The sequence below is a fragment of the Hemiscyllium ocellatum genome, chromosome 37 (assembly GCF_020745735.1).
Source record: "Hemiscyllium ocellatum isolate sHemOce1 chromosome 37, sHemOce1.pat.X.cur, whole genome shotgun sequence".
Classification (NCBI taxonomy): domain Eukaryota; kingdom Metazoa; phylum Chordata; class Chondrichthyes; order Orectolobiformes; family Hemiscylliidae; genus Hemiscyllium; species Hemiscyllium ocellatum.
This window is the reverse complement of record NC_083437.1, coordinates 20,794,483-21,048,733: the sequence shown is the minus strand read 5'-3', so window position 1 is coordinate 21,048,733 and position 254,251 is coordinate 20,794,483. Positions and strand designations below refer to the sequence as shown.

The 254,251-nt window shown below is 40.9% G+C and overlaps 4 protein-coding genes across 9 annotated transcripts; 2 read left to right on the top strand and 2 right to left on the bottom strand.

The window, feature by feature from the left end:
• Positions 1-31,482: 31,482 nt before the first annotated feature.
• Positions 31,483-187,993, bottom strand: ccdc30 (coiled-coil domain containing 30). Of its 5 annotated transcripts, none has more exons than XM_060852015.1 (29): positions 187,460-187,993; positions 172,283-172,468; positions 171,529-171,649; positions 165,364-165,554; positions 163,061-163,141; positions 159,307-159,390; positions 157,077-157,230; positions 152,228-152,299; positions 148,131-148,246; positions 129,380-129,469; positions 127,494-127,604; positions 125,947-126,038; positions 123,976-124,168; positions 112,984-113,094; positions 110,409-110,534; positions 97,577-97,714; positions 92,068-92,219; positions 83,195-83,549; positions 81,052-81,180; positions 73,847-74,017; positions 66,224-66,433; positions 64,736-64,893; positions 63,442-63,607; positions 56,924-57,045; positions 54,179-54,320; positions 44,790-44,926; positions 38,534-38,636; positions 37,064-37,179; positions 31,483-34,997 (listed from the first exon to the last, which is right to left on the bottom strand). In XM_060852015.1, exons 1-29 carry the CDS (start codon positions 187,475-187,477, stop codon positions 34,793-34,795), a joined length of 4,050 nt encoding a protein of 1,349 aa, XP_060707998.1. In that variant the 5' UTR covers positions 187,478-187,993; the 3' UTR covers positions 31,483-34,792. The 5 variants fall into 5 exon arrangements, with proteins under 5 accessions (XP_060707998.1, XP_060707999.1, XP_060708001.1 ...); XM_060852016.1 differs by having other exon boundaries at positions 127,494-127,601; XM_060852018.1 differs by lacking the exon at positions 97,577-97,714.
• Positions 187,994-188,298: 305 nt separating this feature from the next.
• Positions 188,299-214,295, top strand: utp3 (UTP3 small subunit processome component). Its single transcript, XM_060852115.1, has 16 exons — positions 188,299-188,532; positions 190,407-190,494; positions 192,651-192,707; positions 194,757-194,813; positions 196,010-196,142; positions 198,552-198,626; positions 200,797-200,918; positions 201,571-201,723; positions 202,685-202,756; positions 202,855-202,895; positions 203,461-203,557; positions 205,119-205,289; positions 205,563-205,684; positions 209,433-209,499; positions 211,419-211,526; positions 214,102-214,295. The coding sequence occupies exons 1-16, from the start codon at positions 188,519-188,521 to the stop codon at positions 214,189-214,191; spliced, it is 1,467 nt and encodes a 488-aa protein (XP_060708098.1). The 5' UTR covers positions 188,299-188,518; the 3' UTR covers positions 214,192-214,295.
• Positions 214,296-215,917: 1,622 nt separating this feature from the next.
• ppcs (phosphopantothenoylcysteine synthetase) lies at positions 215,918-220,062 on the bottom strand. The gene is made up of 3 exons (XM_060852220.1): positions 219,239-220,062; positions 217,142-217,245; positions 215,918-216,876 (listed from the first exon to the last, which is right to left on the bottom strand). The coding sequence occupies exons 1-3, from the start codon at positions 219,762-219,764 to the stop codon at positions 216,544-216,546; spliced, it is 963 nt and encodes a 320-aa protein (XP_060708203.1). The 5' UTR covers positions 219,765-220,062; the 3' UTR covers positions 215,918-216,543.
• zmynd12 (zinc finger, MYND-type containing 12) lies at positions 219,273-249,383 on the top strand. Of its 2 annotated transcripts, none has more exons than XM_060852218.1 (8): positions 219,273-220,203; positions 225,926-226,067; positions 227,249-227,420; positions 229,042-229,211; positions 230,655-230,777; positions 236,945-237,071; positions 240,751-240,896; positions 249,004-249,383. In XM_060852218.1, exons 1-8 carry the CDS (start codon positions 220,088-220,090, stop codon positions 249,163-249,165), a joined length of 1,158 nt encoding a protein of 385 aa, XP_060708201.1. In that variant the 5' UTR covers positions 219,273-220,087; the 3' UTR covers positions 249,166-249,383. The 2 variants fall into 2 exon arrangements, with proteins under 2 accessions (XP_060708201.1, XP_060708202.1); XM_060852219.1 differs by lacking the exon at positions 249,004-249,383 and adding an exon at positions 243,852-244,065.
• Positions 249,384-254,251: the final 4,868 nt, after the last annotated feature.

Sequence of the window (254,251 nt, the reverse complement as noted above, 5' to 3'; positions counted from 1 at the left end):
TGTCACAAGGAATTAAGAGCTACTGGGAGAATGCAGGTAAGTGGAATTGAAATGCCCATCAGCCATGATTGAATGGCAGGGTGGACTCGATGGACCGAATGGCCTTACTTCCACTCCTATGTCTTATGGTCTTATGGATATAGAACATAGAACATAGAACATAGAAGGATACAGCGCAGTACAGGCCCTTCGGCCCTCGATGTTGCGCCGACCGAGTCCTACCTAACCTATACTAGCCCAATAACTTCCAAATGCCTATCCAATGCCCGCTTAAATGAACATAAAGAAGGAGAGTTCACCACTGATACGGGCAGGGCATTCCATGAATTCACAACCCGCTGTGTGAAGAATCTACCCCTAACATCTGTCCTATACCTACCACCCCTTAATTTAAAGCTATGTCCCCTAGTAACACCTGACTCCATTAGCGGTAAAAGGTTCTTAGTATCTACCCTATCTAAACCCCTAATCATCTTATACACTTCTATCAGATCTCCCCTAAACCTTCTCTTCTCCAATGAGAACAGCCCCAAGTGCCTCAGCCTTTCCTCATAAGATTTTCCTACCATTCCAGGCAACATCCTGGTAAACCTCCTCTGCACTCGTTCTAAAGCTTCCACATCCTTCCTATAGTATGGCGACCAAAACTGCACACAATACTCCAGATGAGGCCTCACCAGAGTCTTATACAACTGCAACATGACCTCAGGACTCCGGAACTCAATTCCTCTGCCAATAAAGCCCAGTACACCATATGCCTTCCTCACAGCACTATTTACCTGGGTGGCAACTTTCAGAGATCTGTGTACATAGACACCAAGATCCCTCTGCTCATCCACACTACCAAGTAGCCTACCATTAGCCCAGTAATCCATCATCTTGTTATTCCTACCAAAGTGAACGACTTCGCACTTAGCTACATTGAATTCCATTTGCCACATTTCCGCCCAGCTCTGCAACTTATCTATATCCCGCTGTAACCTACCACTTCCTTCCTCACTATCCACAACTCCACCGACTTTTGTGTCATCCGCAAACTTGCTTACCCAGCTTTCAAGTCCTTCCTCTAGATCATTTATAAAGATAACAAAAAGCAATGGTCCCAAAACAGATCCTTGTGGTACACCGCTAGTAACTGCGCTCCAAGATGAACATAATCCATCAACTACTACCCTCTGTCTCCTTCCAGCCAGCCAATTCCTAATCCAAACCTCTAATGTATCCTCAATGCCATACCTCCGAAGTTTTAGCATTAGCCTACCATGGGGAACCTTATCGAACGCCTTACTAAAATCCATATACACAACATCTACTGCTTTACCCTCGTCCACTTCCTTAGTCACCTTCTCAAAGAACTCAATAAGGTTTGTGAGGCACGACCTGCCCTTCACAAAACCATGCTGGCTATCCCTGATCACGTTATTCCTACCCAGATGTTCATAAATCTTATCCCTTACCATTCTCTCTAAGACTTTGCCCACCACTGAAGTCAGACTCACTGGCCTATAGTTACTAGGGCTATCCCTACTCCCTTTCTTGAACAATGGGACCACATTCGCTATCCTCCAGTCCTCTGGTACTATTCCCGTTGACAATGACGACATAAAAATCCAGGCCAATGGCTCTGCTATCTCCTCCCTAGCTTCCCATAGGATCCTGGGGTAAATGCCATCAGGCCCAGGAGACTTATCTATATTCATCCTTTCCAATATTCCCAAAACCTCTTCCCTGCATATTTCCAGGGCATCCATTCTAATTATTTGTCTTTAGTCTTTAGAAATCTAGCTTTTCTTAAACATATTTAGTGACTCACCACCAAAGTCTTCGGTGTTCGGAAATTACACTGGTTTATTAATTTCTAAGTGAAGAGGTTTCCTCTCAGTTCAGTCTGAAATGTTGAACCCTGAATCCTGAGACAGTGGCCCCTTGTTCTGGATTGCCTCAACCAGGGGAAACATCATCCTTGCATCCAATTCATTCAGCTATGTCAGAATTTTATACGGTTCAATAGCAATCCTGTCTCCTCCTTCCAAACTCTGGAGAGTGCAGGCCTCATCAATTCAATTTCTCCTTGTGGAACAAACCTGCCATCCCAGGCATCAGTTTGCTGATCTTCTCTACACTTTTCTGAGGTAAGGAAACCAAATCTGCCCACACTTCTACAGGTATGGTCTCACCAGGGCTCTGTACAGCTGTTCTTAAGCTCTCTCTTGCAATGAAGAACAACATACAAGAAGTGTTACTGCAGCAGCAAACAGAGGAGTCCAGACAGATGCGGCAGGATTTACAAAGAGTACATAATCTGTGCAGCACTGCAGAGAAAGAACTGAAGTACAAGAGAGAACAACTAATAGAACTGCAAAGGCAAATTTCTCTGTTTGATCAGGAAAATAACAGGGTAAGCATGTGAAAATGGTGAAAAAATCCATAACAAAGAACCTGATGTTTTAAGGTTAATTCAACTAAAGCATGTGAAAAAATAAATTAATTAGATTTTAGCAAGTTGAATTGACATATAGATTTGAAACTAGCATGTAGCCATCAGTTACTATATTCCACAAATTTTACTCTCTAACATTCCTGTTAAGTTTGACTTGGCTTCTGTTACAGTGGAAATTTATAGTGCAGATGGTGGAAATTTGTGTGAAAGATGCTAACAATTCCTATTCGATAGTCTTACATTGTTGCTGATGTTTTTGCAGGCAGACAATCTGAAGAATTAATGACTCTACTAAAAGAATCTATTCCTCCAAAAAATGCATACTATTTTGTAACTAAGCTTTGAAATGGTGATTATGTTCAGTCATTCAAGGGATGTGGATGTCACTAGTTAGACCAACACTAATGCCCATCTTTAATTGCCCAGAGGGTAGTTAAGGATTAATCAGATTGTTGTGGATCTGGAATCATGTGTAGACCAGACAAGGTAAAGTAGGCAGGTTCCCTTCCTTAAGAAGACATTAATGAACTAACAGTGGTTACATGATCTTCATTGAGCTAGCTTTTTATTCCAGATTTTTATTGAATTCCGATTTCAGTAACTGGCTGCAGTTATCACATTCCCTTAAAAGGTTCACTTAAATGCCAGTGAAAGTTTTGATTTTTCTTTTCCTTGCTTATTTGTAGCTCCTGGCTTCTCTGACCTCTGGCTGCCAGTAATTCCCAGTAAAGAAACCTGGGGTAAGACTTCCTCTGATTGCTAAGTATAGAATGTGTTTGTGAAGATTTCATTTGTTTGCAAGATTGTAAATTGTTCTATAATACCAAACTGTGGAATTCTTCACAAATAGAGTTGGATTATAAGAGGAGGAATGTCTCAGATTCCCTTCAGAAGCTCCGTTTAGCTTTTAGAAATATTTGTGTGGGAGACTCTTGCTCCCCGTAATGAAGCAAAATGATGGACAGTTTTTCCAGCCCACTATGTGGCTAAGAACAAATTGATTTTTATGAACTCAGATGTAGTGTTAAATAAATACTGTACATCAATCTTTACAAAAGAGCAGGCTGCTGCACACTTATAGAGTCATAGAGATGTACAGCGTGGAAACAGACTCTTCAGTCCAACTTATCCATGCCGACTAGATATCCCAACCCAATCTCATCCCACCCACCAGCACCCAGCCCATATCCCTCCAAGCCCTTCCTATTCATAAACCCTTCCTACTCCTATACCCACCCAAATGCGTTTTAAATGTTGCAATTGTATCAGCCTCCACCACTTCCTCTGGCAACTCATTCTATAGACGTACCACCCTCTGTGTGAAAAAGTTGCCCCTTAGGTCCTTTTTATATCTTTCCCCTCTCACCCTTAACCTATACCCTCTAGTTCTGGACTCCCCCACCCGAGGGAAAAGACTTTGTCTATTTATTCTATCCATGCCCCATGTAAACCTCTATAAGGTCACCCCTCAGCCTCCGACGCTCCAGGGAAAACAGTCCCAGCCTTTTCAGCCTCTCCCCATAGGTCAAACCCTCCAATCCTGGCAACATGCTTGTAAATCTTTTCTGAACCCTTTCAAGTTTCACAACATCTTTCCAATAGGAAGGAGACCAGAATTGCATGCAATATTCCAACAGTGGCCTAACCAATGTCCTGTACAGCCACAACATGACCTCCCTACTGTACTCCATACTCTGACCAATAAAGGAAAGCATACCAAATGTCGTCTTCACTATCTTAGCTACATGCAACTTCACTTTTAAGGAGCTATGAACCTGCACTCCAAGGTCTCTTTGTTCAGCAATACTCCCTAGGACCTTACCATTTAGTGTATAAGTCCTGCTAAGATTTGCTTTCCCAAAATGCAACACCTCACATTTATCTGAATTAAACTCCATCTGCCACTTCTCAGCCCATTGGCCCATCTGGTCAAGATCCTGTTGTAATCTGAGGTAACCTTCTTCGCTGTCCACTACACTTCTAATTTTGGTGTCATCTGCAAACTTACTAAATATACCTCTTATACTAGCATCCAAATCATTTATGTAAATGACAAAAAGTAGAGGACCCAGCACCGATCCTTCAGGCCTCTAGTCTGAAGAACAACCCCCCATCACCGCCCTCTGTCTTCTACCTTTGGGCCAGTTCTGCATCCAAATGGCTAGTTATCCCTGTTTTTCATGAGATCTAACCTTGCTAACCAGTCTCCCATGGGAAAACTTGTCGAATGCCTTACTGAAGTCCATATAGATCACAGCTATCGCTCTGCCCTCATCAATCCTCTTTGTTACTTCTTCAAAAAACTCAAACAAGTTTGTGAGACATGATTTCCCACGCACAAAGCCATGTTGACTATCCATAATCAGTCCTTGCCTTTCCATATATGTGTACATCCTGTCCCTCAGGATTCCCTCCAACAACATGCCTACCACCGAGGTCAGGCTCACTGATCTATAGTTCCCTGGCTTGTCCTTACCACCCTTCTTAAACAGTAGCACCACGTTAGCCAACCTCCATTCTTCCAGCACCTCACCTGTGTCTATTGATGATACAAGAAGGGTTCAAAGTTAATAAGGAAGAAATTTTGGATAGACTGTTGGTTCTTTATGTTGACAAGGCACCAGGACTGGATGAGATGCAGCAAAGATTTTGAAGAAAGTGAAGAAATTGCAGGGGCACGGGCCACAAACTTTCAGTCTTCCATGGACTCAGGGGGAGGTGCCAGATGACTGGAGAATTGCAAATCGTACAATTAAATTCAAAAAAGGTGGTAAGAATAATCTCAGCTGTTATAGTTCAGTCAGTTTAACTTTGATAGCGAGGAAGCTTCTACCCACATATATTCAGGAGAGCGTTAGTTGTCACATGGAAAAAGGTGGGTTGATTAGGAAGAGTCAGCATGCATTTCTAAAAGGGAAATCATGTTTAACTAACTTGCTGGAGTTTTTAAAGAGATAGAGGAAAGACTCAATGAAGGTAACGCTGTTGATGTGATGTACGTAAATTTCCTGAAAGCATTTGATACTGTGCCACACAACAGATTTGTGAGGAAAGTTATAGATCATGGTATAAAAGGGACAGTAGCAACATTGATACATAATTGGCCGAGGGATAAGAAACACAGAATAATGGTCAATGGGTATATTTTGAGCTGGATGAAGGTTTGTAGTGGAGTTGCACAGAGGTCTGTGTTTTTCCTGATATATAGTAATCATCTTTTGGATCTGATGGATTTTGGTTCAAGGGACAATTTCAAAACTTGCAGATGACGTAAAACTTGGAAGAATTGTAAACTGTGAGGAGGACAGTGTGGAACTTCAAAAGGACATTAACATGTTAGAGTAATGGGCAGACAGGTGACAGATGAGTTCAGTGCAGATGTGTGAAATGATGCACTTTGGTACAAAGAAAATTGAAAGATAATATAAATTATGGAATACAATTTTAAAGGGGGTGCATCAGCAGAGAGACTGGAGTATAAATTTACACAGATCGTTGAAGGTGGCAAGGCAAGTCTAGAAAGCTGTTAATAAAGAACTGGAGGTGTCGATGTTGCCTGGTATGGATGGAAGGTCTTACGAGGAAAGGCTGAGGGAACTGATGCTGTTTTCATTCGAGAGAAGAAGGTTGAGAGGTGACTTGATTGAGACATATAAGATAATCAGAGGATTATACAGGGTGGACAGTGAGAGCCTTTTTCCTCGGATGGTGAAGGCTAACACGAGGGGACATAGCTTTAAATTGAGGGATGATAGAATTAGCTGCAAATGTGTTGCTGGTCAAAGCACAGCAGGTTAGGCAGCATCTCAGGAATAGAGAAATTGCTGCCTAACCTGCTGTGCTTTGACCAGCAACACATTTGCAGCTGTGATCTCCAGCATCTGCAGACCTCATTTTTTACTGGATGATAGAATTAGGACAGATATGAGGAGTAGTTTCTTCACTCAGAGTGTAGTAGGGGCGTGGAATGGCCTGCCTGCAACAGTAGTAGACTCGACAATGTTAAGGTCATTTAAATGGGCATAGAACATACATATGGATAATAATGGAATGGTGTAGGTTAAATGGGCATCAGATTATTTTCACAGGTTGGTACAACATTGAGGGCAGAAGGGCCTGTCCTGTGCTATAACGTTCTGTGTTCTATTTCATTTGTCTTCCTAACTACTTGCTGTAGCTGCAAGCTTTCAGGACTGATGTGCAAGAATACCCAGCTCCCTTTGTGATCAACATTTCTCAGTCTATAAATATTCTGCCATTTTGTTTTTCCCTACTGATGTGGACAATTTCACATTATTATCCACATTATGCTACATTTCCACACATTTTGCTACTCACTCAACATGTATAAATTTCCTTGACATCTCTATATTTCCTTATTACCACTCATTATTCCACCTAGTTTTGTGTTCTCAGCAACAGTGGAAATATTATATTTGATTCCCTCATCCAAATTGTTGGTATACATTTTGAGTTTCATGGAGCCATGCACTATGATAATCCCATTAGACACTACACTGCATTCTTAAAAAAGATGCATTTATTCCTACTCTCTGTTTCTTGCCCTTAACCAATTATCAATTCATGGCAGCATTTTACCACATATGCTTTCGTACAATAAACTCTTATGGGGAATTTTTTCAAAGTCATTCTGAGAAACCAAATACACTACATCCACCGATTCTCCCTTATCTGTACTAGTAACATCCATTTTAAAAAACAATTGAAGTAGGTTTTCCAAACTTGATTCCCCCGTCATAAACACATGTTGACTTGTATGCTCCCTTTAGTAATTTTGAAGTGTCCGGTTATCACATCTTTTGTAACAGACTCCGGCATTTTCCTTATGACTGATAATAAGTAATATAGGCTAAAAGGTCTGTGTAATTCCTTTTTTCCTCCCTCCTTTTTGAAATAGTAGAGTTACATTTGCCATCCGAACAGATGACCACTGCTGTATTTACTGAGTCCATGGCCACATCCTTTAGAACCCCAGGATATAGATTATAAGACTTTGGGAATTTATCATTTTTCAGACAGAACTAAAATAGCTATTAATTGCACTATCATTTCCTTGTTTTCCATTACCAATTCTCCTGTTTCAGATATGCAGGGCCTGCAGTTGTCTTTGCTAACTGTGCTCATATAATTCTCTTTTGTGTCCTTTGCCAAATTCATTCTCATATGTTACTTTTCTCCCCCTCTTAATTAATCTCTTCCTCCTTTGCTGAATTCTAAATTGTTCACAATTGCTGTTTTTTCCCTTGCAACTTAATTTTCTCCCCTTTCAATCTATTATTATCTTAATTTATATTAGCTTCTAGCACTTTCTCAGTGATGGATGTTAGGTTAAGTAGTTTCCTGGAGAAAGTGAGGACTGCAGATGCTGGAGATCAGAGCTGAAAATGTGTTGCTGGAAAAGCGCAGCAGGTCAGGCAGCATCCAAGGAACAGGAAATTCGACTTTTCAGGCATAAGCCCTTCATCCAAAGTCTTATAATCTATATCCTGGGGTTCTAAAGGATGTGGCCATGGACTCAGTAAATACAGCAGTGGTCATCTGTTCGGATGGCAAATGTAACTCTACTATTTAAAATCCTTGGTTGTAGGTCATGGTGACTTGTCTGCTTTTGGTCCCAATAGCCTGTCTAATACTTTGTCCCATGTGAGAGAAATGTTGCAAGGTTTTTCTTCCCATTAGTACCTTAGTTATCTGTTATTGTTGAGATACTTATAATGCCCTCTACCATAAAGACTGATGGAAAATGGATGTAGGTTTGTTTGCTGAGCTGCAGGGTTCATTTCCAAATGTTTCGTCACCTACTAGGTAAAATCTTCAGTGGGCCTCAAGCGAAGCACTGCTGATAATTCCTGCTTTCTATTTATATGTTTGGGTTTCTTTGGGTTGGTGATGTCATTTCCTATGGTGATGTCATTTCCTGTGGTGAAGTCTAGTCCTGTTCCTTTTCTCAGGAAGTGATATATGGGGTCTAATTCTATGTGTTTGTTGATAGTTTTGCACAAACTATTGTGCCAGGACTATAACAAACACTACATTGAACACCCAAGCAGAAAACTAGCCACCAGGATACATGAACACCAACTAGCCACAAAACGACATGACCCTCTCTCTCTAGTATCCTTACATACAGATAAGGAAGGACACCACTTTGACTGGGCCAACACATCCATCCTAGGACAAGCCAAACAAAGACACGCACGAGAATTCTTAGAAGGATGGCATTCCAACCGGAACTCTATCAACAAACACATCGAGTTAGACCCCATCTACCACCCCCTGAGAAAAAGAACCGGAAGTGACATCACCACAGGAATGACATCACCACAGGAAATGACATCGCCAACCCAAAGAAACCCAAACATATAAATAGAAAGCAGGAATTATCAGCAGTGCTTCACCTGAGGTCCACTGAAGATGTTACCTATAGGGTGATGAAACGTCTGGAAATGAACCTTCCAGCTCAGTGAGCAAACCTGCATTCAGAATCTCAATGTGAGCTACAAATCTTCTCAAAACTCACTGATGCAAAATATTGGTTTCAACTATCTGCCACTTCCAATTCTCCAGCTGCATTTTTCAATGGTCCCACACTTATTACTGAATACTTCAGGGAAGATTATTTGAAATAGTATGCTTTGCTGGACAATAGCATTGATAAACAGAAATCTGCAAAAGAAGGTGATTGCAATATGCACACTAGAGTTTTAGTAAAGCTTAATATATCTTGGGCTTTGGACTGGCTGAGATTGTAAGTTTGATATTAACGTGTCACTGAAACTTTGAACACTGAAATTCTTTCACAAATTTGTATCAAGTCACTTTTTTCCCGAAAATATAATTTACTTTTGAATATGTTATAAAACATATTAAATTAAAAATGACAAGTGTAATCAAAATCAGTTTCTTCCCCCATACTGTTAGCTCTGCACATCCACTAATATCATTTATTGTATCTGTTGCTCCCGATGCGGTCTCCTCTACATTGGGGAGACTGGATGCCTCCTAGCAGAGCGCTATAGGGAACATCTCCGGGACACCCGCACCAATCAACCACACTGCCCCATGGCCCAACATTTCAACTCCCCCTCCCACTCTGCCGAGGACATGGAGGTCCTGGGGCTCCTTCACCACCGCTCACTCACCACCAGACGCCTGGAGGAAGAACGCCTCATCTTCCACCTTGGAACACTTCAACCCCAGGGCATCAATGTGGACTTCAACAGTTTCCTCATTTCCCCTTCCCCCCACCTCACCCTAGTTCCAAACTTCCAGCTCAGCACTGTCCCCATGACTTGTCCGGATTTGTCCGACCTGCCTAGTTCCTTTTCCACCTATCCACTCCACCCTCTCCTCCCTGACCTATCACCTTCATCCCCTCCCCCACTCACCCATTGTACACTATGCTATTCTCTCCCCATCCCCACCCTCCTCTAGCTTATCTCTCCATGCTTCAGGCTCACTGCCTTTATTCCTGATGAAGGGCTTTTGCCCAAAACGTCGATTTCGCTGCACTTAAGATGCTGCCTGAACTGCTGTGCTCTTCCAGCACCACTAATCCAGAATCTGGTTTCTAGCATCTGCAGTCATTGTTTTTACCTCTACTCTGAAGTGCCTGAGTGCAATTTCAATAGTTTAATATTCACAACATAGGCTTACTATCAGGCTACATTCCAAAGAGTTCTGTAAGACTCTGGCCCCTTGACGTACTATGACTGCTAAACCTCAAACAGTGACAGTTCCCCATTATGTCCCTTTGGTGCCTGCGCTAAAATATAATGCATCCCTCAGCATATTGTTTGGAATTTCAAAGTATTAGACACAGAATCACAGGACAGTTATGGCACAGAAAAAAGAAATTTGGCCCGTTGTGTCCGCACCAGTTTTCAGAAATAACACAATATCATTCTCATACATTTCACCCTATAACTCATAACTGCACATTGGTTCACTTAAATATTCATCTAGTGCCCTGTTGAATGCCTCAATTGAAATTGCCTCTATCATACCTCCTGTGCATTTCATGCACATGCTATTTGTTGTGAAAGACATTTCTTTCTCAGTGCTCAAAAAGTTTTCTTCTTTTTGGAATAGTATTTTCAATTCTGGTCTGTAGGAAAAATGTTAAACTTGAAAGAACGCTGAAAGGATTTACAAGGATGTTGCTGGAATTGGAGAGATTGAGATATATGGGCAAACTGAATAGGCTGAGGCTATTTTCCATGTAGTGTCAGAGGTGGGGGTGGGGTTGGGGTTGGGGGCGGTGGGTGGGTGATGGTGCGGTGACCTTATAGACGCTTATAAAATCATAAAAGGCACGAAAGGGTAAATGGTCTTTTTCCCAGGATAGTGATTCCCAAAACTAGAGGGCATTGGTTTAAGGTGAGGTGGGAAAGATTTAAAAGGGATCTAAGGGGCAACCTTTTCACACAGAGGGTGGTGTGCGCATGGACTGAGATATGGGCCAAATGCTGGCAAATGGGACTAGATTAATCTGGTCAACTTGGACGGATTGGACCGTAGGGTCTGTTTCCTGGTGTATAACTCTATAAATCTAATTCTGCACCTTCTTAATCTTGATCTTTTTTTAAATGGGAGAACATTTTGTTTTAAATGAGTTTTTCCAAATGTACTATGTCCAGACTGCTCATGCTTTTGAAAACTTCTATCAATTCTCCTCTCCAAGGAAAATAATCCCAAAACTCAGTTGAGAAAACCACTTTGCAATTGAAGACTAGTAGTTTCGGGCAGATCAAAGGGCATTTTTTCACTGAGTTGCTGATTTCCCTGGATGCAGTTAATTCTAATTTTGATGTTTGGCCTCAGAATGGCCTGTAGAGTAAAGTCCTCTCTCATGGAACTGATTGAGATGAACGTCAGCAAAACCACTGTAGCTCTTGCCAGATCTTCTGTGCAAAGGCAGTTTTCACTGGACAATGTTCTCTTCTGCGCTACAGCCATCTTGAAGTTAATGTCATACAGTCAGAGTCATTGATATGTACAGCATGGAAACAAACCCTTCGGTCCAACCCATCTATGCCGACCAGATATCCCAACCCAATCTAGTCCCACCTGCCAGCACCCAGTCCATATCCCTCCAAACCCTTCCTATTCATCTGCCCATCCAAATGCCTCTTAAACGTTGCAATTGTACCAGCCTCCACCACATCCTCTGGTAGCTCATTCCATATACGTACCACCCTCTGCGTGAAAAAGTTGCCCCTTAGGTCTCTTTTATATCTTTCCCCTCTCACCCTAAACCTATGCCCTCTAGTTCTGGACTCCCCGACTCCAGGAAAAAGACTTTGTCTATTTATTCTATCCATGCCCCTCATAATTTTGTAAACCTCAATAAGGTCACCCCTCAACCTCCGACACTCCAGGGAAAACAGCTCCAGCCTGTTCAGCCTCTCCTAGTAGCTCAGAACCTCCAACCCTGGCAACATGCTTGCAAATCTTTTCTGAACCCTTTCAAGTTTCACAACATCTTTCCGATAGGAAGGTGACCAGAATTACACTCAATGTTCCAACAGTGGCCTAACCAATGTCCTGGACAGCCACAACATGACGTCCCAACTCCTGCACTCAATACTCTGACTAGTAAAGGAAAGCATATCAAACGCCTTCTTCACTATCCTATCTACCTGCGACTCCACTTTCAAGGAGCTGTGAACTTGCACTCCAAAGTCTCTTTGTTCAGCAACACTCCCTAGGACCTTACCATTAAGTGTATAAACCCTGATAAGATTTGCTTTCGCAAAATGCTGCACCTCGCATTATCTGAATTAAACTCCATCTGCCACTTCTCAGCCCATTGGCCCATCTGGTCCAGATCCTGTTGTAATCTGAGGTAACCCGCTTCGCTGTCCACTACACCTCCAATTTTGGTGTCATCTGCAAACTCATTCTTATGCTCGCATCCAAATCATTTATGTAAATGACAAAAAGTAGAGGGCCCAGCACCGACACTTGTGGCACTCCACTGGACACAGGCCTCCAGTCTGAAAAACAACCCTCCACCACCGCCGCCACCACCACCACCACCCTCTGTCTTCTACCTTTGAGACAGTTCTGTATCCAAATGGCTAGTTCTCCCTGTATTCCATGAGGTCTAACCTTGCTAATCAGTCTCCCATGGGGAACCTGGTTGAAGGCCTTACTGAAGTCCACATAGATTAGATTAGATTAGATTACTTACAGTGTGGAAACAGGCCCTTCGGCCCAACAAGTCCACACTGACCCGCCGAAGCGCAACCCACCCATACCCCTACATTTACCCCTTACCTAACACTACAGGCAATTTAGCATGGCCAATTCACCTGAGCCGCACTTCTTTGGACTGTGGGAGGAAACCGGAGCACCCAGAGGAAACCCACGTAGAAAATGTGCAAACTCCACACAGTCAGTCGCCTGAGGCAGGAATCGAACTTGGGTCTCATGTGCTGTGAGGCAGCAGGGCTAACCACTGTGCCACCGGGCCGATCACATCCACTGCTCTGCCCTCATCAATCTTCTTTGTTACTTCTTCAAAAAACTCAATCAAGTTTGTGTGACATGATTTCCCACGCACAAAGCCATGTTGACTATCCCGAATCAGTCCTTGCCTTTCCAAATACATGTACATCCTGTCCCTCAGGGTTCCCTCCAACAACTTGCCCACCACCGAGGTCAGGCTCACCAGTCTATAGTTCCCTGGCTTGTCTTTACCGCCCTTCTTAAACAGTGGCACCATGTTTGCCAACCTCCAGTCTTCTGGCACCTCACCTGTGACTATCGATGATACAAATATCTCAGCAAGAGGCCCAGCAATCACTTCTCTATCTTCCCACAGAGTTCTCGGGTACACCTGATCAGGTCCTGGGGATTTATCAGCCTTTAACCATTACAAGACATCCAGCACTTCCTCCTCTGTGATCTGGACATTTTGCAAGATGTCACCATCTATTTCCCTACAGTCTATATCTTCCATATCCTTTTCCACAGTAAATACTGATGCAAAAGATTCATTTAGTATCTCCCCCATTTTCTGTGGTTCCACACAAAGGCCACCTTGTTGATCTTTGAGGGGCCCTATTCTCTCCCTAGTTACCCTTTTGTCTTTAATATATTTGTAAAAACCCTTTGGATTCTCCTTCATTCTATTTGCCAAAGCTATCTCATGTCCCCGTTTTGCCCTCCTGACTTCCCTCTTAAGTATACTCCTACTTTCTTTATACTCTTCTAAGGATTCACTCGATCTATTCTGTCTATACCTGACATATGTTTCTTTCTTTTTATTAACCAAACTCTCAATTTCTTTTGTCATCCAGGATTCCCTATACCTACCAGCATTCCCTTTCACCCTGACAGGAATATACTTTCTCTGGATTCTTGTTATCTCATTTCTGAAGGATTCCCATTTTCCAGCCGTCCCTTTACCTGCGAACATCTGCCTCCAATCAGCTTTCGAAAGTTCTTGCCTCATACCGTCAAAATTGGCCTTTCTCCAATTTAGAACTTCAACTTTTAGATCTGGTCTATCCTTTTGCATCACTATTTTAAAATTAATAGAATTATGGTCGCTGGCCCTAAAGTGCTCCCCGACTGACACCTCAGTCACCTGCCCTGCCTTATTTCCCAAGTTTTGCACCTTCTCTAGTAGGTACATCCATATACTGAATCAGAAAATTGTCTTGCACACACTTAAGAAATTCCTCTCCATCTAAACCTTTAACACTATGGCAGTCCCAATCGATATTTGGAACGTTAAAATCCCCTACCATAACCACCCTATTATTCTTGCAGATAGCTGAGATCTCCTTACAAGTTTGTTTCTCAATTTTCCTCTGACTATTAGGGGGTCTATAATACAATCCCAATAACGTGATCATCCTTTCTTATTTCTCAGTTCTACCCAAATAACTTCCCTGGATGTATTTCCGGGAATATCCTCCCTCAGCACAGCGGTAATGCTATCTCTTATCAAAAATGCCACTCCCCCTCCTCTCTTGCCTCCCTTTCTATCCTTCCTGTAGCATTTGTATCCTGGAACATTAAGCTGCCAGTCCTGCCCATCCCTGAGCCATGTTTCTGTAATTGCTATGATATCCCAGTCCCATGTTCCTAACCATACCCTGAGTTCATTTGCCCTCCCTGCTCGGCCCCTTGCATTGAAATTAATGCAGTTTAATTTATTAGTCCTACCTTGTCCCTGTCTGCCCTGACTGTTTGACTCAGGTCTGTTCTCAGCTATCCTCCCAAGCAGTTCTACCACATTTCCCTGCCAGTATATTAGTCCCCTTCCAATTTAGGTGCAATCTGTCCTTCTTGTACAGGTCACTTTTACCCCAAAAGAGATTCCAATGATCCAGAAATGTGAATCCTTCTCCCATACACCAGCTCCTCAGCCATGCATTCATCTGCTCTATCCTCCTATTCCTGCCCTCACTAGCTCGGAGTACTGGGAGTAATCCAGATATTACTACCCTTGAGGACCTCCTTTTTAAATTTCTGCCTAACTCTCTGTACTCTCCCTTCAGAATCTCAACTTTTTCCCTTCCAATGTCGTTGGTTCCAGTGTGGACAATGACCTCCTGCTGGCCCCTCTCCCCCGTGAGAACATTCTGCACCCTCTCTGAGACACCCTTGATCCTGGCACCAGGGAAACAACACACCATTCTGCTTTTTCTCTGCTGGCCACAGAAACATCTGTCTGTACCTCGGACTACAGAATCCCCTCACACAATTGATCTCTTGGAAACTGACGTACCCCTCGTTGCATTAGAGCCCGTCTCAACACCAGAAACTTGGCTGTTCATGCTACGTTCCCCTGAGAATGCATCACCCCCTGCATTTTCCAAAACAGCTTACCTGTTTGAAATGGGTATATCCACAAAAGACTCCTGCCCTAGCTGCCAACCTCTCTCACCCTTCCTGGAGTTAACCTATCTATGTGACTGTATCTGAGACTTTCCCCCCTTTCTATAACTGCCATCCATCATAGACTGTTGTTGTTGCAAATTTCTCATCGCTTCTATCTATCTCCAACCGATCCACTCGATCTGATAAGATTCGCATCCAACAGCATTTATGACAGATATAATCCGTAGTAACCATTAGTAACTTCTGACAAGAAGTACATATCACTGCAAAGGCCATTTTTGCTCCTTCACAATCTACAGACCCAGAAAATAACACCACCTTATTCCTCTTCAAACACTGCCCCAGATTAAATTAATAGCTATGGCTTATATTTTAAGTTTAATCAAGAGACTTATCTTCAAAAACATATAATCAAGAAAGAATCCACTATACTCACTAATATAGCCTTTCTCTTGGACAGACTTAAAACAATTAACTTATCTGATTCTGTACTGTGAACTTTGCCTAACAGTTCCTCCAAGATTAGTTGTGAATTTCACTGTTTGTTAATTTTACCAGGTGTACTCCGATGTACAGAGATACACGAATTCAAACAGCAAAGGCAGTAACTGTGCAGGTTCTCTCTCTCTCTCTCTCTCTCTCTCCTCCACTGTCCTCACCATGTTCTTCCTTTGTCTGCTCTTCTCCCTTTTAAACTGCTGTTGTTTTGACTTTTTTTTCCCAAAGTTCCAAAACAATGCAACAGCATATAAAACAGTAATTGCTGCTCCTGGAATTCGAGGAAATCACCTCCAGCACCTAAAATACCTCAAAAAAGGAGCAGCTCTTAAAGCCAGAAATTGTTCCCATCCTCCATCTTGGATTGTGTGTAGGAAATACATTCTGGGTGTTTAGGAAGGATCTGATAGGATGTACCTTTTTTTATCACTGGTTGCTATCGAAGTCTATGCCACAGAAAAAGAGGTCCTTCCGCCCATGTATCTGTGCCAGTCAAAACAAACATGTAATATATCTTGATCTTTCTAAGTTGTAATGATGAGATACTCCACCAACTTATTTGATGGCCATGAAACTATTCAACAGGATCTAACATCTCATTTTCCTGCAGAGATTTTAAGGATGTTATGTACAGACCGCTGCCTGATGAACTTGTGGTAATAGGTCATAGAGTCATAGAGATGTACAGTACGCAAACAGACCAGATATCCCAACCCGATCTAGTCCCACCTGCCAGCACCCAGCCCACATCCCTCCAAACCCTTCCTATTCATATACCCATCCAAATGCCTTTTAAATGTTGCAATTGTACCAGCCTCCACCACCTTCTCTGGCATCTCATTCCATACACGTACCACCCTCCGTGTGAAAAAGTTGCCCCTTAAGTCTCTTTTATATCTTTCCCCTCTCACCCTAAACCTTTGCCCTCTAGTTCTTGTTTTTCAAATATTTAAAAACTGAATTAACTTGCACCATCTTCCATTTTGGGAATTGAACCTGTGCACCAAGAATATTAGCCTAAAACTCTGGATTACTAGGGTGGTATAATATTTTTCATTGTAAGGCTTTCCATGGGAAACAGGTGAAATGACGCTGTGAGACTGAATGCATTGTTCTGCAGCAAACAGGCGAGGCCCCTCTTTCACCGCTCAGAATCTCAGCAGACAGCGACACTTGCATATCAAGAGTTCACAAATGACCTCCCTGCCATGATTATCCTCCCTTTTATTCAGTATTCAAAGCTACTTCTTAAGCAACATGTCCACCCAAGTGTGTGTAAACTGTTGCAGTAAGAGATCTGCATATCAGGGGACTGGGAACTTTCTACTTAATACGAATTTAATGCATTCTACTACTTCATAGTTACAATGAGATGGGGAGTGAGATACCATGTAGGAAGATCTAAAAGATTATAATTTTATCATCATTATTGCAAAGTTTATTTTCTGCTCCTTGTTTGCATTTCCCTTTCAATGAAGCAACATGGTGATTGCAATGTGAAATATGTGTTTTGGAAAATTTCACAATGCAATGTTTGTTCCCCAAGTTAAGGTTTACAGAGTTGAGTTATAACCTTTAAACAAAAGGTCAGCTTTAGTCACTTAATTTGAATGTAACCCTAAACGTTCTTATTGTTTTTCCTCCGTTTTCTCCTCTCCCCTTGGGGACCTGGGTGCAGTGGTCACACTTCACGTTTACAGAGTGTAGGCTGGCTACTGGAATGAAAAGCATCTCACCTGAACCATTCTTGACTTCACCACATGCAACTAGGAGAAAGTGAGGACTGCAGATGCTGGAGATCAGAGCTTAAAAATGTGTTGCTGGAAAAGTGCAGCAGGTCAGGCAGCATCAAAGGAGCAGGAGAATCGATGTTTCAGGCATAAGCCCTTCTTTCTGAAGAAGGGCTTATACCCGAAACGTCGATTCTCCTGCTCCTTTGATGCTGCCTGACCTGCTGCACTTTTCCAGCAACACATTTTTAAGCTCTTCACCACATGCAACCATAACTGGATAATGATCAGCATTTTTATTCCCTTTCAAGAGAACCATTAGCTGTTGTGACACACATACCGTTGTCCCAGCCAAGATAAGCATTTTCACCAGAGATTAGGTACAGTTCCCAGGCCGTTACCATCTTTATGGCTCAGCTTGACCAAAACCATACTTTTTAAAGATAGTTCATCTCCCATCCTTTTCTTTCTACTAGAGGAATACACATTTTGTGGAATTAATCCTGTTATTGAGGGGATCTTTCTAAGTGCATACAGATAGTGGAGGCAGAACATAAGACTAAGCCAACTCTGAGAGCTGTAATCTGAAATTCAAAATCTGAAAGGATGGTGAAAATATGTTCAACAGTTAAATTCAAAAGAGAATTGATTAATATTGTTATGAAGTTGAAGGCATGTACTGTGCCTTTAAGAGAAAGAATGCTATTCTGAACTGAGGGCTGACGAGCATCTGCGATGGTAGATAGCAGTCTCAGAGTATAGTGGAAAATTGAAAATATTTAACATTTGGCTATGAAATGGATACCTGAGTTGGTTGCTGTTTTGACAACGATTCAAATTTAACCAAATCAGTTTAAATTATGGCCCAGGATACTAAAACCCAATAGAGTTTAAATTTGGTGTTCTGCAACATCAAACCAATGAGGTGATCCGATGTTGGGAATATAAAAAAAGGCAGGCATTTCGAAAATCAGGCGGAGCAATTGCAATCAACACAGATCCAAGAAATTAGAAAACATTATCTATCAAAAGTACCTTTTCATATGAAATGTATTCACAGTAAAAAGAAAGAAGATGACACAGGGAGGTCTTCAGCCCGAAGAAGACAGACACCAAAGACAACAGCTGGTGTATGGTTTTGAAATTAAGTTGATGTAATTTTAATAAGTTTTGTTGGAACAGCATATTGTTACAGAGTTGGAGGCATGTAATAAGCACTTAAGAGAAAGGGGGGCTTAGAGTTGTGAATAGTCGTTGTTTAATGTTCACTTTCAGAGTTAAAGAATACATTGATATTATTTTCTTTAAACAGTGGAATTTGGGAGTTCTCTGTCACTCACATTTTAACAGATTATGAGGCGAGATGAGCTTTTCTGGGTGTTTGGTTTAATTAAAATTAGGGTTCACCATAGTGTTGTAACAATATTCAAAGAAAAAAAGCAGCAGAGCTATTGTAATAGAGCAAGGAATTAGGAATAATTAAGTAGTTTGACCAACAAGCCATCAATATCATAGTGGGCCAAATGGCTTATGGTTTGAAGAGGCAGTACCCAATAACTCCCTTCACCATTTCAATCCAGTTTGCCACTGTTTACAGGTAGACACAACTTCCTAAACAGCTTCAGCAAATTCCATGTCAGCCAGAAGTCCGGTTGTTAGATTTACCTTAACAGCACCAAAATTGGACTCAAAATACATATTAGTTGGCAAAACATCACAACTAGTGTTGAACAGGGTTCTTTGCCTCAGAGAATAGGAAGTTGCTAGGATCCTCGACTATGTCAGATATAACTGTTTCCCTTGCTGGTGGAATGATAAGAAGTTAAATGGCAATGAATCTGGTTTTCTGTTCCACTTTCGAGCTTGGTGATTTCTATTGGTCCTATAGTGATTTTTGGTTTTACATTATACTGGAGGGAAATCATTGCGATGAACATTGAGTGAATTCTACAATTGATGGGCAGTCTTCTTCCAGACAACAATTAACCCCAATGTATTTTTGATATAAGGTTAAGCTCATGATTCTAAAGATTAAGATCCAAAACTTTATTCCATTATTTGTGGAGAATAGATGGAGTGAGACATCAAAAAGTATTTAAAAGGAGAAATAATTCCAGCCAGCACTAACTATTAATCCATGTTAGCTTGGTACAAGTGATATGGGTTGAAGATGTCTTCAATTTTGCAAATATGGACAAGAATAACAAAGTAGGATAGTGCCATGTGATGATTTTAAAGCAGTGAAGATGCAGGAACAAGGAAAAAAACAGATACATTTCGAGCATAGGAAGTTTAAGACAGTAAAACTCAAATAATAGTGATCTTAACCGTGTCAATTGAATAGAGAAGGACTGAAGAAGTCATAATTCAGGAGAACGTTCTAAAAACAGGGGGTTTTCCAAAAAAAAACCTGCAGATATTAGCTTTCTGCCAGTTGGACATTTGTGCAATATTTATCTCGAACCATTTACCAGAACAGACAGCAAGGCTCTTTCCTGATAATGCTGTTAAATATTAATTACATTGTGTGTTCATGCATTATATTAGCTGTTGTTGAAATGTGCTGCTGGTGAGAGAGGGAATATTCTAGATCTGTTGCACCAGAGTGGAGTTTCATCAAGCATATTCAGTCTAGCTCTGTAGCAATAAGGTAAGTGCATTTCAGACTACCAGAGTATTTGATGAGGTGCTGGAAAAAACATAACATCAAATGGGATAAAGGGTAATTTATTAGCTTGGATAAAAGATTAGCTAACTATCAAAAAGCAGCGAGTCAGAGTAAATGGGTCTTTTTCTGGTTGGCAAACTGTAACTAGTGGGATGCCACAGAATTTGCATCTCATGCTCCAACTATTTACAAGCTATAGTAATGACTTGGATGTACGGTTAGGATGTACTAACCCAAATTTGTAGATGACACTAAAATATGTGGGAATGTAAGTTGCAATTAAGATCTTGCAAGATAAAATAATGTAGGTTATGTTTTAGCTGTAATTAACAACATGCTTGTTTGAATTGTATTTACTTCAGTTACTTCATAGTTTCTCTATCAGATGCTTCCATTTATCTACAGTTAAAACTTCAATTCCTAAATATATAACCTACATTTGTAAAATATATAATTACATTTTCACAACACTCTCTAGCAATCCAGTTGTGTTATCAAACATCTTTTCTGCTTTTGGTGTGAACCTAGCAACTGTAGCTAGGACCTTCCTTATTCATAACTTACATGGTCAAATTCCTTAGTATTTAGCAGTATTTAATTACGTATTTGCAGCAATTTTACTATATCCCTAAATTAACTTGCCTGCTGTTAACAATGTTGACCCATAATGATTTCTGTTCAAATCGGGTTATCCCAAGAAGGTCATTTCTTCCTATTTCCTCAAACACTGTAACTTCTGACAAACCCTCAAGAATCCAAGAAGTCTGCGTTTCTCCAGCTGAAGACTCTTACACATTCAACACTCCCTTATTGCGATTGGTAGGCAAGCCTTCAGCTAAATGTCTGGAATTCTTCCTGCCATCTCTCCATATTCCGCTCTTCGTTATAGCCCTGTCTCCAAACTTTCCTCTTTACCCAAGCCTTTGCTCATTTATCCAAGACATTGGGATATTTTCGATCTTTACAGTCTTGTACAAATACTACTGTTTCTGTTTGTATAGGTTTTAGAGGAAGGCCATGTCGTGGAAGTATGTAATTTTCACCTTTTTGTCGATTGCTGAGGGATTCAGCTCCTGTCCAAGCGTCTGCACCTGTTACTGGACTCATAATAATTTAACAGTGGATTGTGGAAGTGCTGGACTCAAATTCATTCCATTGGATATACCCATAGATGTGAACGTTCTGAAACTAAGAAATAATTCAATTCAATTGGAATCAAATTCCTTTCGAAATACATCTGATCTTCAAATTCTCCATCTTGAGATGAACAATCTCCATTTTCTCCCTCATGATTTATTTGCATGGGTTCCTCGCCTAAGAGGGCTTTATCTGTATAAAAACAAGTTGTCCCACTTGCCAGAAAATATCTTCAACAATGTTCCAAATCTGGAATACCTCCTGCTCAATGGTAACCAGTTAGTCAATATTTCTGATCAACTTTTCCTCCCTTTGAAAAATCTCAAGACGTTAGTTCTGTCCCACAATCATCTCCAAGTGGTTTCCCCACATATCTTCCTGGGTTTGGAATCATTGAAGGCATTGTCCCTGGCATTCAATAATCTCTCTGTTCTTCCCGAGTCAATTTTTGAAAATTTGCATAATCTCAGAATATGTTCCCTCAACAACAATAGATTGGAATCCCTTCCCGAGAATGTCTTTCAAGGTTTGCCAAATCTAACCTGGCTAACATTAGCAAAGAACACCCTCTGGGAGCTACCCCCAAAACTTTTCAGTCGCACTCCACTCCAAGACCTCTATCTGAATGGCAACAAACTGGAGGTGCTGCCTACAGGCATTTTACATTCTTTAAAGGTGAGACAAAATGATTTTTTTTAATCTTTCACTGAAATATTCTAATAAAAAGTAGGCTGTTGAAGGGGGTGATTCTCCTGTAACTGCCCTTATCTTCCTTCCCCACAGCACTGCCCAGATGAAACACGCTGGAGTGGGATGCTGTCATAAAGGAACTTGTTTTTATTCTGTGGGGATTTTAATGCTGTTTATTTTCAAGGAGGCTGAAGCACTCTCCTAGATCATATGAGAATGACTTTCATGTATTGCTCAACTGGTATTTTACAGTAACAGGAAATGCAAACATTGCACTGCATTATGTATTGTCCAACTAAGATGGAACTTGTGGGCCAATCCTTTTAAGTCTTCTGAGTTTATTTCCAAACTAACCTCAATCAGTTTACTTGCTGTATCCCAATGCAAGCTTCACTTCTGAAAATGTCTGCTCTGGTTTGATATCACGACTGCCAATAACTCTCGTAGCTTCCCAAATGACCATTTGTAATTGAACCTTCTTGAGTGTTGGCTGACAATTGTTGTGTAAGGGCATCAGGACTCTGAGATAGCATGGAACTGCACATCACTGAGGATAAATAACAGCAGGGTAAGATCGTTATATTAGGTAAGAACTAATTTATGAGTCAGAGCCTAGTATATCTATGATTAACATATCCAGCAGTGTTTGGTAATAATGTATGATCAATAGCATTACTTTGAAATCTAAGCCTGAAGACAATTGTTTACATTGCTTTCCCCTTGACCAGTCTGTCATGCATCCAACTTAGTATAGTATCAAACCACACAATTAAAAACAGACGAGACCAATTATGTTGTCATCTAACATTCAGATATGCACAGTTACCAGTTACCTACCAGTTTGGATTACTGGATAGTGAACCACAACACAAGAACACTGAAACCAACTGTGTCCAGCTTACCATCAGCCCAGCTCCAACCAGCTAACTCAGCACAAATTGATGATTTAACTTAGGGCTTGCTGATTCTAATTGGCCTAGCTGAATCACTGAATGAATTTGCTGGGAAGTGATGGCTTTTCATCTAATCAGAATGTCTGCATGATTTAATATACAGAAACAGGAAAAAAAATCAATCAAGTAGTTTGGAGTTCACAAAGGAGCTGGTCTTTATAGTAATAATATTTAGATGATACTTAATGAGTTTTATATGTGCTTTCCAGAACCTTACTTCCTTAGATCTACATGACAATCAGCTGGAGTTGGTGCCTAATGGAATGTTTGAACCACTGGTTAATCTGAACTCCATCAGGTTGGAGCAGAATCCCTGGAGGTGTGACTACGGGAATAGTTATCTTCGCTGCTGGATCAAACGTCACCCAAACACTGTCAGGAGTAAAAATATCAGCAAACCTGAATCTGTAACCTGTCACTCACCAGAGCATCTGGCAGGAAATGCCATGGTGAATGTGACTGCTGAAGAAATGGGCAAGTGTCAAACTTTGGAGCTCATTACTTCACATTAGCAAGGTCATTGAAAATAACAACAATCATTTGATGGTGAATGAATATTCCTGAAACTGTAACGGCATTATCTTATGTCTGTGACTATTTTGCTTCCTTTTGCAGAATTACATTATTAATCACACAATATCACAGTCTTGCTCATATTGTAGTGCAACCATTTGAATGGTGTTAGTGATGGCATTGAAATACTTTCCTCCCAGGTTCACAGAACCTAACTATATCAATTTTTAAGTCAGGTAATCCATGGGGTTAGATGCATAGTAAACGTCTCTCTGGGTCATATTCTCAGACCTGTGTCTGCAGCAAAATAAGATTCTCCAGTCTCGGTATGCTGCATTTCACTTGGAGCTGCTTCTCAATTGTTTTCACTTCTTCCAAAAATTGAACATCCAGCTTAAACAATCATCAAATCATATATTAACAGAAAGCTGGATCCAGTTACAGAAATCATTGAGGTAGAAACCACGAAATAGCTCCTTTGCTGAGCAGATCCTGCTCTGCTCTGTGAAAACTCCTGCAAAAGTAAGGACCTGAGAAGCAGGGAGTAAAATGAGGCTTGTGTGTCTGGATATTGTGCTAGAATTAGATTCATGTAAATCATGTTGGTCATATGATTCTAACACCAGTAAGTCAGAAGACACCAGTCTAGACTAAGTCACTGAAGAGAGAGATTTTAGATACGACATTACAGAACTGTATTTGATAATCGACTATTTACCAGAGTTAATAAAGGAGTGGTTCAGTACATAGGAGTTGAAGAGCCTTTATTAATGATGGTCAGAAGTCACACAACACCAGGTTTTAGTTCAACAAGTTTACTTGAAATCACAAGCTTTCGGTGATCTGCTCCTTCCTTTGGTGAAGTTTTCAAATGAACCTATTGGACTATAACCTGGTATCATGTGACTCCTGACCTTATCCACCCCAGTCCAACATTGGCACCTCCATTGAACTCAAGTCAGTCAGGCATAACAGTCCATTGCCATCTCTGGTACAGACTTTGCCATTGCCTCAACCTATTGATAATGTCGAAGGTACACAATGAGGCCTGGATTGGGAACTCTGGAAATGTCAAGTTTCAGCTCTCCAGAACAGCTGAGGCTTACACACATAGCATCACCAATTTCAGCACATTTTTATATGCTACACGCCTAATAGCTAATGATCTTTTGGACACTTTGTCCTAACAAAGTCCATTGATCCATGTCTTGTAGACTGGAGATTAGGCCACAGTCAGTCTTGTAGGTCAATTGCAGATTTCAGATGTCCAGACCTGTCGGAGATATGGAAGACTGTGTGGCTGTTCCATGACTGACATCCCTGGGCACTCAGAAGAGTCTTACCCAGGTCGAACGCACTGTGCCAAAAGTGTTTTTAGAGGAGTGATTCAGGGTACAGTGAATTTTCACATACCAGCCTTCCTTCATTCACCTCATCTATGGAGTTCTGCTCCCAGCTTTCTTCCTAATTAACAACCAGCAACTGGGAGACTGGGCATATTCGTTTCCATGAGTTCCTCATCACATTTAGATTTTAAATTTCCTTCAGCAGCTTTTCTGTCAATGAGTTTGTGTAAATATTTAGTGTGTTATTTAAGTAGTAATTACTTTTTCATTTGGACCAATATTCACTTATTGTAGCTCCTTCCACCTCCCAGTTTCATCAGCGTCTCAGCTCGTAACTGAATCAGGAATCTATTGTATCTTTTTTTAAATCCCTGATCCTTCGAAGATTTGGAATTTTTACCAATTAAGTATTGAGCAGAGCTTAACGCCAACAAGCATTTTTAGAAATGCCCAAAAAAGCTGGTAAGTAGGAAGAACATAAATGATATAACCTTAAAGTCACCATCACCTTACTCTCTCATTAGACAGAGACGATGGTTTGACCTGAGGGTTATCATGCCTCAGGCATAGAGAGAGGTTGAGAAGGAGAGCTCTACATGATAACATCAGCCAGTGCTGGAACTGAACCCAAGCTGTTACTGTCACTCTGCATTACAAACCAGTTATCCAGCCAACTGAGCTAACCAAATCCCTACTCATTACACTGAAATAAAAAATGGTAAATACACAGGCATATTCATTTAGAAAAAAGTTATATCTTTATTTCAAAACTACACTTTTCATGTTTACAAAAGGATTGTTAACATGATAGTGACCTTGCGAACTGGAATTGTAAATTTTAAACAATTCCCTAGATTTTCTTTTGTTTCAATTTCTATATCCATCAGCCCATCTTATAAAATACATTTGGCTTATTAAAATTCTGTACTGTACCATATATATTGATCACATGTAAAATGACACATTAGAAATGCAAAAAAATGAAAACCAGGATATATAAATTGAACTCAATGACAACCAGTTTAGCACCATTTTGTGCATCACTTATATAAATAATTATGTTTCAGCACAGTGGTGCAAATTAATCCTGCCTCAACATTTTGCAAATATTCTGGTCATGTGTCTAATGAGCAACGGGGGAAGCCAATTGCAACCTTCCTTCATAACCTTTGAATTAGTTCTGCTGTAAAATCTCATCGTTTATTTGTTCATCCACTTTTATTCTTGACTAGAATATGTGTTTCTACAAACATTATTAGATTCACAATCTTTCTTTACACCTCTCAAATATCCTTTACACATATCATATGACTGGTGGTTGTGGTGGGAGCAGGAGGGTCAAGGTGTTTGTATTTTCGATTTCAAAAGCACCTAATTCTTTGGATATCATGTGTTGCCACATCCAAACTTTCTGTTTATGCAACTTGATTTGGTCCTTCCATTCCAATCGTCAGTAAATTCTAGTATTTTACCAGGTCACACACTAGCTTTCATTTACCACAGAAATGGGTAGAATTTATGGATTTTAATTCATTATCATGAATAAAGGTTCCTAGTAACAAAAACAAAACTTGACACATTTAGCCAGCTAAGGAAACAGATACCATGTGCTTGCTAAACTGTCAACCAGTCAACATGGACGCAGTCAAGATCTCTGGCTCCCAAGTTTGAGATTTAAGATGATAAATGATGACTATTAGATTTAAAGCTAAAATCAGGAAGCAAATCAAGAGTGGAAGAGAATAGTTCAATACTAAATTAAGTTAGTTTGAAGCCAGATAATCTTAAAAATAGTTTACTAATCTCTGCTAAAATTCAAATGGTCACACGAGAATGGGATGGCTTGGGTGGAACTATGATATTAGTGAACGATTAAAGTTCACTAAAATTCTTGATAGACCAGATGGAGATATGAGAAAAATATTTGAGTACAAGTCAAAATGCCACATTTTTGAAATAAGGTTAACATTTTTAAAAGCTTACAATTCACCAATCAAAACTGATCAATTGCCAATCATATTTTAGATGAAAATAAAGTGACAGGCTACAACATTTTGTGATTCTAACTCTGTTAAATGGCACACAGGCCAGAGGACTGAACAAACACACTGTCATATGACTACTATATACAATCAGAACATGAATAATAGTTAATGATGTTTGTGAAGCATTTAACAATATACTACTTATAATGATCAATGATTCTTTAAAATCACAACAGCAGTTATTTACTCAGTACAGCATTTTATGTTTGACTATGAATCTTTTCCTGGGGAAAAAAAGGGCTTGTGGAATTATCCAGAAGAGTTAAAGGGTGTTGCTTAGAACAAAACTAGTAAGCCAAGAATTAACAAAGCATGTCAGTACATTTTAGAATTTTGGTTTCTTCTGAAAATATCTTCATATCTCTGTCAAATATAGAATGCCTTTGTGTGCCTTTTCATGTTTACAAAAGGAGTGTTAATGTGATAGTGACCTTGCTAACTGGAACTGTAAATTTTAAACAAATCCCATGATTTTCTTTTGCTCCGATTTCTATATCCCTCAGCAGCAAGAAGAAGCAAAACTTGCAGCTTAGGCTCGTTTTTTGTTGTTGTCACAATGATTTTATTCCATGTGCCGCTTCAAGCCACGTGGGCAATGCAGAAGCTTCAGCTTTACCAGGCTGCCATCTGGGCCACTGATCTCAACTACAAGACTAGAACATACACCTGGTACGCCTCACTCTCCAATTGCCTCTTCTTAACCTGTAGAAAAATGTACTGTCTGTTCCAAGAGCTTTGTTTGGAACAGGAACTGCAAGCATTCAACTTCAGTGGCTTTTGATCATGCTACACTATTAAATTATTCTTACATTACAGAATTCACCAGAACAGTTTGAATTAAAACAATCAAACTGGATAAAATTGTCACCATTATTCTGTATTTAAAGGTTCTGGTCATCTGCAGACAAGTTAAAGTTTGCACTCTTACATTTAATATCGTGCATATTGGTATGAGGGGAAGCTCTAATCTCACTTTTAAAAACTAACTCCCTCATTTTATAACATTAACGTATTCAATCCTTTAACACTGTTAGAGTTATGACAGCCTCCATGGCAATGAAATGTCTTATTTGAACTGTAGAACCTAACAAAGGCACAAGGCTTATAGTGGACTGTCATTCTGGATAAAAGGGAGCAGGATAAATTATGAAAAGGTAGTGTGTGACTCAGCTTGTAACATCACAGAAAAAATCCATTAAAAATAGGGAGTATTTTTAGGGAGTGGCTCTCACCATTTGTGACAAATCCACATTCAATTAATTTATTGATAAATGCTGATCAGAGTATAATAATTATTCATTTTATTTGGAAAATACAGTTTGATTTATTTGATAGCATTCACATTGTTCAGTCAAAAGGGGTAGGTTCAAATCCCATTCTAGGACATCTACATGTAACCTAGTCAGATCCTGCAGTGCAGTATTGAAAGACTGCTGCACTATTGGATGTCTTGACGTCCAAATAATATATGACACTAAGCTCCTTCCCACGTGCTCAGATGGACACATAAGGTTTCATTTAACTCATTACTGAATCAGGATTTGTGCAAAATGGGTGCTACATCCAGCTAGGTCAAGTACACCTTCGAGGTTGTTGGGAAATGCTTTATGGCTCTGCAAAAGATTTGCTCAAATGACATATTGATGGCACTCCTTTGTGTTTTAATGGCTTGTTAAATCATTTAGAAACTAGAAACCTGTGTAACAAACAGATCAGTTAAATAGCAGCTGCTCCCGAGTGAATTGCTATCCTCTGTACAATGACACATTCAAAAAGAATCCTAGTTGATTATTAATGATCGAGTAGCAATGGCAAGATCAACAGTCAGTGACTTGTTTGTATTCAACAAAACTAGTGTTCCTAAAGTCATACATCAGAGACTTTGATTCTTCTTCCCCAAATCCTGGCAGTGCACAACACATATATACTTGCTACCCTTATCACATTTGAAAACAAACTACTGTAGTTGCAAATCAAAATATATTGCAATGCTTTCATTATTACTCAATCAATCAACCCAGGTTGGATGCTGGTTAATATTAAATTCTTGAAGGATACTGTCCGCCAACCCTAGTCAGGGCATTTTGCTAAATAAAGTTGCAGCAGCTTAGAATGGTTCCTAGCTATAACACCCTCAGTTTTTCACCCAACCCATCAGACAGTTATTTTCAGTGATGCAGTGACTGTTTTGTACTTCTTAAACAAAATTGCCAGTCAGCGGATTTATACATTTCTTTTTAAAGTCAACTTGAGTAAATGACACTGCATGTACCCGATTCAAAAAGGTCACTTATCTTTTATTGATGTCACTTACTGCTGCTTCCTACAGAATTGAGCATGTTCTGAAATCAAAACGCGTGTACTCTGAAGTTAACACTAACTGAAGCTGCACTGTATTAAATGTGACATGTTTGTGTGTTGCACTCTGCAATATTATTTCAGGACCACAACTTTGAAAGTATGTTCAAAATTACATTTTAAACAGTTGAATCCCTGACTATAGATTTATAAACAAAGTGGACACAAATAACGTATAGGCTGAATGTCAAGATTCTGGACTGAAAAGAGTTTTCTTCTACTTGGAATGTAATACTCCATACCTGAATTTAGATGGAAAATCAAAACAGAAATCTAATTGTATGCAACCACATATAAAAACTTTTCTATAAGAATGACATGATTATGTAACAAATATGTACACAAACTTTGATCAACTTCAGAGGAAGCCATTTAGACTTTGTCACTGATCCTATTCTAACAATCTTCTCGTTCAGTTCATCTTCCTTATTTTCGTTAATGGGTGGCACGGTGGCACAGTGGTTAGCACTACTGTCTCACAGGGCCAGAGACCAGGGTTCAATTCCTGCCTCAGGCAACTGTCTGTGTGGAGTTTGCACATTCTCCCCGTGTCTGCGTGGGTGTCCTCTGGGTGCTCTGGTTTCTTCCCACAGTCCAAAAATGTGCAGGTTAGGTGAATTGGCCATTATAAATTGCCCATAGTGTAAAGTGAAGGGGTAAATGTAGGAGAATGGGTCTGGATGGGCTGCTGTAAGTAATTTCCACACTGTAAGTAATCTAATCTTTCTTTCATTATTTACCTAACTCTGTTTTGAAATCTCTTACCTCGTTTCATTTCAATAACCACTTTAAATATCTTATGAAAATACTACAGTATGTCTATTCTCCCAATTTTTGCTTAGATAGGTACTCATGTCACCTCCTCGTTGATCAGGGAATCTTGCATTACTTACTCTGTCTCTTTGCTGGCTACGTAGAACAGTCCATCTTCCGTAATTACGCTGGCACCACTCCCCACCTCTTCCTCTGCTACAATGATGACTACATTGGCGCCACCTCGTGCTTCCGCGAGGAGGTTGAGCAATTCATCAACTTCACCAACACATTCCACCCTGACCTTAAACTCACCTGAACCATCACTGATACTTCCCTCCCCTTCCTGGACCTCTCCATCTCCATTAATGACGACTGACTTGATACTGACATCTTTTACAAACCCACCGACTCCCACAGCTACCTGGATTACACCTCTTCCCACCCTACCTCCTGCAAAAATGTCATTCCGTATTCCCAATTCCTCCGCCTCTGCTGTATTGGCTCCCAGGAGGACCAGTTCCACCACAGTACACACCAGATAGCCTCCTTCTTTAGAGACCGCAATTTCCCTTCCCACGTGGTTAAAGATGCCCTCCAACACATCTCATCCATATCCTGCCCCTCCGCCCTCAAATTCCACCCCTCCAACCGTAACAAGGACAGAACCCCTCTGGTGCTCACCTTCCACCCTACCAACCTTTGCATAAACCACATCATCTGATGACATTTCCACCACCTTCAAATGGACCCCACCACCAGGGATATTTTTCCCTCCCCACCCATTTCCGCTTTCCTCAAAGACCGTTCCCTCCGTGACTACCTGGTCAGGACCATGCCCCCCCAACAACCCACCCTCCCTTCCTGGCACCCTCCCCTGCCACCACAGAAATTGCAAAACCTGCGCCCACACCTCCTCCCTCACCTCCAACCAAGGCCCCAAAAGAGCCTTCCGCATCCATCAAAGTTTTATCTGCACATCCACTAATATCATTTATTGTATCTGTTGCTCCCGATGCGGTCTCCTCTACATTAGGGAGACTGGACGCCTCCTAGCAGAGTGCTTTAGGGAACATCTCTGGGACACCTGCACAAATCAACCCCACTGCCCTGTGGCCCAACATTTCAACTCCCCCTCCCACTCTGTTGAGGGCATGTAGGTCCTGGGCCTCCTCCACCGCCGCTCCCTCACCACCTGACGCCTGGAGGGAGAACCTCATCTTCCGCCTCGGAACACTTCAACCCCGTGGCATCAACATGGATTGCACCAGTTTCCTCATTTCCCCTTTCCCCACCTCATCCCAGCTCCAGCCTTCCAGCTAAACAGCCCTCATGACCTGTCCTACCTGCCTATCTTCCTTTCCACCTATCCACTCCACCCGCCTCTCTGACCTATCACCTCCATCTCCACCCCCATTCACCTATTGTACTCTTCGCTACTTTCTCCCCACCCCCACCTCATTTATCTCTCCACTCTGCAGGCACCCTGCCTCTATTCCTGATGAAGGGCTTTTGCCCGAAACGTCGATTTTCCTGGTCCTCGGATGCTGCTTGACCTGCTGTGCTTTCCAGCACCACTCTAATCTAGACTCTGGTTTCCAGCATGTGCAGCCCTTGTTTTTACCTAAATAACTGGTCATAATCTAACATGCTTCCATGTAAAAGTTAGCTTTAAGAACTATGTAAACTTGAATATAGTTTGGGAACAAATTATGTTTCAGCACCTTTTTGTAACATGGGAATCATGCTAATGTTTGTTTTGTTCCGACAATCTTGGACCGTCAATTATTTTATGCTTTGATACTACTTCTGTAACTTGAATTGAAGCTTCTCTAGCATGAGATAATTTCACCTTTTCAAACTGGACCCCAGCCAGGTTCATCCAATCAGGTTTAATTATACATGGAATGAGTAGGGATTTGGAAAAAATAGTACTTCTATTCACCCTCCCTCTGTTTAATCAGCTTTTAATAGGAATAGGAATCTACAAGGTTCTTGAGAGCTTATAATACTCCACACCTTGTTTATCCAAAGCTTGTAAAACAGTAGGCACCATTTATTGAGTACAGGAGTTGGGAGGTTATGTTGCAGCTGTACAGGACATTGGTTAGGCCACAGTTGGAATATTGCGCACAATTCTGGTCTCCTTCCTATCGGAAAGATGTTGTGAAACTTGAGAGGGTTCAGAAAAGATTTACAAGGATGTTGCCAGGGTTGGAGGACTTGAGCTATAGGGAGAGGCTGAATAGGCTGGGACTGTTTTCCCTGGAGTGTCGGAGGCTAAGGGGTGGCCTTATAGAAGTTTACAAAATTATGAGGGGCATGGATAGGATAAATAGACAAAGTCTTTTCCCTGGAGTCGGGGAATCCAGAACTAGAGGGCATGGGTTTAGGATGAGAAGGGGAAGATATAAAAGAGACCTAAGGGGCAACTTTTTCACGCAGAGGGTGGTATGTGTATGGAATGAGCTGCCAGAGGATGTGGTGGAGACTGTTACAATTGCAACATATAAGAGGCATTTGGATGGTTATATGAATTGGAAGAGTTTGGAGGGATATGGGCCGGGTGCTGGCAGGTGGGACTAGATTGGGTTGGGATATCTGGTCGGCATGGACAGGTTGGACCAAAGGGTCTGTTTCCATGCTGTACATCTCTCTGACTCTATGACTCTATTTGCACTCTGAGTCTATTTCTTTGCCAAATATTTATTCAATACCCTTTTGATTCATTCCAATACTTTGTCCCCACAATCTCCTTGAGCAGTCTGCTTCATATACTCATCTCCATGATGAAGAAGTTGAATCTATTAATCTTGCATCTTTCAAACTTAATTCTGTGAATTAATTCTCTCAAACTTCTTAAGAGTTTGTAATTATGTTAAATGTCATCAGATTTAAGTATGCCCATTATAGTGTTTACTAGCTGAGCAAAGATTTCTCCTGAAACCGTAATATTTAATTCTAATTCATTAAAAAAAACTATCTCCAGTTTAGAGGAAGAAGCAAAAATGGGAAGAAAAGCTAGGTTGATCTTTGGGACTGAATTTTTCTATTTAAGTGACTGTGGCCTTGCCCATGAGGTAATAAGGCAGATACTCACTGAGATTCTTGACATAACTGGATTCTTAACTGTTGAATTGCATTAATGCCCAGTTTATTCTCCCATTTACTAAATCAATAGAGTTCCAATCTCACATTGTTTTGGACCATTTATTTTAATTACATTTTTCCTCACTCTCAAGGTTTCCCTCAAGCACAAATCCCTTGGAGGTGACCTGTATTTGGGCCTTTCCGCTCTTCCCTCGGCCTGACAGTTAGGATACCTAACAGGGAGTCATCTGGGGTGACTCTCAAGACATTCCCTCATGACCTTCTGCGGAAACATCAAAACTCCATTGCCCCTCTTTTCCTGCCCTCACTCTGTGGCAAAGCCTAAATTGAGAACTTATTCTCCAAAGGAGTTGTTAACCTGCAGTTGCTACCCACCTGTACTGACAGGTTGATGCACCAGCTAGCCCAGAAGCAGCAATTGCATTTTAACTGCAATGCAGCAGAGGCAGAGTAAACACAGAGGAAACCACTATTGTGTAATCGACTGTTTGCTGTTTGGATTTCTGGTACTACTTTTCTATTTTCATGTTTTCAAATGTTTGTAATTTGGGTTTTAGTTAAAAAGTATCTGCCTTTCTCAAGAGATCAGCAAGAAGAATGCTTCTGATAGGACTCCTTGCTTACTCCTGTTCTCCCACTTCTAAAGAAGGTACAGACTAGTTTGGGTGTGGACACACTTTTATACCTCTCAAAACAGCCATTTAGCACTGGTACAGTTCCATGGTAAGTGTCACAGACATTTTGATTGTGAGGGGCTTCCTTCTGGCCTGACTCATTTGCAATTGGGATCAGAAGAGGCATACTGGTTCATTTTTGTCCTTCTCCTGTCTGCTGATGTGGAAGGCAATCCTAGCTTTGAAATACTGAGATTATGCAGTCCTTGGGACTGAATCTTGGGTGATGGTCCATTGCACCTGGGGCCTTTGCTGACAAGGCATCAAGGCAGATGCCTGGCAGAAATAATCTGCATTCTGCTTATGTTACAGTTCAGAATATCTAGTGAAAGTAATTTGGAACAAATACAGTATAAGAAGGCATCAGATTCAGAAAGTAGTCAAAACACTGCTTTACAATCTGGCGTCCCAATGCTGTTTCCTTATGGTTTTCCCAAACTGTGCAAATTTACTGCAATATAATTATTTTACAAGTACAACTGCAAAGCTCCATGACAACATTCAGCATAAGTAACAGATTCAAACTACACTGTGGGCAAACCAATTACTCATACAGGTGAGTTATTTGTTCTCATACAAATTGGATAGCAGTGCCAAAGCTCATTTTAAAACTGGGAGAGCCCTGCAGTCTTTAGAACATAGAACAATCGAGGTTTTGTACACCCAGCCTGCACCCTTGATCTTTGTAATACTGGTATGACACCAGTACCTGTATGCTTGTAAGTGCAATAGCCAGACCAGCGTTAAGTCAGGTATTTTAACCAATCTAGCACTACTCATCCAGAGAAAGATGTGTTAATATTCTTGTTAGGCAATGTGACAAAGACAACAGCTTGCTGAAGGTTGAGTCAATATGTACCTGGCCCCATTGCCAGCATTAGTTTAACTCCAGATAGAAACACCTCGTGGCTGATCCAGTTGGCAAATTTGCTTAGGATGTATAATCAGGATCCACTTAAAATTGTATTCGATCTACTGCTGTCTCTTCATGGCCTGATCACACCTCATCACTGGCTAGACTGCAGAATTCCTCCTGGTCCCTGTACCGTGGGGAGCTTGTCAAGTTTAAGTAGCCCACATCTGAATGAAGTGACAGTGTTGGAAATGTAGATTTTGTGCCATCAGAACTCTCCAGTGTTTTGGTACGCCGAATGCTTTCCAAAGAACCGAAATTGCTATGATCATTTGGTGACGGTGTTTCACTGGAAGAGAAGAAGAATCTGGTAATTACAACAAAAACAACACCTACTACTTGCATTGACATAGCACCTTTATTGTAGGAAAAAAATTGTTGCATGGTGCTTCACAGAGATCTAATCAAATAAAAATGGATGCAAAAGTAAAGAAGGACGCTTTAGGAGGATCGACTAAACGTTTGGTCAAGAATACAGAGTCTGAAGTGTCATTTAAAGAAAAGAAGGAAGATGTGAATTTATGTGTTATGTTTCCCAACCACTGGATATCTCAAAGCACTTTAAAGACAATTAATTACTTTTGAAGTATAGCTACTGCTGTAATGTTGGAAAAACAGTGGCCATTTTGTACACAGCAAACTCAGACAAACAGCAACGTGAAAAAAAACCAGATAATCTGTTTTGAAATGTTAATTAAGGAATAAATATTGGCTAGCAATAATTCCCCTGCTCATCTTCAAAATAATCCCATTTGATCTTTCGCAATCACCTGAGCAGATGTAGATGAGGCCTCTGTTTAAGATCTCATATGAAAGACAGCACCTCTGACTGCATGGCAGTCCCTTGATACTGTATAGAAGTGTCAGTATGGAATTTTGCGCTCAAGCCTTGGAGGGAATCATCAGGAACTTTGTGACTCAGAGATGACACTGCTACCAACTGAGCTATTGTTGACTTAAGAGAGGAGGACATAGATTTGGAGCTGGTTATGGAGGGAACTCTGCAGCACAAGTCATCTACATTGAAGGCACAGCCACCAATTGTCTAAAAGGAGAGGGGTGCAAGAGGCCAGAATTAGAGGATTGTAAAATCCTGCAAATGTGGTCAGAGAGAGAAATATGGCCATGAAAGAATGAGAATTTCAAATGAGTCTATTACAAGGAAATGATCATTGATGACTTTATTACTGGTAAATGCCATAAAGGCAGACATTAATAAATAACAAATATGTGGGCAAAAGTGAACATTAATATGGATAGAAGAATTTATACGGAAGGAGAGATTTATGGAGGAGATTACAGATTTCGTTTGAGAAATAGCAAAGCAAAACTGAAATTGAGACTGAAATCACTGAGGACGAGGAGCTGCCCAATACAGAGGCTAAGGGAGAAAAGGTTCAGGGTATATCTCAGTATAAAATTCAAAGCAGGAAGAGTGTTTGTAGCTCAGTGAAATCTGCCCAATTTCCAGGTCATTGTGACTCATTAGAGGCTGTGGCAGTATTACATATTCTTCTTATTAGCAGCTGAGCAGCTTCCATTTCTAATTGGGAAGCGGCTGCAGTAGACAACATATAGTCTTGTTCATAACTATTGTTCTTTTTGCAATGCTTGCTTATCAAAGTCAGATTGCTTAACTCTGCATGAAAATGCCAGGTTCGACGCTCGTTCTGTACTCAATTAGCTAATATCAGTTAGGGAATCAGTTGGGAAGTTAATATGAATTTTATTGCAACTTGAAAGGGGAAAATTCAATACCAGACTAGTCCATAAATGATTTTCAGTAACTCCCAGCTAGAAAGTACACATAATCCTTTACGCGCACATAATGGGAAGATGCTCAATTTTGATGCCCTGTATGGCTGAATAGCCAGTCCATTTTCTAGATTTATAAAGAAGAACAGATACTCGGATGGGATTCTTCTGGCCTAACAGCTGCTGTTGCTAGATATGGCATTTTAACTATAGCTCATCAGTGGAATGCTATCCAGTAAGTCACCCATAGTTTTGAGGCTGAACCTTAGAAATGAATGTCACTAATATACTTCAACATGGTGGACTGCAACAACAAGATCTTATCCTTCCCTACCATCCTTACAGGCAAACATGACCCAGCTCAGGTTGTTAGACACTAATTAGGACTAGGAAACCTGATTATATTTTTCCTCAGGATACTGAGGCCAATTTTAGCATTCCTCCTTCTCCTTGGCCCGAATCAGGTAACTCAATGAATGGATGACCAGGGACCAAACACAAGGTTCAGTGGGACTTGTGCAGCTTTTAAGTGCTGGCTTTAAAAACTGAAGAACTGCAAAAAAACAAACAAACAGTTTTCATTTACAGTAATTGCAATACCGTGTTGAAGACATGAAGGTACCACTCTTTAAAGAGGTGTCATTGTAAGGAAGCCTGCAAACATCCTGGGGAAAGGACACGGACAAATTCTCAGGATGCTGTGACTTTGAAGGATCCTAATAGAAAGAACAGAGACACAAAACATAAAGATAGTGACCACATGAGTGAAGGCAGCACAGTGTATATATGCTAGATGCAGATGAAGGCAGCCATTTGGTTCACAGTACAAAGCCTATCAATCTTCAGTACAGCATCAAACCATTTCTTAAATTAAAACAATGCCTTCAGAACTCCTCTTATTAACTATGTTTCAGTTGATAATCACGCACTATGTTTAAAAAAATTGAACACCTAGCCTAAATTTGCCTTTCTGAACCTTGGCTTTGTGTCGACTTGAATGTGTGTGTGTGTGTGTGTTGCTGGAAAAGCACAGCAGGTCAGGCAGCATCCGAGGAGCAGGAGAATCGCCGTTTGGGCAAAAGCCCTTCATCAGGAATACAGGCAGAGTGCCTGAAGTGTGGAGAGATAAATGAGAGGAGGAATCATTTTTACATCAGTATAGTTTACCAATCTTGATCTTTATCTGATCAATACAAATGGTTCTCGCCAACAGTATTTCAACCCTAAGTTACAATTTAAACTGTTGTTTGAAGTTACACCTTAATAGTACTCTTGGATAATTTTCATAGTCAAAGGAATATTACATCAAAAATTCAGCTGCAAATTTTTCAGTTATTACTCATACACCTTAGTAACAACTATAGTTTCTGGACACATACTTGGCAAATAAATGTATGATAGTGACAAATCTATCTAATACATCAGGGCATATACCATATTTCAATTAGACAGGGTAATAATTCAGTTGACAAAAGGATTTAACATATGGTAGATCTATAGCTGCAATATTTAGTCAATTATTGGACACACAGTTTAATGCCATGCATTGTATAAAATCTCAGGGATAATTTTCTGATGCTTTAGTGCCCAGCTGTTATTTCATTACATTGTTGTAGTAGTGAAAACGATACTTTTGGGCATGAGTTCTATAATTAACTGCAGATTTTCCAAAAGAAAAACTCTATTTGGGCAGTTAATTTCCTAATCAGCACTGCCCTTTAAATTAAAAATGGCTACTCTGCCATTTTCTGTGAGAACAGGTATCACTCTGTGTCAAAGACAATAAAAAGATAGAAAGGTGTGGCTGTTTGCAACTTGTGGTTGAAATCACTTGAATGACATTTGTTTTTAGTTACACGTGAAAAAAATGTGGGCTCTTCCCTCCCTCGAGGCGCTGACTCTTACTGGGAACAGTTTTACTGGCACTGGAGGGCTCTTAATATTTAGTTTAAGTGAAAACCTTTGAGCAATGCAGCCCACAGGCCTTGTCAGAATGGGAAAGGAAAACAAGCAAAGAAAAATGGTCGGATAGTGTATGGAGCACTATCCAACTCTTTTTATACCATTTACCGTCTTAATTATTTTCAGAGAACGCTCCAAAGAGCCAAGCCGGTCACTCAACTTCACAGTCTCATCTTGAAGCTGTTTGTTCTCCTCTTCCAAGTAGTTAATCCTAAAATGTGAGTGAAAGGTAATCGATCAATATTGGCCACCGTTAGCAGTGTATGGAGACTGAACTCTATTTATGTTCCCCTGCTATCAGTTTTTCCCCTCTCCACTTCCACTTTCAAATGGTGTTAACTCCTTGTTGGCGTCCAACTCTAAAGGAAGCCGCCATTCTTCATGTTGGGCTTTAATGGTGAATATTAACAGGCTACTTGACTTTAAAAGGCACCATAACAATTTTGTCTTCACCCATGATCAGACCAGTGAGCAGAAGGTGTTATAGGTTCTCCAGTTAATCCCCTGTCCTGCCAAAGCAAAGCAAAGGGTGCTGAGAATGGTTGCAGCAGTAAATGTAGCACAAACTGAGGAACCTCCTTGGGTACTAGGATCTCACCATGTTAAATGGGAGATATTCCTAGGAAGCCAAGGTCTGTAGAGATTTGAAACACCATCTTTTAATTTTTTTAAAGAAATCAATTAATAGTGCACAGAAAGCATCATCCCCAATCCCCTATTACCATTGAGATTTAGCAAAATTATAAATATCAATTTGTATGACATTGAGAAAGTACAAGGTGCGGCCTGTCTTCTTAGCTGATACTTTGCTTTTTGAAAAAGAAAAGGTGGAGGGAATTTAAAAAGCTAGAGGGCACAAATATGAAGAAGCCATTCCACCTCTCAGTTAATCTGCCTTACAGTCTGGAATTGAGGTTAGATTTGTCAGTTGGACCCTTTATTAGGAATACAACTAGGGCTTCTCTATGTTAGCCTGATGACAGGCCAGTCTCCCTTAAACATTAACTTTTGTTTCTGCCACAAAGCTGTGTGACCCTGGGGTACATATAGAAGCTAGAATCTGGGCATTTCAACAGCAGACTGGATCCACTGCTTACACTTCACAGTATAGTAACCTTTATTCTGGAAGCATTCAATCTCAAATATCGAGCTCTTCATACCATTTTCTTTCATTTTATACTAAAAAAAGCAAAACAATTGGGATGTAATGTCACTGGGCTAAAGATCAGAGGGCCAGACTCATGCTATTGGGACATGGGTCCAAATCCCACCACAGCAGATGGTTTCATTTAAATTCAGTTAATACTATCTGGAATATAAAAATGATGGCAACCATAACATTATAATTGACTGCTATAAAAACTCACCTGGTAAACCAAGGTCCTTTAGGGAAGAATGTTGGCCCTCCTCACCTGGTCTGGCCTACATGCAACTCCAGACCTACCGTAATGTTACTGACTCTTGACTACCTTCTGACATGGCCCAGTAAGACACTCAGTTCAAGGGGAAATTAGGGATGCACAATAAATGCTGCCCGTTCCAGCAAGAACTCAACAAGATGCAGATGTCATCAGAGAGCAATTGCTCAATCACTGCTGCTGCCACTAACTACAGTCTCAATCCACTGTATAGTTTGGTCATGTTCCACTCTGATAATGTTGGACAGAATTTAATGCCCTGAGGTGAATATTGTTACATGGGTGAAGTGGGAATTAATTAGTCAGCAAGGAGGTGGATCGGGACCCTACCAGTTTTCTACCTTTGCCCCAGTGAAGTTCATCCCCAACTTACTATACCCCTCTCAGGGGACTTGACAGGGTAGATACAGATAGTTTGTCTCCCTTTGCAGGAGAGTCTGGGACCAAAGGGCATAATCACAATATAAAAGAGGTCACACATTTAAGACAGAGATGAAGAAGATTTTTTTCTTTCAGAAGGCAGTGAATCAGTAGAATTCTTTACCTAAGAGGGCTGTAGAGGGGGGTGAGTTAGGCAGCTTTTTAATCAGTATTATAATTAAGGGTTATGGGGAAAAGGCAGGAAAGTGGAGTTAATGATTATCAGGTCATGATCCCACTAAATGGCAGAGCAGACTTGATGGGTTGAATGACCTACTTCTGCTCCTCCATCTTATAGTCAGTATTTATCCTTTGCCCAGCCAATCAAAGCTGAGGATAATCATTCCTACTGATATTATGGCTTGAATCAGCTAATTTGGCACAGACCAGGGATCATATTAGTCAGAATGACAATTGCTTGCTGTTTATACAAGCTTTCTAAATTGTCTTAAGTATAGCTTTTTTTTTCCCTTTCGTGAATAATAAACTTTTATGTTCTTTTGATAAAGTACATTGGCAGCTTCTTGTGAATATCCTCATTGAGATCATCATGGTAACCCAATAGCAAAAATAAAACATAGAAGGATAGAGGTCTTGGGTCTACTTCATTGTACTTGAGCTGGTGCAGCAGGCTAACAGAACTTTGACTGCATTTACTTTCACTTTTTACAAATTTTCGCAAATTAAAAATAAAACTTAATTAAGGTGGGTTTTACTCTGAGATCTGACTTGTCCAATAGAACCATCAGCTGGGATTATAACAATTGTCCTTAACATTTATCTTGTTCTTTCTGAAGTGTAAAGATGTTGCTTTAATCTTACCTGCCATGTTTGTTGAAAGGAAAATATCACATTGTCCATGAAACTACATAATTACTTTCAAAAGACCACAGAATTCCAAAATAAAAACAGAAAATGCTGGAGGAAGTCAGCATGTCTGGCAGCACTTCTGAAGCAGAAACAGAGAAAATGTTTCAAGTTCAGTATGAGTCTTTTTCAGACCATGTTGCTGGAATTCTTAAGAAAAATCATATTGGACTTGAAATGTTAACTCCATAGATACAGTCAGACCTGCTGAGCTTCTCAAGCTCTTTCTGTTCTTATTTCTGACCACCAGCACCTGCAGCACTTGGCTTTCACTACAGAAATCCAACGGACTAGTTTTTAAAAATCTAAATAGTATTGCTAATCACTACTTCATGACCTAACTCATCATTTTTGTATTGGGTAATGACCGGCAATGTAGACCTTGAACTTAAAGATTAGTTTATTTGTTAAGAAGCTAACTTAGCAAAGTTCCACCAGACAGCAAATGAGAGCAAAAAAGTATCTAATTTCTCACCCAACCCTGAGGATAGTGACATTGTTATGATTTTCTGCCCCATCAGTTGTCCAGACCCTACATTCTGGAATTTCCTCAACTACGCCTCTCCACCTCCTTCTTTAAGATACTTCGCAAAATCTTTTCCTTTGGTCAGGTTTTTAACTAAATAATAATCTAATAACTTCTTATGTGGCTCAATGCTTTTCTTGGTTTAATAATCCTGCTCTGAAGTGCTCGGGAGAGTCTAAACATTAGAGGTGCTACATAAGTACAAGTCATTGTTGTTTCTCATCAGCTGGCCTCAGTTATTCACTGGATAATCCACAGCCTCCTAAAGTTGCATGAATACGTTTACATTTAGCAGTGCATTCTCAACAAACAAGCTGCTTGCAATCCTCAAGCTTCTTATTCTTTATTTCGAACTTTATCAATTTTTCCTCGCTGACAGCAAACATCTTGGTACTAACTCATCATTCCTACTCCAGCAGTGAAAGTGGGCAATATCCTGACTTAAAATGCCTCCCAGGTGACATCAAGGACTGACCTGGATGCTGATTTTTGGGATTTCCACTGGCCTTGGTCGTTAACAGTTCTTGTTGCTGACAACAGCTGAGATGGGCAGGCACCAGAGACAGGAGATCTAGTGGGGAGGGGTAAAAGGAAAATTAAAATATGAAAAGCCTACCAACTAGGGGATTTGTGAATTGGAGGTGCCGCAACTAGGGGATTTATTTCCTACATAATGATGTTACATAGACTGCAGTAGTATCTTTAGAGTAAAGATACCTTTACAGGAAAGTTAAATTGTTCGTTTATTTATTTTGAAAACTCAAAAGGTTCTGATGGGTCAAATCCTAATTAACTGGGATTTTAGAACTTAACAAGTTTCACACTACTCAACATAAAAAGTCACAAAGATGATTCTTTTACATACATGAAAGCATCGATCAGATTGTGCTTTGAATAACTGGACCCCCAAGCTCCAGAATTCCCTGCCTAACCTCCTTTCTCCTCAAACTCTCTTTCCTCCTTTAAGACAGCCTGTAAAATTACCATAGTTTTTTTTCTTTTGACCATAGCTTTAATTATTAGTTCTCGTGCATTGTGGAGTCAAATTTTGTTTGCAAGCACACCTGTGAAGTGTCTTGGAATATTTCACAATGTTAAAAGCACTATACAAATGAAAATCATTTAAGTTGCTTGGCGAAGACTTGTCAAATATTTGTAAATTTTGGGATATGCATTACCGTACTTGCGTTAACTGTTCCACGTGTAAACAAATTATATGTTTTTAAAAATGTCTGCCAATCCTTTGATCAAATGAACAATTACAGGTGTTAGCTTTAACACCAAAGGGTTGAACCAGTTGCAATAGGTCTCCTGAAATTTGCTGCATTAGAAGTCAGGGTAAAGGAGAAGGAATGAGCCAAAGATTGGAAGGTGTGAGCTAGGAAATAATAATTGACAAACTCAGGTTCTAGAATGGAGTTGGTGGCTGTATAAGAAAATCATTAGTATAGATAAAGTAAACACAGAATATGTTTTCAAGGGAAGTCAGGCTAGTGTAACCAAAGGGACAGACTTTGGGAACATTTTAAGAGGCAAAAGATCTTCTCTCATTGTAGTGTGAAGATAAAAACTAAATGAGTATTTAGTAAATAGTAAATAGAATATGAATATTAAACCCTTAGCTTCAAATTGCTAATTGTGTACAAAGGCTTCAAGGGGCAGGGAGATCCACCCATATAGGGAAAAGAACGTTGTATAAAAGTATGAAATTTTAATACTTTCTGTGCGTGCACCTGCTTCTCTACCTACCTTTATTTAATATTTGCAGTTCTGCTTTGGATATCGTCCTGTGAATCAACAAACCATTTCTGACATATGTGGCCCCTTGCATATATCTTCCTGAATAATTATCTCATCAACAAAGTGATTATTTACTTAATCATGCTAATTGATTGGATGCACATAGATTGGAATTTAATGGTACCCTTGGTAGTGGGCTGGTTTCCTAATGCCATATAATTCTCTGAGGGGGGAATATCAAGGATGGCTTTCCCATTCAAAGTCAACTGAGACCATTAAGTGTGCAACTAAAGGCCATTTCTCACCACTGCTGGCATTTTACCAGCAGTAGGTGCATTTTGCTTTGTGTGGACAACAAAACCAAGACTGGCAGCTTCCTTCAGGCTCAAAAAGGGAGCTTTTGTGACGAGACAGAATGGGACACGGAATGACCCCCAATTGCAAGGGAGAAACAACTCTCCTCTCCTCCTTACCCTGGCAGAGCCCACTTTACTGACTCTCCCCTGTCACCCACACCCTGTGACCCTGATCCCACTTCACTTGTTCCCAGGGTGATGTTCACCTGTGGTTCTGGGTTGGGTGCAGTTCCAGCACTAGTCATTGTGGTACTACTGTGACCAAACAACAGTCAATCCTGCAATTGACTGGTAGCACTTGGAAACAGGATCTAACTGCTGAAAGGGCCAGGAACTCTGATACTTGGAAATTAATTCTTGATTGCGATATAACTAGAAAGGGGTCCCTGGAAATGGTCAAGGCAGGTTTCTTCTGGTTTTCTGACCTGCTGGTGGGGCCGCCACTGCTCTGTCAAAAATTCAGCTTACTGTTTTTGAGCATAATAATGACCTGAGGAAGTTGTCAAATGAAGCAAAACGTGGAAATGAAAGAAAAGTCATGTGAAAGTAAAAAACAAACACACAAATTAAAGTATTTTCTTAAAAATAAAAATAAACCCAACAACCTAGACCTCATTTGGTGCCAGGGAGCTCCCTGTAACTCAGTGTTGCACACTAGACAAAGATTACTCAAAAGCAACTAGAAGACCAGCTCTGCATATGAATGTCATAATAAAGGAGATATTTTGAATAATATCAAACCTCACTTTTGCCTGTTTATACAGTAGTATTCGGATTTTGAGATGATAATGTAACCCAACCAGTCCCACCGATAATGTCTGTATGGACAAGTTGTATGTGAAAAGTGTGCAATCCCATCTCTGGTGGAAATTTTCAATGACTTTAAAACAGAACGATGGTGATCCAGCCAGTTAACCAGGTCCCATCCTACATTACTCCACAGCTTGCCAGCTTTCAAGGCTCCTGTTTGCAATTTTACCCCCTCTCACACATGCAGAAAACTCAACTTTCACAAGGTACATTTGAAATGCAGGTACCTGTGCTTTACGTTGCAGACAACTGAATTGTTGTTCCGCACAGCGTCCTCTTGCTCACTCAACTGTTGTAGAAGCTCCCGTTTCTCAACAAGAAGCAGATCGTTTTCATATGTAACCTTCATGTTCCAGGCGTGTTCCTGTTAGTCAGTGAAAAGTGACAACATGAGCATGAATTGTTGTCCTACTTCTTCGATTATTAATTTTAAAAATAAATTTGTAATGCTTGTTAGGAATAACTGCTGTTAGTGCTGGGGAATTAAGCAAGTTTTAAACATGCCACCAATGTCAGCATCATACAGATTCAGTTCATTGTGGGGAAGGTGCAGAGTAAAGCTCACATTTAGCTATCATCTGGCAAGTACTCCCAAGTCAGCTATATCACAGGTTAGAAACAAAATACACTTCCTCTATTACCAGGGAAACTAATGATTTTATAACCTATTTGTTTTAAGGACACAAGTCAACAAAAATTGAAGTCTCCTTAAAACCAAACACAGCAGCCTTTGTTTAAGAATCCATCAAAAATGCAAAGTTAAAAATCACACAATACCAGGTTATAGTCCAACAGGTTTAATTGGAAGCACATTGGCTTTTGGAGTGCTGCTCCTTCATCAGGTGATAGTGAAGGCACCGTGGGGGCCATCCCTGGGGGCACTGTGCCTAAGTGCAGAGTTGCTGATCTGGTTAAGGTCAGTTAGCTCAGCATAGTACATGGACCTTAGGAAAGGTTTTCTTGCTGTATGCTCTTGAGTCACACAGTGCCTTCACTAATTGATGAAGGAGTGGCACTCCAAAAGCTAGTGTGATTCCAATTCAACCTGTTGGACTATAACCTGGTGTTGTGTGATTTTTAACTTTGTACACCCCAGTCCAACACCGGCATCTTCAAATCATCAAAAATGCAGGTTGCCAGTGTTCTTCCCAGATTTCTTTTTACTGAAATGGAATGTTTTTAATCCTTGATGTTCTTCCTCCTCTCCCAAAGTTGCTGAGACATGATAGGGAAGGGTTTGACATTCTTTAGTACAAAGTGATTATTCTCCTTCAGCATGAGAGAGAATATCAAAAAAATGTAAGTATTGGGGAATGGAAAACGTAATTGATATCTGTCTTCCACCCCTGGGGCACTGTGCCTAAGTACAGAGTTGCTGATCTGGTTAAGATCAGTTAGCTCAGCACAGTACATGGACCTTAGGAAAGGTTTTCTTGCCGTATGCTCTTGAGTCACACGGTGCCTTCACTAATTGAGAACTGGATGGAGTAGACAGGGAGGCTTATTGTACCCTGAGAAATCTCATAGCTCAATGCAGCAGTCACAGTTTAGTGTGCAAATATGTAGCTAATTGCATGCAAGAAGCTCTGATAAAACAGCCAAGATTAAATCAGCAAAACAGACTAAAAATCACTTAATCTGTATTTTGGTAGCACAAAGTGAAGAAGGTATGCTTGCATGGAACTCCCTATTCTCCTTTGACTTTAAATGAAGTCTCATTCTAATTCATGGAGAATGTTTCAGGTGGTAGAGTTCCCTTGGGTACCACCTGTAGAGTCATTGGCAAATCCATTCCTGCTGATACTGGGTGCGCTGCAGCCGGTGGCTGGAGAGGCAATTTCAGCATTTCAGAGAGCTGCAAAGAAAACTGATTGGCTGTTGGTTGAATTGTCCCAGCAGCACCATAAGCTGCATTGGGCAGGACAAGGACCACAAACAGTTCCCAGATACAGTGCCAGGGATATGTCAAGGTCTGAGGGTGAGGAGGGAAGTGACCACCTGGGAGGACGGATAGGGGGTCTGTAGATGGAGATACTATTATGGGGAATGAATCTTGAAAGGAGGCTATTGATGAAGGCACCCCAAACCCTTCCCCCGATTCAAGACCAGAACAGACTGACTTTCTGGTTTGGGAAGAAGTGAAGACTGCAGATGCTGGAAACCAGAGTTTAGACTAGAGTGGTGCTGGAAAAGCACAGCAGGTCAGGCAGCATCCGAGGAACAAGAAAATTGATGTTTCGAGCAAAAGCCCTTTCTGGTTTGGGCAGCCCACTGCTGAATTCAGGACCCAGAAGAAGGGTGCACAAAGTGCAAATCACTCTGACCCGTTCAATCTGTTTGATGTTACGTGATAGTTCCATTTCCCTGTGATTCGGAGTTACAAAAAAATTACTTAATAGCAGCACCATTTAAACCAATGGGACTGGAATCTTGTTATAGCCAATACAGGTAAGGAAAGTTCGCATTCTACAAATAATGGCCTAAATTCTTCAATCACGTTTCGCCAATTTGTGTTGAAGAAAAGCACGTTATAGCAGAACCGACTGTCTTCTGGAAGCCAGACTCAATGTCAGAAGAACAATTATTGGTGGGTAGCCTGTCAATCTGAATTCTCTACATGCCCTGGATACTTCCATACAGCAATCATTGGCTAAGTAGGACTCACTAGAATCCCAATTCCTCTCTCATGTTTGCCCCATGTGAAGACTTCTGTTTCTATCGGGCAATGTGGTGACAAGTGCTTTCTTCACACTTGGCTGGAGTACAAGGTAAAGTGCCCATTTCTGTGTTAAGTTTATCCACATAATTTCTATTGCTGCCTCACAGGAAGGAAGCTTATGTCAGGTATAGATAGCTGGGATCAAGTGAATCCTTCATGGAGTATAGGGGGTGTAGGACTACACTTGAGGGAAACAGAGCATGAGATAGCTTTGGCAGATAGGGTAAAGGAGACTCCGAAGAGATTCTACAAGTATATTAAGCGAAAAATGGTTACTTGGGAGAGAATAATGTTCCTGAAAGATCAATGATGCCATCTATGTGTGGGGAAATATAGGAGATGGGCGAGAACTTGAATGAATATATCTCATCTGTATTTACCATGGAGAAATGAGGCATAGATGCCGGTGTTGAACTGGGGTGGACAAAATCAGAAGTCACACGACTCCAGGTTATGGTCCAACAGATTTATTTTTAATTTGAAGCTTTTGGAGTGCAGCTCCTCCATCAGATGAAGGAGAAAGTTGATGGAAAAAAACATTGAAGCTCGGGAACTCAGGGAAGTAAACAGTGATGATTTGAAAACAGCCCGTTTTACAAAAGAGTAAATGCTGGAAGTGTTAAAAAATAAAGGTAAATAAATCCCTGGGACCTGATCAAGTGTATCCCAGGACATTGTGGGAAGCGAGGGAAAAAAATGCATGGACCGTGATGGAGATATTTGTATCGTCTATAGCCACGGGTCAGGTCCAGAAGACTGGAGGGTGGCTAATGCTGTGCCGTTATTTTAGAAACACTGAAAGGAAAAGCCAGGGAACTACAGGCCAGTGAGACTAATGTCAGATTTGGACAAGTTGTTGGAGGGGTTTTAAGTGATGGGATCTACATGCATTTGGAAAGGCAAGGACTGGTTAAGGATAGTCAGCATGGCTTTATTTATGGAAAATAGTTTTGCACAAATATGATTGAGTTTTTTGAAGAGGTGACCAAGAAGATGATGAAGGCAGAGCAGTACACATTGTCTACATGGACTTTAGCAAGGCCTTCAACAAGGTCCTGCATGGTAGACTGATTAGTAGGGTTAGATTACATGGGATCCAGGGAGAGCTAGACAATCAGATACAAATTTTTCTTGACGGTAGGAGGCAAAGGATAGTGGTAGAGGGTTGTTTTTCAGACTGGAGGCCTGTGACCAGTGGTCTGCTGCAAGAATTGGTGTTGGGTCCACTGTTGTTCAATGATTTGGATGAGAATATAGGAGACATGGTTAGTAAGTTTGCTGATGACACCAAAATTGTTAGTATAGTAGACAGTGAAGAAAGTTATCCAAGAATACAACGGGATCTTGATTAACTGGGCCGAGCAATGGCAGCTGGAGGTTAATCCAGATAAGTGCGAGGTGTTGCATTTTGGTAGGACAAACGAGGGCAGGATTTACACAATTAATGGAAAGGGCCTGTGGAGTGTTGTCAAACCACGTATCTAGTTCACATGTGGCATCATAAGTCGACAAGTTGGTGAAGGAGGCATTTGGCATGCTTGCCTTCATCAGTTAAAAATCACACAACACCAAGTTATAGTCCAATAGTTATATTTGGAATTACAAGCTTTCAGAGAGCTGCTCTTTGTCCAGTAGCTCAGGGCTACCCGACGAAGGAGCAGCGCTCTGAAAGCTTGCATTTCCGAATAAACCTGCTGCACTGTAACTTGATGTTGTGTGATTTTTAACTTTGTCTATCCCAGTCCAACACTGGCACTTCCACATCTTGCCTTCATCAGTCAGAGCACTAAGTACAGAAGTTGGGACAATATGTTACAGCTGTACAACACATTGGTAAGGCCACACTCAGAGTACTGCATACAGTTCTGGTCACCTTGCTACAGGAAGGATGTTACTAAACTGGAAAGGGTGTGAAAAAGATTTATAAGGAAGTTACCGAGACTGGAAGGTTTGAATTGTGAGGAGAGGCTGAATAGGCTCGGACATTTTGCCCTGGACCATTAAGAGGCTGAGGGGAGACCTTATATGGGTTTATAGAATCACGAGGGGCATGGATAAGGTGAATACACAAGGGCTTTGTCCCAGAGTAGAAGAGTCCAAAATGAGAGGGCATAAGTTTAAGGTGAGAGGGGAAAGTTTCAAAAGGGACCTGATGGCAACTTTTTCACACAGAGAGTGGTGCATATATGGAACAAGCTGCCAAAGGAAGTGGTAAAGGCAGGTACACTTGCAACACTTAAAAGACATTGGAAAGGCACACGGACATAAAACTTTAGAGATATTCGAGCCAAATGGAGGCAAATGGGACTAATTCAGTTTAGGAAACCTGATTGGCACTGACGAGTTCGGCCGTAAGGTCTGTTGCCATGTTGTATGACTCCATGATTTATAATGTCAATAATTCATATTCTTTGGCCAAGATTCCAGGCCACTTCCTGCTTGAAGAGCAGGGCTGCCACTGAGACAAATGGGAGGAGGTCAGGAAGAAATGACCCATCAGGTGGGAGGAGTGATGAGGAACTGGTGTCATTGAATATGGGAATGACTAGGCCTTCAGTTCTGGAATACCTCCAGGTCTGTAATTAATCGTCTCAGAGTGTATATGTGCAGGAGTCCACAATGGAATACAGATTATCTTTATTAGGCAAGCTTGAAATAAATTATAGAACATAGAACATAGAAAAAATACAGCGCAGTACAGGCCCTTCGGCCCTCGATGTTGCGCCGACCAAATCCTACCTAACCTACACTAGCCCAATAACTTCCATGTGCCTATCCAATGCCTGCTTAAATGACCATAAAGACGGAGAGTTCACCACTGCTACTGGCAGGGCATTCCATGAACTCACAACCCGCTGTGTAAAGAATCTACCCCTAACATTTGTCCTATACCTACCACCCCTTAATTTAAAGCTGTGTCCCCTAGTAACAGCTGACTCCATTAGCGGTAAAAGGTTCTCAGTGTCTACCCTATCTAAACCCCTAATCATCTTATACACCTCTATCAAATCTCCCCTAAACCTTCTTTTCTCCAATGAGAACAGGCCCAAGTGCCTCAGCCTTTCCTCATACGATCTTCCTACCATGCCAGGCAACATCCTGGTAAACCTCCTCTGCACTCGTTCCAATGCCTCCACATCCTTCCTATAGTATGGCGACCAAAACTGCACACAATACTCCAGATGAGGCCGCACCAGAGTCTTATAGAACTGCAACATGACCTCAGGACTCCGGAACTCAATTCCTCTACCAATAAAGCCCAGTACACCATATGCCTTCCTCACAGCACTATTTACCTGGGTGGCAACTTTCAGAGATCTGTGTACATGGACACCAAGATCCCTCTGCTCATCCACACTACCAAGTAGCCTACCATTAGCCCAGTAATCCATCTTCTTGTTACTCCTACCAAAGTGAATGACTTCACACTTAGCTACATTGAATTCCATCTGCCACCTTTCTGCCCAGATCTGCAACCTATCTATATCCCGTTGTAACCTGCCACATCCTTCTTCACTGTCCACAACTCGACCGACCTTTGTGTCATCCGCAAACTTGCTCACCCAGCTTTCAAGCCCCTCCTCTAGATCATTTATAAAGATGACAAACAGCAACGGTCCCAAAACAGATCCCTGTGGTACACTGCTAGTAACTGCACTCCAAGATGAACCTAGTCCATCAACTACTACCCTCTGTCTCCTTCCAGCCAGCCAATTCCTAATCCAAACCTCTAATGCACCCTCAATGCCATACCTCCGTAGTTTTTGCATTAGCCTACCATGGGGTACCTTATCGAACGCCTTGCTAAAATCCATATACACCACATCTACTGCTTTACCCTCATCCACCTCCGTAGTCACCTTCTCAAAGAACTCAATAAGGTTTGTGAGGCACGACCTGCCCTTCACAAAACCATGCTGACTATCCTTGATCACATTATTCCTATCCAGATGTTCATAAATCTTATCCCTTACAATTCTCTCTAAGACTTTGCTCACAACAGAAGTGAGACTCACTGGCCTATAGTTATTCGGGCTGTCCCTACTCCCCTTCTTGAACAAGGGGACCACATTCGCTATCCTCCAGTCTTCTGGTACTATTCCCGTTGACAATGACGACATAAAAATCAAGGCCAATGGCTCTGCTATCTCCTCCCTAGCTTCCCAGAGGATCCTAGGGTAAATGCCATCAGGCCCAGGAGACTTATCTATTTTCATCCTTTCCAGTATTCCCAAAACCTCCTCCCTACATACTTCAAGGCCATCCATTCTAATCACTTGTGACTCAATATTCACACCAGCAACAGAGTCCCGTTCCTGAGTGAATACTGATGAAAAGTATTGATTTAGTGTCTCACCAATCTCCTCCGCCTCCACGCACAACTTCCCACTACTATCCTTGACTGGACCGATACCTACCCTAGTCATCCTTTTCTTCCTGACATACCTATAGAAAGCCTTTGGGTTTTCCCTAATCCTACCAACTAAGGACTTTTCATGTCCCCTTCTCGCTGCTCTTAGCTCTCTCTTCAGATCCTTCCTGGCTACCTTATAACTCTCAATCGCCCCAACTGAACCTTCACGCCTCATCCTTACATAGGCCGCCCTCTTCCCTTTCACAAGGGATTCCAATTCCCTATTAAATCACGGCTCCCTCACAAGACCCTTTACTCCCTGTCTGACTGGTACATACTTATCAAGGACACTCAATAGGTGTTCCTTGAACAATCTCCACATATCATTAGTGTTCTTCTCCTGAAGCCTGTTTTTCCAATCCACGCATCCTAAGTCATGCCTCACCGCATCATAATTTCCCTGTCCCCAGCTATAGCTCTTGCCCTGCAGTGCACACTTATCCCTCTCCATCACTAAAGTAAAAGTCACCGAGTTGTGGTCACTGTCCCCGAAGTGCTCACCTACCTCCAAGTCTAACACCTGGCCTGGTTCATTACCTAGAACCAAATCCAGTATAGCCTCACCTCTTGTTGGCCTGTCTACATATTGTGTCAGGAAACCCTCCTGCACACATTGGACAAACACCGACCCATCTAACGAACTCGAGCTATAGATTTCCCAGTCAATATCTGGGAAGTTAAAGTCCCCCATAACAACCACCCTGCTACTTTCACTCTTCTCCTGAATCATCCTCGCAATACTATCCTCTACTTCTCTCAGACTATTGGGAGGCCTGTAGAAAACACCTAACAGGGTGACCTCACCTTTCCTATTTCTAACCTCAGCCCAAACTACCTCATATGGCAAGTCTTCCTCCATCGTCCTTTCCACCGCTGTAATGCTATCCTTGACAAGCAATGCCACACCGCCCCCTCTTTTACCCCTATGTCTGACCCTACTAAAACATTTAAACCCGGGAACCTGCAACAGCCATTCCTGCCCCTGTTCTACCCACGTCTCTGTAATGGCCACAACATCGAAGTCCCAGGTACAAACCCACGCTTAGTTCACCTACCTTATTTCTTATACTTCTGGCATTGAAGTATACACACTTCAAGCCACCTTTCTGTTTACAGGCACCCTCCTTCGAAATCGATGCCTTGTTCCTAACCTCCCTATACTCAAGGTCCTGTACCCTGAAGCTACAGTCCAGGTTCCCATGCCCCTGCAGAGTTAGTTTAAACCCTCCCAAAGAGCACTAGCAAACCTCCCCCCAAGGATACTGGTGCCCCTCAGGTTCAGGTGTAGACCTGTTTATAGAGGTCCCACCTTCCCCAGAAAGAACCCCAGTTGTCCAGAAACCGGAATCTCTCCCTCTTGCACCATGCCTGTAGCCACGCATTTAACTGCTCTCTCTCCCTATTCCTCGACTCTCTATCATGTGACACGGGTAACAAACCAGAGACAACAACTCTGTTTGTTCTAGCTCTGAGCTTCCAACCTAGCTCCCTGAAAGCCTGCCTGACATCCTCACCCCTCTTCCTACCTATGTCATTGGTGCCAACGTGGACCACGATCTGGGGCTGCTCCCCCTCCCCCTCCCCCTTAAGGACCCGGATCACTGAGAGGAAAATAAATGTTGCAACTATTCAAAAGACTTCTACTATGGAAAATATGTCCAGTTATGACAGGAAACACGCATTAGTGACACTTTACCTCCTCCTGACTCACCATCTGATTAAACAGTCTTCCCAGGTAAAGCAGCATTTCACCTGTACCCTCACCAATCTTATGTATTATATTTGCTGCACTCAATATACCTTACTCTACACTGGAGAAACCAAATGCAGACTGGGTGGTGGCTTTGCGGTACACCTCTGGTTCGTGTGCAAGCAGGACCCTGACTTCCCATAGACGGTCATTTTAACACAGCGTCCTGCTCACATCCCACTTGTCTGTCCTCGGCATACTGCAGTGCTCCAGTGAGTCACAGAAAACACTGAAGGAGCAACACCTTATCTTCAAACTAGACATTTTACCATCTTCTGGACTCAATATTGAGTCAAAGACCTTCAAATTGTGAACCCATTCTTTCCCTTTCTTTTAGCTTTGCTTGTTGCATTCTCTGTCACCACGTCCTCCCCCTCCTTGCCCTCCAGTGGGACTGCCTGTTCTTTCCAGTCTGGCAGTTAGACACACCATTGTCATTCTCACATCCTGATCACCTTATCTGAGCTATCACCACTCCAGCCAGCTTCACTCCCCCTCACCCCAATTAAATAAACGCTGCTTCCTGCACACTTCACTTCAGCTCTGTTGAAGAGTCATCTGACTCAAAACGTTAGCTTGCTTTCTCTCCGTGGATACTGCCTGACCTTCTGCTCCCTATGTAAAAAATGGCATTTATGAAAATGCAGCTCTCCTTTATTACTGCAGTGATACATGCTCAATGCGTGGAGCATGGCTTGAACATAACTCTTGATTTACAAGTAAATAAACTGACCTTATCCATTAGGTTTTTCATCAATTTGATTTCACTTTCCAAGTGTTTTATTTTACCATCTCGCAGCATCACTTCACGGATAAAGATCTCTTTAGCTTTGCGCAGCTTCTGTTTGTGTCTCATCTGTTTCTCATTATACAATCTGGTAAGAAAGAAAAACAAATCTTGGTTTTATTTCACACCTTTCATAGCCTCAAGATCCCAAAGTGCTTCAGAGCCAGTAATATTCCTTGAGAAATTGAGATATAGGTTTATATTGTGCAGCTCGTGCCTTTCTCTTGCACAATGTTTTTCTTAATCTGAGTAGAATTCTCTGGAGGATTTTTAACAGACACTATCGCCTAATGGCCTTGCTTCAAAAGAATGTGCAGATTGCTGGCTTAGAAAACTTTTCCTCTTAATCTTATCCCTGTCCACCGTCTCTGTAACAAAACATTGTGGAAAAATGTGTGCAACAATTTCAATGGTGGAAGGCAAGGATGCCCTGAGGCATGGTACATTGGCAAGACCAAGCAGATGCTACGACAACGAATGAATGAACACTGTGCAACAATTGCCAGACAGGGATGTTCCCTCCCAGTTGGGGAACACTTCAGCGATCAAGGACATTCGGCCTCGGATCATCAGGTGACCGTACTCCAAGGCAGATTTCAGAATACGTAACAATGCAGAGTCGGTGAGCAGTGGCTGATAGCTACGTTTGGTACTCATCAGAATGGCCTCAACTGGGATCTTGGGTTCAAGTGACGCAAAGGTGACCCCACTACATTATACACACACATTCTTACACATGATCACACTCACACAGACTCTGTCTCTCACACACACCCACACACACTCTCTCTTAGACACCCTTATACCCCTACACCATTTCACAGGCATATACTCCGCCAGACCCATATACGCGCATGCGCACACACTCTTTCTCTCTCCCGTTCTCTCTTTTTTCTCTCTCTCTGTCTCTCTCTCTCCCCCCTCCTCATACGCATGCACAGACACATGTAAATCTATGGGGTGAATTTGCATTTGCAGATACATTTGATTTTGTTCAAAAAGAACACAAGCTGTAGACAGTCAGTCCATGTGATATTTTACAAATTCCTATTTTTGAAGTAGAACTGGTCTGACTCAAGGACCGAAGGTTCTGTTTGCATCCCGTACATCTCTATGCCTCTAAGGTTGGAATACAGACAGACTCTAACCTTATACCTTTAGCGCATCGTCTGAGCTGAGATGTCACCTTTTTTAATAAAACCTTAAGTTATCTTAGGAATGTGACTTGAAAGAAGTTCTGGATTTACATATTAATGAATTGAAACCTGCAACCCATTCTAAGTGATTAAATGCTTAACAGCAATCTAGGTTTATTCAATATATCACATCAGTCGTATGACACTTTGATCTTTTACTATAAATTCTGAGTCCTTTAACCCTGCTCCACTAGCTACCTGATGAAGGAGCACCGCTTCCAAAGCTTGCACTTCCAAATAAACCTGTTGGTCTATAACCTGGTGTCTTGTGATTTTTAACTTTGTCCACCCCAGTCCAACACTGGCACCTCCATATAACGGTGGAAAGGACCCACTCCTACTCTTATGTACTTAGTGTTCCAATGTTGAGATATGATACTATTTTAATGTAAGCAAACAGAGAAGCTAATCTGTACACAGCCAGCATAACAACCAGCAATTACATGGTGAATAGACAACACGTTTAAGTGATGTTGGTTAGGGATACCAATTGTTTAGGCCACCTGCAGTATAGAGTAACAGAATGCCAAAACTACACTTAAGAAAATAATGCAAGAGAAATATCACAGTTCAGAAGCCATGGAAAATGTGTACCTAATAACGTTGTATACTTATAATCTATGAGGCATATTACTTTGCAATTTGCTTTACTGTATATACTGGTATTCAGCATCAACTTTGACTTCAGAATCAGCACTACTTGATAACTGAGATGCTGCTATTGCCTGCAGAAACACTTTGTTAGTCTTGTGAAAATGTAACAAGGCAATGGTAAAGATTAATGTTGCCTTTTGCTGGAAGATTCCCTGGTGTTTTGTTAGCTGCAGGTAAGGTCAAACTGCTAGTTGCTATGGATCTCTCCCAGTTGAAGAAAGTCAGAAATAAAGTTTTCTGACCTTTAACATCTCGTGCACATACAATTGTTTATTAGCTGCTGTGATTCTTTGGAGCTCAACTTTCTCTATTTTGCCTGAGTGCATGAATAATGCGTCTTAGCTCTAACCTCAGGAGCCAACCTTACAACATTAGTGCTTTTTTCTTCATTGTTTACACCATAGATCTGCCTGATCTGTAATCGACATTTTGTTTTCTATGCCCACTAATGAACTGATTAGGATTTTCCCTAATGCATTTCACAGAGGAGTTACCAAATAGAGAAAACTTACCTCTCAGGATGTAAACCAAGACATCCTGCATAATTTCCCACTGTTTTTATTGCAATATGTTCAATTAAATTAAGAAAGGTGTAATTAAGCCCTCTCCATTTACTCTCTCTGATTGGACAGGAAAGGCAACTCACTTCACAATTGAGAATTACTGGTCCAGTTGCTGCTACTGAGACCAACAACATTTTCACAACTATAAATCGGTTGCCAGTACAGAGAAATAACTGTCTAAACTTTCTTATCACATAACAGGTGCCAAGGCTGGGCTCATTCCCCATTAGTTCCTATGTACTCCCTACCACCCTTGACAAGTTTATCCGTTTACTCACCTGACTTGTGAATCCAATTGTTGTAACATGTTCTGCAGCTCTTCCTTAAGTTTCTCTATCTCTTGTTTGAGCGTACAAATTTCATCCATCAATTTCTTATTAGCCTTTTGATTACTGAGATTCTAATTGGAAAACAGCTTATATTAGCAGCTTTACAGTTTAAGATTAAATATAATATAGTTTCCTTTGGAAAGCACCAAATAATTATTCTTAATTTAGAAAAAATGAGAAGGGGCTGGTATTTCACAGTGCAATGATGTGCCCATCCACTGACCAGGAATTCATGAGGAACGCTATCTTGACTAATTATGGAAACTCAATCCAATTTTACATGCCTTCTTCGGTTAACTGTCTGCTACTGGGTCACCCATCCGTTTAAGGGATAAACTCCCATCTTCAATTGGAAAGCTGGCCAATTGGAAAGCTGGGAGCTATTCAGTCCCAGCAGCACCCCTGGAAGTGATGGCTCTGCAGGGACTGCAACCAGAAAGAACCAACAATCATGGAGCAGACCTGAAATATTGGTAAATAGGGTTCAGCTCAATGGACCAGGCAAGCCAAGAAAGGTGAGGGCAGAGGGAACTATTTCTAAGGAAGTGCCCCTCTGTGGCCACAAGGTGCTTAATCAGGAGGGTCACCATCATGATCGGGACAGCAAAAAGGGGATATGACATAGCTTTGGCAAGCAGAGTTAAGGAGAATCCAAGAAGATTTTATAAGAACATTAAAAGCAAAACTGTAACTAGGGAGAGAATAGGGTCCCTTAAAGATCAACATGGTGGTCTACGTGTGGAACCACAGGAGATGGCGGAGATATTAAATAAATATTTCATATTAGTATTTATTGTGGAGAATGACATAGAAGCTAAAGAACTAAATATTGATGTCTTGAAAAGAGTTCATATTACAGAAGTGGTAGAGGTATAAATATGTGAACAGATTATGGAAAGATGGAGGAGCGACAGGGCGGTGGTGATAGGAGATTTTAATTTTCCCAATATTGACTGTGATTCACTTTGTGTTAGAGGTCTAAATGGAGCAGAATTTATAAAGAGCATTCCGGAGGGTTTTCTACAGCATTATGTAAATAGTCCAACTCGGGAAGGGGCCATACTGGATCTGGTGTTGGGAAATGAACCTGGCCAGGTCATTGAAGTTTCAGGAGGGGATTGCTTTGGGCATAGTGATCACAATTCCGTAAGTTTTAAAGTACTCATGGATAAAGACGAGCGTGGTCCTAAAGGAATAATGCTAAATTGGGGGAAGGCCAACTATACCAAAATTCGGCAGGAGCTGGGGAATGTAGATTGGGAGCAGAGATTTGAAAGTAAATCCACTTTTGATATGTGGGGGACTTTTAAAGAGACGTTGATTAGAGTTCAGGAGATATGTTCCTGTGAAAATGAGGGATAGAAGTGGCAAGATTAGGGAAGCATGGATAACAGGTGAAATTGTGAGACTAGCTCAGAGGAAAAAGGAAACATACATAAAGTCTAGGTGACTGAAGACAGACGAAGCTTGGTAAGAATATTGGGAATGTAGGACCAACATGAAATGAGGAATTAAGAGGGCTACAAAAGGGGTCATGGGATATCTTTAGCAAACAGGGTTAAGGAAAACTCCAAAGCCTTTTTATTCATATATAAGGATCAAGAGAGTAACTAATGAAAAGGCTGACCCAACTCAAGGACAAAGGAGGAAAGTTATGTGTTATGACAAAGGAGTAAGAGAAAATGGGTGAGATTCTTAACGAGTGCTTTGCATCGGTATTCATTGAGGAGGGGGGCATCATTGATGTTGAGGTTAGGGATAAATGTTTGATTATTCTAGATCAAGTTGGCATAAGGAGGGAGGAAGTGTTGGGTAATTTGAAAGGCACTAAGGTGGACAAGTCCCCAGGTCCGGTGGGATCAATTCCAGGTTACTGAGGAAGCGAGAAAGGAAATAGCAGAGGCCTTAACAGATATCTTTGCAGCATCCTTGAACACAGGTGAAGTCCCAGAGGATTGAAAAATTGCTAATGTTGTCCCCTGGTTTAAGAAGGGTAGCAGGGATAATCCAGGTAATTACAGACCGGTGAGCCTGATGTCAGTGGTAGGGAAGCTGCTGGCAAAGATACTGAGGGATAGGATCTAGTCTCATTTGGAAGAAAACAGGCTTATCAGTGATAGGCAACATGGTTTTTTGCAGGGAAGGTCATGTCTTACAAACCTAATAAAATTCTTTGAGGAAGTGACAAAGTTGATTGATAAGGGAAGGGGTATAGATGTCATATATATGGACTTCAGTATGGCATTTAGTAAGATTCCTCATAGTAGGCTGATGGAGAACGCATAGTTGCATGAGGTCCAGGGTGTACTAGCTAGATGGATAGAGAACTGGCTGGGCAACAAGGTGATAGAGAGTAGTAGTGGAAGGGAGTTTCTCAAAATGGAAACCTGCGACCAGTGGTGTTCCACAGGGATCCGTGCTGGGACCACGTTTTTTGTAATATACATAAAAGATTTGGAGGAAGGTATAGGTGGTCTGATAAGCAAGTTTGCAGATGACACTAAGATTGGTGGAGTAGCAGATAGTGAAGGGGACTGTCAAGAATACAGCAGAATACAGATAGATTGGAGAGTTGGGCTGAGAAATGGCAGATGGAGTTCAATCTGGGCAAATGCGAGATGATGCATTTTGAAAGATCCAATTCAAGAGAGAACTATACAGTAAGTGGAAATGTACAGAGAACACCCTGTACTGGGTGTTCAGGTCCATTGTTCCCTGAAGGTGGCAATGCAGGTCAATAGAGCGGTCAAGAAGGCATATGGTATGCTTTCCTTCATCGGAGGGGATATTGAGTACAAGAGTTGGCAGGTTATGTTACAGTTGTACAAGGCTTTGGTTCAGCCACATATGGAATATTGCTTAGGTCTGGTGGCCACATTACCAAAAGGATGTGGTTGCTTTCGAGAGAGATCAGAGGAGGTTCACCAGGATGTTGCTGGGTATGGAGGGCACTAACTATAAAGTGAGGTTGAGTAGTTTAGAATTATTTTCATTAGAAAGACAGAGATTGAGGGGGGACCTGATTGAGGTCTACAAAATCACGAGAGGAATAGACAGGGTGGATAGGGTCACGTGTTCAAAGTGAGAGGGGAAAAGTTTGGGGAGATATGTGTGGAACGTTCCTTACGCAGAGGGTGGTGGGTGCCTGGAACACATTGCTAGTGGAGGTTGTAGGGGTGGGCATGATAGCAAGATTTAAGATGTATCTAGACAGATACATGAATCGGTAGGGAGCAAAGGGATACAGACCCTTAGAAAATAGGCGACGGTTTTAGGTAGAGGATCTGGAATCGGTGCAGGCTTGGAAGGCTGAAGGGCCTGTTCCTGTGCTGTAATTTTCTTTGTTCTTTGTTCTAAGAAGAGATGCTGGAGGTCTTATAATATAGAAACATCGATAAATCCCTGGCACCTGATCAGGTGAAACTAGGGAAGGGATTGCTAGGCCCCTTGCTGAGATATTTGTATCATTGATACTCATGGGTATGGTTTTAGAAGACTGGAAGTTGGCTCATGTGGTGTCATTATTTAAGGAAGACTGTAAGGAAAAGTCTGATCAGCTTTAAATCAGTGGTGGGTACATTTTGGAGGTGATTCTAAGGGACAGGATTCACATGCATTTGGAAAGGCAAGGATTGATTAGGCATAGTCAACATGGCTTTGTAGGTGGGAAATCATATCTCATTAACCTGACTGAGCTCTTTGAAGAAGCGACAAAGAAGACTGATGAAAGTACAGCAGTGGACCTTGTTTATATGGACTTCAGCAAAGCATTTGACAAGGTTCTGCATGGCAGACTGGTTAGTAAGGTTTGATAACATGGATCCAGTAGGAGCTAGCCAATTGGATACAAAATTGGCTTGAAGATTGGAGAGATAGTGTGGTAATAGAGAATTGCTTTTCGGGCTAGGGGCCTGTGACCAACAGTGTGCCACAAGCATTGATGCTGTGTCCACTGCATTTTTGTCATTTATACAAATGATTTGGATGTGAATATATGATAGAATAGAATAGTCATTTTAAAATAGTCATTACAAAAACATGTACAGTGAAAAGTGTTTAAGTCGCCATACCGCACAGGACCTACAATAATAACAGAAGGCATAGATAAAAAAAACATTTTTAAAAAAGAACTAAGCCAAAGTCTATCCTAGTTTAATTCCTGGTTCCTGGGTTTGTATTGCTGCAAGATCATCATGTGGGCTGGTGGAACACTGGGCCAAAAGCTGCTGCTGAAGCAGGCCAACCACTGCTGGGCCTCTGGAATCCCAGACTGCAAGACTTCACCATTGCAAAAACTGCCCAAAGGATTCTTGGGCTGTCAAATGCTGATATAGCAACTGATACTGGGTCCCTGTACTCACCCCTCCACTGGCCACCTCCTCTATGTTGATTCTAGAGTCCTACTCCAGACTCATCATCCCCTTACATTGCCATCCTCCAGGTCCCACTGTGGACTCACCATCTGCCTCACCACCAACCCTCAGGTCCAGCTCCAAGTTCACTGGACGTCTTGCCTTTGTTCATCAGAGTTAGTAAGTTTGCAAATGACACCAAAATAGGTGGTGTAGTGGACAATGAAGAAGATTATCTCAGGGTAGAATGGGACCTTGATTGGATGGGCCAATGGGCCAAACAGAGGCAGATGGAGTTTAATTTAGATAAGTGTGAGGTGTTGCATTTTGGTAAGACAGACCAGGGCAGGACTTACACACTTGGCAGTAGGGCCCTGAGGAACCTTGCAGAAAAACGAGATTTAGAGATGCAGGTGCATGGCACCTTGAAAGTGGAGTTGCAGGTAGACAGGCAGATGAAGAAGGCATTTGGCATGCTTGCCTTCATTCGTCAGAACATTGAGTATAGGAGTTGGGACGTTATATTGTGGCTGTACAGAACATTGGTGAGGCCATTTTTGGAATACCACGTACAATTCTGGTTGCATCTCTATGAGAAGGATGTTGTTAAACTTGAGAGGGTGCAAGAAAGATTTAGAAGGATGCTGCCAGGACTGGATGATTTGAGCTATAGGGCTGAATAAGCTGGGGCTTTTTTCCCTGGAGCATGGAGGCTGAGGAGTGACTTTATAGAGGTGTATAAAATCATGAGGGGCATGGATAGGGTCAATAGCTAAGGACTTTTTCCTAAGGTGGGAGCGAGTGAGCATAGGTTTAAGGAGAGAGATTTAAAAGGACCTAAGGGGGAACTTCCTTCATGCAAAGGATGGTACATGAATAGAATGGTATAATTACAACATTTAAAAGGCATCTGGATGGTTATATGAATGGGAAGGGTTTAGAGTGATACGGACTAAATGCTGGCAAATGGGCCTCAGTCAGACTGGGATGTTTGATTGGTGTCGATGAGTTGGATTGAAGGGTTTGTTTCCATGGGAGACAGCGAGGTTTGCAGATGCTGGAGATCAGAGTTGAGAGTGTGTTGCTGGAAAAGCATAACAGGTAGCATCCCAGGAGCAGGAAAATCGATGTTTCAGGCCAGAGCTCTTCATCAAGAATGAGGGCTTGTTTCCAATGCTGTATGACTCTATGGAGCTACCAAGATATACCTGACAACCTTCCCATGTTCCCATGTGGTAGTGCTCCCCTTCATTTGGTTACTTATGGGCTTCAGCTAGCCTCAGGCAGGGAATGCAGAAGCTTCACCATCATCCTCCACATCACTGGTAAATACCAAGGGCAATGGGAAGTAACAAGGCATGCTATCCTCACACCTGATTTTTCATCTTCTCACAAAACTCAGTATGTTCCAAGATCCTGTAAAATCCAGACCTTGTTTTTCATTGTTCTGTTGTATTGCGCATAATATAATGCATCTTATGGGTGACTTCTCATTTGCATTTCCTCCAGATTGAGAATTTTGCTTGGGAATTAGGGAGACTTGCAAATTTACAGCTTGGAGAATGAGGTGAACAAATCTCCAGAGCAGTTTATTAGTTTCACAACAATGCCTGTTGATTCATCCAGGATTCCAGCTTTTGGTTGCTACTTGATGGAAAGTCTACATGTGCAAAAACTGGATGGGGCTTGGATCTGTCTATCCAAAGTGGTATCTTTACCTGCACTCACTGTCTTGGCTTACACATGAAGATTAGCCAAGTGGATCAGATATCGAGGAGTAGGCAGTAATCATGGAACTTGATTTAATTCAATACTCTGCAGGGTTGTGGTGGTTCCACCATTGAGTTCATTCAATACTGAGATTGTTAGTTCTCTGGATCTCAAAAACATTAAGAGATTTGTGGATAGTGTGTAAAAATGGTAATGACGTAGAAGAGCAGTAATGACCTAGCTGAATGGAGGAGTAGGTTTGGTGTGCCAATTGGCATACTCCTACTCCTGGTCAAAAATCAATGTCTTCTGATGTTCAAGAAACATTGCTGATAAAAGAAAATCTAATTCCATGGACAACGTAATTAGTGCCACTCATTGGTATTTCATCTCTAAGTTGCCTACCTCAGAATACAAGGCCTCCTTTTCCTCTTCAAGAACATGCATCCGTGATTCCTGTTGCTGCATTTGCTGCTCAAGGTCACATTTGCCCCGTGCTAAGCACCCTTCCTTTTCTAACATTGACTTGATTTGTTTCTGGAGCTCCTCTGTGTTCTGGTCTGCAAGTTTCCTATCAAGGTAGAGATGGAGAATTACAGGCAGGGTACAATATCTTAACTCCTTGATCATTTTATGGAGAGTATGAGGGTGACTGGCTATGAGAAACCTCTGGGGCTTGAATGTGTTAATGAGGAAGAGAGAGGATATGAGCAGCAGAGGAGAAGGCTGGTGTAGGAACACTCCTGCTGGAAAAGACAACACCCCTGTACAGCCAGCACCTTCTGATTCCCTATCATTTCTCCATTTCCCATACTAAGTAGAAACTTTAAAACTTAAAGTGGTGTCCATTTGCAATGTGGACCCCCCAAGTAATTATATGAATGAAAAGTCCTGCTTCTACAGCAGGACACTTGGATGTCTTGAAATCTACTATCGTAAAAATGGCAACAAGTCCATATGTGGTGGGTTGGATACGTGTTTCCATTTTATTCATTTTTAAACCAGATCTGGTTTCTGTCCCAACCTCCTTCTTTCCTGTTGTGCACATAGCCAGGCAAGATGAAGGGTAGGTAATGAATAAATAGCTAAGCCTAAAAGCCCAGATGCTAATATGTATGAGAACATTTCTATGTAATAAACATAATCAGTATAGCGGTAACATACAAACATTGCACATTTGTGTTTACACACGCTGTACTGTGTTATCAGGAAATTTTCACTTAACATATTCGTTGTTGTGTAAGAAAAGGTACCTGGAAGATTCAATTTTGCGCATTTAAATTAAATCAAATGTAAGGCTGTTTCTACTTTTCCTTAAATATGTGCTTATGGAAAACAAGTTATACTTACAGCTGTCCAACTTTTAACCCTAACCCTTTTAAAGTTTCAAAAATGTTCAACACTTTCTGCTAGAAGCATAAGTTCAATTTTGCTTCTTTTCTTATAGCTGTGAGGCCTTTGCCCCACAGTCCATATGGATATCTCTTTCTTTAAAAAAAGGCTAGCCCACAGTTTTCTCATTCTTCTTGTACAAGTGCACAGTATTGAACCCAGGTCTCTGGAGCTGTGAGGTACCAGTGCTAACCACTGAGCCACCATGCCCAAGTAAAGAAGTTTACATGTTTGATTTCATTTCCTTTACAGAATAGTTTACTCTCTTTTCTAGAATGTCATGGGTTCCTGTCCATCCAGAATTTACCTCTGAAGGAGTTCCTCTTGTAGCTGATTCTTGAGCTTGGCTGCTGTGTCCCTACTTTCCTTTAGTTCCGTCTCCAACACCTCCCTCTCCTTATTTCGTGCCTCTGAGAGTCGTAGCTGATGCTGAATGTTGCACAACTGCTGCTGTATCTCTGCAGTCTTCAGGTCCAGGTCACATTGTGAATATCCATGGAAGAAAGGGAGGAAAAATGAAACAAGAAGTATTTTGTATAACTTACAAACAGCATTTTGCAAGTCATTTATTCATCTAAAAATTAAACAAATAGTGCTGATGAACAGATTTGGAAAACGTGCTTGAGAATAAGAGGTTTTCTTTAAAAGTAAAGGAATAACTGATTTGTTTACTAGCTAAAGTTCTATACAAAAGATGTACAGTATAGCTTCAATTATTATAAAAGATTACAATACAAGAAACTCTTTTTAAGATCAAAACAGCTAAGCTGTTCTTTGACATCAGTGACAACTTTTGATTGGATCCTGTTTATTTATTAATTTATTGACTGAAAGGAATAGGAAAAATAATTGAGTGAATTCTCAACTGGAACTCCACTTGGCTACACGCAATCTGAAAGCAAAGAGAATGTACCTCAGCTGACTTAAAACTTAAATAAATTAAGACATACTTAAGCCACAATTAGTTTTGAGTTGATGACCTTTGACTGCTGATAGACCTGGATAACCTGACTCACTGTAGGTAGGAAGAAGGAAATAAAAAAAAGGAGATGAAAGGCAAAGAAAGATATTTATACTAAAACCAAACACGTCTGTCAAAAATATCTCAAAGCATTTCACACATAATTAATTACTTTCAATTGCAAAGACTGCTGCTTCATGGAAAACGTTATAATAAAATTCTTAGAAACCATAGAAATGATCATTTTTCAGTCTTTACTGCTAATGGTTGAGGAAGGAATGTTGTTTAAAAGACTGTGATAAGGCAGAACTCGGCTTTGAATGATGCCACAAGAGACGATACTTTATGGATGCAGTCCATTCCCATTGGAATGCCAATCTAATTAAACTGGTTACCTTCTAACTGTATGAAAACATGTCATTTGGAAGTCCAGGCAGAGGATGCACTGAGTGGGACGATGCCAACATTTCCTATTTCTACAGAGTTTTGAGATTTCCTCGTACAGAAATGCAATCACGAAGTCGCAACATTCTCCTCGACTTGAAATCAGGTAGATTCCAACTGTAGTTTAAATCACTGCCCTTATGCCATAGTTGGCTTTTGTTTTACCATTGAAAGAAATTATTGTCATTACTAATAAATAATTAAACAAATTAGTCTTAATAGAATGAGAATAGAATTACATAAATAATTTCTGTAACTAGCTGCAACTCCTGGAGGAATGAACACTAAGGTCAACACAAAAGTTAACAATTCTTTCACATTTTCATATATAAGTATCAAACTTCAATTTATGAAAAGGCCCCAAACAGTTAATTCTGTTTCAACTCTCACCTTTTTTTCTGCACTTTGAGTTTTGTTTTTTTCTGCTACGAGTTCATCTTGTACACTCTTTAACTGTTTGCTGAGGTGGAAGGTCTTGTTAGATTCCATTTCCAGTTCTTTCAGCCTCTGCTGCTTCATTTCATTTTCAGATTTCAATACTAAGTTGTGTTGATCCAGTTCAGACACCCTACACTGTGCTGTTTTGTACTCCAAATTCATCTATGAATATAGATTTATAAAAAGTTAAGCAAACAATTTTGACCCACTACACCTGTGGTACTTACCTCTACATCAGTGCTACATTTTTCACAACACCCCCAGTGATACCCATTGCCCTCTGGAACCTTCCACTCCTCCCTCCCTCTGACTTCATCCCCTCCTCTCAACCCCACTTCCTGCTATGTATTTCCTATCCCTTTCGACCTTCTGCTTTCTGATGCTGAACGTTCTGTACATAGCAAAGTTTTCAGTTTTATCCCTCTGCATTCCACTGGAATTAATTTCAAGCATGACATGACGTTGAACTCTTCTTCCATTGCTTTTGCCTCCATGGTCATTTCTTTAGACAGGTGTCCTCTCCCTGTCCCACAGACCTCTTCACCTAACCCCAACACAGTCCCTCTGCCTGGATGTCTCCCCATGGCCTTGCACTCAACCTGTTCATTGAGAACTATTGACATGACATTGGTTGCCTCAATTTCTCTGCACCCCCTTCACCCATTCCAACCTGTCTCCCTGTGAATTGACTGCACTCCATGTTCTCAGATCCAACTCTACTTTGTAAGTAAATCTGCTGACAAGGGTGGCACTGTTGTTGTCTGGCAGACTGACCTCTACATTGCGGAGGCTGAGCATCAGCTCTCAGATACCTCCTCCTATGTCTCTCTGGACTATGACCCCCATCATGGAACATCAGGCTACCGTGTCCACAACTGTCACTAACCTCATTTCATCTAGTGATCTCACCCCCATCGAGTTCCTCAAGTTCATAGCCAACCAACCCCAGACAGCTCACTTCTACCTCCTTCCCTTCTGCCTGCTCCTGCCTCACAGAATGCACTTTTTCCAATAAAACTTGGTTCTTCTCCCCTTGTCCACTCCATTCCCACTTACATACACACTTCCTCTGACGCTTTACATCAGTTTCAGTATTTCCAGTTTGTGGCTTCAGCCACCTCCTCTTTACCACAGACTTACAATCCGTTTATATATCCATGCCCCTCCAGGATGGTCTCAGGGCTCTCTGTTTCTTCCCTGGGAAAAGGTCTGAACTGTCCCCATCCAGCACTACTCCTCTGCCTAGCCAAGCTTGTCCTCACTCTGAATAAGTTCTCTTTTAACTCCTCTCATTTTTTTCAAGCCAAAGGGGTGGCCATGGATAACGGCACGGGCTGCAGTTATGCCTGTCTCTTTGTGGGATGTGCAGAACATTCCTTGTTCCAGTCCTATTCCGCCCCACACAATTCTTGCTCTGGTGAATCGATGATATCATCGGTGCTGTTTCACTCTCTCGTCCGGAATAGGAAAAGTTTATCAATTTTGCTTCTAATTTCTACACCGCTCTCACCTTCATCTAGTTCATCTCTTACTCCTCCATTCCCTTCCTCAACAATCTCTGTTTCTATTTCTGGGGACAAGTCAGCCACCAATATTCACTACAAACCAACTGATCCCAACAGTTACCATGACTATACATTCTCAAACCTCGCTTCTTCTATTCCATTCTCTCAGTTCCTCTATCTCGTCGTATCTGTTCTGATGATGCCATCTTTGACAAAGGGTCTCCAGAATGTCGACCTTCTTCCTCAACTAAGGATTTCCCAGCATCATGGTTAACAGGACCCTCAGCTGTGTCTGATCCATCTCCCTAAATTCAGCCCTCACCCCCTCTCTTCCCACCTACAATAGCGATAGGGTACTTCTTGACCTCACTTACAATCCCACCAGCATCCACATCCAAAGGATCACGTGCCACTATTTCCACCACTTGCAGTAGGATGCTGCCACCAGACAAATATTTCTCTCTCCTCCCTTGTCAGCTTTCCACAAGGACCATTCCCTCTGGGAAACCTTGGTTCATTCCTCCTTCACTACCACACCCCGCACAGCCGCATGGCATCTTCCCCGTAACTGCAGAAGGTGTAACATGTGTCTGTTTACTTCCTCCCTCCTCAGTATCCAAGGGCCCAAATACAACTTCCAGGTGAAGCAGTGCTTTGCCTGCACTTCACACAATCTAGCCTACAGCATTCACTGCTCACAACGTTGTCTTCTCTACCTTGAGGAAATGAAGCATAGACTGGGTGACCATTTCACAGAACACCTACATTCTGTCCACAAAAATGATACTGATCTTCCAAGTGCCTGCCATTTCAACACACCACCCTGTTCGCTTGTTAACATCTCTCTCAGGCATACTGCAGTGCTCCAGCAAAACTCAGAGTGCAAGCTGAATAAACAGCACCTCATTTTTCACTTGGGAATTCTACAGCCTTCTGGACTCAATATTGCATTCAACAATTTTAGAGCTTGAGGCACCTTCTTCCATGGTCTTACCCCTATCCACCAGGCCTTGTTATCACATAGCCTGCTATTATACACAACCCATTGTTAGCCACTAATAGCCCTGTTAGCAGCTATTCATTCTCCTAGACTGACCATTATCCACTCCTTTGTCTGTTCTTCTCTGTCTTTGTGCTCTATCTGCACCTATTGTTTATCCCTTCCTCCTTCCCCGTACACAATCTTCTGCATAAAAAAACAACTTTTTCCCAAGAATAGGCAACAATACCTCCTCCACCATAATCTTCAACAAAGGACCCCTGCAAGACTGCGTACTCAGCCCTCTACTATACTCCTTATGAACTCACAACTGTATGGCCAAATTCAGTCCCAACTGCATTTACAAGTTTGCTGACAACACCATTGTAGATCAGATCTTAGACAACAAAGAGACACAATATAGGCAAGAGCTTGAGTTTTCAACAGCATGATATAAAGGCAACAATCCTTCCATCAGCAAAATGATCATTGGCTTCAGGAAGTGGACTGGAGGGCACACTCTTGTCTGCATGAATGGTGCTGGGGTGGAGATGGTTGAAAGCGTGAAATTCCTGGGAGTAAAGGTCACCAACAATCTATCATGGTCCAGTCATGTCATTGCGATATTCAAAAAAGCACAACAATCTTTTTACTTCCTCAGGAGGCTAAGGAAATTTGACAGGTCCACAAGGTCTCTTACCAATGTTTCTAGATGCACCATAGAAAGCATCCTATCTGGATGCTTCACAGTGTGGTTTGGCAACTGCTCTTCCTAAGGCTGCATGACAATACACAGTTGTGAAGACAGCCCAGTCCAACACGCAAACCAGTCTTCCATTCATTGACTCCATCTATATTTCCCACTGCCTCGGGAAAGTAACCAACATTTAAAGACCCCTCCCATCCTGGTTATACTCTCTTCCAACCTCTTTGGTCAGGCAGAAGATATAAAAGTTTGAATACACATACAAAAGATTCAAGAATAGCTTCTTCCCTGCTTTCATCAGACTTCTGAATTGACCTTGCAAATGTTAATACTGATATTTCTCTCTTTCTCTCTATCACTCTGCACCTTCACTGTGGCTGTAACAATGTATTCTGTACTCTGTTCTGCTACCCTTACGCACTTTGTATGGCACAATCTGTCTTTATAGCATGCAAAACACACATTTCACTACATTTTGGTACATGCAACAATATTAAATCAATCAATAATTAATCTAACCATCCATCAATCAATCAGATAAAGTCAGTTCCGAAGAACGGTTACCGGACCAAAAATGTTAACTCTGATTTTTCTCCACAGAGGCTGTCAGACCTACTGAGTTTTTCCAGGAATTTCTGTTTTTTGCGACATTTTCCACATTCTTTAATATTTTTCTTCAATCGATTATTCAACTCTCTCATAACCTTTGTAATTCAATCAGCTTCAAAAGCTAGTTGTTAATATAGTCCACATTCTATTAAATTTTATGTGAGGAAAGAAAACTTAACTTACCCCTTTATGGTTTTAGTACATAACTGTCCAATAGTAGGGGCAAGAGCCCAAATTTGGGAAATTATTGTGAATCAAAGAGTGGTGTTTAAAGGCAACAGAAGAAACAATTAATGCTACACATGATAACTAGACAATGATAAGTAAAGACAGAAAATGCAGATTGAAGAACAAACCAGCAGATAAAAACAGAGGTTATAAAAATAATAAATGCACAAAACTGAACACACTGTGTTTGACTTCACACAGCATTCAAACCAAAATAGATGAACGAGTTGTACAACTTGAGAAAATCAACTACAATCACTTGTCAATCTGAGATGTGTTGGCAGGATGATCTAGATTCTGACCTGAATATTGAAGGATACGTGACATTTAGGAAGGACAGGAAGTGAGGAAAGTGTGGAGGAGTGGCTCTGTTAATTCAACGAATCACAAAATTGTTACAGCACAGAAGGAAGCCATTCAGCCCATCATGCCTACAGTGGCTCTTCAAACAAGTATCATTACCTCGTATCAATCTCCAGCTTTATCTCCACACCTTTACACAACTATTTCTATCTAAATAATCGTCTAGTGCCCTATTGAATGGCACAGTTGAACCTGCAATCACCACATCTCCAGACAGTGCATTCCATACCCTAGCTATTTGCTGAGTGAAAAAGTTCTTTTAAAATCAGTCTTGGTTCTTTTGTACATCATGTTCAATTTATACCCTCTTTATCTTTTACAAGTGGGACACTTTCACCTGATCTATTCTACCCAGTCACCTCATAATTTTGAAAGCCTTTATCAAAACTCCTCTAAGACTCAACAAGGAGAACAGTCCCAACCTCTCAATTTATCTGCCATTGAACTTTCTCAACCCTGGACAAAGTTTTGAAAAGCACTTCCATACTCTCTCCAGCGCATTCACATCTTTCCTATAATGTGGTGCCCACAACTGTATGCAGCATTCCAGCTGAGGTCTATAAGTGTCTTATACAAGTTCAACATAATCTCCTTGCTCCTGTACTGAAAGCCCTTATTAGTAAAGTTGAAGACAATGTGTTACATAGAACATAAAACGTTACAGTGCAGTATAGGCTCTTCAGTCCTCGATGTTGCGCCAACTTGTGAAAATAATCTGATGCCCATCTATCCTATACCATTCCATTATTATCCATACGTATGTCCAATGTTCATTTAAATGCTCTTAACGTTGGTGAGTCTATTACTGTTGCAGGCAGACCATCCCACGCCCCTACCACACTCTGATTGAAGTAACTACCCCTAATATCTGCCCTAATTCTATCACCCCTCAATTTAAAGCTATGTCCCCTCGTGTTAGCCTTCACCATCCGAGGAAAAAGGCTCTCACTGTCCACCCTATCTAACCCTCAGATTATCTTATATGTCTCAATTAAGTCACCTCTCAACCTTCTTCCCTCCAATGAAAACAGCCTCAGTTCCCTCAGTCTTTCCTTGTAAGACCTTCCTTCCATACCAGGCAACATCCACACCTCCAGTACTTTATTAAAAAATTTCTAGATTTGCCACCTTCAACAATCTGTGGGAATTTATACTCCAGTCTCTCTGCTGATGCACCCCTTTAAAACTGTATTCCATAATTTATATTGTCTTTCAATGTTCTGCACTGAACTCACCTGTCACTTGTCTGCCCATTACTGTAACACGTCAATGTCCTTTTGAAGTTTCACACTGTCCTCCTCACAGTTTACAATTCTTCCAAGGTTTATGTCATCTGCAAGTTTTGAAACTGTTCCTTGAACCAAAATCCATCAGATCTGAAAGATCATTACTATATATCAGGAAAAACACTGACCTCTGTAGAACTCTACTAAAAACCTTCTTCCAGCTCAAAAAATACCCATTGACCATTACTCTTTGTTTCCTATCCCTTGGCTAATTTTGTATCCATGTTGATACTGACCCTTTTATACCATGATCTATAACTTTCCTCGCAAATCAGTATCAAATGCTTTCAGGAAATCTATGTACATCAACAGCATTACCTTCATTTAGTCTTTCCTCTAACTCTTCAAAAACTCCAGCAAGTTAGTTAAACCTGATTTCCCTTTTAGAAATGCATGCTGACTCTTCCTAAGCAAACCCTTTTTCCATGTGACAACTAACGCTCTCCTGAATGTGTGGGTAGAGGTTTCCTTGCTATCTGACTGAACTATAACAGCTGGGATTATTTTTCTCAGCTTTTTTGATTTTAATTGTAATATTTGCAATTCTCCAGTCATCTGGCACCTCCCCCTGAGTCCATGGAAGACTGAAAGATTGTGGCCCCTGTAATTTCTTCACTTTCTTCAAAATCTTTGCTGCATCTCATCCAGTCCTGGTGCCTTATCAACATAAAGAATCAATAGTCTATCCAATATTTCTTCCTTATTAATTTTGACAGTTTTGACAGATGTTCTCCTTCCAGTGACAGATTTTTCTCCTCTGTCACCATAAAGTGAGCAGCAGCCTGCTCTATTGTAAAGACCGATGTACAGTATTTATTTAATACTACATCAAGCTCTGAGTTCATAAACATCCATTTGTTCTTAGCCACACAGTGGGCTGGAAAAACTGTCCGTCATTTTGCTTCATTACGGGGAGCAAGAGTCTCCCACACAAATATTTCTAAAAGTTAAACGGAGCTTCTGAAAGGAATCTGAGACATTCCTCCTCTTATAATCCAACTCTATTTGTGAAGAATTCCACAGTTTGGTATTATAGAACAATTTACAATCTTGCAAACAAATGAAATCTTCACAAACACATTCTATACTTAGCAATCAGAGGAAGTCTTACCCCAGGTTTCTTTACTGGGAATTACTGGCAGCCAGAGGTCAGAGAAGCCAGGAGCTACAAATAAGCAAGGAAAAGAAAAATCAAAACTTTCACTGGCATTTAAATGAATCTTTTAAGGGAATTTGATAACTGCAGCCAGTTACTGAAATTGGAATTCAATAAAAATCTGGAATAAAAAGCTAGCTCAATGAAGATCATGTAACCACTGTTAGTTCATTAATGTCTTGTTAAGGAAGGGAACCTGCCTACTTTACCTTGTCTGATCTACATATGATTCCAGATCCACAACAATCTGATTAATCCTTAACTACCCTCTGGGCAATTAAAGATGGGCATTAGTGTTGGTCTAACTAGTGACATCCACATCCCTTGAGTGACTGAACATAAATCACCGTGAAAGAGCATTTCAAATAGTATGCATATTTTGGAGGAATAGATTCTTTTAGTAGAGTCATTATTTCTTCAGATATTCTGACTGCAAAAACATCAGCAACAATGTAAGACTATCGAGTAGGAATTGTTAACATCTTTCACACGAGATAGGCTGAATTTCCACCATCTGCACTACAAATCTTCACTGTAACAGAAGCCAAGTCAATCTGAACAGGAAAATTAGAGAGTAAAATTTCTGGATTATAGTCAGTGATGGCTACATGCTAGTTTGAAGTCTATATATCAATTCAACTTGCTAAAATCTAATTAATTTATTGTTTCATATGCTTTTGTTGAATTACCCTTAAAACATCAGATTCTTTGTTATGGATTTTTCATCATTTTCACATGCTTACCCTGTTATTTTCCTGATCAAGCAGAGAAATTTGCCTTTGCAGTTCTATTAGTTGTTCTCTCTTGTACTTCAGTTCTTTCTCTGCAGTGCTGCACAGATTATGTACTCTTTGTAAATCCTGCCGCATCTGTCTGGACTCCTCTGTGTGCTGCTGCAGTAACATTTCCTGAGACTGAGACAAAAATAAGAGTCAGTTTCATTCTTCTCAAACGGATTATGAGATCTCAACATTTCCCAAGGCACCTTCCCATGCAGGTATGGACCTCCTCCCTCTCACTGTACAAGGCCTTATACATTCCTTCCAGTTGAAACAGCATATTACTTACATGTATTTCAACTTACTATAGTCCATTCCTTCCTCACAACTGAAGCATTGCCTATACTGGGAGTCCAAATGCAAACCCTTGTGGAACATTTCCATTAACCCATGACTCTAAGTTTCAGTTCCATTCTGACCTTTCAGTTCCCAGCCATCAATATTTTTCCACTGAAATTCAACACAAGTTCAAAGAATTACAACTCCTCTTTTTATTCGTATAACAGTCTTTTGGATTCAACAGTAAGTTCGATAGTTTCAGATCATAAACTCTGGTCCCATTTATTGACAGCAAGTATTTTTAAAATTCTGTTTTCCACTTACACTTTCTCTAGAAACATTGCTTCTTCTTTGATTTATTGCTTCCTGCCTTTAGTATTATCTTTTTCATCAGTTAATTATTCCTGCAATCCAGTAATCATGGATAAGTCACCCCCTTCGCTTTCCTGCATGGTTTAAAACTGCCAGATCTCTAACTTCTTTCCAGATCTTACAAAGTCAGCACCCTGAAAGGTTGGAATAAACCTTACTATCAGGCCCAGTTAGCTCTCTTGCTGCTTCTTATCAAATTCCCGATTAAGGGCTTTTGCCCGAAACATCGATTTTCCTACTCCTCGGATGCTGCCTGACCTGCTGTGCTTTTCCAGCACCACTCTAATCTAGACTCAATTACATCCTGTCTAGCACTCAACCTACTCCGTCCCCAGTGCCCACTGTAGACCCACATCTCATCACAGTCCGGTACAGGAACATTACATGCAAGCAATTGGACAATTCCAAACAGGTAGCAAAAGCAAACACAAACAAAATGAATAGTGGCTGCAGTTTGTGACGGGTGGTAAGACAGAAACTGCATATTAATGAGGAGAGATGTATTTTTAATAAGGTAATTTACAAACAATAATCCCCCTTAACTCGTTGTTGCGTAGTGGGAATCTTGCCTTGACGCCCAGAAAGATACCAAGTTGCCACCAGACTTTTCGTGTGATTCTGCCACATTTTGCACCATAGCCCACACCATTCATGCCCTGATAAGATTTCACCTGTTCACCTAGTTTCACTCTTCACATTTGCAGCCAGATCCGAGATTTGAGAATTCTTTTTAATTTGCTTTTCAGTACTTATAATATTTTATCCTCATGTTAGATTAAAGATAGCTTTTAGATTAAAGGAACAGGCTAAAAAGAAATGGTAAACCCAAGGATTGGACAGATTTTAAAATTAAGCCAACAATGACAGTTCAGAAATTGATAAACGTGAAAGGTAAATTTACTGTATTCCTAATGGGCCATACAGTTGCTCTCTCATGAGAGAGAGGCTATTAGTGGTGACTTTTAACCTCAGAGTTAGCACACCTCAGGCAAGGAGAGAGGTCAAGAAGGAGTGTCCTTCATGGTAACCTCAGTCTATACAGAAATGCTGTCGGCATCACTCTGTATCAGCATTCTGCGTCGCAAGCCAACTATTTAGCCAACTGAGCTTGGACCTCAGTTATTTACAATATGAATCAATTAGATGAGGGGACTACCTGTATGTGTGCTGATGGTTCAAAGATGGGTGGAAAAACAAGCTCTGAAGTGGATGCAAAGAGGCTGTAAGAGTATTTAGACACATTAAATCAATAGGAAGAAAATGGTAAATTGGTTATAGTGTGAGAAAATGTGAAGATATTCACTTTACTGGAAAAAATACATAATATTTTTAAATAGTAAGAATATGGAAAATGCAGTATTTATTTCAACACAGGATCTGATTGTCTTTGTAAGTGGATCACAAATTGTCAACAGTTGGAAATAGGTAAGTGAATGATATATTGAAGGGCTTTAAAAATAAAAGTAAAAAACTCTTATTGCAATTGTGTGTGGTTTTAATGAAACAACACCTGGATCACAGTATCTTGACCACCTTACTTTGGAATGAGAGCAATGAAAGTTTACTGGACCAATTCTTACAATGAGTATCGCTTGAGAGGAGAAGTAGCTTGAGTTATCTCATTGAAATACATGATAGCATTAGGGGTTCGACAGCATAGATGTTTGGAAGATGTTTTCCCTGAATTGGATGTCTAAAACTGAGGGTCTTAGTCTTGGAATAAGGATTGGCCATTTAGGACTACGTGAGACGTTACTTCATTCAGACGGGTTGTGAACATTTGGAATTCCCTACTATGAAGAGCTCTGGATGCTCAGCTGTTGAGTTTATTTTAAAAATAAATCAAAAGAATTTTAGATAATAAGAGAACTAAGTGATATGGGAATAGTGCAGGATGGTATAGCAGAGGCAAATCAGTCATGAGCTCATTAAATAGCAGAGCGTAGTTGAAAGGTTGAATAACCTATACTTCCTCTTACTTGTTATGGTTTTATTATTATTCTGAATTGCAGTCTGCAAAGAAGCATGCTGGATGTCAAAGCAGATCCGTAATTTATCATCCAAAAGAGTTTAGAATTGCTAGGACACTACTCTGGCGAAATGGCACTGAATCCATAGAAAATAAACATGCTGATCTGTCTCAGGGAGGCAGCATTTGTTGTCACACCACTACTACTCCATTGCTGTTGCCTGTCAACCAATTGCTGCCTTGCTGAGATGGGGCAGTCTGCAGCTAGGCCTTCTGGGCTCTGTGCTGTGATGTTCTCATCCAAAGTGATTTGTAATCTCCAACACTTAAAACATGTTACACCCTCTGGGTGTAGTATTGCATAGGAGTATTAGGGCAGGCAAAGAAACATAGCAGTCAAGGAATGCACAAAGATTAGCTGACTTTTGTCTCCAATATAGCACGATTTAATTTATAAATCTGGTTCTGAATGCTTATTTGGTAGCACCTTTTGTTTTTGTATTATGATCGAGTAGATGATGTGATGTGACACATGGAATGTGGAGGACTGTTGGTGAATTGAGGTTAAGATTATTGATATTGCACTTAGATATTTTCTTCATTGTCAGTGCACTCAGATCAAGGCCATGTAAGTTACCTCCTCCCTCTCACATCCTCTTCATTTTACTGCTCCTGTTTGCTGTGTTTCTACAACAAGGGTTGTCCCCTCATGGTGGTAAGGTTGTACAGCATGCTAGAGACAAACATGAACCCAGACACATGCTGAATACTACACAGTTCTTCATAAGGGGTCCAGGTGGAGGAAGCATTATTTCATCCTGCCAATAATCTGCTCTATCACAATTATGTGCTAATATGGCTTTCATTGCATGCGTGTTCATCAGCCATTTGTCATGTCTGTAGCAGATAGTGTCTTGGATTGTCACAAAAAGACGACATTGGGTCTGATGCCAGAATACTGGGTAATGACCCTCAACATTAGTTGGCTGGAGTCACACACCAGCTGGATGTTGAAGGCCTGGAATGTCTTTGAATTCCAAAATAAGGCAGTTTTGACTTTAGGCATTTGCAAAGCAATATGTGTGATGTCAATGGCATCCTGCATCTGCAATTTGAATGAAGTTGCATACTCATTTTGCCTACTTGACTCTGGCAAGAGAGAATGAAATGCAGTTAGCTCTCTCGGAATAGAGAGTTTCAGTGACTTCCCTTATGAAGCAGTACATACCAACATATGAAATAAGCCATTCATCTGCTTGAGTCTGCTCCACCAGAAAGGTGGGAAACTACAAGATGTTGCTGACATCTTGCTGCCAGGAAGGAACCAAATGCATAAAAGTCCATCATCACAATCAGCTTCACAGGAACTGGTAATGCAGCCCTTGTGCTTCTCTGGGTTGCATTTGTGGCTGCAGCAATGTATTGCTGAAGTGTAGGTGTTTCACACATTGTTCCTTGACAACCTTGACTTGCTCTTTGCACATTCTGGCTGAATATGACCTCTTGATATGAATCCTCATCTTCCAGTGATTTATCTTGGTTAGCCTGGCCTTTGTTCATTCTCCAAATCATGCTGCTTTCCAAAGGGCACGCGTGCTAGTCACCCATTTGTGACCGCAATTGATTTCTGCAGCTATACATTCCTCAACATCTCCACATCATTCGCTGGAGAATGTTGTAATTTGAAACAATTATGGAAAGCACCAAGCACTTTACATTGAAATCAATAACTAACTTAGCTTTTAATTAGATGATGATCCCCTTAAATATCACTGGTGGGGATTCCTTCCTGCTGCTGACTATGTGTTCAATTGTGCGAGCTTAAGGGAGGACATTGATTGATGCATTGAATGTCATGATAACACTGCTGGTATCAAACTAATGCCACGAACATTTATTGTGAACATCCAATGGACATTCATTATGTGGATTCAAACAGAGGATAGTAAACCCCATTCTGGCCCTGAGATTATTGATCTCAGCCTCTTCAAAAATTAGCAACTTGTGACCGCAAAAGATGACTATTTGGGAAATGCAGATTTTATGAAGTTTTTTTCAAGTTTTGTTTCTTCTCTCAGACAAGTCTTTGGTGACAGTTTCATCTCCTCTTTAAAAATGTTTAATGAGAAACATTTGAGATACTTGCCTTGGAGTGCAGGCTCATAGTCCCTTGAAAGTGGAGTCACAGGTAGGATAGTGAAGGCTCAGGACCTGCATGTCCTACGCAGAATGGGTGGGGGAGTTGAAATGTTTGGCCACAGGATGGTGGGGTTGATTGGTGTGGGTGTCCCGGAGATGTTCTCTGAAGCACTCTGTAAGAAGGCATCTGGTTTCCCCAATGTAGAGGAGATCGCATCGGGAGCAATGGATACAATAAATGACGTGTGGAAGTGCACATGGCATTTATTGTATCCATTGCTCCTGATGCGGTCTCCTCTACATTGGGGAAACCAGATGCCTTCTTACAGAGTGCTTCAGAGAACATCTCCGGGACACCCGCACCAATCAACCTCACCATCCTGTGGTCAAACATTTCAACTACCCCACCCACTCTGCGTAGGACATGCAGGTCCTGGGCCTCCTCCACAGCCACTCCCTCACCATCTGATGACTCGAGGAAGAACATCTGATCTTCCCCCTCGGGACAGTTCAACCCATGGCATCAATGTGGACTTCATCAGTTTCCTCATTTCCCCTCCCCCCACCTTACCCCAGTTCCAACCTTCTAGCTCAGCACTGTCCTCATGACCTGTCATACCTGTCAATTTTCTTTCCCACCTATCTGCTCCACCCTCCTCTCCGACCTATCACCTTCACTCCCACCTCCATCCACCTACTGCACTCTCAGCTACCTTCTCCCCACCCCCCCCTCCCACTTATGTCTCCGCCACAGAGGCTAGCAGCCTCATTCCTGATGAAGGGCTTTTACCCAAAATGTCGATTTTTCCTGGTCCTCAGATGCTGCCTGACCTGCTGTGCTTTTCCAGCACCACTCTAATCTTGACTATAGGAGTTGGGAGATCATGTTGCAGCTGTAGAGGGCATTGGTTAGACCACATTTGGAATATTGTGTGCAGTTTTGGTCTCCCTCCTATAGGAAAGATGTTGTAAAATTTGAAAGGGTTCAGGAAAGATTTACAAGGTTGTTGTCAGGGTTGGAGGATTTGAGCTATAGGCAGGGTCTGAATAGGCTAGGGCTGTTTTCTCTGGAGTGTCAGAGGCTGAAGAGTGAACTTAGAGGTTTATCAAATCATGAGGGGCAGAGGTAGGGTAAATAAACAAAGTCTTTTCCCTGGGTTGGGGGAGTCCAGAACTAGACAGCATAAGTTTAGAGGGTGTGAGGGGATAGATTTAAAAGGGACCTAAGGGGCAACCTTTCCATGCAGAGGGTGGTGTGTGTATGGAATGAGCTGCCAGAGTAAGTGGCGGAGGCTTCTGGCTAGATGTTTGAACAGGAAGGTTTTAGCAGGTTATGGGCCCAGTGCTGGCAAGTTGGACTAGATTAATTTAGGATATCTGGTCAGCATGGACGAGTTAGACCGAAGGGTCTGTTTCTATGCTGTATATCTCTTTAACTCTATAAATACACCACAAAATCTTGGAGCAAATAACAAAAGTAAAAAGGCCAACATTAACCATGAAAAATGATTAAAGATTATTACTGCTAATAATAAAACATTTTATGTTTTAAAGCAAACAGCAAGGACAAGCTGCATTTATAAAGTGCAGTTAAGTAATGATTCATTCTGTGTTGTGGAGAACATAAGCTCCTCATCTCTTGGACATCTGATTGACCATTTCTAGCCCAGAAGTGTGTGGCCCAGTGATTACCTTTTGAGATTCCGATTTTATTTTCCACTAAATCTGTCTGAAAACAGTGTAGCAGTAAAGCACAGAAAGGAAAAGTTTGGAGTACAATCCTTACATTTGCGGTGAACAGGATTGATAATAGTTTATAGTTGTCTTATCAAAAAAGGCACTTCCCAATAACCAAGATCAACAGCAGCTGAGAAATATGCAGCTCAACAAATTGAGTTCATTATATATCACCAGTTGCCATCATGTGGTAAGAACTGAGTAGTGCAGGGGTACAAACATAAATGTCAGTCAAAATGCATCTTATTCTGCTACTGGACAGTTCCACAGACACCTCACTATTTACATTTACACATTAGGAATGCTGTAATTAACTTCACAAGATATTTAATGGTCGAAAGTATCACATTTTCCAATGAAAATCACAGTAATTATGGACAGAATGTAAAGCAGACTCAAATTAATTCTCTCATCTGAAAATGTGTTGCTGGTCAAAGCACAGCAGGCCAGGCAGCATCTCAGGAATAGATTTTTTACTCTTTAATTCTCTCATCTCCTGATCAAGTTCATCAATAGCACATACACAGCACCATTATACTGCTTGATATTAGATATCTCACAGCTTAGGCTATTGTGGCTTACTAAAATATTTAATCACAACATTTAACCACTGTAAAGCATCAAAAGGAGCTAACAGGAGCAATATTTGGATTATTCTCCTTTGCTCAAGTACCTTAGCCCTGTTGTTTGCTTCCTCCAACTGCAATTCTAGAGCTTGTTTATGCTGGTAAGAATTTTTCTGTTCTAATTCGAGTGAATTCTGTAACTGGCTAATTTCCAGCTTCAGAGCTTGCAGCTGCACCTAAAGGAAAACAATCAATAAGTGAGTTACACACATTTTTTGTTGCGAGCAGAACAGATAGTCAGATAGTCCTCATTTTAGGTTTGAATGTTTCCTTGATACTACTGCTGTAACATGGGAATGCTGTATTTTAAAATAAAGAATTTATGGGATGTGGGTATCATTGGCTAGGCCCGCAGCTATCGCGCACTAAGTACTTTTAAGAAGATAATGCTGAGCTGCCTTCTTGAACTTGTGCAATCCATGTCGTGTAGGTTCACCCACAATGCAGTTAGGAAAGGAATTCCAGCATTTTCACCCAGCAACACTGATTGTGCAAGGTTCTTTGTTGTTAGGAATGGTCATTGTCTTTTACTTCTATGGTATGAAATTTTTACTAAATCAATCTGTTTAGTAATGTATGACACACTTTGGGAGTGACAGGAAGTCAAACCTGGGCCTCCTGGCTCAGATCTTGGGACAAAACAGTATGCCACACCAGCCAACTGTGATATGAATGTAACTTAACAGCCCATATCTGGACCTATTCAGGTTTTGTTGCATACAGACACAGATTAATGCTCTTGTGACACAGAGGTGTGTAATGACATCTGTGAATAGATTGATTAGAAAATATCAATGGACACAGACTGCTTTAGTGTCTGAGGAGTACAGGTGGTAATTCTTATGCAATCATTAGCAACATCCTCACTTCTGACCTTAAGATGGAGAGAAAGTCATTGATGAAGCATCTGAAGATGATTGGATCTAAGACACATGCCTGCAGAATTAATTTCTGATACTGAGATGACTGACGTTGAATGAGCACCATCATTTTATTTCTGTTAGATATGATTCCAATCAATGCAGAGTCTCTCCCTCCTCCAACCCAAATCTGATTCCTACTGACTTCAGTTTTGCTTGGGCTCTTTCAAACTGTACTTATTAAATCCAGTCTTGATATCAAGAGCAGTCACTCTACTCTTACCTCTGGAGTTTAGCTCTTTTGTCCATGTTTGGATCATGGTTGTAAGGAGGTCAGGAGCTGAGTGGCACTAGTAGAAGTATCATGTTTTAGAAGCAATGGAGCACTCTTGCTTCTGGGTTAGAAGATTGAGATTTGAGTCAAAATCTATGCTTATGTTCCATTCTAGTACTGAAAGAGGACTGTATTGTATAATTTTACAATAAGCAGTGGCTAGGTGATGCCCCTTGACTATTCCTTTGCTGAAGATGGAAAAGCGTTGAGGAGTCAGGAGGTGAATTACTCTGTAGAAAACCCAGCCTCCAATCTGCTCTTGTACAAATGCTATTTGTGCAATGACTCTATTTAAGTTTCTGATACTGTACACAAGATGTTGGTTCTGTGGGAACTGACAAGCACTGCTTTTAAGTATCAAGGGGAGCTAGATTGATGCATTCCTCTTGGAGATAACTATGTTTGGCACTTTGTGATAGTGGTGATGGGTTAGGAGGTTCTAAATCACCAACAGGTGAAAAAAACTCATTGCATTTATGTTTCAAAACTATTTTTTTTACTACTTACAGTTTGAAAACAGGCCCTTCAGCCCAACCAGTCCACATCAACCCTCCGAAGAGTAACCCACCCAGAACTATTTCCCTCCTAACACTAACGGGCAATTTAGCATGGCCAATTCACCTGACCTGCACATCTTTGGACTGTGGGAGGAAACTGCAGCAACCCCACACAGACATGGAGAAAATGTGCAAACTCCACACAGACAGTCAACCGATGCTGGACTCGAACATGGGACCCTGGTGCTGTGAGGCAGCAGTACTAACTGCTGAGCCATTGGCTCTTGTGTGCAGCTCTGATACCAAACCTAAAATATGTTTAATAAAGGTCTGATCTGCTTTATTGGTACCTTTGGGTGTCTTTCCTGCCTGTTCACTACCCTCTAAACCTAACTTTTGCCATTATAAGTGTCAGTCCAAAATCATGGTCTGAATATTTGGAACGTCCTCAGGACCTTTGGCTCCACAGGTACAGCAGGATATTTGCAATGCAACCTACCTGAGTAATGTTGTCTTCCACTTGTTCTTTAGAATGAACTAGGTCAGTCAGCTGTTTCTGTATGTTGGACACTTCTTGGTTCAGGCGCTGGTTCTCCTGCTGGCTGCAGCCCAGCTGTTGCCGAATGGTATAATTTTCCTGTGCGAGTAGTTTGGACTCCTGCTGGCTGGCATTAAGCTGTTGCCGTAATTTACAAATCTCCTGGTTCATATTCTGACTGCCATGCTGGTCGCTGCACAATTGCTGCCGCAAAATAAGATTGTCTTCATTCAGCTGCTGGTTTTCCTTTAGCACTGTGTTGAGTTGCTGCTGCATAAATTCTAGATTTTTGTTGGAAGGATCGGTCATCTGGTTGCTGAGGAGCAGAATGTTTTAGAAAAATAGTCAGTATAACAGCCTAAGCCTTCTATAATAATTTAATGAAGTTCAAAAGGTGTTTCAGGAACAGCACCTCATTTTTTTAGGCACTACTTTATCTTCTGAAAACAAAACATATTTCTACAATTTCACATCACAGCCTCTGCTCCCATTTTCTTTCTGATAGGAAGAACTGGTAATAATTCTCTTGTTGCCATTCACTCCTCCTCTAGACCCATTTTGACTAGTATCCCATGCTATTGAGGGAAAGCCGGCAAGACCTGCGCTTTTTCTCTCTTCTTCCTCTTGTTTCACTTGCCAACTAGTGATGTGGCTTTTCCATGGATCAAGGATCATGGGGTTGGGGGTATGTGCTGAGATTGGAAGTCCTGCCAGCCAAAAGCTGTCAGCCAGTCAGAGGACTGCTGTTTTATTGAATGATGCCACCAATGTGGAGGCAGTGGCTGTTGTTGCTATGACACCCAGGCCATAGCTGAATCAGGATTTGGGGAGGGCAGGGTCACAGGATGTGAGGCCACTAGCTAGAGCAGAGGGGATGACTCTCGGCAGGATTCCCTTACTTCCTAATGCAGGACCCACTTGTTAAAGCAATGAGTGTCTTTGAAAGAGACGCCTGCCTCACTCCCTGAAGCCTGCAAGGAACTTTGACAAGGTTTTCTTGTCATGATCTCCACAGCAGGGTAGGATGGTCTTTGTGGGCTTTCGCACCACAGACTTAAATCAGGGAGGAGGTGGGAGGTTGGTAAATGTCTCCTCTTCATCAAACTCACCATGGGGGAGGGCATTGCACCACTTGTTCCTTTATTTGCCCATTTACCATCCCTTTCATCTCACACTATCATCCCTCCCTTTTGTCATTTTGTCACTCCTGCCTTCCAGAATTTCACAGACCTATCCTTTTGCTCTTTTTTACTCCTTCCTTCTTCTTTGCTCTTACTTCAAACTTGCCAAAACTGTAATAACATTTTCCAGCTCTGATGAAAAATAATTTTCTTTCTTTCCAGAACTGATATCTAAGCTTCGAAGTATATCCGGCATGTTCTGTTTATGTTTCAGTTGTACATCCACAACATTTCCTTTGTATTGATTTAATATTCCTCTGACAGTGGCAAGAGATGAGCTACAGTTTTGTTTAGTTCCTCCAGTTTTCTCCCATCTCTGTGCTTTTCCTGGCAGTACCAGGGATCAGACGCAGGAAAGCTGGCTGAACCTTAGGGTAGACTTTCCCTCCAGGATCAGGAAATTTACATTAGGCCCATTTCCCAGCATTTGAGGTGTGATGTAGGCAAAGTCCACAGAGATGGGCTACTAAATAGGCAGCGAGCAGGCTGAGTAGGCAATTAGTAACTTTGGGAACAGAGTAGGGGCTGAAGTGCAGGCCTCTTTTGTTTATATTGGATATGGTAGTCATTGGCATCTGTTGGCCATCCCTAATCGTTCTTAAATTCAGCTCCTTGATCAGTCATTTCAAAAGGAGGAAACTAAGAGGCAAACACATTGGAGACGTATAAAATAGGAGTGAGAGTAGGTCATTCATCTCATCCAGCCCGCTTTGTCATAGAGTCATAGAGATGTACAGCACGGAAACAGACCCTTTGATCCAATTCGTCCATGTCGACCAAATATCCCAACCCAATCTAGTCTCACCTGCCAGCACCCGGCCCATATCCCTCTAAACCCTTCCTATTCATATACCCATCCAGATGTCCTTTAAATGTTGCAATTGTACTAGACTTCACCACTTCCTCTGGCAACTCATTCCATACACATACCACCCTCTACATGAAAAAGTTGCCTCTTAGGTCCCTTTTATATCTTACCCCTCTCACCCTAAACTTATGCCCTCTAAGTTTGGACTCCTCCACCCCACTGAAAAGACTTTGTCTATTTATCCTATCCATGCCCCTCATGATTTTATAAACCTCTACAAGGTCACCCCTCAGCCTCTGATGCTCCAGGGAAAACAGCCCCAGCCTATTCAACCTCTCCATAGAGCTCAAATCCTTCAACTCTGGCAACATCCTTGTAAATTTTTTCTGAACCCTTTCAAGTTTCACAACATCCTTCCAATCTTCCAAAAGTGGCCTAACCAATGTCCTGTATAGCTGCAACTCCTGTAATCAATACTCTGACCAAAAAAGGAAAACATACCAAACATCTTCTTCACTATTCTGTCTACCTGCGACTCTACTTTCAAGGAGCTATGAACCTGCACTCCCTAGGACCTTACCATTAAATGTATACGTCCTGCTTTCCCAAAATGCAGCACCTCACATTTTTCTAAATTAAACTCCATCTGCCACTCCTCAGCCCATTGGTCCATTTAATCAAGATCCATACAACACAATCAAGGCTGATTCCCTATTTCAATATCATACTCCCACTCTCTCCTTTACTTAGTAACCTCCAGAAATCTATTTCTTTTCTAAATTTGTTCACATGATGTGGGCATTGTTGGCTGGGCCAGCATCTATTGCCCATCCCTAATTGCCCTCAAGAAGGTCGTGGTGAGCTGCCTTCTTGAAGTGCTGCAGTTCATTTGGTCCAGATAGACTCAGAATGCCACTTCAGGGAGAGCTCCAGGAATTTGACCAAGCAGTACTGAAGGAACAGCAATAGTTAGTGATTTGGCTTTCAGAGTCTTCAATGGTATAAAATACCACAGGTTCACCACCTTTTGACTGAAGTCATTTCTACCCTCTCAATAGAATCCACTGCTGTGGATCTGGAATCACATGTAGGCCAGACCAGGAAATGATGGGAAGATTTATTTCTCCACAGAACATTAATGAACTGTAGTGATTATAACAAGGTCAGCCAGGTAGACCCTATAGAATACGAGTTTCCTGATTGGGGTTGTTAATCTGGTTCAATTAGGGGGCCATGACTGACAGATAAAAACAGAAGTATCAGACATCCTGACATTCTGAAAGCTGGCTCTGAGAAAGCTGGATCAGTGTCAAGGACTTTTCACATGTAAATAAAGGGTGACTTGGTGTCAAAATACTGGCCTCTGGAGTTATTTCAATGATGATGACAGAAAAGCATGCTCCTGAGGAAATTCGCTCACAATAGTTATTTTTGATTTGGGGTAAGCATTTCTGGTATCATGTTGTTATTTCGAAAGCTAGACTCACTTGAACCTGCTGTTGAAGACTGGGGCCCCTGTATGTGTAAAGAAAGTGTTACTTTTTCCAGGCAAATAACATTCAGGCAGATAAAAAGCAACAAGTAATTCTCCTGACAGCTTGTGGTCCCGCAACGTTTTTGGTTTTGAGGAGCTTAATTTTCCCTAGCACCAGATACTAAAAGCTTTCAAGAGTTGATGGATTTAGTTAAGGAATTTTATGAGCCCAAGCCTCCTCTAATTCTGAGATGCTATTGTTTTACTTGCCAATTTAAGAACCGGGGAATCAGTATCAGGACTTTCGACGAGATTAAGACAAAGCATGTGACGTTAGCTTAGCCCCTACTGAGAAGCTGAGAGACCGATTGGTATGTGCGATTAATGATATAACTATGCAAAAGCCCCTACTAGCTGAAGCCCAACTAGACTTCAAATATGCATTACAACTCACTATCTCAATGGAAAATACAAAACTGGAGCATATGAATTGCAGGGTATGCCGTGTGAGCGTAGCCTTACTCAGGACATATCCTGAGCAGAGGGACTCTAGATCAGCCCACAGCAAAATCTCAAAACAAAGCCAAACCTTCCCAAACAGTGAAAATTTTCTTTACGATCTGGATCAGCAAGCCCTTGTTGTTGCTGCCGGTATGCAGAAACGAGACAGCAAAAAGTCCCACTTGATCTAAATTGAGTAAAAAACTCCTAGGCCAGTATCCAGAAGAGTTCACACCCTGGAATGTCCACCTACATCTGGTTAAAATTGCTTAGCAACATCCAAATCAGAACCAATCAGAACAAATATTTGATTAAATGGTCAGCTAGTTCTAATGGAGGTCGATGCTAGTGTGGAAGTTTCAATGATTGCAGAATCAGTCTTTAACAAAATTTGCTCTGTACGCCAATCCTTAAATTTATGCAAGACCTCGGCTAGACTGAGCACCTATATCAGAGAACATTTACAGATTAAGGGTACAACTTCAGTTCCGGTCTCTTAGGAGAAACAGCCAGTACAGTTACTACTGATTATAGTAAAAGGCTTGGGTCCAAGCTGGATGGGGCAAAAATGATTGAGAAATATTCACCAAGATTGGTTCAACATTTTTCCATTAGAAATGGCTGCCTGAGTGAAGTCTGAATGAAATACCCAAAAGTTTTTCAGGGAGGTCTAACGACTATCAAAGCAGCGAAGGCCATCTTGCATGTTGACCAGGCAGCAATTCCACAATTTTGCAAGGCCCGCCCAGTGCCATTTACTATATGGGTAAAAGGAGAGGCAGAAATCAGAAGGCTGGAAAGCGAAGAAATCATTATATCTATCCAGCTGGTAGAATGGGCAGCACCAGTCATACCAATTGTGATGTCCGACAGTTGGATTGCCTTTATGGGGATTTTAAACAAGCAGCAAACCATTTTCACAATTGCATAAATACCCAATCCCTCAAATTATACATAAAGCTGGCAGGGGGCTGCCCTTCACAAAGCTGGACATGATTCATGCATACTTGCCAATGTGGTTAGATGTGTATTCCCAGAGCTATTCTACAATTAATACGCACAAGGGTTTGTATCAATATACAAGACAGCCATTTAGGGTATCATCAGCAGGTGCAGTTTTTCAGTGGACGATAGAGAACATTTTACAAGGTCTACACCAGGTTACCATTTATATAGATTACATACTAATATATTGGAAGACAATAAGAGCATTTAGAGAACTTGTATATCGTCATTAGACATTACTCTTGGGTGGGCCTACGCTTTAAAAGATAGAAATGTGTGTTCCAGACACGCCAAGTGACCCACTTGGGCTACAGAGTTGATAAGACTGGGTTGCATCCATTGGAAGGTAAAGTGAGGGCAAAATCAAAGGTGTCCTGGCTCCCACTTCTGTACCAGAGCTTAGGTCTTTCCATGGCCTGGTGAATTATTATGAAAGTTCATACTTAACCTGACCTCCACCCTGGCACCTTTGCATCTTGAAAAAGGGTCAATGTTAGAAATGGTCACATAGCCAAACCATAGCTTCTATGGAAGTGAAGAAACAGCTATCATCATCAAGGTGTTGGCACAATTTGGTCCCAAGTGACATCTAATATAAACATGCGATGCCTTCCAGTACAGCATTCGGGTAGCATTAGTACATAGATAACCTAATGGAGAGGAACCCCCAATAGCGTATGCTTTCAGGACTTTAGCTAATGCAGAGCGTAAATACACCCAGATAGAGAAGGAAGGTTTAGCGGTGATATTTGGAGTAGGAAGTTCCACCAATATCTTTACACACATAAATTTCTAATAATAACAGGTCATAAATCTGGCTAGGTCTACTTAAAGAGGACAAGGCAGTACCGCCAACATCTTTAGGCCAAATTTAATAGTGGGCTCTAATACTAAGTGCATATAATTACAAATCAGAACATCATGCGGGAGGCCAAGTAGCAAATGCGGATGCATTAATTTGCCTCTGCGTGGCAGATACACCACTGATGTTACCGCCACAAAGTGGTTTTAAATTTTCTGGACTTACTTCCAGCCACAGCTGACATTATCAGACATTGAACACAGGAAGATTCAGCACTGGCAAACCTGAAACAGCTGGCAGTGATGGGGGAAACCAAAGGACCATCACAACTAGAACTGAAACCTTTTTGGACCCAGGGAGACCAGGTCACAGTCGAGGACGGTCTATTATTGTGGGGAGCAAGAGTGATTGTCCAGAGCAGAGGTCGCTGCTAAATACTGGCTGAACTCCACCAGGATCATTTGGGATTTCCAAAACAAAGATGTTGGAGAGAAGTTATGTCTGGTGGCCAGGATTGGCTGCAGACATAGCTGCATCGGAGGGGCAATACCCAGAATGCTAACAAAGACAAAAATTACAGGCAGCTACTCCCCCACATTTATGGGAATGCCAGGTTAAACCCTGGGCTTGGTTACACATCAACTGTGTGGGTCCTATCATGAGCTCAATGTTCTTAGTCATTGTTGGTGCCCACTCATAAAACATGGGGATGACAATTGAAAAACTGTATGCATCTTTTGGAATACACAACTTCTGGAAGTGTTAATCACAGGTAATGGAACATTGTTTACCAGCAAGGATTTTGAGTATTTCCTAAAGTCAAATGGCATTTGACACATAAGGACAGCTCCATACAATCCAAGATCAAATGGTCTGGCAGAATGAGCATTCCAAACTTTGAAGACACACTGAAAGAAGCCTGATGAAGGGTTTATGCCTGAAACGTTGAATCTCTTGCTCCTTAGATGCTGCCTGACCTGCTGTGCTTTTCCAGCACCACACTTCTCAACTCTGATCTCCAGCATCTGCAGTCATCACTGTCTCCTCCTTAAAGAAACAGCCTACAGCTTCACTATATAAATGGGAGGGGAATGGGGCTGGGGGGAAGGAAGCTGAAAGTGTGATAAATGGATGGAGGTGGGGGTAATGGTGATAGGTCGGAGTGGAGGGTGGAGCAGATAGGTGGGAAGGAAGATGGACAGGTAGGACAGGTCATGAGGGCATGCTGAGCTAGAAGGTTAGAACTGGGATGAGGTGGGGGAGTGAATGAGGAAACTGGTGAAATCCACATTGATGCCATGGGGTTGGAGGGTCCCGAGGCGGAAGACGAGGCATTCTTCTTCCAGGTGCAAGTGATAAGGGAGTGGTAATGGAGGTGGCCCAGGAACTGCATGTCCTTGGTGGAGTGGGAGAGGAAGTTGGGCGTGTTCGGCTCTGGGGCCAGTTGGTGCAGGTGTCCCAGAGATGTTCTCTGAAGCGTTCTGCGAGTAGACACATTGTCGAGGAGACTGCATCAGGAGCAATGGATACAGTAAATTACATGTGAGGAAGTGCAAGTGAAACTTTGATGGATGTGGAAGGCTCTTTTGGAGCCTTGGATGAATGTGAGGGGGGAGGTATGTGCACAGGTTTTGCAATTCATGCAAAATATGCCTGGCTCCTCGAAACAGTCAGAAAGGCTGGCGGAACCTGTAGGTTCTCCCACTCGAGAACAACATAATATGTCACTGCCTCAATGCCTTTGTTGCCTGAAGAAGAGAATGAATTTCTTTCAAAATGCTCCAGGTGCAAAAGACGAGCTACTGTGCATTACATGCTGGTCGTATCTGAGGCAGAATCAGAGGAACCTGACCCGGTGCTAAAACACCCCAGGAGGAGCTACTAGAAAAAGAACTGGCCTATGTCCTTGGACTCAGAGAGGAAGGGATGTAGTGATTGTAAAGAGGTCAGCCAGTTGGACCTCACAGAATATGAGTTCCTTAATTAGACCAAATTAACAACCCCAATCAGAGATCCCTGGCTGACAGATAAAAACAGGAATGTCAGACATACTGACATTGAGAGCTGGCTCTCAGGGAGCTGGATCAGTGTCAAGGATTTTCCAACTGTAAATAAAGGGTGACTTGGTGATGGGATACCAGCCTCTGTGGAGTTACTTCACAAACCAGATCGGTCTTTATGACAAGCGATAGACACAGACATTTTCACTGTTACTCAGACTACCTTTTAATTCCAGATTTAGGAATTGAAACTAAATTTCACCAGTTGCTGTGGTGGTATTTGAACTAATGACCTCAAAGCATTCACTTGGTCCTCTAGTTCAATGATGTTACCACAACATCTCAGTGGCTACCAACTGAAGTGTGTTATAGCAGTCATTACTGTGTCTGCTGTTTGTAGGAAAATTGCAAAGATTGGAGTAAGTTGAGTAATTTATCTACATGCAAGCATAAGTTTTAAGCATTTCCAAATCATTCAGTAGAATAAACAGGTTTTTGTTTTGATAATGGAAATGGATTCAAAGGATAAAGATTCCACAATTAAAGAACGACTTGTATTTTAACAGATAAAAAACATGTTACTCTTGGCATCGTGTGTGAGTGCATAACCTTCTGACAAAGATAAAAAATGTCAAGCTGACATCCATAATTCTTTGTTTCTTTGCTTGCCAATAAGTGATTAATATGCTGTATGTAAAATAGATGGGGATAGGAAGCACAGAATCCATGTTGAAAGATAATAGACTAGACAGGGGGAATAGTGTGAAGGGGATTATTTAGTAAACAACAGAAGATTGCTCCATATCACAGTTTTGCTAACTGACTCAGTCCATTTCATAGGAACAGCAGGCTTCTGCTGTGTCTAAGTGACGGAGAACCACAGGAGAATGTTCGATCACAGTCAAGTAATTACACATCTCAACTATTTTCTTAGTAAGATACTGTTAGGAGTTTAGTTCACATCTTAATTTGTAAAGAAAAAAGCTTTTTGACTCTGGATAAGCATGGATGGTTGCCATTTTTGTATTTCTGTTCAACTCTCAACGGAGCTTACATTACTTACAATGCACTGACTTTTTCCTCCTGGAGTTTCTGTATGGTTTTCTTCAAATCGGCTATCTGGCATTGGTATTTATCTGCCATTTCTTTCCAACAGTTGTTTTGTATTCCCTGACAATTGGATATCTCTCTGTGATCCTCCAGCATCTTGTTGAGCTAAAAACAAATCATGAAGTCAAATAAATGTTTACTAATCATGACTTACAATATTTCACAGGAGCAAAAATGAATAATAAATGGAAATCCTTTTCAATTTGATGGCATGTGATAGCTCATTCATAACTTTGCATTTACCTAATATGAAACTAAGATAGGGATAATTCTCACACAGCCAAAACAAGTTACTAGGATCAACAATCAACTGGCATAACGTATTTCCACACTTGATCAACACAAGATGGAAATATGATTCCGATAAATAGCTAAGCACAAATTATCCAAGTTATTATTAACATTCCTTAGAATATTGCAGCTTGTGTTTGCCTTGGATCAAACCTCAATATTGCCAGCTGTGGTTATTGTATAGCTATAAATGGACTCTCTATGTGAACAACTGAAAGAATAATCAACAAGTCCAGCCAGACTTTGTGGGAGCAATTAAAAGTGAACATTACCGCTCAGCATATCAGGCATGCACAAAATTGTAGTCTATCATTCAGGGTTCCAATACAGGTTGCACCTTAGCTCCTCCAATGATTAAAATCAAGTATTTTAACTTTCCTGCACCTACATCACTCTCAGAAACTCATCAAAATGTTACACTTGCTCAAACAGGGGCAACTGTGTTTTTAATATAATAAACAATAGAACAGCCACTGAAAAAGAAATTGTGGAGTACAGTTAATTGATTAATTTGTAAAAATTTAAAATGTTTTTACAGAATATTTCAGCTTCTAACTTCATCCAAAGTTCTGGATGTAGGTTTGCTCACTGAGCTGGAAGGATCATTCCTGCTTTCTACTTAGATGTTTGGGTTTCTTTGGGTTGGTGATGTCATTTCCTGTGGTGACATTATTTCCTGTGGGTGATGTCATTTCCTGTTCATTCTCTCAGGGGATGGTAGATGGGGTCTAACATGATGTGTTTGTTGATAGAGTTCCAATTGGAATGCAATGCCTCTAGGAATTCTCGTGTGTGTTTCTGTTTGGCTTGCCATGGAATGGATGTGTTCTCCCAGTCAAAATGGTGTCCTTCCTCATCTGTATGCAAGGATACTAGTGAGAGAGGGTCATATCGTTTTGTGGCTAGTTGATGTTCACGTATCCTGTTGGCTAGTTTTCTGCCTGTTTGTCCAATGTAGTGTTTGTTACAGTCCTTGCATGGTATTTTGTAAATAACATCAGTTTTGCTTGTTGTCTGTATAGGGTCTTTCAAATTCATTAGCTGTTGTTTTAGTGTGTTGGTGGGTTTGTTGGCTGCCATGATGCCAAGGGGTCTGAGTAGTCTGTCAGTCATTTCCAAGATGACTTTGATGTAGGGGAGAGTGGCTAAGGTTTCCAGACACGTTTTGTCTGCTTGTTTGGGTTTGTTGCTGAGAAATCTGCGGACTGTGTTCATTGGGTACCCGTTCTTTTTGAATACACTGTATAGGGGATTTTCCTCTACTCTACGTAGTTCCTCTGTGCTACAGTGTGTGGTGGCTCATTGGAATAATGTTCTGATGCAGCTTTGTTTGTGGATGTTCAATGTGATGTGAACATTCAAAAATGAAGCTGCATCAGAAGATTATTCCAATGAGCCACCACACACTGCAGCACAGAGGAACTACGTAGAGCAGAGAAAAATCACCTATACAATGTATTAAAAAAGAACGGGTACTGAATGAACACAGTCCACAGATTTCTCAGCAACAAACCCAAACAAGCCGACAAAACGTGTCCGGAAACCTTAGCCGCTCTCCCCTACATGAAAGGCATCTTGGAAATGACTGACAGACTACTCAGACCCCTTGGCATCATGGTAGCCCACAAACCCACCAACACACTAAAACAACAGCTAATGAACTTGAAAGACCCTATACAGACAACAAGCAAAACTGATGTTATTTACAAAATACCATGCAAGGACTGTAACAAACACTACACTGGACAAACAGGCAGAAAACTAGCCACTCGGATATATGAACATCAACTAGCCACAAAACGATATGACCCTCTCTCACTAGTATCCTTCCATACAGATGAGGAAGGACACCACTTCGACTGGAACAACACATCCATCCTAGGACACACCAAACAGAGACACACATGAGAATTCTTAGAAGCATGGCATTCCAACCGAAACTCTATCAACAAACACATTGAGCTAGACCCCATCTTCCACCCACTGAGAAAAAGAACAGGAAATGACATCACCAACCCAAAGAAACCCAAACATATAAATAGAAAGCAGGAATTATCAACAGTGCTTCACCCAGAGGCCCACTGAAGCTGTTACCTAGTAGGGTGACAAAATGTCTGGAAATGAACCTTCCAGCTCAGCGAGCCAACCTACATCCAGAACCTCAACCTGAGCTACAAATCTTCTCAAAACTTGCTTCATCCAAAGTATACACCCAAAATATCACTCCCAACATTCAAGGAGCTTGACACTATCCAGGACAAAGCAGCCTGCTTTATTGACACCATATTCAGTCACTCCACCATTGATGCTCGGTCACAGCAGTGTGTAATATTTCCAAGATGCACTGCAGAAATTTGCCAAAGATCGTTAGACAACACCTTCCAAACCATGACCAATTCCATCTAGAAGGGCAAGGGCAATACATACATGGGAATACCGCCACCTATAAGTTCCCTTCAAGCCATCCATCATCCCTGACTTGGAAACATTTTGCTTCCCTTCACAGAACATAGAACATAGAAAAGTACACCACAGAACAGGCCCTTTGGTCCACGATGTTGTGCCAGGATTTAATCCTAATGTAAAATATAGTAACCACCTATGCACCCCTCAACTCACTGCTATCCATGTGCAGGTCCAGCAGTCGCTTAAATGTCCCCAATGACTCTGCTTCCACCACCACCGCTGGTGACGCATTCCATGCATTCACAACTCTCTGTGTAAAAAACCTACTTCTGTTGTCTCCTTTATACCTTCCTCCTAATATCTTCAAACTATGACTTCTCGTACCAGTGAATCCTGCCCTGGGGAAAAGTCTCTGCTATTGACTCTATCTATTCCTCTCATTATTTTGTACACCTCCTCTCTTCCTCCTTCTCTCCAGAGAGAAAAGTCTGAGCCTATTCAACCTTTCTTCATAAGGCAAGCCCTCCAGTCCAAGCAGCATCCTGGTAAACCTTCTTTGCAACCTCTCCAAAGTCTCTGTATCTTTCCTATAGTAGGGCGACCACAACTGGACACAATATTCCAAGTGTGGCCCCACCAGGGATTTGTAGAGCTGCAGCAAAGTCTTACGGCTCTTAAACTCTATCCCCCTGTTGATGAAAGCCAAAACACCATGTGCATTCTTAACAACCCTATCCACTTTGGTGGCAACTTTGAGGAACCTATGTACTTGCACACCCAGAGCCCTCTGTTCCTCCACACTGCCAAGAATCCTGTCTTTAATCCTATATTCAGCATTCGTGCTCGACTGTCACTAGGTCAAAATCATGGAATTCCCTTCCCAACAACATTGTAGATTGACCTACAGTACATGGACAGCAGCAGTTCTAGAAGGCCGCTCACTACCATTTTCTCAAGGACAAACGACTATGATTGTTAGGCTGTTGCTTAACTAGTCTGTGGAACAGCTCTCCCAATTTAGGTTTAAGTCCCCAGATATTAGTAAAGAGAACTTTTCAAGGTCGACAGAGTTGAGTTTGATGCTTTCTATGGCTGGGTAATGCCAGGTAGTCCATTGCTTTAATTCATTCCTTTTCTTAGGCTTTGTGGCAGTTTGGTACAATTAAGTAGCTTGCGAGGCCATTTCAGAGGGAGTTAAGAGATCACCACATCGCTCTGCATTTGGAGTTACATGTTGTCAGACTAGGAAAGATTTCCTTCCCTAAAGGACATTAGTGAACCAGTGGATTTTCACGTGGTTGCAGTTAGACTAGCTTTTAATTCTAGATTTTACTGAATTCAAATTTCACTATCTGCCATTTTGGGATTCAAATTCCCGCGGCCAGAACATTAGCCTGAAGTTCTGGATTACCAGTCCACTGATATTACCACTATGTCACTGGACTCCTCTAATGGAGGAAATAGTTTCTCTCAATCCTATTAACTTCATAATTCAAATATAAATACTTCAATTAAACACCCCTTAACCTTTTGCATTCAAGGGCATAAAAGCCTTGTCTATCCAAACTATCCTCATAATCTTAGCATTTATGGTGATTATTATTATTATTGTGGAAGAGGACGACAACCTATCCAAGGTCAATAAATCCTTCTTGATGTGTGGTGCTAAGAAAAGAAAAAAATACTCTTGTACAGGGTCAAAACACAGGTTTGCATAAACTCAAGAGTAAACTGAAATCTTATCAGCCAGAGATCTATATGTACGCAATGTGCGAGTCATATTGTCTCTTGTATTGGTGCTTTTCTTTCTCTGAGTGAAGAGGATCAACAGGACAGACAAAGGAACCAGGAAGTTCCTTTCAAACAAGACAGACAAATTGTCAAGAGCCAATTTTATTTTAAATCTTTCCAGTTACTCCTTAGTCAAGCACTTTGCACAGATTTTGTTTTCCACTAGTTAATGTCAAAGGAGGGGGAGCCAGTTTTCTATTTCACTTTTGTTGCCTTTCAGGCCAGAGAGGCCTCAGGTCCACTAAGGAAAAAGTCCACTGGATCAAGTGCAAATCACTATTTAAGTGGTGACTGATAGGCTTCTCAATAAGTCACGCCACTGAGATATCCCACCGTGCCTGAAGCTGCTGATGAATTGAAGACTGACAGTCACTGTATACAGTGGCAACATAACCAATGACCAGACTGCTGGCTGAATAGCAGTCATGAAGACTGGAACCAACAAAAAGGCCAACGTCTTGGGGATTTTCTTGAATTCAAATTTATTAATTAGAGTCTTTTCATGTACTTGCGAACTGAAAACCTATTTGGGCCACACACCTTAATTTGACTTTTTTCTCAGATCAATCAGAGTCTAATTCAGGCTTGACAGCTATATGGCTCACTCTTTCTCGATACACAGCACATAATTAAGTGTATGAGTTTGAGGTCCTATTTGGAAACCTCCCTTGATGAGACGGCATATCTTAGATATGGGTATAATGATCAGTGTGCATGATATGCATTCCTTTCACTATATGCCCATCATTTAAATATTTGCAAAGTCATGAGTGAACTTTTCTGCTGGGAATACAAATTTGCAATATGTACTTCATAGTGTGGTGCACAGAGTGTTAGGAATGAATACTTCCTATGAGTTCAAAATTATCTTGGAACTATATTTGGCAAGTGTTACTGGTATTCAATACACTACTGTGACTGCCCATTGCATGATATTAAATATTGTATTAGTTGCTGTTCTTTAAGGGCTTTACCTTCTGTTCTAGAGCATTATTCTCCAATTGCATCCTTTCAAGAGCAGCATTTAATGCTTGATTCTGTTCTGCTGCTGCATGATAATTCTTTATTTCCATGCTCAGATAGTGGACTTGAGTTCTGAAAGCCTCCAGCTCCTGAAAACAGTATTAAATTTTACATGAATGCAATGTCTTTTTTATTCTTTATCTATCTCCATCTCATCCTCTCCATCTCTTGAAGACCCCAATCCCTAATGGAGTAGAGTTGCACTTGCAAATCGAGATAATAAGGTTGAGAGGACACTTGATTTAAAAAAATATTCACCTCTGCGACATGAATGTAGAGTCCAACGGAAGTTGTTGGACTCGAGGAGTATGGTTAATTATCACCCATTCTAGCACAGGGAGGTGGGGGTGGGGGTGGATTCTAGTGGAAAACAATAATCACCATGTTCATGATATCAGTTAACTCAGATCTTTCTGATTGATATGAGTCATATATACGTAGAGTTTAATTTTTAAAAGCAAAAATTGAATTCCTTAAAATTATTTCTCTTCAAATAGATCAATATTGAGATAAATAAAACCAAGTTACAATTCATAAAATTCCGCCATTTTCTTTTCTAGAGAACATTTTCAGGCAATTCCTTGCAAAAGATTAGAGGAATGGAATTTGAGCTTTTAGCCTCTGATAGTTAGGAGGAATGTTCCTAAACTTGTATTTATGCACCTGATTTGAGACAGCAAGAGAGAGAGAGAGAGAGAGAGATAGAGACATCAGTGTTGGACCTCCATTATTTACAATTTATTACAAAAACTTGAACGAGGGTAATGAATAAATGGTTGCTAAATTTGTTAATAACGCAAAGATAGGTAGGAATATAAGCTACGAAGACAGTATGCAAAAGAATATGGATAGGTCAAACATATAGTCAAAAATTTAGGCAGCAGTGTACAATGTATGAAAATGTGCATAGAGTCATCGAGACGTACAGCACGGAAACAGACCCTTTGGTCCAACCCGTACATGCCGATCAGATATCCCAACCCAATCTAGTCCCACCTGCCAGCACCCGGCCCATATCCCTTCAAACCCTTCCTATTCACATACCCATCCAAATGTCTCTTAAATGTTGCAATTGCACCAGCCTCCACCACATCCTCTGGCAGCTCATTCCAAACACGTACCACACTCTGCATGAAAACGTTGCCCCTTAGGTCTCTTTTACGTCTTTCCCCTCTCACCCTAAATCAATGCCCTCTAGTTCTGGACTCCCCGACCCCGGGGAAAAGACTTTGTGTATTTATCCTATCCATGCCCCTCATAATTTTGTAAACCTCTATAAGGTCACCCCTCAGCCTCCGACGCTCCAGGGAAAACAGCCCCAGCCTTTTCAGCCTCTCCCTGTAGCTCAAAACCTCCAACCCTGGCAACATCCTTGTAAATCTTTTCTGAACCCTTTCAAGTTTCACAACATCTTTCTGATAGGAAGGAGACCAGAATTGCACGCAATATTCCAACAGTGGCCTAACCAATGTCCTGTACAGCTGTAACATGACCTCCCAACTCCTGTACTCAATACTCTGACCAATAATGGAAAGCATATCAAACGCCTTCTTCACTATCCTATCTACCTGTGACTCTACTTTCAAGGAGCTATGAACCTGCACTCCAAGGTCTCTTTGTTCAGCAACACTCCCTAGGACCTTACCATTAAGTGTATAAGTCCTGCTAAGATTTGCTTTCCCAAAATGCAGCACCCAGCATTTATTTCAATTAAACTCCATCTGCCACTTCTCAGCCTTGTCTACTTTGGCAGTAAGATTAGAAAAACATATATTATTTGAAAGGAAAGAAATTGCAGACCTCTGAGGTACAGAGGGATTCAGATATCTCACTACATGAATCACAAGAAGTTTGTGTGCAAATGTAGCAAACTACTAGAAAAGCAATCGGAATGCTGTCATTTATTGCAAGTAGAATGGGATATAAATTTAGGAATATTTTGTTCCAGTTGTACACGATAAGACCACATTTAGAGTACTGTGCACAATTTTGGTCTACTTAATGAGTAAAGACTGCAGGTGCATTGGATTCAGTTCAGAGAAGATCCACTCGACTGACTGTGGGAGACGGTGGGAGTTTTCTGATGGAAAATGGTTGGACACGTTGGGCCTGTATCTGTTGGGAGTTAAGAAGATTGGCAGGTGAACTTATTGAAATGTTTAAGACCACGAGGGGATTTGATCATAGATGCTAAAAGGGTGTTTCCTCTTATTTGAAGGGCTAAAAATAAGAAACATGGTGTTTAAAAGCAAGGAGTTTTAATGGGTGATGTGGAAAAATGTTTCTTCTCAAAGGCTTCGAGTCTTTCAAATACTTGGCTCTCGAAAGCAGTGAGGTGGGTCATTTATTATTTTTAAGGCAGCTTTTTGATGAACAAGAGAGTCAAAATTTATCTGAAGTAGGTCAAAATGTGGGGGTGAGGCCACGATCAGATCAGACACAATCTTATTAAATGGCATAGCAAACCCAAGGGGTCAAATTGTCTACTTCTACTCCTAATTCTTATTATCGATCTGATGTTTTTGTTTTATGCTTCTCAACGTCCTGTCCACTAGCTCCTAATTCCCGTACAAATCAACTTCCAGCTCCTTTGAATGTCTCCATACCCCATACCACTCGACTTGGATCCTTTAGTCTGCTCAAATCCTTTGCTATTCAACAGTGGTCTGCTCTTCTTTCCTCATCCTCCTCAGTTCTAACCATTGGCTGTTCTTCTTCCAGAGTCAAAAGTGTGGTGCTAGAAAAGCACAGCAGGTCAGGCAGCGTCCGAAGAGCAGGTGAATCGATGTTTCAAGCATAAGCCCTCCATCAGGAAATCCTGATGAAGGGCTTATGCTTGAAACATCAATTCTCCTGCTCTTCGGATGCTGCCTGACCTGCTGTGCTTTTCCAGCACTGCACTCAACTCTGATCTCCAGCATCTGCAGTCCTCACTTTCTCCCAGCTCTTCTTCCAGCCAACATGCCACTAAACAGCAGAACTCCCTCCTTCCAAAAACTTTTAAAGAGTAATCTTTTCACCTGTTCTTTCAACCCATTTCTTAATTCCATCTACTTTTCTTCCTTTCCTCTGATGGTTCCTTTTTTGATCTTCATGCACTGCAAAAAGTTGAGATGTCTTCCTACATAAAGCAGTATTGTAAAATGTTGAAACAACTATACATTGCTAAGAATGTGAGTTTGGTTCATTGGTCTTTATAAAACATACTGGACATGCTGCACTTTGTGGGGTTATTCAAATCACCACTGTTTATTCAAAAGATAAGTGAAATGGGAAATTTGGAAACAATGACAAAGTGGAGCTTTAAAGCTGATTATGTCTTTCACACATCTTTTATTTTTAAAATTTCTGTTATATAGCTTCTCTTGCCATCTAAGCATATTATTTCTGCCCTTTAATAATTTCTTGCTTTTTGCAGGTTCTTCTATTTATTTCCAAGTATATAGATGATGTTTCCATACTCATTATTAAATGACAACCATCTGGAATATCCTTTAGCTTGGAGGAAATGATTACTCTCTAACTGTCAACTAACTTGTATTTCCCCAGCTGGTGCTGCTATTCTGCCAGCTGTCTCTAAAGTATTCTGTTTCGGTTTGTAATTGAACTTTAATCCATTTGCCTTCTTAATTACCTTTGTACCTGCACACTGGTCTTTTATGATTTATGTGCAAGAACATACAATTCTGTACTGCAACACTGCAGACTTCCTTCCATTTAAATAATATTAATAATAATAAAAGTGGATACGCTCACATTTTCCGACATTATGCTTCAACTGCCAAATGTTTTCCATTTTCTTAAACTGTCCATATCTCTGAAAATTCTTTGTATCCTGCTCACAACATGCTTTTCTACCTATCTTTGTATCATCAACTAATTTGCCTTTCATACAGATTGTTCCTTTGTTTAAGTAATTAATATGTGTTGTAAATTACTGGAGCCCCAGCACTGATCTCTGTAGCAGTCTACTGGTTCCAGTTTTCCAATTTGAAAATTAATAATTTACCCCAACTATCTGTTTAGTTAGTTAGCCAGCTTAATATATTGCCCCAAAATTCACATGCTGTTACCTTGTGTAGTAATATTTTTGGCTGTAACAGGCTACTCTATTTTTTTGAAGTATTTTAGGTGTTGGAGGTGATTTCCTCAAATTCCAGGAGCAGCAATTACTGTTTTATACGCTGTTGCATTGTTGTGGAACTTTGGAGAAAAAAAACGTCAAAACAACAGCACTTTTAAAGAGGAGAGGAATAGTCAAAGGCAGCACATGGTCAGGTCAGTACAAGAGAGTGAGAAGGAAATCCACACTGCTAACTGACACAGCAGTGAACCTGCACAGTTACTGCCTTTGCTGATGAATTCATGTCTCGCTGGACATCAGAGTGCATCTAGGAAAATTAACAAACAGTAAAATTCACAACTGATCTTGGAGGAACCTGTTTGGGAGAGGTCATAGCACAGATAAGTGAATAGTTTTAAGTCTGCAGTCGTGAAATAGAGTGGGTTCTTTCTTGATTATATGTTTTATTGAGATATGTCTCTTGATTAAACTTGAAAATATAAGCCATAAATATTAAGTTAATATCTGAAGCAGTATTTGTACAGGAATAAGATGGTGCTATTTTCTAGGTCTGCGGATTGGAAGAAGCAAAAATGGCTCTTAGCAGAGTGATACGCTCTTCTTGTCGGATGTGGGAGTTTAGGGAGAGTTTACGGGTTACTGAGGATTATATCTAGAATAAATGTTGGTTGCGAATCCTATCAGATCAAATGGATCGGATGGAGTGGCAATTACAGGCAATAAGGAATTTACAAGAGCAAAAGGGTGTGATGGATGGCCGTAATAGGAAGGGAGAAATGTCACAGATGCAATCACATAGATAGGTTAACTGCAGGAAAGGTAAGCGAGTTAGGCAGGTAGTGCAGGAGTCTTCTGTGACTATCCCCATTTCAAACAAATATGCTGTTTTGGAAAATGTAGGGGATGATGGATTCTCTGGGGAATGTAGCACGAACAGCCAAGTTTCTGGTATCAAGACCGTTTCTAATGCAATGAGGGTTACGTTCGGGTTCCAAGAGATCAATTGTGATAGGGGACTCTCTAGTCTGAGGCACAGACAGACGTTTCTGCAGCCAGCATTGAAAAAGCAGAATGGGTGGTGACTCCCTGGTGCCAGAATCAAGGATGTCTCAGAGAGGGTGCAGAATGTTCTCACAGGGGAAGAGGGGCCAGCAGGAGGTCATTGTACATGTTGGAACTAACGATATAGGAAGGGAAAAGGATGACATTCTGAAGGGAGAATATAGAGAGTTAGGCAGGAATTTAAAAAGAAGGTCCTTGAGAGTAGTAATATCTGGATTACTCCAAGTGCTACGAGCTAGTGAGGGTAGGAATAGGAGGATAGAGCAGATGTTTGCATGGCTGAGGAGCTGGTATATGGGAGAAGGATTCACATTTTTGAATCATTGGAATCTCTTCTGGGGTAGAAGTGACCTGTACAAGAAGGACGGATTGTACCTAAATTGGAAGGGGACTAATATACTGACAGGGAGATTTGCTAGAGCTGCTCAGGAGGATTTAAACAAGTAAGATGGGGGGGATGGGACCTAGGGAGATAGTGAGGAAAGAGATCAATCCGAGACTGGTACAGTTGAGAACAGAAGCGAAATAGTCAGGGCAGACAGGGACAAAGCAGAGAACAAGGTAGGACGATATATTAAACTGCATTTATTTCAATGCAAGAGGCCTAATAGGGAAGGCAGATGAACTCAGGACATGGTTAGGTACATGGGACTGCGGTATCGTAGCAATTACAGAAACGTGGCTCAGGGATGGAGAGGACTGGCAGCTTAATTCCAGGATACAAATGCTACCGGAAAGATAGAAAGGGAGGCAAGAGAGGAGGGCAAGTGGCATTTTTGATAAGGAATAGCATTACAGCTGTACTGAGGAAGGATAGTCCGGGAAATACATCCAGTGAAGTTATTTGTGTAGAACTGAGAAATAAGAAAAGGATGATTACCTTATTGGTATGTATTATAGAACCCCCCAATAGTCAGCGGGAAATTAAGAACAAATTTGTAAGGAGATCTCAGTTATTTGTAAGAATAATAACGTGGTTGTGGTAAGGAATTTTAACTTTCCAAACATCGACTGGGAGTACCGTTGTGTTAAAGGTTTAGATGGAGAGGAATTTGTTAAGTATGTACAAGGAAATTTTCTGATTCAGTAGGTGTATGTACCTTCGAGAAAAGGTACAAAACTTGATCTACTCTTGGGAAATAAGGCAGGGCAGGTGACTGAAGTGTCAATGGGGAGCACTTTGGGGCCAGCGACCGTAATTCTATTAGTTTTAAAATAGTGATGGAAAAGGATAGACCAGATCTAAAAGTTGAAGCTCGAAATTGGAGAAAGGCTGATTTTGATGGTATTAGGCACGATCTTTCAAAAGCTGATTGGGCAGATGTTCGCAGGTAAATGGATGGCTGGAAAATGGGAAGCCTTCAGAAATGAGATAACGAGAGTCCAGAGACAGTATATTCCTCTTAGGGTGAAAGGAAAGGCTGGTAGGTATAGGGAATGCTGGATGACTAAAGAAATTGAGGGTTTGATTAAGAAAAAAGAAGGAAGCAGATGTCAGGTATAGACAGGATAGATCATAGAACATAGAACATAGAAAAATACAGCGCAGTACAGGCCCTTCGGCCCTCGATGTTGCGCCGATCCAAGCCCACCTAACCTACACTAGGCCACTTACCTCCATATGCCTATCCAATGCCCGTTTAAATGCCCATAAAGAGGAAGAGTCCACCACTGTTACTGGCAGGTAACAGTGAATCCTTAGAAGAGTATAAAGGAAGTAGGAGTGTACTTAAGAGGGAATCAGGAGGGCAAAAATGGGGCATGAGATAGCTTTGGCAAATAGAGTTAAGGAGAATCAAAAGGGCTTTTACAAATACATTAAGGACAAAAGGGTAACTGGGGAGAGAATAGGGCCCCTCGAAGATCAGCAAGGTGGCCTTTGTGTGGAGCTGCAGGAGATGGGGAAAATACTAAACGAATATTTTGCATCAGTGTTTACTGTGGAAAAGGACATAGAAGATATAGAATGTAGGAAAGTAGATGTTGACTTCTTGAAAAATGTCCATATTACAGAGGAGGAAGTGCGAGGTGTCTTGAAATGCATAAAAGTGAATAAATCCCCAAAACCTGATCAGGTGTACCCTAGAACACTGAGGGATGCTAGGGAAGTGATTGCTGGGCCCCTTGCTGAGATATTTGTATCATCCATAATTACAAGTGAGGGCCGGAAGACTGGAGATTGACTAACATGGTGCCACTATTTAAGAAAGGTGGTAAGGACAAGTCAGGGAACCATAAACCGGTGAACCTGACATAGGTGGTGGGCAAGATATTGGGGGGAATCCTGAGAGACTGGATTTACACATATTTGGAAAGGCAAGGACTGATTAGGGATAGTCAACATGGCTTTGTGTGTGGGAAATCATGTCTCACAAACTTGATTGAGTGTTCTGTAGAAGTAAAAAAGACGATTGATGAGGGCAGAGTAGTAGACATGATCTATATGGATTTCAGTCTCGTGTTTGACAAGGTTCCCCATGGGAGACTGGTTAGCAAGGTTGGATCTCATGGAATAGAGGGAGAACTAGCCATTTGGATACAGAACTGGCTCAAAGGAAGAAGACAGAGGGTGGTGGTGGAGGGTTGTTTTTCTGACTACAGGCCTAACACCAGTGGAGTGCCACAAGGATCGGTGATGGGTCTACAATTTTTCATCATTTATATAGATGATTTGAATGTGAGCGTAAGAGGTATAGATTGTAAGTTTGCAGATGACATCAAAATTGGAGGTGTAGTGGACAGTGAAGTAGGTTACTTCAGATTACAACAGCCAATGGGCTGAGGAGTGGCAGATGGAGTTTAATTTAGATAAATGTGAGATGCTGCATTTTTGAAAAGGAAATCTTAGCAGGACTTATACACTTAATGGTAAGGTCCTGGTGAGTGTTGCTGAACAAGGAGACCTTGGAGTGGAGATTCATAGTTCCTTGAAAGTAGAGTCACAGGTAGATAGAATAGTGAATACGACGTTTGATATGCTTTCCTTTATTGGCCAGTGCATTGAGTACGGGAGTTGGGAGGTCATGTTGCGGCTGTACAGGACATTGGTTAGGCCTCTGTTGGAATATTGTGTGCAATTCTGGTCTCCTTCCTATTGGAAGAATGTTGTGAAACTTGAAAGGGTTCAGAAAAAATGTACAAGGATGTTGCTAGGGTTTGAGTATCTGAGCATTAGGAAGAGGTTGAATAGATTGGGGATATTTTCTCTGGAGTGTTGAAGGCTGAGAGGTGAGGGGCGTGGATAGGATAAATAGACAAACTCTTTTCCTTGAGGTGGGTGGGTCCAGAACTAGAGGGCGTAGGTTTAGGGTGAGATGGGAAAAATATAAAACAGACCAAAGGGGCAACCTTTTCACGCTGAGGTTGGTACGTATATGGAATGAGCTGCCAGCGGAAGTAGTGGAGGCTGGTACAATTGCAACATTTAAAAGGCATCTGGATGGTATATGAATAGGAAGGGTTTGGAGGGATATGGGCCGAGTGCTGGAAGATGAGACTCCTGTTGTTTTTCTCTCACAATAACGATTTTTACAAGTTTATGTCTTTTTTTCTACTTCTTGATTTTCAACTATTCTTGGAATGCTTTTTGTGTTTCCTGTCTTCTGTGGTGAAAGACAAATATGAAATAATTATTTAAAGCTTTTGCCACTCCCTGGCTTCCTATTATTAATTCCTCAATGTCATCCTCTATGCCAGTACGTGTCAACATATTCATCCACCAAAAACCTACTTTAATGCTTTTAAATTGACATGACCCCAGTGACTGCTGAGAAGGGGAATGGTTGTAAGGGCTGCAATAGGGCGTGAAAGGAGGTTGGGAAGAGGTCCAACATTTGTTTGAAGGCTTTGATGTTTGTTGATTTCCAACAACCAAGAGAAAACTCCTGAGCCCTCCTGAGAGAGGGCTCTGTCATATAAAATCTCACCAGCTCTTCCAGTTGCTGCCTCCCTACTGCTCTCCATTTCCCTTCCATTCTGACACTTGCATTCCATTTGTTGATCATCCCTCACAACTTGCCACTTCGCTCTCACTAGTTCTCACTGTTAGTGAGAGCTCAGGGGAGGTACTCTTAGGCTATTGAAAGTGAGTGAGGAAGCAGAGGATGTGGCGAGCAGGAGTGAGGTAGTAGGTGTGCTCAGGAATGACAAGTGGTCTGATGGCAATGCAGTAAATGCCGGTGGATCAAATCCAAAGCAGCAAAATTAAGTTGGTACCGGTGTATCTTGCGATAACCAGTTGGATATCATGGCCAGAGATTGTAGTTCTAGCAAAGTGGCACATTACAAGTGTTCCACTTTATATGCAAAGTGATCGTTGCCAGCTTGCTTGTCCTTAGTGGGAGATCCTTAGCTTGGAAAACCATGGTCTGAGCCAAATGCTCCCTTTAGCTTCTCTCTTCCTTGTTGTAGAAGTGTCAATGTTTTAATAGTTTATTTTTAGTTTTCTTCCTTGTTTTCCATTGTATTCTAATTTATCCCCAATTTATTAATTATTTTTAGTCATTTGCTGGCTCCTGAAACCTTTTTAATATGTTAACCTACTACTAATCTTTGCAGCATTGTACACTTTTTACTTCAATTCACATTGCTCTTAATATTTTTAGTTAACCATAGATGTTATATCCTGCTGATAGAGACTTTCCCCCTCAATAGAGATTTAGCTTTGCTGAGAGTTATGAACTATTCCCTCAACTATGAGTCTCTGCTTGCAAGGTTTGTGAAGGTTTGTAGCTTAGGTTGAGGTTTAGGGTGTAGGTTTGCTCGCTGAGCTGTAGGTTTGATATCTAGACGTTTCATTACCTGGCTAGGTAACATCATCAGTGGCGACCTCCAAGTGAAGTGAAGCTGTTGGCTCCTGCTTTCTATTTATATCTTTCTCCTGGATGGGGCTCCTGGGGTTTGTGGTGATGTCATTTCCTGTTCGTTTTCTGAGGAGTTGATAGGTAGCATTTAGATCTGTGTGTTTGTTTATGGCATTGTGGTTGGAGTGCCAGGCCTCTAGGAATTCTCTGGCATGTCTTTGCTTAGCCTGTCCCAGGATAGATGTGTTGTCCCAGTCAAAATGGTGGCTTTTTTCATCCGTGTGTAGGGCTACGAGGGAGACAGGGTCGTGTCTTTTTGTGGCTAGCTGGTGTTCGTGTATCCTGGTGGCTAACTTTCTTCCTGTTTGTCCTATGTAGTGTTTGTGGCAGTCCTTGCATGGAATTTTGTAGATGACGTTGGTTTTGTCCATGGGATGTACTGGGTCTTTTAAGTTTGTTAGTTTTTGAGAGTGTTGGTGGGTTTGTGTGCTACTAGGATTCCGAGGGGTCTGAGTAGTCTGGCTGTCATTTCTGAAAATTCTTTGATGTATGGTAAGGTGGTTAGGGTTTCTGGCTGTGTTTGGTCTGCTTGTCGTGGTTTGTTCTTGAGGAATCTGCGCACTGTATTTTTTGAGTATCTGTTCTTCTTGAATACATTGTATAGGTGGTTCTCCTCTGTTTTGCGTAGTTCGTCTGTGCTGCAGTGTGTGGTGGCTCATTGGAATAGTGTTCTGATACAGCTTCGTTTGTGTGTATTGGGATGGTTGCTGGTGTAATTCAGTATTTGGGTCAGTGTTTGTTGGTTTTCTGTATACGTTGGTTTGTAGTTCTCCGTTGTCCTTTCTTTCGACTGTGACGTCCAGGAATGAGTTGTTGTTGGTTGTTGTTGTTGGTTTCTTCCTCCTTGGTAAACTTTATGCCTGTGAGGGTGTTGTTGATGATGTTAAATGTCTCTTCTATCTTGTTTTGTTTTGTGATGACAAATGTGTCATCTATGTAGCGGACCCAGATATTTGGTTTGATGGTTGGTAGGGCTGTTTGTTCTAGTCTTTGCATTCCTGCTTCTGCTATGAATCCTGATAGCGGAGATCCCATGGGTGTGCCGTTGGTTTGTTTGTAGACTATGTTGTTGAAAGTCAGAATCCTAGTAGCACACAAACCCACCAACACTCTCAAACAAAAACTAACAAACTTAAAAGACCCAGTACATCCCATGGACAAAACCAACGTCATCTACAAAATTCCATGCAAGGACTGCCACAAACACTACATAGGACAAACAGGAAGAAAGTTAGCCACCAGGATACACGAACACCAGCTAGCCACAAAAAGACACGACCCTCTCTCCCTCGTAGCCCTACACACGGATGGAAAATGCCACCATTTCGACTGCGACAACACATCTATCCTGGGACAGGCTAAGCAAAGACATGCCAAAGAATTCCTAGAGGCCTGGCACTCCAAACACAATGCCATAAACAAACACATAGATCTAGATGCCATCTATCAACTCCTCAGAAAACGAACAGGAAATGACATCACCACAAACCCCAGGAACCCCATCCAGGAGAAAGATATAAATAGAAAGCAGGAGACAACAGCTTCGCTTCACTTGGAGGTCGCCACTGATGATGTTACCTAGCCAGGTAATGAAACGTCTAGATATCAAACCTACAGCTCAGCGAGCAAACCTACAACCTAAAGTCTCTGCTTCTCAATATACATCAACATGTCCAGAATAGCCTAGTGCCTGGAAGATTCCAAAACATACTAAAAATGGTCTAGTGTTCTAAGAAACAATCTCAAAACAATCTATGAACTCATCCTCCAGGCTACCGTTGCCAATTTGATTTCTCTAATCAAGTGAAGACTAAGGTCACCAACAAATATTTCAATATCTTTCTTTCAAGCTTCAATGTTTTCTGAACAAAAACAGAAAATGCTGGAAAAAACTAGATAAATAAACCAGAGTTAATGGTTAATGGTTGAACAGCTATTCTAAAGAAGGGTCACTGAACCCAAAGCCATTAACTGCTTTCTCTCCAAAGATGCTGCCAGACCTGTTGAGTTTCTCCCAGCAATTTCTATTTTTAGTTCTGATTTCCAACATCTGCAGTTCTTTGGTTTTTGTGGATTTCTGGCTTTATGATCTGTCCTATTGTGCAGCTACCGTTAGGTGGCTTAAAATTTACTTCCACCAATGATTTCTTTCCTTTGCTATTTCCTACCTCCATCCAAACAGATTCTAGAGTTGGTATACTGAACCAAGATCATTTCCCAATACTGTATTTAATGATCTTTACTTTTTATTAACAGAGCTATCCTACTTCTTCTTTCCCACTATGCTTCCAAAATGTTAAATACCCTTGAATATTCAGGTCCCAGCCTTGGCCAACTTGCATCAACATCTCTATTACAGTGATTTGATCAGACTCATTTATTTCTATTTGTGCTTTCAGTTCACCCATCTTATTATGAATGCTGCAACCATTCAAATAAAGAGCCTTTAATTCTAGGTTTCTCCCATATTTGCTTACTCTGATCTTAATTACTGGTGCACATTTACATTTGTATATTATGTCCCTTTAGTCTCTTTCTGATTATTATTACATATGTCATAACTTTGCATTACTCCAATATCCTTTCTCTGAAACTTTCCAAATCTCCATTATAAAGTTTAAAGCCCTCTCTACAACCCTGTTTATTTGATTTACCAGGACACTGATCCCAGCGCTGTTGAGATGAGACTGTCCCAATGATACAGCTCCTGTTTTCTTCTGGTATTGGTACAAGTGCTTGCTGAATTGAAATGGAGCAGTTTCCTTACAGCCCTACCTCCTCTGCTCGTATTTTTGACTGCTGGGCATTAGATAGTGCTCCTTCAAGATACTCCCGGTTTTTAACTTCTTCTTCAAGCCTTTGCTGTACGCTCTCCATTGTCATTTGACTCCTTTTTAACTGCTGTTGAAGATAATGCACAGACCAATTATCAGTGTTTGAACACAATACAAGGCACAATCCTTTCAATTTCAGCTCATTGTAAAAATACTTCCTTGTCATCCTCCCAAAGTATTTTCTCCACTTCCCTGTTACCACTGACTCCAGTTAAAATGAAGGGCCATCACTGCAGTCATTCTTCTTACACTCATCTCATAATCATGGCTGAGAACAATTCCGTCCACCTTCAGTCCTAGTAAACAAGTATGTTCCGTTAATCTGGACCGCTAACCTTGGCAGAATCTTGTTCCCTATCTCTAGACTAGAGTACTAAAGTCAAACAGAATGTCCCTGCTGGTGCCTGCCTGACATCAGTATTTTTCATTATATGGTAAACCAGGAAATGAACCAGCACCTTCTGGTCCATCTTCAGGTCAGGGAAGTTGTATCTTCTGATTTGGCTACATTATTTATCCTTCACAACTGAGAGGTCTAAAGAATAAAACACTACTCTAAACTCTAAATGCTGAGATTGTCAAATGTATGTCTGAATTGTAAGATATGATCCACGCCAACGGTATAACACTTTGGCAATTGTTCCTCGTGCACCACTGATTAGAACCATAGAAATGATACAGCGCAGAAAGGGACCATTTGGCCCATCTTGTCCATGCTGACACAAAGGTAGCTCGATGCCCTTTCTAATCCTATCTTCCTGCACATGGCCCATAGCTTAGCAGCTTGCAGCACTTAAGGTGCAGATCCAGGTATTTTTAAAAATAGTTTTGGGTCCCTGTCTCCACCATCAACTGAGTCAGCAAATTCCAGACATCCACCACCCTCTGTATAAAACACATTTCCCCATGTCCCTTCTAATCCTTCTGACACTTAGCTTGAAACTATGACTCCTGTTTTCTGAACTGTCTGTCAGGGAACCAGATTCATAGAATAATAGAATCCCTACAGGTTCTTCCTGTCAACTCTATGTATACCCCTTACAACTTTATACACCTCAATCATGTCGTCCCTCAGCTTTCTCTGTTCCAAGGAAAACAACTCCAACCTCTCCAATCTCTCCTTGTAACTACAATTCTCCAGCCCTGGAGCCTCCTCTGCACTCTCTCCAGAGAAATGATGTCCTTCCTGTAATGTGGTGACCAGAACTGCACACAATACCCCAGATATGGCCTCACCAGTTTCATATACAGTTTCATCATTATATTCTACTTTTGTACTCTATATCACTGAAGGAAAGCATTCTATATGTCTTCTTTACAGATTATCTATCTGTACTGCTACCTTTAGGGAACTATGCACTTATATGCCAAGATTTCTCATTTCATCTCTGTATATTCCCATGTATTGTGTATTCCCTTTTACAGTTTGATCTCCCTAATGCATTATCTCACAGTTATCAGAGTTGAACTTCATCTGCCATTTTCCTGTCTGCTCCACCAAACCATCTATATCATTTCAGAGCTTACAGCTATCTTCTACATTACCCACTACACAGCCAATTTTTGTGTAGTGCATCTGCAAGTTTCTCTTGTGTCCCCCATGTTGAAGTCATGATTATTAATGTTTAAAGCAAACAGCAGGGATCCCAACACTGAGCACTGTGGAACATCACTTAGATCATCTTTTCATTCGCAATGGCAGCCATTGACCATTTCCTTTTGATTCCTATTACTAAGTAAACCTTGGATCAATTTGACACATTACCCTGTATCAGATGGGTTTTTACTTTTCTGACCAGTCTGCCAAATCAAACGCCTAACTAAAATCCATGTAGACAACATCCACTGCACCATCCTCATTGATCCTCCATGTCACTTTCCACATGCCTCACAGTTGAAAGGCATGACCTTTCCTGAACAAGGCCATGCTGACTATCCTTGATTAGTCCATGTATTTCGAAGTGACGGTTTATCTGATCTCATAGAATTGATTATAACAATTCGCCCACCACCGAAGTGAGACTAACTGGCCTATAATTGTTTGGCATTTCCTTTGTCCTCTTTTTAAACAATTGAACTACATTTGCATTCCTCCAGACCTCTGGCACTTCACCTGTGTCTAGTGAAGATTGGAAACTAATCCTCAGAGCATCTGCTATTTCCTCCCTGGCCTCGTCAAAATCTTAGGGTACAATCCACCTGGCCTTGGTAACATCCTCTCTCAAGGATCCCATCTCCTCTAACACTTCCTCTCCTATTATGATTATTTAGTCCCACATATCGCACTGTTGCTACATCCACACCATGCCTTTCCTTTGTGAATATATCCTTGGCATCTTGACACAAGTTCTTTCTTCAACTCTGATGGACCCCACTTTTTCCTTAAGTATCCCGTTGCTCTTTATATACTTGTGAAACATCTTTGGGGTTTCCTTTGACTATTATGTATATTCAGCATTGATTTTCTTAATGAACATCACAGATTTCATGAATTTACACATTAGATAAACTCTCACCTCCTGAATATCTTGCTCCTTACTCACAGCACTGATCACTTCATGACTTTTTGCTTTAAGCTCCTTGTACTTCCTCTTAAGTTTTGCATAATCAGTTTCCATACTGGTGATCTGTGTGGACAGACAAGACTATCAGAGAAAACACTAGCTTTCTTTCTAACTAAGGGAAAGGTTGAAACTAGCTCCATGTTAACATGGTAACAAGGTATACATACATAATCTAATTTAGGTATTTATACATAATCTAATTTAGGTATACATACATAATCCAATTTATAATAAATTATAAGGCAACCATTTCATTTCCCCTGAACGTCCTTAGAATTCCCCACCCCAGCATAAAGGAACCAAAGTGTTGATTCATTATCAGCAACAAAGAAGACGTCTGCTAATCTGCCTCATCCCTAGCATCGAGCACAACTGCTATGATGCATAAATTCAAACTGCAAACTTTGTTGCAATATATAAAATCCTCCAATACAAAATTATTGCACTTTAATATTCTACACTCAAAATAGAGGCCTCTGCTATTATACAACACAATGCATATCTTGTATAATCTTGGTCTCAATAAGCAGCCTTCATTGTTGCAATGGCCTCCACATCGTACACAGTGACTGGACAATATCCATGACATGAAACCATCTGCTGTGATTTCAACAATCTCAGAGCTCTCTTATTGTGTGTCATCTTAGAAAATGGCCGCAAAAATGAAATAACTTCACGAAGCCAGTATCCTGTGATCAAATCATTCTTTATTTACAAGCGCATTGTGCAGGACACAGACCCAGCTAGTTCAGAGCTGGCTTGTAGAGTGAACAGGTAGACTTTGTTTATTTTTTTTTCATTGAAACTTTGTTTATATCTGTCAGCCAGGACTCCCTGATTGGACCGGGTTGTCAGCCCAAATCAGGAACACATATTATATGAGATCTACCTAGCTGACTGCATTCCAATCACTATAATAAACCTTTAGAAGAACAGAGCATGGTCCACTGGCAAGACCAAGACTCATGGCCCAACATCATGCATCTGGCTGAGATTTTAATTTTTAAAAATCAAGTAATTCATTCTACAACAGCTAAAAGGACATGAAAAACTCTGTCTCCTCATCTAGAAGCTTTTCATTCTGTGGCGGGATCTAATAGGATCTCAGCCACCAATCCGGAAACCTAGTATTCTTCTCCATTGAATCTGCAAATGTGAAGGTTAAATAAAGATCTTCCTGTTTGTTTTGAAATTCTTATTGTTGAAAACAATCCAAATTCAGCTAGTTACAATTTCTGAAGCTAAATGTTGCCCTGCTAACTAATCATCATCTAGTTGAAAGCCTCACATATTAATTCACATAGAGCACTGCAATATTTTGGGAGGTCTTTGTTCATTAAATTCTGACTTTCAGTCTTCTATTTTCAAGAGAAAAGAGGCTCAGTTCATTTATCCATTAACCAAGGAAAAACAATAAAAAACATGAGAAGAGAGGTGAGGATTTTTTATATTTTTGCAATGGATTATAGAAAATTGAATGCATTACCATGAGTCAAATTGATGAAGATGTTAAAGCATCTTTCAAGATATTGGGCAAGAGTAGGCCACATTTCATTAAATAAAAATAATTTTCCAGTACGAAAAGCTAGTGAACTTTAAATAACACGAGTAACATTAGCAATCTGTGCTGTGATCCGCTGTGTTCCTGCTGCTTTAACAATGAACTTTTGGTTTCTTTTTTGCCTAACTTGAAAATCTATCCCAGCATTGTTCCAGCCATTTCAACATAAATCCCAACTTGCGCTGAATCCATTCTCTGCCATCTATCGCACTGCATTCCTCATCAACCCATACACCCATCCATTTTTAGTGTGCAAAATTTCTTCTGTTCGGCTCTTGCCCTCTAGAGTTATTTTCTAAACAACTTGCTTCCAATCTCACTTCATCCTCAGGAGCCTTTTAGATGTTGTATGAAGTTAAGATTAGTTTTGGGAGATCCAAGATGGCGGCGACTCAGCAAATCTGAGTCTATAGTGCTCCTCCCAAGACCTAGGCAAAGTGGGCGATCCTCCTCCACCACAATCACCAAATCACTTAAAATAGTTTTTACTTAATGTAATTAGTGGTTCAGTACTAAATTTAAACAGTTCAGTCTCCTGTAAAAATGACTAGGGGGAAAGGAGTCCACAGCCCTCAGCAGGCAGGAGCCCCTCCCCCACCCTCTCCAGCTGAAGCAGAGGTGGCCGCAGCCGCCCCGGGGGACTTACCTACGGTGGCGAGCCTCGCGGAAATAATCTCTAAACTCGATGCGAAGATCGATGCCTTCATTGAAGAGTCCCGAAGTCGGTGGAATTCATTCTCGGCCGCGCTACAAAAGCTATGCTGAAACATCGATGAAATTGAGTGCCAAGTCGGAGGAGCGGAGCTAAAGGCTGCGACCTCTGAGGCCATTGCAGAATCAGCCGTGGATTGGGTCCAGACTCTCGAGCAGCAAGTCCGGACCATAGAGAATCGAGGTCGTCGAAAAAATATTCGTTTGCTGGGCCTTCCCGAACGGGAAGAAGAAGGCCAGCTTACAAGGTTCCTTGAACAGTGGCTTCCACAGCTTTTAAATCTGGAGGCTGGGTCAGGCCAGGTAAGGGTGGAATGCGCTTACCGGGTTGCAATACGCGGGCCCGGCTCGAACCACTGCCCCCGCCCGGTTCTGTTTTGGCTGCAGAGCTATAAGGTGAGGCAGATGCTCTTGGAAGCCTCCAGAAATCTTGGGAAAGATCCCCAAGCCATGACGTATGAAGGATCCAAGATTATGTTATTTCAGCTCTGGTCTGAAAGAGCATTTGATGAAATGAAGAAGCGTTTAAGGAATTTAAACATTCAATACTCCTTGCGCTACCCAGCTACACTACACTTCAGCCATGAAGGGTCCGTGTATAACTTCGGATCACAGGAGAAGGCCAAGGAACGTTTGGACTCTCTTAGATAAATTAAAAGAGTTAATTGATGTTGTTTTGCCCTACCCCCTGATGAAGGGCTTTTGCCCGAAACGTTGAATTTCCTGCTCCTTGGATGCTGCCTGACCTGCTGCGCTTTAAACCAGCAACACATTTTCAGCTCTGATCTCCAGCATCTGCAGACCTCACTTTTTGCCCTACCCCCACCCCAGTTTACCCCCTTTCTTTTTGCTTTCATTACCTTACTGTTTAACATTATCTCCGGGGGATGGGAAGAAGGGTTTATTTATTCATTCTTTACTTAGCGATTTTCTTTACCCCCTTTTGTTTACATATATATAGGCCAGGGGGTCTAGTTAATGTAGATGGGGGAAGGTGGCTACCTTATCCTATTTTATCTTTGTCCTTGCGAGTGGGGTTGTTTTCCCCTGTTATTTTGTATTACTATATTTTATTATTATTTGTTGAGACTGTAATTTTATAGTCATATATGTTCATTTATGGTATTAACGTTACCAAATATATCCAGGTGATGGTGTAGGTGGGGGTGGGGGAATAGGGTACTCACTGTTACTTCTAGTTCAGTGGTATACTTGAATTTTCTTTATCCTATCATGGGGTGCCTGGATCAAGGGTGGGGCATTGGTTGGGAGAGGTTATGATGGGTTTTTTGGAAAGGAAGTGATGCCCCCTGGGAATAAGGGGGAAGATCTCCGTTTAAATACGTTTTATACTTTTTTTATTATTTAGAAATAGTTTTTTTAATTATATTGATCTGAATGTATTAAAGAGCTTTTATTTTTGTGCATTTTATATGCTCTATGCTCGGGATGTTTTGGATAGGGTTTCTTCTCCCGGGGGCTCTCGGACTTGCCCAGTGATTATGGATGATCGGTCGATTAAATGGTGCACCTGGAATGTCACAGGGAGTAATTCACCAATCAAAAGGAGGAGAATATTATCAAACCTCAAGAAAGAGAGGATTGATATAGCTCTCCTATAAGAGACACATTTATTGGATAAAGAACACCTGAAATTACGACAGGGAAGAGATTATTTTCCGTTCTCTCTTTCAGTGCAGGGAAAAACATTTTGGTAAACTGGGTGGCTGAGGGCCCTCATGGACTTTCGAGTTGGCACAGAATAATAATGGAGTATACTCCCCCTGACTTCCTTACAAATATGGTGCACCTGGAGAAAAAAATAAATCATTCCACAAAATATGGCAGCCCTTCTTGAATTACACAAATACAGATATCTCGGTCATCCTACAAGGACCTTTATTTAATTGAGAGGGTGAACCTGGCTGGTCCGGGGCCCCCTGGGAGGGGAATCCCGCATGAGTATGGGTTTTGTTGTGATCTGATGTTAACACATTCTGAGCATGTATATCATTGCTCAATTCATGTGTTATCCGTTGGGTTTTTTTTCTCTTGAATAATGTAAGAATTTTAATCATACACTCTGTTTAGTTGTAAGTTAGATGAGTACTTAGTTGAGTTTTTTTTTCTCTTGGTATTTTTGTTTTCTTGTTTGATAGATTTTGGTTATCATTTATTTAAGATTTAACTGTATATCAATGTTTATACTTGTTTTTTTTTAGTTTCCTTTTGTAAACTTGTAAAAACATGTTAAATTTTCAATAAAAATGTCTATATAAAAAACATAGTTTTGGACCTCCATAGTTGAACATTCCAACAAACACTCACAGTTGAGGTTCACACAAGAGCAATGGTACATTAAGCAAGACCCCTGTGGTTTGTAGACATTAGTAGGCAGATCACCGCAAGGCCTTGTTCATTGTAGCTAGTGAGCTCAACCAGGTCAACCACAAAAGTGTGCTACCAAGATACCATCAACATGCCTCTTGCCCCACCAGAGAGTCAAATGCCCTGGACCATTGCTACACAACCATGGATGAACCAGAAAACACACTGCCTACGGAAGTTCAACTCTGAGGTGTTCCAAGCCGGGTGACCCTTATCTGTACAAGAAATCTATGTACGATCTTCAAAAGCCATCAGGGCTGCCTAGAGACAATATCAGACTAACCACACAAACTGTGGCAAGGCATACAATGGGCTTCAAAGTGAAGTTGTAGAATCGCTGACAACAATGCATCCTTCCCCAGTGAGCTCATTGTACTGTATGCTCGTTTTGAACAGAAGGTCAATGAAATGATGTCACCTTTCCCAACAGCCTCGGGTGCACCTGTACCCACAGTCATCACCGCAAACATCAGATTGGCCTTCTTGACAGTGTACCCACAGAAAGCAACCGGCCCAGATGGAGTCCCCGGCCGTGCACTCAGATCCTACATGGACTAGCTGGTGAAAGTATTTGCAGACATTTTTCGTCTCTCCTTACTACGAAGTGAGATTCTGGTGCCAAAGGAAAATCAGGCAATATGCCTTAAAGACTACCGTCTGGTGGTTCTGACATCCATCAGTATAAACTGTTTGAGAGTTTAGTAATGGCACACATCAACACCAGCCTCCCAGACTGCCTTGATCCATTACAATTTGTCCTCTGCCACAATAGATCCACGGCAGATGCCATCTCCCTGGCCCTACACTCATCCCTGAAACATCTGGATAATAAGGACACCCACGTCAGACTCCTAGTAATTGATTTTAGCTCTGCCTGCAATGCCATAATTCCAACCAAACATATTTCCAAACTCAGAAATCTAGGACTCTGCTCCCCGTTCTGCAATTGGATCCTTGACTTCCTGACCCACGGAACACAATCTTTAAGGATACTCGACAACACCTCCTCTACAATAATTCTCAACACCAGTGCCCTGTAAGGTTGTGTACTCAGCTCCTTACTAAACCCCTAATACAGTCAATACTGTGTGCCCAAATTCAGTTCTAACACCATTTACAAATTTGCTGATGACATTACCGTAATGGGTCAGATCTCAAAAAATGATTAGACAGAATACAGAAAGAGGTGGATACTTTAGTGGCATGATGTAAAGACAACACACTCTCCCTCGATGTCAACAAAATGAAGGAGCTAGTCGTTGATTTCAGGAAGTGGAGTGGAGGAGACATCTCCCTCTATAGCAATGGTGCTGAGATGGAGATGGTCGAGAGCTTCAAGTTCCTGTGAGTAAATGTCACCAACAACCTATCCTGGTCCGGCACAGTCAAGACAGCCCACCAAAGCCTCTATTTCCTTACAAGGCTAAGGAAATTTGGTATGTCCAAAATGACTCTTACTAATTTTTATAGATGCACCACAGGAAGCGTCCTGTCTGGATGTATCACAGTTTGGTATGGCAACTGCTCTGCCTAAGGCCACAAGAATTTACAGAGAGTTGTGAACAAAGCCCAATCCATCACAAAAACCAACCTTCCTTCCATTGATGATGTTTACACTTCCTGCTGCCTTAGGGGAAAGTAGCCAACAAAATCAAAGACCCCTCCCAACCTGATTATACTCTCTTCCATTGAACAGAAGATATGAAAAGCTTGAAACATGTATGTTATGGACCAAACCAGACCCCTCAATATACTTTAAGAAGGTAGTCTAGACTCTTACTTTTACTTATTTTAAGGTAGATGTGAAATGCTGTGTTCCAGATGTCAAACTACTCAACATTATAAAGTGCAATTATTTAAAGAATATAGTTAAAATACAAACAAAAGAAACAGGAATTTAGAATAACTTAACTATTAGAAAACCTAACTGAATAATAGATACAGTACTTATTACTAAATAATTGGATCAGTGGAATCTCTTCTGAGGTAGAAGTCATCTGTCCAAAAGGGATGGATTGCACCTGAATTGGAAGGGGACTAATATACTAGCAGGGAGATTTGCTAGAGCCGTGGGAGGATTTAAACTAATAAGGTAAAGGGCTGGGATCTAATGAGATAGTGAGAAAAGAGACTAATCTGAGACTGGTACAGTTGAGAACAGAAGTGAGTCAAACAGTCAGAGCAGGCAGGGACAAGATAGGACTAGCAAATTAAACTGCATTCATTTCAATGCAAGGGGCCTAAAAGGGAAGGCAGATGAACTCAGGGCATGGTTAGGAACGTGGGACTGGGATATCATAGCAATTACAGAAACATGGCTCAGGGGCAGCTTAATGTTCCAGGATACAAATGCTACAGGACGTATAGAAAGGGAGGCAAGAGAGGAGGGGGAGTGGCATTTTTGACAAGGGATAGCATTACAGCTGTGCTGAGGGAGGATATTCCTGGAAATACATCCAGGGAAGTTATTTGGGTGGAACTGAAAAATAAGAAAGGGATGATAATCTTATTAGGATTGTATTACAGACCCCCAAATAGCCAAAGGGAAATTGTGAAACAAACTTGTAAGGACATCCTAGCTATCTGAAATAATAACAGGGTGGTTATGGAAGGGGACTTTAACTTTTCAAACATAGACTGGGACTGCCATAGTATTAAGGGTTTAGATGAAGAGGAATTTGTTAAGTGTGTACAAGACAATTTTCTGATTCAGTATGTGGATGTACTTACGAGAGAAGATGCAAAACGTGACCTACTTTTGGGAAATAAGGCAGGGCAGGTGACTGAGGTGTCAGTGGGGGAGCACTTTGGGGCCAGCGACCATAATTCTATTAGATTTAAAATAGTGATGGGAAAGGATAGACCAGATCTAAAAGCTGAAGTTCTAAATTGGAGAAAAGCCAATTTTGACAGTATTAGGCAAGAAATTTCAAAAGCTGATTGGGGACAGATGTTCGCAGGTAAAGGGACGACTGGAAAATGGGAAGCCTTCAGAAATGAGATAACAAGAATCCAGAGAAAGTATATTCCTGTCAGGGTGAAAGGAAAGGCTGGTAGGTATAGGGAATGCTGGATGACTAAAGAAATTGAGTGTTTGATTAAGAAAAAGAAGGAAGCATATGTTAAGTATAGACAGGATAGATCGAGTGAATTCTTAGAAGAGTATAAAGAAAGTAGGAGTATAGTAAAGAGGGAAATCAGGAGGGCAAAACGGGGACATGAGATAGCTTTGGCAAATAGAATTAAGGAGAATCCAAAGGATTTTTACAAATATATTAAGGACAAAAGGGTAACTAGGGAGAGAATAGGGCCCCTAAAAGATCAGCAAGATGGCCTTTGTGTGGAACTGCAGAAAATGGGTGAGATACTAAATGAGCATAGATGGTGACACCTTACAAAATGTCCATTTTACAGAGGAGGAAGCGCTGGATGTCTTGAAACGCATATAGGTGGATAAATCCCCAGGGCCTGATCAGGTGTATCCTAGAACTCTGTGGGAAGCTAGAGAAGTGATTGCTGGGCCTCTTGCTGAGATATTTATATCATTGATAGTCACAGGTGAGGTGCCAGAGGACTGGAGGTTGGCTAAAGTGGTGCCACTGTTTAAGAAGGGTGGTAAAGACAAGTCAGGGAACTATAGACCAGTGAGGCTGACCTCGGTGGTGGGCAAGTTGTTGGAGGGAATCCTGAGGGATTGGATATACATGTGTTTGGAAAGGCAAGGACTGATTAGGGATAATCAACATGGCTTTATATGTGGGAAATCATGTCTCAGAAACTTGACTGAATTTTTTGAAGAAGTAACAAAGAGGATTGATGAGGGCAGAGCGGTAGATGTGATCTATATGGACTTCAGTAAGGCATTCGACAAGTTTCCCCATGGGACACTTGTTAGCAAAGTTAGATCTCACAGAATACAGGGAGAACTTGCCATTTGGATACAGAACAGGCTCAAAGGTAGAAGACAGAGGGTGGTGGTGGAGGGGTGTTTTCCAGACTGGTGGCCCGTGACCAGTGGAGTGCCATAAGGATTGGTGCTCGGTCCTCTACATTTTGTCATTTACATAAATGATTTGAATGCGAGCATAAGAGGTACAGTTAGTAAGTTTGCAGGTCACACCAAAATTGGAGGTGTAGTGGAAAGCGAAGAAGGTTACCTCAGATTACAACAGGATCTTGACTAGATGGGCCAATGGGCTGAGAAGTGACAAATGGAGTTTAATTCAGATAAATGTGAGATGCTGAATTTTGGGAAAGCAACTTTTAGCAGGACTTATACACTTAATGGTAAGGTCCTAGGGAGTGTTGCTGAACAGGACAGACCTTGGAGTGCAGGTTCACAGCTGCTTGAAAATGAAGTCGCAGATAGTTAGGATAGTGAAGAAGGCGTTTAGTATGCTTTCTTTTATTGGTCAGAGTACTGAGTACAGGAGTTGGGACGTCATGTTGTGGCTGTACAGGACATTGGTTAGGCCACTTTTGGAAGATTGCGTGCAATTCTGGTCTCCTTCCTATCGTAAAGATGTTGTGAAAAGATGTTGTCTACAAGGACGTTGCCAGGGTTGGAGATTTGAGCTATAGGGAGAGGCTGAACAGGCTGGGGCTGTTTTCCCTGGAACGTCAGAGGTTGAGGAGTGAGCTGATAGAAGTTTACAAAATTATGAGGGGCATGGATAGGATAAATAGACAAAGTCGGGGAGTCCAGAACTAGAGGGCATAGGTTTAGGGTGAGAGGGGAAAGATATAAAAGAGACCTAAGGGGCAACGTTTTCACGCAGAGGGTGGAATGTGTATGGAATGAGCTGCCAGAGGATGTGGTGGAGGCTGGTACAATTGCAACATTTAAAAGGCATTTGGATGGGTATATGAATAGGAAGGGTTTAGAGGAATATGGGCCGGGTGCTGGCAGGTGGGACTAGATTGGTTGGGATATCTGGTCGGTATGGACAGGTTGGACTGAAGGGTCTGTTCCCATGCTGTACATTTCTATGACTCTATGACTCTAACTGTTTCAATATAGTCACATCTCATAAACATACTCTTTGTCAAAAAGGCAAATTCAAACACAGATTCTCACATGCAGTTCTCCTATCCAGGAGGTAAAAAACATCAAGAGAGGTTTCAGAGAGTGTAGCAGCCAGGAGACATTCACTGAAACTTCCAACTCTTTTGACACCCCAATGGCTTCTGTTTAAAACTAACCCTAAAAACTAAAAAAAATCAAGAAAGCCTGGTCTGTGAGAGCTAGCCATACCCAGGCTATATCCATTGTTCCACTTAAAAAAAACTCCAAGGCCTCACAAATTATTTACTTTCTTAGCAACACGTTGCCACCTCTGCCTTACATTTTTTGGATTGGTGGTGCCGGAAGAGCATGGCAGTTCAGGCAGCATCCGAGGAGCAACAAAATCGACGCTTCGGGCAAAAGCCCTTCATCAGGAATAAAGGCGGAGAGCCTGACGCTTGCCCGAAACGTTGATTTTGCTGTTCCTCGGATGCTGCCTGAACTGCTGTGCTCTTCCAGCACCACTAATCCAAAATCTGGTTTCCAGCATCTGCAGTCATTGTTTTTACCTCTGCCTTACAACCCCTTTTCAAAAAACCTCAGGACAAAATAATCTCTTAAAGTGACAGCAGCATCACACATTCAAACAGGTTTTGGAACAGCTTCTTCCCTGCTGTTTTGAATGGACTTCTCATATATTGGATTTGATCTTGCTCTGCACCTTCACTGTAGCTGTGACACTGTATACTGTTCTATTACCCTGATGTATTAATGTGAAGTACCAAAGGCTGAGGGGTAACTGGCTGGTATAATTATAACATTTAAAAGGCATCTGGATGGGTATATGAATGGGAAGGGTTTAGAGGGATATGAGCCAAGTGCTGGCAAATGGGACTAAATCAATTTGGGATATTTGGTCGGCATGGACAAGTTGGACCAAAGAGACTGTTTCCATGCTGTACATGTCTACAGTTCTATGATTTGTCTGGCTAGTGTGCAAAACAATATATTCCACTGTAATGTGATACATGTGATAATAATAAATCTAATCAAATCAAATGAGTTAATATGAGAAAGAAAGGTGGCAAGAGAAAGTGTTATTCAATGTAGATATAATTTCAAAAATATTCAACTGTATGGTCAGGCATAGGTTGCAAATATTGTCAGCCTGCAGTATTGGAGTTGTAAAGCCACCCAGGAATATCCTTATCTCATTCAAAGTATTACAATTGAATGAAGAGTCCACAATAGTTCTAATGTCACTGCTGTCTGAACTAACCTTAGCTTTTAGTACTTCCTTCTCACAGTCAGTGCTATGCTGGCCATCTCTAGGGTGATTACGGTGTTCTCCCAAATTAGTCTCAAGTGTCTCATTCCTCATCATCAGCTCTTCGAGATCCTGTTGCAGTCTGTGCAACTTCCGTTGCAGATCATGGTTCTTAGAGTCTAACCGATTAATCTCATGGTGGCACCTAGAATATACAACAGACGACAAATGTTGTGCCTTTGCAATTTCAAATATTCATGCTTCTTCCTATGAAAGTGTTAATTCTTGCTTTGGCAGATTCATTAACATTGTAGAAATCTCCCACAGGTAGCTCTTCTATATAGTTGATCTTAAAGATTGAGGACAACACTTAATGCCTGTCCTGAAATCAGTTTGGAGCTAGAAAGGGGCAGTTATTTGGGCAGGAGGGTTTAGGCTGGAGTTGGAAGACTTGTGGACAATTTTTCCACCTTGCTGCAAAGTGAAGCTCTTAGTAGGGCAATTAGTGCTGACTTCAGGCCTCATCCAACAGTTGTTGATACTTAAGCAGAGGTGGGCAGGACCTCTGTGGGAAGCTCAAAATGTGATACCAGTTATATTTGCTGGTGGGTTTCTGTGGGTGGGGTTCTTCATTCAAAGGTACCCTGTGCCTAATTGCGAGACCCTGGCCTGTTCACAGCTTGGCGTCCATTCCCCTCACCCATGGCATCACCTGTGCTCACTTACCTTTGGGGCGAGTCCCTCAGCGATCCTGGGTCTCTTGCTGAATACACCACCTGCAAAGGCCACCACTCTCCAGGTTATGTTGCCGGCAGTGAGCAGCTTTTACTCTAGATGGAAGAGAAGATTTCCTCGGGTAACAACAGGGAAGGCCTGTTGCTGGCCACTTAAGAGGCAATTCAAAACAGCAGGCCTTCATCCAGAGAAGGCAATGTAAGGCTTTTGCTGCCTCTCCAGCTGTCGGGTGAAACCCCCATTAACACCACTCAGGTTATTAACAAGATGTTCAACTGTGGGGGAACGGCCAAGCCTGATTTTATTTCATGCATGCACTGTAACAGTGATCATGAATTGTGACCAGGATGGAGAACCCAAATTAATTTTTCACTAAAGTCCAAAGTACCAGCCAAGATCAGGTACGGAACTCAAGAACCATGGCTATAAAAAGAGTTGGTAACCTTTGTGATGAAGGATATCCAAAAGCATGTTTAATAAAGATTGATGTTTACATAATTTGGAGGTGCCGGTGTTGGACCGGGGTCTACAGTTAAAAATCACACAACACCAGGCTATAGTCCAACAGGTTTATCAGGAGCAGCGCACCAAAAGCTCGTGCTTCCAATTAAACCTGTTGGACTATAACCTGGTGTTGTGTGGTGTTTACGTAGTAATTTATCATATCTTAGAAACTTTGCAAAATGTTTATTCATAGAATGTACTGCTTTGAAGTCCAATAACTGTTGTGATGCAGAGAAATACAACATCCATGCACACCAGAAGAGCACATGGTGAAACAAATGATCAATTATCTGAGTGATTCTGACGTCCCAAATGACACTACAGCATCTCTCATGCTCATGGAAGATATTTTTGGATGCAGTAATTAGAGAGTTATAGAGGCTGTGACAGTTGCACGTTTCCTAAGCTTAATGCTGAACAATACACATTCTCTGAAAGCTGTACTGTGATTGCTGAACACTCTTTATCTGGGACTATGGTCTATCTGCATTTCCAAAAACAGTGACATTAGCAATGGAGGTTCTGGAACCAGCTTGTCTGCATGTCATAAATGAATCAAATAACAAAGTACAGAGACATTAAATACCCTACAACATGCAGGATTAAATTATCACATTCCAGACAAGACAGAATAAACTTTATTTGAAATCTAGTCCAACCCATTTATGGTGCACAAAATGCAACATTTGTGGAAGAGGAAAACACTTATGCTTTCCCCTCCCCCAAAGTGATCTGTTCACAAACCTTTTGTGGAGTGCCTCCGATTTTGGATGGTGCATGTCATGGCCTGAATCCAAGAGTAATGACTCCTGTTCCACATCTGTTACAGGGCATTCCTGGAATAAAGGAGAGAGATCAATAAAATTTGGATGGCAAACTGTACTGTACTTACAAATGTAATGCTAACAGCTCAGCTCATTCAGTCCATCAACTAAATTTGCTCCTTCTTGCTTTTCCTATATCCTGGTAACTTTCTCTGTCTCAAATATTGAATCAATTTTACCTCCGCCTTGGTAACAACCTGTTGGGGGAAAGGTCACTTAGGCAAAACTTTACGATTGAATGTGGGGGTCTATGGAGAGTTGCTGCTTGAGTGGTCTTCCACAAGAGAGGGCAGGTGCGTACTGCACATGCACAAGGCACTGAAATAAGAACAAACAGTGTCCTGGCAGTAATTCATCTAGGATGAGAGATCATTACCTCAAACATGGGAGGATCCATTAAAATCTGAGACAGTTGGTCATGCTGCTCACTTCCCCAACCACTGCCTGATGTAAAGTATTCCATAATCTACTTAAAATATTCCATGTTTTCACCAACTAAATAACAAAAAGAAACAGGCTGTCTACATTTAAACAATTATGCTTACATAATTTAAAATATTCTTAAATCTCTTCTTACCTTTCCCTTCTCCTGAATTTACCATATTTATATACTTCGATGAATTTCTGCATGCACACAAGCAACCCCAAGGAAGCAGGTGATCTGAGTACTGAGGGTCTGGGTAGGCCACCATAGCAGAATGTCAAATACCCTACTTCCAAAACACAAGTCCTGATCACCAGGGACGGGGATGAGGCTAGAGCCAAGCTAAGCAGTTAGATTTAACTAACACTGACCTTATTTTGCGTCTGGTGATGCACACTCCAAGTTGACCTAGGTGAAGTAGGTTGCTATTCTGCCAGGGTTTTCCTCACTACCTAACCTGCTTTGTGGATAGGTTGTTAGGGAGGGATGAGGAGGCAGGGATATGTGGACATGTATCAGGCTCAGTATTAGGGTTGACAAAGACTCCTCTTCTCCCATATGTGTGCCCCCTCGTTCACTATCTCCCAAATGGGACACATGAACACATCCAGACATATTTCCTGCACAGAATGGAAGGACAACATAGCCCCAGCCTCTTATCCCCCATAGTGTTATGACAGACATTCCATCCCTTGGTTTCTCTCCCCTTGACCTGCGAGCAGATGTCTTGCTGAATTAAACTACTCATATTTTCACAGCTCCTTTACAAATAGATGATGTTCTTCCTGCAATTGCAGGTGATGGGATCATTTCTGAACTTATCATTGGTAAATGTGAGATCACAGCTGTGTTAATTGGAGAAACAAGTGAGGTGTCATAAATTAAAGACTGAAAACATAGAATGAAACAACTCCACAGCAGACTTGACTGTAGACTTAGCAAAGACCAATAATGAAACCTGATACCTAACTAGCCTGTGCATTAGCAGACCATGCACTTTGATACTAAGCCATGTTGGAACATATGCTTATTTCATCCCTTACCTTACTAGGTGAACGTGAAGATGAAAGTATCTTGTGCTTCTTACGAACAGCTGGCACAGGAATCTCTTTTATTGGTTGTGACTGGGAACCCACTTGTTGGGCTGGTTCCTCCTCAGGTAGAACGAGTAAAGGTTAAGAAGGTGATGAGAAGAGACAACAACTATTACAGATCACTCTATTACAGAACACGGTTGTGTTCCTCTACAACCTCGTGCTATAGAAAATTGCGCTGTAGAAGATTGCTAATGGAAAATTGCTATGACCACTCAGTGGAAAGTTTGTGTAATCCAAACAACGTCCACAATACATCAATCATGTTATAGCCAATCGCACTGACAAAACGCACATTATAGCAGAACAACCTGTACTGCGTGGAAAAGATAGAAGCAATCTACTACAGATGCAGAAAATTTGAAATTAAAACAAAGAATGCTGGAAATACTCAGCACCTCAGGACTTAGTCCTTCAGGCATAGATGATTTTTCATCCGAAGTCACCTTGACTTGAAATGAAACTGGATTTTCATCCTTGTGACAAATAGCAGGAATCAGGAAAGTTTCTAGCTTAGTGCTGCCAAGGAGAAGATTTTCATTGTGTCTGTTGGGTGCAAGCTACAGTTGAGTCAGTTGAGCTGAGAAAATGATCACAAGTAACCCAATGTCTGCTTTCATTTCTTGAAATTTTGTCCCAATTACAATAAAACAGAAAGACTCTCCAGTCCTCACTCCTCACTAATTCCTCATGTCCCACCCACCCACAATAGCCTAGCATGATCATTGAGACAGGCTATGGCATCACTCAATCAAGAATTACAGAAACATTACAGAACCCAGACATCCATTATTCTGCAGAAGCACCCGAGCCTACACCTTTAAAATTAATTCCCAAAAACCCAGTTGTTTAGTCTGTTGCTGTCTGGCTTCCTGAGAATTTCCAGCATTACTATTGAATGACAAAGTTGTGGCCTAGTAAATTCAGAGTTGAGACTTTTCACTATGATTAAAGAGTGATTATTCATAGTATCAAAACAGCCTCGTGCACGCAGACTCAGCCAGTAAAGTCAGCTGGCTGCAACATGCCATTTCACCATGCCAGGGTGCATTTGAGCATGCGCCGCTAATGTCACCGGGCTGGAGGTGAGGAGGAAGCAAATCTCTGACGAAGACGAGCCTCTTCTCCCTGATGGTAACTGCAGAGTAGGGCCCCTCAGGAACTATACTCACCCTGAACCATTATCACCTTACTGACCAGCCCTCTCCACCTCCCTTACTGGCCTGTGGAGGGGCCCCAGGAGGCTGAGACCAGGGCCAGGGCTGCTAATACTTCCCCACAGCATAAACTGGCATGCCAACGTTTAAAATAGCTGCTGCTTTCTGTTACTTTCGAATTATGTTGCATTCCTCTTGGTGCACGTACACTCTTGGTCTCACCTAGAGGTGGTGTTTGCAGCATTCGTTTTTACATTGAGTTAATCAGCAAACCTAACTCCACCATAACCCTACCAAATATCCCACCTCCATGCCAGGATAATCAGCTTGAAAATTCCACAATGATATACTCTTTCTAAGCTCAGTCTGCCACAAGCAACCCAACAGCCAGTTCGCTCAAAAAGCATAGCACTTTGTTGATCCCACTTAATTCCATGCCGAACTAACCAAATACCTATCTCCAATGTGAGCACACTAGCCACCCAACTCCATGCTGAATCCAGCAGCCATCCTCCTCTACCCTGAGCCCATCAGTTTGGCTACTTTGTTGAAACCTAACCATAACATAGGTAAAACTTAACCATAACATACAGCAGGACTACAAGGGAGGAAACAGGGACTATGAACTAGCTGACATCATATAAACTCAAATTTGCTTCATACTTTTTCAGTATTTACCTTATTTTCTGGTTTCAGCTGATCCATTTTATTTTGCAGACTACTGGGTTGTTGTGCCTGTGCTGGCTGGGCTTTTTGAAGGTTGTCAACCTATTGAGACACAACATAAAACAGTGTAAACTGTTATTGAAACACATGTTGAAATGAAGAGGAAAATAGGAGGATATAAAAGAGATAAACAAGTGCAAGAGTGAGAGGAAATGCAACAGAATGAGAAAGAGAATTGAGAGAAACGAAGATGACAGAAGAGCTAATGTTCAATGACTCCCCGTAATGTTGAAGGAATAATTAATAGGTACATCAGGTGTGTCTCAAATAATTATAACGTGACAGACTGCCTAAATCTGAGAGGTTCAAATTTACACATGACAGTGTCATGAGAATAATTTATGCAGTGGTGAGAGTTCATGCAAGATTGTTGTTTCATAGTTTCATTGAGGTTATTAAAAGAAGCTGCAATTGCTGGAGCAAGTTAAATTGCTGGAATAAGCCATTTTATAGGTATTGACTTCGTCTTTAGTGAGATATTTATGCTGGTGAGCATACATTCCATGAAAGAACTACAAATTAAGCCCGATAAGGTACATATAAGAGCAATGCAAATAATCCACTCCCAATAATTAGAGGACATCGTACCCATCAACTTGTCTATGAGCAAAATCTCAAATTGCCTAATGCAATATTGCTCCTGCTCTGGATAACAGTAGAAATTGTTAATTTGTATGCAAAAAGATGGGCTTTCATCACTGCTGAGTTCTTGGATAAAACATGGAGTGCATCAAGGCATTATGTAATTCCACGTGATATCAAATTTAATTCAGGATATTTGGTACCTTATCAAAGAGGGTCATGTGAAGAACCATACTTGCCAAATGTAGCAATTAAATTGTTCATGCTTCATAAGTAATCAGAATTAATTATAAAATTTCACACAGACTCCAAGCATCCATTTGAGGTAAACAAGGCGTCTCGTACCTCCAGTGTATGTGTCTAATGTTGAAGGTGCTGAGAAAAATCTTCAAAAATGTAACTCTGTTACTCCCTCCACTGATGCTCCTGGGCCTGATGAGGTTATTCAAATGTTTTCTGCTTTTATTAATAAAGAAATTAGATATTCAAACAGAATTTGGAATGTATTCGGTATTGGTTGGGAGGAAAGCAATGGTAGATATGCACTGACAAAAATCCTGGTAAGGCTAAAGCAAGGCTGATTGCTGGAGGGTTTGAAGAGTGATTGGGCGATATAGCTGTTGGAGTCAACTCTCCCACAGCTGGAAAAGAAACTTTGAAAATCTTTTTGCCATATGTTCATGAGAGCATCAATTGTCATAAAAGCCACTTTTCATCACTGAGTGATGTTTCCTGGATAAATTACCTTTTGCAGAGATTTGCTTTGATGAAAATAACTGATGTTCAGCTAAAAGCAAATCCTATAAGGTCAATGGTACCATAAAGGAAAGTTTCCAACCATCTTTGTGGTAAATGTTGATGATTTCAAATAGGATGGCAATGTGGAATTTTATAAATGTGTTATTAATTAAAATTATTAGTGTAGGATTTAAAATTAGGAATCAGATATGTAGGGCATTTAAACATATTGAGCTGAAAATGTGTTGCTGGAAAAGTGCAGCAGGTCAGGCAGCATCCAAGGAGCAGGAGAATCGACGTTTCCGGCATGAGCACTTCTTCAGGAAGAAGGGCTTATGCCCGAAACGTCGATTCTCCTGCTCCTTGGATGCTGCCTGACCTGCTGCGCTTTTCCAGCAACACATTTTCAGCTCTGATCTCCAGCATCTGCAGTCCTCACTTTTTCCCATTTAAACATATTGTAGATATTAAGCAGAGCAGGTCTAGAATAATTTTAATTTAAAAAAAGTTATTTTGAGTGTTAGTCACATCTCTGTTAATTATTTTAGACTCTCATTATAAGCTTATGTTATATCAAATAAAGAGATTGAATAATTGCAAATTTAATCAATTGAATTAGTTTGGCACTCAGATTGCAGTAGGTGTTAGTTTTGATGTGTTCAAGTTAAGAACTACGGTAAAACAGCTTAACAGGCAAGAAAATTCAAAGGCAAGTAAAATGCTGAAAGAAAAGCCCAGAGAAGTATATACTTGAGCTGCCATGCTTAGTTGACACAATGACTATGAACTTAGTCATTTTTAGTGAATGCTGCACACGTTAATCTTTGTGATGAATATTCTAGTTCAGCTAGTTTCATAATATCTCATTTGGGTTAAAATAAGTAATGTCTTTTAGCTTATGAAGCTGAAAAGGGTTGTCTTTCATACTTTGGCTGGAGAAACATTGGCTCAAGTGGATGTACTGTCTATCAAATTCCATTTTCATTTCAAATAGTTTGCAAGACTGTATAACGGGTGTACTGAAGATTGCTGCATCTGTCACAGAGATAATCATCTACTGTGGGCTGAAGTGCATTTTAGGAAAATTGAGTGAGAACATGTCAGGGATTGATTTTGCTAGTTTGAAGCAAATGTTGGAAAGAAAGGAAAGCTTTAAAATTAAATGGGTGGAAGCAAGTCATCAATACTGTGATTGTTTTGCAAAAAGAAAGGCATATATTATTATTTCTATGTAACTTAAAAACAATCCCAGTATTTTCCATATTGGCTATAATTCTGCTACTGTGGGATCTAGGCTATATTTATCATACATAACTCATTATAAGACTCTTTGCAATCACCAACAAGAAATGAAATTGTGACACTTTTTCACAAATATGGGAAGCAATTGGGCTTAAAGTAAAATCCCAAACTATTGTAGTTATACAGCACCCAGACAGTGGAATATAGGGCTGGATTTTACCGTTTCTTTTAATTCATTAGCAGGATGTGGGCATTGTTGGCTGGGCCAGCATTCATAAATGCCCAGAGCACAGCTAAGAATCAACCATGTGGATGTCGGTCTGTAGTCACTTGTAGAACTGATCAGGTAACCATGAATGATTTCCTTTGCTAAAGGACATTACCCAGATGGGTTTCTCCTGACAATCAACAATGGTTTAATGGTTATCGTTAGACATTTAATTCCAGATTTTTATTGAATTCAAATTCCACTATCTGCCATGGCAGAATTTGAACCCAGCTCCCCAGAACATTACCTGCGTTTTCAGATTTATAGTGCAGTGCTAATTCCCTGCAATCTGATGGAAAAAGTGTTTATGAGCTCAGTGACTCAGAAACCCGCCATACTAACATGCCAGTTCACTGCCACTGTATGAACTGCTGTTTATAACGAAGGCTGCTTGATTTAGTGTTTTAGAGGGAAATCACTCCATGGTCTCACCAGAAGAGCCTGCTGTAGTTAGCAGGTATTGTTCACTGCATATTAGCAATTTGTTACACGTTACATTAGCATGATGGACATTGTTACATAGACTTGCATAGGCCTGGTTGTTAGGTCTCACTTCTTTGAGATTCTAAGCTGTTCTACTTACAAGTCTATGTGTCATAGAGTCATAGAGTTGCACAACATGGAAACAGACCCTTCAGTCCAACTCATCCATGCTGACCAGATATCCCAACCTAATCTAGTCCCATTAGCCAGCACTTGGCCAATATCCCTCGAAACCCTTATTAATATACGCATCCAGATGCCTTTTAAACGTTGCAATTGTCCTAGCCTTCACCACTTCCTCTGGCAGCCCATTCCATACATGCACCAACCTCTGTGTGAAAACGTTGCCCCTTAGATCCCTTTTATATCTTTCCCCTCTCTCCCTAAACCTGGTTCCCTCTAGTTCTGGACTCCCCCACCCCAGGGAAAAGACTTTGTCTGTTTACCCTATCAATGCTGCTCATGATTTTATAAACCTCTATAAGGTCACCCCTCAGCCTCTGAAGCTCCAGGGAAAACAGTTCCAGCTTATTATAGCTCAAATCCTCCAAACCTGGCAACATCCTTGTAAATCTTTTCTGAACCCTTTCAAGTTTCACAACATCATTCCAATAGGAAGGAGACCAGAATTGCATGCAATATTCCAAAAGTAGCCTAACCGATGTCCTGTACAGCCGCAACATGTCCTCCCAACTCCTATACTCAACACTCTGACCAATAAAGGAAAGCATACCAAATGTCGTCTTCACTATCCTATCTACCTGCGACTATACTTTCAAGGAGCTATGCACCTGCGCTCCAAGGTCTCTTTGTTCAGTAGCACTCCCTAAGACCTTACCATTAAGTGTATAAGTCGTGCTAAGATTTGCTTTTCCAAAATGCAGCCCTCGCATTTATCTGAATTAAACTCCATCTACCACTCCTCAGCCCATTGGCCCATCTGTTCAAGATCCTGTGTAATCTGAGGTAACCTTCTTCGCTGTCCACTACACCTCCAATTTTGGTGTCATCTGCAAACTTACTAACTATACCTCCTATGTTCACATCATCACACTGGCAGGTGTTTATACCATTCCTTCAGTATTAACAATTTCAGACTCTTTCAGACCTATATGCCACAGAGTCAGCTGTGATGCAGCGATATTATGCAATGAGCACCCTTAATTGAAACAAAATGAGGCTTCTGTCACTATCTGCAAGGAAATCCCACCCAAGTTAGCTGCTGGCCAGTATGATTGGGAACTGGGAACTATTGAACCTCCAATAAATTCCCAAGGAAGAAGAGTCTTGAAGTCAGGACTCAAAAGTAAATCTGGTCTTCTGGGCCTGGCTGGGACAGTGGGGTTGGGTGGTGGGGAAACAATGGGAAGGCCACCTTCTGTATTTTGAGACCCCAACTTTAAATACTGCAGTGGGTGGCTGTTAAATTCAGCTCATAATGTCTCCTAGGATGTGAATTAAGAAGAAAATTGTACATTAATAGGAAATTTAGCTAATCTAGCTAATCATTAACATGAAGCTACAACTTTCCAACTATACATCTGAATATTTCTTTGGAGTTTTGTACCAGCCAGAGAACAATGTTAATCTCTCTTCACATCTTGAAAAGGCGTTTTGGTGAGCTGATATTTTCAGAGTTATGAAATATAGTTAATATCCATAATATTACTTTAAATTAATTTACAATTAATTAATAAGACAAAAGAAACCAAGTTCAAAGCAATAAGAGATACATTTAGAACAAGTACCAGGAAATTCTTCATACATAGTGTAATGAAGACAAAATCCTTTGAGATGTTTCAATGGATAAATTTAAGTGGCCTGAATGGTCTTTATCTGATATAGTCTCATGGCCTTGAAACAGTATTCAGGATTATTAGTCTTGCCACTTTGAATTAGCCTTATAGTTATCTTCTCTGCACCACTTTTAGTTTGTATTTTCCTCCTGTGAATCTGTATCAGAATTGAATACAATATTCAAGCTGTGACCTGACCAGAAGACAATGCAGCTTCAGCACAATGGTCTTAATCCCATATTTCTTGTCCTCACACCACATTTCTCACTTTCTCCTGATTTAACCATCTCTCATTTATCCATCTTTCTATTTCCACTCATCTATCCTCTATTTCACCTCTGATTTTTCAGTAAGGCTTCACGTTCTGTTTGCTTTGTGAACTGCTAATAGCTGGATACATCACCTCCATATTCTTTTTTTTCTCTCTTAGCAAGTTTAACACCACTCGTTTGGTATATCCTCATTTTATTTCTTCAGAGGCCTTGCGTTTATTTATCATGGTGCTGCCCAAGACTAAATATTGCCTTGGTTCTCCTCTAATTCTTTTGCCATTCCTTTACACTCTACTACACTTGTTAATTTGGTTTCATTTGTGAATTTGATTGATTTACATTATCTTTCTGAATGGGAAATAGTAGGTGTACATTTGATTCCAAGCCTTTGTATTCAGTTGTGATTGGGTGTTATGTTAATACATCAGACTTCATTCCTATCCTTGGGTAAGGTCTTGACTGTCTTTGGCCCAGATTATTTCCATCGGAGATCTTGTATTAGGCTGGAAACACTATTGAGACGTAGAAATATTGTTTCCACTGCGCTTAATTAGGGTAAAGGTACAACTACCTCAATCAATGTTAGAGGGCATGGTCAGGAGTAACACAAGAGTTTCCATATGCCAATCCACCAGCAGGCCAGTAAGTTGGTAGAAGTACAAGCAAACCACTCTACTGTTATCTGCACTGAGTACTTCAGGGTCCTTGCTAAGAATGTAGCCTGGACCCCAAAAGAATTTTTTTTAATTAAACATTTTTCAGAATGGAAACTTGGAACAGGAAACCTCACCAAATTGATGGGCATCATAATGCACACACCAGTAAATATTTGAATGAGGGATCCTCCCCAACTCTGCATGTTTTGCACTTCACGCCGAGTACAATTGTGTAGTTTGTGTTGTCCATGTAGCACCCTTGGTCCTGGAGAAATGCTGTCTCATTTTTACTGTATCAGTTGTATATGATAGAAATGACAAGTGAAAAGCTACTCTACTTCAGTGGGTTTCTCATTGGTTTCCCCTGTTGCGGACATCTTGCCACAAAGACCTTATTATTGCATCCATGGGCTTGGGGTCTTTGTAATTAGTTCATCCTCACTACCAATCCTGTTGGATCTTTAAAAAGTCTTGAATCTTCTTTGATAACCTCTTGTTGTAATACTGGTGTACTTCTTATTCTTTGTACATCAGCTTCTACAGCATCATATTTTTAGTTCCTTCTTTGTTATCTAAGTGACAGTCCTTTATAAAATATTCAGATCCTTGTTTTCCTCCCCTCTGTACTGTTGTAGAATTTGTATTATGTACTTGCCTTACTCAATATTGTCTTATCAGGCCTTATTAAGGTGGCAGTTCTTTCCTGAGATATTATCCTAGATGCTTCATAGTATGTTATTAAAAGTTTTCTATTTATTATCAAGTTAGATTGTCTTGAATATTATCCAGTATTAGCTCCTCTTATATTGAAACTGGTTCTTTTAAAGATTTTGTAATGATTTGCAGATCATCTTATCCTGATCATGGGAGTAATTTGGAAAGAAACTACTGTACTGTGTCTTTTATGGGGTAATTATATAAACATTTGAAGCACAGAAAGATGCAGTTTAGCAGAATAAATTTAGAATAATCTAGAAAGTACTGAGACAGGCATGATGGGTTAAATTCCATATTCTCTGCTGTAAGCTTCTATGACCTTGTGTCAAAATGGTACTTGTAACGATATCAACTGGGTGGATCTTATAGAATATGAGTTCCCCGATTAGAGTCATAGAATCATAGAGGTCTACAGCATGAAAACTGGCCCTTCAACTCCAACATGTCCATGCCCCTCAGTTTTCACAATCAATCCAGTCCCGTTTGCCTGCAATTGATCCATATCCCTCCTTACCTAGCCCATCCATGTACCTATCCAAATGTTTCTAACAAAATTGTACTCGCTTCCAACCGTTGGCAGCCCGTTCCATTCTCTCACCACCTTCAGTGTGAAAAAGTTGCCCCTCTGGATCACTCACTTCTCACCTTAAACCTATGTCCTCTAGTTTTAGACTCCCCTACCATGGGGAAAAGATGTTGGCTATCTACCTTATCTATGCCTCTCATGATTTCATAAATCTCAATAAGGTCATTTCTCAGTCTCCTATAATCTCCTATAATATATTCTCTGCAGTTCAAGGTTCAAGCCTGCTAAAATATGCCTTCCTGTCTTTGTTGTAAGGCATCATCTTACTCCTGTTGCAACCCCTTTTTTCAAATATTACTTAATTCCCAACACATGGGAAAGAATTTGCAATGTTAACATTAAACATTAACCCCAAATAAAATTAAGGAAAATGAACTGAGACCACAGCCATGCAGTTGTAATCAATCATACAGTTTTGACCATATTAGGCATCAGCAAGAGATGATGGGGCTAGATTGTGAGCTTTTTTTTAAGGGAGCAATTACAAGAAATTGGGAGTTTAATTGCGATCAAATGGTTTACATTGTTCAGGGCTGATAAACTAGAAAAGTTACTCGTGGAAAGCTTTTATGTTATGGGCGGCACAGTGGCTCGGTGGTTAGCACTGCTGCCTCACAGCGCCCAGGTTCGATTCCTGCCTCAGGCAACTGTCTGTGTGGAGTTTGCACATTCTCCCTGTGTCTGCGTGGGTTTCCTCTATATGCTCCGGTTTCCTTCCACAATCCAAAGATGTGCAGGTCAGGTGAATTGGCCATGCTAAATTGCCCATAGTGTTAGGTACATTAGTCAGGGACAAATATAGGGGAGGGGAATGGGTCTGGGTGGGTTACCTTTCGGAGGGTTGGTGTGGACTTGGTGGGCCGAAGGGCCTGTAGGGAGTCTAATGTTATACAGTTGTACCACTCATCCCTTTTGTACAAGCCCAGAATATTACTGTCTGAGCGTAATACAATTTTCATATAAATTATATAATGTCCCTGCTGTTATAAAAGGCATGACTCAATTTAAAATAAATCAACAAAGACATTTAATTCAAACACATCATGATAAGGTAAGCATAAGCTTTCCTTTCCTGTTCTAGGCTCCAGCAGTCAAATTCTTTTTGATTCTGATGGGTGATGCCAGGAAATGGGGGTCAGAGGCAAAAGCAAGGTCCAACTTTCAAAGACCACACTCATGCCCACCATCTGTGCCACCAATTGCCACCAAGTTATCTCAATTGGAGGCCAACCACCAACCCCTGCAGGTATGGTATCCCATGGCAGCATTGTCTCCCCGTGCCCCCCCCCCACCACCCCACCACCCCCGCCATTCCCGGAGACATTGGAAGAGTTGGCCAGAAGAGGAAATTAGATTAGATTAGATTAGATTCCCTACAGTGTGAAAACAGGCCCTTCAGCCCAACAGTCCACACCGACCCTCCGAACAGCAACCCATCTAGACCCATTCCCCTACATTTACCTAACACTACGGGCAATTTACCATGGCCAATTCACCTAACCTACACATCTTTGGACTGTGGGAAGAAACCGGAGCACCCGGAGGAAACTCACACAGACATGAGGAGAATGTGCAAACTCTACACAGACAGTTGCCCAAGGCAGGAATTGAACCTAGGTCTCTGGCGCTGTGAGGTAGCAGTGCTAACTACTGAGCCACTGTGCCAATAATTGGGCGAGTGTAGTAAAAACTCATCCCTTTCTCTCTGATTCTGCTGGGTGAGTTTCTCGAAGCACCAGCAATTAATGGTCACATAAGAGCCTCTACTCACCACCTGCTTCTCTGGTGGGCCAGAAATGTGGCTAGCTGACATCTGGGGGTGGAATGTTCCCATCTGTGCTGTGGCAAAGCTCATGGTGAGTATGGTAACAAAGTAAGGTGAGAATGAAAAAACATTAGAATCTAGACATTGCGGTAAACTCCCTCAATTTTGCCCTCAAATCTTAAATGGTGTCTTCAGAGTCTGGTTCAATCGGGGAGCCTTGGCTGACAGATAAGGAGCGTCAGACATCCTATTCACTCTGAGAGCTGGTTCTGACAGGGTTGGATCACTGTCAAGGACTCTCCACGTGTAAATAAAGGGTGACAGGATACCAGCCTCTTGTCGTTATTTCCGTTCTGAAGAATGAAAAGCACACTCCTGAAGAAATTCTCTCGCGACAGCTGTCTTTGAGTCGAGATAAGCGTTTCTGGCATCATGCCATTATTTGGGAAGCTTTACTCAATTAATCCTGTCGTCAAAGACTGGGCTCACGATGTGGAAAGAATGCGTTATTTTTTTCCAGCAAATGGCACTGGGGCTGATGAAAAGCAACACATAATTCTCCTGATAGCTTGTCAACCCGTAGCTTTTTTGATCGTTAGGAGCCTAACTTTCCCTGATGCACCAGATACAAAATCCTTTCAAGACTTGGTGCATTTACTTGAGGAAGACCCCAAGCCTCCTCTAATTCTGAGATGCTATTGGGTTTATTCAGCAATTTGGGAACAGGGGAATCCATATCAGGATATTTGACTAGCTTAAGACAACTGTCAGAGGCATGAAACTTTGGTTTAACTCTTAATGAGACGCTGAGAGGCCATTCAAGGCCATGTGAGATTAATCATGTAACCATGCAAAAATGCCAACTAGCTGAAGCCCAATTGGACATTAGAACAGGCATTATAACTGGCATTACAACTGGAAATTGTGACAAGTGGAGCATATAAGTTGCAGGGTATCCCAATGGAAGTAGATACCCTTGCCAGTCTGACTGAGCTTGGAGAACAGGACGAGTGAGGCAATTGCATAGCCTCACTCATGACATATCCTGAACAGAGGGACTCTCAGTCAGGACCACAGCAAAACCCAAGCCTCAGACAAACGGTTAAAATTTTCTTCAGGATCTGGGCTAGTAAGCCATTGTAGTTGCTGCCAGTATGCAGACTCGTGACAGCAAAAGTGTCCCAACTGACCTGAATGGAGTAAAAGAACACATGGGTCAGTATCCAGGAGACTGCACATCCTGGAAAGTCCATTAACATAGATTCAGAGTCATAAAGATGTACAGCATGGAAACAGACCCTTCGGTCCAACCCGTCCATGCCGATCAGATATCCCAACCCAATCTAGTCCTACCTGACAGCACCCGGCCCATATCCTTCTGAATCCTTCCTATTCATATACCCATCCAAATGCCTTATAAATGTTGCAATCGCACCAGCTTCCACCACTTCCTCTGGCAGCTCATTCCATACATGTACCACCCTCTGCGTGAAAAAGTTGCCCCTTTTATATCTTTCCCCTCTCACCCTAAACCTATACCTCTAGTTCTAGACACCCCCGCCTAAGGGAAAAGACTTTGTCTATTTATCCTCATCTGGTTAAATGGTCACCTGTTTCTAATGCTGGTCGATACCAGTGCTGTCGTTTTGGTGATCACAGAACCAGTCTTTAACAAAATTCAGTCTGGACTCCAACCCTTATGTTTGTGCAAGACTTCAGCTAGACTGAGAATGTATATTGGGGACCTTTACAGTTTAAGGGTACAACTTTGGTTCCAGTTGAGAAACAGCTGGTTCAGTTACCACTGATTGTAGCAAAAGGCTCGGGTCCAAACTTGATGGGACAAAATTAGTTGAGAAAGATTCACCGAGATTGGCTGAGAGAAGTCCTAATTAAATACCCCCAGAAATTTTTCAGGGAAGTCTAGGAACTATCAAAGGAGCCAAGGCCACCTTGCATGTTCACCAGAAAGCAAATTCCATGATTCTGCTCCCCCGACCCCATGCCATTTGCCTTATGGGCAAAAGTAGAAGCAGAAAACAGAAGGCTGAAAAGCAAAGGAATCATCAAACCAGTCCAGTTTTCAGAATGGACAACAGATTGTGTAACTCGATGATCGATTTGCCTTTATGGGGATTTTAAATGAACTGTAAACTGCTTTTTGTAGATCAGCAAATAGCAAATCCCTCGCATAGAAGATTTATACACAAAATTGGTAGGGGGGTTGTCCTTCACGAAGCTGAACATGTGCCATTCATATTTGCAATTGTGGTTAAATAAGGATTCCAGAAGTATGTTTCAATTAATACCCGTTAGGGACTGTACCAATGTATGGGACTGCCATTTGGGTATTGTCAGCCTATGTAATTTCAGTGCATGATGGAGAACATTTTACAAGGTCAAGTCCAGGCCCCCATTTATTTAGATGACATGCTAATAACAGTGAAGACCAATAAAGAGCGCTTAGAGATCTTAGACATAGTCCTTAGACATTTATCTCAAGCTGGTGTATGCCTCAGATGGGAAAAATGTGTGTCTCAGGGACCCCAAGTGACCTACTTTGGCTACAGAGTCAAGACCAGGTTACATCAATTGGAAGACAGCAAGAAAGGCAGTTTATTTCAGGGGACAAAGTTTAGCTTAAGGAATGGCCCTGCATGAGGCATGGCTGACGCAAGGCCAAGTCCAGTGATGTATAAAGTTCAGGTAGGTGCAATGGTCCTGAACAAGCACATGGACCATGTGAAAGCTGCAAACTCACAAATGGTTGGGAACAAAACATGCACGCTCCTCAACAGTCTTCCCAACTATTCCAGAACCCATGGGTCTTCCTTCTCCATCAAGCATTGAAGCCTTTGTCGCCTGATGGATAGAATGAATTTCTTCCGAGACACTCTGGGCGCAAGAGCTGAGCTGCCACCCATATCAAAGGCAGAGTTAGAGGAACCTGACCCAGTGCTAAAACATTCCTGGAGGAGCTATGGAAAAAGAACCGGCCTATGTCTTTGGATCCAGAAGTTGAGGGATGGAGCGATTGTAAAGAGGTCAACCAGTTTTGGGCTATTAATCAGGTCCAAACAGGGAGCCCTAGCTGAGAGATAAGAACAGGAGTGTTAGATATCTGGTTCATGCTGAGAGCTGGCTCTGAGCGAGTTGATTCAGTGTCAAGTACTCTCCATATGTAAGTAAAGGGTGACTTGGTGATGGGTTACCAGCCTCTGTGGAGTTATTTAAGTGACCCCATCACTTAGGTATTTTTTTTCCATGTCTGATTAGCTGTCTGGGCAATTAACATTATCAAGTCAAAATCTAAATGATCTTTCATTTTATCATTATTCTGCCAGTTAAGACAGCAGCCATTTCATTCACTGGTTCATAAACTAGTACACATGGGCATTGCTAATCAAATTAAATCAACTAAATCACCCACAAATATAATGCTTCAGCTGGGATATATTTTCTCACTTCTTCACACAGTAACCCACTTTTACTTTTGCTTTGAATCAGTGTCTATATAAAACATGCAAAATTATTTCTGTTTGTTTTATGCGTTATAGAAGTCAATTCAGATTAACTAGTTGAGAAGTATATCTACCGATTCCTTTCACTTTCCTTAAGTCATTCACACTTACAGCAACACTCCCAAGTTTGGCCTTATGCACACCGAACTATCTCTATCAATGCATTGGACAGCAATAATTGTCGTAGCGGTGCACTCCCCTCTACATTCATCTGCCTGTTCTTTAATTGGTTATATCTGTTTGTTATGGCACTCCTTCCTTCACTGATTCTTGTTCATCTATGATTATTTCTATCTATGCTTTGCCCTTCTCTCTGCCTCACAAGAATTCAACTCTACCAATGTCCTATTTATCCTGTTCTGCAAAATTTTGTCACCAAATGGTTCTAGGAAATATCCTGTCCTTCTGAACATTTCCCCCAGCACTACTCCTAAACTTCCCATCACATCTTTAATATAAAGCTCCCCTTTCTGCACCATCACCTCAGCCACTCTTGGATGCATCGTTGACGTCTTTAGCTTTTTTCCACCAAACTGGTTTAATGCACACAACAATCCTGACATCTCTAAAATCTCTCTGCAAGATGAGGGTAAAAAGAAATGTTTTTTCTCTCAAATGGTCATAGGTCTGTGGAATTCCTTTCCCCAGAGAGTGTGGAGGAAAGGTCATTGAATAGTTTTAAGATGAAAATAGAATTTTGATTAGTATTGTCAGATATGTAGGAAATGGAGATTAGACCACAATCAAATCAGCAATGATTTTATCCAGGGATGGCTTAAGGGGCTGGAGGCCAACTCCATCTCCTGATTCATATGTTTGTATATTCATATAAGACATCCAGCCGGCTCTTTTCTGTGTCACTGGTTCCGAAAGAACCACAATTTGTGACCATGCCTCTCCCTTTCCAAATAGGTAAACAACATGCACCTTTGGAGCCAAATGCTAGTCAGAGTCAGCAATTTCAGGAAATAAAGGGAGTGAATGGGCAAAGAATGTTTTTTTTAAGAAAACAAATAAGTCTAAGTTAACAATTTTTTTTCTTATGCTTCCCAATGGGGATAGTGGTGAGTCAATCCCTTGTCACTCTTACGCACCTTTTCTCAGCCAATTCTGGTTGTTTTCATTATTTCCACTGGAATCATGTCAAATTGGTGAAAATAGGCATAAATATTCTACCCATTTGATTAGCATCACTTGTGCAAGGAAATACCAGTGGAAATAAAATCATATTTCCACTGAGGACACGTCATAATGGCAGTGACATCACAGTACAATTGTTATATATCTCCATGAGTGGCACTGACACAGTGGTTTTCAAATTTTCTTTTATAGGGACCGTGCTCAATTCTGAAGGACAAAGTCTCCTAACTCAAAGGAAAGCGCACAATGGCTACCCGAAACATTTTCATCAGCATACAGCAACAGAAATAACTTAATACAGAAATCTGATGACCTGAGGATCCCACAGAAGTCCTTTCCAGAGCCCCACTTTAAAACTATGGATATGATTTGCCTCCCTACCTGGAGGTGGTGAGAAAGATGGCAAGGAGGACCATGGGTAAATTTTTCAACTCACCAATTAATGGCCACTTAAGGGCCTCAATCATCTGCTCTGCAGGTGGGCAAGAAAGATATCTAGTTGACTGGGTAACCATGGCAACCTGCCTGTTTGTTGAAGAGGGAGCCTCCAATTCCTCCAATTTGGGGGCAATCAGAGGCACAGAGAAGAGGCAGGAGTGTGGCCTTTAAAAGCCAAACCCCTGCCCTTGCTACTGATCCCCTGAATGCCATCTCCACACAAACCTGTGAGATGAAGATATAAGGAATTTATTCCTGCCACTGAATGTTCTGCAAGTAACCTCGACCTGATGGACCTTGGAACCCAGAAGCTCCTGGCCTCCACTTGGGCAGGAGCATCAGTAGGTATAGGAGCCAGTGTCAAGGCCTTAATGAGCTGATTTACAGGTGATCCAGTGAATTATCTCACCAGTGGAGGGCAAAATGTTAGTTGCCACTTAACGTGCTCACCCTTACACTCTGGGGCAGAAAAAAAAGCAATCGCATCCTATGTCATGACCACTGCGTGTCATTATATGACTCTAATAAAGTTTAAATTCATACCACTGAGCTGATATAGCAAAATATTCTTTAACAATATTGGGAATTCTACATATATGTTTACATTTTTGATGACTTTAGCTTTCTTATTCCCCTACTCTCCTGAAGATGCTGCTTCATGTTGAGTTGCTGACCCACTGGCACCAACTATCTTTTGTTATCATATTCATCAAACCTCTGTTTTGAAATTGTCTTATCATTGAGAATTAATAAGCTACTTGGGTGCGACAGATGTCTCACCTCACCCCAATTTTGACCTTGCCAGATATTCAGTGCTCAGGACAGAATTTCCCAGATGGTGGACTGGTTCTCCCCAATGTACAGAGATTCAGTAGGACACACATCCATGTCAATAATAGTTATTTATTGGGAGTGTTCATCAGCGAATGACAGAATGTTCGCCTCTCACTCAGAAGTTCCATCTCCAAGATCTGCCAGCCTATCTGCGTTGCGGTAGGCCAGGAATGGGACTACAAGCAGTGCCCAGATCCTAACTCCTGGAGTACAGTCCCAGATCAGTGTAGGCAGTATCAGGATGGCACTCTTGGGCCAGGGAGAGTGGGAAGATAGTGGGAAAAGTAAGATAGGATTTTTGATGGAGAGGCTGGGTAGATGGGAGCACTGACAGAGAGAGATTTTGGATGGGATACCTGATGTCAAAAAAAGAGCCCTTCAAGGAATCACCCACCCACTTCGTGGGCCCAGGCCCGAGTTAAATGATTTGGCTGGCTTTCTACTTGCCCTGAACTATCCTACAAGCCTCGAAATCTAGGTCAGGTGAGGAGCAGCCCCAAGTAGACAAATGTACCTCAGCGAGGCTGGGTAGGCTGCTCTAGGTTTCACCAGCTCTCTGAAAAATTTCCGCTGGGATAGGCAGGAGTGCAGTGGGAAGGCTATCAATGGAAATGTATGCTTCCACTCCCACCCAGTAACAAATCTAAATCTTCTGGCAGGGTCCATAAAATTCTGCCACGGCATTTTCCCATTAATGTCACTCAATTCAGGAATCAGAACTTTTCACCTGGACAATGCCTTGGATGTTTATCTTTATGAAACATAAAGGGATTGCAGTATTTGTTCACAAAGATTGTCCTTCATTTCTGCATTCCTTTGCAAGCCATGACTCAGTTGGTTGCTATTCATATTTACTCCCAATAGTGTTTTATATCACAGCTGAAACAGCACCAAAAAAACACAATTCCTTAAAGATCATTTACTGCTATGGTTTCAAAGGCATGAATATTTGTGTGTAGTTATGAAGGAATAGCTTGTCTACCCATTCATTATTGAAGCTGGGGCGATGGGGTTCAGATCAAATGGCTAGTTCCGTAAAGAAGCTGCAATTTATCTCACTGCCAAATGATGAGAACTGAAAAGCCACTCAGAAATGCATATTAAATATAACAAACCAAGTGTCACCATTGCTGAATTTTGTCTCTAATCTCTCTCCCCGAAACTTCTTTTTTATCCTTGTTCTTTCAAAGTTAAAAGAATACACATTCCATGAAAAAAATCTCTCTTTCCTGCACTATATTATCATACTGTCTCCTTGTTCAACCTAGGCTTGGCTTTTTGTAGAGTTGAAATTACATTGCAGCCTTTAAAAAATGGCATGTGGGTCCCAATTCTGGGATTTTTACTCCCTTTCCCAGCACCTTCAATTGTCACCAGTCACTAGACCATTCACTGCACTCCAAAATGGCTGACTGCAAAGCAGGGGTACATATCTCTTTAGTGGACTCGGACTAGCATTTCCATGATCCATGGTTAGATGATCTCAGAGGAGTTAAGCACCAGAGATTGGAATAAGGAACATCTTAAAAACGGATTTCAAAAGGCCATCAAAAGGCCTCACGACTCCTATATTCCAAATCAATGCCAATTCATGCTCCTTCACCCAATCCCAAATCTCCTTTGCCCCCAAACCAATTCAATGTCAACTCATGTTCTCCAGTGGTCCCTTATACTTTCCATACTGATACCTGACCCTTCCAAGCCCATTCACCTAGAATGCACTATGTACAAAAAACCCAAGAACCCTATGTAACATTAGCAAGTGTGAAATTGCTTAGAAAATAAACATCCGTTCATAATTCTTGGGGAAAAGAACTGGTGTTCATAAAACCCTATAAAAGTGTCAATTAAACAGATTACTGAAGTCTAAGAACAAGAACTTTAAACACTTTGTACCTCTTAATCTTACAAATAAACATTGAGGTATTGTTAACAAAAATCATAAAGAATAAAAACTTCTTGTAGTCACGTAAAGGTATCAAAAAAACAAAGTCAACAGTTCTCCCAAGGTCCAACCATCAAAGAAGTAACTCAATAAACTCTGTTTACACAGCAGAGGGACCTCCACCACCCTGAGAGCCCACAGCATTAGAGTCATTGAGATGGACAGCATAGAAACAGACCCCTCGGTCCAACTCGTTCATGCCGACCAGACATCCTAACCTGGTCCCATTTGCCAGCACTTGGCCCATGTCGCTCATATACCCATCCAGATGCCTTTTAAATGTTGTAACTGTACCACCTCCACCAATTCCTCTGGCAGCACATTCCATACATGCACTACCCTCTGCATGAAAATGTTGCCCCTTAGGTCCCTTTTAAATTTTTCCCCTCTGACCCTAAACCTATGTCCTCTAGATCTGGATTCCCCCACCCCAGGGAAAAATACCTTGCATATTTACCCTATCCATGCCCCTGATGATTTTATAAACCTCTATAAGGTCACCCCATAACCTCAAATACTCCAGGGAAAACAGCCCCAGCCTGTTCAGCCTCTCCCTATAGCTCAAATCCTCCAACGCTGGCAGCATCTTTGTAAATCTTTTCTGAACCCTTTCAAGTTTCACAACATCTTTCTGATAGGAAGGAGACCAGAATTGCACGCAATATTCCAATAATGGCCTAACCAATGTCCTGTACAGCTGCAACATGACCTCTCAACTCCTATACTCAATGCTCTGACCAATAAAGGAAAGCATACCAAACGCATTCTTCACTATCCTATCTACTTGAGACTCCACTTTCAAGGAACTATGATCCTGCACTCCAAGGTCTCTTTGTTCAGCAACACTCTCCAGGATCTTCCCATTAAGTGTATATGTTGTTCTCTGATTTGCTTTCCCAAAATGCAGCACCTGACATTTATCTAAATTGAAATCCATTTGCCAGTCCTCATCACATTGGCACATCTGATCAAGATCCCTTTGCAAACTTAATCATTATATCTCCTATGTTCATATCCAAATCATTTATATAAATGACGAAAAGCAGCGGACCCACCACTGATTCTTGTGGCACACTATTGGTTACAGGCATCCAGACTGAAAAGCAACCCTCCAGCACCACCCTCTGTTTTCTACCTCCGAGCCAGTCTTGTGTCCAAATGACTAATTCTCCCTGTATTTCATGAGATCTAACCTTGCTAACCAGTCTACCATGACAAACCTTATTGAACACGTTACAGAAATCCATATAGATCACGTCCTCCGCTCTGCCCTCATCAATCCTCTTTGTTATTTCTTCAAAAAACTCTTATCAAATTTGTGACATGATTTCCATGCACAAAGCTATATTGACTATCCCTAATCAGTCCTTGCCTTTCAACAATGTGCCCACTACCAATGTCAGGCTCACCATTCTATAGTTCCCTGGGTTTTCCTTACAAACTTTCTTATTTTGTGGCCTTCCTGTGTGGTGTCTACTCTGCTTGCTGCTGGTTGAATGCCAATTTCGCAGTAAGAGGCTCTTAAATTGACATTAATTGCTTGATGAAGGCACAGAAATGATATCCACAAGCTTTCCCAGCCAGATTTAATGGAGCAGATGTGGGAAGGTTACATGGACCACCATTCACCCCCACCTGCCTCCAAACCAGCCCCAGGGGAGGGCACTACATTCTGCTCATTGTATTCAATATTGTAACTAAATTGATGCAAGTTACTTACTACTTCTAAAAGGGATTTCCGTTCTGAGTCCAATGATCGTACACGCTCACGTAGTGCCAGGATTTCTTCATCCAGTTTGCTGTTCTGTTCTTTGGCTTTATCTAGTTCCATGAAGTCTGTGAAAAAAAGAAGGAGATTTGAATTTTTTTCAGGCAATTCCTTCTTCGTTACTTGCTCTTTGATGGATTCTTCCTTTTTGTCTTGCATTTCTTCCAGCTTTTCCTCTTGCTTTTCCTCTTCTACAGGTAGAGGCAAGTCCTTGCTGTCTAAAATCAAGTCCTTCTCTTTTCTGATCTGTTTTTTGTGTTTTTTACTGAGTTTCTTGTTTTTTGCAAGCACTTCCTTTGTTACAGGCTGTTTTGCCTCAGTTAAATTCGGCTTGTCCATAATTCAGCTAGTGATTGCACATTGCCCCAAAATATATACATTAGTGTGTCAGGGAAAAACAATAATATTGGGCAACTTTTGGACCATCATTAGCCTGATGGTTACCTTCAGCCATTTGGCTGTGGTTGGCCAATACTTAACAAGGTGCTGTTTCAAAAGCTTTTGCCGCCTTCAATGAACACAATCAACATGTAGCTGTGACGTCATGCTTTATGATGCAAAAGTGTTCTTTCTCTTTTTTATGAAGACTGCTTACTTTTGAAGTTGTGTCCTCTAAACACAGAATGATTGAGTTCAATTGTGAGTGCACATATGTATTGGTATGTTTGGTCTATGGGTATTTCACAAATTGACAGATGAACCATGTGAAGCCATTTGATAACTACACCAGTTGCGTGGTTTTAAGAGAAAATGATGTGTCCTTTTACTTATGTCTTGGTGATGTATAGTCAACTGCATTCACTATATAGTTGTGCCATCAATTTTCTTCCCAGAACAACTAACTCTGCCATCTCTGTTCCTCACATGAAGGCAATGACTCTTACTGATTTAACATTTAATCAACAAGATAGATCAAGGTCCAAAGTCGGGAACAATCAGAATGTACAAGTCACCAGCAATATAAGGCGAGATCTCAGGGAAATCAGAGGCCTGAGGCACATCAAATGTATTAGTCTGGAGGAATGGAAGGTTTAATTACGCAGTGACTGGAATAGTTGGGGAAGCTTTAGGAATGGTAATGATCACAGGGATTGGTGAAGTAGATATCCAGCAGGTAAACAGAAAAGTGATTAACTTTTTAATACCAATTAGGAGTGAGAATGTTGATTTTTTTTCATTCCTACTTCGTAAACATTGAAATGTTGAGGTTAACTGCAATATCCTCATCACTGGTTCAGTCGAGGTCATATTTTTACATAAATAAAGAAAAACTTCAGGAGTGACACTTCATACTATCCTACCTGACCACTTCCTTATCAGATTGATCACCAATTATTATATTTTTCCATTAACGTCCATCACACACCAATAGCTGGGTCTGACTGGGGCCAGATTGAAGATTGGGGCCAGAAAATAGTATCCCAACATTCCTAAAAAGAGCTCAGTAAATTTAAAACAAGACAACACAAGAGATCTCTAGGAACAATGGGTAAAGGATGATGTAAGCTTTTAAATGCTTCATAAAATGATTAGTTCTGGAATCTTTGACATGTTTTCACTATGATGAAATGAAACTGGAGAGTTCTGCACATTGTGAGACCGTTTTGAATGGCATTAAAGAGTTGCATCCTAGCCAGTCACATGGAATATAGCCTCTGTGAGGAAGAAGGGGATTGAAAGTTTGCAGAAATAGCTTTTGTTTTAGGTCCACTTCCCAAATGGAAAGATTTATCACTTAGAGCTGAATACTGAGTACAAGAATTTCAGTGTTCAAGATAAAATTTTAAGCAGTAGTTTTACAGATTGGTAACAGTTGAAGCTGGTTCAATATGTCACTGCTATTCTAAGGTTAAACCTTTAGAAATTAAATTTATAGAAATCAGGTTATCTTTTAATAAAGCTTATGAGGCAGGGGATCATAGATTGAGACAAACTATAGCTTTAACATATACCAGTGATGCCAAAAGACATTACCCAAACAGTAAGTTATCAATCTTGCAATCATGCTACAGGAAGGCACTCAACAGATAGGGACCATTTTAGCTAAAGGGATAGGAAATTTTCTTGCTTTCCTTACACTCTTATGTCTTATAACTATCATATTTTAGATCAATTATTAGGCTTTTTGAAGGATGTAACTAAGTATAAATGATATCTTTCCTGTAAAGTCTTGTACTTTTTAAATTACAAAATATCTCATGGCTTTCCTCAACCTGCTAAGCCTGAATCCAAGTCTTCCCTCAGCTCCAACCTTAATCTGTTCATGCGGTGTTTGAGATTACCTTGGTCAGGAGGCTTGGGAGTCCCCATCTCTGCCCTTGCAACCTTGATCCCTCTAATAAACACACAACTTTCCAATATGGTCACCAAGCTAGCTTATGGTATAAATGGTTCTCCATTTACCTCTATCTCAAAGATCTATCCTCAACCTCAACATCTTCAATCGCCCATTCCTCACCAAAGACCTTGGAGATGCTAATAAAGGCAAAATATTGCAAATGCTGGAAATCTGAAACAAACACAGGAACACAGTATAAACTCAGCAGGTTTGGCAGCATTTGTAAGAAACAGAGTTAATTCTGCAAGTCCAGTATGATTCTGAACTTCATAAGAAGAGAATACTGGACTCAAAATGTTAACTCTTTCCTTTTCCACAGATGCTGGTAGGCCTGCTGAGTTTCTCCAGCATTTTCTGTGTTTGTTCCTCGAACATGTTGTTGCATTCCAAATCTCTTTCACAATTCAAGATTTGTATATTTCCAATAAGATATCTGCCCTGGTCAGAGCACTGAAACAATTTTTATCAAATGATAAACTCTTTATCCACTGACAATTCTCAATCCACCTTGTTCCTTTCAAATAGTTTGCAACATTTAGTATATTGACCCCACTACCCTTTTATAGCATACATTTCTGTTGACCAGCACAATGAGAGTGCTCTTGATTTCACTCAAAGATGACCAATTTTAGTGACAGCACTTTTGGCATTGGTTGGTCTTCTCATTCTTTAATCTTTGGAAAGCCCAAGAATTGACCTTTGACTCCCCCCAAACCCAAATCCTCTTCTACATTCTGCTCCTCAATGACATTATCTGTGGACATGGAGTCAGTTTCCACCCATATAGAATAATACCTAGCTATCACCTCTCTCGATTTCTTCACCATATTTGAGGTGCCAGTGGCAAAACCTTAGGCTTAATAGCTACTTCTGCTTTATACTTAACTGGTTTTGTGGGTGGCACGGTGACACTGTGGTTAGCACTGCTGCCTCACAGCGCCAGAGACCTGGGTTCATTTCCCGCTTCAGGCAACTGACTGTGTGGAGTTTGCACATTCTCCACGTGTCTGTGTGGGTTTCCTCCAGGTGCTCTGGTTTCCTCCCACAGTCCAAAAATGTGCAGGTTAGGTGAATTGGCCATGCTAAATTGCCCTTAGTATTAGCTGTAGGGGAATGGGTCTGGGTGGGTTGCGCTTCAGTGGTTTGGTGTGGACTTGTTTCCACACTGTAAGTAAGTAATCTAATAAAGTATTGGCTTCAATATTGTCAAATGAATGAAAATGCAATGAATAAATTGAGATAGAAATATTATAATAATGAAGCCAATGATTTCATACCTTGGCTACTAAAGGCCAAACTGGTAAAGGTAAAGCTTATAGTATCATGTGTTTAGCCACCATTTAAAGAGATGACACAAGTCTGACTTCCATTGACCAGCAAACACTTGATGGATGATTGCGAAAAATGACAATCAGTAGTAATGGAAAAGGCTGGAATTAAGGCAATTCTGTTTGCTGGGGCAAAGCAAAAGTGTGACGTAGCAAGCTGTTCACATAAGGTTTGGCTGTAGGGGTGGACAGTGTGTGACATTGGGCAGGTTGTAAAATTAAAGTACTCACGGGAGTTGGAATTCAGGAACTAACCTAAGCAGTTATATGCATAAGGCTAATGCTGCGTGGAAAAGCTCATTTTAAAGCCAACTGAATTTTAAGGATTGCTGAAAATGAATAAGACCAACTTTAAACCCCACAAAATTGCAAGTCACACATACCGCTCTCTACCAACTTAGACACCTCCTCCTTCAGCGTTTTGATCTCCTGACAAGCAGTCTGAAGAGTTGTGTCTGAATGACAGAGAACATACAGCCAAATGTTTAAGTTGTACAGTGTATGAAAACAAACTGATCAAATTTGCACAAGAAATTATTCTTCTTTCTCCCCCCTTCTCTTGTGAACATGGCAAGATTGATTCTATCATCTTTCAATGTCATAAATATTTTGTGTACAAGCATAAAGATCATGAAGCAAGTAAAGAGTTTCTGGAAACAGGAACAGACTACACAATGCACAAATAACCCATGTCAATTGACTCCAAGGCAGGCAACACACCAATTCTGCTGAAGAAAGATCACGGGACTTGTAATGTTAATGCTGCTTTCTCTCCACAGATACTGCCACACCTGCTGGGTTTCTCCAGCAATTTCTGTTTTTGTATCAGATTTATAGTCTCCACAATTCTTTGTTTTATTACACCAACTTTGTGTTGCCTTCAGACTTAAATGGTTTCTCTTGGAGTCCATGTCTATAGATCCCTCAAAAGTTGCCACCCAAGTTGATAGGGTTGTAAAGGAGGCGTATAGTGTGTAGCTTTTCTTAGCGGGGGATTGAGTTTAAGAGCTGCAAGGTTATGCTGCAGCTCTTTAGAGCTGTGGTTAAACCACACTTGGAATATTGTGTTCAGTTCTGGTTCCCTCATTGTAGGAAGGATATGGAAGCTTTAGAGAGGGTGCAGAGGAGATTTACAAGGATACTGCCTGGACTGGAGGACTTGTCTTATGAAGAAAGGTTGAGGGAGCTAAGACTTTTCATACTGAAGCGAAGAAGGGTGAGAGATGACATGATAGAGGCATAGATAGACTGAATAGTCAGAGAGACTTTTATCCAGGGCAGAAATGGTGATCATAAGGCAACATAATTTTAAGGGAAATGGAGAAAGGTTTGGGGAAATGTCAGAGGTCAGTTCTTTACAGAGAGCGGTGGGTGCGTGGAATACACTGCCAGCGGTGGTAGTAGAGTCAGATACATTAGGGATATTTAAGCAACACTTGGATAAGCACATGGATGATAGCAAAATGAAGGGTATTTGGATTAATTTGGTCTTAGGGTGGGATAAAAGGTTGGCACAACATTAAGGGCCGAAGGGCCTGTACTGTACTGTACTGCTCTATGTTCTGTGTGTTGCCAGTACAAACTATAGCATCGATTGACTCCATGCAGCTGGGAGCACAAAAATGTAACTTGTTAGCACCAGTTAGTTTGTCTGTACTGCTTAAAGTTGGCAACTCTTATGAGGGGCATATTTTGGTTGGGCAGGTGATGGTGAATACATAACAAGTGAATCTGACCCAGGAAATAGTGAGGAATGGCACAACATGGAGAGAGGTGTTCTAAACCTACACTGCAGGGCTTCGTAGAGGATGTAGAAGGTAGAAGAGTTCTATCCATAGGGAGCCAAGAAACGTTCCAGGCACGTGCTCAAAAGTTAATGTGAGCAACTAGCCATGAAGGTCTGTGCCAGGAGTCATGGAGATGTACAGCATGGAAACAGACCCTTCGGTCCAACCCGTCCATGCCCAAGCCTGAAAATGTTCCACAAAAACTTTAATTACTTCATATGGATGCTTTCCAACTTTTTCCCATTCTGACTCCATTTTGAAGGTTGGAAATTACCATGACCCCAGAGTATGAGGCAGTGGAAATTGGTGGGCACAGGATTAGTAGGGAGCTGTGAAAGCGAGGTGCTGTTTAAATTGCCGTGTTTTTACAAGAAAACCAGTCATTTTTGACTTGGGTTTTTCTCACAGCAGCAATCAGGCTTCAAGGTTAGTTTACTCATGCCCACCATCAAAACAAATGACAAATATAAGGGATCTCACAGTTGTTATCTACCTGAACGTCAAGAAGGCCTTTGACAGGGAGCTGCACAGGAGGCTACTGAGTAAGATAAGGGCCCATGGTGTCAGAGGCAAGGTGCTAGTATGGAAAGAAGCCGAGCTGTCTGGCAGAAAGCAGAGAGTAAGTATAAAAAGGTCCTTCTCAGGAAGGCTGCCGGTGATAAGCGATATTCTGCAAGGTTCAGTGCTGGGCCATAACTTTTCACTTTATACATTAACGATCTGGATGAAAGAACTGAGGGCATTATGGCTACATTTGCAGATGATACAAAGATAGGTAGAGGAACAGGTGGTACTGAGGAGGCAGGGAGGCTGTAGAAGGATTTGGAAGGAGAGGGGGCAAGAAATGGCAATGGAATACAATGTGAGAAAGTGTGAGGTCATGCACTTTGATGGGAAGAATAGAGGCATAGGTTACTTTCTAAATGGGGAGAAAATTCAGAAGTCTGAAGTGCAAGAAGACTTGGGAATTCTAGTCCAGGATTCTTTCAAGGTAAATTTGCAGATTGAATCAGTAATTAGGAAGCCGAATGCAACGATGGCATTTATTTTGACAGGACTTCAATATAAGACCAGAAGAATGTGATTGAGAAACTTAACAGCCATGATGAATGGCGGAGCAGATTCAATGGGCTGAATGGTCTAATTTCTGCTCCAAAGTCTTGTGGTCTTGTTACCACTCTATCCCAGCTCTAAGGCAGCCATTGTTGCCTTGGAGCTTGTGACCCCAAAATTTTACACTGGCCTGGATGTTGCATTCTTCAGCCAGGCCTTCTAAGCCTAGAGTTGTTCTAGGTTATCTAATAAAGCTATCTGCAGTCTCCTCCAACAGAAGTCAACAGGTAAAAGCACATGGAAAACAAACATTAAGGGAATATTTAAAGGTGATGACACTACTTTTGTATACAATATAGCGAGATCATTTATAATTTTGGCTTGGAATGTTTAGTTTGTGATGATGTTCATTTTTGCAATGTGGCTAAGTGGAGGTGACTGGGAATTAGGTGTTGAGGTTACTGGTATTGCCTCAACTGAATTCTCCATGGACTGACTAGGGAGGGAGGGACTATCTAGCATGCCTCCTTACCTTCTCATATTCAAAGAGCACATCAGTTGGTAGTAACACAACCTATAGGAGACATTACAAATCTGACACCACTTTTCTGAGTACTGCTGGGCTCCTGATGAGTGCTTCAGCAGTATAAGTATGCTAATGGTGTGTTCCTTCACACTGCATGTGGTAGCATGGTTTTTACAGTATGCTAGCTGTGCAAGCATGCATGTGTTGGGCAACATTTAATAGTCAAAAGCCCTTGTAACCATCTTATGATTTGCTATGCTGACGGAACTGTAGCTGGTACAGTGAACTGTAGCAGAATAAAGACATGACCAATGTGCCATATATTTTTCTATTGAACACGAGATGTTCATTTAAGAAGATAGGCCATTTAACTCTTTAAATGCTGTTGTGTACACTTAGGAACTTAACAAGGCTGATTTGGGTGTAGGATGTATGGGAACATTTGGGTTGCATGGACATTGTGTAGCTTAGAGGGAACAGTAAACACCACTACTGCCAGGACAGTAGGCATTGACCTACCTTATGTGATACCAATGCTCACACACTAGGTGGATGTGAAGGAAATGGAATTATTTTTCTAGTTCCAGTATAGGACTGAATTGATGCTGGCATCCACTGATTTACACACATGCAGTCAAAGGCACCCTGCACCATAGCAAAGTGTGAAATCCAAGAGAAGGTGCTTGCAAGTACTTCCAAATAAACCTGTTGGACAATAACCTGGTGTTGTGTGATTTTTAACTTTGTCCAGTCAAGCCCAACACCAGCACTTCTACAACATTCCAGGTTTAGTTTTTACATTTTACTGTCTTTATGAAGTATTCCTTGATTGCACCGCAATAGTATGTAGTCAGTGTGAATGAAGCCCCCATCAAAGCTGGAAGTTTTATCGAGTGTTACTGCATCTTGAGTCGCTCATCAGTGTGGAAAACTCAGTAATCAAATGGTATCTTGGAAATATCAAATCTGATTTTCTGCTTTCAGAAACTGCAAAATAACTATCACGTTTTAAAAGAATCTGGAAGTTAATTGTTTGATTGAAATAAATCCCTCTTTGTTTCAGGAAAATAAAAATGAATTATCAACATTTCCTGGATTTTTAACACCTTTATATTTGTTCATGGGATGTGGGTGTCACTAAGACAGCATTTAGGGCCCATCTCTAATCACACTAACTGAATGGATTGCCAGCCCATTTCAGAGAACAAATAAAAGTCAACCACATTGCTGCGAGCCTGGAGTCACATATTTCCTTCCCTAAAGTGCATTGGTGAACCTGATGGGTTTTTACAACAAACAAATGATAATGCTAACATGGTCAACATTAGGCTAACTTTTAATTCTAGAATTTTTATTGAATTCAACCATCTGCCCTGGGATTCAAACCCTTGTCTCCAGAGCATTAGTATGGGGTTCTAGATTACTAGCCCAGTGCATTAGCTCTATGTCACTGCTTCCACCTCGCAGGAATAATTACTTATGCAAATTAAACCAAGCATAAAACACTGCATGAGTTTGATTTGGTCTTCTATCCAGCCTGCAGGCTAAAAATCAAAAATGGGCATCAAAATAAGGTTGGCATAGGAATTTGAATTGTGGGCAGTTTCTAAACTGTGTAATGTGACTGTATTTAAAGCAATTAAGTTAAAACTAGACAAAACAATTGTCACACCATCCTTAATAAACAGGGGAGAATATCTATTGATATGACTATTTAGGGTGGAGTAAGGTTGTGGTCTAACACTAAATTAGAAAAGGTTGTTGTTAGGGATGGTCAGATGTCTTATTGACAATTCTCTCCAATGCTGTCAATCTCAGTGATGGAATTAAAAGAGTTGATAAAGCAATAGTTTAAGCCTCACACACCATTACTGCTATGAACTTTTCTCTCCATGTCCAATTCATCCGTTAGTCGACGGATTTCCTCGTGTGCCATCTCTAATCGCCGTGCTGCCTCATCCAGATCTCTCTCTGCTCGTTCCCGAAGCTTCCTCTCTTTCTCCAGGTCCTCTTCATGTGTCTGTAGTGTTAACAAGAGCAAAAACTCAAAAATGAACAAGTGAAAATGTATAAGGGAGCCCATGGACTGCTGTTAAGAGGGAATTGACACAGAATGAAAGACAAGGTGCAGTGAAAACCTAGGAAACTTCACGGAATACCAAGTATCAGTAGCAGTCTGACATTAAAGTTCTGAACCTGATTTTGCAGTTTGAACTTCTACCTTGTAGAAGCAGATCAGTTACTAATAAATATGGTTTATTTTCCATTAACAAACTTTGTGATCAAGTTTGGAATACTTATGATGTAAGTCAGGTACATACTTATTTTGAGTATCTGGTTGTAGCACCCAGAGTTTCTGGTTTAGGTACAAGAGCAACAGACAGAATAAAGCTTCTTCTTTTGTTGTCCAACTCAACAACTTCCCATTCATGTTCACTAAACAATGAACCCAAGTAACCCCTGTTGGGAACATGGGAATTGGTGTAGACTGACTTAGGAATTAGCTGGGATGTCACTTGTATGGTGAAGTACTCTCAACTACATGGAGGTATTTTCCTTATCAACCTGTTCAGAGACGTTATTGCACACCCTTACAGCAGGTGGGATTTGAACCCTGGCCTCCTGGTCCAGAATGAGGGACATTACTGCTGTGCCACAGGGGCCCCCTCTCCACTACATGGAAAAGGGTAATCTGGAGGTACAGTTAACCTTCTAGACAATGACATGTAAGGAGAAAATTTGGAGGAAAGAAAGAAAATAGAAGTGAATGCCATGGACATACTGTATCATGAATCAGTGAATCATTACTTACTTTGTGAGTTTTGAATTTCAAATCATACTACCATAGGGAGACAGATAGATTATATAAAATAATAAATTTTAACTTTGCATCTCAAAAATTCAAAGAAATTACACGGTGTATCCCTGTTCACCCCAACACCCTTCCTTTGAGAACATGTACATCATGAGCTCAATATAATTAGAGAAAATACGAATGTAACATTTGTAGAAACGCAGCAAATGGTGTCTTGGAACCCTAGATGCTTTCACAATTACTCAGATCGCATTAAGAATAGAACTGAGACATTAACCCCATCTTCCAATTATTCAGTACTGATGTCAGACTGGCACTCTTGGTCTGTCAGGGAAAGAGGAGGTAAGAGGGAGTTAAAAGGAAGTGAGAAGTTCCGTACATGCAGAATCTGGTCACTGCAGAAGACATGCTGGAGACCTGGTAAATGGTGTTAATACAGTTGGAGTTCTATGGTAGCCCAAATCTCAGACAGAGCAAGGCAGATCAAAGATCCACGCAGTGTCCCATAAAATGGCATAATTGCAAGGGTAAAACTTGAAACCCAAGCAGATGGTGGCAAATAATTGTTGGCCTTTACACCAATTGATTTCATTCTTCAGAACATTAACCTTGCACTCTTTTCATAGCTGCATTAAGCTATTTCTTAAATTAGATAGCACATAGATGAGATATTAGGATAGTCTTAACTATCCCAGTCTTAAACAGCATTCTCAGCTACTCATTTCAGCAGATGAACTCCCAATAGCTCTATTTAGTACTTCCAATAGTACACAGTTGAGCAAAGAAAGATTTAAGAAATGCTTGATCTGGGTTGGGTTTAGGGAACTGGTAGGGCTTCAGAGTAGGGCAGAAAGAGTTTGCTCACCCCCTCCCCATCCCCACTCATTCTAACAGGCAAGTCGCTCTGTCTGATTAGTCAGGAAGCTTGCCATTCTTCTGGCCTGCCAAAACAGGTTAATCATGGCAGTGGCATGAAAAGGTCTTTAAGTGGTTGTTAATAGGCCACTTACAGCCTTAACTGGTACTGAATATGGAACATGAACCATCGACTTCTCTGAGAATTTAGTTTCTGAGGTGTTTGGAAGAGAGTGGGTACCATCCCAGTGCCAAACTACCTGAATATCAGTCCTTGCTGCAACCTTCCCTGTCACTGCTTGAAGGAGAAGATTCCACCAAAAATGTTTGTACTGTCTGTGTGCCTTTTGCTGCCATGCTCTGTGCAGATGTAGCCAGTAATTATAGTTACAGCCTGGCTACGAACAGAGATTAAGTGAGACATACGGCTATGTCTTTGGAGACGCTGTGCGTCTGCTGACGAACCCCAAATAGCTTCTTCCATGGACTTGCAGGTTCTGATAAAGGTTCCTTTTGAAAGAATAAAGTAAAAAATTACAATTAAAAGTGAAAAATCAAAGGAAAAAGTTAGAGATCACAACTAATAATGATTAAACAATATAAAGAACAGTAAAGATAAAAGCAAAGGTAGAGTTGAAACTCAAGATTCAATTAATTCCTCGCAGTGAATCATTATCTTCTAAAGCTCCAGCATCGTGGCCTGAATTGACTTCTCTGCAACTTCCATCTTTGTTTAGATTTGAAATCTGCTGTCACTCTTTTGCAAACCAAGGGATAATTACAGTGCAGTTCCAGAGACCCACTTCTTGATGCCTCTATTGCTTTTGCAGGGTAATCACTGCATAACCCTCCACTTACAGAAACTCATATTATTTAAATGGAGAAAGATTGCAGAACTCTGAGATAGTCTGGTTGCGCTGGTACACGAATCACAAAAAAGTTAGCATACAGGGACAACAAGTAGATTGCAATGCAAACAAAATGTTAGCCTTTATTGCAAGTAGAATGGAACATGAAAGTAGAGATGTTTTACTGCAACTGTACAACTCTTTGTAGAGATTGCATACACAGTATTTTGTACAGTATTAATCTCCTTATTTGACAAAGGATGTAGTTAGAAGCAGTTCAGAGAAGGTTCACTCAATTCTGTTCTGTGATGAGGGAGCTAACCTATGAGGAAAGGTTGGATAGACGAGGCTTATGTGTATTGGTATTTAGAAGAATGAAAGGTGATTTTATTGAAACACACAAGACCCTGTGGGGATTTAACAGGATGGTTACTGGGGGTAATGTTTCCTCTTTTGGTGGAGACTAGAACTAGGGGACAGAGTTTAAGAGGCTTTCCTTTTAAGGCAGAGATGAGATGAAATATTTTCTCTCAGAGGGATGTTAGTTTGTGCAAATTTTACTCTTCCAAGGTAATCTGAGATAGACCTGACAGTTCTCAGGACCAAAAGTGATAACCCCAGACCCAATGGACCTGTTACTTAGTTTGACTGGACAGACAATAAATGCTTGCCGAATTCATTTAAAAAAAACAAATTGCAGGGTTCAGTTTCATGGCTTATTTGCATCATGCATATACAGACTGCCCAACAATATATGGTGAGGATTTCCCTTTACACCATACCTTATCCATCTTATTCTACAAAACATGAAAAGGCTAAATAGTTGAGCAAATTGCTACAACCAGTTTTGAGCATGTTTTCCACTTGTAAAAGATTCCTTCACGTTTGTAAAGACTATATGGGTCTTCCACATTAATAGCAATACAGTATCCTTGTGCTCATTTGATGTTACTAGCCTCTTCATTAATATACCACTCAAAGAAACCATAGAAATTTGCACTGAAGCAATCTAGAGCAAGCACCATTCACTGAACTTATGAACTCAGCAGTTTGTCCAGTTGAGTTCAGTGTTAACAATACTGTGTATATCCAAACAGTAGTCATGATTTGGAGATGCCGGTGTTGGACTGGGGTGTAAAAAGTTAAAAATCACACAATGGCAGGTTATAGTCCATCAGGTTTAATTGGAAGCACACCAGCTTTCGGAGCACTGCTCCTTTATTAGATGGATGAAGGAACGTCGCTCCGAAAGCTGGTGTGCTTCCAATTAAACCTGTTGGACTATAACCTGGCGTTGTGTGATTTTTAACTAGATCCAAATAGATAGTGCTGCCATGAGATTCCTATTATGCTCAGAATGTTCAGTTCCTTGAGAAATGTGTCTTTGATGGATTGACATCTAACCTCACATCCCATGCATATGTCTGGTCTGTAGATGATATATTTGCTATACTTGAATTTGCTTGAATTTCCTTACATGTTCTAATAGGCTCCATCCTGTGCACAAATTCAGTTTGAAATTAGGCAATCATATGAGCTTCTTTTATTGATGTTCTAGTTGAGAAATTGCCTTGGTTCTCTTCTTCTGTCTTCCATAAACCTACCTTCAATGGTCACTACACATGTTCTGTACACTATAAAACTGGCCTCATCAGCAACCTTGTAAATAGGCCCAAAGACATTTTTCACTGTGCAAACTTTACACTGACAGGGGGCATCAAAGCTATCCTGATGGATAATGGTAATCTCGATAAGATCATTTCTCACTGCATAATGCAAACTTACAAATGAACCAAAGCACTTTCAGTTCTGAAAATGACCAATCTACCATACGTTACCTCGGGTTAAACTTTGAACAACAGGTGATGCAAAATATTTCATGCTGCTACAATGCAATAGCTAACAGGATGCTGTTGTCAAACCAAAAAGATGTTCTACGTATCACACAGAGGCAGTATATGAATTTCAGCACCTATGTAATGCCAGGCATATAGGCAGAACATCTCAAAGATTAGCAGATCACGTCAAATAGCATCACGTTCACCCAAATAATCCACTCTCGTAAAACGCAAAACATTGTTTCCAATGTGTTGTGATTCTGCAATTAGACAACTTTTGCTAAACAATCCTGGGTATACGAAGAATGACACTGACAACCAATTTGGGATTGTCAGGTGTGTGTGTGTCTGTGTGTCTGTGTGTGTGTGTGTCCGTGTCCGTGTGTGTGTCCTCATCTCTGTTTTCAATCTACTACCTCCTACTCTAAAAAATATGTCCTTTCATTTAGATTGCTTCAGAAGAGGAAACATTCTCACTGCATTGACTTTGTCATTGGCATTTATATACCTTCATTAGATCACTTCTCATTCTTCTAAACTCTGGACAGTTTAGGCCCAAACTGCTCATTCTCTCTTGATAAGACAAGCCCCTCATTTCTAGAATCAACTTAGTGATTGAATGAATGATTTTTATTGTCACGTGTATTTTACAAAGAGAAAAACAGTTAAATACAGTGAAAAACTTTTCCTCTGTTGCCACAATCCAGAGCCATTTTGAATATTTTTAAGAATAAGAAGAAAAATGACATAGCTTAAAGTGAGCCTATCACTTCTGAGCCAGCTCATCATCAATGATGCCTGTGTCGCCATCCTTCCTCCCCTGCTTCATTGCTATCCACACTGGACACAACCAACGCTGAAGTTGCCACTTTTCAGGAGCCATCTGCTGCAGCTGGGCTGATTCTCCTCTGCCACTGCCTTGCTGCTGCCTGCACCAGATCCATCAATATCAGAGTTGCATCGCTCGCTGCTGGATCCACCTCTTTGATGTCACTGTGATGCCCTTCTCCCACCACTTCGCCACTGCCAGCACCTGAGCCAGAACCAATCAGCAACAAAGTGACCGATCCTCAGGTACCTTCTTTCACCACAGAGCCTACCTCACCGACATCGCCCCCACCGATGTAGCAGCCTGTTCCAATGCAAGGAGTTATGCTCGCCCCCGGAAAATAAGTAGGGACTAACTCGAGTCCACACTGAACTCAATTTAGTGAACCTCTTTCAAATGGCCTCCAATGCAACAATATCCATCCCTCCTCAAGTATGGGGAGCAAATTTGTGTGCAATACTCTCAGTGCTGTTTTACAGTTCCAGCAATACCATTAACCTTTGGTGTAGCACTTCTGGAAACTCAGATATACATCTGCAGGATCCATATTATCCTCTTTGCTTGTTACACCTTCAAAGAACAAACTGTATCTTTTTTCAGCAACACAAAAGTATAATTCTAGTACAGGACTGTAGGATAGTATCTCCTGTGAATGACTAATTTACCTTTGCCATGGTTTCTTTGGTGCGTTGCATGGTCTCCCGCTGCTGTTTCAATTCCTCTTCCAGGGTTTGCCGCATTTGGTCCTATGAGCAAGGTGGAATGTGAATAACATGTGACCATGTGTGCTAAATCACCAGCAAAAGCAAACACTGACTTTATTATGACCACCTCTCTCAGTACAGTCAATGATTAAAGCTTCAATATTGTTCAATTTCCTAACCAATTAGTGAATGTGGATTCATTGCTGACTGTTATCCCTCTACAAGTATTTTGGCATTAACTGTTCCATTCAGCACAACCCACTGTGCAAACATGTAACAAAAAATGACTTGTGAGCAGCACGGTGGCTGTGGGTGGCACAGTGGCTCGGTGGTTAGCACTACAGCCTCACAGCGCCAGAGACCCAGGTTCGATTCCAGCCTCAGGTGACTGGCTGTGTGGAGTTTGCACATTCTCCGTGTGGGTGCTCTGGTTTCCTCCCACAGTCCGAAGATGTGCAGGTCAGGTGGATTGGCCATGCTAAATTACCCATAGTGTTAGGTGAGTTAGTCAGAGGGAAGTGGGTTACTCCTCGGAGGGTTGGTGTGGACCTGTAGGGCTGAAGGGCCTGTTTCCACACTGTAGGAAATCTAATTTAAAAAATCCAATAGCTCCAGAAAAAAAGTTACAGAAACATAATTTAAGTACATGAAGCTTGCACATTTTCATTGATTGTATTCAACCATGCTCATTTCTATTACTCATAGGAAGGTTGGAGGATTCTGTTGTCTAATGGATGATGTGATTCTGCTGAAGTGCTTTTTATCCCTCTAAAGTGAACTGCTACAGTGTAATAATAATAATAATAATAATAAGGTGTAATAATAAGCAAGCTGTCAAGCTAGAAGGCAAAGTAGAAGATACAATGAATTGTGGCAGAAAGTTTACAGTATATGGAGGCCATACCATCTTAGTAACAGGAGGAAAATATAACCTATGTGCACTAAACAGTTAGCAAAATATTACATATGATCGATAGCTAGTTCAGAACTGGAGTATTACTGAAAGAAGACACATTTTGTCAAAGTTTTACTAAATCAGCACACATATAAAAATACCAAAGCAAAGTGGAATAACATTTTATACTGCATGAAAAGAGAGTACTGACTGTTTGGCAAACAGACTACTAATTGTACAGCCACTGCCATGGAAAGTGTATCATTAGGTACTGACTGACAGTTAACTGCCAAGAGCAATAAACGAAAGTTGCTGGGAAAATTCAGTAGAGAGAAAGCAGAGTTCTTCTTCTGAATGGGACACTTATCATACCCTCAATTCTTTGTTTAAAATTAAACTAGACAGTTTGATTCTGATTGGTCAAATAATTGCCCTGAGGAATGTACCAGAGAACAGCTGTCATCAGTTTTGTCATTTTGAAACAGATGGAATGTTTAAACATGATTTTTCTGTCTGGAAAGTATAGGGCCCTAAGTACTAATATATGTAGCTTCTAGTACATACAAATGTGCCACAGTAAGACTGACTGACATCTTCAATTCAATGTTAGCATAATTCTTTGCACTTTTAGGAATATTTAGCAAATATTTTCCAAACAAAAAAAGCACATCTAATTTTGGGGTAAAAACAATGATTGCAGATGCTGGAAACCAGATTCTGGATTAGTGGTGCTGGAAGAGCACAGCAGTTCAGGCAGCATCCAAGGAGCAGCGAAATCGATGTTTCGGGCAAAAGTCCTTCATCAGGATTTTGGACACTGTATTTTGAGTTTTGCAAGAAAGAGGTGGTAGGATACAATCAATACCCTCCCTGACTGTTTCAAACATTACATCCTTTTTAATATGATCCGCTACACATGGCACATACAGCCTATATACCTAGCACCACACCAGTGCTAAAATTCATACACATTATCCATCTGTGAGACAGACAGAGTGACGTTTTGGCTTGACAACAGCATCTTATTAGTAGTGAATACCACTCACATTGCTACTGCACAGAAACAGTGTGAAGTAGCTAGATTCACCTGTTGCTCAAATTTCTGATAGACCTTACTCATCCAAAATAATATGAGGTAGGCTGGGCACAATCCAGGACCAACAGCGGTGACCTTAAGCCTATTCCTGAGTTCACATGATACACACCAGAAATCTGACAGGATGGATTTGATGCACTTTACAAAATTTGTCTTTTTTCAGAAAATTGTATGTTTTATAAAACTGTTCAAACTGATTACTTTTGAATGAAATTGAGATATTAAATCAAGTACATCTCAATATTTTATGTAGGTATTGTAACAGTTTCTTACCTGCAAGTGTGTCTCACGAATGCTCCCTGTGACACTCTGAGAATCCACATTTCTGTCTGCTGATTCCAACTTTTCTAGCAGTGTAGCACGTTCAACAAGAAGATATGCTACTTGCTCACTTGGACCACTGTGCGCAATCTCTGCTAGACCTTCTTGCTCCAACATCTCTTCCACTTCCTTCACCTGCGTCTCTGCATATCCATCAGTCCAAAGTACTTGGGTTAGTAATGAAACCTAATGAATTTCTTTTTAAATCACAAAATATTCCTTCAAAAGAAGATACATACACTTATGTATATAAGTTAGCTCGCTAAGATTGAAGATTTGTTTTCAGACGTTTCATCACCATACTAGGTAACATCATCAGTGAGAGTTTTTGGTGAAGCGCTGGTGGTATGTCTCACCTCTCTATTTATAGGTCTTGGTTTCTTAAGGTGGGTGATGTCATTTCCAGTTCTTTTTCTCAAGGGAAGATAGGTAGAGTGTAAATCAATGTGTTTATTGATGGAGTTCTGGTTAGAATGCCATGTCTCTAAGAATTCTTGTGTGTATCTTTGTTTTGCCTGTCCTAACATGAGTATATTGTCGCAGTCAAAGTGGTGTCCTTCTTTGTCTGTATGTATAGAAACTAGTGATAATGGGTCATGTCTTTTGGTGGCCAGTTGGCTTTTATGTATTCTGGTGGCAAATTGCTTGCTAGTTTGTCTGATGTAGTGTTTTTTGCAGTTCTTGCATTGTATTATGTAAATGACGTGAGATACCTGGTGGTATCTAATGGATCCTTTAGGTTCATTAGTCGCTGTTTACGTGTGTTGGTAGGTTTGTGGGCTACCATGATGCCAACAGTTCTGAGTAGTCTGGAAGTCATATCTGAAATGTCTTTCATGTAAGGTAATGTGGCTATAGTTTTTGGTTGCATTGTGTCTGTTTGTTTGGATTTGTTTCTGAGGAATCGGCAGATTGTGTTTATTGGGCACCCGTTTTTCTTGAAAAGAATTGTATAGATATTTTTCTTCTTCTTTTTGTAGTTCTTGGGTGTTGCGGTGTGATGTAGGTTGTTTAAATAATGTCTTGATGCAGCGCCGTTTGTGGGTGTTGAGATGATTGCTTCTGTCGTTGTGTCCATGTGTGTTGTTTTTCTGTAGTCACTGGTATGAAGCTCTCCATTGACTGTATGTTCAACTGTCAAGTCTAAGAATGGGATCTGTTGTTCTTCTCCTCTTTCATGAATTTTATGCCTGTCAGGATATTGTTGATGGTATTGCATGTTTCATCTAATTTGTTCTATTTTGTGATGACAAAGGTGTCATCTATGTATTGGATCCAAAGTTTGGGTTGGATAGATGGGAGGGAAGCTTGTTCGAGTCTCTGCATTACTGCTTCCACTATGAGCCCTGATATTGGTGATCCCATAGGTGTTCCGTTGATTTGTTTGTAGATTTTGTTATTGAATGTGAAGTGGATGGTGAGGCACAGGTCCACTAGCTTAAGCATGTAGTCTTTGCTGATGAAGTTGGTGCTGTCTGGTGATTGTGGTCCTGGTTTTCCCAGTACTGATGCCAGTGTTTCTTTGGCCAGGTTAATGTTAATGGATGTGAAAAGAGCTGTAACATCAAAGGAGACCATTATTTTGTCCTCTTCTATCTTGATGTCTTTGATGGTGTTCAGGTATTCTTGGGTGGAGTGAATGGAATGGCATAAATCTTCAATTAGGTGTTTTAGTTTTTGGTGGAGTTCTTTGGCTAGTCTGTATGTTGGTGTACCAGGTGGGGAGACTATGGGTCTGAGGGGGCCCAAGGTTTGTGTATTTTTGGTAATTCATAGAAGAGTGGTGTGTTAGATCCACCTGGTTTCATGTTTTGGAAGTCTGTCCTGTTTAAGTCTCCTGATTTTTTAAGAGCTGTTAGAATGGATGAGATTCTGTTTAAAAGCTGTGGGGATGGGTCTATCGCCACCTGCTGGCAAGTGTCAGTATCTGCAAGCAGAGCATTTACCTTTTTAAGACAGTTGGATTTTTAAAACAATACGGGCATGCATCCCTTGTCTGCAGGTAGATAATGATGTTTTAAGCTTTTTAAAGTTTTTCTAAGGCTTTATTTTCTTGAATATTAAGTGTGTTTCCTTCCTTTTTTTTGGCCTAATGTAAGTGCAATAGCTTGTCTTAGAAGACTGAGAGGGGTTCTGATTGAGACATATAAGATTATGAAAGAATTGGACACTCTGGCAGCAGGAAACATGTTTCCGCTGATGGGTGAGTGCCGAACAGAGGACACAGCTTAAAAATACGGGGTAGACCATTTAGGACAGAGATGAGGAGAAACTTCTTCACCCAGAGAGTGGTGGCTGTGTGGAATGCTCTGCCCCAGAGGACAGTGGAGGCCCAGTCTCTGGATTCATTTAAGAAAGAGTTGGATAGAGCTCTCAAAGATAGTGGAAGCAAGGATTATGGAGATAAGGCAGGAAGAGGATACTAATTAGAAATGATCAGCCATGATCATATTGAATGGCGGTACAGGCTCGAAGGGCTGAATGGCCTATTCCTGCACCTATTGTCTATTGTCTTATGGTCTGCTGTGTTTCTTCTGAAAACATGCATGAGAATTCTTAAAGGCACGGCATTCTAACCAGAACTCCATCAATAAACATGTTGATTTAGATCCTATCTATCTTCCCTTAAAAAAAACCGGAAATGACATCCTACCTTAAGAAACCAAGACCTATATATAGAGAGGTGGGACGTACCACCAGCACTTCACCGGAGACTCTCACTGATGGTGTTACCTAGTCATGGTGACGAAATGACTGAAAACAAACCTTCCAGCTCAGCAAGCTAACTTACATACTTATCATCAATCTGAGTTACAAATCCTCTCAAAAATCACTAATACTGTACATATATTTCTTACTGAGACCCCAATCTGCATACAGGAAGGAAGTCTGCTCCCTCAGTCTTCTACTTAATGCCATTGGGATCAGCCTTGACTCAGAGACAGACTGGAACACAATAAACTCAACCAACAATTCAGTGCAGCATTTAAGTACATTGGAGATTCTGTCATTTGGATTTAAGTGATCTTAAAGCAGTTTTTAAAAAGTATTTGAGATCTTCAGGTTTCCTGGCGAACAGTATCCTTTCATCAACACCATGAAAAATTGATTAATTGATCAATTATTGCACTGCATTTTATGGGATCTTGTATACAGTCCTGTTATTACATCTGTCTACATTATAATGTGATTGTGGCTTCAAAAGGACCTTATTGTTTTTGAAGCTTCTTAAGTCACTCTGAAAAGTGCTGCACAAAATACAAGTTATTTTCTACTCTTTAGCAATCCATCAATAGACATGTTGAACATTTCCAGCCTGATTTTCCCTACACCCACTTATAGGGATATTTGGCTTCCACTCATTTAGATTCTTTTTGATGAGTGCTAATGACAGGGGGAACCTAAGGCAAGGAATAAGCAATACTGTGGATCTCCAGTTGGCTGCCTCATTAAACCACCCAGTGATTAATAAGTAAGATCAGAAAAACAAGATAAATTGACATTCCTGTCTATCTATACAGGTGCCTCAATGCTGTAATGTAGATGGTAAGGTTAGTGTTCTGGAAGGTTACCATATGGACTGAAGGGTCCTTCTTCATCTAACGTATCTTTTGGAAGCAGAAATGAAGAATGCTAGAAATCAGAAATGAAAAGGAATGATGTTGTAAATATGGAGCATTGGTCCTCTGAAAAGTGAAAATGGAAAATTGATAATGGATAAAAGGAACATGGCAGACGGAGAAGAGATTGCTTTGGTTTCACTACAGAGGCTATAAAAAATCATTGCAGTTAGAGCTGTGACCAGAAGGTGGAAGCGAGAGAGGAATTTAGAAAATTCCAATTACAGTACCAGGAAGTGGGACTAAGCAAACTGATAGAGCTATGTACTGACAAGTATCTGGATTCAGATGTATTTCATCCAATGGTTAAAAAAAGGGAGTGCCAATGAGGTAGTAGACACTAATTTTCTAATCGTCCCTGAGATTCAGGAAAGGTTTTACCGGACAGAGAGTTATAAATATATCCCCTCCAATGAAGGAGGCAGGCAGAAAACAGTAAATCAGTCCCATCAGCTTGATGTCTGTCATACAGAAGATGTCAGAATTGATCACTGACTGGGAAAAGGCAGCATGGATTTGTCAAAGATGAATCAAGTTTTATCATTTTACTGGAGTATTTGACAGAACAATATGTATTATAGACAAAGATGTAGATGTGCTATACTTGGATTTCTAAAAGACATTTAATAAGATGCTATAACATAGGTTATTGTGGAAAGTAAACACTCATGACACAGAGGTCACATATTAGCAAGATTAGAAAGTTGGCTAGTTGGCAGAAAACAGACGGTATGCATAAATGGGCCTTCATTTGTTTGGTAGGATGTGACAAGTGGAATTCTGCAGAGGTATATGCCAGGACCTCAAACATTTATAATTCACATCAATGACTTAGATGAGGGAAGTGAAAGAACAGTAGCTAAATTCACATGTCACTGTGAGAGGTAGGAAAATATGTGAAGAAAATATAAGGAAGTTGAAGACAGATATAGATAGATTGAGTGAGTGGGCAAAAATCTGGCATATCTGGGAAAGTTTGAAGCTGTTCGCTTTGGTGGGAAGGATAATAAAGTAGGCTATTACCTAGATAAAGAACACTGCAGAATTCAGAGCTGCAGTGTGATTGAGGTGTTTAGGTGCATGAGTCACAAAGGTTAGTGTGCAGGTACAGCACATAATCAAGAAGGTTAATGGGATGCTCTCCTTTGTTAAGAAAGAAACTGAACATAAGAGTAAGGATGTGCTCCTTTGTTGTACAAGACACAGGTGCAACCACATCTCGAACGCTGATATTAAGCAAAGAACTACAGATGCTGAAGATCTGAAACAAAAACAGAAATTGCGTGAAAGCTCAGCAGGTCTGGCAGCAACTGTGGAGAGAAATCAGAGTTAGCATTTCTGATGAAATGTCATTGGACTTGAAACATTAACTCTGTTTTCTCTCCACAGACCTGATGAGTTTCTCTGGCAATTTCTGGTTTTGGCTCAAATACTGAGTACAATTCTTGTCTCCTTACTTATGGAAGAATGTTAATGCTTTGGAGGTAATTCAGAGGAAATTTACTAGACTAGATAGAATAATTGGGTTGTCTTATGAGAAGAGGTTAGAGTGGATGGGCTAATTTCCACTGGAGTTTAGAAAAGTGAGGGATGATTTGATTGAACTACAGTATGGTCTTGACTAGATGGACATGGAAAGAACGTCTCCTATTGTTGACCGGGGTGGGGGGGGCACTGTTTGAAAGATAGAGGTTGACATTTTGAAACAAAGGTGAGGAGTTTTATTTTCTCTCAGAGGGTTGTACTCTGCTTCAGGAGGCGGAGTCGTTGAATAATTTTAAGACAGACAGATTCTCCTTAGGCAGTGGAATCGGGGTGGGGGGGTGTAAAATGGGAATGTGAAATCAGACATGATTGAATGGCAGAATAAGGGGCTGAATACTTTCTTTGCTTTTCATCCATATGTTCATCTGAAGTTTGACCGTAAAAAGAATGAACATTATTTCTAACAGAAGACATTGCTGATAGTGTCCTACTGCAAATGTTAATGTACATTTTCTCTTTCTGATGTTGATGGTTCTATCAGGACAAGAAAGTCATGCAACTGTGAGAAAATCTTCATTCACATGACCGCTGTGTGCAGGTGAAACAAACACATGTCAATGAAAAACAAATCAACCTCAAATTTGGGGGCAGCACAGTGGCTCAGTGGTTAGCACTGCTGCCTCACAGCGCCAGGGACCCGGGTTCGATTTCTGCAACTGTCTGTGGAGTTTGCACATTCTCCCTGGGTCTGCAAGGGTTTCCTCTGGGTGCTCCAGTTTCCTCCCTCAATCCAAAGATGTGCAGGCCAGGTGAATTGGTCATGTTAAATTGGCTATAGTGTTAGGTGCATTAGTCGGGGGTAAATCTAGGGTAGGGAATGGGTCTGGGTGGATTACTCTTCATAGAGTCGGTGTGGACTTGTTGGACCGAATGGCCTGTTTCCATACTGTAGGAAATTTAATCTGTTTAGGGAGGGGATGTCAAAACAAGGTTGAGAGGTTAGATTGCCAACCTTGTTCTAACTTCAGTCGCTGTAACTCCATCTTTAGTAGCTCATTCTCCCGCTCGTATTCAGCTGTCAGTGCCTCCCGCTCCTCCGACAGGTTGCGGATGTGATCCACATAATTTTCTACCTGCAGAACGAAAATTGCCTCATCACTCTGTAGGTAAGCTAGTTATGGTTCATGGGTGGTGGTAGAGGACAGCAATGCAAAACTGATGAAGGCTTCCCCAAACTGACATCACTGTAGCAGTTGAGAAGGTCAGGTCATCCCATTTGCTTTTGATATCAATATAAATTCATTTGACTTCAAAGATGATTTTTGTTGAGCTAAATGTGACATTATTTGCAAATCTCAAACAAAAAATTTAAAGCAGTTCATTATACCATGTCATATAGCCGGGGGGGGGGAGAGGCGGTTTGATTACAAGGATTAAGGATACATATTGGCAGCAGGGATCAAGGCTCAACAGGATGTGGATACTTGTATTTGAGACAATCCTTCTTTTTACTGAGGTTCTTCTAAGTAACCGAGGTACAGCACAAATGGGGATAGGACTAAGCCATTCAGGCTACCAGATATCTCAAGTTAATATCCAAATTATGCTGGGTTAGCTCTTTCTGAAATTCCTAGTGCTACTAGGAGTCAAATTAGTTACAGACTACATATAGGATTGTCAGATGGAGGCCAGTCATACACAAACAAGACTTTACTTTTAAAATCTCACAAGAGATCAAAATTCACTGTCCTTCTGAGAGATCTCACCTCTTTCATCTCGGAAGCCTGTTGTTGTCGCACCCCTTCCAGATCCTGCATGGTGGCTTGCAGCGTGCCCTCAGCCCGCAGGTATATGCGCCACAGGTGACTGAGATGCTCAGTTGCAGAGCAGGCATCAGTGTCCAGTCCATCGTCCTGCAGTTTCTTCAGTATATCTTCCAGCTCCACCTTCTCCTGAAGTGAAACATTAAATAGCAAACATCAGATCTTGTTTGCTGAGTGAAGAGAAAAATGATGACGTGAAATAACAAGTCTAAATCTCCCAGAGTACCCACAATATTTTCAAAAGTTATCATCTCAAAAAACTGTAGCCATTAAATTTGCTCAGACTTTGTGCAAATGACATGATGGGTGCTTTTCAATTCCTCCTTTCATTTCATTTCAAAGCAACTCTATTCTCATTTACGCAGCCAATCTTTCGCTATCTACTTTCCCAGCTGAGATTATTCAGCATGAAGGCATTGGCAAAGCAGGAACTGCCAAATTCAAAAGCACTTCACAAGATTACAAAAAAGCAAATTACAGCTGCATATTTCCAAATGCCATCAATATCAAGAGTACAATGCATGTGCCATTACCTGCTGTTTTTGTTACACAGTTGCTTTCAAGTCTCAGTAATGGTGCCCTCACAAGACACTCAACTACTTAATGGGGTATCAAAGGGTAATTTGCATTGTCAGCACTTAGACCACAGCCTTCTGAAATGCTATTCAACCTCTCAACTCCTCTCCACTTTCTAGCTGATCCATTACTACTATTGCTTTCTTCTACCTGCACATTTACAACATCCACCAAACTCACACCAACTGATTTTTAAATCAGTTAGGAATTAATTGAATTAATAGGGCTTCTATTTATGATTTTATCAGCTTCCCTGTTTCAACTTTTCAGGGACATCAATATATACAGAATGCCAAGACCCATGTTGTCATTTATCCAAAATGTCAGAAGCCTCTCAATGGCTGCTAGCCAAGCTCTTCTAGCTCTCCGTGCTGTGACAAATTGAAAATTAAGATCTCATGCTTGTCTTGTAGCCCCTTTGGGTCTTGGCCACTCTACATTCACAATACCCTCCTGCCAAAGAGCCCTGTCCTTACCTCCAACAACAGGCATTAGTTATTCTCACTAAACTAATGCAGACCTCACACTCCACCAGCAGCCACCACACCCTTGGCCTCTGAAACTTCCTCAGCATGAATTCATCAGGTTACCTTCTGCCAGCTTTAGAAAAATTCCTTGAGTCCACACTTTTGTCCAAAGCCCAAAGAGCATTTCTGTACACAAGTACAGTAAAAGTAGAAGCTAATGTAGTACGGTCCCTTCTCATGAATCTTTCATATATTTCTCTGTATCATCATATCTAGATTCTATTGCAATCAGGGATGTCTGTATCTATAATAACACTTCAATGAGGAAATCCAACACAATACAAAAAAGTAAGAAAGTAATGTCGTTCAGATTTTGCTCAAAGATTTTGCATCAAGATTTTGCTCAATGAAAGTAACTTAGCAGTCATTATGGTTTATATTCTTGCACTCACACCTCCCTCAGCTCTCCAATTTTGAATTACTGGGGTATCATTAGGAGCTAGGCGAATGTGGGTACTGCAGATGCTGGAGATTAGAGTTAAGATTAGAGTAGTGCTGAAAAGCACAGCAGGTCAGGCAGCATCTGAGGAGCAAGAAAAACAATGTTTCGGGCAAAAGCCCTTCATCAGGAATCTATCATTAGGAGCTATAATTGGCCACTTCACAAAGTCTGAGCTACAGAGAGGGAGAAGGAAAAATCGTAGCCTGTCAATCAGACTTTAAATGACAAGTGACATTCACACTACACAAATGCCAGGCAATGACCACGTCTAACAAGAGAGATCTAACCGTCTCCCTTGGATGTCACAGCATTATTATCACTAAATTCTCCAACATCAGCATCCTGGAAATTCCCATTGAGCAGAAACTTAGCTGGACTAGATACATTAATATTGTGGCTACAAGAACAATTCAGAGACTGGGAATTCTGAGGCAAGTAATCCACCTCTTAACTCTCAAAACTTGTGCAGCATCTTCAAAGGGACAATTGAGGATTGTGTTGGAATGTTCTCCATTTACCAGGATGAATGCCATTCCAACAACAATCAATAAATAACATTGTCCAGATGAAAGTTGTTCCTTTGATTTGCGACCCATTCACTACCTGAACAATTAATCTTCTCTCCCACTGACACAGTTTATACTACATGCAAGATTAATTGCAACAACTCACAGAGACTCCTTCAACAGCATTTTCTAAACCCACAACTTCTACCACTCACCAGGACAAGAACAGTAGACACAGAGAAATACTAAGACCTGTAGGTTCTTCTCCAAGCAACACACTCTTGGAGTTATATCGTTGTTCCTTCACAATCACCAGGCCAAAGACCTGGAACTCCCTTACTAGCAATACTGTCAAGGTACCTCAGCACATGGGCTGCAGCAATTCAAGAAAGCAATTCTTCACAATTTGCTCGAGGAGAATTAGGAGTAGGCAATAAATACTGGCAGCAATGTTCATATACCAAGATCTCTTTTTAAATATGGTGATCTCTGCAGGTGGGTGTAGGTATGTTAATGTCAAGTGATGGCAGCATCAAGCTCAACAACAATATCTTCCAGTAAAATATATTGCTGAGTCTCACTGTCTTCGGAAAGGACAGTACTAAGTAGCAGAGGATTTCAGGCAGAGTGGGAAACCGTACCCCAGCAAGATTCAGCACCTTGACAAAGACCTAATTGGTGTATTTAATGCTCTTCAGATAAAAGGGAACTTGTCTCTCCTACCCAGTTTGGCCGAATGCAATTCAAGTCTTGAATGATAGTTTGACTATAATGCCTTCCTCACCTTTGCTAATGTTAGTCCACTCTTTAAAGATAAGTTCAAAAAAAGCAGAGCAACTTTAAAAACACAATTCTCTAAGATGCTTCAATATGCCTGTAACCTCCATAACAAGTTTAACAAGTTTTTCTATGTAACTAAAAGGACAGAATTTGTGAAACACACAAGCATTGAATAAGCTATCATGGTAATCCTGTAATATTATACAGGAAAGGTGAAACTAACTAAGCCAGTGTTGTAACAATAGCAGGAGATATGGTACATTTACAATATATACATCATATGGTTATTGCCTAAAAAAATCTTTTGAACAATTAGATTTAGCTAAACACTGTGATCTTACTCATCCCAGTGCATTCCTTCTGAGCAGCAAATCAATAGGACAAATACCTAGTTGAGTACATTAATTACAGTGGTCTAATCAAAATCAAGGATAACATCCTCTGCAACCTCACAGCAGGGTCTGTCCTTGTTAACTGTGGCTATAGTAGCACACATATGGGTCAAATCCCATTCTAGATACTTGAGTACAAAGTCTAGGTGAAGCCATCATTGCTGCAATGAGAGGGTGCTGTAGTGTTGAAAGTGCTGCCGTTCAAATAAACTGTTAAATCAAAGCATGCCTGCCCTCTTGGGTGGATATAAAAAAAAGGCATAATTCAAAACAAAAGCAAGAGGATTTTTGAACGGTAGGCAGTGGCATAGTGGTAACATCACTGGTTTAGTAATCCAGAACTCTAGGCCTGCATTCTGGGACACAAGTACAAATCCCACAATGGTAGATGGTGAAATTTGAATTCAATGAAAATCTAGGATTAAAAGCTGGACTAAATGTGACTCTAACCACTGTTGATTGTTATAGAATCATTCACTAATGCCCCTTTTGGAGAGGTAAATCTGGGAGAAAGTGAGCACTGCAGGTGTTGGAGATCAGCATGGAAGAGTGTGGTGCTGGGAAAGCACAGCTGGTCAGGCAGCATCCGAGGAGCAGGAGAATTGATATTTCGAGCGTAAGCTTTTCATCAGGAATGAGGGAGTGGCCCAAGGGGGCTGAGAGATAAATGGGAGGGAGGAAGGTAGCTGAGAATGCAATAGGTAGATAAAGTTGGGGGCGAAGGTGATAGGTCGGAGAGGAGGGTGGAGCAGATAGGTGGGAAGGAAGATGGACAGGTAGGGTAGGTCAAGAGGGAGGTGCCAAGTTGGAGGATTAGGATGTAGAATAAGGTGGGGGAAGGGAAATGAGGAAACTGGTGAAATCCACATAGATCCCATGTGTTTGGAGGGTCCTAAGGCAGAAGATGAAATGTTCTTCCTTCAGGCGTCAGGTGGCAAGTGTTAGGCGATGGAGGAGGACCAGGGCCTGCATGTCCTTTACGGAATGAAAGGGGAAGTTAAAGTGTTCGGCCCGGGGCGGTGGAGATGTTTTGTGCGTATGTCACAGATACGTTCTCTGAAGCGTTCTGCAAGTAGGTGGTCTACCTCTCCAATGTAGAGGAGACCACATTGGGAGCAACAAATACAGTAGATGACATGTGTGGAAATCTGGGGGCTTTGGATGGTGGTAAGGCAGAGGTGTGGGCACAGGTTTTACAATTCTTGCAGTGTCAGTGGAAGGTGCCAGGAGGAGAGGGTGTTGGTGGGGGACGTGGACCTAACAAGGGAGTCATGGAGGGAATAGTTTTTACAGAACACAGAGAGGAGTGGGGAGGAAAATATATCCTTGGCAGTGGGGTCTGTTTTTGATGGTGGAAATGGCGGAAGATAATGTAATGTATCCAGAGGTTGATGGGGTGGAAGGTGAAGACCAGGGGGTGTTTCGTCCTTGGAGGAGTGGGGTTTGAGGGAGGAGGTGTTGGAAATGGATGCGATGTGCTGAGGGCATCATTGACCATGTGGGAAGGGAAATTGCAGTCTTTGAAGAAGGAGGCCATCTGGTATGTTCTGTAGTGGGAATGGTTCTATTGGGAGCTGATGCAGTGGATGCAGAGGAATTGGGAGTAAGGGATAGCATTTTTACAGGAGGCAGGGTGGGAGGGAGGTGTAATCCAAGTAGTTGTGGGAATCGGTGGGTTTGTTGTAGATATCCATGCTGAGTTGGTGAACTTAAGGTTGAGGTGGAACGTGTTAGTGAAGTTGATGAACTGTTCAGCCTCCTTGTGGGAGCATGATGTGGCGCCAATACAGTCATCAATGTAGTGGAAGAAAAGGTGGGGAATGGTGCTGGTATAGCTGCAGAAGCTGGACTGTTCCACATATCCGATGAAGAGACTAGCATTGCAGGGGCCCATGCAGGTGCCCATGACTACCCCTTTGGTCTGGAGGAGGTTGGAAGATTCAAAGGAGAAATTATTGAGGGTGAGGACCAGTTCAACCAAACGAATGAGAATGTCAGTGGAAGGGTACTGATAGGGTCAATGGGAGAGGAAGAAACGGAGAGCTTGGAGACCTTTGTGATGGTGGAAATCTGCCAGCCTTACCTCGTCTGGCCTACATGTGATACCCAACCCACAGCAATGTGGTTGACTCTTAAGTGCTCTATAAAATGGCCAAGCAGATCACTCAGTTAAGGGATGGACAACTAATGATGCCCTTGCTAGTGATATCCACATACAAATTTTAAAAAAGCACTCACTAATATTCTGGACAATATTTATCCTTTTACCAATATAATCACCAGATCATTTTATTTTCATATACACATCTTGCTATTACTGGGATCCTGTTTTGCACAATTTAGCATTCCAACTCCATTTACACATTTGCTTACGACACCACTGTTGTATGTTGGAACTTAAACAACAATGAGACAGCATACAGGAAAGAGGTTGAGTGATTAGTGGCATGGTGTAAAAACAACAATCTCTCCATCAATCTCAGCAAAATGAAGGAGCTGGTCACTGACTTCAGAAAGTGGAGTGGGCGGGCACGCCCCTGTATGCATCAATGGTGCTGAGGTGGAGTTGGTCGAGAGCATCAAGTTCCTGGGAGTGATGATCACCAATACTCTGCTCTGGTTTACCCATGTCAATGTGACGGTTAATAAAGAACAACAATGTCTCTAATTCATTAGAAGCTAAGCAAATTTGACGTGTTCACAAGGACTCGTACCAATTTTTATAGATGCACCATAGAAAGCATCCTAATGGATGCATCACAGAATGATATGGCAACTGCTCTTCCCAAGACCACAACAAACTACAGAGAGTTGTGACACAACCCAGACCATCACATAAACCAGCCTCCCATCATTGACTCCATCTACACTTCACATGCCTCAGGAAAGCAACCAACATAATCAAAGACCTCTCCCACCCTGTTACACTCTCTTCCACCCTCTTCCATTGAGCAGAAAAGTTTGAATATATATGTTCTATGTTCTATATGCATGAACAGATTCAAGAACAGCTTCTTCCTTTTTGTTACCAGACTTTTGAACAGATCTCTAAACGTTAATGCTGATCTCTCTCTCTGCACCTTCTCTGCATCTGGAACACTGTATTGTGCAATCTTCTCTGCTTTGTTTGGTACAACCTGCCTGTATAGCACTCAAAACGACACTTTTCACTGTAAGTCGGTACACATGATAACAATAAATCAAACTCAAATATCTATCCTTAGTCATACTTCTACATACCGGGGCGGCACGGTGGCACAGTGGTTAGCACTGCTGCCTCACAGCGCCAGAGACCCGGATTCAATTCCCAACTCAGGCGACTGACTGTGTGGAGTTTGCACGTTCTCCCCGTGTCTGCGTGGGTTTCCTCCGGGTGCTCCGGTTTCCTCCCACAGTCCAAAGATGTGCAGGTTAGGTGAATTGGCCAGGATAAATTGCCCGTAGTGTTAGGTAAAGGGGTAAATGTAGGGGTATGGGTGGGTTGCGCTTCGGCGGGGCGGTGTGGACTTGTTGGGCAGAAGGGCCTGTTTCCACACTGTAAGTAATCTAATCTAATCTAATACTGCCTTTAAGTGGTATCATCTGAAAACATGGATAACAACCAATTCCATGTCACTTCCCACCTCTATGATGTGCTACTGGTAAGCAGGAAACTTGTTGAAACATGCAAAATCAAAGGCATTCTGTTCAAGTCCCTACCAAAAGCCCTGCATCATAACTTAATTATACCTTTTAGCTGTTTGCTTAGGACAATCATTACGATGCACAACTTGACTTTCCTCTAACCAAGCTTCAAGCTCCACATTCTATCTGTCAATGAGGTAATTTATTTCCAACTTCACCTCATTGTTTACTTCCAAATCCTACTTTATCTCTTACCAGTGGGGAAATCTTTATCATTAACTTTCTAACATCCAGGGTCAACTTTTCAAGCCGGCTCTTAATCATCTATAAAAATTACAACTTATCCAAAACTCCAATCCCCTAACTCCCTAAAACAATCTCCACTGACTCTCCAGCTCATAATCTATTGAATTTAAATCCTGATCCTTATTCCTAAATCCTTTTATAGTTCCACCTTTCCTTGCATCTACAACTTATGTTAACTCTGTGCACAAGATAACCATTTCATTCTTTTAGCTCTGGCCCAGTTTGAACAAATGCTTCCACACATAAATTTACTTTCTAATTACTTCATTGCTATTCTTAAAAAGTTAATTTTTGCTCTTAATTACAGGTCCATCAAGATATTGATCAATACAGGTCATGGCAACTTCCATTTATCTGATTTACAAGTCTGCACACATTAACACTTCCATTGACATGAAAGCATTGCCAACATCAACAGGACAGTATTTAGAGTTTACAGATTTGCCTTGCAAAAACATATAAATTTGACTGTCAAAGTAAAGGCTTAAGAAATATAATCTGAAGTGACTCAGATTTCTCTACCTCAAATTTTAAGAACATATTGCAGGGGAAAGCCCCCCCGCCCCCACCCCCAACAACTTGTCCAGTAAAAACACCATACTTACAGAAACTGTCTGCGGCATTGTATGTGCCAGTGCAGCCACTGTCTGTCCTGGTCCACACTTATAACTTCCTACTGTACAGTATCATAAATAAAACACCAAAATGTGTTTGGATACAGAGCGTTACTATGGAACAGCTCCATTTTCTCCATCCAGGAGTGCTGGAGGTGCTATCTGGGCTAGTAGAAACATGTTCTTCTGGATTATTGAAATCAGAGCCCTATACCTTTATAATAGTGAAATTACATTGCAGATTAACGGTATAGAGAAACCGCAGGTAGGTGCAGCATGGGACATTCCTGAACAAATTGAGATAAAAGCTGCAATTGAAGCACTAGGTTAGGCCCCCTTCACAGAGTCAGAGTTATTCTGATACAGCATGTTATTCTGCCAAAATGGCATTTCTGAATGAGGAAAGGAGAGACATCCGTAACACAAAAAAATGAAAAGATAGAAAAGGGAGACTAATGAAGAATCCCAGTTGTCAGTGGAATATTACAGACTATTACACCCACAAAACAGTGGTTACTTCTTTAGAGCAGTTTATATATTCTCTTATGCTTCATGGCTAGTCTGATATCGATGTTACTGAGGTCTGTATTCTCTACAGACACATAACCCCGAGGCTTGCAGGACAATTAAGTCTAGTCTAAGAACTTCCAAAGAATACTGGTCCAACAAAGTATGGATCATCAACAAAACATCTCCACAGCAGATCCAATCAAACAAACTGTACGATTCTACTACTTGTTTATCCTTTTTTTCTGAAAGGACAAGATATGCAGCCAGGAAAGAGCGGAGAGTCTTTCTACAAGCCAGCTCTCTTAAACAGATTCAAGAGTGCATCTTAACTTGCTAGCATGCAATGGACTAGCATGATAAAACATGCATCAATATCCTACTGTGATCTCAAACATGCTGACAAATAAACCAAATAGAGAATTGTACAAATATTGCCTTCACAGAGTGAAAGATCAGATTTCAAAATCCTCTGTAAAGGACCCTAACCAACCATTTTCCAGACAGCAAACAAATTACACTTGTCAGTTGGAGAGTGGATAGTATTTCAGAATCACAATATTTTCAAGCAACTCAACTTTTGTGTTATTGTGAAGTTATTGTAAAATAAAGATCTGCATCAAATATATTTTGAAAAGTAAACTCACCATAGTCTCACGCTCTCATTAAAGACTCACTTGGTGGTGGTTTAACCGGAGGGTCATCACACCTCAGGTGAGGGAAGAGATTGAGAAAGATGGACTTTCACAGTAACCTCAGCCAGTACAGGAATTGAACTCACACTAGTGGCATCACTCAGCATCGCAAACCAGTCAATCCAGTCAACTGAGCTAACCGACTCCCAAATATATTATGTATCTCAAAGAAGTTTACAGCTAATGGAAATGCTTTAAAGTGTAGTCACTGATGAAAGAAATGACCCAGAAAATTTGCACACAGCTGGCTTCCATGAAGAATAATATGAAAATTCTCTGGATAGTCTGTTTTTGTGCTGTTGATGAAGTGGTAAAGTTGGCCAGACCATCAAAGAGAAGTTTCTTACTCTTTTTTTTGAAATTGCGCCATGGAATCTTTATCCTGAGAGAGCAGACTCATTTTAGCCAAACATTGTGCTCCCAACCCACCTTACTACTGCACTGGAATGTCAGTATACACTTTTATGTTCAAGTTTCTGGAAAGACACTTAAACCCACAATATTCTGAATTAAAGGTAAGAACTAAGCCTCAGCTGACAGTTGGGTGTGCATACCCATTATCTTGACTCTGTCTTCTGAAACCTAATAAATTTTCGAAAGTAAAACCAAGACCTGTAGATGCTGGAGATCTGAAATAAACACTGTTCTGATGAAGAGTCACTAGACTTGAAATATTAACTCTATTTTCTCACCACAGATGCTGCTGGACTTGTTGAGTTTTGCCAATAATGTCATTTTTTTGTAATAAATTTTCTAAACTTATCTGTTGTTTTCTTTGAATTTTCTTCCGAATTAGGCTTGAATTTTAACTAACAGTCCCTTGTGTCAAGCCTTATCAAATATCTTCACAAATTCTGTATAAACCCTATTCAAAGATATTTTCCTGTGAACATGACAGTACCTACTTCCTCAAAAAATTAATTAGTAGTTCACATTAAAACTGTCCTGCTGGACTGAAACCATAATTCTCGATACACACTTGAGATCACCAATCCAGTTGTGTTCAAATGAAGGACTTGATCCCAGCTGTCTATACTTGACATACAAAAAATAACAAAGAAAATTTACAGCCCAGGAACAGGCTCTTCTGCCCTCCAAGCCTGAGCCGATCCAAATCTACTGTCTAAGCCTGTCGCCTAATTCCTAAACATCTGCTCCCCACCTACTCATGCATCTGTCCAGACGCACCTTAATGAATCTACTGTGCCTGCCTCGATCACCTCTGCTGGCAACACGTTCCAGACACCCACCACCCTCTGTGTGAAGTACTTGCCGCATGTATCTCCTTAAACTTTCTACCTCTCACTTTGAAAGCATGACCTCTTGTTATTAAATCCTTCAGGAGAAAGTGAGGACTGCAGATGCTGGAGATCAGAGCTGAAAATGTGTTGCTGGAAAAGCGCAGCAGGTCAGGCAGCATCTAAGGAGCAGGAGAAGCAACGTTTTGGGCATGAGCCCTCTTCAATTCCTGAAGAAGGGCTCATGCCCGAAACGTCGATTCTCCTGCTCTTTGGATGCTGCCTGACCTGCTGCGCTTTTCCAGCAACACATTTTCAGCTATTAAATCCTTCACCCTGGAAGAAAGTTTGTCTCCATCCACCCTGGAAGAAAGTTTGTCTCCATCCACCCTGTCTACACCCTTCATGATTTTGTAAACCTCAATCAGGTCCCCCCTCAATCTCCTTTTTTCTAATGAAAATAAACCTAACCTACTCAACCTCTCTTCATAGTTAGCACTTTCCTTACCAGGCGTCATCCTCGTAAACCTTCTCTGCAACTTCTCCAAAGGGTCCACATCCTTTTGGTAATGTGGTGACCAGAACTGTACACAGTATTCTAAATGCGACGGAACCAATATCTTGTACAATTTTAACATGACTTGCCAGCTCTTATACTCAATACCCTGTCCAATGAAGGCAAGCCTTCTTGACCACTTAGTCTACCTGTGCAGCAACCTTCAGGGTACAGTGGACCTGCACTCCCAGATCTCTCTGCTCATCAACCTTTCCCAAGGCTCTTCAGTTCATTGTATAATTCACTCTAGAATTAGTCTTACCTAAATGCATCACCTTACATTTGTCTGGATTGAACTCCATCTGCCACTTCTCCGCCCAACTCTCCAGCCTATCTATATCCTCCTGTATTCCCTGACAGTCCCCTATGCTTTCTGCTACTCCATCAATCTTTGTGTCATCTGCAAACTTGCTGATCATACCAACAGTGCCCTCTTCCAGATCATTTATGTATACCACAAACAACAGTGGCCCCAGCACTGATCCCTGTGGAACACCACTGGTCACCTTTCTCCATTTTGAGAAACTCCCTTCAACTACTACTCTCTGTCTTCTGTTGCTCAAGCAGTTCTTTATCCACCTAGCTAGAATACCCTGCACATCATGTGACTTCACTTTCTCCATTAGTCTACCATGGGAAACCTTATCAAAAGCCTTTCTAAAGTCCAGGTATATGACATCAACAGCCCTTCCTTCGTCTATCAACTAGGTCACTTCCTCAAAGAACTCTATTAAGTTGGTAAGGCACGATCTCCCCTGCACAAAACCATGTTACTATCGCTGATAAGCTAATTCTTTTCTAAATATAAATAGGTCCTATCCCTCTGTACCCTCTCCAGCAACTTTCCCACCATGACGTCAGGCTCACTGGTCTGTAGTTACCCAGAATATCCCTACTATCCTTCTTGTACAGGGGGGCAACGTGAGCAACCTTCCAGTCTTCTGGTACCTTACCTGTATTTAAAGATGCCACAAAGATATCTGTCAGGGCCCCAGCTATTTCCTCTTTCGCCTCCCTCAGCAACCTGGGATAGATCCCATCCGATCCTGGGGATTTGTCCACCTTAATAACCTCTAGCTTACCCAACACATCTTCCATATTTAAGTCAACGTGATCCAGACTAATTAAACTTCTATCTCTAATATCAAGATTCATCATGTCCCTCTCCTCAATGAACACTGATTCAAAGAAATCATTCAGAATTTCACCCATTCTTTCAGGTTCGACATACAGCCTGCCTTCATTATCCTTTAGTGGACCAATCCTTTCTCAACTTACCCACTTGCTTCTTCTATAAGAATAAAATGCTTTGGGGTTCTCCTTAATTCTGCTCGCTAAAGCTATTTCATGACCCCTTTTAGCCCACTTGATTCCTCATTTAAGACCTGTCCTACCCCTCCAATATTCCTCTACGGCCCGTTCTGTTCTTAGCTGCCTAGACCTTATATATGCTTCCCTTTTCCTCTTCGCTAGTCGTACAATTTCTTCTGTCATCCATGATTCACAAATCTTGCCCTTCCTATCCTTTGCCTTCAACGGAACATGCCTATCCTGCACTATTTTTAACCTATCTTTGAAAGCCTCCCACATATCAAATTTGGACTTCCCTTCAAATAGATGTGTCCAATTCACATTTCGGAGCTCCTGCCTAACTTTGATATCATTGGCCTTGGCCCAGTTTAGTACTCTTCCCTTAGGCCCATGCTCATCTTTATCGATGAGTAATCTAAAACGTACAGAATTGTGGTCACTGTTCCCAATGAAATCCTCCACCACAACTTCTACCACCTGTCCTGGCTCATTCCCCAGTACAGGGTCTCCTTCTTTTTCTTGACTGGAGCCTCAATGATTCTACTCATTCAGCCTTCCTTACACTTAACGGCCTTGCCCATCACATGAACAGGAATGTACAGTCTCTGAACTCTTGTTATCTCATTTTTGAAGGTCCTTCACTTTCCAACCCTCCCCTTACCTGCTAACAGCCTCCCCCAAACAACTTTTGAGAGTTCCTGCTTAATAACATGTATATTAACCTCAGTCCAATTTAGAATTTTAACTTTTAAATAAGGTCTATCCTCTTTCATAACTATTTTAAAACTCATGATCACTTGCCCCAAAGTGCTCCCTGACTAACACTTAGAAAAGCCAGTCAGGCAGCATCTGACGAGTAGGAGGGTCAATGTTTCAAGCATAAGCTGTTCATCAGGAATGTCATCAGGGACATTCCTGAGGAAGATGATGGGCCAATGGACTGAGAAGTGGCAGACGCAGTTTAATTCAGATAAATGTGAGGTGCTGTATTTTCGGAAAGCAAATCTTAGCAGGACTTATACACTTTATGGTAAGGTCCTAGGGAGTGTTGCTGAACAAAGGAACCTTGGAGTGCAGGTTCATTGGTCCTTGAATGTGGAGTCGCAGATAGATAGGATAGTGAAGAAGACGTTTGGTATGCTTTCTTTTACTGGTCAGAGTATTGAGTACAGGATTTAGGAGGTCACGTTCCGGCTGTACTGTTGGAATATTGTGTACAATTCTGGTCTCCTTCCTATCGGAAAGATGTTGTGAAACTTGAAAGGGTTCAGAAAAGATTTACAAGGATGTTGCCAGGGTTGGAGGATTTGAGCTATAGGGAGAGGCTGAACAGACTGGGGCTGTTTTCCCTGCAGTGTCGGAGGCTGGGGGGGGGGGGGTGACCTTATAGAGGTTTACAAAATCATGAGGGGCATAGATAGGATATGTAGACAAATTCTTTTCCCTATGATCGAGGAGCCCAGACTAGAGGACATAGGTTTAGACTGAGAGGGGAAAGATATAAAAGAGACCTACAGGGCAACATTTTCATAGAGAGGGTGGTGTATGGAATGAGCTGCCAGAGGAAGTGGTGGAGGCTGGTACAATTGCAACATTTAAAATGCATTGGATGGGTATATGAATAGGAAGGGTTTGGAGGGATATGGCCGGGTGCTGGCAGGTGGGATTAGATTGGGTTGGGATATCTGATTGGCATGGACGGGTTGGACCGAAGGAGATCTCTATGTTTCTATGACTAAGAGCTTATGCTCGAAACATTGACTCTCCTACTCCTTGGATGCTGCCTGACCAGCTGTGCTTTTCTAGCATCATACTTTTTGACTCTGATCTCCAGCATCTGCAGTCCTCACTTTCACCTACTTCAGTTACTTGCTCTGCTTTATTTCCCAATGGAAGGTCAAGTTTTGCTCCTTCCCTATATTGAATCAGAAAATTTTCTTGTACAACTTTAACAAATTCCTCTCCATCCAAGCCCTTAACAGTATCTACATATAAGCTGTGCCAGCAATGTTAACAGATTAATGTCACTTTCATGTTTACAGGTTTTTTTTGTTAAAATGCACCAACTTTTAATCTTTGTATTTGTATAATAGCTAATTGTATTGCTCTTAATAAATGTTATCAATAGTTTTATTATGAACTAACTTTTATCTTGATTAGCACTATAGCTTTGCTGCTGGTTACCTTTAAGTTAGAATACTTCTAAAATTAAAAGGTGGCTAACCAAACTAACAGTAATTGTAACTATCTATACTTTACCCTAAACGTATCTAACTTGCTCCAAACAAACAGGACTTTATAAGCTCAAAATACATTTTATAACTTAAAAAGTTAAAATTCTGGAGCAGCATCTGTGAAGTGCATAGTTAACATTCCAAATCTGATATATCTGCATCTTTTATCAAGATTCGTCACACTGCACTTCAGAAAATAAACGAATGATACAGACGTTTTACTCTTCCACTATTGATTTGACAATAACGCATTCCAGTGAGATTGTTATGAAGTTTTACACAGCACTTTATGTGATAAGATGTATCAAAGCTGAAATAAGAGCGTGAATCTTCATGATGTGAAAACATGCAGAAAGACATGAAGAATTAAGGCACCACAACTGAATTTGATTTTCGTCCACTGAGCACTGAAATATTTAACTCAGCAAGGAAAATGCATCAGTTCCCATGAAATTCAGAGTTTAACGGAAATGAAAATTATGTCTAAAATTTAAGAGCCCTTCTGACAAGGTGCCAAGGGTTTGGTTACAGCGGGGGGATGCGAAAGGTCTCAATACGGCTTAGTAAGGAAGAAATAATCAGAAATTTGATCCATAATTATTTGCTAGCAACTCGTGCTTTGGGGCTCAAAGAGTTAAAGTACAAATACTGGGTCAGGGTTGGATTGGATTGGATATAGTTGGTCTTGAAATCATCAAACGGTCTCCCAACACACCTCCATATCAGCAGCCTGGCCACTCAGGAATCCAAGAATCTTTGAGATCTAGTGACCTGGGCACCGTCAGGAGGGAAAGTGACATTTTAATCTTTACCTCACCATTGCTCTCCATCTCCCACTCTGCAAACAGAAATCTCAGCGAGCTCCTCCTCCTCTCGGACCATGACTCGGACTCATTGTACACTGTCCTTTCTGCTGCTGTCACCAGGATGGAAGATGTACTGAGTTCCCGGTGGGCCGTGGAACCACTTAATTTACCAGGGTTTCTGAAGAAGGGTCACTCGGTCGAAATCGTTAACTCTGATTTCTCTCCACAGATGCTGCCAGACCTGCTGAGATTCTGTATTTCTCTCTCTCTCTCTCTGCTTTCGTTTCACATTCCCCAGCAATTTCTGTTTGTTGGTTCAGATTTCCAGCATCCCCAATTCTTTTTCTCCTGAAGCCCGAGCGCAGGCTGCAGAGTTTGAGGATCTGCAGCATGTGTGTGTGTGTGAGCAGTTTAACAACACAGCTTCCAAACAAAGTAAGGAAGGGTATTCCCCATCTGGGGTGCAATGCTGGTGTGTGCAGTGTAATCACCGCCTCTAACTCTGTACTGACATAATCTGCACATTGTGCACAAAACAACAACAACTGAGCCTCGGCGGCTCCCTCTGTTACCAGGCAGCCAACACCGACCACTTACACGCGTCAAGGGGAGAACTACAGCTAAAGATCCTGTCATCACTGAAACAGAGTCACAACTTCACAATCTTAATCATAATATATTTATTATATATTTATTTCAAATGAATCTTACTTCTAATATCAAAGGAGTCAAGTAACACTATCTCAAATACAGGGTAGATGAACAAACTCTCCCCCTTTCAGTTACAATGGAATAGGCCACCGCATACCGGAAATTGTCCGGTTACGGAAAGGTTCCGGGTAAGAGAGAAGTAACAAACCAAAAAATATTGAGTGTGCTTTAAATCTGAAACGAAAACCAGGCTGCGGAGGGAACATTCGACATGTAAAGCAGCATCCGAGCAAAACTAAGTCGATATTTTAAGCATTTCGCTTTTCGCGACCCTCGCGCGGAGGGGGAACGGTCACATTTCACCGTTGTTGTGTCCGGGACATTAAAGGGTGGGACCAGTTGCTGTCGGAGACCATGAGGAGACTCCGGTGAGAAAGTCGTCGCTGACGGTGGGGAGAGAGAGGAGAGAGGACAGGGGACAGGGGGCAGGGGGCAGGGGGCAGGGGGCAGGGGGCAGGGGGCACTGGGCACTGGGCACTGGGATGGGGAGGAGGTGGGGACGAAGACAGGTCGAGAGTTGGGTAAAACAATTGGGGGAAAGGAAGGGAGTTTGAGTTTCCCATTTCCCTCTGGCCTGATGCTCAATCCGAGTCGCTGTCGGAACTGTTGCTGTAAACGGATAAAGAAAGAATATTCTCTTTCTTTCTCAGAACCTGGACTCGTAGCTTAGATTGAATAAAAAAACCGAAAGAAACTGCAGATAAACAAAACCCGAAATGGATGGAAAAGTTTAGCAGGTCTGGCAGCATCTGTGGAAAGAAATCAGTCGGAAATCTTATGACACCAAGTTATAGTCTAACAGGTTTATTTAAAATCATAAGCTTTTGGAGCGCTGCCCCTCTGTCCACCCCAGCTCAACTGGTACCTCCAAATCCTGACAAAGTTAAAATCACTCAACAGGTTATAGTTGACAGTGTGGCGCTGAAAAAGCACAGCGGGTCAGGCAGCATCCGAGGAGCAAGAGAATCGATGCTTCGGGCATAAGCCCTTCATCAGGAATGACCATGTTAGCTTTTGCTCTTTCATATATAAATTCAATAACTTTTTTAAAGTTGCGTTCTCAAGATAGTTTTAACAATAGAGCAACTCAGCTCAAATACTGCATTGAAGGTGTGAGCTTAAAGTCTGTCTGTTTCCCAATGTTCAGAGTGATTTTGTTTCTAAAGTGGGAATATCTGAGCAGAGATGGCACCTATTGTTAAAGTTATCTTGAGAGTGTAACTTAAAAAAATTCTGGGACTTACATATAAAAGAACTACTAGGATTTACATATGAAATAACAGACTAATGTGGTCGTTCTAATAGATGGAAGACTTAATAAACAATCCAGGTTTTTTCAATTTCATTTCTGTGGCACCACACTGTAATCTTTTGTTATAAATTCTGTGTTGTATGATCTTACACTTCACAACCACCTGATGAAGGAGCAGTGCTCTGAAAGCGAGTGCTTCCAAATAAACTGTTGGATTATAACCTGGTGTTATGATTTTTTTACCTTTTGTCAGGTGAAGTACTGATGAAGGAACACTGCTCTGATAGCTTGTGATTTTACATAAAACTGCTGAACTATAGCCTGGTGTTGTGTGATTTTGTCCACCCCGGTGCAACACTGGCATCTCCACATTGAAAGAAATCAGAGTTTACATTTCAGACCCAGTGACTTGCAGAACCGATGGTGGCTAGGGAAAATTTAGATTTTATATGTGGAAAAGGGTGGGGGGTGTCGTAAGGAGTAATTGATAGGTGGAGAAAGAGCCTAAAGGAGAGAAGAACAGTTGAACAAAGGGTGAATAGTTACTAATGGGGACTATTAGTGGCTAACAAGGGGTTTACAATGAGAGCTTTTCTCACCAATTCTGTTTTTGTAGCTTAGATTGAAAGTCCGCTGTCCACCAATAGTTTTGGGTGGTCAGCTTTGTTTCCAATGGCTTGGGTCCCACCACATGAACTTCCTCACCTGCTACTAAGATTAGATCAGGCTGTATTTTATTACACACTTTTACTGGTTCCTTACTGCTTAGTCTGCAAATAACCAGAAAAATTATTGCAAGGCTATATAAGACTGAAAAATCTAAATTGGACTATGTTTTAAACTGAATGGGTGGGAGTTTTGTGCAATAGTTTGTATTCGTGAATTTACGGTTAAAACAGTAAATGTTGGAAATAGCAGTTCTAGCAGCATTTATAGAGAGAGAAACAGTTAACATGGGTGAGCTTACTTTCAAATTGTCTACCTTTGCAGCAGGACCAGTAGGCCGAAGCTCAAACAGCAGGTGGATGATGATGTTTATGACCCTCAGGCATACAGCAACTTACCAAATCCAGATGATGTGAGTATTAAAGGGTGAACCTGGTTCCTAATTGCCTTGCAGAGGACATACATTTTAGGATTGTACATTAATTTGACTTACTATGTAGATGGAACAAAGACTTCATGAGAATACAGTTGCTATTATATATAGAATTTTTAAAAAGTGCTTTACTGCCACATAACAGACATATTAACAAAATTAAAGTTTCTGTGATTTAAAGGGACAGTTAGTGTGGGTGCAAAATTGGTTAAGTGATACAAAGCAGAGAAGAGCCTTCCAAAATGCCTGACTGCTTTCAGTTCATTTTCTGCTGTAATACTCCTCAATATCCTTGTTATTTATGGATGTGATTATTTTGTTACGGTTATGCTTGACCTCCTTTATGTAAACATGAGGCATTGAAAACTGCTGGTTACATCCACCTTCATCCATCACCCCTGTGTTTGTACTCCTACATTGCATCCTAATCAGGCACTGCTTCAATTTTAAAATGCTCATTCTTGTTTTCAAATTCTTCCATAGCCTTACTCCTTCCTATTTCTGGAATCTCCTTCAGCCCTTCAACCTTCAAATGTTTGGATCAGAATTGGAGGATAGCAATCAGCAGACCTAATTTTAATCCCTCCAAGACAATGGTGTTTCGGCTACATACGTTGTCAGGTCTGGAGTTTTCCTCCCTAAACTCCTCTGTCACTACCTTGTTTGCCTACTTGTCAGGCACTCCTTAAAATCAACATCTTTGACCACACGTTTTTTCATCTCCTGTTGTGTAATATACTCAGTCTCCCTATGATCACAGTTCTTTGAAGTACCTTTGGATATTTAACTAAATTAATGGTGCTATATAAGTTCAGTTGTAGAATAAGATGGTGCTCCCCAAAAACCTCATATTCCACTTTGGGACCCTTTAATCACATGAGATAAATGTGGATTTCAACAGCCTCCTCATTTCCCCTCCGCCCACATTATCTCAATCCCAAGCCTCCAACTTGGCACTACCCTTCGGACCCATCCGTCAGTGCCCCCTCTGACCCATCACCTTCATCCACCTATTGCTTTCCCAGCTACCTCCCCCCAACCCCCAACCTCTCCCATTTATCTCTCAGCTCCAGCACACAAGCTTCATTCCTGATGAAGGGCCTATGCCCAAAACACCGATTCTCCTGCTCCTCAGATGCGGCCTGATTGGTTGTGCTTTTCCAGCAACACACTCTCGACTCTAGTCTCCAGCATGTGCAGTCCTCATTTCCTCCCCCTGGGTGTACATGGTCCTATTTTGATGTTGTGGTTCTGTTCACCGAGCTGGGAATTTGTGTTGCAGACGTTTCGTCCCCTCTCTAGGTGACATCCTCAATGCTTGGGAGCCTCCTGTGAAGCACTTCTGTGATCTTTCCTACTGCATTTATAATGATTTGCATCTGCTGCTTCCAGTTGTCAGTCCCAGCTGTCCGCTGCAGTGGCCGATATATTGGGTCCAGGTCTGTGATTGAATCTGTGGATGAATGCCATGCCTCTAGGAATTCCCTGGCTGTTCTCTGTTTGGCTTGTCCTATAATAGTAGTGTTGTCCCAGTCAAACTCGTGTTGCTTGTTATCGGAGTGTTTCCACCAGCCATAAATCACCTGACTGACTATTTCTGACTATTTTTAGAACTCTCTTTGATAACACCAGTGGTAAAACTTTGAGTCATCTCTGCCCTATGTTTCTCATGTTTTATTCTGTTTTAAGAGTAATTGAAGACTGAAATGATCTCTCACTCCACGGATGATGTAAAATTGCTTGAGATTTAGTCATAAAACACCTACATGTGTATCAATGCTCACAAGTTGTAATTTTTCTGAATTTTCAGTTTAAAAAATGTGATTCTGTGAACAAAATAAACTTCTCTTCAATAACACTGGAAATTGGGAAGACAGAAGATAACTTAATGACTTGAATAAGTTCAGTAATTAAGATTCCTCGTGTGTCTGTTTATATAATATGTATTGCTGCAATAATATTCCAAATTATCAGCCACCTTTGAATTTGCCATGGTCAACACTGTGCTACTAGCTAACTGGCTGCTGCATTTAGGACAGGTCAGGATTGATATGTGCTGCAGTGACAATGAAGTGGAATGTGGGCCCGGAGCATTTGTTTGACAAAGAAAATATTCTCTTCTTGTCCCCTTGCAGAATTCTTCGGAATATTTTAATGATGACGTGGATGAATTTCATCAGAAGAAGCTCCAGGTGAGTTTGAGACACTCTTCATCACCGTAGCTCTGAAGTTGGGAAATGTTTGTTTTGATCTAACGTGCGTGTAACTGGGTAATCTCCCATTGTATTTCATGTGGGGAGATGAGACAAAGGCAGGTGAAGGAACAATGGTTGAAGTTTTATTGTAACTTAATAAGTAGCAAATATTAAGGGAATATTGAAAGCAGTTGGGACATACAAATTTCTCGACAAAACAGGCTGATGATCTTGCAACTGCAAAACCAAGTTACTACACTGCCTCAGTAGGAGGAAGGCAGTTGTTAAAGTATGAGAAATAGATATTGACAGTTAGTTCTCAATGTGGATATTTATAATCTAGTTGACTCAAGTGTGTGACTGAAATGTAACAGCAAGTATGGCTTGGAAAATACTTGAGCCTGTTCCACTGTTCAATAATAATACTTTTCTTTTGTTCTACAAATGTTTGGCAACAATACATTCACTTCCTTACTTCAAGTCATTACTATATATGATAAACCATTATAATCCCACCAATGATCCTTGTGGAACCCCACTTGTTACAGATCACCAATCTGAAAAACATCCACTTATTCCCACTCTTTGTTTCCTACCCATTATTGCTGTATTCCTGATGAAGAGCTTTTGCCCGAAACGTTGATGTTACTGCTCCTCGGATGCTGCCTGAACTGCTGTGCTTTTCCAGCACTACTAATCCAGAAGTTTTTACCTTTTTTTCTACCCATTAACCAATACTCTGTCCATGCCAATACATTACCTCCAGCATCATGGGCCCTTTTGATTGAACCTTTTGCAAGACAGTTTGTCGAATGCCTTGTACAAGTCCAAACACAACACCTTTGCTGGTTCCCTTCTATCCATTCTAGTTGAGACTTGCTTGAAAATCTCTAATAAATTAGTCAGGCACAATTTCCCTTTCTTGAAGCCATGTTGACTCTGCCTGATTAGATTATAATTTTCATAATGTTCTGCTATTACTTCCTTTAAGAATTGATTGTAATACTTTTCCAACAACAGATAAGAGACTAATTGTCCAAGAGTTATCTGCTTCTTGCCCTCTTCCCTTTTTGAATAGGGGATTTACATTAGCAGTTTTCCAATCCTCTAGTACTTCTCCAGAATCCAAGGAGCTTTGGAAAATTACAACTGATGCATTCACTATCGCTGTAGCTACGTATTTTAGGATGCAAGCCTCTGGGGCAAGGGAACTTAACTGTCTTTAGCCCCAGTTCTTTGTTGAATACTATTTCTCCAGTAACAGGGATGGTATTTAATTCCTCCCATGTATTCTGTAGTATTAATGGGATGTTCGAAGTTTCAAAATTAAGCAATGAATCTTTATCACCTTATGAATACTCTGTTGAAAGGGTGAAAGACTGGGAAGAACATAGGGCAGTACAGCAGAAACCCTTCAGTCCACTATGATGCCATTCAAAACTAATCCCAGCTGCCTGCATGTGGTCCATATCCCTCTAATCCCAGTTTGCTTGTGTGCGCCTATAATCTCTGCTTCTACCATCTCCCCTGGTAGTGCGTTCAAGGAACCTACTATCCTTTGCGTTTATTTTAAAAAAAAACCTTTCCTCACATGTTCCCTTTAAACTTTTGCCCTCTCACCTTAAACCCATGCTCCCTAGAATCGAATATTTCTATCCTAGGGAAAAAAGACTCCCAACTATCCACCCTCTCAATGCCTCTCATAATTTTTATATCCTTCTATCAGGTCACCCCCTTGGTCTCCACTCTAGTGAAAGCAACCCAAGTTTGTCCCAACCTTTCCTTGTAACTAATATATTTCAATCCAGGCAATATTCTGGTAAACCTATTTTTTGCACCTCTTCAAGGGCTCAACGTCATTGCTGTAGTGTGGTGACCAGAACAGCACACAATACTCTAGAGGAAAGGTATCTTTATAGAAAGTAGTCCATTAAAAATCAAGTTTAAGCAAAAGAACAATTGTATGTTTGAAGCTTTCCTGTTGCAGAATTGTTAAACTTAAATCATCTTTATTGTGGATACTGATAGTGTAATTTTGTGTTCCAGAAGCTGCTGGCTGATGGAGTCATGCTGGATGATGCAAACGAAGACTCGATGGATGAGGTTAGTGTGATCAAACTACTGCACTGACACTGAATCCTGCAAAGAATGCTTGACTTTTCAGACAAACTTTGTTTCTAAATCCACTTGTGAAAAATAACTTAATATGTCTATTTATTCTGTAAGATTTGAGTTCTCTGCTATGCATTGGAACCAGTGTGTGTCAGTAAATCAAAAATGCCAATTAACAGAAGGAGTGTTGACTTTGATTAAAATCATGGACCACCAGATCACTCTGCGTCCTATCAGTAATTCATGAGTCTACAGTCATGGGCTGTTTGAAGTCAAAAACATTGCTGAATGAGTACTGCAACAGCAAATGATCATCTATAAAGAACATTAGTAACTTTTAGTTTTACTGTTATAAAACTCTGGCCAGCTGCAGATAGTCTAATTGGTAGTCATTTATCACTGGTATAACTTCCAGTTGCTGAAATGTACATAATCATGGATGTTGATGAGGGGAAAATAAGAGATTCTGGTTGCCAAAGTATTTTGGCTTCTTTCAGCCAGATAATGTGAATTTTGCTGGATTATGTTGTATGTTACCAACTGAGCCACAGCAGAAATGGAAGGTGGATGTGCTTTTACAAGCAAGTCTGATGAGTCGCTTTTGTACACGATGTGCTCATATTGTTGAAAAGCAATTAACACTACCGAAGCTTTTTGTCTTGCACCTGTAAGGAAAAGCGTTCGATTTGGCATTTTTGCATTTACTCTGAATGACCAATAATGTGATAAAATAATAGTTATTTCTGTGAAATTTTACACTCCCTATACTGACCAGCTTTGTTCTGAGTTGTTGAAGTTCAGAGTAACTTGGTGAAACCACTTTGATCACCTGAGGTGGTACTGCTGCCACTTGTCAAGCCTGCCTATATCCTGCAAGAATGCTCCAGTCTCCTGGGGCAGTTGACCAGCCTTTTTATAACTTTCCCTTCCTCTCATCAGTCTAACAACTTTGTCATCACTTAATTTTTTTATCCTCATATGTTTCACCCTTGTTGGCATCTGTTGAATTTGCCTGGCCACTGCGTGTGAACTAAAAGGAAAATGTCCCTGGTTTCTTGCACTGATTGCTACTGTTTCTACAGAATAATGCCTCCATCATCATTTCCCTTTGGTTATTGTGTGGCATATATCTATTAATGTAGAAATTAATTTTAAAAATTAACATTTTTTCTTGAATGCTTCAACAGGAAGAGGTGATGTCCTTGGAGATACCGGACTCAGAGGATGATGAGGAAGACGAGGATGATGAGGAAGACGAGGATAATGATGATGAGGAGGATGTTGACATGGATAGTGACCTTGAGGGCAAATTGGAAGCTGGTGAGCTTGGTGCTGCAATGATTCTACATAATGCATGCAGTTTCAGCAACACTTATCAATCACTTTTCACCTGCCCAGTCTGAAATCCCCTTTAGTGGGTTTGACTTCAATGAAGAGAAATCCTATATGATTGCAGAGAGGGGTTAGGTGAATTTTCCAGGACCGTAGCGCCGCAGTGTTCAGGGGTAGGTATGTTCATGTTTGTCGCTTCCCCATCAGCAACCTCACAGTTAGCTTTAATTGGCCTCGTTAAGCCAGTGCTGGAGTGCCCTCTGGTGGTGGAAGCTGCATTCTGCAATACTGAAATGGTCATCCACCATCATAGGAACATAGAAAGTAGGGGCAGGTAACAAATTTCTCTTCTTAGACTGTGACCCGTGGTGCTGTGCTCCCTTGTCATCAGGAAGATCCTCTTATCTACCCTGTCTAGCTTGGTTAGAATTATATAGGTTTCTGTGATCCCTACTCATTGTTCTAATCTCCAGTGATTATAATACTGACCGATTTCAGCCTCTCATAGGTCAGTCCTGCCATTCCAAGAATCAGAGTGGTAAATCTTTGCTACACTCCCTATATAGCAAGAACATCTTTCCTCACAGAAGGAAACCAAACCACACACAATATTCCAGATGTGGTCCCATCAACGTGGTGTACAGATGAAGCAAGATAGACTGACTCTTGTGCTCGAACCCTCTTGATGTGAAGGTTCAAATATTGTTTGCCATCTGTACTGCCTGCTGCACCTTGATTACCTTCAGCAACTGGGGTACAGTGACATCCTGCTCTTCTTGCACATCTCCCTCTTTCAACTTATAATAATTCACATAAAATCTGCCTTTCTGTTTTTACTTTTGATGTAGATAATTTCATATTTGTCCACATTTTACTTCATCAGTCACTCCCTTTTCTTGTCCAAATCACACTGAAGCATCTCTGCATCATCCTCACAGCTCATCCTCCTACCCAGCTTTGTGTCATCTGAAAACATGTTTCCTGATCCACATCACTAAAATATTGTGAATAGCTGGATTCCTCACACTGATCCCTGTGATACTCTATTGGTCATCGCCTACCATTCCGTTTACTCCAACTCTTTGTTTCCTGTTTGCCAACCAAATTTCTATCCATCTAGATACGCTACCCCTTATCCTATATGTTTTAATTTTACATTCTAATCTTTTATGTGGAGTGTTGTTGAAAGTTTTCTGAAAATCCAAATAAGCCACATCCATTTGGCTCTCGTTCAATCACTCAATTAATTATGTCCTCGAATTCTAGTAGATTTCTGAAGCTTGAGTTCCCTTTTGTAAAGCCATGCTGACTATGTTCAAACCTGCCACTGTTTTCCAAATGCTGAACTATCAATTCTTTATAAAAGACTCCCAACGTTTTTCTCACGTTTCACATTAGGCTGACAGGTCCACATTCCCAGTTTTCTCTCTCTTCCCCCTTCTTAAATAGAAGGGTTATGTTAGCTACTCCAATGTGTAGGAACTATTCCAGAGGCTAAAGAATCTGGGACGGTGATCGCCAATGATGGCAGCGCGATGACGAAGAAGAATCAGCCCAGCAGTGAAAGATGGTACCTGAAGAGTGCGACTTCAGTGTTGGTTGGTTCCAGTGTGGGCGGTGGCAAGGCATTGTCATTGATGAGCTGTCTCAGGGCTGATTTAACTTTCTTTAAACTATATCTTTTCTTGTCTCATTCTTAAAACAATTCAAAATGGCACTGGATCATGGCAACAGTGGACAAGCTTTCCACTGTATTTTACTGTTTTTCTCAATGTAAAATAGATGCAACAATAAAATCATTCTTCAATGCATCCGATATTTCTCAGGCCACTTTAAGTACTCTGGGATGTAAGATTATCAGCCTTAAAGTCAGTTCCCTGGTAATACTGCACTCTCTTTAAACACTGTTGATGTTTATATTGTGTCCTTTGTGAATGCAGAACTAAAGTATTTATGTAGTTGGTTAGCCATTTCTTTGTTTTCCATTATAAATTCTCCTGTTTCTGACTGACAGGGGCCTACATTTGTCTTCACTGATCATCTTCTTTCTGTACGCCAGATGTTTGCAGCCAGCTTCTATTTTCCCCACAAGCTCACCCTTTTTTTTTGTTAAGGAATAAATTCTTGTCTGAAGAGTGAGATTGACAATCCCATTTCTTGTTGACCAAGTGTACCAGCTGTTACATTTTCCTCCGTTATTTTTAATAAATCCTATAATATTATCTTGCCTTGTAAATTCTGAGTATTTATTTCTTGAAATGAGAGTTAGTGCACTATGTTTTGAATCATCTGACCAAGATATATCCTTACTTAAAACTACCTAACTGGAAGAACCGTTTCTAATATGTTATTATTTGCTTTACACTAAAACTAATTTTGTTTTTTTTTGTTTTGTAGATCTCCCCAATGAGTTAGCCTGGGGCCAGAAGAAAGCAATGTATTACAGCACAGACTACATTGACGAGCTTTCACGTATGTGCATTAATTTCCCATCTTGACCTGTCTTCAGCAACAAGGGAACGATTTCCTCCATAGGTTGCATTTTGTCAAATTGTAGACCAATTCTTGATAGATTTTTCATTTTTGTTGCATGCCTTGCACTCAGAGCATCTCTGAGAATTACAAGATATTCATTTTAAGGTGGGAACTGTACAATAGATCAGTTATTGCCAGAATGAGAAAATAGGTTCAAGTTTTGGACATTATCTAATCAGAACTGATGATATTAAAGTTACAGCTGTCTACTGATACTTGAGTTGTGCTAGAGATACTCAATTCATTTGTACCAAGGCCATTTGCTGCCCTTGGAATGTGATAAGAGGTTTTCTGAGTAGCAGCGAGAATGTAGTCACACTGTGTATTGATGATATATTGTTGGAAACTGCAACAAATGAAGGCTAGTTGCTCATTGCATGTTCTGGAGTATAATAGAGTTAATGTAGATTAGTTTACTTTGCATTCTCCTATATTTTAGGACCTGGCTGCTGCATCCATGTTTGTTTGTCATTTATGTAAATGATTTAGATGAGATTATAGAAAGCGTGGTAAGTAAGTTTGCAGATGACACACAAGATTGGTGATGTAGTAGTCAGTGAAAAAGGTTATCTAAGATTATAGAGAGATTTTGATTAATTGGGTCAATGGGCTGAAGAGTGGCAATGGAGTTTAATTTGAATAAATGTGAGATATTGCATTTTGGTAAAACATACAAAGGCAAGACTTATACAAAGTATAAAAGTAGGGCCTTCGGTAATGTTGTGGAACAGAAAGATCCAGGGGATTGGGTATATAATTCTTCAAAGGTTGCATCACATGTAGATAGTGGTTAAGAAGGTGTTTAGTGTGCCTGCCTTCATTGCTCAGTCCTTTTGAGTACAGGACGTTGGTGAGGCCTCTTTAGTCAAGTTCTGGTCTCCCTGGTGTAGAAAGGATATTATTAAGTTTGAGTTACAAGGAGATGCTGGGACTTTTTTCACTGGAGCCTAGGAGGTTGAGTGGTGACCTTTTTAAGAGGATTGTAAACCAAAAAATAAATTGTGGGATATAGATAAAGTGAATGGCACGTGTCTTTTCCTTAGGGTAGGGACTTTCAAGACTAAAGGGCATATTTTTAAGTTGAGAGGAGAGAGATTTTTTAAAAAACTGGGCAATTTTTTTACACTGTGTGGTTCATGTGTGTGGAATGAACTTCCTTAGGAAGTGGTGGATATGGGTACAATTACAACATTTTAAAGACATTTAGGTAAGTACATGAATAAGAAATGTTTGGAGGGATATGAGGCAAGTGGAGCTAATTTAGTTTGGGATAATGGTCAACATGGACTGGTTGGACTGAAGGAGAAAGTGAGCACTGCAGGTGCTGGTGATCAGAGTTAGAGTGTGGTGCTGGAAAAGCACAGCACCCGAGGAGCAAGGGTTGTTTCCATGCTGTAGGATTATATGCCCAAATTCCCTACCTTCTCATTCAGTACATTGTCTTCTTCTGTAGATGTTAAATGTTAATTAAGGAATCCTGTGCCTCCATGTTTACAAATTGTGATTTTGTTCTCAAGTTAGTTGCTTAGACACCAAAATTTGTATTCTGGAAAGAGGGATTTTCTTAATCTACAAATACCTTGTGAATAATGTTAGGTCTTAATAATTGCAATGATAATCCACTTTAGCACCCTATGTCTCAAGTGTCCATTATCATTCTTTATATTGTTTAAGATGCAATAAGTTGTATCTGAGTTGCAGATTTCCTCAACATCCAACCTTTTAGAACCAGTAGATGTTGATACGGAGATATCTGGATCGGTGAATGTTTATTTGAAGTCTCATCTCTGAGCGACTCTATAGCAATGCATGATTTGTTTGAAATTCCCTGCCACTGATCCTGGGAGTTGTGTGAATATAGCAGTAGATTCTAAATGTTCTTATTGTAGTGGCACAGCTGAAATGTGATGCACTATTGCAATTTTGCTTCAAGTCTTGAAAATTACCTAATTGGTAATCTCTTTGTTTTGACATGAGAATCCTCAGAAAATTATAACCTTGAATTTTTGACTTTGTGCTATTTTGTCCTGATGAAAGTTTAGTAGTAAAGCACAGATGCATAAATTTACCATGACTGGGTTCTCCGTTTCTGGCTGTTTACACACAGGTGGTAAGGGTAAGGAAGAAGCACTGGCAGAAGCTGAGGAGGAGGAACAAGAAGCTTTGAATATTCAAAAGCGTTTGGCAGAGAATCTGACAGAGGAAGACTTTGGACTTGACCTTATTCAGGTAACCAGCGACAGATATTGAGGCCTGCAAATGGTTCTTTCTTCAGATTTGGTGTGTAAAGTCAAGTTGGCTTGAAAGGAAGTTATCAGAACAGAACATTTTCTTCCCTCTCCCTATCAACCTTGAGCAAGTAGTTCACCATCAATTTTTTTTTACATATAATTGAAGTGTTGTTTGACATCCCTGGTATCCTTCTCAATTGTATTTTTTATTTTCAGCCAAAACGCCAGTCCAGACTTTGTTTTCTTTCTTCCAAATAATTAGGTTTGGCTCAACTTTCATTTTGTTTTTGCAATACTTGCTTAATTTAAGCTGTATTTCTGGCATTTGTGTCTCTACTGTATCCTTTCATATAGCTGGGGTTAACCTGGAGAAAGTGATAGAAAAGCAGAATTTTTGCACCTGCCTGTCTGATCTGCCAAAAGTCGATGGAGGGAGGTGTGTGGGCGAGAGAGCTCATTCTGCTAAAAAAAAGAGACTCAGCCATGTCACTGTCACACTTTGTATTTTGCAAGGTTTTTTTGACCTTTAAAAGCTGTTTATGTTCAACAGCATCAGGTCATCCATGTCTAAGTGTAAAATTTGCTGTTGAGGCAGGATTTTCAATAAGGGTGCAGCTGAGGATTTAAGTATTTTTGTGTTCTTATCACAGGCGTTTGCCCAGGAGCAGGAAACTGAAAAAGCGACTCAAAAAGATCTGATAATTAAAAAGGATTTGAAGAAAATGTCACATAAAGAGCAGATGAGTCTACTGAAGAAGGAGTCACCAGAACTTCTGGAACTCATTCAGGACTTCAAAGCAAAGGTTATTAAAACATTGAAACTTAATGTTGAATTTATTCATCTGTTATGCTGTTTTATTTCTGAATGATGTTAAGTGGCATATAAATCGGATTAAAACTAAATCTAAAATATAATAAAGCAACTTTTTAAACAGATGATGTGCTCTATAGAGCCAAAAAATACTTTACATGTAACTTGTTCTCTTTACTTGCTGTTGGAATGTGAAGCCAGGACTTATTGTCTATCACTAAATGGTCCTTGAGAAGGTAACAATGAATTGTGCTTGTCATATGAAGAGTAAACGAGAATAGTGTGATCATTGATGGAAATGGAACTGTTCATTCCAGTAAGGATTTCCAGAACATTTTGGTGTTGAGATGCTTATTCAGGCCTAATACACTTTATCTGCTTCCCAATTTTCTGATCTGTGAACAGAAACTGGAAACTTGCTCAAACAGGCAAAGTTGTTTGACTCGCTGACCAGTGATCTATCCAACCTCTCTCGTATTAATGGTGCAGCACAATGGGAAAGGGGATGAATAAAGCTGAAGTGGAATTTTAACTGTAATGTACAGGATTTGCTTATTTCCAATTACCTTCAGTTATATTTTGCTTGTGAATTAGTATTGTTAACACCACTCCAGGCAGAGTCTCTGTTCTGAATTTAGTACATTTTAGCTTCTTTTCAAGTTACAGTTGTTGATGTATAAAGCAAGGAAAAATTGGTGACTGCTCACTTTTCAGAAAGCATGGATTGGGGGTCACGACTGAATCCATGCACCTTTTTATTTTGCAGGAAATGTCTGGCTTATCATTAACTGTCAAAATCTTCCTTTACATAAGCTGTTAAGAAGACGGAAAGCTTGGAAATTCCTGTCTTAATATTTGCATGCTACTTCTTAGGATTGTGTGTTGATTGTTAAACTACTGTTGCCAAGTTTCATTCAGAGCATTTGATTAGTTTCTGATTTGCCTTTTTGCAGCTCATGGAGCTGAGGGATAAGCTGCATCCGCTAATGAATATGGTGAAGAGTAGGAAGATATGTGCAGGGAAGGTATGCTGGAACAAATAACTAAATGGGTGCGGATGAGGATTGAGAGAGATCACGTTATCTGGATTATATTGTAATAATTGTTCTCCCTTGATTCACAGGGTGCCCACTACGTGCAGACCAAGTACCACCTGTACCTGAAGTATGTTTCTTTCATAGAGAATCTGTATCTTTTCCAAAAACTGGTGGGGGGGAGCTGCCTTAAATGCAGTATGTCCAGCATGTTAGTCACGAGTCACTGTATGTGGCTAATTGCATTTCTGATGAGTAAATAAAAGTGGGTAAAGACCACATGCTCTAAATGCTTGTATTTACACGGTGTCTGCATTCGTCCTTTCACCATGTTTGGCGCATTCGTTTAGAAAAGGTGGAAAGTGTCCGTGTATTTTATTTTAATCAAGTACATTTTACTCCTTGGTAACTGCTTATTTGATTATTGTCTAAAATGGTATATGACATTGTTAGAGATGTGGATTCAGCAACATGTTGAGGAATAGAAGCAATCACCATGGAATAATAACTGATGAGGGAATGTGAAGATTTCTTGTATTATACCATAAAAGTGTGAAGTACTGTACATAAAAAAAATTGTACTTCCAGTAGCAATGTGATGTCTTCCATATCTTGAATATTCCTCATTTTTACTTTTGGTTTAAACTTTTAGACAGTTGTGATTTTCTTGTTAACAAAATCTCTGTAATCTGTAGTTATTGCACAAACATCAGTTTTTACCTGGTACTGAAGGCCAAGCGGATCCCAGTGCATAATCACCCTGTGATCGAGAGGCTTCTCACCTACAGAAACGTAAGTATCCAGTGGTTTAACTGCACCAGGGACTTCAATTTTCCTTGTGTCACTCTGTATCCATGGCTGCAGTCAAAAGGTTGGCCTGGGTCCATTTCAGTCTATCATTCAGAATCTAGTTAGATTAGGTTCCCTAGTGTGGGAACAGGCCCTTCAGCCCAACCAGTCCACGCCAACCCTCCGAAGAGTAACCCACCCAGTCCCATTTCCCTCTGACTAATACACCTAACACGATAGGCAATTTAGCGTGGCCAATTCACCTAACCTGCACATCTTTGTGACTGTGGGAGGAAACTGGAGCACCCAAAGGAAACCCACGCAGACAGTCGCCTGAACCAGGTGCTGTGAGGCAGCAGTGCTAACCACTGAGCCACCATGCTGTGTTCTTAAACACCAAATAAGATTTAGTTCTGGAATCATTCTCTGATTTGGTTGATTCGGTCTGACCAGCACCTACCCAGCCCAAGCAGCACCCATTGTATTCACTGGGCTGCAAAGATTACTGAAGAATCTATAACTTTACTCCGGTTTGGGTGAACTGGTTTCCAGTTTAACAATAATAAAGACAAAATGCTGGAGGAACACAGGAGGTCAGGCAGCATCAATGAAGAGAGAAACTGAATTAGAATACAATAAAATCTATTGTCATCTGCACTTTGATATGAAAAATACAGTGAAATGTTTGAAGTTGCTCCACCGTGATGCCGACATCAATGACAGCAGTCATCCATAATAATGTTTTAAGAAATGTAAAATTAAGACAAAGTTCATCCCAATTCAGCTAATGGCTCCTGGGCTCGAAAAGCCAATTAAGGAATGATGCAATACTGTGAAGACCCAACCAGGATGAGACCGCCAATCTGGGACAAGACCACCACTACTCGCTGTGGCTACCTATCAGGCAGTTGGATCACCTGGAAGCTGTAGATGAAGAACTCCCCCACACAGGGACAAGACCCGTGCCAGAACAAGATTGTCATACTGGAAGACAGCCATGCTGTTCTGAGACTGTCATCTTTTCTCCTTCAGATGCACGGGCCTAGTGTGGAACTGGAGCCTCACCTAGCCTGTGAGTGCAGACCAGGGGAGTCAGCCCTGGACCTACTCCTTACTTGCCAGGAGAACCCAGACTGGAGAGGAGCTGCATCTGGCTTGTCCTGGTGTTGCTGCTGCCACTAGAGGCCTCCTCTCTCACCTGCCATATTCTAGACCCAAAAGAAGAAAAACCAAAGAAAAAGAAAGGAGAAAGCCAGTGGGAGCAGACAAGCCTTGGGCTCAACCTACTGTGCTGCACCTCATTGAATTATACATTTTGATTCCTCTATGACTCTCTTCCTTTAGTACTGAACAGTTTCTGTTGGACTTGACATGTTAATTCTGTTTCCCCCTTCACAGCTGCTGCCCAACCTGCTGAGTTTCTCAACATTTTCTATTTCTGTTTCAGATTTCCAGTATTCATGTATTTTGCGTTTAATTCTGCTAAATGATGGTTGGATTAAAAGCAAGTTATGCAGATTTTTCTCCTGTGTTCTTGCATTTGACGACTGCTTTGTCATTGCAGCTGATCAATGATCTAGGTGGATTGGATGAGAAGCTGTCGTCTGAAATCCAGCAGCTTTTGAGCCAGGATAGCCTGGAAATTACGAAAAACGTTCAACTCTCCTCTGAGGAGAGAAAAGTTCCGATTCAATTGAGCAAACAGCCTAAAGCTGGACAACGAATGGAAGAAGAGGTGAGATAGAGGTGACTCATTACACATTAGCAAGGATAGAATCCAGATTTTGAAGGGTGAGTAGTTATTGTTAATTATATATAGTTGTCAATATTTGAAAATATGAGAGTGACCTTGGCCGTTTTCACACCAGTTTAACACTGAAAGTGAAACTCAAGTTTTATGGTGAGCTTTGACGGACTGAATCTGTTCTTATCTATCTTTAATCATTGCTACGAATAGACAGTTTTTCCACACATTCTTGAGTTTAACAGGATCAATGTTTTGATGTAGGTCTCTGACGACACAGTTTCTGGGGACTCCAAGTCTGATACAGATGAAGAAGCAGCATTCCAATATTATAAGGAAATGGAGGAGAGGCTGGCTGAAAAGAGAAAGAGAACTCAACATCACAGGTGCTGATCATTCATACATGAAACATGCTTGCATATGAATGTATTAGATTGTGTCACTTAATCAGGAAAATAATGGCTGTTGGGATGTGCCCTGCACAGTGTTTAAACTAATTAACTTTCTGTGGTAAAGATGTTGTGAACAAAGCATTGTCTCTCATATTAAAAAGAGATATTACTGCTTTGAAGATGGGGAGGTATGACATAGTGAAGCCAGAGGTGTACATTGGCTTTTCAGAAAGCATTGACAAACTACTGTATTAGTAGAGAATAGGAATTACAGGAAACAGCCAACTGAGCTAACCAACCCCCACCATGATAAGTACTGTACCTAAAAGTCATCTTCTCGGTCTTCACCTCGAACTGACTCAGATATTTGCAGAAGTCCTGGAGAGCAGAGAATTATGCCCCTCAGTATTTTAAATTTCTTGGGCAATTTCTAGTGTATCAGAACTTCCACAATGTCCCAACAAGCATCTCAGTAAAGCACCTGGTCTCTATGATGTGGAAACCAGAAGGTTTGAGCTACATTCTGAATGAGGGAAAGATGCATGATGTGAATGAGCAAGAACAATTTGAGGGTTCAGATTCACAAGATTTTAAATCCAGCCGCTCAAAAGGAAATGAATGGAATATTGGCTGCCGTGGGAGGAGGAGCCAGTGTTGGACTGGGGTGTACAAAGTTAAAATCACAACACCAGGTTATAGTCCAACAGATTTATTTGGGAGCACTAGCTTTCAGAGCACTGTTCCTTCATTGGCTGGTTCTGCCACCTGATGAAGGAGCAGTACTTCAAAAGCTAGTAGTTCCAGATAAACCTGTTGAACTATAACCCGTGTTGTGATTTTAACTTAACTTGTATTGTAATGGTAAATTTATATATAATAGGAAGCTCATTGATGTATTGGAGCTGTACAGTTCAGATTTGTTGGAATGTTGCCTGATATGATGAAATACAAATATGAAAATGTTTTGTGAAATTCAGACTAACTTTGTCAGAACAAAGGAGATTCAGTGGTGGTTTGATGGATGTGTTCAAAGTTATGAAGGAGATGGAATAGAGTAGATAAAAAGTGTTTTGAATGATTGCTGGTTCTAATCCAAGAATCTGCAGCCTGGAACCGGTTATTGCTGTTTAGCATCTCACTTGTGACTCCCACTCATTTCCAGTTGGATTGCATGAACAGAAAAAAGGCTGAGAAAAAAATTAAATCAAGAAAAGACTGAATTGTGTTTTTATTATGAAGATAAAAACCTAATTATTATAATGTACTTCATTGTTCCAAATAATTATTTTAACAAAAAGCATGTTGTATTCTAAATGAACCCCTTTGTGACAGAGCTAAATTATTCATGTTATGTATGCGCCTTTGGTTTGAGGAATAACTTTTACAGTTTGATCATTATTGTACCCTTTATAGTTGGGTTAAATTGTTCTCCATTAGAAGCTGTTTAATTGCAAGAAAATGTAGTGAAAGAAGTTGTCTTAATTCTTGCATCTTAAGTTTGTTTTAAAGATAACTATAAAATTTTGTAGGTAAGTTCTGATTTATCTTTTGACATAAATTCTGCACATGTATTGTCTATTATTTTTGCAAGCAATACATTCTGCACTTGGCAATTTGCCAAATATTTGGTTTAGCCACATTGAATATTCTACTTGTGGCTCCTCAGTTTTTCTCAGAGGCATTTTTACTTTTTGAAAAGGTTATTTGGGCTGTTGGTCTTTGTTAAAGAGATATCAGACTAGAAATGTGGGAAACTACTTTTCTGCATTTCCAGTGAGTGATTCTGGATTGCCTAGTTGGACTTTGTGATTGAAACAGGCAACGCCAACATTTAAGAATGGGTTGATGAAAGAATGAATAAGAAGGATGGCAACAGGGTGGGTATATGTGACTGTGATCTTAAGATAAAAATTAAAAATGAACTGAATTGAAGGTGACAAGTAGGTTAGACCAGGGAAACCCAGTGGATATGGTCTATCTAGACTTCCAAAAGGCCTTTGATAAGGTGCCACACGGGAGGCTGCTGAGCAAGGTGAGGGCCCATAGTGTTCGAGGTGAGCTACTGGTGTGGATTGAGGATTGGCTGTCTAACAGAAAGCAGAGAGTTGGGATAAAAGGTTCTTTTTCAGAATGGTGACAGCCGGTGACAAGCGGCGTCCCGCAGGGTTCAGTGTTGGGGCCACAGCTGTTCACATTATATATTAATGATCTGGATGAAGGGACTGGGGGCATTCTAGCGAAGTTTGCCGATGATACGAAGTTAGGTGGACAGGCAGGTAGTACTGAGGAAGTGGGGAGGCTGTAGAGGACCTAGACAGTTTGGGAGAGTGGTCCAGGAAATGGCTGATGGAATTCAACGTGAGCAAATGCGAGGTCTTGCACTTTGGAAAAAAAGAATAAAAGCATAGATTACTTTCTAAATGGTGAGAAAATTCATAAAGCCAAAGTACAGAGGGATCTGGGAGTGCTAATCCAGGATTCTCTGGATCTATTCCATGATTCTCAAACATGCAGGTTGAGTCTGTGATTAAGAAAGCGAATGCAATGTTGTCATTTATCTCAAGAGGGTTGGAATATAAAAGCACGGTTGTGCTACTGAGACTTTATAAAGTTCTGGTTAGGCCCCATTTGGAGTGCTGTGTCCACTTTTGGTCCCCACACCTCAGGAAGGACATACTGGCACTGGAACGTGTCCAGCGGAGATTCACACGGATGATCCCTGGAATGGTTGGTCTATCATACGAGGAACAGCTGAGGATCCTGGGATTGTATTCACTGGAGTTTAGAAGATTGAGGGGAAACTTAATTGAGACGTACAAGATAATACATGGCTTGGAAAGGGTGGACGCTAGGAAATTGTTTCCGTTAGGCGAGGAGACTAGGACCCATGAACACAGCCTTCGAATTAGAGGGGGTCAATTCAGAACAGAAATGTGGAGACATTTCTTCAGCCAGAGAGAGGTGGGCCTGTGGAATTCATTGCCGCAGAGTGCAACGGAGGCCGGGACGCTAAGTGTCTTCAAGGCAGAGATTGATAGATTCTTGATGTCACAAGGAATTAAGGGCTTCGGGAAGAATGCTGGTAAATGGAGTTGAAATACCCATCCGCCATGATTGAATGGTGGAGTGGACTCGATGGGCCGAATGGCCTTACTTCCACTCCTATGTCTTATGGTATTATGAATTGCCTACTTTCATATAGTAATGCTTATACATTTCTGGTTTGATTCCCCAGCAAGGATACAGTAGGGATACAAAAACACAACCTAGCATTGCTGGCACAGTGGGGAGACAAAAATATCATTTCCATTGCACTAGCAATTGGGTTGAGTAAAGTGAATGCAAAACTGCCCAAAATTGGTTATTTATTTACTGTGACAAGGTTTAGCTCCCCTTTTAAATATAATTTTTTGGTTCAAATGTTTTATTTCCTTGCCACTCCACAGAAATTATTCCCAGCAAGAACTTTTTGGACGCAGGTTGAGGCGTGGCAATCGACTTACCTGTTTTGTTATTTCAAGGATGAAAAGCAGCTGCTTGGAAAGTAGGGAAAGAGTTCATTTGAGAAATAGTTTATTTATGCTAGATTCTTCTAATCCTGACTTGATCTCTGAGAGCTGGAATGTCTCCCATCACACACTTCCTCCACCTCCTCCATCACCTCTTACCACAAACACCTTCAGTATTGATGAGAGTAAATGTTGTAGTATTCCAATGAATAACATTGGGTTTTGTATTTCAGCAATGAGGACAGTGCTGTGGTAAAGGAAGGACTTAATCCAGAAGGAAAGAGAAAGATCACATACCAGGTTTCTAACTCCACTTTAACATATGTTTGTCTACTTTAGAGCAACGTTTTTAACCTTTTTCTATCTGTATTGGCCTGAATCTGTAATATTCAGTAGAGCTCAAAACTTAAGCTGTTTCTTTGAGTTATTATTTGATTTTAAAAATTACATTCATAATCCTAAATGTCAGTTGAGTGGTCGATGTGCAGCTGAATATTTTTGCTATTTAACATACCATGTTACTAAGTAAATGCACTACAGCAGTGATTTTGTTTACTCGTTGTTATCTGTCTGAGGGAAGTCTTTTGTTTACCAACTGACTGACTGGTTTGGTGGGAGCTTTCCATGTGAAGAATCCAAAACTTTCCATGAACATCCCAGCTGACAACTCTACTGAATAAGTCAGATTGCAGAATGAAATCTGACATAATAAGAGTCATAGAGTTGTACAGCACGGAAACAGACCCTTTGGTCAAACTCATCCATGCCAAGCAGTAATCATAAATTAATCTAGTCCCATTCTCTAGTACTTGACCTACATCCCTCTAAATCCTTCTTATTCATATACCCCTCCAGATGCCTTTTTAAATGTTGTAATTTTACAAGTTCCACCACTTCTTCTGGCAGCTCATTCCATACTCGCACCACCCTTTGTGTGAAAAAGTAATCCCTTAGGTTCCTTTTATATCTTTCCCCTCCCACCCTAAACCTATGCCGTCTAGTTCTGAACTCCTCCACCCCAGGGAAAAGAACTTGTCTATTTACTCTACCCATGCCCCTCATGATTTTATAAACCTTTTATAAGGTCACCCCTCTAGGGAAAACAGCCACCCAACCTATTCAGCCTCTCCCTATGTCTCTCATCCTCCAACCCTGGCAGCATTCTTGTAAATCTTTTCTGAACCCTTTCCAGTTTCACAAGATCCTTCTTATTGGAGGGAGACCACAATTGCACACAGTGTTCCAAAAGTGTAGGCAATTAGTGTGGAGGTTTAGTCACTGAAATATATTCACAAAGGCTACAAATGTTCTTGACCAAATTAACATGAGTATTGCACAGAAGAAAAAAACAAACGATAAGAGTTTAGGAAGATCTTAACATAGTTTGAGATATTATTTTGCTATTGATTTTCGAGCAATATCTTTCCAGTTACTCAATCCCAGAGAAATTTTAATTTCTACCTCAATTCTTTAATGCTTAACTGACTCCTTTTCAGTCGTCCTTCCTGAACTACTAGGTGTTTGATGTTTTCTCTCTAAGTCTGCCAGCATGAACCGTTTTCAATTCCGAGGGCCTCAACCTCTTTTCTGTTCACACAATTCAAAACCGCTAAAAACTCAGCTTTGAAGCTCCACAACTAAACTCTTCTGACAGCTTTTGATTATTCTGAATTAAACTTTCCTCAGATTTGTTTTCCCTGGTTGTAAACTTAGCACAATAAAGATTTCATCTTTAAGCTAGACACTGAATCAGATGCCTTCTTGCTTTTAATTCACTACTCCAACTGATCTTCTGAATTTTGTTTTAAAAAAAGTTATCTTTACAAAACTGAAACCACACATCTGTTCAGTTTCAAAATTTTGAAATGATATATACAGTTATTATATACCATAGAGCAACCAATTTAATCAGACTTTGGTATAGGAAACTGATATTGAGAACAGAAAAGATGGGAGAAACTCAGCAGGTCTACCCTTATGTCCAGAGAGGGAAACTGAGTTGATGTTTCAAGTCCAATATGCAAGTCTTCAAAACTCACTTTTTCTCTCCATGATGCTGCTTGACGTCCTACGTTTCTCCAGGAGTTTCTGTTTCTTAATTGTTTTAATACAGATATGTGCCACTGAACCTTTCAGTTCACAATTGGCTACAAACCTGTTTGTCAAATATGTCAAATTTGTCTCTGGATCCTCATCAAACTCTGTATGATCTTCAACAGATTGCCAAGAACAAAGGTCTCACACCTAAAAGGAAGAAGATTGATCGTAATCCCCGAGTCAAGCACCGAGAGAAATTCAGACGGGCTAAAATACGAAGGAAGGGTCAGGTGAGTAAAGGGATTCCCCCCAGTAGATTGCAGGAGTTGAAAATTGCCATGTAAATAAAGCGGCTTGTTAACAAATTAAATTATTTACGTCTGGTGTGGGAGTTTCAGTTGTTGTTTATTGGCAGAAGAGGACATCTCAGACTTTCTTAACTTGAATAAAACTGAAAGTGGTTCCCTTGGCCCCGGCAGAAATTTTCCTTGGAAATAACTTTGGTTTCTAGATTGGTGTGTGAAGTAGCAAAGCGTTGAGTTAAAGTACTGTTATGTTCTGATTTGGAGGTGACGGTGTTGGACTAGGGTGTACAAAGTTAAAAATCACAACACCAGGTTGTAGTCTAACACGTTTAATTGGAAGCACTAGCTTTCGGATGCTGCTTCTTCATCAGGTGGTTGTGGAGTATGGATCTTATACTCTACAACCATCTGAAGGAGCAGCACTCCGAAAGCTAGTGCTTCTAATTAAACGTGTTGGACTATAACCTGGTGTTGTGTGATTTTTAACTTTATGTTCTTTGTTGTAGTTATGATATTATCTTTTTGGAGGTGGGGATGAGAGATTGATAAATTGAAGGAATGAGATCATTAGCAAAGTGCATGGAACAGAAGTCCATAGCATAATGGAATACAAATTAGAATGAAATTTACTGTAACAGGCTGTCTAATGGGAATTTTTGTTCTTTACATTTTTCTCCTGTACTATTCAGTTAAACAAAACTCAATTTGCTTGCAAGGAAATAACAGCAGAGAAGAAACTTGTCCACAAAGGACCTTGCAATACGAGATTTAAAAATTGGGAAGCAAACAAAAAAACAGCTCAGAAGCAGGGCAAAATAAAGGACTGAATTCCATACCAAATCAGGGAGAGAGATGTTTTTGGTTAAAAAAAAATGAATAAAATTTTTTAAAAATCTAACATATTAAAAAAATCTTCCCAAACAAAACACCTCAAGAAATGGGGCAATCTACCTGTTATTGTTCAGTGTTAAGATGAGCTGGCAATCTTTAACACTTTTCACATAATTGATATATTTGATAAACTCAATGGAGACATTTTTCTTGGTGAGATTAATGGGTAAATACAGCAAGTTGCAAAATTATGGTGTAGCTCAGATTGCAATTTTTGGATGGTGATATTTAATCACAGATCTGCAACTCTTTTGAAGTGCACTTTCATTTGATGTATTTAAGTGACAGCGAGTGCCATAACTAATTATGGCCCAGTATTCATCCAGGAGACTCATTGCATCAAGAGAAAAGAGCATTCCCTCTAATAATTCCACTTTGATTGAAACATATTTTAATTTCTTAGGAATCATAGAAGTATGCAGCACAGAAAAGGGCCCTTCAGCCCATTGAGTCTGTGCCAGTCAAAAAAAATCTAACTATTATTAATGATTTGGATGTGATCTTAAGAGGTATAGTTAGTAAGTTTGCAGATGACACCAAAATCTGAGGTGTAATGAACAGTGAAGAAGGTTACCTCTATTACAAAGGGATCTTGATCAGATGGGCTAATGGGCTGAGGAGTGATAGATGGAGTTTAATTTAGATAAATGTGAGGGGCTGCATTTTGGGAAAGCAAATCTTTGCAGGACTTATACACTTAAGGTAAGGTTCTGGGGAGTGTTGCTGAACAGAGACCTTGGAGTGCAGGTTTATCGCTCTTTGAAACTGGAGTTGCAGGTGGATAGGATAGTGAAGAAGGTGTTTGGTATGCTTTCATTTGTCGGTCAGAGTATTGAGCATAGGAATTGGGAGGTCATGTGGCTGTACAGAACGTTAGTTAGGCCACTTTTGGAATATTGCATGCAGTTCTGATCTCCTTCCTATTGGAAAAATGTTGTGAGACTTGAAAGGGATCAGAAAAGATTTACAAGGTTGTTGCCAGAGTTGGAAGATTTGAGCTATAGGGAGAGGCTGAACAGGCCGGGACTGTTTTCCCTATAGCGCCCGAGGCTGAGCAGTGACCTTACAGAGGTTTATAAGATCATGAGAGGCTTGGATAGAATAAATAGAAACGGTCTTTTCCCTGGGGTGGGTGAGTCCAGAACTAGATGGCATAGGTTTAGGGTGAGAGGGGAAAGATATAAAAGAGACCTAAGGGCAACTTTTTCACACAGGGTGGTGCATGTGTGGAATGAGCTGCCAGAGGAAGTGGTGGAGGCTGGTACAATTGCAACACTTAAAAGGCACCTGGATGGGTATATGAATAGGAAGGGTTTGAAGGGATATGGGCCGGGTGCTGGCAGGTCAGATCAGATTAGGTTGGAATATCTGGTTGGCGTGAAAGGGTTGGACCAAAGGGTCTGTTTCCGTGCTGTACATCTATATGACTCTATTCAAATTCATTTTCCAGACTTGGTCCATATTAACATGTTGGGTGTTCATAGTACATATTTATACTGAATCCATATTTAGAATCGATGCAATTACATCCCAGTGTATCATACACAAGTTACACCATTACTTTAAAATGGGCCATTCTTTCTAATTTCCCTAAAAGTTGACAACATGTGAACTATGTTGAATACTGCAGTTTGTTTAAGTCAGTCAATGAGAGATGTTAATTTTGCAGGTACGCGAGGTCCGTACGGAAGTGCATCGATATGGTGGTGAGCTCTCTGGCATCCGTATTGGTGTTAAGAAGAGCACCAAGTTTCAGTAATTGTGCTGCTTCCTGTTGAGCATCTGCAACTTGGAAATCAGGGAGCAGCTGCTCTGCCTCTTTGTATTTATAGAGTTTAATAAAAATTGTGCATTTTTACTGTGCTTATCTATTGGTAAAGCAGATTTACTGACAAGTGGATTCTGACTACAGGTTATTAAAATACGTTTACACCCATATTATGGATAGCATAATCCTCTTAAACTCCAAATATACTTACTCATTACATTCAGAACTGCAGCCTAGAGTTTGCTTTGATATAGTAGGAATACTTAACAAATTGAAGAATGTACGCAAGTGTTGTTTTAATGGAGACATTTGTTAGATTTAGACCTTCATCAAAATAGATGTATTGTGTTTGTCTTCTACCAACACTTAACAATGTGTTATTGCAGAGCAATTTCCAAACCTTTCATTATTTTCTGCTTGAAAATGCTGCTGAGCTGAGCAGTAGCCTCCTTGATCCTGTTGTAAGAGTACATATTCAATCCAAAGTATGAATATGTCATTGGTTTATAAATGTATAATGCTAGAGTGAGCATTGCCGCAAAGGCATTTTTACATTTCCCAATCACTGAAGAAAGATGAAAGGAACTTGTTGTTTACCATCCTTCATGTTGCGTCATAACTTCAGATAGCTGACTGCTAATATGGCGGTTCTGATCGGGTATCAGTGCCGTACTGAGAGTAGTTTTGTGGAGTGACTCATGAAAACTAAAAATCTTGCCCTCATTATTAAAGTTTTTTGACCTTGACACAGGATTTAAGAATGAACAGAACACAGTAATATTTGAGGGGCTCAAATGATGCACTCACCTGTTTATGGAGGAGCTCATTAGGTTAATCATTTAAACTACAATATTTCAGTAGATTTGGTGACAGCTGAGCCTAACTGTGTCATCAATACACTGTGTAATGAGAGTTCTTGAATAGTAAGAAAGCAGATACAACTCCGTTTTTATCCACTTCAGTGTGTACACCCAATCTGGGATCCTGATCGCAGAGATACGTCTCATTGGAGTCCTTTTAAATTGGGAATCATTATCTGTGTCACTTAACTGTGCACTTGCACTGACTACAGAAATTAAATAGACCACATTTGCTGAACTATTCTATATAACATAAGCAACATTCTAATCAGTAAGCAATTTATTTTGAACAATTCTCTAAAAATGTAAAATTCAAATGTTAACAAGTTAAACCTGAAACCTAAAATCAATCGCTGCTAAAAAAAACTTAGTAATTAATATTGGTGTCCTATTTTCATTGGTCTCATCTAAGCTTTCATGTTCTGAGTGCTCGTGGTGTTCCTCTATTGATGATTTTCTGTTGATTCAGTGAGCTGTACATACAAAGACAAAAATCACAAGCTCAATCACTAGCCAGTGATGAAGATAATATACTGTCCATAAGGCTGCCAAGTCAATTCCTGACTTAAATTTCCTTTTTTTTGTTCTGGGCAGCAGTCACAATATGTGCGCTCCTGGAAAGAAAGGAATATACACTTTGGACAAGTAAAAGATTGGATTTGGTCATCAACATTCACTGTAGGTTCTCAGAAAATGGAGGTGGCTGTTTTCTATCAAGAATCAGCACTTACAGGAGATGGGAAGGAAACGTGTTGAATATTCTATGAACATTTAATACATTTCTCATTTATCTAAATGTACTAATATGGAATAGCAGTCATTACCAAAGGAGGGAAATCACAAATGGCAAAAGTTAATTAGTATACATTGTATTTTATTTCAGTTTAGAATCAAGACATGCCTACAGCTTCCTTTTTGGTCATATTTGCAAGAGCTGTATCACAGGATTTCTGTTACAAAATTCTGTTCGAGTTAGTTCACAGCTTATAACATCCAGTAAATTTACTAACTAAATTGATAAAAATAGTTTTGCCCTATTCCAATAATCCAGCTGTAGTAAAGGTCCTTAACCACTGCACCAGAAACTAATTCAGAACATACAGAATAAATAGTAATTACACCAATAATGCCAACTCTGTCAATGAATTTGATGCCGTTACATGTCTCTGACAAATATAGAAAAGTTATGTATTTTTCATTTGAGGCCTAAAATAGAACGCAGAATCTGCAGTGACATTTTATCAGTCCATGATGGTTTTGAGGAGGAAAACTTAATGCAGTCAGAAGCTAAGTTTTCACTTTAGTTTAAACTACATATTAATATTTGTTTTTGAAAACCTTTATTGAGTATAATGCCAGATCACCCAGCTGGCTTTATTCACATAGGGAAGTGTTCATTTTTTTTAAAAAGTTGCATTTTAACAGTTCTCATTCAATTATCATTAATTATTCATCAGTAACTCATGTGCGTCATGAAAAACATCTATTCAGGATTGTTGCTTTTCTCTATAAAATTAGTGTGGCATTCACTCAAGTGTTTCACAATCTTCTCTTCGATTTCATGGTGTTGCTTCACTTCATTCTCTGAAAGTGCCAGGTCAGTTTGAGAGTCAGCAGTTACTATGACAACAAATACCCTTCGCGTTTCAAGAGCATTGGCAACTACAACCTGATGTCTGTAAGTTTCTAAAGCTTTACGTGCTCGTACCACTAGCTGCGAAGGATCAGTCTCCAACTTGAAGGAGGTGACAAATGCCTGAGGAGCCCAGTCTTTCACGAGAGGGGTGAGCATCTTGGGAACCATCTGCATAGTTAACTTTTTTTTAAAAAAAGTTATTTTTAATAAAAAAAACTTACATCATAATACATTTGCAAGACTTTGAGAACAGCCTTGTTCTAAAGGTTCTCCATGCCTTAAGAAACAGTTCCAACTAGAAATGGAAAATTATGCACATTTAACCCAAGCTGTTAATTTACTTAGTGTGAGAGGATAATGACTGATAGTTCAACAAGCAGTGTTTGTCCAACAAACACCAGTTAAACAAGCACTGCTGTCCAAGTATAGCACAGCTCTCACTTACCTGCAAAGGGCGAGCACCTGACTGAATTTTATGTTCTGGCATTTCAGAGGCAGGAATGAAAAAATCAGAGACAGCTGCTGCGAGGTAGAACATGGCTTTTGGTCCTGAAGAACAAAAGTTACCAATCACTGATTCATAATGGAATGTTCTCTAAATATGAAAGGGTACTTTGCTTGCTTAGATTTTCACATTTGCTGTGAAATTGGACTTGTAGGCTCTAACAAACAGCAGGGTTATGTTGACATTCTATATTAAACAGAACAAATAACTGGTTTGAGTATTTGCACTCATTGCTCTTTTAGCTTGATCTACCCAGCTAAATTCTAGATACCTCTGGTCTCTGTGGACACCAAAATCTAATAAATTTTAAGAATTACATTTATCAGTAGAATTAGGGGGCGGGTGGGATAAGGGGGGTAGGGAGTGGGCGGCGGGACAAGGGGGTCGGGGGTGGAAAAGGGCGGAAGGGGCGGATGTGTGGCGGTGGGAATAAGGGGGAAGGGGGCAGAAAAAGGGGGTGGGTGGCGGTGGGATGGGGGTAAAGGGGCGGGATAAGGGGGGTAGGGGGTGGGAAAAGGGGCTGGGGACAGGATAAGGGGGTGGGGGGCAGGTGGATGGCAGCAGGATAAGGGGGTAGGGCGCGGGATAAGGGGGGTAAGATAAAGGGGTTGGGGGCGGGTGGGATAAGGGGGTAGGAGGGCGGGATAAGGGGGTTAGGGGCGGGATGTGGGGGTTGGCGGCAGGGGGGTGAGGGCAGGGTACGGGTGGGCGGGCTAAGGGGGGGTAGGGGGCGGGGGCAGCGGGTGCGGGATAAGGGGGGTACAGGGTGGAGGAGCAGGCTTAGGACCTGCCTGTCCTTGGCTGAGTGGGAGGGGGAACTGAAATGTTCAGCCACAGCGTGGTGGGGTTGACGTTCCCTGGAGTGTTCTGCAAGAAGGCATCCAGTCTCCCCAGTCTAGGGGAGACCGCATCAGGAGCGACCCATGCAATAAATGACATTTGTGGAAATGCAGGTGAAGCTTTGATGGATGCGGGAGGCTCCTTTTGGGCCTTGGATGGAGGTCAGGGAGATGGTGTGCGCGCAGGTTTTGCAATTCCAGGAGGGGAGGGTGGGTTTGTCAGGAGCGGGTTTGTGGGGGGCATGGATCTGACTGGGTTGTCACGGAGGGAATGGTCTTTGCGGAAAGCAGATAAGGGTGCGGAGGGAAATATATCCCTGGTGGTGGGGTCTGTTTGGAGGTGGCTGAAATGTCGGCGGATGATGCGGTTTATGTGGAGATTGATGGGGTGGAAGGTGAGGACCTGGATGAGATGCATTAGAGGGCATCTTCAACCTCCCCTCCCACGTGAGTGAAGTCCCCCAAGGCATCTCATCCACATCCCTGGTCCTCACCTTCCTCTGCCCAGCCCCACCCCCGAGGCTTCCACCCCATTCCCGATGAAGGGCTCCTGCCCGAAACGTTGATTTTCCTGCTCCTTGTGATGCTGCCCTGACCTGCTGTGCATTTCCAGCATCACTCTAATCTTGACCCATTTCATAAACTATGTAGGAAAGAACTTTGTCAAAAGGTCAAGTTAGACTCGAAACATTCTCTCCTTACAGATGCTGCCAGACCTGCTGAGATTTTCCAGCATTTCCTCTTTTGGTTTCAGATTCCAGCATCCGCGGTAATTTGCTTTTATTTAGGGAAGAACTCATTTTTTGCAGTCTGCCTCCTGACATTTAGGAAAGTGACATTAAAATGCCAGTTTATGATCGATAGAGGAGGCAAACGACTGTAACTCAAAAAAGACAGTGTATTATCTCTGCTGAAAATGTGTGGCTGGAAAAGCGCAGCAGGTCAGGCAGCATCCAAGGAGCAGGAGAATCGACGTTTCGGGATTCCTGAAGAAGGGCTCATGCCCGAAACGTCGATTCTCCTGCTCCTTGGATGCTGTCTGACCTGCTGCGCTTTTCCAGCCACACATTTTCAGCTCTGATCTCCAGCCTCTGCAGTCCTCACTTCCTCCTCCAGTGTATTATCTTTGCCAAGTACACAGCCGTTCTTTATTTATCTACAGATTAACCGCTGAACTCCCATGATTTAATTTCCCTACCGATAGAGTTGAGCGCCTGAGCCGCCGCCCTCAGCAGGTACAGATAGTCGGATAAGGTGCTGAATTCCACGGGGAAGAGCAGGCCAGCCTCTCGCACCGCCTGGTAACGCTGCAGCACTGCGACAATGTCGGGCAGCATCGCCTGGTCAGCTTCCACCCGCCAGCAGGTGCTCTTCTTGTCCAAGACGGCTGTCAGCGCATCGAGCATGTTGAGGCCGGCGTACCGCCGGGAGAAGGGGTACAGGGAGCGGTGTCGGTGCAGGAAAACCACGGCGTAGCCCAGACCGAGGAAATACTCGACGGAGACGGCGCCGCGCCAGCCGCTGCTGAAGTTGTCCAGGAAGCGGACGGTGCGCGACTCCAGCGGCACCTTGGTGCCCCCCGAGGTCACCAGCACCACCCTGCGGCCCTGCGCGGCGTGCCGCACCGCGAACTCCGCCATCGCCTTCGCCGAGCTCTCCGCGTGGGGCGGCGGCACGCAATCCGAGAAAAAGTCGCTGCACTCCGTCTCGTACATCGCCGCCATGACAACTGGTCCCAGCTCAGAAAGTGTCCGGGTGGCCGCCGTCCCCCACAATAACCGGTCCCATGTACAACAACAACTCTCAGCCCACACAACTCCTTCAAACGCAAATCGCGATTTCACACCTCGGTTTCATTCTTCGGTTCATTTACGTTTACTTTAATTTTGTCACCTGGTCAGCGGGAAGGGGAGAGAAGGTCTTTAGAAGTGCTGCCGGGTTCAGAAGTCAGAGTCCTTAACGACGGGCTCGAAGTCCCTAGCAACCGCAGCACTTCGAAAAGCTGAGAGAGACTTTGGAGCAACAACCGATCTCCCCGGACGTCGAGATGCTCAGTACTCCTGTTTATCCGCTTTCTAACCCCAAGGGTGTTAAATTACAGTGTGAGATGTGCCAGAAGACTGCTTATGTTATGTGCTCCCAGTGCAGGGTGACTTATTACTGGTGAGTAAAGGACCATCATCATATACTTCCCCCAAAACTCTCCCTCTCACCTTGCAATCTGCTCTTCAAATTCCAAATGTGTTAGGAGTGCTCTTCAAATGTGTTAGGATCGAGCCTTCCACTATCACCTGATGAAGGAGCGTCGCTCCGAAAGCTAGTGTGCTTCCAATTAAACCTGTTGGTCTATAACCTGGTGTTGTGTGATTTTTAACTTTGTACACCCCAGTTCAATACCGGCATCTCCAAATCATGACTTCAAATTCCAGCCTTCTTCTTTAACTTTTTTTTAAACTGTACTGTTGACTTTAAAATCCATGTCCATCCTTCCTGCAATTAATTTATTTTCTGTAACAGTATCTCCATCCAAGTGCCAGAGATCAAGGGCAGGCAGGGAAAAAAAATGCACTCCTGCAGGCACTGGCATTGCAATATTTTCTGGACAGAACATGTTGCTCAAATGGGACGTGTTTCATCTCGAGATTGACCCATTCAAAGGACCACAATATCAGAGTCATTGCTCCCTGGACCTAGAATATTTAACAGTGAAATACCTCTTCACTACCCGCCACGTGAGTGCACCATAAGATGATGTTGCTCCTTTAACAAGGTTTTATTGGAAGGGTCATAAACACAATGTTGCAGAGGGATCTGGCTTGGATGGATTTTAGTGTCAACTTGATTATAACTAACAGATACTGCCTCAGATAAAGGGCTTTCAACTTAAAAAACACTTATACAATGAAGGGGAGTGGCCAGTTCTCCCAGCTCAGTTCTTCTGTGGTTTGGTTTTAGCAAGCAGTCAATTGAGAAGCTGCTGGACCCAACAAGCAGGGCCATGTTGATCCTCCCTCTCTCTGCCATCTCTTCTGCAAGACCCTGTGTTGGAGTTTTCCGTTTTGTTTACAACGGGGTGCTCACAGGGATTGTTGCAAGTATTTGAAACAGCATCACTAATTTAGGATCATCTGTTAGGTGTCCAGATAGATTAAGTTATTCTAGATTCTGTTCTCTTCTGTTTGTGTTTCATGTGGTAATCTTGCAAATAAATTCTGTTTTGTTTGAAACTATGTGGTTGGGCCAGCTGCATCACTCCTGGAATATCCACTATACACCTGCTTAAAACAACTAGCAAAGTTAGGGTCGGGCTTCTTTCTTGAAATGTTTTGAGGGAGTCTGGCCTGGTCCAGAACAACCTCCACTATCATGACAGTGGACTACATCCTGTTCCATGTGGAAGTGAAGAGTGTATGTGATGAAATATTTAAAGCGATAAACAATTTTGAGACTGAATATTCTGAAACCTTGTTCATCCAGCCAGTGATCTCAAAAATGTGCTACCAAAATTTCACCACCCACTTCTCCAGTCTCACCAGAGGTCTGAACATCCTTCACCATTGCTACACAACCATAAAAAATGCCTAACCAATGATACTGCTCCATCCTTGGTCCACATTTTGGAAAATCAGATTACAACACTGCACTCCTACACTGGCTTACAAGCAGAAATTGAAGTGGGAGGACCCAGTACAGAAAGTAGTGCAGTGTTGGACTGAGGAAACAGAAGGGCCTTTATGGGATTGCTAAGAGTCAGTGGACTGGTCCATATTCAAGAACTCCACCACCAATCCAAACAAGTATGTCACTACCATTACAGACTTCACTAATAAGTACAGTGCATTCTGATATAGCATATTTTTCATCAACTCGAATTGCATATAGTGTGACTGACGAGTTGTGGTCACTATTTGTTTAATGCAAACTTTCTACTGAATGGGTATAGCAATTTTCTACAGTGGCTTTTCATAGTGTACTTTTCTATAGTTCGAGGCTGCACAGGAACGCAACTGTCATATTGTACCAAAACACACTGTATGTAGATGACTGTGTGCCTAAGAAATTAATCTGAACATTCCGCAACTGGAAACCATTGATGAACCAGGATATCCACTTCCTCGTGAAGTCCAGGTCTGAGGATTTCAAGTTGGGTGGCCCTAACCTATACAAATATGACCATTGCAGGGCCATTCGAGATGCTAAGAAGCAATACATAACTCAGCCTGAGAACTAGACTAACCATGTGGACACCCGTCATTTAAGGCAAGATTTATACGTCATTGAGGGCTACAAAACAAAGTCAACAATCGTGGACAACAGTACAACCTACCCAATGAGCTCAATGCATTCCATGCTCGCTTTGAACAGAAGGGCAGTGAAACAATATCACCTATTCCAACAGCCTCAGATGCACTATACCTTCAGTCACCACCGCAGGCATTACATTGGCCTTCTTAAGGGTGAACCATGGAAAGCAACCAGCCCTGATGGAGTCTCCGCCCATGCAATCAGATCCTGTAAAGTCCAGCTAGCGGAACTACTCTCAGACATCTTCAACCTCTCCTTACTGATCTCAAGACCCTACCTGCACCAAGAAAACCACCATCATCCCAGTGCCAAAGGAAAGTCATGCAGCATGCCTCAATGACTACTGCCAGATGGCTCTAACTGCCATAATAACAAAATGTTTTAAGAGGTTGGTCATGGCTCATAAAAACTCCAGTCTCCAAGATTGCTTTGATCCCTTGCAGTTCACCTACCAATGCAGCAGATCTATGGCAGAGGCCACCTCCCTGATCCTATACTCATCCCTGAAACATCTGGACAACAAAGGATACATATGTCAAGTTCCCAATTATTGACTATAGCTCTGCTTTCAACACCATAATTCCAAACAAACACATCTCCAAACTCCAGGACCTAGGTCTCTGCTCTCCCCTCATTAACTGGATTCTTGTTTTCCTGACCAACAGACCACAGTCTGTAAGGAGAGGCAACAATACCTCCACCAGTGCCCCACAAGGTTGTGTATTCAGCCTCTTCTATACTCCTTCCACACACACAACCGTGCAACCAAATTCAACACCGATTCCATTTACGAATTTGCTGATGACACCACTGTTGCGATTTGGATCTTAAACAATGATGAGACAGCGTACAGGAAGGAGATAAAATGCTGAATGGCATGGTGTAAAGACAACAATATCTCTATCAATATTAGCAAAATTAAGATGCTGGTCATTGAATTCAGTAAGCGGAGTGGACTGCATCCCCCTTTATGAATCAGTGGGTGCTGAGGTGGAGATGATCGAGAATGTCAAGTTCCTGGGAGTGATGATCATCAACAGCCTGTTCTGGTCCACTTACATTAATACTGTTGTCGAGAAAGCACAGAAATGCCCTACTTCCTCAGAAGGCTTAAGGAAATTCAGCATGTCCATAAAAACGCTGACAAATTTTTATAGATGCACCACAGAAAGCATCCTATTTGGATGCATCACTGCATGGTATGGTAACAGGTCTTCCCATGACCAAAAGAAACTTCAGAGAGTTGTGAACACAACCCAGTCCATCATGTATACCAGCTTCCCAACCATTGACTTCATGTATATTTCCCATTGCCTCAGGAAAGCAACCAACATAATCAAGTGTACCTCACACCCTGGTTAAGGTCTCTTCCATTGTGTAGAAGATATAAAGGTTTGTGTTCACATACCAACAGATTCAAGAGCAGCTTCTTCCCCGCTGTTCTCAGACTTTTGAATGGACCTCTTTAATGTTAATCTCTCTCTATACCTTCTTGGCAGCTGTAACGTTATATCCTGCACTCTATTAGAACATAGAACAGTACAGCACAGAACAAGCCCTTCAGCCCACGATGTTGTGCCGACCACTGATCCTCATGTATACACCCTCAAATTTCTGTGACCATATGCATGTCCAGGAGTCTCTTAAATATCCCCAATGACCCTGCCTCCACAACTGCTGCTGGCAACGCATTCCATGCTCTCACAACTCTCTGTGTAAAGAATCCGCCTCTGACATCCCCTCTATACTTTCCTCCAACCAGCTTAAAACTATGACCCCTCTTGTTGGTCATTTCTGCCCTGGGAAATAGTCTCTGGCTATCGACTCTATCTATACCGCTCATTATCTTGTATACCTCAATTAGTTCCCCTCTTCTCCTCCTTTTCTCCAATGAAAAAAGTCCTAGTTCAGTCAACCTCTCCTCATAAGATAAGCCCTCTAGTCCAGGCAGCATCCTGGTAAACCTCCTCTGAACCCTCTCCAAAGCATCCACATCTTTCTTATAATAGGGTGACCAGAACTGGATGCAGTATTCCAAGTGCGGTCTAACCAAAGTTTTATAGAGCTGCAACAAGATCTCACAACTCTTAAACTCAATCCCCCTGTTAATGAAAGCCAAAACACCATATGCTTTCTTAACAATCATGTCCACTTGGGTGGCCATTTTAAGGGATTTATGTATCTGCACCCCAAGATCCCTCTGTTCCTCCACACTGCCGAGAATCCTATCCTTAATTCTGTACTCAGCTTTCAAATTCAATCTTCCAAAATGCATCACCTCGCATTTATCCAGGTTGAACTCCATCTGCCACCTCTCAGCCCATCTCTGCATCCTGTCAATGTCCCGCTGCAGCCTACAACAGCCCTCTATACTGTCAACGACACCTCCAACCTTTGTGTCATCTGCAAACTTGCCGACTTGTTCTTTTAACCTGATGCACTTGTATAGTACGATCTGCCTGTAAAGCATGTAGGACAACACTTTTCACTGTACCACGGTACACATGACAGTAATAAATCAAATATGAATATGAATATGTAAAATGTAAGGCTGTCACCAGAATACAAAAACATTGAAATGGAGCAAAAAATGCCTTGGTCCACTAGGGAACTCCGGCCTCCTAGAAACAGAGCATCAGTATAATAATAATGTATCAGCGTGCCAATCGGCCTGGAATCTGGCATTAATCAGTTGTCACAGACCCATCTTCTGGATCACACCTTTTGGACAGAAAGCAGCTGACAAGCAATAGAAATCAACACTCACACTGCACTATCCATGCCTTCACCCTCCTGGACTGTCAAACCATTCTTAGCTGTCATGGTTCTTATGCTGTTCCTATCTACTTTGCTTTAATTAGCTAACTTTTAAAAATGTTGCTTTTCAATAAAGTGCTTATTAAATACACTAAATTCATTGAGTTCAACTTCCCTTATTGGGCATCTGTGATTCCCAAACCTACAGGAGTAATTCTTCCTCTGGTTTCTCCTCGTTCCAAGTAGGATCACTGGGTGTGTCTGTTCAATGCTTCAAAACAGTAGCATAATTGAGATTAGGAACTGTGTGTGGATTTGAAGGAATATATTTAAATGTGAGCTGGCTTGTTTCGTCATATTCTTGCCTTTGAATCAGACTGCTGCAAATTCACTGCAAGACGTGGGGATTAATCTAAATTTCAGTGGAGATATATTGTACAGTCTGAGTAGTTTCACAGATACTGTCTGCTTGATTCAGTTGTTCTGTTGCATACTAAAAGATCCTCTGGCACTGTTCAAAGAAAAGCAGAGAATTCACTTGGCCATTATTCCATTCTCAGCCAAGCCAAGGTCAGACTCATCAGTCACTTATCTTGCTGCTCTCCACCAGGCAAAGAAGAACAAAATCACTATTTCAATTATATACAACCCAATAGTGATTAATATATAGCATGGGGTGTGCATTGGGGCATTTCTGAGTGATGTGATATAATGCAAGTTCTTTTGTTGGATCTACAATGTTTGTTTCTATTAGGTTACATCAACAAATGTAACTCGTTATTTTAAGGATAATCTGCCAAGAATATGTCCTTTTTTTTGTCAGTGATGTAGCACACCAAGAAGCAGACTGGAATGGGATTCATGAGAAGATTTGCCAGCTTCTGATTCCAATACGGACAGCACCAACATTCCTCAGCTCTGCAAAAGAGAGAAAACACAATGAGGAGCAGATGATCCAGAGACAGGTACATTAAACCGCTTTCATATTCATTCAGTGATTTATTGTGGCTCCAATTTCCTCTTCCCCTGAAGGCACTGAGACAGTATGTAATGCTGGGAATACAGTTCCTAGAGAGCTACTAGCCCTTTGGTATGTGATCTTAGACAGTGAATGCTTCCAAGATACTGACCATAAGTCTGAGCCAGGTCAAATCCTGTTTAAACTGAAGGTCTATATTAGGAAATGCATTCATTGTTATAAAGGCAAATATGATGGTCAATTAGCAAATTCCCACAGTGACTGTAGTGGATGGACCAAGTAACGTTTCTATTAAGAGTTGTCCAGAATATCCCATGTTCTACAAATATTGCCATAGATTTTTACATACAACTAAGTAAAAGACAACGCCTCAGTTTAATGTTTAATATCTGAAAGTTTGCATTCCTTTAGTATTGTACTAGAATATGGAGGTACCTGACAAAGGAGCTCATACTTTCAAATAAACCTATCAGACTATAACTTGGTGTTGTGTGATTTTTACCTTTGTACTAGAACATCAATTTAATATAAAGTAATTAAAACCAAAAGAACTGTGGATGCTGTAAAGCAGAAACAAAAACAGAAATTGCTGGAAAGCTTAGCAGGTCCGGCAGCATCTGTGGAGAAAAATCAGAGTTAACGTTTCGGGTCGAGTGACCCTCGGTCAGAACTGAGGAAGAGTCACTTGACCCAAAACATTAACTCTGATTTTTCACCACAGATGCTACCAGACCTGCTGAGCTTTTCCAGCAATTTCTGTTTTTGTTTTTGAACTTAATACTGTATATACTTTTGGTCTTGTTTACAAACTTGGAATCATATTGCATCTGAAGTTGAACTTCCGACGACACACCAACTCTTTCATCAAAGCCTCCTTATCGTCATCTAACTCTGCCCTGCCTGAGCCTGTATTCTGGTGAAACCCTCATTCATTGTCTCACTTACATATGAAAAATGGCACTTTGTGCAGTAATGGAGTGCTGCCATGTTCTACGGAAGAACTTGCAAGGGAGCTAGTAGGAAAATTTGAACAAGAAAGTTTTAAATTGGCAGTTTTGTACATGGATGCTTGTCAGTAATTCTATTAACTACCTGCTGTACTAACATAATTCTATTGAACAAATATTTGTTACTTGAGATTTGTCTCATGCTTTTACTGTTTTACAGAAACATCTCATTAATCTGACCCGCATAGTGGCCCAGAAGCTTCTTTTCGAGGGTAAACATGAGGAAGCTATTCCTGGAGCCTTGCAGTCTTTGCGCTTTGCAAATGCTGTTTATGGCAACACCTCTGCTGAGCTAGTGCCATCACAATTACTCTTGGCAGAGGCTAGTATTGGTAAGAATGTCTTGCATGTTATTTGGGGACTTCTCACTTGTGTGGAACTGTACAATTATTAAACTGTCAGCATGAGCTGAACAAACCATCTACTTTGAACCTATGAAAGAGATCAGATCATCTTGTAAATGAGATTTAGAAATCCAAGAACAGAAATTGCTAAAAGCTGGTGAATAGATACACAAGTAATTTTGAAAGGTAATAGATATTGGTTTTTACATCAAGGAGAATGGAATACAAAGGAGTAGAAGTTAGATAAAGGTGTGGATTGACCTATTTAGAGTCATATAGTTCCGGACACTGTACCTCATGAAGAATATATTGCGCAACAGATTCATCAGAAGTTTTTTTTATTATTCACACATGGAACGTGGGCATCACTGGCTGGCCAGCATTTATTGCCTTTCCTTGGCTGCTCTGCCTACTTGAACCACCGCAGTCTACAATGGTTGACCTACAATGCCCCTAGGGAGATAATTCCAGGATTTTGACCCGGTGACAGTGAAGGAATGGCAATGTATTTCCAAGTCAGGATGATGAAGTGGTGGTAATCTCGTGTATGTGCAGCACTTGTCCTTCTACATAGAAGTTCTCGTGGATTTGGAAGATGCTGTCTGAGGATCTTCAGTGGATTTCTGCAGTGCATCTTGCAGATAGTACACATTGCTGCTACTGAGCATCGGTGGAGGGAATGGATATGGATGTGGTGCTAGTCAAGCAGGCTACTTTGTCCTTGATGCTGTTGAGCTTGTTGAGTGTTGTTTTCAGGTGCACCCATCCAGGCAAGTGATGAGTGTTCCATCACACTCCTGACTTGTGCCTTGTAGATGGTGGACAGGTTGTGAGAGTCAGATGGTGAGTTACTCAATGCAGTATTCCTAGCTTCTGACCTGCTGTTGTAGCCACATGTAGCGAGCCTAGTTGAATTTCCGGTCAATAGTAAGCCCAAAGATGTTGATAGTGGGGGAATTCAGTGATGGTAACACCAATAAATGTCATTTGTGTAATGCAAGTGTTGTCAGCCCAAGCCTGGATACTGTGTGATCTTGTTGCTGCTTCAGGATCTGAGGAATCATGAATGACGCTGAACATTGTGCAATCATCCCCACTTCTGACATTCTGATGGACAGAAGGTCACTGATAAACTGCTGATTGGCTCAGACTGCTGTGACACATCTTGTATATTTCAAACTAGACAACCAGTATGTTCACATTCTAAATAATACCATTTTTTCCCCTCTGGGCTATGACAAAGGTAATATATTTTTAAAGTAGAGTCAGCAGAATAAACTATCACTGATTTGTGAGGCCTTATATGCAGCATTAGCTGGTGCCAGTATTCCATCAGTACCTTGCCCAAATAGCTATTTTCATGTATGAGCTAAGAAAGTCAGTGTTAGCAGAATATTTGACTGGAAGCAATGCCGTAGAACTTGAAACTGACAATATCAAAGAACCAAACATGGACACTTTCAGGCAAAGATCACTAACCGGTAATCAGGGTTTACTGAGCTCTCCAGGGCTTTGTGCCACTCTACTGAGATGGTATATTTTTAAGCCTTGTTCTATTCATGTTCAATTAGTAATTTGACCTTTTTTTTGTGTACTGAATGTTGCCCAGGCCTTGGCCAGTTAGATGAAGCAGAAGACTATCTCTCGCAGGCTCATTGGACAGTGATGAGGACCACAGAATGTGTTACTGCTGTCCAATACAAATTATACCGAAACCTGGGCCTTTTGTACACAGCCAAATGTGACAACGAGAAAGCACTTTGGTACTTTGCTGATGATGTAAGTAGCTGAGAATTGTCTTATAACTGTAGCGTTCAGCTCAGTTTTTGCCTATATGGAAGAGAATGGTTTGATGTATAGATAGTTTGATGTATAGATAGACAGTTCATAAGTTTATTTTTAGAAATTCCTTCATATTTTTCCTTCTCTCATTGTAAAAGACTTGAACTGTGATGTGGGATTTGGGAATAATACCCAGACTCCTCAGCCAAGAAAGTGTCAGCAGACATTTAATCATAAGGGTGTTGAATCTTGTCTGTTTGAGAGAATTGCTGAAGCTGCAACAACATTGAGACCAAATCTTTAATTTCCTTCCTGTAAACCATTCTATCATGGAGACTGGGGGGGGGAAGGATCTTATAAAAGTGTACAAGATCATGAGAGGCATGGATAGGGTGAATGCTCTCAGTCTTTTTCCCAGAGTTGGGGAATCAAAGACTAGAGGCTCTCAGTTTGAGATCAGAGTGGAAAGAATGAAAGGAACCTGAGGGGCAACTTTTGTACAGAGAGGGTGGTATGTATGTGGAATGAGCTGTCAGCAGAAGTGATTGAGGTGGGTACATTAATTATATTTAAAAGGCATTTGAACAAACAAATAGATAGGAAAGGTTTGGAAGGATATGGGCCAAGCGCAAAGGAACGGGGTTAGCAAGAATTTTACTTAGTGCAGAATACTGCCATTCCCATTAAATTGTTCACACATTTGTTTTGACTGATGCAGCTAGATGATTTTTGAACCAAAAAATCTGGAATTGCACCACGTCATTCTGGTTGTCCACACCATTTCAGCCCAACAGGCAGACATAAAATATAATCAAGAATATTTCTGTTTTCTATGCCTGTAATAAGATAGTTTCACTATTTGATTAAAATAAAACATGGTGAATAGATCCTGCATTATCAGACCTATTTTTATTTTGAAAGTTGTGAAATGAAGTGCAGATATTTATTCTGGATGTAGGTTTGCTCGCTGAGATTCATGTTCAGATGTTTTGTCACCATACTCGGTAACATCTTCATTGAGACTCCAGACAAAACTTTGCTGATGATTCATGCTTTCTATTTATACGTTTGGGTTGGTGATGTCATTTCTTGTTCTTTTTCTCAGGGGGTGGTGAAACAGGATAAAGTTCCCCTATCAACAGACACATAGGGGGTGGTAAATCGTGTCCAAGCCAGTGTTTGTTGATAGGGGAACTTTATCCTGATTCACCACCCCCTGAGAAAAAGAACAGGAAATGATATCACCAACCCAAAGAAACCTAAACATACAATAGAAAGCAGGAATCATTAGCAAAGCTTGGTCCGGAGGTTCGCTGAAGACGTTACCTAGTGGGGTGACAAAATGTGTAAACAGGAACCTTCCAGCTCAGCTACATCCAGAACCTCAACCTGAGCTACAAATCTTCTCAAAACTCACACACAGATATTTATTCTCAACAGATTTACCATGCCACGCAAGTGTTCGGTGCATCTGATATTCGGACAGCTGGTGGATATTTTCACATGGCTAATGTGTTTTACAGAATGAAGAAGATGGATATAGCAGACTCACTCTACTCGGAGGTAAGCATCAGTGTCTCACACTGCAGCACGATCAACACCTTAAAAACTAAATATTTGACAATGTGTGTATCTCTTTGCTTGAAGGTTTTGGCCCATGCAAGAGCAAAGTTCTGTGGAGGCACTGGTCTCATGCTGATAGTTTTATCAAACTTATCATTTTCCCCATGAATGAAGTATTTGCAATCATTCAGCAACAGATGTCTCACAGCTGCAGGCAAACTTACACATATTTTTTATATGGTTTTCTACAAAGAATTGGAGCAGGAGTTCTGATTGAATTCCTAAGACCCTAAGCTAAGGAGACACTAGTATTAAGTATCAGTATTATCCCAGTTAAAATGTGCTAACAAGTCAATACCATGCTAGGTACCATTAGTCTCATTGAGTGGTTGAGACTTATTCAATTCTTGAGATATTAGGCTTGGGAATTTAAATTTTACCGCTAAAAAGTTACCTTAATTCAGGAAAAGATAACTTTTCTGATGGAAAGCAAGACACTCATGAAGTAGCTATACTTCTGGGGTTGTCAGGTAGATGCTGAGTAGAAACTTTATTCGGTCTGTGCTGAACATGGGAGGTCAGGTTTTTTTTGTTCTGTTCTGAACAAGCATCATTGGATTTGAAGTGTTAACTCTGATTTCTCTGTACATATGCTTCCAGACCTGCTGAGTTTTTTCCAAGCAATTTCTGTTTTTGTTCCTGGTTTCCAGCATTCAAAGTCTTTCGGTTTTCTGAACATTGGAGTACTCGATGTAATCGAGCAGAAGAAATCTATATATCTGATGTTCTAACTCAAATCTTTCCTGTATGATTTGGAGGTGCAGGTGTTAGACTGGGGTGTACAAAGTTAAAAATCACACAACAGGTCCAACAGGTTTATGTGGAAGCACTAGGTTTCAGAGTGCTCCTCCTTCATCTTCCTACATGATCCCTCTGTTCCTTAATTCCATTAATACTCAAAAATCCATTGAGCTCCAGGTTTGAAAGGACACGCATAGCTCTCTGGTGAAGAAGGTTCTAAAGATTTTCATTACTTAAAATTATAGAATTTCTCATCTCATATTCTGAGTTTCTAATTACCTCTTTTATTTCCATTCTAGATGCCCCTGCCGGTGAAAACTTTCTCTCAGTTTCTACTTTGCCGAGCCCTTCTTATGAATATTTTATATTTCAAATGGATCACCTCTCATTCTGAATTCTAGGAATTAGGCCTATTCTGTTGAATTACTTTTCATAAGACAATTCCCCTCATCCAAGTAATCAATTCAATGAACTTTGTTGCAGTCTCGAGTATGTCATTCCAAAACGTAACACTATACTCTGGGTGCACTTTCACTATTCCCCTGTATATTTGTAGTCAAAGTCAGAAGTCACACAACACCAGGTTACAGTCCAACAGGTTTATTTGAAATCACAAACTTTTGGCACACTGCTCCTTCATCAGGTGAAGTGAAAGGAAGCACACAGATACAGAATTTATGGGTGGAGAGATAGGACAAATAGGACAGCATAATGGTGTCGGTGGAGTGCCGACAGGCTGAGTAACAAGTCTTTGGCAGGTGATCAAAAGTGTCAACAGCTGAATAGTAAGCGAAGGGACATTAAGACAGAGAGATAATTACAAAAACTCAAAAGTAAGATTGTGCCAGAGATAAACTAAATGACTGGAATAACACAATAGGTACAGAGTCGCATAACAAGGGTCTAACCGAAGTAGCAAGTAACCCAAAACTGTACAAACTAATTAAGGTAGAGAAATAATAACAAATTATCAAGGGATAGTATCAAAACAGAACAGTGAGGAAGATTTTGCAAACACAGAAGTGTGGTGGAGTTACATGTAGCACAATATGAACCCAAGATCATGGTTGGGGCCGTCATCATGGTTATGGGACTTGGCTACAATTCCAATAACCTTTTGGAATCCTCAAATAAACTTGCCTCCACGTCACCCTCAGATAGTGCATTCCAACCCTAACTACTTGCTGTGCAAAAAAGTTTTCAGTATCAGTTTTACTTCTGTTACTATTTAATCTAACATGTGCCCTCATGATTTTGAATGCTTCAATCAGATGTTCTCTTAACATTTTATTCTCCAAGGAGAAAGGTTCCTGTTGTAATGTCTAGTTAATCAGATTCATAAGTTTAGAAATGTCTTTAAATTTTAAAACCATATACACAGGAGCACCTGTAACACCGGGCGTGAAGTAAAAATGGTTAAGATTGAGGAAGTTAAAGTCTCTTCACTGAAGGAAATTGTATTGAAAGACAATCTCTGGGATTGGCTTGGAATTTATCAAACCAACTTCTTAAATCTATATTTATAATTTGAAATCCCTCACCCCCTGCAACCATTCTCATAAGGCTGTTATGTGTATTTCATTATCTTCACATTAGTCCTAAAGTTTGGCGTGCCAAACTGACTACAGTACCCCAGCTGAGGTCCAATCAGCATCTTATACAAGTTCAACATAATCTCCTTGCTCTTATGCTTTATACTTTATTGATTGATCACTGAACCTGTCCTCCCACCTTGGTTGACCTATGCACATATAGACTTGGGTCCTTGTTCTCCTACACCCCCTTTAGAATAGAACCTTCTAGATCCTGTCCCCATGTCTTTCCCATTATGCAGTCCCACTTGGTAGAAAGCCATCTCCTGTATTACCATGATAGGAATATATTTTTAAAAAAATTAAAAACAACTGCAACCCTGATCTGTGCATGTTCATGTCCTGAAGTATTAGTGTGTTAATTAATGTGCGTTTAAGGTCACAACTTTAGAACACCTATTAAAATCCTTGTACTGCATGTAAAGAAAGGAGAAATGAGATCAGCCATGATGATGTTAAATGGCAAAGCAGAACTATCTCCTCCTGCTCAGAGTTCTTACGTTCTAATTGGTTCCTTTTAAAACAAAGTCATTTGATCTGGGAGAAAGATATTCACAAGAAAAGAGACCTATTTCAAATTAACCTGTTGCGCCCAGCCCAGAAGACAGGTAATAACGAAGGGAAGCCATTTCAACCTTCCTAATTCAGGAGCTTAATGATTTGACATATTCTGTCTGGAGCCACAACAAATTGGGGGACCTCACCTGGCAACTGACCTCAGTGGTGGGCAAGTTGTTGGAGGGAATCCTGAGGGACAGGATGTACATGTATTTGGAAAGGTAAGGGTTGATTAAGGATGGTCAACATGGCTTTGTGCATGGGAAAATCATGTCACACAAACTTGATTGTGGTTTTTGAAGAAGTAACAAAGAAGATTGATGAGGGCAGAGCAGTAGGTGTGATCTATATGGACTTCAGTAAGGTGTTCGACAAGGTTCCCCATGGGAGACTGATTAGCAAGGTTAGATCTCATGGAATACAGGAAGAACTAGCCATTTGGATACAGAACTGGCTCAAAGATAGAAGACAGAGGGTGGTGGTGGAGAGTTGTTTTTCAGACTGGAGGCCTGTGTCCAGTGGAGTGCCACAAGGATCGGTGCTAGGTCCTCTAATTTTTGTCATTTACATAAATGATTTGGATGCGAGCATAAGAGGTACAGTTAGTAAGTTTGCAGATGACACCAAAATTGGAGGTGTAGTGGAAAGCAAAGAGGGTTACCTCAGATTACAACAGGATCTGGACCAGATGGGCCAATGCCAATGGGCTGAGAAGTGACAGATGGCGTTTAATTCAGATAAATGTGAGGTGCTGCATGTTGGGAAAACAAATCTTAGCTGGACTTATACACTTAATGGTAAGGTCATAGGGAGGCCATATAGATCATGTCTACTGCTCTACCCTCATCAATCTTCTTTGTTACTTCTTCAAAAACCACAATCAAGTTTGATTTTCCCACACACAAAGCCATGTTGACCATCCTTGCCTTTCCAATGGTAAGAGACCATGGAGTGCAGGTTCATAGCTCCTTGAAAGTGGAGTCGCAGGTAGATAGGATAGTGAAGGCGGCGTATGGTATGCTTTCCTTCATTGGTCACAGTATTGAGTACAGGAGTTGGGAGGTCATGTTGCGGCTGTACAGGACATTGGTTAGGCCACTGTTGAAATATTGCGTGCAATTCTGGTCTCCTTCCTATCGGAAAAATGTTGTGAAACTTGAAAGGGTTCAGAAAAGATTTACAAGGACGTTGCCAGGATTGGAGGATTTGGGCTATAGGAGAGGCTGAACAGGCTTGGGCTGTTTTCCCTGGAGCATTGGAGGCTGAGGGGTGACCTTATAGAGGTTTACAGAATTATGAGGGGCATGGATAGGATAAATAGACAAAGTCTTTTCCCTGGGGTCGGGGAATCCAGAACAAGAGGGCATAGGTTTAGGGTGAGAGGGAAAAGATATAAAAGAGACCTAAGGGGCAACTTTTTCCACACAGAGGGTGGTATGTGTATGGAATGAGCTGCCAGAGGATGTGGTGGAGGCTGGTACAATTGCAACATTTAAAAGGCATCTGGATGGATATATGAATAGGAAGGGTTTGGAGGGATATGGGCCGGGTGCTGGCAGGTGGGACGAGATTGGGTTGGGATATCTGGACAGCATGGACAGGTTGGACCGAAGGGTCTGCTTCCATGTTGTACATCTCTATGACTGGTCATAATATCTTCCAAAATGTATAACCTCACACATGCCCACATTAACCTCCACCTGCCACCTATCCGCCCATTCCACCAACTTGTCATTGTCCTTTTGAAATTCTATACAACCTTACCAAGTGTACACTTCTAAGTTTCATATGATCTGCAAATTTTAACATTTTGCCCTATAGCTTATGATCTAGATAATTAATATTCATCAGAAAAGCCAGGTTTCCAACACTGACCCTCGAGGAACTCCACTACAAAACCTTAAAAACATCTGTTAGTGATTACTCATGTTTCCTATCACTCAGCCAATTTTTAATCCTCCTTTATATCAATTTTAAGCCCTTTAACACTGAATTTGCTTCTCTTTCACCATAACAATTGTAGAGGGACAGATGCAAAGTATTCATTTGCTATTTTAGCTATGCTCAATGTGCGAATTCCTTTTTAGATCCCTAATTTTCTCCACTCTTTTTTATCACCTTTTATTATTTTGTAAGCCTCCTACGTCTTTTTGGTCTCATTTTGTCCTCCTCAGTACTTACTTATTCTCCTGGTTTTGTTTTTATTAGCAAATCTGAATACATGACAAAGACAGAAAATGCTGTGAATACTCAGGACTTCTGTTTCTCTCTCTCTCTCTCAGCACAGATTCTGCCAAAGTTAATAAGCCAGCTCAGTGATAATGTTTCAGTCACTCCCAGGTGCTGCCAAACCTGCTGACTTTTTAATTTTAGATTTATAACATCTGCAGTATTTTACTTTTGAACATATTATACTCAGTGCCCTTCATCTAATTTATTAATATAGATTGTACACAATTGAGCCCAACTACCAAAATCCTTTTAGTAACCCTCTGATCACAACCTACCAATTTGAAAATGCCTTATTTATTCCTACACACAATTTTCTATCCATTCAAAAATCCTCCAATTAATATTATCCCCAGTCCTAAAAGCCCTAATTTTGTGGAACCAACAGTGGCAACTTATCAAAAAGTCTTGTAAAATTTCAAGAACACACCACTAATCAATTCCTTTTTACATTACATACTCAAAAGACTCCAGATTTGTCATCACACACCTTGTGTCATGACTTAATTTCTTAATCATAATGTTTTTAGTAAGTGTCTATCTCTTGAATAATATTCTAGCATGTTGCCTACTGATGAGGTTAAGATAACTGGCCTTTCAATCTTTTTTGACAACCATTTTTATTGTGACACATTGAGCTGAGTACACCAATTACAGAGTCAGAGTCATACAATATGGAAACAGACCCTTCGGTCCAATCAGTCCACACTGAACATAATCGCAAACTAAACGAGCCCCACCTGCCTGCTTCTGATCCATATCCCTCCAAAACTTTCCTATTTGTGTATCTGTCCAAATGTCTTTTAAGTATCGTAGATATCCCTGCATCCATCACTTCCTCAGGAAGTTCATTCCACATGCAAACCAGCCACTGTGGAAAAAAAAACTTTGTCTAATGCCTTTTTTAAATCTCTCTGAACAGGAAATGTTATTATATGTTAGTTGTTTAAATGCAAAAGACATTTATGATTCATATTTTAAATACAGGTAACCGATATCTGGAATACTTTCCTGGGTGAGCTTGTTGAGACAGAGATTCAGAAAACACTGTGGAAAGCAGGCCTCAGTTCACCAGAACCTGGCACCACTATCGTGGACTTGGAGGATGTTTTCGGTCTGTATTATACAATTTACTTAGCTGTTTCCTTAAAGAATGGTACTTTCACAAATTATGATATTGACAGGAAGTAAATCCAGCCACATTGCCAGATACACTTTGGGGCAATTCCTCCAATAAGGTTAGTCAAATTCTGGAGTATTTTAAATTTGTTTCAAATTCTCTCCATGTAAAATCACCTGTTTGAAATAATTATTGATTTGCTAGTTCAACCAATAAAGTGTAGGATGGCCAGAGAAGTTTCTGAAATTTTAGTATATCAAACAAGTTCTAATGATCAAAAAGTAGAATAGATGGCAGCCTATATATAGGGTTATAGCAATAGAGTTAATTTAGAGTATGTCATAAACTGGATGTGCAGAGATAAAGGCTGAGAAGTGTAGGATGGCCGAGAAGAATCTTGATTATTGGGCAGGTGTTTGTAGACAGATGTTTCTGGCGGTGTGGTGTGGTTTCAAAGCAGGAATAGAAAACAAAAAAAAAATCATCAAATGTGTTTTTTAAGATTTTGGAAGACAAGGATATAAAGATTCTGATGCCCAGATTTGGCCAAGCAATATTGTCATACATTAATTATACATTCAGTGGCCAACAAACATACATACTTCATGTTCTCTTGTCTTCTGGTGCTCAGACGTTCAAATAACCACACTTTAAACTTGGATAGATGAGAGCTATTTTTCTTTAATACAACTGTCATGCTTGCCTGGTCAGATGACCTGACTATCTAATGGAGAATGTTTGTCCTAGTGGAATATTTACACATACAATTACTTCCTAATTAGTTCCTAGCTTTTTACAAACAAACAAACAAACAAACAATGTAACAATACATAATATCCCCAATTCTTTAAAATGTAAGCACTATGACTGTTTTAGTCATTAACTGTGGTCTGGATGGCACTTCAGTATCTATCATTACCTCTTCCTGCTGTGGGTTTCTGTACTTCTGGAAAACGTTGCATGTAGACACTTCTTAATGTCTTTGTAGATACTTATCCAGTACACAGGTGATGTGGCTCCACGTTTATATTTCTCCATTCCCATGTGGTCTTCATGCAGCTTCTGGAGAACTTCTTCCTCCATTGTTTGGTTTACTTGAAACCTAGCTGTTGTGCAGTCAGTGTTTTCAACTGCTTCATGGCTTCATATGCTCTGGCAGTGTCAAGAGTTTGCGATGTTGAGAGCTTGATCTTTCCTCTTTGAACTTTTATAGTTTAGGGTGTGCAGAATCCCAAATTAGTTGATTATCAGCCTTGTATTTGTGTCCCTAAACTTAATATTTTCTGGCTATATTTCTCAGTATCGTTACAAAGTTGTCTAAAGGCTTGCCTAACTCCTGACTTTAAATTAATACTGGTAGATCTGATTACTTGATCTTGGCTACAGTTCTATGCTGAATCCTTAAAAAAAAATCTGGATTTCTGCTATCTTCTTCAGCACTGCAAGCCATTAAATAAAATAGTTTGTCTCCTGTCCGTAAAAAGGATATAGCTAATCTTCGCTTCTTTGCTAGTGCCCTTTGGGAAACTACTGCTCTGGAGCCAACTAACAAACTTCCTCTGGGACTGCTCCCAGTGCCAGTACATGTTTAGATAAAGATATAATCCATATGGGTGGAGGTAAAAAATATTAAAGGATAGAAAACACTGGTAAGAGTAGTCAATAGATCCCCTGACAGTAGCTTCACAGTGAGAAAGAATAAATCAGGAGATAATAAGTACATGTAACAGAGTCAGTAAATCAGTCATGGGTGACTTTAATCTTCACGTAGATTGGGATAATCAGATTGGCAAAGGAAGCTATGAGAAAGGATTAATAGAGTGTATTAAAGACAGTTTCCGAGAACCAATATATTGTGGATCTAACCAAGGATCAGGCTATTTTTTCATCTGGTGATGTGCAGTGAGACAGGTTTAATAAATAATGCCAGAGTAAAAGATCCCCTTGGAAGCAGACACCATAACATGGTAGAGTTTATCACAATTTGAGAGAGAACAACTGTGTTAAGTTTAAATAAGAGCCGGCTGGTGTAGACCAAGGACGGAGTTTAGCAGCAAAGACAGTTGAGGAACAGTGGCAGACATTTAAGAAAATTGTTCGTTGTTCATAGCAAAGACATATTCCAGTGAAGAAGAAGATTACACAAGAGTTATCAAGCACTTAAAGATATTATCAGTCCAAAAGAAACACTTAATGTGGCATTAAAAATTAATGGGAAGTCAAAAGGATTGGGAAAGTTTTCAAAACCAATAAAATAGTGAGAAAACAAACAAAATGTGAAAAGCAAGAGCTTCTTTAAATATATAAAAAGGAAGAGAAAAGCCAAAGTGAACATTGGCCCCTTGGGGATGAGGCTGGAGAAATAATACTGGGACCCAGGAAACAGCAGAGGAGATGAATAAATATGTGGTATCCATTGGTCTTTGCAACAACAATCCAGATCTGATTCACTATTTCAAATGTTATCCACACTCTGCATCAACTTCTGTCTATAGCATAGCCATTCTACATAAAGGTCCTTATCTGATTTCTTTGACACTGTGACTATTTAAAATTGATATTTCCTCATCAGTCTCACACCAACCATTCTACCAAATTATTACAGAAAACATCTCATTACTTAATATGTAAAAAGTAATTACTTATCACTTAAATAATAATGGAATTTTGCCTTAAATTAGAAAAGAAACCTACCTGCAGAGATCCTTCTCACTCTCACCCTCAACTGACTATTCGGACACTGCCGTAATTTAGTAAACTTCCAGTATTTCAGATATCTAATTTTTGCCAGTTTATCAAGAGTGCCAGTTCATAAGATGCTAGTTAAAACACTAATTTAAGAAAAAAAACTCCTCTTGGTCTTTGCTGCTTGCAAGGAGATTATTTGAGTATTGTTTAAAAATATTGTCAAAGGTTTTTGTCTTGCTTACATCAAGGCAATTCACAAGAATACCAATATAAAAGACAGCAATGTGTTTAGACTGTGTAAGAGGAGAGTAATGATTTGTAACTAGGGGATGTGGACGTATTTTAATTACATCTTGGTTCAACATAAAATGCTACAACATTAGCTCAAACAAATTTCCAGCAGGAGTCACCATATAATAAGCAGAGCTGGGAATCCTGACTGACCTTGGGTGGATTTGGTACAGATTGTAGAACTTTTAATTGCACAAATTAAAAATCAACCTTTGAACCATCCAATCCAAATGGTTCAGATATAAATTGTCTTTACAAAAGAAGCTATCAGGAGACCTTTCCTAGATGACTCATATTGCTGAATGGGTGAATAAAATGGACTTCATGTAATCAGGCATCCATAGAAATAGCAATGAATCATACAAACACTATAACTGCAACAATTTCATCTGTCACTATATCTGCAGCTAATGAGAGCAGGGCAAAAGTGAAAAAATATGTGTTTCAACCTCAGGTATATAGTTGCTTGCATCTAGGTTTAACATGGCTGAAAGATAAATGCAAATGATGTCCTCCCAGGCCATTGCTAATTCAGTCAGCTATGGGAGTTCCGCAATTTATTTCTGTAACTTTTATTTTTTCTCTCTCTTATGAGGATGTCATCTCCTTTTGGGTTATATGGTTACACAGGCTGAGTGAACAATACCTGAATGAGATTCTATTTCTAAATACAATCACATTGTGTCTCCTGAAGATGATGCCCAGGAAGCAGAAGCAGTTCAAGTTCTGCATGCAATTTTTGACCTGCGGAACCAAGAGTACCTTCCAAAACAAGGCAAAATTGGAAAAATTGCTGAGACCCTGGCCATGCTTTATTTCCTTTTCTTGGATTTTAAAAAGGTAGGATTTACATTACTCTATCAGAAGACATAACCTGAACACATTGACAGAATTAACTTGATCCAAGTACAATTTTTTGCAGTTCTATTATTGTTAAGTTGCTGAAGACGAGGATCAAGCTTTTGCCAAATTGCTAAGCAATGAAACTTTATAAAAGGTCACAAGTGAAGAGATAAAAGGTCCTGTTGCATTATGATAGTACCAGAAAGAGCAAAGGCTTATTGAATGACTGCTTCATCGGTTTATAGTACCAAGTCAGGCAAATGTGGAATCTTAAGTCCTACATCAATTTAGCAAACTGAACTATGAACATAAAGATTAACTAAGGTGTCCAACACCAACCTGATTGTTCCCAATTGCCCCTACTGGCAAATTGCACATACAAAGTGACATTTTTGCCAATGTTCATGAGAAGAACTGTCCATATCGGCTAAGAGGTGTTGTATTGCCAGATAAGCAATAGATAAGTAAGTTGCAGTCAGGTACTTTGAGATAAGTTAGCACCTTTGGAAAAGGATTTCTACTTTGGGGAATGATTTCCATTACCTATTAATTATATCCCGCACAGGGCAGGAAGCAAATTATATTTACTACTACAAATTCATCAAATCACTATTCGGCCCATCGAGTCCGCACCGACCCTTCTAAGAGCATCTCACCCACACCCAGTCCCCCAATTTATCCTGTAATCTCACATTTACCATGGCTAATCCTCCTAGCCTGTATATTCCTGGACAATGCAGAATAATGTAGCATGACAAATCCACCTAACCTGCACATCTTCAGACTATGGGAGGAAACCAGATCACCCTGCAGAAATCCACAAGATGCAGGAAGAAAGTCTGTGTGGTGTTTGCACAGTCGCCCAAGGCTGGAATGAAACTTGAGTTCCTGGCCCTGAAAGGCAACAGTGATAACCACTGTGCTACCATGCTGCCTTCTTGATCCTTCACCTTCTAGGTCCAGTACATCTCCCGGCATGGTAAAGATTACACTACAGAACACAATTCTCACTCATCCAACAGCACTGATTGCACACCTTCTGCTAGAAACTAAGTTCAAGATTCCCCTGATGGCTCAGTGGTTTAAAACAATTATTGGGAGCGGTACCAGAATAAATCAGTGTGAAACCCAAAGGTTGAACTGATACATTATAGTTAAAAAAATGAAGAAAATTTGAGTTTATATCGTGCTTTTCACAACCACCACATCTGAAAGCATTTTACAACCAATAAAGTTATTTTTGAAGTTACTATTGTAATATTGGAAAGGCAGCAGACAATACAGACAAGGCAAACTCCCATAACTAGCAATGTGATAATGACCACAATTTCGTTTTGTGTTGTTGGTTAATGGAATTAAATACTGGACTAACAACCAAGGATGAATCATCTGCTGTTTTCCGAAATAGTCCATGGAACCTTTCACATCTGAGCAGGCAGATGGAAACTATATAATCTAAAAGACAGCATCGCTGTCAAAGCAGCACACCGTCAGTACACTCCCTCCTGGAATGGGACTCGAGTCCAGATCCACATATTTCAGCTTGATAACAACTAAGCCACAGCTGGCACTCAGTTAATTTCATCTGCTGCAACAGTCGGTTCATGTAATTGATTTATAATAATACAAAAGAAATAGTAAGGAGTAGGCCATTTGGCCCTCCAGCCTTCTCCGTCATTCAATAGGATCACGACTAATCCAACACTCATGTCCACTTCCCTGCTCTTTCTCCATAACTCCAGATTCCCCTACTGCTCACAAATCTATCTCAGCCTTAAATATACATAAGGAATCTGCCCCAACAGCTTTCTGTGGCAAGGAGTTCCAAAGACTTTCAACCCTCAGAAGAAATTCGTCAGCTCAATCTTAAATTCATGTCCTTTGGTCCTAGACTCTCCAATGAGGAAAATATCCTGTGAGATTTACCGTCACGCCCTTGAAGGATCCTCTACATTTGAATGAGACCACTTCTCATTCTTCTAAATTCTAGTGAGTAGAGTCCCATCTTGTTTAATCGTTGTTCATAAGACAATCCCTCCAGACCAGGGATCATCCAAGTGAACCTTATAGCTGAACTATATCTGATTAAATGACATTTTTCCTTAAATAATGGGGATCCAAACAGCTCTCAGTACTCCAGATGTGGTCTTACCGGCACCTTGTGCAGTTGCAGCAAGACATCTCTATTCTCATTCTCCAAACCCCATGAAATAGCGCCAACATTACCTAAGCTTTTTGATTATCTGCTGTGCCTGTGTGCTAGCTTTCTCTATTTCATGCACAAGTTCCCCCAAAATGAATTGTGTTGCAGTTTTTCTCCATTTAAATACTATTAGTTAAATACTTTTCTCTCTTCCAAATTTAACAACTTCATATTTTTCCACCTTATAATTCATTTATCAACTTTTTGCCCTATTTAACCTAGCAGGATCGCTCTGTAAACTGTTTATATCACTCTCATGACATGCCTTTCCATCTGTGTTTGTGTCATCTGCAAATTTGGCTGTCGTGCCTTCACTTGCCTCCTCCAAGTAATTTATCTTGTAAACAGTTGCAATCCCAGCATTGATCCCTGTGGAACCCCACTGGATACAAGTTGCCAACCTTTTGAAGCCCATTCCCCACTCACTTATTTGCCCATTAGCCCATTCTCTATCCGTGCCATTTGAGATCACAAGTAATCAAAGGTGACTGTGTCAAAACAGAACAGTAAGGAAGATTTTACAATACAGAACAAAATGGTGGGGCTACATGTTTGACATGAACCATACTATAAACTAGAATAGACTACTGCAAACGCGTACCAACAACTGGACAACCAGGAACACGATAGACAACTACTTGCTGATCCGACCAAAGAACACATCCATTAACTTAACAGACTGATCAAGACCTTTGATCCAGACTTTCAGAGTGACCTATACACTCTCATCCCAAATATTTCTTACACAGGAGACTCTACTGCCTTCCGAAGATACACAAAGCAATAGATCCAGATGTCCCACCTATCATGCAATGGAACCTTGTTTCAGAACCTCTCCAGCTTTGTCAAAGGCATCTTGAAACCCATTGTATAAGGAACCCCCAGTTTCTGTCACAATGCTACAGATATCTTACAGAAACTCAGCACCCACAGACTTGTCGAACCAGGAATGTTTCGGCACTCTACACCAGCAACCCCATGATGATGGCTTCATTGAAACAGCCTCAGTACTCAACACCAATAACTGCCAAATTTCAGGCACCATCCTATAACTCAGTTGCTTCATCCTCGACCACAATGTCTTCACCTTTGATAACCAGCTCTTCATCCAGACACACAGAACAGCAAATAGGAACCAAATTTGCACCCGAATATGCCAACATTTTCATGCACAAGTTCAAGCAAACCTTCTTTGCTGCATGGACTTCAAGTCAGTGCTATATACCAGTTACATTGAAGACATTTTCTTCCCTCAGACTCATGGCAAGGAATCACTGAAACGACTACACAGTATATCAACAAGTTTCATCCCATCGTCAGAATTCCATTGGTTACTTTTCAGAATTAGTCTCACTCTTGGACACATGCATCTCCATCATGGACAGTCACCTCAGTACCTCACTCTACCTTTAGCCCATGGATAACCTCACGATATCTAGCTTCCATTCTATGCGTGTTAAAGTAGCATCCCCTATGTTCAAGCCTTGTACATACACAGGATCCGCTCAGATGAGGGGGAGCGTGACAGAAACCTTTGCTGAAAGATGTCCTCATCAGAACAGGATACGATCCTCAACTCAAGGAATCACCAGTTCCAACATGCCACAACCAGAAACCGCTACAACCTCCTCAGAAGACAGACACAGGACATGACCAATAGTGCACCCTTTGTTGTCCAGTACTTTCCCTGAGCGGAGAAATTACGACATGTTCTTCACGGCCTTCAGCAAGTCATTGATGATGAACATCTTGCCAATGTCATCCCTACAACTTCACTTCTCCCTTCAAATAATTGCCAAACCTTAACAAACCATCATTCGCAGCAAACTACCTAGGCCTTGAGGACAACATCAACCACAATAACGCATGACCCAGCCATGACAACCTCTGCAAAACATGCCAGATCATTGACACAGGTACTACCATCACATGTGGGAACACCACCCACCACATGCGCAGCAGGTACTCACGTGACTTGGCCAGTGTTGTTTATCTCATACGCTGCAGGTAAGGTTGTCCCAAGGCATGGTATATTCGCAAGACACTACGACAACAGGTGAATGGACACTGTGCAATAATCACCAAACAGGAATGTTCTCTTCCTGCCGGAGAACACTTTAGCAGTCAAGAACATTCATCTTCTGATCTTCAGGTAAGCATCATGCAAGGCAGCCTTCGAGATGCACAATGCAGAATTGCTGAGCAGAAACTGATAGCCAAGTTCCACATCCACAAAGATGGCCTAAACCGTGATCTTGGATTCATGCCATGCTTTCTGTAACCTCACCATACTGTTCTATATTTGTAAAATCTTCCTTAAAGTTCTGTTTTAACACCATCACCTTGATAATTTATGATCTCTCTACCGTAATTAGTTTGTAGAGTTTTTGATTATTTGTTACTTTGGTTAGACTCCTGGCATGCAACTCTTATACCTATCAAGTTATTCCAGCCATTTGGTTTGTCTCCACCACCATGTTATTCTTAATATTTTGTAGTTGTCTCTCTGCCCCAATTAATCGGATTATGTCATCCCTTCATTTGCTGTTCAGCTGTTGACACTGTATTCACATTGTCTGACACTTTTGATCAACTGCAAAGACTGGTTAGTTAAGACTGTTGACATTCCACTCACTCCATTTGTACTATCTTTTGATCTCTGTGCTGATAACTTCTGTGCCTGTGTGCTTCCCTTCACTTCAACGTTGAGCTTATGCGTGTGTTCTTAAAACTGCTCTCTTGATTTGTTTTTTTTAAACTTGCCATTTTTTTGTGGTTCTTAAAAGAACCTTAAAAGTAGCAGCACTCAAAAAGCTTGTGATTTTAAATAAACCTGTTGGACTATAACCTGGTGCATGAATTCTGATGTACTTCTGTGAATGCCTACCATTGCTTGCTTACTGTCTTGTAATCATGTTTCCACAAATAGATCATATTCATTTATCTTGATTTGCACCAGTTTGTCTATCTTACTCTGAATGCTTCATGCATTGAGATGCAAAGTGTTTAAAGTTTGTTATAATATCAAACTTACCTACATTTTTATGGTTCCTTGCAGCAATATGAAGTTTACATATTCTGTCCCTTCCTTTTATGGTTACAATTAGCCACATCATTAACCTGCAATCCTACCTTCTCTTTTACATTTGATTTCCTAATTTTTATGCAATTTAACCCCATGCAAAAGATTAGATTAGATTAGATTATTATGTGAGATGAGGAAAATCATGGGAGGAGGTGAGCACATAGACATTGTTAGGCTCAATTAAAATGAATCCAATGGTAGACTAGATTATCACAATTCTCTGCTAAAGTTACACACTACTACTCGCCACCTTGTCACAGAGCTGGTGGTACCTGTGGACCTGTAATCCAGTAAGAGTCAGTGGGGTGAGGAGAGACCATCTGTAGAGAGAACAGAAAAGTTCATGTTTCAAGTTTGTACAGCAAGTTTGCCTGTTTTCTTCAGATTCTTGTCTTCACAATCTATAACAGCTCATCCCAGTGTCAAATGAAAATAGCTATTGTTTTTAAGAACCCCCAAAAATAAGAGAAAAGTTAAATCAATAGAGCAGTTTTTAGAACACACAATGCGTTACGTCAACGTTACCCCAATTATGCAGAACCTCTTTTGAAGCTTTGTACTACCTGGTTGACATTCTAACTGCAAAAAAAAAGTTTTTCTTTATTCAAAACTTCAGCCCACTGAGGCTTCAAGCCAATCCATGTCCAATAACCTGCTCTGAAAACTGCTCACATTTTGACAACTGTGAAAATTGGAACACAGCAGATAACATAATCCATGACATTCCAAACTAATCAGTAACATTCTCAACAGAACTCTCAATGCTCTGAAAAGAAAAAAAGTCAATTTTCTCTCTCCCAATGTTAACTGCCAAAAACAAATTAGTTCTTCCTTGAGCCATAATCGGTGTACCATGGTTTGTTAAAATTGGTCCATTCGGATTGGAGATAAATTGTTTACAAACAGACCCATAACACAAAGAAAAACATTCTATCAAAACTCCATCTCATGCAAGTATTAAATACAATATCAAATCTACCACTTTCACATTTAACTCTGTTTAGCATATCACCACTCAAAGAGAAAGGAGGATGAATGTACTCAAACAAGACTGACTTTTATTTAATAAGCTCAGTAAGAAATAAGAGAACAGACAAGTGCCTGGAACAGCTCCTGAGCAACAAGCACTGCAGGTATTTTTTTTAGATTAGATTAGACTTACAGTGTGGAAACAGGCCCTTCGGCCCAACAAGTCTACACCGACCCGCCGAAGCGCAACCCACCCATACCCCTACATTTACCCCTTACCTAACACTATGGGCAATTTAGCATGGCCAATTCACCTGACCCGCACATCTTTGGACTGTGGGAGGAAACCGGAGCACCCGGAGGAAACCCACGCAGACACGGGGAGAATGTGCAAACTCCACACAGTCAGTCGCCTGAGTCGGGAATTGAACCCGGGTCTCAGGCGCTGTGAGGCAGCAGTGCTAACTACTGTGCCACCGTGCCGCCCACAATATACGACTACAGATTATATAGGCAAGCTCAGAAGGTACAATATAGGTGCTCAAGAGGCCTCCACAAGGCTTGAGATAGCTCAAATCACTTCATTTTATTCACAGGGAAGAGTAGCTTTGATTGTACTCCCATCAATTCATATTTTGGACAGAATCGAGAATCTTAAAATCAGAAGAACTTTTTAAAAATCTACTGTTGGTCAAAACTGCATTTTATTTGGCAGACGCAACATATCTATAAATCTTCAAAATACATCACAGGAAAACAATAGAGGAATTTGTTTGCCGTTCATAAATAGGTGAAACTTTTTTGTGAAAATGTTAATTTGAAACATTGTCTTTTCATTTGAGAAACACATGCATTAATGCAAAATCTGAGAGAAAAATTCATAACGAAATAAATCTTGTATCATATGACTAAACCCATCCATAAAATTTCAAAGGTTCTGAATAATACAATAGTAAATGCTTTTTTTTTAAAAAGAAGTCTTTACTAACTGAACTGTAGTCAAAGTCCTGCCTATGCCTACAGCAAGTTGATTGAGTAAAACATGAAAATGATCAATGACTCATTGAAATGCATGGTTCATTATTCTGATTACTGTGGTAGTGATTTTTCAGTAGTCCAATTCCCACTCTGTATTTTCTCAAAGAATTTGCCTAACAATATGAGATTACCGATCATTCTGTCCGTAAAGCAAAGAATATTAATAGAAGCATTTTCAAAGCCCTGGAATTTGCATTGGTTTGTCTTCAAAAGCTGTAACACTGATAAGAGTAGTGTAATTCACAGTCAGCTGATTAATTTTGTAATGTATTTGAATGATCTGTGATCATAGTGGGAGAACTCTGGGGAAATCAGGTAAATTGTTTTCTCTCAGATGGAGTACAAGAACCTGTTTCTCTGGTTGAAGAGTTTAGAACTAGAGATCAATATCAGGATAATGAATCAACTATTTAGGTATGTGTGTGTAAATAAATTTCTCCTCATGTAACAGTGCTAAATTTTTGGAATTCTCTACCCCATAGCGCTATTGATGATCCAATGGCAGAGCAGACTTGATGGGCTGAATGGCCTAAATCTGCTCCTCTCTTATGGTGCTCTGTCAATGAGAAAAAGATCAAGGGCTTTAGGAGAACAATGCAACTGATGAAATTGATCAGCAAGAATCCTACTGAATGGATGAGCAGGCTCAAAGTGCTGTATATAGCTTAGTCTTGCTCTTTTTATTTGTTTTATAATAGGGCAAGAATGGTCTATTAGAAACATTACATAAAAGAGCAATTCCTTTAGAACTTTCCTGAAAGGAAAATCCATATTCCTTTAACACAGGAATGTCTCTTTTCTTAAAACAGGCTGTTGAATATGCAAAACTGGCTCTGGAGGACAGCCAGCTGCTTCTGCACAATGAGAAAGCGATTGGCAGTATCACACGTATTCTTGAGATGGCTGAAAAGGCACTGTCATATCCTGGAGGAAAGGGACCATCCCCCTACGCATGGGCTAATTCATGCTAAAAGTTATTAAGCTATGTGTCTCAGGGTAAATAAAAACAGAACACTGGATACATTTTAATATAAAAAATTGACAGTGGTATGGGATACAGCAATGACAAAAAAGTTTGAGGTTCTTGAACAAAGACTGCAATAAATCAGGATACATGAGCTTCAACTGACAATGAAAAGCAAATAATGCATAACTGCATCAGCAATGCCTTATTTATACAACACCTTATGTCTCACAAACACCTTCCATAGGATACAGTATTTTTAAATATAATGATTTATAGACAAAAATTACAATTGTTTTACAGACTGCAAAATCTCTCAATCTGAAGTGATATATTTTAGTAGGAAGAACCAGGGTAGGAAATAGAAAGGAGTGCAGGAGCACATTGATCAATGGATGTCTGTGCACAAATTGTTGAAGGTGGCAAGACAGGTTGAGAAACGGATACAAGATCCTGGACTTTAAAAGCAATTAGGCTGATGAATTTTATATTTTTAAAAAAAAACCTCTAGTTCAGTTTCAAATGCTGCATTGCATTCAATTCTAGGCAGAATTGAAGAATGTGAAGGCAATTAGAGTTTGTATTAGAAAGATTTATGATAATGGTTCCAGGGGACTTCAGACACTTGGAAAAATTGGGAGCTTCAAAAGTTCCCTTCAGGGAAAAGAGGGTTGAAATAAAATTTAACAGAGGTGTTCAAAAACCAGACAGAGAAGTTAGAGAGAAACTGCTCCCATCAGTGGAAGGATCAAGAACTAATTCATTCTTTTGCCAGTAATCGTTAAAGGTGACACAAAGAAAACATATTTATGCAGCAAGCATAAAGTACTTTCAGAGAACACCGGAGTGAGTTACTATCCTGGCTTTCACAAAAGAAGTGGTAAGGGCCATAGGGAGTGTTGCTGAATAAAATCAACCAAGCAATAGTCATTAATGCCGGTTGGATGGGTATATGAATAGGAAGAGTTTTGAGGGGTATGGGGCAAGTGCTGGCAAATGGGACTAGATCAGGTTGGGATGTCGGGTCAGCGTGGATGAATTCGATCAAAGGATCTGTTTCTGTGCAATATGACTCTATGATGAATTGTATATTTATCTGAAGGGCAAGTATTTACAGCGACATGGTGGCTAAGTGATTAGCACTGCCGCCTCACAGCACCAGGGTCCCAGATTCAATTCTGGCACCTGGTACTTGTCTGTGTGGAGTTTGCACATTCTCCCAGTATCTGCATGGGTTTCCTCCCACAGTCCAAAGATGTGCAAGTCAGGTGAATTGGCCATGCTAAATTGCCCATAATGTTAGATGCATTAGTCAGAGGGAAATGGGACTGGGTGGGTTACTCTTTGGAGGGCCAGTGTGGACTTGTTGGGCCAAAGGGTGTTTCCACACCATAGGTAATCTAATCTAATCAGAATTACAGGTGGGTAAGTGGGACTGGCTGAATTACTGCAACCATTTTACGCACTGAAAAATCCTACCTATAAATAGCAGTTAGAGAAATTACTTATTACTCTCTTTTTAGGTTGAGGGAGAAGCGTGGCTTGGATACCAAAACATGCACTACACTTTGAAATATTGTCACAGAACAAAGAATGTTCATCAAAACTGACAAGCTAGGTCTCAGTTTAACATTTCATTAACAGCCTCTTCAACCAAGCAGTAGTCATGAATGCCCCAGGAGTAGCCATGGAGATAGATGGGTTTATAAAAGACAAAGCAAACAGAAATCAGCTGACAAGTACATTTGACCAAATAAAGAGTAGAAATACAGGAAACACAAAAGTTTAACTACACTAGTTAGCTAATCATATTGGAAATTTATAAAGTTCAATTTATTTTCACAAGGAGAATAATACAGTATTTCTGCTGTACTTGAATAGGCAATTTCAATACAGTAAAATACCTTAACTGAGATGAGTAAAGTAACATTTCTGGAACTTCATCTGATATATGGCAGACAAAGCATTAGAACAGTGACAGGTATTGTCAGAAGCCATTTTCTTTTCCAGGCACCTTATTTCACTATCAAAATGTCATGGTTGAGCCCAATCCTATCCTTCCCAGATGTTTGAAAACATTTGATTAGATTAGATTAGATTCCTTTTGGTAGCATCAAGTTCTATAAGTAGAATAGCAAGTCCATAATTGCCCACAGTACACTGGTAACTATTGTGACCCACTTCACGGCATGGTTAGAACATTACAGTGCAGTACAGGCTCTTCGGCCTTCGATGTTGCACCGACCTTTGAAACCAATCTGAAGCCCATCTAACCTACACTATTCCATTTTCATCCATATGTTTATCCAATGACCATTTAAATGCCCTTAAAGTTGGTAAGTCTACTACTGTTGCAGACAGGCATTCCATGTCCTTACTACTCTCTCCGAGTAAAGAAACTACCTCTGACATCTGTCCTATATCTATCACTCCTCAATTTAAAGCTATGTCCCCTCGTGCTAGTTATTACCATCTGAGAAAAAAGGCTCTCACTGTCCACTCTATCTAATCCTCTGATCATATTAACTCTATTAAGTCACCTCTCAACCTTCTCACTAACAAAAACAGCCTCAAGTCCCACAGCCTTTCCTTATAAGACGCTCCCTCCATACCAAACAACATCCTGGTAAATCTCCTCTGCACCCTTTCCAAAGCTTCCACATCCTTCCTTGAATGCAGCGATAGCAACCATCTTACACTTTTCTACCTGACCACCCCACAGTACATCCTGTATAAAAACCAAATTGAATATCAACCATTGTCTTCAAATCTTCATCAATGATCATTGACTGGAACTGCCATAGTGTTAAAGGTTTAGATGGAGAGGAATTTCTTAAGTGTGTACAAGACAATTTTCTGATTCAGTATGTGGATGTACCTACTAAAGAAGGTACAAAACTTGACCTACTCTTGGGAAATAAGGCAGGGCAGGTGACTGAGGTGTCAGTGGGGGAGCACTTTGGAGCCAGTGACCATACTTCTATTCATTTTAAAATAGTGATGGGAAAGGATAGACCAGATCTACACGTTGAAGTTCTAAAATGAAGAAAGACCAATTTTGACGGTATTAGGCAAGAACTTTCGAAAGCTGATTGGAGGCTGATGTTCGCAGGTAAAGGGACGGCTGGAAAATGGAAAGCCTTCAAAAATGAGATAACAAGAATCCAGACAAAGTATATTCCTGTCAGGGTGAAAGGAAAAGCTGGTAGGTATAGGGAATGCTGGATGACTAAAGAAATTGAGGGTTTGGTTAAGAAATTGAGGGTTTGGTTAAGAAAAAGAAGGAAGCATATGTCAGGCATAAAGGAGAGTTTGAGTGAATTCTTAGAAGAGTATAAAGGAAGTAGGAGTATACTTAAGAGGGAAATCAGGAGGGCAAAAAGGGGACATGAGATAGCTTTGGCAAATAGAATTAAGGAGAATCCAAAGGGTTTTTACAAATATATTAAGGACAAAAGGATAACTAGGGAGAGAATAGGGCCCCTCAAAGATCAGCAAGGCGGCCTTTGTGTGGAGCCAGAGAAAAAGGGGGAGATACTAAGTGAATATTTTGCATCAGTATTTACTGTGGAAAAGGATATGGAAGATATAGACTGTAGAGAAATAGATGGTGACATCTTGCAAAATGTCCAGATTACAGAGGAGGAAGTGCTGGATGTCTTGAAATGGGAAAAGGTGGATAAATCTCCAGGACCTGATCAGGTGTACCCGAGAACTCTGTGGAAAGCCAAAGAAGTGATTGCTGGGCCTCTTGCTGAGATATTTGTATCAATAGTCACAGATGAGGTGCCGGGAGGTTGACAAACGTGGTGTCACTGTTTAAGAAGGGCGGTAAAGACAAACCAGGGAAAACAAATCTTAGCAGGATTTATACACTTAATGGTAACAACCTAGGGAATGTTGCTGAACAAAGAGACCTTGGAGTACAGGTTCAAAGCTCCTTGAAAGTGGAGTCGCAGGTAGATAGGTTAGTGAAGAGGCATTTGGTATGCTTTCCTTTATTGGTCAGAGTATTAAGTACAGGAGTTGGGAGGTCATGTTGCGGCTGTACAGGACATTGGTTAGGCCACTGTTGGAATATTGCATGCAATTCTAGTCTCCTTCCTATCAGAAAGATGTTGTGAAACTTGAAAGGGTTCAGAAAAGATTTACAAGAATGTTGTCAGGGTTGGAGGATTTGAGCTATAGGGAGAAGCTGAACAGGCTGGGGCTGTTTTCCCTGAAGCGTCGGAGGCTGAGGGGTGACCTTATAGAGGTTTGCAAAATTATGAGGGGCATGGATCGGGTAAATAGGCAAAGTCTTTTTGCTAGGGTCAGGGAGTCCAGAACTAGAGGGCATAGGCTAAGAGGGGAAAGATATAAAAGAGACCTAAGGGGCAACTTTTTCACACAGCGGGCGGTACGTGTATGGAATGAGCTGCCAGAGGAAGAAGTGGAGGCTGACACAGTTGCAACATTTAAGAGGCATTTGGATGGGTATATGAATAGGAAGGGTTGGAGGGATATGGGTCGGGTGCTGGCAGGTGGGTCGAGATTGGTTTGGGATATCTAGTCGGCATGGACGGGTTGGACTGAATGGTCTGTTTCCATGCTGTATATCTCTGACTCAGAGGAATTTTCATGCCTCAACCACCTTCAACACTTTTTGCAAATGGTCCTCAAACTTAGTATGTCTCTACAGATTTTCATCACCCATTTTTAATTCCCAATATCCAGGGGTCACAACTGACCAGAAACATAACTGGCCCACCATATTCATAAAAGTAGATTAGTCTATTTCATCTCAACTCCCCAGAGCATTTCCACCATATGTAAAATAGAAACTAGGGCGGAATGTGATAAAACACTCACTACTTTTCCAAATGAATGCAGCTTCAGTAACATTTCAGGGCAAAACAGCCTCCTAAACCTACAGCTCCTACTGCCTAGAAGGCATGGATAGCAAGCAAATGGGAAATCACTACATTCAAGTTCCTCTCCAGATCGCACCAGCCTATTCAGGAATAAATCCTGATTTCGTTAATGTTGGATCAAACTCTTGGAACTCCTTCAAAAGAGTATTGTGTGAATACCTTCACCTCTTGGACTACAGA

What these genes read in the sequence shown, in the direction of transcription:
- ppcs (XM_060852220.1), bottom strand. Translation starts at nt 219,764, where the DNA reads ATGGCGGCGATGTACGAGACGGAGTGCAGCGACTTTTTCTCGGATTGC. An exon ending in TCAGGCGCTCAACTCTATCG is followed by an intron (nt 217,246 to 219,238) that starts GTAGGGAAATTA and finishes TTTGTTCTTCAG; the next exon opens with GACCAAAAGCCATGTTCTAC. An exon ending in CAGGTGCTCGCCCTTTGCAG is followed by an intron (nt 216,877 to 217,141) that starts GTAAGTGAGAGC and finishes TTTAAAAAAAAG; the next exon opens with TTAACTATGCAGATGGTTCC.
- zmynd12 (XM_060852218.1), top strand. Translation starts at nt 220,088, where the DNA reads ATGCTCAGTACTCCTGTTTATCCGCTTTCTAACCCCAAGGGTGTTAAA. An exon ending in AGCAGATGATCCAGAGACAG is followed by an intron (nt 226,068 to 227,248) that starts GTACATTAAACC and finishes ACTGTTTTACAG; the next exon opens with AAACATCTCATTAATCTGAC. An exon ending in CAGACTCACTCTACTCGGAG is followed by an intron (nt 230,778 to 236,944) that starts GTAAGCATCAGT and finishes TTTTAAATACAG; the next exon opens with GTAACCGATATCTGGAATAC.
- ccdc30 (XM_060852015.1), bottom strand. An exon ending in GGAAATCCCTTTTAGAAGTA is followed by an intron (nt 129,470 to 148,130) that starts GTAAGTAACTTG and finishes GTGTCTCAATAG; the next exon opens with GTTGACAACCTTCAAAAAGC. An exon ending in CTTCACGTTCACCTAGTAAG is followed by an intron (nt 126,039 to 127,493) that starts GTAAGGGATGAA and finishes CCTTTATTCCAG; the next exon opens with GAATGCCCTGTAACAGATGT.
- utp3 (XM_060852115.1), top strand. An exon ending in TTGGACTTGACCTTATTCAG is followed by an intron (nt 200,919 to 201,570) that starts GTAACCAGCGAC and finishes TTCTTATCACAG; the next exon opens with GCGTTTGCCCAGGAGCAGGA. An exon ending in GACAACGAATGGAAGAAGAG is followed by an intron (nt 205,290 to 205,562) that starts GTGAGATAGAGG and finishes GTTTTGATGTAG; the next exon opens with GTCTCTGACGACACAGTTTC.